This window comes from Vicugna pacos, unplaced genomic scaffold, assembly GCF_048564905.1.
Source record: "Vicugna pacos unplaced genomic scaffold, VicPac4 SAC-SAT, whole genome shotgun sequence".
NCBI lineage: Eukaryota > Metazoa > Chordata > Mammalia > Artiodactyla > Camelidae > Vicugna > Vicugna pacos.
The window spans coordinates 28086832-28373379 of NW_027328721.1; positions in this window are offsets into that span (position 1 = coordinate 28086832).

Sequence of the window (286548 nt, forward strand, 5' to 3'; positions counted from 1 at the left end):
AGGTGTTCCCTGTCCGGAGAAGTCCGAGAAATACCTTCCCTGACCTTGGGGAGGCAGCCTCTGTCACTGGGATATCCTGCAAATCCCCCTAGCATTTCCTGGCACAGAGACATTAGGAAAACCCTCAGGGGAGACGAGCTTAGGCTTTCCGTTAGAACCCAAGCGCTGCCGTCCGTTGGTGGAACCTCCCCACGCTCAGGATTCCGGAACCATTGTCAGTGCGTGGGGGAGCTCGAGAGACAACTCCACGCAGCTCTGTTCAGTCACAGGTGTTCCCTGTGCGGGGAATTCCGAGAAATAGCTTCCCTGACCTTGGGGAGGCAGCCTCTGTCACTGGGATATCCTGCAAACCCCCCTATCATTCACTGGCACAGAGACATTAGGAAAACCCTCAGGGGAGACGAGCTTAGGCTTTCCGTTAGAACCCACGCGCTGCCGACCGTTGGTGGAACCTCCCCACGCTCAGGATTCCGGAACCATTGTCAGTGCGTGGGGGAGATCGAGAGACAACTCCACGCAGCTCTCTTCAGTCACAGGTGTTCCCTGTTCGGGGAAGTCCGAGAAATACCTTCCCTGACCTTGGGGAGGCAGCCTCTGTCACTGGGATATCCTGCAAACCCCCCTAGCATTCCCTGGCACTGAGACATAAGGAAAACCCTCAGGGGAGTCGAGCTTAGGCTTTCCGTTAGAACCCACGCGCTGCCGACCGTTGGTGGAACCTCCCCACGCTCAGGATTCCGGAACCATTGTCAGTGCGTGGGGGAGCTCGAGAGACAACTCCACGCAGCTCTCTTCAGTCACAGGTGTTCCCTGTTCGGGGAAGTCCGAGAAATACCTTCCCTGACCTTGGGGAGGCAGCCTCTGTCACTGGGATATCCTGCAAACCCCCCTAGCATTCCCTGGCACAGAGACATTAGGAAAACCCTCAGGGGGACGAGCTTAGGCTTTCCGTTAGAACCCACGCGCTGCCGACCGTTGGTGGAACCTCCCCACGCTCAGGATTCCGGAACCATTGTCAGTGCGTGGGGGAGCTCGAGAGACAACTCCACGCAGCTCTCTTCAGTCACAGGTGTTCCCTGTTCGGGGAAGTCCGAGAAATACCTTCCCTGACCTTGGGGAGGCAGCCTCTGTCACTGGGATATCCTGCAAACCCCCCTAGCATTCCCTGGCACAGAGACATTAGGAAAACCCTCAGGGGAGACGAGCTTATGCTTTCCGTTAGAACCCACGCGCTGCCGACCGTTGGTGGAACCTCCCCACGCTCAGGATTCCGGAACCATTGTCAGTGCGTGGGGGAGCTCGAGAGACAACTCCACGCAGCTCTCTTCAGTCACAGGTGTTCCCTGTTCGGGGAAGTCCGAGAAATACCTTCCCTGACCTTGGGGAGGCAGCCTCTGTCACTGGGATATCCTGCAAACCCCCCTAGCATTCCCTGGCACAGAGAAATTTGGAAAACCCTCAGGGGAGACGAGCTTAGGCTTTCCGTTAGAACCCACGCCCTGCCGACCGTTGGTGGAACCTCCCCACGCTCAGGATTCCGGAACCATTGTCAGTGCGTGGGGGAGCTCGAGAGACAACTCCACGCAGCTCTCTTCAGTCACAGGTGTTCCCTGTTCGGGGAAGTCCGAGAAATAACTTCCCTGACCTTGGGGAGGCAGCCTCTGTCACTGGGATATCCTGCAAACCCCCCTAGCATTCCCTGGCACAGAGACATTTGGAAAACCCTCAGGGGAGACGAGCTTAGGCTTTCCGTTAGAACCCACGCCCTGCCGACCGTTGGTGGAACCTCCCCACGCTCAGGATTCCGGAACCATTGTCAGTGCGTGGGGGAGCTCGAGAGACAACTCCACGAAGCTCTCTTCAGTCACAGGTGTTCCCTGTTCGGGGAAGTCCGAGAAATATCTTCCCTGACCTTGGGGAGGCAGCCTCTGTCACTGGGATATCCTGCAAACCCCCCTAGCATTCCCTGGCACAGAGACATTAGGAAAACCCTCAGGGGAGACGAGCTTAGGCTTTCCGTTAGAACCCATGCCCTGCCGACCGTTGGTGGAACCTCCCCACGCTCAGGATTCCGGAACCATTGTCAGTGCGTGGGGGAGCTCGAGAGAAAACTCCACGCAGCTCTCTTCAGTCACAGGTGTTCCCTGTCCGGAGAAGTCCGAGAAATAACTTCCCTGACCTTGGGGAGGCAGCCTCTGTCACTGGGATATCCTGCAAACCCCCCTAGCATTCCCTGGCACAGAGACATTAGGAAAACCCTCAGGGGAGACGAGCTTAGGCTTTCCGTTAGAACCCACGCGCTGCCGACCGTTGGTGGAACCTCCCCACGCTCAGGATTCCGGAACCATTGTCAGTGCGTGGGGGAGCTCGAGAGACAACTCCACGCAGCTCTCTTCAGTCACAGGTGTTCCCTGTTCGGGGAAGTCCGAGAAATACCTTCCCTGACCTTGGGGAGGCAGCCTCTGTCACTGGGATATCCTGCAAACCCCCCTAGCATTCCCTGGCACAGAGACATTAGGAAAACCCTCAGGGGAGACGAGCTTAGGCTTTCCGTTAGAACCCACGCGCTGCCGACCGTTGGTGGAACCTCCCCACGCTCAGGATTCCGGAACCATTGTCAGTGCGTGGGGGAGCTCGAGAGACAACTCCACGCAGCTCTCTTCAGTCACAGGTGTTCCCTGTTCGGGGAAGTCCGAGAAATACCTTCCCTGACCTTGGGGAGGCAGCCTCTGTCACTGGGATATCCTGCAAACCCCCCTAGCATTCCCTGGCACAGAGACATTTGGAAAACCCTCAGGGGAGACGAGCTTAGGCTTTCCGTTAGAACCCACGCCCTGCCGACCGTTGGTGGAACCTCCCCACGCTCAGGATTCCGGAACCAATGTCAGTGCGTGGGGGAGCTCGAGAGACAACTCCACGCAGCTCTCTTCAGTCACAGGTGTTCCCTGTTCGGGGAAGTCCGAGAAATACCTTCCCTGACATTGGGGAGGCAGCCTCTGTCACTGGGATAACCTGCAAACCCCCCTAGCATTCCCTGGCACAGAGACATTTGGAAAACCCTCAGGGGAGACGAGCTTAGGCTTTCCGTTAGAACCCACGCCCTGCCGACCGTTGGTGGAACCTCCCCACGCTCAGGATTCCGGAACCATTGTCAGTGCGTGGTGGAGCTCGAGAGACAACTCCACGAAGCTCTCTTCAGTCACAGGTGTTCCCTGTTCGGGGAAGTCCGAGAAATATCTTCCCTGACCTTGGGGAGGCAGCCTCTGTCACTGGGATATCCTGCAAACCCCCCTAGCATTCCCTGGCACAGAGACATTAGGAAAACCCTCATGGGAGACGAGCTTAGGCTTTCCGTTAGAACCCACGCCCTGCCGACCGTTGGTGGAACCTCCCCACGCTCAGGATTCCGGAACCATTGTCAGTGCGTGGGGGAGCTCGAGAGAAAACTCCACGCAGCTCTCTTCAGTCACAGGTGTTCCCTGTCCGGAGTAGTCCGAGAAATACCTTCCCTGACCTTGGGGAGGCAGCCTCTGTCACTGGGATATCCTGCAAATCCCCCTAGCATTTCCTGGCACAGAGACATTAGGAAAAGCCTCAGGGGAGACGAGCTTAGGCTTTCCGTTAGAACCCACGCGCTGCCGTCCGTTGGTGGAACCTCCCCACGCTCAGGATTCCGGAACCATTGTCAGTGCGTGGGGGAGCTCGAGAGACAACTCCACGCAGCTTTGTTCAGTCACAGGTGTTCCCTGTTCGGGGAATTCCGAGAAATAGCTTCCCTGACCTTGGGGAGGCAGCCTCAGTCACTGGGATATCCTGCAAACCCCCCTATCATTCACTGGTACAGAGACATTAGGAAAACCCTCAGGGGAGACGAGCTTAGGCTTTCCGTTAGAACCCACGCGCTGCCGACCGTTGGTGGAACCTCCCCACGCTCAGGATTCCGGAACCATTGTCAGTGCGTGGGGGAGATCGAGAGACAACTCCACGCAGCTCTCTTCAGTCACAGGTGTTCCCTGTTCGGGGAAGTCCGAGAAATACCTTCCCTGACCTTGGGGAGGCAGCCTCTGTCACTGGGATATCCTGCAAACCCCCCTAGCATTCCCTGGCACAGAGACATTAGGAAAACCCTCAGGGGAGACGAGCTTAGGCTTTCCGTTAGAACCCACGCGCTGCCGACCGTTGGTGGAACCTCCCCAAGCTCAGGATTCCGGAACCATTGTCAGTGCGTGGGGGAGCTCGAGAGACAACTCCACGCAGCTCTCTTCAGTCACAGGTGTTCCCTGTTCGGGGAAGTCCGAGAAATACCTTCCCTGACCTTGGGGAGGCAGCCTCTGTCCCTGGGATATCCTGCAAACCCCCCTAGCATTCCCTGGCACAGAGAAATTTGGAAAACCCTCAGGGGAGACGAGCTTAGGCTTTCCGTTAGAACCCACGCCCTGCCGACCGTTGGTGGAACCTCCCCACGCTCAGGATTCCGGAACCATTGTCAGTGCGTGGGGGAGCTCGAGAGACAACTCCACGCAGCTCTCTTCAGTCACAGGTGTTCCCTGTTCGGGGAAGTCCGAGAAATAACTTCCCTGACCTTGGGGAGGCAGCCTCTGTCACTGGGATATCCTGCAAACCCCCCTAGCATTCCCTGGCACAGAGACATTTGGAAAACCCTCAGGGGAGACGAGCTTAGGCTTTCCGTTAGAACCCACGCCCTGCCGACCGTTGGTGGAACCTCCCCACGCTCAGGATTCCGGAACCATTGTCAGTGCGTGGGGGAGCTCGAGAGACAACTCCACGAAGCTCTCTTCAGTCACAGGTGTTCCCTGTTCGGGGAAGTCCGAGAAATATCTTCCCTGACCTTGGGGAGGCAGCCTCTGTCACTGGGATATCCTGCAAACCCCCCTAGCATTCCCTGGCACAGAGACATTAGGAAAACCCTCAGGGGAGACGAGCTTAGGCTTTCCGTTAGAACCCATGCCCTGCCGACCGTTGGTGGAACCTCCCCACGCTCAGGATTCCGGAACCATTGTCAGTGCGTGGGGGAGCTCGAGAGAAAACTCCACGCAGCTCTCTTCAGTCACAGGTGTTCCCTGTCCGGAGAAGTCCGAGAAATAACTTCCCTGACCTTGGGGAGGCAGCCTCTGTCACTGGGATATCCTGCAAACCCCCCTAGCATTCCCTGGCACAGAGACATTAGGAAAACCCTCAGGGGAGACGAGCTTAGGCTTTCCGTTAGAACCCACGCGCTGCCGACCGTTGGTGGAACCTCCCCACGCTCAGGATTCCGGAACCATTGTCAGTGCGTGGGGGAGCTCGAGAGACAACTCCACGCAGCTCTCTTCAGTCACAGGTGTTCCCTGTTCGGGGAAGTCCGAGAAATACCTTCCCTGACCTTGGGGAGGCAGCCTCTGTCACTGGGATATCCTGCAAACCCCCCTAGCATTCCCTGGCACAGAGACATTAGGAAAACCCTCAGGGGAGACGAGCTTAGGCTTTCCGTTAGAACCCACGCGCTGCCGACCGTTGGTGGAACCTCCCCACGCTCAGGATTCCGGAACCATTGTCAGTGCGTGGGGGAGCTCGAGAGACAACTCCACGCAGCTCTCTTCAGTCACAGGTGTTCCCTGTTCGGGGAAGTCCGAGAAATACCTTCCCTGACCTTGGGGAGGCAGCCTCTGTCACTGGGATATCCTGCAAACCCCCCTAGCATTCCCTGGCACAGAGACATTTGGAAAACCCTCAGGGGAGACGAGCTTAGGCTTTCCGTTAGAACCCACGCCCTGCCGACCGTTGGTGGAACCTCCCCACGCTCAGGATTCCGGAACCAATGTCAGTGCGTGGGGGAGCTCGAGAGACAACTCCACGCAGCTCTCTTCAGTCACAGGTGTTCCCTGTTCGGGGAAGTCCGAGAAATACCTTCCCTGACATTGGGGAGGCAGCCTCTGTCACTGGGATAACCTGCAAACCCCCCTAGCATTCCCTGGCACAGAGACATTTGGAAAACCCTCAGGGGAGACGAGCTTAGGCTTTCCGTTAGAACCCACGCCCTGCCGACCGTTGGTGGAACCTCCCCACGCTCAGGATTCCGGAACCATTGTCAGTGCGTGGTGGAGCTCGAGAGACAACTCCACGAAGCTCTCTTCAGTCACAGGTGTTCCCTGTTCGGGGAAGTCCGAGAAATATCTTCCCTGACCTTGGGGAGGCAGCCTCTGTCACTGGGATATCCTGCAAACCCCCCTAGCATTCCCTGGCACAGAGACATTAGGAAAACCCTCATGGGAGACGAGCTTAGGCTTTCCGTTAGAACCCACGCCCTGCCGACCGTTGGTGGAACCTCCCCACGCTCAGGATTCCGGAACCATTGTCAGTGCGTGGGGGAGCTCGAGAGAAAACTCCACGCAGCTCTCTTCAGTCACAGGTGTTCCCTGTCCGGAGTAGTCCGAGAAATACCTTCCCTGACCTTGGGGAGGCAGCCTCTGTCACTGGGATATCCTGCAAACCCCCCTAGCATTCCCTGGCACAGAGACATAAGGAAAACCCTCAGGGGAGACGAGCTTAGGCTTTCCGTTAGAACCCACGCGCTGCCGACCGTTGGTGGAACCTCCCCACGCTCAGGATTCCGGAACCATTGTCAGTGTGTGGGGAAGCTCGAGAGACAACTCCACGCAGCTCTCTTCAGTCACAGGTGTTCCCTGTTCGGGGAAGTCCGAGAAATACCTTCCCTGACCTTGGGGAGGCAGCCTCTGTCACTGGGATATCCTGCAAACCCCCCTAGCATTCCCTGGCACAGAGACATTAGGAAAACCCTCAGGGGAGACGAGCTTAGGCTTTCCGTTAGAACCCACGCGCTGCCGACCGTTGGTGGAACCTCCCCACGCTCAGGATTCCGGAACCATTGTCAGTGCGTGGGGGAGCTCGAGAGACAACTCCACGCAGCTCTCTTCAGTCACAGGTGTTCCCTGTTCGGGGAAGTCCGAGAAATACCTTCCCTGACCTTGGGGAGGCAGCCTCTGTCACTGGGATATCCTGCAAACCCCCCTAGCATTCCCTGGCACAGAGACATTAGGAAAACCCTCAGGGGAGACGAGCTTAGGCTTTCCGTTAGAACCCACGCGCTGCCGACCGTTGGTGGAACCTCCCCACGCTCAGGATTCCGGAACCATTGTCAGTGCGTGGGGGAGCTCGAGAGACAACTCCACGCAGCTCTCTTCAGTCACAGGTGTTCCCTGTTCGGGGAAGTCCGAGAAATACCTTCCCTGACCTTGGGGAGGCAGCCTCTGTCACTGGGATATCCTGCAAACCCCCCTAGCATTCCCTGGCACAGAGACATTTGGAAAACCCTCAGGGGAGACGAGCTTAGGCTTTCCGTTAGAACCCACGCCCTGCCGACCGTTGGTGGAACCTCCCCACGCTCAGGATTCCGGAACCATTGTCAGTGCGTGGGGGAGCTCGAGAGACAACTCCACGCAGCTCTCTTCAGTCACAGGTGTTCCCTGTTCGGGGAAGTCCGAGAAATACCTTCCCTGACATTGGGGAGGCAGCCTCTGTCACTGGGATAACCTGCAAACCCCCCTAGCATTCCCTGGCACAGAGACATTTGGAAAACCCTCAGGGGAGACGAGCTTAGGCTTTCCGTTAGAACCCACGCCCTGCCGACCGTTGGTGGAACCTCCCCACGCTCAGGATTCCGGAACCATTGTCAGTGCGTGGGGGAGCTCGAGAGACAACTCCACGAAGCTCTCTTCAGTCACAGGTGTTCCCTGTTCGGGGAAGTCCGAGAAATATCTTCCCTGACCTTGGGGAGGCAGCCTCTGTCACTGGGATATCCTGCAAACCCCCCTAGCATTCCCTGGCACAGAGACATTAGGAAAACCCTCAGGGGAGACGAGCTTAGGCTTTCCGTTAGAACCCACGCCCTGCCGACCGTTGGTGGAACCTCCCCACGCTCAGGATTCCGGAACCATTGTCAGTGCGTGGGGGAGCTCGAGAGAAAACTCCACGCAGCTCTCTTCAGTCACAGGTGTTCCCTGTCCGGAGAAGTCCGAGAAATACCTACCCTGACCTTGGGGAGGCAGCCTCTGTCACTGGGATATCCTGCAAATCCCCCTAGCATTTCCTGGCACAGAGACATTAGGAAAACCCTCAGGGGAGACGAGCTTAGGCTTTCCGTTAGAACCCACGCGCTGCCGTCCGTTGGTGGAACCTCCCCACGCTCAGGATTCCGGAACCATTGTCAGTGCGTGGGGGAGCTCGAGAGACAACTCCACGCAGATCTGTTCAGTCACAGGTGTTCCCTGTTCGGGGAATACCGAGAAATAGCTTCCCTGACCTTGGGGAGGCAGCCTCAGTCACTGGGATATCCTGCAAACCCCCCTATCATTCACTGGCACAGAGACATTAGGAAAACCCTCAGGGGAGACGAGCTTAGGCTTTCCGTTAGAACCCACGCGCTGCCGATCGTTGGTGGAACCTCCCCACGCTCAGGATTCCGGAACCATTGTCAGTGCGTGGGGGAGATCGAGAGACAACTCCACGCAGCTCTCTTCAGTCACAGGTGTTCCCTGTTCGGGGAAGTCCGAGAAATAACTTCCCTGACCTTGGGGAGGCAGCCTCTGTCACTGGGATATCCTGCAAACCCCCCTAGCATTCCCTGGCTCTGAGACATAAGGAAAACCCTCAGGGGAGTCGAGCTTAGGCTTTCCGTTAGAACCCACGCGCTGCCGACCGTTGGTGGAACCTCCCCACGCTCAGGATTCCGGAACCATTGTCAGTGCGTGGGGGAGCTCGAGAGACAACTCCACGCAGCTCTCTTCAGTCACAGGTGTTCCCTGTTCGGGGAAGTCCGAGAAATACCTTCCCTGACCTTGGGGAGGCAGCCTCTGACACTGGGATATCCTGCAAACCCCCCTAGCATTCCCTGGCACAGAGACATTAGGAAAACCCTCAGGGGAGACGAGCTTAGGCTTTCCGTTAGAACCCACGCGCTGCCGACCGTTGGTGGAACCTCCCCACGCTCAGGATTCCGGAACCATTGTCAGTGCGTGGGGGAGCTCGAGAGACAACTCCACGAATCTCTCTTCAGTCACAGGTGTTCCCTGTTCGGGGAAGTCCGAGAAATAACTTCCCTGACCTTGGGGAGGCAGCCTCTGTCACTGGGATATCCTGCAAACCCCCCTAGCATTCCCTGGCACAGAGACATTAGGAAAACCCTCAGGGGAGACGAGCTTAGGCTTTCCGTTAGAACCCACGCGCTGTCGACTGTTGGTGGAAATTCCCCACGATCAGGATTCCGGAAACATTGTCAGTGCGTGGGGAAGCTCGAGAGACAACTCCACGCAGCTCTCTTCAGTCACAGGTGTTCCCTGTTCGGGGAAGTCCGAGAAATACCTTCCCTGACCTTGGGGAGGCAGCCTCTGTCACTGGGATATCCTGCAAACCCCCCTAGCATTCCCTGGCACAGAGACATTAGGAAAACCCTCAGGGGAGACGAGCTTAGGCTTTCCGTTAGAACCCACGCGCTGCCGACCGTTGGTGGAACCTCCCCACGCTCAGGATTCCGGAACCATTGTCAGTGCGTGGGGGAGCTCGAGAGACAACTCCACGCAGCTCTCTTCAGTCACAGGTGTTCCCTGTTCGGGGAAGTCCGAGAAATACCTTCCCTGACCTTGGGGAGGCAGCCTCTGTCACTGGGATATCCTGCAAACCCCCCTAGCATTCCCTGGCACAGAGACATTTGGAAAACCCTCAGGGGAGACGAGCTTAGGCTTTCCGTTAGAACCCACGCCCTGCCGACCGTTGGTGGAACCTCCCCACGCTCAGGATTCCGGAACCATTGTCAGTGCGTGGGGGAGCTCGAGAGACAACTCCACGCAGCTCTCTTCAGTCACAGGTGTTCCCTGTTCGGGGAAGTCCGAGAAATACCTTCCCTGACATTGGGGAGGCAGCCTCTGTCACTGGGATAACCTGCAAACCCCCCTAGCATTCCCTGGCACAGAGACATTTGGAAAACCCTCAGGGGAGACGAGCTTAGGCTTTCCGTTAGAACCCACGCCCTGCCGACCGTTGGTGGAACCTCCCCACGCTCAGGATTCCGGAACCATTGTCAGTGCGTGGGGGAGCTCGAGAGACAACTCCACGAAGCTCTCTTCAGTCACAGGTGTTCCCTGTTCGGGGAAGTCCGAGAAATATCTTCCCTGACCTTGGGGAGGCAGCCTCTGTCACTGGGATATCCTGCAAACCCCCCTAGCATTCCCTGGCACAGAGACATTAGGAAAACCCTCAGGGGAGACGAGCTTAGGCTTTCCGTTAGAACCCACGCCCTGCCGACCGTTGGTGGAACCTCCCCACGCTCAGGATTCCGGAACCATTGTCAGTGCGTGGGGGAGCTCGAGAGAAAACTCCACGCAGCTCTCTTCAGTCACAGGTGTTCCCTGTCCGGAGAAGTCCGAGAAATACCTACCCTGACCTTGGGGAGGCAGCCTCTGTCACTGGGATATCCTGCAAATCCCCCTAGCATTTCCTGGCACAGAGACATTAGGAAAACCCTCAGGGGAGACGAGCTTAGGCTTTCCGTTAGAACCCACGCGCTGCCGTCCGTTGGTGGAACCTCCCCACGCTCAGGATTCCGGAACCATTGTCAGTGCGTGGGGGAGCTCGAGAGACAACTCCACGCAGATCTGTTCAGTCACAGGTGTTCCCTGTTCGGGGAATTCCGAGAAATAGCTTCCCTGACCTTGGGGAGGCAGCCTCAGTCACTGGGATATCCTGCAAACCCCCCTATCATTCACTGGCACAGAGACATTAGGAAAACCCTCAGGGGAGACGAGCTTAGGCTTTCCGTTAGAACCCACGCGCTGCCGATCGTTGGTGGAACCTCCCCACGCTCAGGATTCCGGAACCATTGTCAGTGCGTGGGGGAGATCGAGAGACAACTCCACGCAGCTCTCTTCAGTCACAGGTGTTCCCTGTTCGGGGAAGTCCGAGAAATAACTTCCCTGACCTTGGGGAGGCAGCCTCTGTCACTGGGATATCCTGCAAACCCCCCTAGCATTCCCTGGCTCTGAGACATAAGGAAAACCCTCAGGGGAGTCGAGCTTAGGCTTTCCGTTAGAACCCACGCGCTGCCGACCGTTGGTGGAACCTCCCCACGCTCAGGATTCCGGAACCATTGTCAGTGCGTGGGGGAGCTCGAGAGACAACTCCACGCAGCTCTCTTCAGTCACAGGTGTTCCCTGTTCGGGGAAGTCCGAGAAATACCTTCCCTGACCTTGGGGAGGCAGCCTCTGACACTGGGATATCCTGCAAACCCCCCTAGCATTCCCTGGCACAGAGACATTAGGAAAACCCTCAGGGGAGACGAGCTTAGGCTTTCCGTTAGAACCCACGCGCTGCCGACCGTTGGTGGAACCTCCCCACGCTCAGGATTCCGGAACCATTGTCAGTGCGTGGGGGAGCTCGAGAGACAACTCCACGAATCTCTCTTCAGTCACAGGTGTTCCCTGTTCGGGGAAGTCCGAGAAATAACTTCCCTGACCTTGGGGAGGCAGCCTCTGTCACTGGGATATCCTGCAAACCCCCCTAGCATTCCCTGGCACAGAGACATTAGGAAAACCCTCAGGGGAGACGAGCTTAGGCTTTCCGTTAGAACCCACGCGCTGTCGACTGTTGGTGGAAATTCCCCACGATCAGGATTCCGGAAACATTGTCAGTGCGTGGGGAAGCTCGAGAGACAACTCCACGCAGCTCTCTTCAGTCACAGGTGTTCCCTGTTCGGGGAAGTCCGAGAAATACCTTCCCTGACCTTGGGGAGGCAGCCTCTGTCACTGGGATATCCTGCAAACACCCCTAGTATTCCCTGGCACAGAGACATTAGGAAAACCCTCAGGGGAGACGAGCTTAGGCTTTCCGTTAGAACCCACGCGCTGCCGACCGTTGGTGGAAATTCCCCACGCTCAGGATTCCGGAAACATTGTCAGTGCGTGGGGGAGCTCGAGAGACAACTCCACGCAGCTCTCTTCAGTCACAGGTGTTCCCTGTTCGGGGAAGTCCGAGAAAAACCTTCCCTGACCTTGGGGAGGCAGCCTTTGTCACTGGGATATCCTGCAAACCCCCCTAGCATTCCCTGGCACAGAGACATTAGGAAAACCCTCAGGGGAGACGAGCTTAGGCTTTCCGTTAGAACCCACGCGCTGCCGACCGTTGGTGGAACCTCCCCACGCTCAGGATTCCGGAACCATTGTCAGTGCGTGGGAGAGCTCGAGAGACAACTCCACGCAGCTCCCTTCAGTCACAGGTGTTCCCTGTTCGGGGAAGTCCGAGAAATACCTTCCCTGACCTTGGGGAGGCAGCCTCTGTCACTGGGATATCCTGCAAACCCCCCTAGCATTCCCTGGCACAGAGACATTAGGAAAACCCTCAGGGGAGACGAGCTTAGGCTTTCCGTTAGAACCCACGCACTGCCAACCGTTGGTGGAACCTCCCCACGCTCAGGATTCTGGAACCATTGTCAGTGCGTGGGGGAGCTCGAGAGACAACTCCACGCAGCTCTCTTCAGTCACAGGTGTTCCCTGTTCGGGGAAGTCCGAGAAATACCTTCCCTGACCTTGGGGAGGCAGCCTCTGTCACTGGGATATCCTGCAAACCCCCCTAGCATTCCCTGGCACAGAGACATTAGGAAAACCCTCAGGGGAGACGAGCTTAGGCTTTCCGTTAGAACCCACGCGCTGCCGACCGTTGGTGGAACCTCCCCACGCTCAGGATTCTGGAACCATTGTCAGTGCGTGGGGGAGCTCGAGAGACAACTCCACGCAGCTCTCTTCAGTTACAGGTGTTCCCTGTTCGGGGAAGTCCGAGAAATAAATTCCCTGACCTTGGGGAGGCAGCCTCTGTCACTGGGATATCCTGCAAAACCCCCTAGCATTTCCTGGCACAGAGACATAAGGAAAACCCTCAGGGGAGACGAGCTTAGGCTTTCCGTTAGAACCCACGCGCTGCCGACCGTTGGTGGAACCTCCCCACGCTCAGGATTCCGGAACCATTGTCAGTGCGTGGGGAAGCTCGAGAGACAACTCCACGCAGCTCTCTTCAGTCACAGGTGTTCCCTGTTCGGGGAAGTCTGAGAAATACTTTCCCTGACCTTGGGGAGGCAGCCTCTGTCACTGGGATATCCTGCAAACCCCCCCTAGCATTCCCTGGCACAGAGACATAAGGAAAACCCTCAGGGGAGACGAGCTTAGGCTTTCCGTTAGAACCCACGCGCTGCCGACCGTTGGTGGAACCTCCCCACGCTCAGGATTCCGGAACCATTGTCAGTGCGTGGGGGAGCTCGAGAGACAACTCCACGCAGCTCTCTTCAGTCACAGGTGTTCCCTGTTCGGGGAAGTCCGAGAAATACCTTCCCTGACCTTGGGGAGGCAGCCTCTGTCACTGGGATATCCTGCAAACCCCCCTAGCATTCCCTGGCACAGAGACATTAGGAAAACCCTCAGGGGAGACGAGCTTAGGCTTTCCTTTAGAACCCACGCGCTGCCGACCGTTGGTGGAACCTCCCCACGCTCAGGATTCCGGAACCATTGTCAGTGCGTGGGGGAGTTCGAGAGACAACTCCACGCAGCTCTCTTCAGTCACAGGTGTTCCCTGTTCGGGGAAGTCCGAGAAATACCTTCCCTGATCTTGGGGAGGCAGCCTCTGTCACTGGGATATCCTGCAAACACCCCTAGCATTCCCTGGCACAGAGAGATTAGGAAAACCCTCAGGGGAGACGAGCTTAGGCTTTCCGTTAGAACCCACGCGCTGACGACCGTTGGTTGTACCTCCCCACGCTCAGGATTCCGGAAACATTTTCAGTGCGTGGGGGAGCTCGAGAGACAACTCCACGCAGCTCTCTTCAGTCACAGGTGTTCCCTGTTCGGGGAAGTCCGAGAAATACCTTCCCTGACCTTGGGGAGGCAGCCTCTGTCACTGGGATATCCTGCAAACCCCCCTAGCATTCCCTGGCACAGAGACATTAGGAAAACCCTCAGGGGAGACGAGCTTAGGCTTTCCGTTAGAACCCACGCGCTGCCGACCGTTGGTGGAACCTCCCCACGCTCAGGATTCCGGAACCATTGTCAGTGCGTGGGGGAGCTCGAGAGACAACTCCACGCAGCTCTCTTCAGTCACAGGTGTTCCCTGTTCGGGGAAGTCCGAGAAATACCTTCCCTGACCTTGGGGAGGCAGCCTCTGTCACTGGGATATCCTGCAAACCCCCCTAGCATTCCCTGGCACAGAGACATAAGGAAAACCCTCAGGGGAGACGAGCTTAGGCTTTCCTTTAGAACCCACGCGCTGCCGACCGTTGGTGGAACCTCCCCACGCTCAGGATTCCGGAACCATTGTCAGTGCGTGGGGGAGTTCGAGAGACAACTCCACGCAGCTCTCTTCAGTCACAGGTGTTCCCTGTTCGGGGAAGTCCGAGAAATACCTTCCCTGATCTTGGGGAGGCAGCCTCTGTCACTGGGATATCCTGCAAACACCCCTAGCATTCCCTGGCACAGAGAGATTAGGAAAACCCTCAGGGGAGACGAGCTTAGGCTTTCCGTTAGAACCCACGCGCTGACGACCGTTGGTTGTACCTCCCCACGCTCAGGATTCCGGAAACATTTTCAGTGCGTGGGGGAGCTCGAGAGACAACTCCACGCAGCTCTCTTCAGTCACAGGTGTTCCCTGTTCGGGGAAGTCCGAGAAATATCTTCCCTGACCTTGGGGAGGCAGCCTCTGTCACTGGGATATCCTGCAAACACCCCTAGCATTCCCTGGCAAAGAGACATTAGGAAAACCCTCAGGGGAGACGACCTTAGGCTTTCCGTTAGAACCCATGCGCTGCCGACTGTTGGTGGAACCTCCCCACGCTCAGGATTCCGGAACAATTGTCAGTGCGTGGGGGAGCTCGAGAGACAACTCCACGCAGCTCTCTTCAGTCACAGGTGTTCCCTGTTCGGGGAAGTCCGAGAAATACCTTCCCTGACCTTGGGGAGGCAGCCTCTGTCACTGGGATATCCTGCAAATCCCCCTAGCATTCCCTGGCACAGAGACATTAGAAAAACCCTCAGGGGAGACGAGCTACGGCTTTCCGTTAGAACCCACGCGCTGCCGACCGTTGGTGGAACCTCCCCACGCTCAGGATTCCGGAACCATTGTCAGTGCGTGGGGGAGCTCGAGAGAAAACTCCACGCAGCTCTCTTCAGTCACAGGTGTTCCCTGTTCGGGGAAATCCGAGAAAGACCTTCCCTGACCTTGGGGAGGCAGCCTCTGTCACTGGGATATCCTGCAAATCCCCCAAGCATTCCCTGGCACAGAGACATTAAGAAAACCCTCAGGGGAGACGAGCTTAGGCTTTCCGTTAGAACCCACGCGCTGCCGACCGTTGGTGGAACCTCCCCACGCTCAGGATTCCGGAACCATTGTCAGTGCGTGGGGGAGCTCGAGAGACAACTCCACGCAGCTCTCTTCAGTCACAGGTGTTCCCTGTTCGGGGAAGTCCGAGAAATACCTTCCCTGACCTTGGGGAGGCAGCCTCTGTCACTGGGATATCCTGCAAACCCCCCTAGCATTCCCTGGCACAGAGACATTAGGAAAACCCTCAGGGGATACGAGCTTAGGCTTTCCGTTAGAACCCACGCTCTGCCGACCGTTGGTGGAACCTCCCCACGCTCAGGATTCCGGAACCATTGTCAGTGCGTGGGGGAGCTCGAGAGACAACTCCACGAAGCTCTCTTCAGTCACAGGTGTTCCCTGTTCGGGGAAGTCCGAGAAATAACTTCCCTGACCTTGGGGAGGCAGCCTCTGTCACTGGGATATCCTGCAAACCCCCCTAGCATTCCCTGGCACAGAGACATTAGGAAAACCCTCAGGGGAGACGAGCTTAGGCTTTCCGTTAGAACCCACGCGCTGCCGACCGTTGGTGGAACCTCCCCACGCTCAGGATTCCGGAACCATTGTCAGTGCGTGGGGGAGCTCGAGAGACAACTCCACGCAGCTCTCTTCAGTCACAGGTGTTCCCTGTTCGGGGAAGTCCGAGAAATAACTTCCCTGACCTTGGGGAGGCAGCCTCTGCAACTGGGATATCCTGCAAACCCCCCTAGCATTCCCTGGCACACAGACATTAGGAAAACCCTCAGGGGAGACGAGCTTAGGCTTTCCGTTAGAACCCACGCGCTGCCGACCGTTGGTGGAACCTCCCCACGCTCAGGATTCCGGAACCATTGTCAGTGCGTGGGGGAGCTCGAGAGACAACTCCACGCAGCTCTCTTCAGTCACAGGTGTTCCCTGTTCGGGGAAGTCCGAGAAATACCTTCCCTGACCTTGGGGAGGCAGCCTCTGTCACTGGAATATCCTGCAAACCCCCCTAGCATTCCCTGGCACAAAGACATTAGGAAAATCCTCAGGGGAGACGAGCTTAGGCTTTCCATTAGAACCCACGCGCTGCCGACCGTTGGTGGAACCTCCCCACGCTCAGGATTCCGTAACCATTGTCAGTGCGTGGGGGAGCACGAGAGAAAACTCCACGCAGCTCTCTTCAGTCACAGGTGTTCCCTGTTCGGGGAAGTCCGATAAATACCTTCCCTGACCTTGGGGAGGCAGCCTCTGTCACTGGGATATCCTGCAAATCCCCCTAGCATTCCCTGGCACAGAAATATTAGGAAAACCCTCAGGGGAGACGAGCTAAGGCTTTCCGTTAGAACCCACGCGCTGCCGACCGTTGGTGGAACCTCCCCACGCTCAGAAATCCGGAACCATGGACAGTGCGTGGGGGAGCTCGAGAGACAACTCCACGAAGCTCTCTTCAGTCACAGGTGTTCCCTGTTCGGGGAAGTCCGAGAAATACCTTCCCTGACCTTGGGGAGGCAGCCTCTGTCACTGGGATATCCTCCAAACCCCCCTAGCATTCCCTGGCACAGAGACATTAGGAAAAAACTCAGGGGAGACGAGCTTAGGCTTTCCGTTAGAACCCACGCGCTGTCGACTGTTGGTGGAACTTCCCCACGATCAGGATTCCGGAAACATTGTCAGTGCGTGGGGGAGCTCGAGAGACAACTCCACGCAGCTCTCTTCAGTCACAGGTGTTCCCTCTTCGGGGAAGTCCGAGAAATACCTTCCCTGACCTTGGGGTGGCAGCCTCTGTCACTGGGATATCCTACAAACCCCCCTAGCATTCCCTGGCACACAGACATTAGGAAAACCCTCAGGGGAGACGAGCTTAGGCTTTCCGTTAGAACCCACGCGATGCCGACCGTTGGTGGATCCTCCCCACGCTCAGGATTCCGGAACCATTGTCAGTGCGTGGGGGAGCTCGAGAGACAACTCCACGCAGCTCTCTTCATTCACAGGTATTCCCTGTTCGGGAAAGTCCGAGAAATACCTTCCCTGGACTGGGGGAGGCAGCCGCTGTCACTGGGATATCCTGCAAACCCCACTAGCATTCCCTGGCACAGAGACATTAGGAAAACCCTCAGGGGAGACGAGCTTAGGCTTTCCGTTAGAACCCACGCGCTGCCGACCGTTGGTGGAACCTCCACACGCTCAGGATTCCGGAACCATTGTCAGTGCGTGGGGGAGCTCGAGAGACAACTCCACGCAGCTCTCTTCAGTCACAGGTGTTCCCTGTTCGGGGAAGTCCGAGAAATACCTTCCCTGACCTTGGGGAGGCAGCCTCTGTCACTGGGATATCCTGCAAACCCCCCTAACATTCCCTGGCACAGAGACATTAGGAAAAACCTCAGGGGAGACGAGCTTAAGCTTTCCGTTAGAACCCACGCGCTGCCGACCGTTGGTGGAACCTCCCCACGCTCAGGATTCCGGAACCATTGTCAGTGCGTTGGGGAGCTCGAGAGACAACTCCATGCAGCTCTCTTCAGTCACAGGTGTTCCCTGTTCGGGGAAGTCCGAGAAATACCTTCCCTGATCTTGGGGAGGCAGCCTCTGTCACTGGGATATCCTGCAAACCCCCCTAGCATTCCCTGGCACAGAGACATTAGGAAAACCCTCAGGGGAGACGAGCTTAGGCTTTCCTTTAGAACCCACGCGCTGCCGACCGTTGGTGGAACCTCCCCACGCTCAGGATTCCGGAACCATTGTCAGTGCGTGGGGGAGTTCGAGAGACAACTCCACGCAGCTCTCTTCAGTCACAGGTGTTCCCTGTTCGGGGAAGTCCGAGAAATACCTTCCCTGATCTTGGGGAGGCAGCCTCTGTCACTGGGATATCCTGCAAACACCCCTAGCATTCCCTGGCACAGAGAGATTAGGAAAACCCTCAGGGGAGACGAGCTTAGGCTTTCCGTTAGAACCCACGCGCTGACGACCGTTGGTTGTACCTCCCCACGCTCAGGATTCCGGAAACATTTTCAGTGCGTGGGGGAGCTCGAGAGACAACTCCACGCAGCTCTCTTCAGTCACAGGTGTTCCCTGTTCGGGGAAGTCCGAGAAATACCTTCCCTGACCTTGGGGAGGCAGCCTCTGTCACTGGGATATCCTGCAAACCCCCCTAGCATTCCCTGGCACAGAGACATTAGGAAAACCCTCAGGGGAGACGAGCTTAGGCTTTCCGTTAGAACCCACGCGCTGCCGACCGTTGGTGGAACCTCCCCACGCTCAGGATTCCGGAACCATTGTCAGTGCGTGGGGGAGCTCGAGAGACAACTCCACGCAGCTCTCTTCAGTCACAGGTGTTCCCTGTTCGGGGAAGTCCGAGAAATACCTTCCCTGACCTTGGGGAGGCAGCCTCTGTCACTGGGATATCCTGCAAACCCCCCTAGCATTCCCTGGCACAGAGACATAAGGAAAACCCTCAGGGGAGACGAGCTTAGGCTTTCCTTTAGAACCCACGCGCTGCCGACCGTTGGTGGAACCTCCCCACGCTCAGGATTCCGGAACCATTGTCAGTGCGTGGGGGAGTTCGAGAGACAACTCCACGCAGCTCTCTTCAGTCACAGGTGTTCCCTGTTCGGGGAAGTCCGAGAAATACCTTCCCTGATCTTGGGGAGGCAGCCTCTGTCACTGGGATATCCTGCAAACACCCCTAGCATTCCCTGGCACAGAGAGATTAGGAAAACCCTCAGGGGAGACGAGCTTAGGCTTTCCGTTAGAACCCACGCGCTGACGACCGTTGGTTGTACCTCCCCACGCTCAGGATTCCGGAAACATTTTCAGTGCGTGGGGGAGCTCGAGAGACAACTCCACGCAGCTCTCTTCAGTCACAGGTGTTCCCTGTTCGGGGAAGTCCGAGAAATATCTTCCCTGACCTTGGGGAGGCAGCCTCTGTCACTGGGATATCCTGCAAACACCCCTAGCATTCCCTGGCAAAGAGACATTAGGAAAACCCTCAGGGGAGACGACCTTAGGCTTTCCGTTAGAACCCATGCGCTGCCGACTGTTGGTGGAACCTCCCCACGCTCAGGATTCCGGAACAATTGTCAGTGCGTGGGGGAGCTCGAGAGACAACTCCACGCAGCTCTCTTCAGTCACAGGTGTTCCCTGTTCGGGGAAGTCCGAGAAATACCTTCCCTGACCTTGGGGAGGCAGCCTCTGTCACTGGGATATCCTGCAAATCCCCCTAGCATTCCCTGGCACAGAGACATTAGAAAAACCCTCAGGGGAGACGAGCTTAGGCTTTCCGTTAGAACCCACGCGCTGCCGACCGTTGGTGGAACCTCCCCACGCTCAGGATTCCGGAACCATTGTCAGTGCGTGGGGGAGCTCGAGAGAAAACTCCACGCAGCTCTCTTCAGTCACAGGTGTTCCCTGTTCGGGGAAATCCGAGAAAGACCTTCCCTGACCTTGGGGAGGCAGCCTCTGTCACTGGGATATCCTGCAAATCCCCCAAGCATTCCCTGGCACAGAGACATTAAGAAAACCCTCAGGGGAGACGAGCTTAGGCTTTCCGTTAGAACCCAGGCGCTGCCGACCGTTGGTGGAACCTCCCCACGCTCAGGATTCCGGAACCATTGTCAGTGCGTGGGGGAGCTCGAGAGACAACTCCACGCAGCTCTCTTCAGTCACAGGTGTTCCCTGTTCGGGGAAGTCCGAGAAATACCTTCCCTGACCTTGGGGAGGCAGCCTCTGTCACTGGGATATCCTGCAAACCCCCCTAGCATTCCCTGGCACAGAGACATTAGGAAAACCCTCAGGGGAGACGAGCTTAGGCTTTCCGTTAGAACCCACGCTCTGCCGACCGTTGGTGGAACCTCCCCACGCTCAGGATTCCGGAACCATTGTCAGTGCGTGGGGGAGCTCGAGAGACAACTCCACGAAGCTCTCTTCAGTCACAGGTGTTCCCTGTTCGGGGAAGTCCGAGAAATAACTTCCCTGACCTTGGGGAGGCAGCCTCTGTCACTGGGATATCCTGCAAACCCCCCTAGCATTCCCTGGCACAGAGACATTAGGAAAACCCTCAGGGGAGACGAGCTTAGGCTTTCCGTTAGAACCCACGCGCTGCCGACCGTTGGTGGAACCTCCCCACGCTCAGGATTCCGGAACCATTGTCAGTGCGTGGGGGAGCTCGAGAGACAACTCCACGCAGCTCTCTTCAGTCACAGGTGTTCCCTGTTCGGGGAAGTCCGAGAAATAACTTCCCTGACCTTGGGGAGGCAGCCTCTGCAACTGGGATATCCTGCAAACCCCCCTAGCATTCCCTGGCACACAGACATTAGGAAAACCCTCAGGGGAGACGAGCTTAGGCTTTCCGTTAGAACCCACGCGCTGCCGACCGTTGGTGGAACCTCCCCACGCTCAGGATTCCGGAACCATTGTCAGTGCGTGGGGGAGCTCGAGAGACAACTCCACGCAGCTCTCTTCAGTCACAGGTGTTCCCTGTTCGGGGAAGTCCGAGAAATACCTTCCCTGACCTTGGGGAGGCAGCCTCTGTCACTGGAATATCCTGCAAACCCCCCTAGCATTCCCTGGCACAAAGACATTAGGAAAATCCTCAGGGGAGGCGAGCTTAGGCTTTCCGTTAGAACCCACGCGCTGCCGACCGTTGGTGGAACCTCCCCACGCTCAGGATTCCGTAACCATTGTCAGTGCGTGGGGGAGCACGAGAGAAAACTCCACGCAGCTCTCTTCAGTCACAGGTGTTCCCTGTTCGGGGAAGTCCGATAAATACCTTCCCTGACCTTGGGGAGGCAGCCTCTGTCACTGGGATATCCTGCAAATCCCCCTAGCATTCCCTGGCACAGAAATATTAGGAAAACCCTCAGGGGAGACGAGCTAAGGCTTTCCGTTAGAACCCACGCGCTGCCGACCGTTGGTGGAACCTCCCCACGCTCAGAAATCCGGAACCATGGTCAGTGCGTGGGGGAGCTCGAGAGACAACTCCACGAAGCTCTCTTCAGTCACAGGTGTTCCCTGTTCGGGGAAGTCCGAGAAATACCTTCCCTGACCTTGGGGAGGCAGCCTCTGTCACTGGGATATCCTCCAAACCCCCCTAGCATTCCCTGGCACAGAGAAATTAGGAAAAAACTCAGGGGAGACGAGCTTAGGCTTTCCGTTAGAACCCACGCGCTGTCGACTGTTGGTGGAACTTCCCCACGATCAGGATTCCGGAAACATTGTCAGTGCGTGGGGGAGCTCGAGAGACAACTCCACGCAGCTCTCTTCAGTCACAGGTGTTCCCTCTTCGGGGAAGTCCGAGAAATACCTTCCCTGACCTTGGGGTGGCAGCCTCTGTCACTGGGATATCCTACAAACCCCCCTAGCATTCCCTGGCACACAGACATTAGGAAAACCCTCAGGGGAGACGAGCTTAGGCTTTCCGTTAGAACCCACGCGATGCCGACCGTTGGTGGATCCTCCCCAAGCTCAGGATTCCGGAAACATTGTCAGTGCGTGGGGGAGCTCGAGAGACAACTCCACGCAGCTCTCTTCATTCACAGGTATTCCCTGTTCGGGAAAGTCCGAGAAATACCTTCCCTGGACTGGGGGAGGCAGCCGCTGTCACTGGGATATCCTGCAAACCCCACTAGCATTCCCTGGCACAGAGACATTAGGAAAACCCTCAGGGGAGACGAGCTTAGGCTTTCCGTTAGAACCCACGCGCTGCCGACCGTTGGTGGAACCTCCACACGCTCAGGATTCCGGAACCATTGTCAGTGCGTGGGGGAGCTCGAGAGACAACTCCACGCAGCTCTCTTCAGTCACAGGTGTTCCCTGTTCGGGGAAGTCCGAGAAATACCTTCCCTGACCTTGGGGAGGCAGCCTCTGTCACTGGGATATCCTGCAAACCCCCCTAACATTCCCTGGCACAGAGACATTAGGAAAAACCTCAGGGGAGACGAGCTTAAGCTTTCCGTTAGAACCCACGCGCTGCCGACCGTTGGTGGAACCTCCCCACGCTCAGGATTCCGGAACCATTGTCAGTGCGTTGGGGAGCTCGAGAGACAACTCCATGCAGCTCTCTTCAGTCACAGGTGTTCCCTGTTCGGGGAAGTCCGAGAAATACCTTCCCTGATCTTGGGGAGGCAGCCTCTGTCACTGGGATATCCTGCAAACCCCCCTAGCATTCCCTGGCACAGAGACATTAGGAAAACCCTCAGGGGAGACGAGCTTAGGCTTTCCGTTAGAACCCACGCGCTGCCGACCGTTGGTGGAAATTCCCCACGCTCAGGATTCCGGAAACATTGTCAGTGCGTGGGGGAGCTCGAGAGACAACTCCACGCAGCTCTCTTCAGTCACAGGTGTTCCCTGTTCGGGGAAGTCCGAGAAAAACCTTCCCTGACCTTGGGGAGGCAGCCTTTGTCACTGGGATATCCTGCAAACCCCCCTAGCATTCCCTGGCACAGAGACATTAGGAAAACCCTCAGGGGAGACGAGCTTAGGCTTTCCGTTAGAACCCACGCGCTGCCGACCGTTGGTGGAACCTCCCCACGCTCAGGATTCCGGAACCATTGTCAGTGCGTGGGAGAGCTCGAGAGACAACTCCACGCAGCTCCCTTCAGTCACAGGTGTTCCCTGTTCGGGGAAGTCCGAGAAATACCTTCCCTGACCTTGGGGAGGCAGCCTCTGTCACTGGGATATCCTGCAAACCCCCCTAGCATTCCCTGGCACAGAGACATTAGGAAAACCCTCAGGGGAGACGAGCTTAGGCTTTCCGTTAGAACCCACGCACTGCCAACCGTTGGTGGAACCTCCCCACGCTCAGGATTCTGGAACCATTGTCAGTGCGTGGGGGAGCTCGAGAGACAACTCCACGCAGCTCTCTTCAGTCACAGGTGTTCCCTGTTCGGGGAAGTCCGAGAAATACCTTCCCTGACCTTGGGGAGGCAGCCTCTGTCACTGGGATATCCTGCAAACCCCCCTAGCATTCCCTGGCACAGAGACATTAGGAAAACCCTCAGGGGAGACGAGCTTAGGCTTTCCGTTAGAACCCACGCGCTGCCGACCGTTGGTGGAACCTCCCCACGCTCAGGATTCTGGAACCATTGTCAGTGCGTGGGGGAGCTCGAGAGACAACTCCACGCAGCTCTCTTCAGTTACAGGTGTTCCCTGTTCGGGGAAGTCCGAGAAATAAATTCCCTGACCTTGGGGAGGCAGCCTCTGTCACTGGGATATCCTGCAAAACCCCCTAGCATTTCCTGGCACAGAGACATAAGGAAAACCCTCAGGGGAGACGAGCTTAGGCTTTCCGTTAGAACCCACGCGCTGCCGACCGTTGGTGGAACCTCCCCACGCTCAGGATTCCGGAACCATTGTCAGTGCGTGGGGAAGCTCGAGAGACAACTCCACGCAGCTCTCTTCAGTCACAGGTGTTCCCTGTTCGGGGAAGTCTGAGAAATACTTTCCCTGACCTTGGGGAGGCAGCCTCTGTCACTGGGATATCCTGCAAACCCCCCCTAGCATTCCCTGGCACAGAGACATAAGGAAAACCCTCAGGGGAGACGAGCTTAGGCTTTCCGTTAGAACCCACGCGCTGCCGACCGTTGGTGGAACCTCCCCACGCTCAGGATTCCGGAACCATTGTCAGTGCGTGGGGGAGCTCGAGAGACAACTCCACGCAGCTCTCTTCAGTCACAGGTGTTCCCTGTTCGGGGAAGTCCGAGAAATACCTTCCCTGACCTTGGGGAGGCAGCCTCTGTCACTGGGATATCCTGCAAACCCCCCTAGCATTCCCTGGCACAGAGACATTAGGAAAACCCTCAGGGGAGACGAGCTTAGGCTTTCCTTTAGAACCCACGCGCTGCCGACCGTTGGTGGAACCTCCCCACGCTCAGGATTCCGGAACCATTGTCAGTGCGTGGGGGAGTTCGAGAGACAACTCCACGCAGCTCTCTTCAGTCACAGGTGTTCCCTGTTCGGGGAAGTCCGAGAAATACCTTCCCTGATCTTGGGGAGGCAGCCTCTGTCACTGGGATATCCTGCAAACACCCCTAGCATTCCCTGGCACAGAGAGATTAGGAAAACCCTCAGGGGAGACGAGCTTAGGCTTTCCGTTAGAACCCACGCGCTGACGACCGTTGGTTGTACCTCCCCACGCTCAGGATTCCGGAAACATTTTCAGTGCGTGGGGGAGCTCGAGAGACAACTCCAAGCAGCTCTCTTCAGTCACAGGTGTTCCCTGTTCGGGGAAGTCCGAGAAATACCTTCCCTGACCTTGGGGAGGCAGCCTCTGTCACTGGGATATCCTGCAAACCCCCCTAGCATTCCCTGGCACAGAGACATTAGGAAAACCCTCAGGGGAGACGAGCTTAGGCTTTCCGTTAGAACCCACGCGCTGCCGACCGTTGGTGGAACCTCCCCACGCTCAGGATTCCGGAACCATTGTCAGTGCGTGGGGGAGCTCGAGAGACAACTCCACGCAGCTCTCTTCAGTCACAGGTGTTCCCTGTTCGGGGAAGTCCGAGAAATACCTTCCCTGACCTTGGGGAGGCAGCCTCTGTCACTGGGATATCCTGCAAACCCCCCTAGCATTCCCTGGCACAGAGACATAAGGAAAACCCTCAGGGGAGACGAGCTTAGGCTTTCCTTTAGAACCCACGCGCTGCCGACCGTTGGTGGAACCTCCCCACGCTCAGGATTCCGGAACCATTGTCAGTGCGTGGGGGAGTTCGAGAGACAACTCCACGCAGCTCTCTTCAGTCACAGGTGTTCCCTGTTCGGGGAAGTCCGAGAAATACCTTCCCTGATCTTGGGGAGGCAGCCTCTGTCACTGGGATATCCTGCAAACACCCCTAGCATTCCCTGGCACAGAGACATTAGGAAAACCCTCAGGGGAGACGAGCTTAGGCTTTCCGTTAGAACCCACGCGCTGACGACCGTTGGTTGTACCTCCCCACGCTCAGGATTCCGGAAACATTTTCAGTGCGTGGGGGAGCTCGAGAGACAACTCCACGCAGCTCTCTTCAGTCACAGGTGTTCCCTGTTCGGGGAAGTCCGAGAAATATCTTCCCTGACCTTGGGGAGGCAGCCTCTGTCACTGGGATATCCTGCAAACACCCCTAGCATTCCCTGGCAAAGAGACATTAGGAAAACCCTCAGGGGAGACGACCTTAGGCTTTCCGTTAGAACCCATGCGCTGCCGACTGTTGGTGGAACCTCCCCACGCTCAGGATTCCGGAACAATTGTCAGTGCGTGGGGGAGCTCGAGAGACAACTCCACGCAGCTCTCTTCAGTCACAGGTGTTCCCTGTTCGGGGAAGTCCGAGAAATACCTTCCCTGACCTTGGGGAGGCAGCCTCTGTCACTGGGATATCCTGCAAATCCCCCTAGCATTCCCTGGCACAGAGACATTAGAAAAACCCTCAGGGGAGACGAGCTACGGCTTTCCGTTAGAACCCACGCGCTGCCGACCGTTGGTGGAACCTCCCCACGCTCAGGATTCCGGAACCATTGTCAGTGCGTGGGGGAGCTCGAGAGAAAACTCCACGCAGCTCTCTTCAGTCACAGGTGTTCCCTGTTCGGGGAAATCCGAGAAAGACCTTCCCTGACCTTGGGGAGGCAGCCTCTGTCACTGGGATATCCTGCAAATCCCCCAAGCATTCCCTGGCACAGAGACATTAAGAAAACCCTCAGGGGAGACGAGCTTAGGCTTTCCGTTAGAACCCACGCGCTGCCGACCGTTGGTGGAACCTCCCCACGCTCAGGATTCCGGAACCATTGTCAGTGCGTGGGGGAGCTCGAGAGACAACTCCACGCAGCTCTCTTCAGTCACAGGTGTTCCCTGTTCGGGGAAGTCCGAGAAATACCTTCCCTGACCTTGGGGAGGCAGCCTCTGTCACTGGGATATCCTGCAAACCCCCCTAGCATTCCCTGGCACAGAGACATTAGGAAAACCCTCAGGGGAGACGAGCTTAGGCTTTCCGTTAGAACCCACGCTCTGCCGACCGTTGGTGGAACCTCCCCACGCTCAGGATTCCGGAACCATTGTCAGTGCGTGGGGGAGCTCGAGAGACAACTCCACGAAGCTCTCTTCAGTCACAGGTGTTCCCTGTTCGGGGAAGTCCGAGAAATAACTTCCCTGACCTTGGGGAGGCAGCCTCTGTCACTGGGATATCCTGCAAACCCCCCTAGCATTCCCTGGCACAGAGACATTAGGAAAACCCTCAGGGGAGACGAGCTTAGGCTTTCCGTTAGAACCCACGCGCTGCCGACCGTTGGTGGAACCTCCCCACGCTCAGGATTCCGGAACCATTGTCAGTGCGTGGGGGAGCTCGAGAGACAACTCCACGCAGCTCTCTTCAGTCACAGGTGTTCCCTGTTCGGGGAAGTCCGAGAAATAACTTCCCTGACCTTGGGGAGGCAGCCTCTGCAACTGGGATATCCTGCAAACCCCCCTAGCATTCCCTGGCACACAGACATTAGGAAAACCCTCAGGGGAGACGAGCTTAGGCTTTCCGTTAGAACCCACGCGCTGCCGACCGTTGGTGGAACCTCCCCACGCTCAGGATTCCGGAACCATTGTCAGTGCGTGGGGGAGCTCGAGAGACAACTCCACGCAGCTCTCTTCAGTCACAGGTGTTCCCTGTTCGGGGAAGTCCGAGAAATACCTTCCCTGACCTTGGGGAGGCAGCCTCTGTCACTGGAATATCCTGCAAACCCCCCTAGCATTCCCTGGCACAAAGACATTAGGAAAATCCTCAGGGGAGGCGAGCTTAGGCTTTCCGTTAGAACCCACGCGCTGCCGACCGTTGGTGGAACCTCCCCACGCTCAGGATTCCGTAACCATTGTCAGTGCGTGGGGGAGCACGAGAGAAAACTCCACGCAGCTCTCTTCAGTCACAGGTGTTCCCTGTTCGGGGAAGTCCGATAAATACCTTCCCTGACCTTGGGGAGGCAGCCTCTGTCACTGGGATATCCTGCAAATCCCCCTAGCATTCCCTGGCACAGAAATATTAGGAAAACCCTCAGGGGAGACGAGCTAAGGCTTTCCGTTAGAACCCACGCGCTGCCGACCGTTGGTGGAACCTCCCCACGCTCAGAAATCCGGAACCATGGTCAGTGCGTGGGGGAGCTCGAGAGACAACTCCACGAAGCTCTCTTCAGTCACAGGTGTTCCCTGTTCGGGGAAGTCCGAGAAATACCTTCCCTGACCTTGGGGAGGCAGCCTCTGTCACTGGGATATCCTCCAAACCCCCCTAGCATTCCCTGGCACAGAGAAATTAGGAAAAAACTCAGGGGAGACGAGCTTAGGCTTTCCGTTAGAACCCACGCGCTGTCGACTGTTGGTGGAACTTCCCCACGATCAGGATTCCGGAAACATTGTCAGTGCGTGGGGGAGCTCGAGAGACAACTCCACGCAGCTCTCTTCAGTCACAGGTGTTCCCTCTTCGGGGAAGTCCGAGAAATACCTTCCCTGACCTTGGGGTGGCAGCCTCTGTCACTGGGATATCCTACAAACCCCCCTAGCATTCCCTGGCACACAGACATTAGGAAAACCCTCAGGGGAGACGAGCTTAGGCTTTCCGTTAGAACCCACGCGATGCCGACCGTTGGTGGATCCTCCCCACGCTCAGGATTCCGGAAACATTGTCAGTGCGTGGGGGAGCTCGAGAGACAACTCCACGCAGCTCTCTTCATTCACAGGTATTCCCTGTTCGGGAAAGTCCGAGAAATACCTTCCCTGGACTGGGGGAGGCAGCCGCTGTCACTGGGATATCCTGCAAACCCCACTAGCATTCCCTGGCACAGAGACATTAGGAAAACCCTCAGGGGAGACGAGCTTAGGCTTTCCGTTAGAACCCACGCGCTGCCGACCGTTGGTGGAACCTCCACACGCTCAGGATTCCGGAACCATTGTCAGTGCGTGGGGGAGCTCGAGAGACAACTCCACGCAGCTCTCTTCAGTCACAGGTGTTCCCTGATCGGGGAAGTCCGAGAAATACCTTCCCTGACCTTGGGGAGGCAGCCTCTGTCACTGGGATATCCTGCAAACCCCCCTAACATTCCCTGGCACAGAGACATTAGGAAAAACCTCAGGGGAGACGAGCTTAAGCTTTCCGTTAGAACCCACGCGCTGCCGACCGTTGGTGGAACCTCCCCACGCTCAGGATTCCGGAACCATTGTCAGTGCGTTGGGGAGCTCGAGAGACAACTCCATGCAGCTCTCTTCAGTCACAGGTGTTCCCTGTTCGGGGAAGTCCGAGAAATACCTTCCCTGATCTTGGGGAGGCAGCCTCTGTCACTGGGATATCCTGCAAACCCCCCTAGCATTCCCTGGCACAGAGACATTAGGAAAAACCTCAGGGGAGACGAGCTTAGGCTTTCCGTTAGAACCCACGCGCTGCCGACCGTTGGTGGAACCTCCCCACGCTCAGAATTCCGGAACCATTGTCAGTGCGTGGGGGAGCTCGAGAGACAACTCCACGCAGCTCTCTTCAGTCACAAGTGTTCCCTGTTCGGGGAAGCCCGAGAAATACCTTTCCTGACTTTGGGGAGGCAGCCTCTGTCACTGGGATATCCTGCAAACCCCCCTAGCATTCCCTGGCACAGAGACATTAGGAAAACCCTCAGGGGAGACCAGCTTAGGCTTTCCGTTAGAACCCACGCGCTGCCGACCGTTCGTGGAACCTCCCCACGCTCAGGATTCCGGAACCATTGTCAGTGCGTGGGGGAGCTCGAGAGACAACTCCACGCAGCTCTCTTCAGTCACAGGTGTTCCCTCTTCGGGGAAGTCCGAGAAATACCTTCCGTGACCTTGGGGAGGCAGCCTCTGTCACTGGGATATCCTGCAAACCCCCCTAACATTCCCTGGCACAGAGACATTAGGAAAACCCTCAGGGGAGACGAGCGTAGGCTTTCCGTTAGAACCCACGCGCTGCCGACCGTTGGTGGAACCTCCCCACGCTCAGGATTCCGGAAACATTGTCAGTGCGTGGGGGAGCTCGAGAGACAACTCCATGCAGCTCTCTTCAGTCACAGGTGTTCCCTGTTCGGGGAAGTCCGAGAAATACCTTCCCTGAACTTGGGGAGGCAGCCTCTGTCACTGGGATATCCTGCAAACCCCCCTAGCATTCCCTGGCACAGAGACATTAGGAAAACCCTCAGGGGAGACGAGCTTAGGCTTTCCGTTAGAACCCATGCGCTGCCGACCGTTGGTGGAACCTCCCCACGCTCAGGATTCCGGAACCATTGTCAGTGCGTGGGGGAGCTCGAGAGACAACTCCACGCAGCTCTCTTCAGTCACAGGTGTTCCCTGTTCGGGGAAGTCCGAGAAATACCTTTCCTGACCTTGGGGAGGCAGCCTCTGTCACTGGGATATCCTGCAAACCCCCCTAGCATTCCCTGGCACAGAGACATTAGGAAAACCCTCAGGGGAGACGAGCTTAGGCTTTCCGTTAGAACCCACGCCCTGCCGACCGTTGGTGGAACCTCCCCACGCTCAGGATTCCGGAACCATTGTCAGTGCGTGGGGGAGCTCGAGAGACAACTCCACGCAGCTCTCTTCAGTCACAGGTGTTCCCTGTTCGGGGAAGTCCGAGAAATACCTTCCCTGACCTTGGGGAGGCAGCCTCTGTCACTGGGATATCCTGCAAACCACCCTAGCATTCCCTGGCACAGAGACATTAGGAAAACCCTCAGGGGAGACGAGCTTAGGCTTTCCGTTAGAACCCACGCGCTGCCGACCGTTGGTGGAACCTCCCCACGCTCAGGATTCCGGAACCATTGTCAGTGCGTGGGGGAGCTCGAGAGACAACTCCACGCAGCTCTCTTCAGTCACAGGTGTTCCCTGTTCGGGGAAGCCCGAGAAATACCTTTCCTGACTTTGGGGAGGCAGCCTCTGTCACTGGGATATCCTGCAAACCCCCCTAGCATTCCCTGGCACAGAGACATTAGGAAAACCCTCAGGGGAGACGAGCTTAGGCTTTCCGTTAGAACCCACGCGCTGCCGACCGTTGGTGGAACCTCCCCACGCTCAGGATTCCGGAACCATTGTCAGTGCGTGGGGGAGCTCGAGAGACAACTCCACGCAGCTCTCTTCAGTCACAGGTGTTCCCTGTTCGGGGAAGTCCGAGAAATACCTTCCCTGACCTTGGGGAGGCAGCCTCTGTCACTGGGATATCCTGCAAACCCCCCTAGCATTCCCTGGCACAGAGACATTAGGAAAACCTTCAGGGGAGACGAGCTTAGGCTTTCCGTTAGAACCCACGCGCTGCCTACCGTTGGTGAAACCTCCCCACGCTCAGGATTCCGGAACCATTGTCAGTGCGTGGGGGAGCTCGAGAGACAACTCCACGCAGCTCTCTTCAGTCACAGGTGTTCCCTGTTCGGGGAAGTCCGAGAAATAACTTCCCTGACCTTGGGGAGGCAGGCTCTGTCACTGGGATATCCTGCAAACCCCCCTAGCATTCCCTGGCACAGAGACATTAGGAAAACCCTCAGGGGAGACGAGCTTAGGCTTTCCGTTAGAACCCACGCGCTGCCGACCGTTGGTGGAACCTCCCCACGCTCAGGATTCCGGAACCATTGTCAGTGCGTGGGGGAGCTCGAGAGACAACTCCACGCAGCTCTCTTCAGTCACAGGTGTTCCCTGTTCGGGGAAGTCCGAGAAATACCTTGCCTGACTTTGGGGAGACAGCCTCTGTCACTGGGATATCCTGCAAACCCCCCTAGCATTCCCTGGCACTGAGACATAAGGAAAACCCTCAGGGGAGTCGAGCTTAGGCTTTCCGTTAGAACCCACGCGCTGCCGACCGTTGGTGGAACCTCCCCACGCTCAGGATTCCGGAAACATTGTCAGTGCGTGGGGGAGCTCGAGAGACAACTCCACGCAGCTCTCTTCAGTCACAGGTGTTCCCTGTTCGGGGAAGTCCGAGAAATACCTTCCCTGACCTTGGGGAGGCAGGCTCTGTCACTGGGATATCCTGCAAACCCCCCTAGCATTCCCTGGCACACAGACATTAGGAAAACCCTCAGGGGAGATGAGCTTAGGTTTTCCGTTAGAACCCACGTGCTGCCGACCGTTGGTGGATCTTCCCCACGCTCAGGATTCCGGAACCATTGTCAGTGCGTGGGGGATCTCGAGAGACAACTCCACGAAGCTCTCTTCATTCACAGGTGTTCCCTGTTCGGGGAAGTCCGAGAAATACCTTCCCTGACCTTGGGGAGGCAGCCTCTGTCACTGGGATATCCTGCAAACCCCCCTAGCATTCCCTGGCACTGAGACATTAGGAAAACCCTCAGGGGAGTCGAGCTTAGGCTTTCCGTTAGAACCCAAGCGCTGCCGACCGTTGGTGGAACCTCCCCACGCTCAGGATTCCGGAACCATTTTCAGTGCGTGGGGGAGCTCGAGAGACAACTCCACGCAGCTCTCTTCAGTCACAGGTGTTCCCTGTTAGGGGAAGTCTGAGAAATACTTTCCCTGACCTTGGGGAGGCAGCCTCTGTCACTGGGATATCCTGCAAACCCCCCTAGCATTCCCTGGCACTGAGACATTAGGAAAACCCTCAGGGGAGACGAGCTTAGGCTTTCCGTTAGAACCCAAGCGCTGCCGACCGTTGGTGGAACCTCCCCACGCTCAGGATTCCGGAACCATTGTCAGTGCGTGGGGGAGCTCGAGAGACAACTCCACGCAGCTCTCTTCAGTCACAGGTGTTCCCTGTTCGGGGAAGTCCTAGAAATACCTTCCCTGACCTTGGGGAGGCAGCCTCTGTCACTGGGATATCCTGCAAACCCCCCTAGCATTCCCTGGCACAGAGACACTAGGAAAACCCTCAGGGGAGACGAGCTTAGGCTTTCCGTTAGAACCCACGCGCTGCCGACCGTTGGTGGAACCTCCCCAAGCTCAGGATTCCGGAACCGTTGTCAGTGCGTGGGGGAGCTCGAGAGAAAACTCCACGCAGCTCTCTTCAGTCACAGGTGTTCCCTGTTCAGGGAAGTCCGAGAAATACCTTCCCTGACCTTGGGGAGGCATCCTCTGTCACTGGGATATCCTGCGAATCCCCCTAGCATTCCCTGGCACAGAAACATTAGGAAAACCCTCAGGGGAGACGAGCTTAGGCTGTCCGTTATAACCCACGCGCTGCCGACCGTTGGTGGAACCTCCCCACGCTCAGGATTCCGGAATCATTGTCAGTGCGTGGGGGAGCTCGAGAGACAACTCCACGAAGCTCTCTTCAGTCACAGGTGTTCCCTGTTCGGGGAAGTCCGAGAAATACCTTCCCTGACCTTGGGGAGGCAGCCTCTGTCACTGGGATATCCTGCAAACCCCCCTAGCATTCCCTGGCACAGAGACATTAGGAAAACCCTCAGGGGAGACGAGCTTAGGCTTTCCGTTAGAACCCACGCGCTGCCGACCGTTGGTGGAACCTCCACACGCTCAGGATTCCGGAACCATTGTCAGTGCGTGGGGGAGCTCGAGAGACAACTCCACGCAGCTCTCTCCAGTCACAGGTGTTCCCTGTTCGGGGAAGTCCGAGAAATACCTTCCCTGACCTTGGGGAGGCAGCCTCTGACATTGGGATATCCTGCAAACCCCCCAAGCATTCCCTGGCACAGAGACATTAGGAAAACCCTCAGGGGAGACGAGCTTAGGCTTTCCGTTAGAACCCACGCGCTGCCGACCGTTGGTGGAACCTCCCCACGCTCAGGATTCCGGAAACATTGTCAGTGCGTGGGGGAGCTCGAGAGTCAACTCCACGCAGCTCTCTTCAGTCACAGGTGTTCCCTGTTAGGGGAAGTCTGAGAAATACTTTCCCTGACCTTGGGGAGGCAGCCTCTGTCACTGGGATATCCTGCAAACCCCCCTAGCACTCCCTGGCACAGAGACATTAGGAAAACCCTCAGGGGAGACGAGCTTAGGCTTTCCGTTAGAACCCACGCGCTGCCGACCGTTGGTGGAACCTCCCCACGCTCAGGATTCCGGAACCATTGTCAGTGCGTGGGGGAGCTCGAGAGTCAACTCCATGCAGCTCTCTTCAGTCACAGGTGTTCCCTGTTCGGGGAAGTCCGAGAAATATCTTCCCTGACCTTGTGGAGGCAGCCTCTGTCCCTGGGATATCCTGCAAACCACCCTAGCATTCCCTGGCACAGAGACATTAGGAAAACCCTCAGGGCAGACGAGCTTAGGCTTTCCGTTAGAACCCACGCGCTGCCTACCGTTGGTGGAACCTCCCCACGCTCAGGATTCCGGAACCATTGTCAGTGCGTGGGGGAGCTCGATAGACAACTCCACGCAGCTCTCTTCAGTCACAGGTGTTCCCTGTTCGGGGAAGTCCGAGAAATACCTTCCCTGACCTTGGGGAGGCAGCCTCTGGCACTGGGATATCCTGCAAACCCCCCTAGCATTCCCTGGCACAGAGATATTAGGAAAACCCTCAGGGGAGACGAGCTTAGGCTTTCCGTTAGAACCCACGCGCTGCCGACCGTTGGTGGAACCTCCCCACGCTCAGGATTCCGGAACCATTGTCAGTGCGTGGGGGAGCTCGAGAGACAACTCCACGCAGCTCTCTTCAGTCACAGGTGTTCCCTGTTCGGGGAAGTCCGAGAAATACCTTCCCTGACTTTGGGGAGGCAGCCTCTGTCACTGGGATATCCTGCAAACCCCCCTAGCATTCCCTGGCACAGAGACATTAGGAAAACCCTCAGGGGAGACGAGCTTAGGCTTTCCGTTAGAACCCACGCGCTGCCGACCGTTGGTGGAACCTCCCCACGCTCAGGATTCCGGAAGCATTGTCAGTGCGTGGGGGAGCTCGAGAGACAACTCCACGCAGCTCTCTTCAGTCACAGGTGTTCCCTGTTTGGGGAAGTCCGAGAAATACCTTCCCTGACCTTGGGGAGGCAGCCTCTGTCACTGGGATATCCTGCAAACCCCCGTAGCATTCCCTGGCACAGAGATATTAGGAAAACCCTCAGGGGAGACGAGCTTAGGCTTTCCGTTAGAACCCACGCGCTGCCGACCGTTGGTGGAACCTCCCCACGCTCAGGATTCCGGAACCATTGTCAGTGCGTGGGGGAGCTCGAGAGACAACTCCACGCAGCTCTCTTCAGTCACAGGTGTTCCCTGTTCGGGGAAGTCCGAGAAATACCTTCCCTGACCTTGGGGAGGCAGCCTCTGTCACTGGGATATCCTGCAAACCCCCCTAGCATTCCCTGGCACACACACATTAGGAAAACCCTCAGGGGAGACGAGCTTAGGCTTTCCGTTAGAACCCACGCGCTGCCGACCGTTGGTGGAACCTCCCCACGCTCAGGATTCCGGAACCATTGTCAGTGCGTGGGGGAGCTCGAGAGACAACTCCACGCAGCTCTCTTCAGTCACAGGTGTTCCCTGTTCGGGGAAGTCCGAGAAATACCTTCCCTGACCTTGGGGAGGCAGCCTCTGTCACTGGGATATCCTGCAAACCCCCCTAACATTCCCTGGCACAGAGACATTAGGAAAACCCTCAGGGGAGACGAGCTTAGGCTTTCCGTTAGAACCCACGCGCTGCCGACCGTTGGTGGAACCTCCCCACGCTCAGGATTCCGGAACCATTGTCAGTGCGTTGGGGAGCTCGAGAGACATCTCCATGCAGCTCTCTTCAGTCACAGGTGTTCCCTGTTCGGGGAAGTCCGAGAAATACCTTCCCTGACCTTGGGGAGGCAGCCTCTGTCACTGGGATATCCTGCAAACCCCCCTAGCATTCCCTGGCACAGAGACATTAGGAAAAACCTCAGGGGAGACGAGCTTAGGCTTTCCGTTAGAACCCACGCGCTGCCGACCGTTGGTGGAACCTCCCCACGCTCAGAATTCCGGAACCATTGTCAGTGCGTGGGGGAGCTCGAGAGACAACTCCACGCAGCTCTCTTCAGTCACAAGTGTTCCCTGTTCGGGGAAGCCCGAGAAATACCTTTCCTGACTTTGGGGAGGCAGTCTCTGTCACTGGGATATCCTGCAAACCCCCCTAGCATTCCCTGGCACAGAGACATTAGGAAAACCCTCAGGGGAGACGAGCTTAGGCTTTCCGTTAGAACCCACGCGCTGCCGACCGTTGGTGGAACCTCCCCACGCTCAGGATTCCGGAACCATTGTCAGTGCGTGGGGGAGCTCGAGAGACAACTCCACGTAGCTCTCTTCAGTCACAGGTGTTCCCTGTTCGGGGAAGTCCGAGAAATACATTCCCTGACCTTGGGGAGGCAGCCTCTGTCACTGGGATATCCTGCAAACCCCCCTAGCATTCCCTGGCACAGAGACATTAGGAAAACCCTCAGGGGAGACGAGCTTAGGCTTTCCGTTAGAACCCACGCGCTGCCGACCGTTGGTGGAACCTCCACACGCTCAGGATTCCGGAACCATTGTCAGTGCGTGGGGGAGCTCGAGAGACAACTCCACGCAGCTCTCTCCAGTCACAGGTGTTCCCTGTTCGGGGAAGTCCGAGAAATACCTTCCCTTACCTTGGGGAGGCAGCCTCTGACATTGGGATATCCTGCAAACCCCCCAAGCATTCCCTGGCACAGAGACATTAGGAAAACCCTCAGGGGAGACGAGCTTAGGCTTTCCGTTATAACCCACGCGCTGCCGACCGTTGGTGGAACCTCCCCACGCTCAGGATTCCGGAACCATTGTCAGTGCGTGGGGGAGCTCGAGAGTCAACTCCACGAAGCTCTCTTCAGTCACAGGTGTTCCCTGTTCGGGGAAGTCCGAGAAATACCTTCCCTGACTTTGGGGAGGCAGCCTCTGTCACTGGGATATCCTGCAAACCCCCGTAGCACTCCCTTGCACAGAGACATTAGGAAAACCCTCAGGGGAGACGAACTTAGGCTTTCCGTTAGAACCCACGCGCTGCCGACCGTTGGTGGAACCTCCCCACGCTCAGGATTCCGGAACCATTGTCAGTGCGTGGGGGAGCTCGAGAGTCAACTCCATGCAGCTCTCTTCAGTCACAGGTGTTCCCTGTTCGGGGAAGTCCGAGAAATATCTTCCCTGACCTTGTGGAGGCAGCCTCTGTCCCTGGGATATCCTGCAAACACCCCTAGCATTCCCTGGCACAGAGACATTAGGAAAACCCTCAGGGCAGACGAGCTTAGGCTTTCCGTTAGAACCCACGCGCTGCCGACCGTTGGTGGAACCTCCCCACGCTCAGGATTCCGGAACCATTGTCAGTGCGTGGGAGAGCTCGAGAGACAACTCCACGCAGCTCTCTCCAGTCACAGGTGTTCCCTGTTCGGGGAAGTCCGAGAAATACCTTCCCTGACCTTGGGGAGGCAGCCTCTGACATTGGGATATCCTGCAAACCCCCCAAGCATTCCCTGGCACAGAGACATTAGGAAAACCCTCAGGGGAGAAGAGCTTAGGCTTTCCGTTAGAACCCACGCGCTGCCGACCGTTGGTGGAACCTCCCCACGCTCAGGATTCCGGAAACATTGTCAGTGCGTGGGGGAGCTCGAGAGTCAACTCCACGCAGCTCTCTTCAGTCACAGGTGTTCCCTGTTCGGGGAAGTCCGAGAAATACCTTCCCTGACCTTGGGGAGGCAGCCTCTGTCACTGGGATATCCTGCAAACCCCCCTAGCACTCCCTGGCACAGAGACATTAGGAAAACCCTCAGGGGAGACGAGCTAAGGCTTTCCGTTAGAACCCACGCGCTGCCGACCGTTGGTGGATCCTCCCCACGCTCAGGATTCCGGAACCATTGTCAGTGCGTGGGGGAGCTCGAGAGTCAACTCCATGCAGCTCTCTTCAGTCACAGGTGTTCCCTGTTCGGGGAAGTCCGAGAAATATCTTCCCTGACCTTGTGGAGGCAGCCTCTGTCCCTGGGATATCCTGCAAACCCCCCTAGCATTCCCTGGCACAGAGACATTAGGAAAACCCTCAGGGCAGACGAGCTTAGGCTTTCCGTTAGAACTCACGCGCTGCCGACCGTTGGTGGAACCTCCCCACGCTCAGGATTCCGGAACCATTGTCAGTGCGTGGGGGAGCTCGAGAGACAACTCCACGCAGCTCTCTTCAGTCACAGGTGATCCCTGTTCGGGGAAGTCCGAGAAATACCTTCCCTGACCTTGGGGAGGCAGCCTCTGTCACTGGGATATCCTGCAAACCCCCCTAGCATTCCCTGGCACAGAGATATTAGGAAAACCCTCAGGGGAGACGAGCTTAGGCTTTCCGTTAGAACCCACGCGCTGCCGACCGTTGGTGGAACCTCCCCACGCTCAGGATTCCGGAACCATTGTCAGTGCGTGGGGGACCTCGAGAGACAACTCCACGCAGCTCTCTTCAGTCACAGGTGTTCCCTGTTCGGGGAAGTCCGAGAAATACCTTCCCTGACTTTGGGGAGGCAGCCTCTGTCACTGGGATATCCTGCAAACCCCCCTAGCATTCCCTGGCACAGAGACATTAGGAAAACCCTCAGGGGAGACGAGCTTAGGCTTTCCGTTAGAACCCACGCGCTGCCGACCGTTGGTGGAACCTCCCCACGCTCAGGATTCCGGAACCATTGTCAGTGCGTGGGGGAGCTCGAGAGACAACTCCACGCAGCTCTCTTCAGTCACAGGTGTTCCCTGTTCGGGGAAGTCCGAGAAATACCTTCCCTGACCTTGGGGAGGCAGTCTCTGTCACTGGGATATCCTGCAAACCCCCGTAGCATTCCCTGGCACAGAGATATTAGGAAAACCCTCAGGGGAGACGAGCTTAGGCTTTCCGTTAGAACCCACGCGCTGCCGACCGTTGGTGGAACCTCCCCACGCTCAGGATTCCGGAACCATTGTCAGTGCGTGGGGGAGCTCGAGAGACAACTCCACGCAGCTCTCTTCAGTCACAGGTGTTCCCTGTTCAGGGAAGTCCGAGAAATACCTTCCCTGACCTTGGGGAGGCAGCCTCTGTCACTGGGATATCCTGCAAACCCCCCTAGCATTCCCTGGCACACACACATTAGGAAAACCCTCAGGGGAGACGAGCTTAGGCTTTCCGTTAGAACCCACGCACTGCCGACCGTTGGTGGAACCTCCCCACGCTCAGGATTCCGGAACCATTGTCAGTGCGTGGGGGAGCTCGAGAGACAACTCCACGCAGCTCTCTTCAGTCACAGGTGTTCCCTGTTCGGGGAAGTCCGAGAAATACCTTCAATGACCTTGGGGAGGCAGCCCCTGTCACTGGGATATCCTGCAAACCCCCCTAGCATTCCCTGGCACAGAGACATTAGGAAAACCCTCAGGGGAGACGAGCTTAGGCTTTCCGTTAGAACCCACGCGCTGCCGACCGTTGGTGGAACCTCATCACGCTCAGGATTCCGGAACCATTGTCAGTGCGTGGGGGAGCTCGAGAGACAAATCCACGTAGCTCTCTTCAGTCACAGGTGTTCCCTGTTCGGGGAAGTCCGAGAAATACATTCCCTGACCTTGGGGAGGCAGCCTCTGTCACTGGGATATCCTGCAAACCCCCCTAGCATTCCCTGGCACAGAGACATTAGGAAAACCCTCAGGGGAGACGAGCTTAGGCTTTCCGTTAGAACCCACGCGCTGCCGACCGTTGGTGGAACCTCCACACGCTCAGGATTCCGGAACCATTGTCAGTGCGTGGGGGAGCTCGAGAGACAACTCCACGCAGCTCTCTCCAGTCACAGGTGTTCCCTGTTCGGGGAAGTCCGAGAAATAGCTTCCCTGACCTTGGGGAGGCAGCCTCTGACATTGGGATATCCTGCAAACCCCCCAAGCATTCCCTGGCACAGAGACATTAGTAAAACCCTCAGGGGAGACGAGCTTAGGCTTTCCGTTAGAACCCACGCGCTGCCGACCGTTGGTGGAACCTCCCCACGCTCAGGATTCCGGAACCATTGTCAGTGCGTGGGGGAGCTCGAGAGTCAACTCCACGCAGCTCTCTTCAGTCACAGGTGTTCCCTGTTCGGGGAAGTCCGAGAAATACATTCCCTGACCTTGGGGAGGCAGCCTCTGTCACTGGGATATCCTGCAAACCCCCCTAGCACTCCCTGGCACAGAGACATTAGGAAAACCCTCAGGGGAGACGAGCTTAGGCTTTCCGTTAGAACCCACGCGCTGCCGACCGTTGGTGGAACCTCCCCACGCTCAGGATTCCGGAACCATTGTCAGTGCGTTGGGGAGCTCGAGAGACAACTCCATGCAGCTCTCTTCAGTCACAGGTGTTCCCTGTTCGGGGAAGTCCGAGAAATACCTTCCCTGACCTTGGGGAGGCAGCCTCTGTCACTGGGATATCCTGCAAACCCCCCTAGCATTCCCTGGCACAGAGACATTAGGAAAAACCTCAGGGGAGACGAGCTTAGGCTTTCCGTTAGAACCCACGCGCTGCCGACCGTTGGTGGAACCTCCCCACGCTCAGGATTCCGGAACCATTGTCAGTGCGTGGGGGAGCTCGAGAGACAACTCCACGCAGCTCTCTTCAGTCACAGGTGTTCCCTGTTCGGGGAAGTCCGAGAAATACCTTCCCTGACCTTGGGGAGGCAGCCTCTGTCACTGGGATATCCTGCAAACCCCCCTAGCATTCCCTGGCACACAGACATTAGGAAAACCCTCAGGGGAGACGAGCTTAGGCTTTCCGTTAGAACCCACGCGCTGCCGACCGTTGGTGGAACCTCCCCACGCTCAGGATTTCGGAACCATTGTCAGTGCGTGGGGGAGCTCGAGAGACAACTCCACGCAGCTCTCTTCATTCACAGGTATTCCCTGTTCGGGAAAGTCCGAGAAATACCTTCCCTGAACTGGGGGAGGCAGCCTCTGACACTGGGATATCCTGCAAACCCCACTAGCATTCCCTGGCACAGAGACATTAGGAAAACCCTCAGGGGAGACGAGCTTAGGCTTTCCGTTAGAACCCACGCGCTGCCGACCGTTGGTGGAACCTCCCCACGCTCAGGATTCCGGAACCATTGTCAGTGCGTGGGGGAGCTCGAGAGACAACTCCACGCAGCTCTCTTCAGTCACAGGTGTTCCCTGTTCGGGGAAGTCCGAGAAATACCTTCCCTGACCTTGGGGAGGCAGCCTCTGTCACTGGGATATCCTGCAAACCCCCCTAGCATTCCCTGGCACAGAGACATTAGGAAAACCCTCAGGGGAGACGAGCTTAGGCTTTCCGTTAGAACCCACGCGCTGCCGACCGTTGGTGGAACCTCCCCACGCTCAGGATTCCGGAACCATTGTCAGTGCGTGGGGGATCTCGAGAGACAACTCCACGCAGCTCTCTTCAGTCACAGGTGTTCCCTGTTCGGGGAAGTCCGAGAAATACCTTCCCTGACCTTGGGGAGGCAGCCTCTGTCACTGGGATATCCTGCAAACCCCCCTAGCATTCCCTGGCACAGAGACATTAGGAAAACCCTCAGGGGAGACGAGCTTAGGCTTTCCGTTAGAACCCACGCGCTGCCGACCGTTGGTGGAACCTCCCCACGCTCAGGATTCCGGAACCATTGTCAGTGCGTGGGGGAGCTCGAGAGACAACTCCACGCAGCTCTCTTCAGTCACAGGTGTTCCCTGTTCGGGGAAGTCCGAGAAATAACTTCCCTGACCTTGGTGAGGCAGCCTCTGTCACTGGGATATCCTGCAAACCCCCCTAGCATTCCCTGGCACAGAGACATTAGGAAAACCCTCAGGGGAGACGAGCTTAGGCTTTCCGTTAGAACCCACGCGCTGCCGACCGTTGGTGGAACCTCCCCACGCTCAGGATTCCGGAACCATTGTCAGTGCGTGGGGGAGCTCGAGAGACAACTCCACGAAGCTCTCTTCAGTCACAGGTGTTCCCTGTTCGGGGAAGTCCGAGAAATACCTTGTCTGACTTTGGGGAGACAGCCTCTGTCACTGGGATATCCTGCAAACCCCCCTAGCATTCCCTGGCACTGAGACATAAGGAAAACCCTCAGGGGAGTCGAGCTTATGCTTTCCGTTAGAACCCACGCGCTGCCGACCGTTGGTGGAACCTCCCCACGCTCAGGATTCCGGAACCATTGTCAGTGCGTGGGGGAGCTCGAGAGACAACTCCACGCAGCTCTCTTCAATCACAGGTGTTCCCTGTTCGGTGAAGTCCGAGAAATACCTTCCCTGACCTTGGGGAGGCAGCCTCTGTCACTGGGATATCCTGCAAACCCCCCTAGCATTCCCTGGCACAGAGACATTAGGAAAACCCTCAGGGGAGACGAGCTTAGGCTTTCCGTTAGAACCCACGCGCTGCCGACCGTTGGTGGAACCTCCCCACGCTCAGGATTCCGGAACCATTGTCAGTGCGTGGGGGAGCTCGAGAGACAACTCCACGATGCTCTCTTCAGTCACAGGTGTTCCCTGTTCGGGAAAGTCCGAGAAATAACTTCCCTGACTTTGGGGAGACAGCCTCTGTCACTGGGATATCCTGCAAACACCCCTAGCATTCCCTGGCACTGAGACATAAGGAAAATCCTCAGGGGAGTCGAGCTTAGGCTTTCCGTTAGAACCCACGCGCTGCCGACCGTTGGTGGAACCTCCCCACGCTCAGGATTTCGGAACCATTGTCAGTGCGTGGGGGAGCTCGAGAGACAACTCCACGCAGCTCTCTTCAGTCACAGGTGTTCCCTGTTCGGGGAAGTCCGAGAAATACCTTCCCTGACCTTGGGGAGGCAGCCTCTGTCACTGGGATATCCTGCAAACCCCCCTAGCATTCCCTGGCACTGAGACATAAGGAAAACCCTCAGGGGAGTCGAGCTTAGGCTTTCCGTTAGAACCCACGCGCTGCCGACCGTTGGTGGAACCTCCCCACGCTCAGGATTCCGGAACCATTGTCAGTGCGTGGGGGAGCTCGAGAGACAACTCCACGCAGCTCTCTTCAGTCACAGGTGTTCCCTGTTCGGGGAAGTCCGAGAAATACCTTCCCTGACCTTGGGGAGGCAGTCTCTGTCACTGGGATATCCTGCAAACCCCCCTAGCATTCCCTGGCACAGAGACATTAGGAAAACCCTCAGGGGAGACGAGCTTAGGCTTTCCGTTAGAACCCACGCGCTGCCGACCGTTGGTGGAACCTCCCCACGCTCAGGATTCCGGAACCATTGTCAGTGCGTGGGGGAGCTCGAGAGACAACTCCACGCAGCTCTCTTCAGTCACAGGTGTTCCCTGTTCGGGGAAGTCCGAGAAATATCTTCCCTGACCTTGGGGAGGCAGCCCCTGTCACTGGGATATCCTGCAAACCCCCCTAGCATTCCCTGGCACAGAGACATTAGGAAAACCCTCAGGGGAGACGAGCTTAGGCTTTCCGTTAGAACCCACGCGCTGCCGACCGTTGGTGGAACCTCCCCACGCTCAGGATTCCGGAACCATTGTCAGTGCGTGGGGGAGCTCGAGAGAAAACTCCACGTAGCTCTCTTCAGTCACAGGTGTTCCCTGTTCGGGGAAGTCCGAGAAATACATTCCCTGACCTTGGGGAGGCAGCCTCTGTCACTGGGATATCCTGCAAACCCCCCTAGCATTCCCTGGCACAGAGACATTAGGAAAACCCTCAGGGGAGACGAGCTTAGGCTTTCCGTTAGAACCCACGCGCTGCCGACCGTTGGTGGAACCTCCACACGCTCAGGATTCCGGAACCATTGTCAGTGCGTGGGGGAGCTCGAGAGACAACTCCACGCAGCTCTCTCCAGTCACAGGTGTTCCCTGTTCGGGGAAGTCCGAGAAATACCTTCCCTGACCTTGGGGAGGCAGCCTCTGACATTGGGATATCCTGCAAACCCCCCAAGCATTCCCTGGCACAGAGACATTAGGAAAACCCTCAGGGGAGACGAGCTTAGGCTTTCCGTTAGAACCCACGCGCTGCCGACCGTTGGTGGAACCTCCCCACGCTCAGGATTCCGGAACCATTGTCAGTGCGTGGGGGAGCTCGAGAGTCAACTCCACGCAGCTCTCTTCAGTCACAGGTGTTCCCTGTTCGGGGAAGTCCGAGAAATACCTTCCCTGACCTTGGGGAGGCAGCCTCTGTCACTGGGATATCCTGCAAACCCCCCTAGCATTCCCTGGCACAGAGACATTAGGAAAACCCTCAGGGGAGACGAGCTTAGGCTTTCCGTTAGAACCCACGCGCTGCCGACCGTTGGTGGAACCTCCCCACGCTCAGGATTCCGGAACCATTGTCAGTGCGTGGGGGAGCTCGAGAGACAACTCCACGATGCTCTCTTCAGTCACAGGTGTTCCCTGTTCGGGAAAGTCCGAGAAATAACTTCCCTGACTTTGGGGAGACAGCCTCTGTCACTGGGATATCCTGCAAACACCCCTAGCATTCCCTGGCACTGAGACATAAGGAAAATCCTCAGGGGAGTCGAGCTTAGGCTTTCCGTTAGAACCCACGCGCTGCCGACCGTTGGTGGAACCTCCCCACGCTCAGGATTTCGGAACCATTGTCAGTGCGTGGGGGAGCTCGAGAGACAACTCCACGCAGCTCTCTTCAGTCACAGGTGTTCCCTGTTCGGGGAAGTCCGAGAAATACCTTCCCTGACCTTGGGGAGGCAGCCTCTGTCACTGGGATATCCTGCAAACCCCCCTAGCATTCCCTGGCACTGAGACATAAGGAAAACCCTCAGGGGAGTCGAGCTTAGGCTTTCCGTTAGAACCCACGCGCTGCCGACCGTTGGTGGAACCTCCCCACGCTCAGGATTCCGGAACCATTGTCAGTGCGTGGGGGAGCTCGAGAGACAACTCCACGCAGCTCTCTTCAGTCACAGGTGTTCCCTGTTCGGGGAAGTCCGAGAAATACCTTCCCTGACCTTGGGGAGGCAGTCTCTGTCACTGGGATATCCTGCAAACCCCCCTAGCATTCCCTGGCACAGAGACATTAGGAAAACCCTCAGGGGAGACGAGCTTAGGCTTTCCGTTAGAACCCACGCGCTGCCGACCGTTGGTGGAACCTCCCCACGCTCAGGATTCCGGAACCATTGTCAGTGCGTGGGGGAGCTCGAGAGACAACTCCACGATGCTCTCTTCAGTCACAGGTGTTCCCTGTTCGGGAAAGTCCGAGAAGTAACTTCCCTGACTTTGGGGAGACAGCCTCTGTCACTGGGATATCCTGCAAACACCCCTAGCATTCCCTGGCACTGAGACATAAGGAAAATCCTCAGGGGAGTCGAGCTTAGGCTTTCCGTTAGAACCCACGCGCTGCCGACCGTTGGTGGAAGCTCCCCACGCTCAGGATTTCGGAACCATTGTCAGTGCGTGGGGGAGCTCGAGAGACAACTCCACGCAGCTCTCTTCAGTCACAGGTGTTCCCTGTTCGGGGAAGTCCGAGAAATACCTTCCCTGACCTTGGGGAGGCAGCCTCTGTCACTGGGATATCCTGCAAACCCCCCTAGCATTCCCTGGCACACAGACATTAGGAAAACCCTCAGGGGAGACGAGCTTAGGCTTTCCGTTAGAACCCACGCGCTGCCGACCGTTGGTGGAACCTCCCCACGCTCAGGATTCCGGAACCATTGTCAGTGCGTGGGGGAGCTCGAGAGACAACTCCACGCAGCTCTCTTCAGTCACAGGTGTTCCCTGTACGGGGAAGTCCGAGAAATACCTTCCCTGACCTTGGGGAGGCAGATTCTGTCACTGGGATATCCTGCAAACCCCCCTAGCATTCCCTGGCACAGAGACATTAGGAAAACCCTCAGGGGAGACGAGCTTACGCTTTCCGTTAGAACCCACGCGCTGCCGACCGTTGGTGGAACCTCCCCACGCTCAGGATTCCGGAACCATTGTCAGTGCGTGGGGGAGCTCGAGAGACAACTCCACGCAGCTCTCTTCAGTCACAGGTGTTCCCTGTTCGGGGAAGTCCGAGAAATATCTTCCCTGACCTTGGGGAGGCAGCCCCTGTCACTGGGATATCCTGCAAACCCCCCTAGCATTCCCTGGCACAGAGACATTAGGAAAACCCTCAGGGGAGACGAGCTTAGGCTTTCCGTTAGAACCCACGCGCTGCCGACCGTTGGTGGAACCTCCCCACGCTCAGGATTCCGGAACCATTGTCAGTGCGTGGGGGAGCTCGAGAGAAAACTCCACGTAGCTCTCTTCAGTCACAGGTGTTCCCTGTTCGGGGAAGTCCGAGAAATACATTCCCTGACCTTGGGGAGGCAGCCTCTGTCACTGGGATATCCTGCAAACCCCCCTAGCATTCCCTGGCACAGAGACATTAGGAAAACCCTCAGGGGAGACGAGCTTAGGCTTTCCGTTAGAACCCACGCGCTGCCGACCGTTGGTGGAACCTCCACACGCTCAGGATTCCGGAACCATTGTCAGTGCGTGGGGGAGCTCGAGAGACAACTCCACGCAGCTCTCTCCAGTCACAGGTGTTCCCTGTTCGGGGAAGTCCGAGAAATACCTTCCCTGACCTTGGGGAGGCAGCCTCTGACATTGGGATATCCTGCAAACCCCCCAAGCATTCCCTGGCACAGAGACATTAGGAAAACCCTCAGGGGAGACGAGCTTAGGCTTTCCGTTAGAACCCACGCGCTGCCGACCGTTGGTGGAACCTCCCCACGCTCAGGATTCCGGAACCATTGTCAGTGCGTGGGGGAGCTCGAGAGTCAACTCCACGCAGCTCTCTTCAGTCACAGGTGTTCCCTGTTCGGGGAAGTCCGAGAAATACCTTCCCTGACCTTGGGGAGGCAGCCTCTGTCACTGGGATATCTTGCAAACCCCCCTAGCACTCCCTGGCACAGAGACATTAGGAAAACCCTCAGGGGAGACGAGCTTAGGCTTTCCGTAAGAACCCACGCGCTGCCGACCGTTGGTGGAACCTCCCCACGCTCAGGATTCCGGAACCATTGTCAGTGCGTGGGGGAGCTCGAGAGTCAACTCCATGCAGCTCTCTTCAGTCACAGGTGTTCCCTGTTCGCGGAAGTCCGAGAAATATCTTCCCTGACCTTGTGGAGGCAGCCTCTGTCCCTGGGATATCCTGCAAACCCCCCTAGCATTCCATGGCACAGAGACATTAGGAAAACCCTCAGGGCAGACGAGCTTAGGCTTTCCGTTAGAACCCACGCGCTGCCGATCGTTGGTGGAACCTCCCCACGCTCAGGATTCCGGAACCATTGTCAGTGCGTGGGGGAGCTCGAGAGACAACTCCACGCAGCTCTCTTCAGTCACAGGTGTTCCCTGTTTGGGGAAGTCCGAGAAATACCTTCCCTGACCTTGGGGAGGCAGCCTCTGTCACTGGGATATCCTGCAAACCCCCCTAGCATTCCCTGGCACAGAGATATTAGGAAAACCCTCAGGGGAGACGAGCTTAGGCTTTCCGTTAGAACCCACGCGCTGCCGACCGTTGGTGGAACCTCCCCACGCTCAGGATTCCGGAACCATTGTCAGTGCGTGGGGGACCTCGAGAGACAACTCCACGCAGCTCTCTTCAGTCACAGGTGTTCCCTGTTCGGGGAAGTCCGAGAAAAACCTTCCCTGACTTTGGGGAGGCAGCCTCTGTCACTGGGATATCCTGCAAACCCCCCTAGCATTCCCTGGCACAGAGACATTAGGAAAACCCTCAGGGGAGACGAGCTTAGGCTTTCCGTTAGAACCCACGCGCTGCCGACCGTTGGTGGAACCTCCCCACGCTCAGGATTCCGGAACCATTGTCAGTGCGTGGGGGAGCTCGAGAGACAACTCCACGCAGCTCTCTTCAGTCACAGGTGTTCCCTGTTCGGGGAAGTCCGAGAAATACATTCCCTGACCTTGGGGAGGCAGCCTCTGTCACTGGGATATCCTGCAAACCCCCCTAGCATTCCCTGGCACAGAGACATTAGGAAAACCCTCAGGGGAGACGAGCTTAAGCTTTCCGTTAGAACCCACGCGCTGCCGACCGTTGGTGGAACATCCCCACGCTCAGGATTCCGGAAACATTGTCAGTGCGTGGGGGAGCTCGAGAGACAACTCCACGCAGCTCTCTCCAGTCACAGGTGTTCCCTGTTCGGGGAAGTCCGAGAAACACCTTCCCTGACCTTGGGGAGGCAGCCTCTGACATTGGGATATCCTGCAAACCCCCCAAGCATTCCCTGGCACAGAGACATTAGGAAAACCCTCAGGGGAGACGAGCTTAGGCTTTCCGTTAGAACCCAAGCGCTGCCGACCGTTGGTGGAACCTCCCCACGCTCAGGATTCCGGAACCATTGTCAGTGCGTGGGGGAGCTCGAGAGTCAACTCCACGCAGCTCTCTTCAGTCACAGGTGTTCTCTGTTCGGGGAAGTCCGAGAAATACCTTCCCTGACCTTGGGGAGGCAGCCTCTGTCACTGGGATATCCTGCAAACCCCCCTAGCACTCCCTGGCACAGAGACATTAGGAAAACCCTCAGGGGAGACGAGCTTAGGCTTTCCGTTAGAACCCACGCGCTGCCGACCGTTGGTGGAACCTCCCCACGCTCAGGATTCCGGAACCATTGTCAGTGCGTGGGGGAGCTCGAGAGTCAACTCCATGCAGCTCTCTTCAGTCACAGGTGTTCCCTGTTCGGGGAAGTCCGAGAAATATCTTCCCTGACCTTGTGGAGGCAGCCTCTGTCCCTGGGATATCCTGCAAACCCCCCTAGCATTCCCTGGCACAGAGACATTAGGAAAACCCTCAGGGCAGACGAGCTTAGGCTTTCCGTTAGAACCCACGCGCTGCCGACCGTTGGTGGAACCTCCCCACGCTCAGGATTCCGGAAACATTGTCAGTGCGTGGGGGAGATCGAGAGACAACTCCACGGAGCTCTCTTCAGTCACAGGTGTTCCCTGTTCGGGGAAGTCCGAGAAATACCTTCCCTGACCTTGGGGAGGCAGCCTCTGTCACTGGGATATCCTGCAAACCCCCCTAGCATTCCCTGGCACAGAGACATTAGGAAAACCCTCAGGGGAGACGAGCTTAGGCTTTCCGTTAGAACCCACGCGCTGCCGACCGTTGGTGGAACCTCCCCACGCTCAGGATTCCGGAACCATTGTCAGTGCGTGGGGGAGCTCGAGAGACAACTCCACGCAGCTCTCTTCATTCACAGGTATTCCCTGTTCGGGAAAGTCCGAGAAATACCTTCCCTGAACTGGGGGAGGCAGCCTCTGACACTGGGATATCCTGCAAACCCCACTAGCATTCCCTGGCACAGAGACATTAGGAAAACCCTCAGGGGAGACGAGCTTAGGCTTTCCGTTAGAACCCACGCGCTGCCGACCGTTGGTGGAACCTCCCCACGCTCAGGATTCCGGAACCATTGTCAGTGCGTGGGGGAGCTCGAGAGACAACTCCACGCAGCTCTCTTCAGTCACAGGTGTTCCCTGTTCGGGGAAGTCCGAGAAATACCTTCCCTGACCTTGGGGAGGCAGCCTCTGTCCCTGGGATATCCTGCAAACCCCCCTAACATTCCCTGGCACAGAGACATTAGGAAAACCATCAGGGGAGACGAGCTTAGGCTTTCCGTTAGAACCCACGCGCTGCCGACCGTTGGTGGAACCTCCCCACGCTCAGGATTCCGGAACCATTGTCAGTGCGTTGGGGAGCTCGAGAGACAACTCCACGCAGCTCTCTTCAGTCACAGGTGTTCCCTGTTCGGGGAAGTCCGAGAAATACCTTCCCTGACCTTGGGGAGGCAGCCTCTGTCACTGGGATATCCTGCAAACCCCCCTAGCATTCCCTGGCACAGAGACATTAGGAAAAACCTCAGGGGAGACGAGCTTAGGCTTTCCGTTAGAACCCACGCGCTGCCGACCGTTGGTGGAACCTCCCCACGCTCAGAATTCCGGAAACATTGTCAGTGCGTGGGGGAGCTCGAGAGACAACTCCACGCAGCTCTCTTCAGTCACAAGTGTTCCCTGTTCGGGGAAGCCCGAGAAATACCTTTCCTGACTTTGGGGAGGCAGCCTCTGTCACTGGGATATCCTGCAAACCCCCCTAGCATTCCCTGGCACAGAGACATTAGGAAAACCCTCAGGGGAGACGAGCTTAGGCTTTCCGTTAGAACCCACGCGCTGCCGACCGTTCGTGGAACCTCCCCACGCTCAGGATTCCGGAACCATTGTCAGTGCGTGGGGGAGCTCGAGAGACAACTCCACGCAGCTCTCTTCAGTCACAGGTGTTCCCTGTACGGGGAAGTCCGAGAAATATCTTCCCTGACCTTGGGGAGGCAGCCTCTGTCACTGGGATATCCTGCAAACCCCCCTAGCATTCCCTGGCACAGAGACATTAGGAAAACCCTCAGGGGAGACGAGCTTACGCTTTCCGTTAGAACCCACGCGCTGCCGACCGTTGGTGGAACCTCCCCACGCTCAGGATTCCGGAACCATTGTCAGTGCGTGGGGGAGCTCGAGAGACAACTCCACGCAGCTCTCTTCAGTCACAGGTGTTCCCTGTTCGGGGAAGTCCGAGAAATACCTTCCCTGACCTTGGGGAGGCAGCCCCTGTCACTGGGATATCCTGCAAACCCCCCTAGCATTCCCTGGCACAGAGATATTAGGAAAACCCTCAGGGGAGACGAGCTTAGGCTTTCCGTTAGAAACCACGCGCTGCCGACCGTTGGTGGAACCTCCCCACGCTCAGGATTCCGGAACCATTGTCAGTGCGTGGGGGAGCTCGAGAGACAACTCCACGTAGCTCTCTTCAGTCACAGGTGTTCCCTGTTCGGGGAAGTCCGAGAAATACATTCCCTGACCTTGGGGAGGCAGCCTCTGTCACTGGGATATCCTGCAAACCCCCCTAGCATTCCCTGGCACAGAGACATTAGGAAAACCCTCAGGGGAGACGAGCTTAGGCTTTCCGTTAGAACCCACGCGCTGCCGACCGTTGGTGGAACCTCCACACGCTCAGGATTCCGGAACCATTGTCAGTGCGTGGGGGAGCTCGAGAGACAACTCCACGCAGCTCTCTCCAGTCACAGGTGTTCCCTGTTCGGGGAAGTCCGAGAAATACCTTCCCTGACCTTGGGGAGGCAGCCTCTGACATTGGGATATCCTGCAAACCCCCCAAGCATTCCCTGGCACAGAGACATTAGGAAAACCCTCAGGGGAGACGAGCTTAGGCTTTCCGTTAGAACCCACACGCTGCCGACCGTTGGTGGAACCTCCCCACGCTCAGGATTCCGGAACCATTGTCAGTGCGTGGGGGAGCTCGAGAGTCAACTCCACGCAGCTCTCTTCAGTCACAGGTGTTCCCTGTTCGGGGAAGTCCGAGAAATACCTTCCCTGACCTTGGGGAGGCAGCCTCTGTCACTGGGATATCCTGCAAACCCCCCTAGCACTCCCTGGCACAGAGACATTAGGAAAACCCTCAGGGGAGACGAGCTTAGGCTTTCCGTTAGAACCCACGCGCTGCCGACCGTTGGTGGAACCTCCCCACGCTCAGGATTCCGGAACCATTGTCAGTGCGTGGGGGAGCTCGAGAGTCAACTCCATGCAGCTCTCTTCAGTCACAGGTGTTCCCTGTTCGGGGAAGTCCGAGAAATATCTTCCCTGACCTTGTGGAGGCAGCCTCTTTCCCTGGGATATCCTGCAAACCCCCCTAGCATTCCCTGGCACAGAGACATTAGGAAAACCCTCAGGGCAGACGAGCTTAGGCTTTCGGTTAGAACCCACGCGCTGCCGACCGTTGGTGGAACCTCCCCACGCTCAGGATTCCGGAACCATTGTCAGTGCGTGGGGGAGCTCGAGAGACAACTCCACGCAGCTCTCTTCAGTCACAGGTGTTCCCTGTTCGGGGAAGTCCGAGAAATACCTTCCCTGACCTTGGGGAGGCAGCCTCTGTCACTGGGATATCCTGCAAACCCCCCTAGCATTCCCTGGCACAGAGATATTAGGAAAACCCTCAGGGGAGACGAGCTTAGGCTTTCCGTTAGAACCCACGCGCTGCCGACCGTTGGTGGAACCTCCCCACGCTCAGGATTCCGGAACCATTGTCAGGGCGTGGGGGACCTCGAGAGACAACTCCACGCAGCTCTCTTCAGTCACAGGTGTTCCCTGTTCGGGGAAGTCCGAGAAATACCTTCCCTGACTTTGGGGAGGCAGTCTCTGTCACTGGGATATCCTGCAATCCCCCCTAGCATTCCCTGGCACAGAGACATTAGGAAAACCCTCAGGGGAGACGAGCTTAGGCTTTCCGTTAGAACCCACGCGCTGCCGACCGTTGGTGGAACCTCCCCACGCTCAGGATTCCGGAACCATTGTCAGTGCGTGGGGGAGCTCGAGAGACATCTCCACGCAGCTCTCTTCAGTCACAGGTGTTCCCTGTTCGGGGAAGTCCGAGAAATACCTTCCCTGACCTTGGGGAGGCAGCCTCTGGCACTGGGATATCCTGCAAACCCCCCTAGCATTCCCTGGCACAGAGATATTAGGAAAACCCTCAGGGGAGACGAGCTTAGGCTTTCCGTTAGAACCCACGCGCTGCCGACCGTTGGTGGAACCTCCCCACGCTCAGGATTCCGGAACCATTGTCAGTGCGTGGGGGAGCTCGAGAGACAACTCCACGCAGCTCTCTCCAGTCACAGGTGTTCCCTGTTCGGGGAAGTCCGAGAAATACCTTCCCTGACCTTGGGGAGGCAGCCTCTGACATTGGGATATCCTGCAAACCCCCCAAGCATTCCCTGGCACAGAGACATTAGGAAAACCCTCAGGGGAGACGAGCTTAAGCTTTCCGTTAGAACCCACGCGCTGCCGACCGTTGGTGGATCCTCCCCACGCTCAGGATTCCGGAACCATTGTCAGTGCGTGGGGGAGCTCGAGAGTCAACTCCACGCAGCTCTCTTCAGTCACAGGTGTTCCCTGTTCGGGGAAGTCCGAGAAATACCTTCCCTGACCTTGGGGAGGCAGCCTCTGTCACTGGGATATCCTGCAAACCCCCCTAGCATTCCCTGGCACAGAGACATTAGGAAAACCCTCAGGGGAGACGAGCTTAGGCTTTCCGTTAGAACCCACGCGCTGCCGACCGTTGGTGGAACCTCCCCACGCTCAGGATTCCGGAAACATTGTCAGTGCGTGGGGGAGCTCGAGAGACAAATCCACGCAGCTTTCTTCAGTCACAGGTGTTCCCTGTTCGGGAAAGTCCGGGAAATAACTTCCCTGACCTGGGGGAGGCAGCCTCTGTCACTGGGATATCCTGCAAACCCCCCTAGCATTCCCTGGCACAGAGACATTAGGAAAACCCTCAGGGGAGACGAGCTTAGGCTTTCCGTTAGAACCCACGCGCTGCCGACCGTTGGTGGAACCTCCCCACGCTCAGGATTCCGGAACCATTGTCAGTGCGTGGGGGAGCTCGAGAGACAACTCCACGCAGCTCTCTTCAGTCACAGGTGTTCCCTGTTCGGGGAAGTCCGAGAAATACCTTCCCTGACCTTGGGGAGGTAGCCTCTGTCACTGGGATATCCTGCAAACCCCCCTAGAATTCCCTGGCACAGAGACATTAGGAAAACCCTCAGGGGAGACGAGCTTAGGCTTTCCGTTAGAACCCACGCGCTGCCGACCGTTGGTGGAACCTCCCCACGCTCAGGATTCCGGAACCAATGTCAGTGCGTGGGGGAGCTCGAGAGACAACTCCACGCAGCTCTCTTCAGTCACAGGTGTTCCCTGTTTGGGGAAGTCCGAGAAATTCCTTCCCTGACCTTGGGGAGGCAGCCTCTGTCACTGGGATATCCTGCAAACACCCCTAGCATTCCCTGGCACAGAGACATTAGGAAAACCCTCAGGGGAGACGAGCTTAGGCTTTCCGTTAGAACCCACACGCTGCCGACCATTGGTGTAACCTCCCCACGCACAGGATTCCGGAAACATTGTCAGTGCGTGGGGGAGCTCGAGAGACAACTCCACGCAGCTCTCTTCAGACACAGGTATTCCCTGTTCGGGGAAGTCCGAGAAATAACTTCCCTGAGTTTGGGGAGGCATCCTCTGACACTGGGATATCCTGCAAACCCCCCTAGCATTCCCTGGCACAGAGACATTAGGAAAATCCTCAGGGGAGAGGAGCTTAGGCTTTCCGTTAGAACCCACGCGCTGCCGACCTTTGGTGGAACCTCCCCACGCTCAGGATTCCGGAACCATTGTCAGTGCGTGGGGGAGCTCGAGAGACAACTCCTCGCAGCTCTCTTCAGTCACATGTTTTCCCTGTTCGGGGAAGTCCGAGAAATACCTTCCCTGACCTTGGGGAGGCAGCCTCTGTCACTGGGATATCCTGCAAACCCCCCTAGCATTCCCTGGCACAGAGACATTAGGAAAACCCTCAGGGGAGATGAGCTTAGGCTTTCCGTTAGAACCCACGCGCTGCCGACCGTTGGTGGAACCTCCCCACGCTCAGGATTCCGGAACCATTGTCAGTGCGTGGGGGAGCTCGAGAGACAACTCCACGCAGCTCTCTTCAGTCACAGGTGTTCCCTGTTCGGGGAAGTCCGAGAAATACCTTCCCTGACCTTGGGGAGGTAGCCTCTGTCACTGGGATATCCTGCAAACCCCCCTAGAATTCCCTGGCACAGAGACATTAGGAAAACCCTCAGGGGAGACGAGCTTAGGCTTTCCGTTAGAACCCACGCGCTGCCGACCGTTGGTGGAACTTCCCCACGCTCAGGATTCCGGAACCATTGTCAGTGCGTGGGGGAGCTCGAGAGACAACTCCACGCAGCTCTCTTCAGTCACAGGTGTTCCCTGTTCGGGAAAGTCCGAGAAATACCTTCCCTGACCTGGGGGAGGCAGCCTCAGTCACTGGGATATCCTGCAAACCCCCCTAGCATTCCCTGGCACAGAGACATTAGGAAAACCCTCAGGGGAGACGAGCTTAGGCTTTCCGTTAGAACCCACGCGCTGCCGACCGTTGGTGGAACCTCCCCACGCTCAGGATTCCGGAAACATTGTCAGTGCGTGGGGGAGCTCGAGAGACAACTCCTCGCAGCTCTCTTCAGTCACAGGTGTTCCCTGTTCGGGGAAGTCCGAGAAATACCTTCCCTGACCTTGGGGAGGCAGCCTCTGTCACTGGGATATCCTGCAAACCCCCCTAGCATTCCCTGGCACAGAGACATTAGGAAAACCCTCAGGGGGATGAGCTTAGGCTTTCCGTTAGAACCCACGCGCTGCCGACCGTTGGTGGAACCTCCCCACGCTCAGGATTCCGGAACCATTGTCAGTGCGTGGGGGAGCTCGAGAGACAACTCCACGCAGCTCTCTTCAGTCACAGGTGTTCCCTGTTCGGGGAAGTCCGAGAAATACCTTCCCTGACCTTGGGGAGGCAGCCTCTGTCACTGGGATATCCTGCAAACCCCCCTAGCATTCCCTGGCACAGAGACATTAGGAAAACCCTCAGGGGAGACGAGCTTAGGCTTTCCGTTAGAACCCACGCGCTGCCGACCGTTGGTGGAACCTCCCCACGCTCAGGATTCCGGAACCATTGTCAGTGCGTGGGGGAGCTCGAGAGACAACTCCACGCAGCTCTCTTCAGTCACAGGTGTTCCCTGTTCGGGGAAGTCCGAGAAATATCTTCCCTGAACTTGGGGAGGCAGCCTCTGTCACTGGGATATCCTGCAAACCCCCCTAGCATTCCCTGGCACAGAGACATTAGGAAAAACCTCAGGGGAGACGAGCTTAGGCTTTCCGTTAGAACCCAGGCGCTGCCGACCGTTGGTGGAACCTCCCCACGCTCAGGATTCCGGAACCATTGTCAGTGCGTGGGGGAGCTCGAGAGACAACTCCACGCAGCTCTCTTCATTCACAGGTGTTCCCTGTTCGGAGAAGTCCGAGAAATACCTTCCCTGACCTTGGGGAGACAGCCTCTGTCACTGGGATATCCTGTAAACCCCCCTAGCATTCCCTGGCACAGAGACATTAGGAAAACCCTCAGGGGAGACGAGCTTAGGCTTTCCGTTAGAACCCACGCGCTGCCGACCGTTGGTGGAACCTCCCCACTCTCAGGATTCCGGAACCATTGTCAGTGCGTGGGGGAGCTCGAGAGACAACTCCACGCAGCTCTCTTCAGTCACAGGTTTTCCCTGTTCGCGGAAGTCCGAGAAATACCTTCCCTGAACTTGGGGAGGCAGCCTCTGTCACTGGGATATCCTGCAAACCCCCCTAGCATTCCCTGGCACAGAGACATTAGGAAAACCCTCAGGGGAGACGAGCTTAGGCTTTCCGTTAGAACCCACGCGCTGCCGACCGTTGGTGGAACCTCCCCACGCTCAGGATTCCGGAACCATTGTCAGTGCGTGGGGGAGCTCGAGAGACAACTCCACGCAGCTCTCTTCAGTCACAGGTGTTCCCTGTTCGGGGAAGTCCGAGAAATACCTTCCCTGACCTTGGGGAGGCAGCCTCTGTCACTGGGATATCCTGCAAACCCCGATAGCATTCCCTGGCACAGAGACATTAGGAAAACCCTCGGGGGAAACGAGCTTGGGCTTTCCGTTAGAACCCACGCGCTGCCGACCGTTGGTGGAACCTCCCCACGCTCAGGATTCCGGAACCATTGTCAGTGCGTGGGGGAGCTCGAGAGACAACTCCACGCAGCTCTCTTCAGTCACAGGTGTTCCCTGTTCGGGGAAGTCCGAGAAATACCTTCCCTGACCTTGGGGAGGCAGCCTCTGTCACTGGGATATCCTGCAAACCCCGATAGCATTCCCTGGCACAGAGACATTAGGAAAACCCTCGGGGGAGACGAGCTTAGGCTTTCCGTTAGAACCCACGCGCTGCCGACCGTTGGTGGAACCTCCCCACGCTCAGGATTCCGGAACCATTGTCAGTGCTTGGGGGAGCTCGAGAGACAACTCCATGCAGCTCTCTTCAGTCACAGGTGTTCCCTGTTCGGGGAAGTCCGATAAATACCTTCCCTGAACTTGGGGAGGCAGCCTCTGTCACTGGGATATCCTGCAAACCCCCCTAGCTTTCCCTGGCACAGAGACATTAGGAAAACCCTCAGGGGAGACGAGCTTAGGCTTTCCGTTAGAACCCACGCGCTGCCGACCGTTGGTGGATCCTCCCCACGTTCAGGATTCCGGAACCATTGTCAGTGCGTGGGGGAGCTCGAGAGACAACTCCACGCAGCTCTCTTCAGTCACAGGTGTTCCCTGTTCGCGGAAGTCCGAGAAATACCTTCCATGACCTTGGGGAGGCAGCCTCTGTCACTGGGATATCCTGCAAACCCCGATAGCATTCCCTGGCACAGAGACATTAGGAAAACCCTCGGGGGAGACGAGCTTAGGCTTTCCGTTAGAACCCACGCGCTGCCGACCGTTGGTGGAACCTCCCCACGCTCAGGATTCCGGAACTATTGTCAGTGCGTGGGGGAGCTCGAGAGACAACTCCACGCAGCTGTCTTCAGTCACAGGTGTTCCCTGTTCGGGGAAGTCCGAGAAATAACTTCCCTGACCTTGGGGAGGCAGCCTCTGTCACTGGGATATCCTGAAAACCCCCCTAGCATTCCCTGGCACAGAGACATTAGGAAAACACTCAGGGGAGACGAGCTTAGGCTTTCCGTTAGAACCCACGCGCTGCCGACCGTTGGTGGAACCTCCCCACGCTCAGGATTCCGGAACCATTGTCAGTGCGTGGGGTAGCTCGAGAGACAACTCCACGCAGCTCTCTTCAGTCACAGGTTTTCCCTGTTCGGGGAAGTCTGAGAAATACCTTCCATGACCTTGGGGAGGCAGCCTCTTTCACGGGGATATCCTGCAAACCCCCTAGCATTCCCTGGCACAGAGACATTAGGAAAACCCTCAGGGGAGACGAGCTTAGGCTTTCCGTTAGAACCCACGCGCTGCCGACCGTTGGTGGAACCTCCCCACGCTCAGGATTCCGGAACCATTGTCAGTGCGTGGGGGAGCTCGAGAGACAACTCCACGCAGCTCTCTTCAGTCACAGATGTTCCCTGTTCGGGGAAGTCCGAGAAATACCTTCCCTGACCTTGGGGAGGCAGCCTCTGTCACTGGGATATCCTGCAAACCCCCCTAGCATTCCCTGGCACAGAGACATTAGGAAAACCCTCAGGGGAGACGAGCTTAGGGTTTCCGTTAGATCCCACGCGCTGACGACCGTTGGTGGAACCTCCCCACGCTCAGGATTCCGTAACCATTGTCAGTGCGTGGGGGAGCTCGAGAAACAACTCCACGCAGCTCTCTTCAGTCACAGGTGTTCCCTGTTCGGGGAAGTCCGAGAAATACCTTCCCTGACCTTGGGGAGGCAGCCTCTGTCACTGAGATATCCTGCAAACCCCCCTAGCATTCCCTGGCACAGAAACATTAGGAAAACCCTCAGGGGAGACGAGCTTAGGCTTTCCGTTAGAACCCACGCGCTGCCGACCGTTGGTGGAACCTCCCCACGCTCAGGATTCCGGAACCATTGTCAGTGCGTGGGGGAGCTCGAGAGACAACTCCACGCAGCTCTCTTCAGTCACAGGTGTTCCCTGTTCGGGAAAGTCTGAGAAATACCTTCCCTGACCTGGGGGAGGCAGCCTCTGTCACTGGGATATCCTGCAAACCCCCCTAGCATTCCCTGGCACAGAGACATTAGGAAAACCCTCAGGGGAGAGGAGCTTAGGCTTTCCGTTAGAACCCACGCGCTGCCGACCTTTGGTGGAACCTCCCCACGCTCAGGATTCCGGAACCATTGTCAGTGCGTGGGGGAGCTCGAGAGACAACTCCTCGCAGCTCTCTTCAGTCACAGGTGTTCCCTGTTCGGGGAAGTCCGAGAAATACCTTCCCTGACCTTGGGGAGGCAGCCTCTGTCACTGGGATATCCTGCAAACCCCCCTAGCATTCCCTGGCACAGAGACATTAGGAAAACCCTCAGGGGAGACGAGCTTAGGCTTTCCGTTAGAACCCACGCGCTGCCGACCGTTGGTGGAACCTCCCCACGCTCAGGATTCCGGAACCATTGTCAGTGCGTGGGGGACCTCGAGAGACAACTCCACGCAGCTCTCTTCAGTCACAGGTGTTCCCTGTTCGGGAAAGTCCGAGAAATACCTTCCCTGACCTGGGGGAGGCAGCCTCTGTCACTGGGATATCCTGCAAACCCCCCTAGCATTCCCTGGCACAGAGACATTAGGAAAACCCTCAGGGGAGACGAGCTTAGGCTTTCCGTTAGAACCCACGCGCTGCCGACCGTTGGTGGAACCTCCCCACGCTCAGGATTCCGGAAACATTGTCAGTGCGTGGGGGAGCTCGAGAGACAACTCCACGCAGCTCTCTTCAGTCACAGGTGTTCCCTGTTCGGGGAAGTCCGAGAAATAACTTCCCTGACCTTGCGGAGGCAGCCTCTGTCACTGGGATATCCTGCAAACCCCCCTAGCATTCCCTGGCAGAGAGACATTAGGAAAACCCTCAGGGGAGACGAGCTTAGGCTTTCCGTTAGTACCCACGCGCTGTCGACCGTTGGTGCAACCTCCCCACGCTCAGGATTCCGGAACCATTGTCAGTGCGTGAGGGAGCTCGAGAGACAACTCCACGCAGCTCTCTTCAGTCACAGGTGTTCCCTGTTCGGGGAAGTCCGAGAAATATCTTCCCTGACCTTGGGGAGGCAGCCTCTGTCACTGGGATATCCTGCAAAACCCCCTAGCATTCCCTGGCACAGAGACATTAGGAAAAGCCTCAGGGGAGACGAGCTTAGGCTTTCCGTTAGAACCCACGCGCTGCCGACCGTTGGTGGAACCTCCCCACGCTCAGGATTCCGGAACCATTGTCAGTGCGTGGGGGAGCTCGAGAGACAACTCCACGCAGCTCTCTTCAGTCACAGGTGTTCCCTGTTTGGGGAAGTCCGAGAAATACCTTCCCTGACTTTGGGGAGGCAGTCTCTGTCACTGGGATATCCTGCAAACACCCCTAGCATTCCCTGGCACAGAGACATTAGGAAAACCATCAGGGGAGACGAGCTTAGGCTTTCCGTTAGAACCCACGCGCTGCCGACCGTTGGTGGAACCTCCCCACGCTCAGGATTCCGGAACCATTGTCAGTGCGTGGGGGAGCTCGAGAGACAACTCCACGCAGCTCTCTTCAGTCACAGGTGTTCCCTGTTCGGGGAAGTCCGAGAAATACCTTCCCTGACCTTGGGGAGGCAGCCTCTGACACTGGGATATCCTGCAAACCCCCCTAACATTCCCTGGCACAGAGACATTAGGAAAACCCTCAGGGGAGACGAGCTTAGGCTTTCCGTTAGAACCCACGCGCTGCCGACCGTTGGTGGAACCTCCCCACGCTCAGGATTCCGGAACCATTGTCAGTGCGTGGGGGAGATCGAGAGACAACTCCATGCAGCTCTCTTCAGTCACAGGTGTTCCCTGTTCGGGGAAGTCCGAGTAATACCTTCCCTGACCTTGGGGAGGCTGCCTCTGTCACTGGGATATCCTGCAAACCCCCCTAGAATTCCCTGGCAGAGAGACATTAGGAAAAACCTCAGGGGAGACGAGCTTATGCTTTCCGTTAGAACCCACGCGCTGCCGACCGTTGGTGGAACCTCCCCACGCTCAGAATTCCGGAACCATTATCAGTGAGTGGGGGAGCTCGAGAGACAACTCCACGCAGCTCTCTTCAGTCACAGGTGTTCCCTGTTCGGGGAAGTCCGAGAAATAACTTCCCTGACCTTGGGGAGGCAGCCTCTGTCACTGGGATATCCTGCAAACCCCCCTAGCATTCCCTGGCACAGAGACATTAGGAAAACCCTCAGGGGAGAATAGCTTAGGCTTTACTTTAGAACCCATGCGCTGCCGACCGTTGGTGGAACCTCCCCACGCTCAGGATTCCGGAAACATTGTCAGTGCGTGGGGGAGCACGAGAGACAACTCCACGCAGCTCTCTTCAGTCACATGTGTTCCCTCTTCGGGGAAGTCTGACAAATACCTTCCCTGTCCTTGTGGAGGCAGCCTCTGTCACTGGGATATCCTGCAAACACCCCTAGCATTCCCTGGCACAGAGACATTAGGAAAACCCTCAGGGGAGACGAGCTTAGGCTTACCGTTAGAACCCACGCGCTGCCGACCGTTGGTGGAACCTCCCCACGCTCAGGATTCCGGAACCATTGTCAGTGCGTGGGGGAGCTCGAGAGACAACTCCACGCAGCTCTCTTCAGTCACAGGTGTTCCCTCTTCGGGGAAGTACGAGAAAAACCTTCCCTGATCTTGGGGAGGCAGCCTCTGTCACTGGGATATCCTGCAAACCCCCCTAGCATTCCCTGGCACAGAGACATTAGGAAAACCCTCAGGGGAGACGAGCTTAGGCTTTCCGTTTGAACCCACGCGCTGCCGACCGTTGGTGGAACCTCCCCACGCTCAGGATTCCGGAACCATTGTCAGTGTGTGTGGGAGCTCGAGAGACAACTCCACGCAGCTCTCTTCAGTCACAGGTGTTCCCTGTCCGGGGAAGTCCGAGAAATACCTTCCCTGACCTTGGGGAGGCAGCCTCTGTCACTGGGATATCCTGCAAACCCCCCTAGCATTCCCTGGCACAGAGACATTAGGAAAACCCTCAGGGGAGTCGAGCTTAGGCTTTCCGTTAGAACCCACGCGCTGCCGACCGTTGGTGGAACCTCCCCACGCTCAGGATTCCGGAACCATTGTCAGTGTGTGGGGGAGCTCGAGAGATAACTCCACGCAGCTCTCTTCAGTCACAGGTGTTCCCTGTCCGGGGAAGTCCGAGAAATAAATTCCCTGACCTTGGGGAGGCAGCCTCTGTCACTGGGATATCCTGCAAACCCCCCTAGCATTCCCTGGCACAGAGACATTAGGAAAACCCTCAGGGGAGACGAGCTTAGGCTTTCCGTTAGAACCCACGCGCGGCCGACCGTTGGTGGAACCTCCCCACGCTCAGGATTCCGGAAACATTGTCAGTGCGTGGGGAGTTCGAGAGACAACTCCACGCAGCTCTCTTCAGTCACAGGTGTTCCCTGTTCGGGGAAGTCCGAGAAATAACTTCCCTGAGCTTGGGGAGGCAGCCTCTGTCACTGGGATATCCTGCAAACCCCCCTAGCATTCCCTGGCACAGAGACATTAGGAAAACCCTCAGGGGAGACGAGCTTAGGCTTTCCGTTAGAACCCACGCGCTGCCGACTGTTGGTGGAACTTCCCCACGATCAGGATTCCGGAAACATTGTCAGTGCGTGGGGGAGCTCGAGAGACAACTCCACGAAGCTCTCTTCAGTCACAGGTGTTCCCTGTTCGATGAAGTCCGAGAAATACCTTCCCTGACCTTGGGGAGGCAGCCTCTGTCACTGGGATATCCTGCAAACCCCCCTAGCATTCCCTGGCACAGAGACATTAGGAAAACCCTCAGGGGAGACGAGCTTAGGCTTTCCGTTTGAACACACGCGCTGCCGACCGTTGGTGGAACCTCCCCACGCTCAGGATTCCGGAACAATTGTCAGTGCGTGGGGGAGCTCGAGAGACAACTCTACGCAGCTCTCTTCAGTCACAGGTGTTCCCTGTTCGGGGAAGTCCGAGAAATACCTTCCCTGACCTTGGGGAGGCAGCCTCTGTCCCTGGGATATCCTGCAAACCCCCCTAGCATTCCCTGGCACAGAGACATTAGGAAAATCCTCCGGGGAGATGAGCTTAGGCTTTCCGTTAGAACCCACGGGCTGCCGACCGTTGGTGGAACCTCCCCACGCTCAGGATTCCGGAAACATTGTCAGTGCGTGGGGGAGCTCGAGAGACAACTCCACGTAGCTCTCTTCAGTCACAGGTGTTCCCTGTTCGGGGAAGTCCGAGAAATACCTTCCCTGACCTTGGGGAGGCAGCCTCTGCCACTGGGATATCCTGCAAACTCCCCTAGCATTCCCTGGCACTGAGACATTAGGAAAACCCTCAGGGGAGACGAGCTTCGGCTTTCCGTTAGAACCCACGCGCTGCCGACCGTTGGTGGAACCTCCCCACGCTCAGGATTCCGGAACCATTGTCAGTGCGTGGGGGAGCTCGAGAGACAACTCCACGCAGCTCTCTTCAGTCACAGGTGTTCCCTGTTCGGGGAAGTCCGAGAAATACCTTCCTTATCTTGGGGAGGCAGCCTCTGACACTGGGATATCCTGCAAACCCCCCTAGCATTCCCTGGCACAGAGACATTAGAAAAACCCCCAGGGGAGACGAGCTTAGGTTTTCCGTTAGAACCCAAGCGCTGCCGACCGTTGGTGGAACCTCCCCACGCTCAGGATTCCGGAACCATTGTCAGTGCGTGGGGGAGCTCGAGAGACAACTCCACGCAGCTCTCTTCAGTCACAGGTGTTCCCTGTTCGGGGAAGTCCGAGAAATAACTTCCCTGACCTTGGGGAGGCAGACTCTGTCACTGGGATATCCTGCAAATCCCCCTAGCATTCCCTGGCACAGAAACATTAGGAAAACCCTCAGGGGAGACGAGCTTAGGCTTTCCGTTAGAACCCACGCGCTGCCGACCGTTGTTGGAACCTCCCCACGCTCAGGATTCCGGAACCATTGTCAGTGCGTGGGGGAGCTCGAGAGACAACTCCACGAAGCTCTCTTCAGTCACAGGTGTTCCCTGTTCGGGGAAGTCCGAGAAATACCTTCCCTGACCTTGGGGAGGCAGCCTCTGTAACTGGGATATCCTGCAAACCCCCCTAGCATTCCCTGGCACAGAGACATTAGGAAAACCCTCAGGGGAGACGAGCTTAGGCTTTCCGTTAGAACCACCTCGCTGCCGACTGTTGGTGGAACTTCCCCACGATCAGGATTCCGGAAATATTGTCAGTGCGTGGGGGAGCTCGAGAGACAACTCCACGCAGCTCTCTTCAGTCACAGGTGTTCCCAGTTCGGGGAAGTCCGAGAAATACCTTCCCTGACCTTGGGGAGGCAGCCTCTGCAACTGGGATATCCTGCAAACCCCCCTAGCATTCCCTGGCACAGAGACATTAGGAAAACCCTCAGGGGAGACGAGCTTAGGCTTTCCGTTAGAACCCACGCGCTGCCGACCGTTGGTGGAACCTCCCCACGCTCAGGATTCCGGAACCATTGTCAGTGCGTGGGGGAGCTCGAGAGACAACTCCACGCAGCTCTCTTCAGTCACAGGTGTTCCCTGTTCGGGAAAGTCCGAGAAATACCTTCCCTGACCTGGGGGAGGCAGCCTCTGTCACTGGGATATCCTGCAAACCCCCCTAGCATTCCCTGGCACACAGACATTAGGAAAACCCTCAGGGGAGACGAGCTTAGGCTTTCCGTTAGAACCCACGCGCTGCCGACCGTTCGTGGAACTTCCCCACGATCAGGATTCCGGAAACATTGTCAGTGCGTGGGGGAGCTCGAGAGACAACTCCACGAAGCTCTCTTCAGTCACAGGTGTTCCCTGTTCGGGGAAGTCCGAGAAATACCTTCCCTGACCTTGGGGAGGCAGCCTCTGTCACTGGGATATCCTGCAAACCCCCCTAGCATTCCCTGGCACAGAGACATTAGGAAAACCCTCAGGGGAGACGAGCTTAGGCTTTCCGTTTGAACCCACGCGCTGCCGACCGTTGGTGGAACCTCCCCACGCTCAGGATTCCGGAACAATTGTCAGTGCGTGGGGGAGCTCGAGAGTCAACTCCACGCAGCTCTCTTCAGTCACAGGTATTCCCTGTTCGGGGAAGTCCGAGAAATAGCTTCCCTGACCTTGGGGAGGCAGCCTCTGTCACTGGGATATCCTGCAAACCCCCCTAGCATTCCCTGGCACAGAGACATTAGGAAAACCCTCAGGGGAGACGAGCTTAGGCTTTCCGTTAGAACCCACGCGCTGCCGACCTTTGGTGGAACCTCCCCACGCTCAGGATTCCGGAACCATTGTCAGTGCGTGGGGGAGCTCGAGAGACAACTCCACGCAGCTCTCTTCAGTCACAGGTGTTCCCTGTTCGGGGAAGTCCGAGGAATACCTTCCCTGAACTTGGGGAGGCAGCCTCTGTCACTGGGATATCCTGCAAACCCCCCTAGCATTCCCTGGCACAGAGACATTAGGAAAACTCTCAGGGGTGACGAGTGTAGGCTTTCCGTTAGAACCCACGCGCTGCCGACCGTTGGTGGAACCTCCCAACGCTCAGGATTCCGGAACCATTGTCAGTGCGTGGGGGAGCTCGAGAGAAAACTTCACGCAGCTCTCTTCAGTCACAGGTGTTCCCTCTCCCGGGAAGTCCGAGAAATACCTTCCCTGACCTTGAGGAGGCAGCCTCTGTCACTGGGATATCCTGCAAACCCCCCTAGCATTCCCTGGCACAGAGACATTAGGAAAACCCTCAGGGGAGACGAGCTTAGGCTTTCCGTTAGAACCTACGCGCTGCCGACCGTTGGTGGAACCTCCCCACGCTCAGGATTCCGGAACCATTGTCAGTGAGTGGGGGAGCTCGAGAGACAACTCCACGCAGCTCTCTTCAGTCACAGGTGTTCCCTGTTCGGGAAAGTACAAGAAATACCTTCCCTGACCTGGGGGAGGCAGCCTCTGTCACTGGGATATCCTGCAAACCCCCCTAGCATTCCCTGGCACAGAGACATTAGGAAAACCCTCAGGGGAGACGAGCTTAGGCTTTCCGTTAGAACCCACGCGCTGCCGACTTTTGGTGGAACCTCCCCACGCTCAGGATTCTGGAACCATTGTCAGTGCGTGGGGGAGCTCGAGAGACAACTCCACGCAGCTCTCTTCAGTCACAGGTGTTCCCTGTTCGGGAAAGTCCGAGAAATAACTTCCCTGACCTTGGGGAGGCAGCCTCTGTCACTGGGATATCCTGCAAACCCCCCTAGCATTCCCTGGCACAGAGACATTAGGAAAACCCTCAGGGGAGAAGAGCTTAGGCTTTCCGTTAGAACCCACGCGCTGCCGACCGTTGGTGGAACCTCCCCACGCTCAGGATTCCGGAACCATTGTCAGTGCGTGAGGGAGCTCGAGAGACAACTCCACGCAGCTCTCTTCAGTCACAGGTGTTCCCTGTTCGGGGAACACCGAGAAATAACTTCCCTGAGCTTGGGGAGGCAGCCTCTGTCACTGGGATATCCTGCAAACCCCCCTAGCATTCCCTGGCACAGAGACATTAGGAAAACCCTCAGGGGAGACGAGCTTAGGCTTTCCGTTAGAACCCACGCGCTGCCGACCGTTGGTGGAACCTCCCCACGCTCAGGATTCCGGAACCATTGTCAGTGCGTGGGGGAGCTCGAGAGTCAACTCCACGCAGCTCTCTTCAGTCACAGGTGTTCCCTGTTCGGGGAAGTCCGAGAAATACCTTCCCTGACCTTGGGGAGGCAGCCTCTGTCACTGGGATATCCTGCAAACCCCCCTAGCATTCCCTGGCACAGAGACATTAGGAAAACCCTCAGGGGAGACGAGCTTAGGCTTTCCGTTAGAACCCACGCGCTGCCGACCGTTGGTGGAACCTCCCCAAGCTCAGGATTCCGGAACCATTGTCAGAGCGTGGGGGAGCTCGAGAGACAACTCCACGCAGCTCTCTTCAGTCACAGGTGTTCCCTGTTCGGGGAAGTCTGAGAAAAACCTTCCCTGACCTTGGGGAGGCAACCTCTGTCACTGGGATATCCTGCAAACCCCCCTAGCATTCCCTGGCACAGAGACATTAGGAAAACCCTCAGGGGAGACGAGCTTAAGCTTTCCGTTAGAACCCACGCGCTGCCGACCTTTGGTGGAACCTCCCAACGCTCAGGATTCCGGAACCATAGTCAGTCCGTGGGGGAGCTCGAGAGACATCTCCACGCTGCTCTCTTCAGTCACAGGTGTTCCCTGTTCGGGGAAGTCCGAGAAATACCTTCCCTGAACTTGGGGAGGCAGCCTCTGTCACTGGGATATCCTGCAAACCCCCCTAGCATTCCCTGGCACAGAGACATTAGGAAAACCCTCAGGGGAGACGAGCTTAGGCTTTCCGTTAGAACCCACGCGCTGCCGACAGTTGGTGGAACCTCCCCACGCTCAGGATTCCGTAACCATTGTCAGTGCGTGGGGGAGCTCGAGAGACAACTCCACGCAGCTCTCTTCAGTCACAGGTGTTCCCTGTTCGGGGAAGTCCGAGAAATAACTTCCCTGACCTTGGGGAGGCAGCCTCTGTCACTGGGATATCCTGCAAACCCCCCTAGCATTCCCTGGCACAGAGACATTAGGAAAACCTCAGGGGAGAATAGCTTAGGCTTTCCGTTAGAACCCACGCGCTGCCGACCGTTGGTGGATCCTCCCCAATCTCAGGATTCCGGAACCATTGTCAGTGCTTGGGGGAGCTCGAGAGACAACTCCACGCAGCTCTCTTCACTCACAGGTGTTCCCTCTTCGGGGAAGTACGAGAAAAACCTTCCCTGATCTTGGGGAGGCAGCCTCTGTCACGGGATATCCTGCAAACCCCCCTAGCATTCCCTGGCACAGAGACATTAGGAAAACCCTCAGGGGAGACGAGCTTAGGCTTTCCGTTAGAACCCACGCGCTGCCGACCGTTGGTGGAACCTCCCCACGCTCAGGATTCCGGAACCATTGTCAGTGCGTGGGGGAGCTCGAGAGAAAACTCCACGCAGCTCTCTTCAGTCACAGGTGTTCCCTGTTCGGGGAAGTCTGAGAAATACCTTCCCTGACCTTGGGGAGGCAACCTCTGTCACTGGGATATCCTGCAAACCCCCCTAGCATTCCCTGGCACAGAGACATTAGGAAAACCCTCAGGGGAGACGAGCTTAGGCTTTCCGTTAGAACCCACGCGCTGCCGACCGTTGGTGGAACCTCCCCACGCTCAGGATTCCGGAACCATTGTCAGTGCGTGGGGGAGCTCGAGAGACAACTCCACGCAGCTCTCTTCAGTCACAGGTGTTGCCTGTTCGGGGAAGTCCGAGAAATAACTTCCCTGACCTTGGGGAGGCAGCCTCTGTCACTGGGATATCCTGCAAACCCCCCTAGCATTCCCTGGCACAGAGACATTAGGAAAACCCTCAGGGGAGACGAGCTTATGCTTTCCGTTAGAACCCACGCGCTGCCGACTGTTGGTGGAACCTTCCCACGCTCTGGATTCCGGAACCATTGTCAGTGCGTGGTGGAGCTCGAGAGACAACTCCACGCAGCTCTCTTCAGTCACAGGTGTTCCCTGTTCGGGGAAGTCCGAGAAATAACTTCCCTGACCTTGGGGAGGCAGCCTCTGTCACTGGGATATCCTGCAAACCCCCCTAGCATTCCCTGGCACAGAGACATTAGGAAAACCTCAGGGGAGAATAGCTTAGGCTTTCCGTTAGAACCCATGCGCTGCCGACCGTTGGTGGAACCTCCCCACGCTCAGGATTCCGGAACCATTGTCAGTGCGTGGGGGAGCACGAGAGACAACTCCACGCAGCTCTCTTCAGTCACAGGTGTTCCCTCTTCGGGGAAGTCTGAGAAATACCTTCCCTGACCTTGTGGAGGCAGCCTCTCTCACTGGGAAATCCTGCAAACACCCCTAGCATTCCCTGGCACAGAGACATTAGGAAAACCCTCAGGGGAGACGAGCTTAGGCTTTCCGTTAGAACCCACGCGCTGCCAACCGTTGGTGGAACCTCCCCAAGCTCAGGATTCCGGAACCATTGTCAGTGCGTGGGGGAGCTCGAGAGACAACTCCACGCAGCTCTCTTCAGTCACAGGTGTTCCCTCTTCGGGGAAGTACGAGAAAAAGCTTCCCTGATCTTGGGGAGGCAGCCTCTGTCACTGGGATATCCTGCAAACCCCCCTAGCATTCCCTGGCACAGAGACATTAGGAAAACCCTCAGGGGAGACGAGCTTAGGCTTTCCGTTAGAACCCACGCGCTGCCGACCGTTGGTGGAACCTCCCCACGCTCAGGATTCCGGAACCATTGTCAGTGCGTGGGGGAGCTCGAGAGACAACTCCACGCAGCTCTCTTCAGTCACAGGTGTTCCCTGTTCGGGGAAGTCTGAGAAATACCTTCCCTGACCTTGGGGAGGCAACCTCTGTCACTGGGATATCCTGCAAACCCCCCTAGCATTCCCTGGCACAGAGACATTAGGAAAACCCTCAGGGGAGACGAGCTTAGGCTTTCCGTTAGAACCCACGCGCTGTCGACCTTTGGTGGAACCTCCACACGCTCAGGATTCCGGAACCATTGTCAGTGCGTGGGGGAGCTCGAGAGACAACTCCACGCAGCTCTCTTCAGTCACAGGTGTTCCCTCTTCGGGGAAGTCCGAGAAATACCTTCCCTGACCTTGGGGAGGCAGCCTCTGCCACTGGGATATCCTGCAAACCCCCCTAGCATTCCCTGGCACAGAGACATTAGGAAAACCCTCAGGGGAGACGAGCTTAGGCTTTCCGTTAGAACCCACGCGCTGCCGACCGTTGGTGGAACCTCCCCACGCTCAGGATTCCGGAACCATTGTCAGTGAGTGGGGGAGCTCGAGAGACAACTCCACGCAGCTCTCTTCAGTCACAGGTGTTCCCTGTTCGGGAAAGTACAAGAAATACCTTCCCTGACCTGGGGGAGGCAGCCTCTGTCACTGGGATATCCTGCAAACCCCCCTAGCATTCCCTGGCACAGAGACATTAGGAAAACCCTCAGGGGAGACGAGCTTAGGCTTTCCGTTAGAACCCACGCGCTGCCGACCGTTGGTGGAACCTCCCCACGCTCAGGATTCCGGAACCATTGTCAGTGCGTGAGGGAGCTCGAGAGACAACTCCACGCAGCTCTCTTCAGTCACAGGTGTTCCCTGTTCGGGGAACACCGAGAAATAACTTCCCTGAGCTTGGGGAGGCAGCCTCTGTCACTGGGATATCCTGCAAACCCCCCTAGCATTCCCTGGCACAGAGACATTAGGAAAACCCTCAAGGGAGACTAGCTTAGGCTTTCCGATAGAACCCACGCGCTACCGACTGTTGGTGGAACTTCCCCACGATCAGGATTCCGGAAACATTGTCAGTGCGTGGGGGAGCTCGAGAGACAACTCCACGCAGCTCTCTTCAGTCACAGGTGTTCCCTCTTCGGGGAAGTCCGAGAAATACCTTCCCTTACCTTTGGGAGGCAGCCTCTGTCACTGGGATATCCTGCAAACCCCCCTAGCATTCCCTGGCACAGAGACATTAGCAAAATCCTCAGGGGAGACGAGCTTAGGCTTTCCGTTAGAACCCACGCGCTGCCGACCGTTGGTGGAACCTCCCCACGCTCAGAATTCCGGAACCATTTTCAGTGTGTGGGGGAGCTCGAGAGACAACTCCACGCAGCTCTCTTCAGTCACAGGTGTTCCCTGTCCGGGGAAGTCCGAGAAAGACCTTCCCTGACCTTGGGGAGGCAGCTTCTGTCACTGGGATATCCTGCAAATCCCCCTAGCATTCCCTGGCACAGAGACATTAGGAAAACCCTCAGGGGAGACTAGCTTAGGCTTTCCGTTAGAACCCACGCGCTGCCGACCGTTGGTGGAACCTTCCCACGCTCAGGATTCCGAAACCATTGTCAGTGCGTGGGGGAGCTCGAGAGACAACTCCACGCTGCTCTCTTCAGTCATAGGTGTTCCCTGTTCGGGGAAGTCCGAGAAATACATTCCCTGACCTTGGGGATGCAGCCTCTGACACTGGGATAACCTGCAATCACCCCTAGCATTCCCTGGCACAGAGACATTAGGAAAACCCTCAGGGGAGACGTGCTTAGGCTTTTCGTTAGAACCCACTCGCTGACGACCGTTGGTGGAACCTCCCCACGCTCAGGATTCCGGAACCATTGTCAGTGCGTGGGGGAGCTCGAGAGTCAACTCCACGCAGCTCTCTTCAGTCACAGGTGTTCCCTGTTCGGGGAAGTCCGAGAAATACCTTCCCTGACCTTGGGGAGGCAGTCTCTGTCACTGGGATATCCTGCAAACCCCCCTAGCATTCCCTGGCACAGAGACATTAGGAAAACCCTCAGGGGAGACGAGCTTAGGCTTTCCGTTAGAACCCACGCGCTGCCGACCGTTGGTGGAACCTCCCCAAGCTCAGGATTCCGGAACCATTGTCAGAGCGTGGGGGAGCTCGAGAGACAACTCCACGCAGCTCTCTTCAGTCACAGGTGTTCCCTGTTCGGGGAAGTCTGAGAAAAACCTTCCCTGACCTTGGGGAGGCAACCTCTGTCACTGGGATATCCTGCAAACCCCCCTAGCATTCCCTGGCACAGAGACATTAGGAAAACCCTCAGGGGAGACGAGCTTAGGCTTTCCGTTAGAACCCACGCGCTGCCGACCTTTGGTGGAACCTCCCAACGCTCAGGATTCCGGAACCATAGTCAGTCCGTGGGGGAGCTCGAGAGACAACTCCACGCAGCTCTCTTCAGTCACAGGTGTTCCCTGTTCGGGGAAGTCCGAGAAATACCTTCCCTGACCTTGGGGAGGCAGCCTCTGTCACTGGGATATCCTGCAAACCCCCCTAGTATTCCCTGGCACAGAGACATTAGGAAAACCCTCAGGGGAGACGAGCTTAGGCTTTCCGTTAGAACCCACGCGCTGCCGACCGTTGGTGGAACCTCCCCACGCTCAGGATTCCGGAACCATTGTCAGTGCGTGGGGGAGCTCGAGAGACGACTCCACGCAGCTCTCTTCAGTCACAGGTGTTCCCTGTTCGGGGAAGTCCGAGAAATACCTTCCCTGACCTTGGGGAGGCAGCCTCTGTCACTGGGATAACCTGCAAACCCCCCTAGCATTCCCTGGCACAGAGACATTAGGAAAACCCTCAGGGGAGACGAGCTTAGGCTTTCCGTTAGAACCCACGCGCTGCCGACAGTTGGTGGAACCTTCCCACGCTCAGGATTCCGGAACCACTGTCAGTGCGTGGGGGAGCTCGAGAGACAACTCCACGCAGCTCTCTTCAGTCACAGGTGTTCCCTGTTCGGGGAAGTCCGAGAAATAACTTCCCTGACCTTGGGGAGGCAGCCTCTGTCACTGGGATATCCTGCAAACGCCCCTAGCATTCCCTGGCACAGAGACATTAGGAAAACCTCAGGGGAGAATAGCTTAGGCTTTCAGTTAGAACCCATGCGCTGCCGACCGTTGGTGGAACCTCCCCACGCTCAGGATTCCGGAACCATTTTCAGTGCGTAGGGGAGCACGAGAGACAACTCCACGCAGCTCTCTTCAGTCACAGGTGTTCCCTCTTCGGGGAAGTCTGAGAAATACCTTCGCTGACCTTGTGGAGGCAGCCTCTGTCACTGGGATATCCTGCAAACACCAATAGCATTCCCTGGCACAGAGACATTAGGAAAACCCTCAGGGGAGACGAGCTTAGGCTTTCCGTTAGAACCCACGCGCTGCCGACCGTTGGTGGAACCTCCCCAAGCTCAGGATTCCGGAACCATTGTCAGTGCGTGGGGGAGCTCGAGAGACAACTCCACGCAGCTCTCTTCAGTCACAGGTGTTCCCTCTTCGGGGAAGTACGAGAAAAACCTTCCCTGATCTTGGGGAGGCAGCCTCTGTCACTGGGATATCCTGCAAACCCCCCTAGCATTCCCTGGCACAGAGACATTAGGAAAACCCTCAGGGGAGACGAGCTTAGGCTTTCCGTTAGAACCCACGCGCTGCCGACCGTTGGTGGAACCTCCCCACGCTCAGGATTCCGGAACCATTGTCAGTGCGTGGGGGAGCTCGAGAGACAACTCCACGCAGCTCTCTTCAGTCACAGGTGTTCCCTGTTCGGGGAAGTCTGAGAAATACCTTCCCTGACCTTGGGGAGGCAACCTCTGTCACTGGGAAATCCTGCAAACCCCCCTAGCATTCCCTGGCACAGAGACATTAGGAAAACCCTCAGGGGAGACGAGCTTAGGCTTTCCGTTAGAACCCACGCGCTGCCGACCTTTGGTGGTACCTCCCCACGCTCAGGATTCCGGAACCATTGTCAGTGCGTGGGGGAGCTCGAGAGACAACTCCACGCAGCTCTCTTCAGTCACAGGTGTTCCTTGTTCGGGGAAGTCCGAGAAAAACCTTCCCTGACCTTGGGGAGGCAGCCTCTGTCACTGGGATATCCTGCAAACCCCCCTAGCATTCCCTGGCACAGAGACATTAGGAAAACCCTCAGGGGAGACGAGCTTAGGCTTTCCGTTAGCACCAACGCGCTGCCGACCGTTGGTGGAACCTCCCAACGCTCAGGATTCCGGAACCATTGTCAGTGCGTGGGGGAGCTCGAGAGACAACTCCACGCAGCTCTCTTCAGTCACAGGTGTTCCCTGTTCGGGGAAGTCCGAGAAATACCTTCCCTGACCTTGGGGAGGCAGCCTCTGTCACTGGGATATCCTGCAAACCCCCCTAGCATTCCCTGGCACAGAGACATTAGGAAAACCCTCAGGGCAGACGAGCTTAGGCTTTCCGTTAGAACCCACGCGCTGCCGACCGTTGGTGGAACCTCCCCACGCTCAGGATTCCGGAACCATTGTCAGTGAGTGGGGGAGCTCGAGAGACAACTCCACGAAGCTCTCTTCAGTCACAGGTGTTCCCTGTTCGGGAAAGTACAAGAAATACCTTCCCTGACCTGGGGGAGGCAGCCTCTGTCACTGGGATATCCTGCAAACCCCCCTAGCATTCCCTGGCACAGAGACATTAGGAAAACCCTCAGGGGAGACGAGCTTAGGCTTTCCGTTAGAAGCCACGCGCTGCCGACCTTTGGTGGAACCTCCCCACGCTCAGGATTCTGGAACCATTGTCAGTGCGTGGGGGAGCTCGAGAGACAACTCCACGCAGCTCTCTTCAGTCACAGGTGTTCCCTGTTCGGGGAAGTCCGAGAAATAACTTCCCTGACCTTGGGGAGGCAGCCTCTGTCACTGGGATATCCTGCAAACCCCGATAGCATTCCCTGGCACAGAGACATTAGGAAAACCTTCAGGGGAGACGAGCTTAGGCTTTCCGTTAGAACCCACGCGCTGCCGACCGTTGGTGGAACCTCCCAACGCTCAGGATTCCGGAACCATTGTCAGTGCGTGAGGGAGCTCGAGAGACAACTCCACGCAGCTCTCTTCAGTCACAGGTGTTCCCTGTTCGGGGAACACCGAGAAATAACTTCCCTGAGCTTGGGGAGGCAGCCTCTGTCACTGGGATATCCTGCAAACCCCCCTAGCATTCCCTGGCACAGAGACATTAGGAAAACCTCAGGGGAGAATAGCTTAGGCTTTCAGTTAGAACCCATGCGCTGCCGACCGTTGGTGGAACCTCCCCACGCTCAGGATTCCGGAACCATTTTCAGTGCGTAGGGGAGCACGAGAGACAACTCCACGCAGCTCTCTTCAGTCACAGGTGTTCCCTCTTCGGGGAAGTCTGAGAAATACCTTCGCTGACCTTGTGGAGGCAGCCTCTGTCACTGGGATATCCTGCAAACACCAATAGCATTCCCTGGCACAGAGACATTAGGAAAACCCTCAGGGGAGACGAGCTTAGGCTTTCCGTTAGAACCCACGCGCTACCGACTGTTGGTGGAACTTCCCCACGATCAGGATTCCGGAAACATTGTCAGTGCGTGGGGGAGCTCGAGAGACAACTCCACGCAGCTCTCTTCAGTCACAGGTGTTCCCTCTACGGGGAAGTCCGAGAAATACCTTCCCTTACCTTTGGGAGGCAGCCTCTGTCACTGGGATATCCTGCAAACACCCCTAGCATTCCCTGGCACAGAGACATTAGGAAAACACTCAGGGGAGACGAGCTTAGGCTTTCCGTTAGAACCCACGCGCTGCCGACCGTTGGTGGAACCTCCCCACGCTCAGGATTCCGGAACCATTGTCAGTGTGTGGGGGAGCTCGAGAGACAACTCCACGCAGCTCTCTTCAGTCACAGGTGTTCCCTGTCCGGGGAAGTCCGAGAAAGACCTTCCCTGACCTTGGGGAGGCAGCCTCAGTCACTGGGATATCCTGCAAATCCCCCTAGCATTCCCTGGCACAGAGACATTAGGAAAACCCTCAGGGGAGACTAGCTTAGGCTTTCCGTTAGAACCCACGCGCTGCCGACCGTTGGTGGAACCTCCCCACGCTCAGGATTCCGGAACCATTGTCAGTGCGTGGGGGAGCTCGAGAGACAACTCCACGCTGCTCTCTTCAGTCACAGGTGTTCCCTGTTCGGGGAAGTCCGAGAAATACATTCCCTGACCTTGGGGATGCAGACTCTGACACTGGGATAACCTGCAATCACCCCTAGCATTCCCTGGCACAGAGACATTAGGAAAACCCTCAGGGGAGACGAGCTTAGGCTTTCCGTTAGAACCCACTCGCTGCCGACCGTTGGTGGAACCTCCCCACGCTCAGGATTCCGGAACCATTGTCAGTGCGTGGGGGAGCTCGAGAGTCAACTCCACGCAGCTCTCTTCAGTCACAGGTGTTCCCTGTTCGGGGAAGTCCGAGAAATACCTTCCCTGACCTTGGGGAGGCAGCCTCTGTCACTGGGATATCCTGCAAACCCCCCTAGCATTCCCTGGCACAGAGACATTAGGAAAACCCTCAGGGGAGACGAGCTTAGGCTTTCCGTTAGAACCCACGCGCTGCCGACCGTTGGTGGAACCTCCCCAAGCTCAGGATTCCGGAACCATTGTCAGAGCGTGGGGGATCTCGAGAGACAACTCCACGCAGCTCTCTTCAGTCACAGGTGTTCCCTGTTCGGGGAAGTCCGAGAAATACCTTCCCTGACCTTGGGGAGGCAGCCTCTGTCACTGGGATATCCTGCAAACCCCCCTAGTATTCCCTGGCACAGAGACATTAGGAAAACCCTCAGGGGAGACGAGCTTAGGCTTTCCGTTAGAACCCACGCGCTGCCGACCGTTGGTGGAACCTCCCCACGCTCAGGATTCCGGAACCATTGTCAGTGCGTGGGGGAGCTCGAGAGACAACTCCACGCAGCTCTCTTCAGTCACAGGTGTTCCCTGTTCGGGGAAGTCCGAGAAATACCTTCCCTGACCTTGGGGAGGCAGCCTCTGTCACTGGGATATCCTGCAAACCCCCCTAGCATTCCCTGGCACAGAGACATTAGGAAAACCCTCAGGGGAGACGAGTTTAGGCTTTCCGTTAGAACCCACGCGCTGCCGACAGTTGGTGGAACCTTCCCACGCTCAGGATTCCGGAACCATTGTCAGTGCGTGGGGGAGCTCGAGAGACAACTCCACGCAGCTCTCTTCAGTCACAGGTGTTCCCTGTTCGGGGAAGTCCGAGAAATAACTTCCCTGACCTTGGGGAGGCAGCCTCTGTCACTGGGATATCCTGCAAACCCCCCTAGCATTCCCTGGCACAGAGACATTAGGAAAACCTCAGGGGAGAATAGCTTAGGCTTTCAGTTAGAACCCATGCGCTGCCGACCGTTGGTGGAACCTCCCCACGCTCAGGATTCCGGAACCATTTTCAGTGCGTAGGGGAGCACGAGAGACAACTCCACGCAGCTCTCTTCAGTCACAGGTGTTCCCTCTTCGGGGAAGTCTGAGAAATATCTTCGCTGACCTTGTGGAGGCAGCCTCTGTCACTGGGATATCCTGCAAACACCAATAGCATTCCCTGGCACAGAGACATTAGGAAAACCCTCAGGGGAGACGAGCTTAGGCTTTCCGTTAGAACCCACGCGCTACCGACTGTTGGTGGAACTTCCCCACGATCAGGATTCCGGAAACATTGTCAGTGCGTGGGGGAGCTCGAGAGACAACTCCACGCAGCTCTCTTCAGTCACAGGTGTTCCCTCTTCGGGGAAGTCCGAGAAATACCTTCCCTTACCTTTGGGAGGCAGCCTCTGTCACTGGGATATCCTGCAAACACCCCTAGCATTCCCTGGCACAGAGACATTAGGAAAACACTCAGGGGAGACGAGCTTAGGCTTTCCGTTAGAACCCACGCGCTGCCGACCGTTGGTGGAACCTCCCCACGCTCAGGATTCCGGAACCATTGTCAGTGTGTGGGGGAGCTCGAGAGACAACTCCACGCAGCTCTCTTCAGTCACAGGTGTTCCCTGTCCGGGGAAGTCCGAGAAAGACCTTCCCTGACCTTGGGGAGGCAGCCTCTGTCACTGGGATATCCTGCAAATCCCCCTAGCATTCCCTGGCACAGAGACATTAGGAAAACCCTCAGGGGAGACTAGCTTAGGCTTTCCGTTAGAACCCACGCGCTGCCGACCGTTGGTGGAACCTCCCCACGCTCAGGATTCCGGAACCATTGTCAGTGCGTGGGGGAGCTCGAGAGACAACTCCACGCTGCTCTCTTCAGTCACAGGTGTTCCCTGTTCGGGGAAGTCCAAGAAATACATTCCCTGACCTTGGGGATGCAGCCTCTGACACTGGGATAACCTGCAATCACCCCTAGCATTCCCTGGCACAGAGACATTAGGAAAACCCTCAGGGGAGACGAGCTTAGGCTTTCCGTTAGAACCCACTCGCTGCCGACCGTTGGTGGAACCTCCCCACGCTCAGGATTCCGGAACCATTGTCAGTGCGTGGGGGAGCTCGAGAGTCAACTCCACGCAGCTCACTTCAGTCACAGGTGTTCCCTGTTCGGGGAAGTCCGAGAAATACCTTCCCTGACCTTGGGGAGGCAGCCTCTGTCACTGGGATATCCTGCAAACCCCCCTAGCATTCCCTGGCACAGAGACATTAGGAAAACCCTCAGGGGAGACGAGCTTAGGCTTTCCGTTAGAACCCACGCGCTGCCGACCGTTGGTGGAACCTCCCCAAGCTCAGGATTCCGGAACCATTGTCAGAGCGTGGGGGAGCTCGAGAGACAACTCCACGCAGCTCTCTTCAGTCACAGGTGTTCCCTGTTCGGGGAAGTCCGAGAAATACCTTCCCTGACCTTGGGGAGGCAGCCTCTGTCACTGGGATATCCTGCAAACCCCCCTTGCATTCCCTGGCACAGAGACATTAGGAAAACCCTCAGGGGAGACGAGCTTAGGCTTTCCGTTAGAACCCACGCGCTGCCGACCGTTGGTGGAACCTCCCCACGCTCAGGATTCCGGAACCATTGTCAGTGCGTGGGGGAGCTCGAGAGACAACTCCACGCAGCTCTCTTCAGTCACAGGTGTTCCCTGTTCGGGGAAGTCCGAGAAATACCTTCCCTGACCTTGGGGAGGCAGCCTCTGTCACTGGGATAACCTGCAAACCCCCCTAGCATTCCCTGGCACAGAGACATTAGGAAAACACTCAGGGGAGACGAGCTTAGGCTTTCCGTTAGAACCCACGCGCTGCCGACAGTTGGTGGAACCTCCCCACGCTCAGGATTCCGGAACCATTGTCAGTGCGTGGGGGAGCTCGAGAGACAACTCCACGCAGCTCTCTACAGTCACAGGTGTTCCCTGTTAGGGAAAGTCCGAGAAATACATTCCCTGACCTGGGGGAGGCAGCCTCTGTCACTGGGATATCCTGCAAACCCCCCTAGCATTCCCTGGCACAGAGACATTAGGAAAACCCTCAGGGGCGACGAGCTTAGGCTTTCCGTTAGAACCCACACGCTGCCGACCGTTGGTGGAAACTCCCCACGCTCAGGATTCCGGAACCATTGTCAGTGCGTGGGGGAGCTCGAGAGACAACTCCACGCAGCTCTCTTCAGTCACAGGTGTTCCCTGTTCGGGGAAGTCCGAGAAATACCTTCCCTTACCTTGGGGAGGCAGCCTCTGCACTGGGATATCCTGCAAACCCCCCTAGCATTCCCTGGCACAGAGACATTAGGAAAACCCTCAGGGGAGACGAGCTTAGGCTTTCCGTTAGAACCCACGCGCTGCCGATTGTTGGTGGAACCTCCCCACGCTCAGGATTCCGGAACCATTGTCAGTGCGTGGGGGAGCTCGAGAGACAACTCCACGCAGCTCTCTTCAGTCACAGGTGTTCCCTGTTCGGGGAAGTCCGAGAAACACCTTCCCTGACCTTGGGGAGGCAGCCTCTGTCACTGGGATATCCTGCAAACACCCCTAGCATTCCCTGGCACTGAGACATTAGGAAAACCCTCAGGGGAGACGAGCTTAGGCTTTCCGTTAGAACCCACGCGCTGCCGACCGTTGGTGGAACCTCCCCACGCTCAGGATTCCGGAACCATTGTCAGTGCGTGGGGGAGCTCGAGAGACAACTCCACGCAGCTCTCTTCAGTCACAGGTGTTCCCTGTTCGGGGAAGTCCGAGAAATAACTTCCCTGAGCTTGAGGAGGCAGCCTCTGTCACTGGGATATCCTGCAAAAACCCCTAGCATTCCCTGGCACAGAGACATTAGGAAAACCCTCAGGGGAGACGAGCTTAGGCGTTCCGTTAGAACCCACGCGCTGCCGACTGTTGGTGGAACTTCCCCACGATCAGGATTCCGGAAAAATTGTCAGTGCGTGGGGGAGCTCGAGAGACAACTCCACGCAGCTCTCTTCAGTCACAGGTGTTCTCTGTTCGGGGAAGTCCGAGAAATACCTTCCCTGACCTTGGGGAGGCAGCCTCTGTCACTGGGATATCCTGCAAACCCCCCTAGCATTCCCTGGCACAGAGACATTAGGAAAACCCTCAGGGGAGACGAGCTTAGGCTTTCCGTTAGAACCCACGCGCTGCCGACCGTTGGTGGAACCTCCCCACGCTCAGGATTCCGGAACCATTGTCAGTGCGTGGGGGAGCTCGAGAGACAACTCCACGCAGCTCTCTTCAGTCACAGGTGTTCCCTGTTCGGGAAAGTCCGAGAAATAGCTTCCCTGACCTGGGGGAGGCAGCCTCTGTCACTGGGATATCCTGCAAACCCCCCTAGCATTCCCTGGCACAAAGACATTAGGAAAACCCTCAGGGGAGACGAGCTTAGGCTTTCCGATAGAACCCACGCGCTGCCGACCGTTGGTGGAACCTCCCCACGCTCAGGATTCCGGAACCATTGTCAGTGCGTGGGGGAGCTCGAGAGACAACTTCACGCAGCTCTCTTCAGTCACAGGTGTTCCCTGTTCGGGGAAGTCCGAGAAATACCTTCCCTGACGTTGGGGAGGCAGCCTCTGTCACTGGGATATCCTGCAAACCCCCCTAACATTCCCTGGCACAGAGACATTAGGAAAACCCTCACGTGAGACGAGCTTAGACTTTCCGTTAGAACCCACGTGCTGCCGACCGTTGGTGGAACCTCCCCACGCTCAGGATTCCGGAACCATTGTCAGTGCGTGGGGGAGCTCGAGAGAAAACTCCATGTAGCTCTCTTCAGTCACAGGTGTTCCCTGTTCGGGGAAGTCCGAGAAATACCTTCACTGACCTTGGGGAGGCAGCCTCTGTCACTGGGATATCCTGCAAACCCCCCTAGCATTCCCTGGCACTGAGACATTAGGAAAACCCTCAGGGGAGACGAGCTTAGGCTTTCCGTTAGAACCCATGCGCTGCCGACCGTTGGTGGAACCTCCCCACGCTCAGGATTCCGGAACCATTGTCAGTGCGTGGGGGAGCTCGAGAGACAACTCCACGCAGCTCTCTTCAGTCACAGGTGTTCCCTGTTCGGGGAAGTCCGAGAAATACCTTCCCTGACCTTGGGGAGGCAGCCTCTGTCACTGGGATATCCTGCAAACACCCCTAGTATTCCCTGGCACACAGACATTAGGAAAACCCTCAGGGGAGACGAGCTTAGGCTTTCCGTTAGAACCCACGCGCTGCCGACCGTTGGTGGAACCTCCCCACGCTCAGGATTCCGGAACCATTGTCAGTGCGTGGGGGAGTTCGAGAGACAACTCCACGTAGCTCTCTTCAGTCACAGGTGTTCCCTGTTCGGGGAAGTCCGAGAAATACCTTCCCTGACCTTGGGGAGGCAGCCTCTGTCACTGGGATATCCTGCAAACCCCCCTAGCATTCCCTGGCACACAGACATTAGGAAAACCCTCAGGGGAGACGAGCTTATGCTTTCCGTTAGAACCCACGCGCTGCCGACCGTTGGTGGAACCTCCCCACGCTCAGGATTCCGGAACCATTGTCAGTGCGTGGGGGAGATCGAGAGACAACTCCACGCAGCTCTCTTCAGTCACAGGTGTTCCCTGTTCGGGGAATTCCGAGAAATACCTTCCCTGACCTTGGGGACGCAGCCTCTGTCACTGGGATATCCTGCAAACCCCCCTAGCATTCCCTGGCACACAGATATTAGGAAAACCCTCAGGGGAGACGAGCTTAGGCTTTCCGTTAGAACCCACGCGCTGCCGACCGTTGTTGGAACCTCCCCACGCTCAGGATACCGGAACCATTGTCAGTGCGTGGGGGAGCTCGAGAGACAACTCCACGCAGCTCTCTTCAGTCACAGGTGTTCCCTGTTCGGGGAAGTCCGAGAAATACCTTCCCTGACCTTGGGGAGGCAGCCTCTGTCACTGGGATATCCTGCAAACACCCCTAGCTTTCCCTGGCACAGAGACATTAGGAAAACCCTCAGGGGAGACGAGCTTAGGCTTTCCGTTAGAACCCATGCGCTGCCGACCGTTGGTGGAACCTCCCCACGCTCAGGATTCCGGAACCATTGTCAGTGCGTGGGGGAGCTCGAGAGACAACTCCACGCAGCTCTCTTCAGTCACAGGTTTTCCCTGTTCGGGGAAGTCCGAGAAATACCTTCCCTGATCTTGGGGAGGTAGCCTCTGTCACTGGGATATCCTGCAAACACCCCTAGTATTCCCTGGCACAGAGACATTAGGAAAACCCTCAGGGGAGACGAGCTTAGGCTTTCCGTTAGAACCCACGCGCTGCCGACCGTTGGTGGAACCTCCCCACGCTCAGGATTCCGGAACCATTGTCAGTGCGTGGGGGAGCTCGAGAGACAACTCCACGTAGCTCTCTTCAGTCACAGGTGTTCCCTGTTCGGGGAAGTCCGAGAAATACCTTCCCTGAACTTGGGGAGGCAGCCTCTGTCACTGGGATATCCTGCAAACCCCCCTAGCATTCCCTGGCACACAGACATTAGGAAAACCCTCAGGGGAGACGAGCTTATGCTTTCTGTTAGAACCCACGCGCTGCCGACCGTTGGTGGAACCTCCCCACGCTCAGGATTCCGGAACCATTGTCAGTGCGTGGGGGAGATCGAGAGACAACTCCACGCAGCTCTCTTCAGTCACAGGTGTTCCCTGTTCGGGGAAGTCCGAGAAATACCTTCCCTGACCTTGGGGAGGCAGCCTCTGTCAATGGGATATCCTGCAAACCCCCCTAGCATTCCCTGGCACACAGACATTAGGAAAACCCTCAGGGGAGACGAGCTTAGGCTTTCCGTTAGAACCCACGGGCTGCCGACCGCTGGTGGAACCTCCCCAAGCTCAGGATTCCGGAACCATTGTCAGTGCGTGGGGGAGCTCGAGAGACAACTCCACGCAGCTCTCTTCAGTCACAGGTGTTCCCTGTTCGGGGAAGTCCGAGAAATACCTTCCCTGACATTGGGGAGGCAGCCTCTGTCACTGGGATATCCTGCAAACCCCCCTAGCATTCCCTGGCACAGAGACATTAGGAAAACCCTCAGGGGAGACGAGCTTAGGCTTTCCGTTAGAACCCACGCGCTGCCGACCGTTGGTGGAACCTCCCCACCCTCAGGATTCCGGAACCATTGTCAGTGCGTGGGGGAGCTCGAGAGACAACTCCACGCAGCTCTCTTCAGTCACAGGTGTTCCCTGTTCGGGGAAGTCCGAGAAATATCTTCCCTGACCTTGGGGAGGCAGCCTCTCTCACTGGGATATCCTGCAAACCCCCCTATCATTCCCTGGCACACAGATATTAGGAAAACCCTCAGGGGAGAAGAGCCTAGGCTTTACGTTAGAACCCACGCGCTGCCGACCGTTGGTGGAACCTCCCCACGCTCAGGATTCCGGAACCATTGTCAGTGCGTGGGGGAGCTCGAGAGACATCTCCACGCAGCTCTCTTCAGTCACAGGTGTTACCTGTTCGGGGAAGTCTGAGAAATACCTTCCCTGACCTTGGGGAGGCAGCCTCTGTCACTGGGATATCCTGCAAACACCCCTAGCATTCCCTGGCACAGAGACATTAGGAATAACCTCAGGGGAGACGAGCTTAGGCTTTCCGTTAGAACCCACGCGCTGCCGACCGTTGGTGGAACCTCCCCACGCTCAGGATTCCGGAACAATTTTCACTGCGTGGGGGAGCTCGAGAGACAAATCCACGCAGCCCTCTTCATTCACAGGTGTTCCCTCTACTGGGAAGTCTGAGAAATACTTTCCCTGACCTTGGGGAGGCAGCCTCTGTCACTGGGATATCCTGCAAAAACCCCTAGCATTCCCTGGCACAGAGACATTAGGAAAACCCTCAGGGGAGTCGAGCTTAGGCTTTCCGTTAGAACCCATGCGCTGCCGACCGTTGGTGGAACCTCCCCACGCTCAGGATTCCGGAACCATTGTCAGTCCGTGGGGGATCTCGAGAGAAAAGTCCACGCAGCTCTCTTCAGTCACAGGTGTTCCCTGTTCGGGGAAGTCCGAGAAATAACTTCCCTGACTTTGGGGAGGCAGCCTCTGTCACTGAGATATCCTGCAAAACCCCCTAGCATTCCCTGGCACAGAGAAATTAGGAAAACCCTCAGGGGAGACGAGCCTAGGCTTTCCGTTAGAACCCACGCGCTGCCGACCGTTGGTGGAACCTCCCCACGCTCAGGATTCCGGAACCATTGTCAGTGCGTGGGGGAGCACGAGAGACAACTCCACGCAGCTCTCTTCAGTCACAGGTGTTCCCTGTTCGGGGAAGTCCGAGAAATACCTTCCCTGAACTTGGGGAGGCAGCCTCTGTCACTGGGATGTCTTGCAAACCCCCCTAGCATTCCCTGTCACAGAGACATTAGGAAAACCCTCAGGGGAGACGAGCCTAGGCTTTCCATTAGAACCCACGCGCTGCCGACCGTTGGTGGAACCTCCCCACGCTCAGGATTCCGGAAACATTGTCAGTGCGTGGGGGAGCTCGAGAGAAAACTCCACGCAGCTCTCTTCTGTCACAGGTGTTCCCTGTTCGGGGAAGTCCGAGAAATACATTCCCTGACTTTGGGGAGGCAGCCTCTGTCACTGGGATATCCTGCAAACACCCATAGCATTCCCTGGCACAGAGACATTAGGAAAACCCTCAGGGGACACGAGCATAGGCTTTCCATTAGAACCCACGCGCTGCAGACCTTTGATGGAACCTCCCCACGCTCAGGATTCCGGAACCATTGTCAGTGCGTGGGGGAGCTCGAGAGACTACTCCACGCAGCTCTCTTCAGTCACAGGTGTTCCCTGTTCGGGGAAGTCCGATAAATACATTCCCTGACCTTGGGGAGGCAGCCTCTGTCACTCCGATATCCTGCAAACCCCCCTAGCATTCCCTGGCACAGAGACATTAGGAAAACCCTCAGGGGAGACGAGCGTAGGCTTTCCGTTAGAACCCACCCGCTGCCGACCGTTGGTGGAACCTCCCCACGCTCAGGAATCCGGAACAATTGTCAGTGCGTGGGGGAGCTCGAGAGACAACTCCACGCAGCTCTCTTCAGTCACAGGTGTTCCCTGTTCGGGGAAGTCCGAGAAATAGCTTCCCTGACATTGGGGAGGTAGCCTCTGTCACTGGCATATCCTGCAAACCCCCCTAGCATTCCCTGGCACACAGACATAAGGAAAACCCTCAGGGGAGAATAGCCTAGGCTTTCTGTTGGAACCCACGCGCTGACGACCGATGGTGGAACCTCCCCACGCTCAGGATTCCGGAACCATTGTCAGTGCGTGGGGGAGCTCGAGAGACAACTCCACGCAGCTCTCTTCAGTCACAGGTGTTCCCTGTTCGGGGAAGTCCGAGAAATAACTTCCCTGATTTTTGGGAGGCAGCCTCTCTCACTGGGATATCCTGCAAACCCCCCTAGCATTCCCTGGCACAGAGACATTAGGAAAACCCTCAGGGGAGACCAGCTTAAGCTTTCCGTTAGAACCCACGCGCTGCCGACCGTTAGTGGAACCTCCCCACGCTCAGGATTCCGGAACCATTGTCAGTGCATGGGGGAGCTCGAGAGACAACTCCACGCAGCTCTCTTCAGTCACAGGTGTTCCCTGTTCGGGGAAGTCCGAGAAATACCTTCCCTGAGCTTGGGGAGGCAGCCTCTGTCACTGGGATATCCTGCAAACCCCCCTAGCATTCCCTGGCACAGAGACATTAGGAAAACCCTCATGGGAGACGAGCTTAGGCTTTCCGTTAGAACCCACGCGCTGCCGACCGTTGGTGGAACCTCCCCACGCTCAGGATTCCGGAACCATTGTCAGTGCGTGGGGGAGCTCGAGAGAAAACTCCACGCAGCTCTCTTCAGTCAACGGTGTTCCCTGTTCGGGGAAGTCCGAGAAATAACTTCCCTGACCTTGGGGAGGCAGCCTCTGTCACTGGGATATCCTGCAAACCCCCCTAGCATTCCCTGGCACAGAGACATTAGGAAAACAATCAGGGGACACGAGCTTAGGCATTCCGTTAGAACCCAAGCGCTGCCGACCGTTGGTGGAACCTCCCCACGCTCAGGATTCCGGAACCATTGTCAGTGCGAGGGGGAACTCGAGAGACAACTCCACGCAGCTCTCTTCATTCACAGGTGTTCCCTGTTCGGGGAAGTTGAGAAATAACTTCCCTGGACTTGGGGAGGCAGCTTCTGTCACTGGGATATCCTGCAAGCCCCCCTGGCATTCCCTGGCAGAGAGACATTAGGAAAACCTTCAGGGGAGACGAGCTTAGGCTTTCCATTAGAACCCACGCGCTGCCGACCGTTGGTGGAACCTCCCCACGCTCAGGATTCCGGAAACATTGTCAGTGCGTTGGGGAGCTCGAGAGAAATCTCCACGCAGCTCTCTTCAGTCACAGGTGTTCCCTGTTCGGGGAAGTCCGAGAAATACCTTCCCTGACCTTGGGGAGGCAGCCTCTGTCACTGGGTTATCCTGCAAACCCCCCTAGCATTTCCTGGCACAGAGACATTAGGAAAACCCTCAGGGGAGACGAGATTAGGCTTTACGTTAGAACCCATGTGCTACCGAGCGTTGGTGGAACCTCCCCACGCTCAGGATTCCGGAAAAATTGTCAGTGCGTGGGGGAGATCGAGAGACATCTCCACGCAGCTCTCTTCAGTCACAGGTGTTCCCTGTTCGGGGAAGTCCGAGAAATAACTTCCCTGACCTTGGGGTGGCAGCCTCTGTCACTGGGATATCCTGCAAACCCCCCTAGCATTCCCTGGCACAGAGACATTAGGAAAACCCTCAGGGGAGACGAGCTTAGGTTTTCCGTTAGAACCCAAGCGCTGCCGACCTTTGGTGGAACCTCCCCACGCTCAGGATTCCGGAACCATTGTCAGTGCGTGCGGGAGCTCGAGAGACAACTCCACGCAGCTCTCTTCAGTCACAGGTGTTCCCTGTTCGGGGAAGTCCGAGAAATAACTTCCCTGACCTTGGGGAGGCAGCCTCTCTCACTGGGATATCCTGCAAACCCCCATAACATTCCCTGGCACAGAGAAATTAGGAAAACCATCAGGGGAGACGAGCCTAGGCTTTCCGTTAGAACCCACGCGCTGCCGACCGTTGGTGGAACCTCCCCACGCTCAGGATTCCGGAACCAATGTCAGTGCGTGGGGGAGCTCAAGAATAAACTCCACGCAGCTCTCTTCAGTCACAGGTGTTCCCTGTTCGGGGAAGTCCGAGAATTAACTTCCCTGATTTGGGGAGGAAGCCTCTGTCACTGGGATATCCTGCAAAACCCCCTAGCATTCCCTGGCACAGAGAAATTAGGAATACACTCAGGGGAGACGAGCTTAGGCATTCCGTTAGAACCCAAGCGCTGCCGACCGTTGGTGGAACCTCCCCACACTCAGGATTCCGGAACCATTGTCAGTGCGTGGGGGAGCTCGAGAGACAACTCCACGCAGCTCTCTTCAGTGACAGGTGTTCCCTGTTCGGGGAAGTCCGAGAAATGCCTTCCCTGACCTTGGGGAGGCAGCCTCTGTCACTGGGATATACTGCAAACCCCGATAGCATTCCCTGGCACAGAGACATTAGGAAAACCCTCAGGGGAGACGAGCTTAGGCTTTCCGTTAGAACCCACGTTCTGCCGACCGTTGGTGGAACCTCCCCACGCTCAGGATTCCGGAACCATTGTCAGTGCGTGGGGGACCTCGAGAGACAAATCCACGCAGCTCTCTTCAGTCACAGGTGTTCCCTGTTCGGGGAAGTCCGAGAAATACCTTCCCTGACCTTCGGGAGGCAGCCTCTGTCACTGGGATATCCTGCAAAACCCCCTAGCATTCCCTGGCACAGAGACATTAGGAAAACCCTCAGGGGAGACGAGCTTAGGCTTTCGGTTAGAACCCACGGGGTGCCGACCGTTGGTGGAACCTCCCCACGCTCAGGATTCCGGAAACATTGTCAGTGCGTGGGGGAGCTCGAGAGAAAACTCCACGCAGCTCTCTTCAGTCACAGGTGTTCCCTGTTTGGGGAAGTCCGAGAAATACCTTCCCTGACCTTGGGGAGGCAGCCTCTGTCACTGGGATATCCTGCAAACACCCCTAGCATTCCCTGGCACAGAGACATTAGGAAAACCCTCAGGGGAGACGAGCTTAGGCTTTCCGTTAGAACCCACGCGCTGCCGACCGTTGGTGGAACCTCCCCACGCTCAGGATTCCGGAACCATTGTCAGTGCGTGGGGGAGCTCGAGAGACAACTCCACGCAGCTCTCTTCAGTCACAGGTGTTCCCTGTTCGGGGAAGTCCGAGAAATACCTTCCCTGAACTTGGGGAGGCAGCCTCTGTCACTGGGATATCCTGTAAACCACCTAGCATTCCCTGGCACAGAGACATTAGGAAAACCCTCAGGGGAGACGAGCTTAGGCTTTCCGTTAGAACCAACGCGCTGCCGACCGTTGGTGGAACCTCCCCACGCTCAGGATTCCGTAACAACTGTCAGTGCGTGGGGGAAATCGAGAGACAACTCCACGCAGCTCTCTTCAGTCACAGGTGTTCCCTGTTCGGGGAAGTCCGAGAAACACCTTCCCTGACCTTGGGGAGGCAGCCTCTGTCACTGGGATATCCTGCAAACCCCCCTAGCATTCCCTGGAACAGAGACATTAGGAAAAACCTCAGGGGACACGAGCTTAGGCTTTCCGTTAGAACCCACGCGCTGACGACCGTTGGTGGAACCTCCCCACGCTCAGGATTCCGGAACCATTGTCAGTGCGTGGGGGAGCTCGAGAGACAACTCCACGCAGCTCTCTTCAGTCGCAGGTGTTCTCTGTTCGGGGAAGTCCGAGAAATACTTTCCGTGACCTTGGGGAGGCAGCCACTGTCACTGGGATAACCTGCAAACCCCCCTAGCATTCCCTGGCACAGAGACATTAGGAAAACCCTCAGGGGAGACGAGCTTAGGCTTTCCGTTAGAACCCACGCGCTGCCGACCGTTGGTGGAACCTCCCCACGCTCAGGATTCCGGAACCATTGTCAGTGCGTCGGGGAGCTCAAGAGACAACTCCACGCAGCTCTCTTCAGTCACAGGTGTTCCCTGTTCGGGGAAGTCCGAGAAATATCTTCCCTGAATTTGGGGAGGCAGCCTCTGTCACTGGGATATCCTGCAAACCCCCCTAGCATTCCCTGGCACAGAGACATTAGGAAAACCCTCAGGGAAGACGAGCTTAGGCTTTCCGTTAGAACCCACGCGCTGCCGACCGTTGGTGGAACCTCCCCACGCTCAGGATTCCGGAACCATTGTCAGTGCGTGGGGGACCTCGAGAGACAAATCCACGCAGCTCTCTTCAGTCACAGGTGTTCCCTGTTCGGGGAAGTCCGAGAAATACCTTCCCTGACCTTGGGGAGGCAGCCTCTGTCACTGGGATATCCTGCAAACCCCCCTAGCATTCCCTGGCACAGAGACATTAGGAAAACCCTCAGGGGAGACGAGCTTAGGCTTTCGGTTAGAACCCATGGGCTGCCGACCGTTGGTGGAACTTCCCCACGATCAGGATTCCGGAAACATTGTCAGTGCGTGGGGGACCTCGAGAGACAACTCCACGCAGCTCTCTTCAGTCACAGGTGTTCCCTGTTCGGGGAAGTCCGAGAAATACCTTCCCTGATCTTGGGGAGGAAGCCTCTGTCACTGGGATATCCTGCAAACACCCCTAGCATTCCCTGGCACAGAGAAATTAGGAAAATCCTCAGGGGAGACGAGCTTAGGCTTTCCGTTAGAACCCACGTGCTGCCGACCGTTGGTGGAACCTCCCCATGCTCAGGATTCCGGAACCATTGTCAGTGCGTGGGGGAGCTCGAGAGACAACTCCACGCAGCTCTCTTCAGTCACAGGTGTTCCCTGTTCGGGGAAGTCCGAGAAATACCTTCCCTGAAGTTGGGGAGGCAGCCTCTGTCACTGGGATATCCTATAAACCACCTAGCATTCCCTGGCACAGAGACATTAGGAAAACCCTCAGGGGAGACGAGCTTAGGCTTTCCGTTAGAACCAACGCGCTGCCGACCATTGGTGGAACCTCCCCACGCTCAGGATTCCGGAAACACTGTCAGTGCGTGGGGGAACTCGAGAGACAACTGCACGCAGCTCTCTTTAGTCACAGGTGTTCCCTGTTCGGGGAAGTCCGAGAAATACCTTCCCTGACCTTGGGGAGGCAGCCTCTGTCACTGGGATATCCTGCAAACCCCCCTAGCATTCCCTGGAACAGAGACATTAGGAAAAACCTCAGGGAAGTTGAGCTTAGGCTTTCCGTTAGAACCCACGCGCTGCCGACCGTTGGTGGAACCTCCCCACGCTCAGGATTCCGGAACCATTGTCAGTGCGTGGGGGAGCTCGAGAGACAACTCCACGCAGCTCTCTTCAGTCACAGGTGTTCCCTGTTCGGGGAAGTCCGAGAAATACCTTCCCTGACCTTGGGGAGGCAGCCTCTGTCACTGGGATAGCCTGCAAACCCCCCTAGCATTCCCTGGCACAGAGACATTAGGAAAACCCTCAGGGGAGACGAGCTTAGGCTTTCCGTTAGAACCCACTCGCTGCCGACCGTTGGTGGAACCTCCCCACGCTCAGGATTCCGGAAAAATTGTCAGTGCGTGGGGGAGCTCGAGAGACAACTCCACGCAGCTCTCTTCAGTCACAGGTGTTCCCTGTTCGGGGAAGTCCGAGAAATACCTTCCCTCACTTTGGGGAGGCAGCCTCTGCACTGGGATATCCTGCAAACCCCCCTAGCATTCCTTGGCACACAGACATTAGGAAAACCCTCAGGGGAGAGGAGCTTAGGCTTTCCGTTAGAACCCACGCGCTGCCGACCGTTGCTGGAACCTCCCCACGCTCAGGATTCCGGAACCATTGTCAGTGCGTCGGGGAGCTCGAGAGACAACTCCACGCAGCTCTCTTCAGTCACAGGTGTTCCCTGTTCGGGGAAGTCCGAGAAATATCTTCCCTGACCTTGGGGAGGCAGCCTCTCTCACTGGGATATCCTGCAAACCCCCCTAGCATTCCCTGGCACAGAGATATTAGGAAAACCCTCAGGGGAGACGAGCTTATTCTTTCCGTTAGAACCCACGCGCTGCCGACCGTTGGTGGTACCTCCACACGCTCAGGATTCCGGAACCATTGTCAGTGCGTGGGGGATCTCGAGAGACAACTCCACGCAGCTCTCTTCAGTCACAGGCGTTCCTGTTCGGGGAAGTCCGAGAAATACCTTCCCTGACCTTGGGGAGGCAGCCTCTGTCACTGGGATATCCTGCAAACCCCCCTAGAATTCCCTGGCACACAGACATTAGGAAAACCCTCAGGGGAGACGAGCTTAGGCTTTCCGTTAGAACCAACGAGGTGCCGACCGTTGGTGGAACCTCCCCACGCTCAGGATTCCGGAACCACTGTCAGTGCGTGGGGGACCTCGAGAGACAACTCCACGCAGCTCTCTTCAGTCACAGGTGTTCCCTGTTCGGGGAAGTCCGAGAAATACCTTCCGTGAATTTGGGGAGGCAGCCTCTGTCACAGGGATATCCTGCAAACACCCCTAGCATTCCCTGGCACAGAGATATTAGGAAAATCCTCAGGGGAGACGAGCTTAGGCTTTCCGTTAGAACCCACGCGCTGCCGACCGTTGGTGGAACCTCCCCACGCTCAGGATTCCGGAATCATTGTCAGTGCGTGGGGGAGCTCGAGAGACAACTCCACGCAGCTCTCTTCAGTCACAGTGTTCCCTGTTCGGGGAAGTCCGAGAAATACCTTCCCTGACCTTGGGGAGGCAGCCTCTGTCACTGGGATATCCTGCAAAACCCCCTAGCATTCCCTGGCACAGAGACATTAGGAAAACCCTCAGGGGAGAGGAGCTTAGGCTTTCCATTAGAACCCATGCGCTGCCGACCGTTGGTGGAACCTCCCCACGCTCAGGATTCCGGAAACATTGTCAGTGCGTGGGGGAGCTCGAGAGACAACTCCACGAAGCTCTCTTCAGTCACAGGTGTTCCCTGTTCGGGGAAGTCCGAGAAATACCTTCCCTGACCTTGGGGAGGCAGCCTCTGCAACTGGGATATCCTGCAAACCCCCCTAGCATTCCCTGGCACAGAGACATTAGGAACACACTCAGGGGAGTCGAGCTTAGGCTTTCCGTTAGAACCCACGCGCTGCCGACCGTTGGTGGAACCTCCCCACGCTCAGGATTCCGGAACCATTGTCAGTGCGTGGGGGAGCTCGAGAGACAACTCCACGCAGCTCTCTTCAGTCACAGGTGTTCCCTGTTCGGGGAAGTCCGAGAAAGACCTTCCCTGACCTTGGGGAGGCAGCCTCTGTCACTGGGATATCCTGCAAACCCCCCTAGCATTCCCTGGCACAGAGACATTAGGAAAAACCTCAGGGGAGACGAGCTTAGGCTTTCCTTTAAAACCCACGCGCTGCCGACCGTTGGTGGAACCTCCCCACGCTCAGGATTCCGGAACCACTGTCAGAGCGTGGGGAAGCTCGAGAGACAACTCCACGCAGCTCTCTTCAGTCACAGGTGTTCCCTGTTCGGGGATGTCCGAGAAATACCTTCCCTGACCTTGGGGAGCCAGCCTCTGTCACTGGGATATCCTGCAAACACCCCTAGCATTCCCTGGTACAGAGACATTAGGAAAAGCCTCAGGGGAGACGAGCTTAGGCTTTCCGTTAGAACCCACGCGCTGCCGACAGTTGGTGGAACCTCCCCACACTCAGGATTCCGGAACCATTGTCAGTTCGTGGGGGAGCTCGAGAGACAACTCCACGCAGCTCTCTTAAGGCACAGGTGTTCCCTGTTCGGGGAAGTCCGAGAAATACCTTCCCTGACCTTGGGGAGGCAGCCTCTGTCACTGGGATATCCTGGAAACCCCCCTAGCATTCCCTGGCACAGAGACATTAGGAAAACCCTCAGGGGATACGAGCTTAGGCTTTCCGTTAGAACCCACGCGCTGCCGACCGTTGGTGGAACCTCCCCACGCTCAGGATTCCGGAACCATTGTCAGTGCGTCGGGGAGCTCAAGAGACAACTCCACGCAGCTCTCTTCAGTCACAGGTGTTCCCTGTTCGGGGAAGTCCGAGAAATATCTTCCCTGAATTTGGGGAGGCAGCCTCTGTCACTGGGATATCCTGCAAACCCCCCTAGCATTCCCTGGCACAGAGACATTAGGAAAACCCTCAGGGAAGACGAGCTTAGGCTTTCCGTTAGAACCCACGCGCTGCCGACCGTTGGTGGAACCTCCCCACGCTCAGGAATCCGGAACCATTGTCAGTGCGTGGGGGACCTCGAGAGACAAATCCACGCAGCTCTCTTCAGTCACAGGTGTTCCCTGTTCGGGGAAGTCCGAGAAATACCTTCCCTGACCTTGGGGAGGCAGCCTCTGTCACTGGGATATCCTGCAAAACCCCCTAGCTTTCCCTGGCACAGAGACATTAGGAAAACCCTCAGGGGAGACGAGCTTAGGCTTTCGGTTAGAACCCACGGGCTGCCGACCGTTGGTGGAACTTCCCCACGCTCAGGATTCCGGAAACATTGTCAGTGCGTGGGGGACCTCGAGAGACAACTCCACGCAGCTCTCTTCAGTCACAGGTGTTCCCTGTTCGTGGAAGTCCGAGAAATACCTTCCCTGACCTTGGGGAGGAAGCCTCTGTCACTGGGATATCCTGCAAACACCCCTAGCATTCCCTGGCACAGAGAAATTAGGAAAATCCTCAGGGGAGACGAGCTTAGGCTTTCCCTTAGAACCCACGCGCTGCCGACCATTGGTGGAACCTCCCCATGCTCAGGATTCCGGAACCATTGTCAGTGCGTGGGGGAGCTCGAGAGACAACTCCACGCAGCTCTCTTCAGTCACAGGTGTTCCCTGTTCGGGGAAGTCCGAGAAATACCTTCCCTGAAGTTGGGGAGGCAGCCTCTGTCACTGGGATATCCTGTAAACCACCTAGCATTCCCTGGCACAGAGACATTAGGAAAACCCTCAGGGGAGACGAGCTTAGGCTTTCCGTTAGAACCAACGCGCTGCCGACCGTTGGTGGAACCTCCCCACGCTCAGGATTCCGGAACCACTGTCAGTGAGTGGGGGAACTCGAGAGACAACTCCACGCAGCTCTCTTTAGTCACAGGTGTTCCCTGTTCGGGGAAGTCCGAGAAATACATTCCCTGACCTTGGGGAGGCAGCCTCTGTCACTGGGATATCCTGCAAACCCCCCTAGCATTCCCTGGAACAGAGACATTAGGAAAAACCTCAGGGAAGATGAGCTTAGGCTTTCCGTTAGAACCCACGCGCTGCCGACCGTTGGTGGAACCTCCCCACGCTCAGGATTCCGGAACCATTGTCAGTGCGTGGGGGAGCTCGAGAGACAACTCCACGCAGCTCTCTTCAGTCACAGGTGTTCCCTGTTCGGGGAAGTCCGAGAAATAACTTCCCTGACCTTGGGGAGGCAGCCTCTGTCACTGGGATAGCCTGCAAACACCCCTAGCATTCCCTGGCACAGAGACATTAGGAAAACCCTCAGGGGAGACGAGCTTAGGCTTTCCGTTAGAACCCACTCGCTGCCGACCGTTGGTGGAACCTCCCCACGCTCAGGATTCCGGAAAAATTGTCAGTGCGTGGGGGAGCTCGAGAGACAACTCCACGCAGCTCTCTTCAGTCACAGGTGTTCCCTGTTCGGGGAAGTCCGAGAAATAACTTCCCTCACTTTGGGGAGGCAGCCTCTGTCACTGGGATATCCTGCAAACCCCCCTAGCATTCCCTGGCACACAGACATTAGGAAAACCCTCAGGGGAGAGGAGCTTAGGCTTTCCGTTAGAACCCACGCGCTGCCGACCGTTGGTGGAACCTCCCCACGCTCAGGATTCCGGAACCATTGTCAGTGCGTCGGGGAGCTCGAGAGACAACTCCACGCAGCTCTCTTCAGTCACAGGTGTTCCCTGTTCGGGGAAGTCCGAGAAATATCTTCCCTGACCTTGGGGAGGCAGCCTCTCTCACTGGGATATCCTGCAAACCCCCCTAGCATTCCCTGGCACAGAGATATTAGGAAAACCCTCAGGGGAGACGAGCTTAGGCTTTCCGTTAGAACCCACGCGCTGCCGACCGTTGGTGGAACCTCCCCACGCTCAGGATTCCGGAACCATTGTCAGTGCGTGGGGGAGCTCGAGAGACAACTCCACGCAGCTCTCTTCAGTCACAGGCGTTCCTGTTCGGGGAAGTCCGAGAAATACCTTCCCTGACCTTGGGGAGGCAGCCTCTGTCACTGGGATATCCTGCAAACCCCCCTAGAATTCCCTGGCACACAGACATTAGGAAAACCCTCAGGGGAGACGAGCTTAGGCTTTCCGTTAGAACCAACGAGTTGCCGACCGTTGGTGGAACCTCCCCACGCTCAGGATTCCGGAACCACTGTCAGTGCGTGGGGGACCTCGAGAGACAACTCCACGCAGCTCTCTTCAGTCACAGGTGTTCCCTGTTCGGGGAAGTCCGAGAAATACCTTCCCTGACTTTGGGGAGGCAGCCTCTGTCACAGGGATATCCTGCAAACACCCCTAGCATTCCCTGGCACAGAGATATTAGGAAAACCCTCAGGGGAGACGAGCTTAGGCTTTCCGTTAGAACCCACGCGCTGCCGACCGTTGGTGGAACCTCCCCACGCTCAGGATTCCGGAACCATTGTCAGTGCGTGGGGGAGCTCGAGAGACAACTCCACGCAGCTCTCTTCAGTCACAGTGTTCCCTGTTCGGGGAAGTCAGAGAAATACCTTCCCTGACCTTGGGGAGGCAGCCTCTGTCACTGGGATATCCTGCAAACCCCCCTAGCATTCCCTGGCACAGAGACATTAGGAAAACCCTCAGGGGAGAGGAGCTTAGGCTTTCCATTAGAACCCACGCGCTGCCGACCGTTGGTGGAACCTCCCCACGCTCAGGATTCTGGAAACATTGTCAGTGCGTGGGGGAGCTCGAGAGACAACTCCACGAAGCTCTCTTCAGTCACAGGTGTTCCCTGTTCGGGGAAGTCCGAGAAATACCTTCCCTGACCTTGGGGAGGCAGCCTCTGCAACTGGGATATCCTGCAAACCCCCCTAGCATTCCCTGGCACAGAAACATTAGGAACACCCTCAGGGGAGTCGAGCTTAGGCTTTCCGTTAGAACCCACGCGCTGCCGACCGTTGGTGGTACCTCCCCACGCTCAGGATTCCGGAACCATTGTCAGTGCGTGGGGGAGCTCGAGAGACAACTCCACGCAGCTCTCTTCAGTCACAGGTGTTCCCTGCTCGGGGAAGTCCGAGAAAGACCTTCCCTGACCTTGGGGAGGCAGCCTCTGTCACTGGGATAACCTGCAAACCCCTCTAGCATTCCCTGGCACAGAGACATTAGGAAAAACCTCAGGGGAGACGAGCTTAGGCTTTCCTTTAAAACCCACGCGCTGCCGACAGTTGGTGGAACCTCCCCACGCTCAGGATTCCGGAACCACTGTCAGAGCGTGGGGAAGCTCGAGAGACAACTCCACGCAGCTCTCTTCATTCACATGTGTTCCCTGTTCGGGGAAGTCCGAGAAATACCTTCCCTGACCTTGGGGAGGCAGCCTCTGTCACTGGGATATCCTGCAAACACCCCTAGCATTCCCTGGCACAGAGAAATTAGGAAAACCCTCAGGGGAGACGAGCTTAGGCTTTCCGTTAGAACCCACGCGCTGCCGACCGTTGGTGGAACCTCCCCACACTCAGGATTCCGAAACCATTGTCAGTTCGTGGGGGAGCTCGAGAGACAACTCCACGCAGCTCTCTTAAGGCACAGGTGTTCCCTGTTCGGGGAAGTCCGAGAAATACCTTCCCTGACCTTGGGGAGGCAGCCTCTGTCACTGGGATATCCTGCAAACCCCCCTAGCATTCCCTGGCACAGAGAAATTAGGAAAACCGTCAGGGGAGACTAGCTTAGGCTTTCCGTTAGAACCAACGCGCTGCCGACCGTTGGTGGAACCTCCCCACGCTCAGGATTCCGGAACCATTGTCAGTGCGTGGGGGAGCTCGAGAGAAAACTCCACGCAGCTCTCTTCAGTCACAGGTGTTCCCTGCTCGGGGAAGTCCGAGAAATAACTTCCCTGACCTTGGGGAGGCAGCCTCTGTCACTGGGATATCCTGCAAACCCCCCTAGCATTCCCTGGCACAGAGATATTAGGAAAACCCTCAGGGGAGACGAGCTTAGCCTTTCCGTTAGAACCCACGCGCTGCCGACCGTTGGTGGAACCTCCCCACGCTCAGGATTCCGGAACCATTGTCAGTGCGTGGGTGAGCTCGAGAGACAACTCCACGCCACTCTCTTCAGTCACAGGTGTTCCCTGTTCGGGGAAGTCCGAGAAATATCTTCCCTGACCTTGGGGAGGCAGCCTCTCTCACTGGGATATCCTGCAAACCCCCCTAGCATTCCCTGGCACAGAGATATTAGGAAAACCCTCAGGGGAGACGAGCTTAGGCTTTCCGTTAGAACCCACGCGCTGCCGACCGTTGGTGGAACCTCCCCACGCTCAGGATTCCGGAACCATTGTCAGTGCGTGGGGGAGCTCGAGAGACAACTCCACGCAGCTCTCTTCAGTCACAGGCGTTCCTGTTCGGGGAAGTCCGAGAAATACCTTCCCTGACCTTGGGGAGGCAGCCTCTGTCACTGGGATATCCTGCAAACCCCCCTAGAATTCCCTGGCACACAGACATTAGGAAAACCCTCAGGGGAGACGAGCTTAGGCTTTCCGTTAGAACCAACGAGGTGCCGACCGTTGGTGGAACCTCCCCACGCTCAGGATTCCGGAACCACTGTCAGTGCGTGGGGGACCTCGAGAGACAACTCCACGCAGCTCTCTTCAGTCACAGGTGTTCCCTGTTCGGGGAAGTCCGAGAAATACCTTCCCTGACTTTGGGGAGGCAGCCTCTGTCACAGGGATATCCTGCAAACACCCCTAGCATTCCCTGGCACAGAGATATTAGGAAAACCCTCAGGGGAGACGAGCTTAGGCTTTCCGTTAGAACCCACGCGCTGCCGACCGTTGGTGGAACCTCCCCACGCTCAGGATTCCGGAACCATTGTCAGTGCGTGGGGGAGCTCGAGAGACAACTCCACGCAGCTCTCTTCAGTCACAGTGTTCCCTGTTCGGGGAAGTCAGAGAAATACCTTCCCTGACTTTGGGGAGGCAGCCTCTGTCACTGGGATATCCTGCAAACCCCCCTAGCATTCCCTGGCACAGAGACATTAGGAAAACCCTCAGGGGAGAGGAGCTTAGGCTTTCCATTAGAACCCACCCGCTGCCGACCGTTGGTGGAACCTCCCCACGCTCAGGATTCTGGAAACATTGTCAGTGCGTGGGGGAGCTCGAGAGACAACTCCACGAAGCTCTCTTCAGTCACAGGTGTTCCCTGTTCGGGGAAGTCCGAGAAATACCTTCCCTGACCTTGGGGAGGCAGCCTCTGCAACTGGGATATCCTGCAAACCCCCCTAGCATTCCCTGGCACAGAGACATTAGGAACACCCTCAGGGGAGTCGAGCTTAGGCTTTCCGTTAGAACCCACGCGCTGCCGACCGTTGGTGGTACCTCCCCACGCTCAGGATTCCGGAACCATTGTCAGTGCGTGGGGGAGCTCGAGAGACAACTCCACGCAGCTCTCTTCAGTCACAGGTGTTCCCTGCTCGGGGAAGTCCGAGAAAGACCTTCCCTGACCTTGGGGAGGCAGCCTCTGTCACTGGGATAACCTGCAAACCCCCCTAGCATTCCCTGGCACAGAGACATTAGGAAAAACCTCAGGGGAGACGAGCTTAGGCTTTCCTTTAAAACCCACGCGCTGCCGACAGTTGGTGGAACCTCCCCACGCTCAGGATTCCGGAACCACTGTCAGAGCGTGGGGAAGCTCGAGAGACAACTCCACGCAGCTCTCTTCATTCACATGTGTTCCCTGTTCGGGGAAGTCCGAGAAATACCTTCCCTGACTTTGGGGAGGCAGCCTCTGTCACTGGGATATCCTGCAAACACCCCTAGCATTCCCTGGCACAGAGAAATTAGGAAAACCCTCAGGGGAGACGAGCTTAGGCTTTCCGTTAGAACCCACGCGCTGCCGACCGTTGGTGGAACCTCCCCACACTCAGGATTCCGAAACCATTGTCAGTTCGTGGGGGAGCTCGAGAGACAACTCCACGCAGCTCTCTTAAGGCACAGGTGTTCCCTGTTCGGGGAAGTCCGAGAAATACCTTCCCTGACCTTGGGGAGGCAGCCTCTGTCACTGGGATATCCTGCAAACCCCCCTAGCATTCCCTGGCACAGAGAAATTAGGAAAACCGTCAGGGGAGACTAGCTTAGGCTTTCCGTTAGAACCAACGCGCTGCCGACCGTTGGTGGAACCTCCCCACGCTCAGGATTCCGGAACCATTGTCAGTGCGTGGGGGAGCTCGAGAGAAAACTCCACGCAGCTCTCTTCAGTCACAGGTGTTCCCTGCTCGGGGAAGTCCGAGAAATAACTTCCCTGACCTTGGGGAGGCAGCCTCTGTCACTGGGATATCCTGCAAACCCCCCTAGCATTCCCTGGCACAGAGATATTAGGAAAACCCTCAGGGGAGACGAGCTTAGCCTTTCCGTTAGAACCCACGCGCTGCCGACCGTTGGTGGAACCTCCCCACGCTCAGGATTCCGGAACCATTGTCAGTGCGTGGGTGAGCTCGAGAGACAACTCCACGCAGCTCTCTTCAGTCACAGGAGTTCCCTGTTCGGGGAAGTCCGAGAAATACCTTCCCTGATCTTGGGGAGGCTGCCTCTGTCACTGGGATATCCTGCAAACCCCCCTAGCATTCCCTGGCACAGAGAAATTAGGAAAACCGTCAGGGGAGACTAGCTTAGGCTTTCCGTTAGAACCAACGCGCTGCCGACCGTTGGTGGAACCTCCCCACGCTCAGGATTCCGGAACCATTGTCAGTGCGTGGGGGAGCTCGAGAGACAACTCCACGCAGCTCTCTTCAGTCACAGGTGTTCCCTGTTCGGGGAAGTCCGAGAAATAACTTCCCTGACCTTGGGGAGGCAGCCTCTGTCACTGGGATATCCTGCAAACCCCCCTAGCATTCCCTGGCACAGAGATATTAGGAAAACCCTCAGGGGAGACGAGCTTAGCCTTTCCGTTAGAACCCACGCGCTGCCGACCGTTGGTGGAACCTCCCCACGCTCAGGATTCCGGAACCATTGTCAGTGCGTGGGTGAGCTCGAGAGACAACTCCACGCAGCTCTCTTCAGTCACAGGTGTTCCCTGTTCGGGGAAGTCCAAGAAATACCTTCCCTGATCTTGGGGAGGCTGCCTCTGTCACTGGGATATCCTGCAAACCCCCCTAGCATTCCCTGGCACAGAGACATTAGGAAAACCCTCAGGGGAGACGAGCTTAGGCTTTCCGTTAGAACCCACGCGCTGCCGACCGTTGGTGGATCCTCCCCACGCTCAGGATTCCGGATCCATTGTATGTGCGTGGGGGAGCTCGAGAGACAACTCCACGCAGCTCTCTTCAGTCACAGGTGTTCCCTGCTCGGGGAAGTCCGAGAAAGACCTTCCCTGACCTTGGGGAGGCAGCCTCTGTCACTGGGATAACCTGCAAACCCCTCTAGCATTCCCTGGCACAGAGACATTAGGAAAAACCTCAGGGGAGACGAGCTTAGGCTTTCCTTTAAAACCCACGCGCTGCCGACAGTTGGTGGAACCTCCCCACGCTCAGGATTCCGGAACCACTGTCAGAGCGTGGGGAAGCTCGAGAGACAACTCCACGCAGCTCTCTTCATTCACATGTGTTCCCTGTTCGGGGAAGTCCGAGAAATACCTTCCCTGACCTTGGGGAGGCAGCCTCTGTCACTGGGATATCCTGCAAACACCCCTAGCATTCCCTGGCACAGAGAAATTAGGAAAACCCTCAGGGGAGACGAGCTTAGGCTTTCCGTTAGAACCCACGCGCTGCCGACCGTTGGTGGAACCTCCCCACACTCAGGATTCCGAAACCATTGTCAGTTCGTGGGGGAGCTCGAGAGACAACTCCACGCAGCTCTCTTAAGGCACAGGTGTTCCCTGTTCGGGGAAGTCCGAGAAATACCTTCCCTGACCTTGGGGAGGCAGCCTCTGTCACTGGGATATCCTGCAAACCCCCCTAGCATTCCCTGGCACAGAGAAATTAGGAAAACCGTCAGGGGAGACTAGCTTAGGCTTTCCGTTAGAACCAACGCGCTGCCGACCGTTGGTGGAACCTCCCCACGCTCAGGATTCCGGAACCATTGTCAGTGCGTGGGGGAGCTCGAGAGAAAACTCCACGCAGCTCTCTTCAGTCACAGGTGTTCCCTGCTCGGGGAAGTCCGAGAAATAACTTCCCTGACCTTGGGGAGGCAGCCTCTGTCACTGGGATATCCTGCAAACCCCCCTAGCATTCCCTGGCACAGAGATATTAGGAAAACCCTCAGGGGAGACGAGCTTAGCCTTTCCGTTAGAACCCACGCGCTGCCGACCGTTGGTGGAACCTCCCCACGCTCAGGATTCCGGAACCATTGTCAGTGCGTGGGTGAGCTCGAGAGACAACTCCACGCCACTCTCTTCAGTCACAGGTGTTCCCTGTTCGGGGAAGTCCGAGAAATATCTTCCCTGACCTTGGGGAGGCAGCCTCTCTCACTGGGATATCCTGCAAACCCCCCTAGCATTCCCTGGCACAGAGATATTAGGAAAACCCTCAGGGGAGACGAGCTTAGGCTTTCCGTTAGAACCCACGCGCTGCCGACCGTTGGTGGAACCTCCCCACGCTCAGGATTCCGGAACCATTGTCAGTGCGTGGGGGAGCTCGAGAGACAACTCCACGCAGCTCTCTTCAGTCACAGGCGTTCCTGTTCGGGGAAGTCCGAGAAATACCTTCCCTGACCTTGGGGAGGCAGCCTCTGTCACTGGGATATCCTGCAAACCCCCCTAGAATTCCCTGGCACACAGACATTAGGAAAACCCTCAGGGGAGACGAGCTTAGGCTTTCCGTTAGAACCAACGAGGTGCCGACCGTTGGTGGAACCTCCCCACGCTCAGGATTCCGGAACCACTGTCAGTGCGTGGGGGACCTCGAGAGACAACTCCACGCAGCTCTCTTCAGTCACAGGTGTTCCCTGTTCGGGGAAGTCCGAGAAATACCTTCCCTGACTTTGGGGAGGCAGCCTCTGTCACAGGGATATCCTGCAAACACCCCTAGCATTCCCTGGCACAGAGATATTAGGAAAACCCTCAGGGGAGACGAGCTTAGGCTTTCCGTTAGAACCCACGCGCTGCCGACCGTTGGTGGAACCTCCCCACGCTCAGGATTCCGGAACCATTGTCAGTGCGTGGGGGAGCTCGAGAGACAACTCCACGCAGCTCTCTTCAGTCACAGTGTTCCCTGTTCGGGGAAGTCAGAGAAATACCTTCCCTGACTTTGGGGAGGCAGCCTCTGTCACTGGGATATCCTGCAAACCCCCCTAGCATTCCCTGGCACAGAGACATTAGGAAAACCCTCAGGGGAGAGGAGCTTAGGCTTTCCATTAGAACCCACCCGCTGCCGACCGTTGGTGGAACCTCCCCACGCTCAGGATTCTGGAAACATTGTCAGTGCGTGGGGGAGCTCGAGAGACAACTCCACGAAGCTCTCTTCAGTCACAGGTGTTCCCTGTTCGGGGAAGTCCGAGAAATACCTTCCCTGACCTTGGGGAGGCAGCCTCTGCAACTGGGATATCCTGCAAACCCCCCTAGCATTCCCTGGCACAGAGACATTAGGAACACCCTCAGGGGAGTCGAGCTTAGGCTTTCCGTTAGAACCCACGCGCTGCCGACCGTTGGTGGTACCTCCCCACGCTCAGGATTCCGGAACCATTGTCAGTGCGTGGGGGAGCTCGAGAGACAACTCCACGCAGCTCTCTTCAGTCACAGGTGTTCCCTGCTCGGGGAAGTCCGAGAAAGACCTTCCCTGACCTTGGGGAGGCAGCCTCTGTCACTGGGATAACCTGCAAACCCCCCTAGCATTCCCTGGCACAGAGACATTAGGAAAAACCTCAGGGGAGACGAGCTTAGGCTTTCCTTTAAAACCCACGCGCTGCCGACAGTTGGTGGAACCTCCCCACGCTCAGGATTCCGGAACCACTGTCAGAGCGTGGGGAAGCTCGAGAGACAACTCCACGCAGCTCTCTTCATTCACATGTGTTCCCTGTTCGGGGAAGTCCGAGAAATACCTTCCCTGACTTTGGGGAGGCAGCCTCTGTCACTGGGATATCCTGCAAACACCCCTAGCATTCCCTGGCACAGAGAAATTAGGAAAACCCTCAGGGGAGACGAGCTTAGGCTTTCCGTTAGAACCCACGCGCTGCCGACCGTTGGTGGAACCTCCCCACACTCAGGATTCCGAAACCATTGTCAGTTCGTGGGGGAGCTCGAGAGACAACTCCACGCAGCTCTCTTAAGGCACAGGTGTTCCCTGTTCGGGGAAGTCCGAGAAATACCTTCCCTGACCTTGGGGAGGCAGCCTCTGTCACTGGGATATCCTGCAAACCCCCCTAGCATTCCCTGGCACAGAGAAATTAGGAAAACCGTCAGGGGAGACTAGCTTAGGCTTTCCGTTAGAACCAACGCGCTGCCGACCGTTGGTGGAACCTCCCCACGCTCAGGATTCCGGAACCATTGTCAGTGCGTGGGGGAGCTCGAGAGAAAACTCCACGCAGCTCTCTTCAGTCACAGGTGTTCCCTGCTCGGGGAAGTCCGAGAAATAACTTCCCTGACCTTGGGGAGGCAGCCTCTGTCACTGGGATATCCTGCAAACCCCCCTAGCATTCCCTGGCACAGAGATATTAGGAAAACCCTCAGGGGAGACGAGCTTAGCCTTTCCGTTAGAACCCACGCGCTGCCGACCGTTGGTGGAACCTCCCCACGCTCAGGATTCCGGAACCATTGTCAGTGCGTGGGTGAGCTCGAGAGACAACTCCACGCAGCTCTCTTCAGTCACAGGAGTTCCCTGTTCGGGGAAGTCCGAGAAATACCTTCCCTGATCTTGGGGAGGCTGCCTCTGTCACTGGGATATCCTGCAAACCCCCCTAGCATTCCCTGGCACAGAGAAATTAGGAAAACCGTCAGGGGAGACTAGCTTAGGCTTTCCGTTAGAACCAACGCGCTGCCGACCGTTGGTGGAACCTCCCCACGCTCAGGATTCCGGAACCATTGTCAGTGCGTGGGGGAGCTCGAGAGACAACTCCACGCAGCTCTCTTCAGTCACAGGTGTTCCCTGTTCGGGGAAGTCCGAGAAATAACTTCCCTGACCTTGGGGAGGCAGCCTCTGTCACTGGGATATCCTGCAAACCCCCCTAGCATTCCCTGGCACAGAGATATTAGGAAAACCCTCAGGGGAGACGAGCTTAGCCTTTCCGTTAGAACCCACGCGCTGCCGACCGTTGGTGGAACCTCCCCACGCTCAGGATTCCGGAACCATTGTCAGTGCGTGGGTGAGCTCGAGAGACAACTCCACGCAGCTCTCTTCAGTCACAGGTGTTCCCTGTTCGGGGAAGTCCAAGAAATACCTTCCCTGATCTTGGGGAGGCTGCCTCTGTCACTGGGATATCCTGCAAACCCCCCTAGCATTCCCTGGCACAGAGACATTAGGAAAACCCTCAGGGGAGACGAGCTTAGGCTTTCCGTTAGAACCCACGCGCTGCCGACCGTTGGTGGATCCTCCCCACGCTCAGGATTCCGGATCCATTGTATGTGCGTGGGGGAGCTCGAGAGACAACTCCACGCAGCTCTCTTCAGTCACAGGTGTTCCCTGCTCGGGGAAGTCCGAGAAATACCTTCCCTGACCTTGGGGAGGAAGCCTCTGTCACTGGGATATCCTGCAAACCCCCTAGCATTCCCTGGCACAGAGACATTAGGAAAAACCTCAGGGGAGACGAACTTAGGCTTTCCGTTAGAACCCACGAGCTGCCGACCGTTGGTGGCACCTCCCCACGCTCAGGATTCCGGAACAACTGTCAGTGCGTGGGTGAGCTCGAGAGACAACTCCACGCAGCTCTCTTCAGTCACAGGTGTTCCCTGTTCGAGGAAGTCCGAGTAATACTTTCCCTGACCTTGGGGAGGTAGCCTCTGTCACTGGGATATCCTGTAAACCCCCCTAGCATTCCCTGGCACAGAGAAATTAGGAAAACCCTCAGGGGAGACGATCTTAAGCTTTCCGTTAGAACCCACGCGCTGCCGACCGTTGGTGGAATCTCCCCACGCTCAGGATTCCGGAACCATTGTCAGTGCGTGGGGGAGCTCGAGAGACAATTCAACGCAGCTCTCTTCAGTCGCAGGTGTTCCCTGTTTGGAGAAGTCCGAGAAATACCTTCCCTGACCTTGGGGAGGCAGCCTCTGTCAGTGGGATATCCTGCAAACCCCCTAGCATTCCCTGGCACAGAGACATTAGGAAAACCCTCAGGGGATACGAGCTTAGGCTTTCCGTTAGAACCCACGCCCTGCCGACCTTTGGTGGAACCTCCCCACGCTCAGGATTCCGGAAACATTGTCAGTGCGTGGGGGAACTCGAGAGACAACTCCACGCAGCTCTCTTCAGTCACAGGTGTTCCCTGCTCGGGGAAGTCCGAGAAATACCTGCCCTGACCTTGGGGAGGCAGCCTCTGTCACTGGGATATCCTGCAAACCCCCTAGCATTCCCTGGCACAGAGACATTAGGAAAAACCTCAGGGGAGACGAGCTTAGGCTTTCCGTTATAACCCACGCGCTGCCGACCGTTGGTGGAACCTCCCCACGCTCAGGATTCCGGAACCACTGTCAGTGCTTGGGGGAGCTCGAGAGACAACTCCACGCAGCTCTCTTCAGTCACAGGTGTTCCCTGTTCGGGGAAGACCGAGAAATACCTTCCATGACCTTGGGGAGGCAGCCTCTGTCACTGGGATATCCTGCAAACCCCCCAAGCATTCCCTGGCACAGAGACTTTAGGAAAACCCTCAGGGGAGACGAGCTTAGGCTTTCCGTTAGAACCCACGCGCTGCCGACCGTTGGTGGAACCTCCCCACGCTCAGGATTCCGGAACCATTGTCAGTGCGTGGGGGAGTTCGAGAGACAAATCCACGAAGCTCTCTTCAGTCACAGGTGTTCCCTGCTCGGGGAAGTCCGAGAAATAACTTCCCTGACCTTGGGGAGGCAGCCTCTGTCACTGGGATATCCTGTAAACCACCCTCGCATTCCCTGGCACATTGACATTAGGAAAACCCTCAGGGGAGACGAGCTTAGGCTTTCCGTTAGGACCCAAGCCCTGCCGACCGTTGGTGGAACCTCCCAACGCTCAGGATTCCGGAACCATTGTCAGTGCGTGGGGGAGCTCGAGAGACAACTCCACGCAGCTCTCTTCAGTCACAGGTGTTCCCTGTTCGGGGAAGTCCGAGAAATAACTTCCCTAACCTTAGGGAGGCAGCCTCTGTCACTGGGATATCCTGAAAACCCCCCTAGCATTCCCTGGCACAGAGACATTAGGAAAACCCTCAGGGGAGACGAGCTTATGCTTTCCGTTAGAACCCACGCCCTGCCGACCTTTGGTGGATCCTCCCCACGCTCAGGATTCCGGAAAGATTGTCAGTGCGTGGGGGAGCTCGAGAGACATCTCCAGGCAGCTCTCTTCAGTCACAGGTGTTCCCTGTTCGAAGAAATCCGAGAAATAGCTTCCCTGACTTTGGGGAGGCAGCCTATGTCACTGGGATATCCTGCAAACACCCCTAGCATTCCCTGGCACAGAGACATTAGGAAAACCCTCAGGGGAGACGAGCTTAGGCTTTCCGTTAGAACCCACGCTCTGCCGACCGCTGGTGGAACCTCTCCACGCTCAGGATTCCAGAACCACTGTCAGTGCGTGGGGGAGCTCGAGAGACAACTCCACGCAGCTCTCTTCAGTCACAGGTGTTCCCTGCTCGGGGAAGTCCGAGGAATAACTTCCCTGATCTTGGGGAGGCAGCCTCTGTCACTGGGATATCCTGCAAAACCCCTAGCATTCCCTGGCACAGAGACATTAGGAAAACCCTCAGGGGAGACGAGCTTAGGCTTTCCGTTAGAACCCACGCGCTGCCGACCGTTGGTGGAACCTCCCCACGCTCAGGATTCCGGAACCACTGTCAGTGCGTGGGGGAGCTCGAGAGACAACTCCACGCATCTCTCTTCAGTCACAGGTGTTCCCTGTTCGGGGAAGTCCGCGAAATACCTTCCCTGACCTTGGGGAGGCAGCCTCTGTCACTGGGATATCCTGCAAACCCCCTAGCATTCCCTGGCACAGAGACATTAGGAAAAACCTCAGGGGACACGAGCTTAGGCTTTCCGTTAGATCCCACGCGCTGCCGACCGTTGGTGGAACCTCCCCACGCTCAGGATTCCGGAACCATTGTCAGTGCGTGGGTGAACTCGAGAGACAACTCCACGCAGCTCTCTTCAGTCACAGGTGTTCCCTGTTCGGGGAAGTCCGAGAAATACCTTCCCTGACCTTGGGGAGGCAGCCTCTGTCTCTGGGATATCCTGCAAACCCCCCTAGCATTCCCTGGCACAGAGACATTAGGAAAACCCTCAGGGGAGACGAGCTTAGGTTTTCCGTTAGATCCCACGCGCTGCCGACCGTTGGTGGAACCTCCCCAAGCTCAGGATTCCGGAAACATTGTCAGTGCGTGGGGGATCTCGAGAGAAAACTCCACGCAGCTCTCTTCAGTCACAGGTGTTCCCTGTTCGGGGAAGTCCGAGAAATACCTTCCCTGTCCTTGGGGAGGCAGCCTCTGTCACTGGAATATCCTGCAAACCGCCCTAGCATTCCCTGGCACAGAGACATTAGGAAAACCCTCAGGGGAGACGAGCTTAGGCTTTCCGTTAGAACCCACGCGCTGCCGACCGTTGGTGGAACCTCCCCACGCTCAGGAATCCGGAACCATTGTCAGTGCGTGGGGGAGATCGAGAGACAACTCCACGCAGCTCTCTTCAGTCACAGGTGTTCCCTGTTCGGGGAAGTCCGAGAAATACCTTCCCTGGCCTTGAGGAGGCAGTCTCTGACACTGGGATATCCTGCAAACCCCCCTAGCATTCCCTGGCACAGAGACATTAGGAAAACCCTCAGGGGAGACGAGCTTAGGCTTTCCGTAAGAACCCACACGCTGCCGACAGTTGGTGGAAACTCCCCACGCTCAGGATTCCGGAACATTTGTCAGTGCGTGGGGAACTCGAGAGACGACTCCACGCAGCTCTCTTCAGTCACAGGTGTTCCCTGTTCGGGGAAGTCCGAGAAATACCTTCCCTGACCTTGGGGAGGCAGCCTCTGTCACTGGGATATCCTGCAAACCCCCCTAGCATTCCCTGGCACTGAGATATTAGGAAAACCCTCAGGGGAGACGAGATTATTCTTTCCGTTAGAACCCACGCGCTGCCGACCGTTGGTGGAACCTCCCAACGCTCAGGATTCCGGAACCATTGTCAGTGCGTGGGGGAGCTCGAGAGACAACTCCACGCAACTCTCTTCAGTCACAGGTGTTCCCTGTTCGGGGAAGTCCGAGAAATAACTTCCCTTACCTTGGGGAGGCAGCCTCTGTCACTGGGATATCCTGCAAACACCCCTAGCATTCCCTGGCACAGAGACATTAGGAAAACCCTCAGGGGAGACGAGTTTAGGCTTTCCGTTAGAACCCACGCGCTGCCGACCGTTGGTGGAACCTCCCCACGCTCAGGATTCCGGAAATATTGTCAGTGCGTGGGGGAGCTCGAGAGACAACTCCACGCAGCTCTCTTCAGTCACAGGTGTTCCCTGTTCGGGGAAGTCCGAGAAATAACTTCCCTGACCTTGGGGAGGCAGCCTCTGTCACTGGGATATCCTGCAAACCCCCTAGCATTCCCTGGCACAGAGACATTAGGAGAAACCTCAGGGGAGAAGAGCTTAGGCTTTCCGTTAGAACCCACGCGCTGCCGATCGTTGGTGGAACCTCCCCATGCTCAGGATTCCGGAACCACTGTCAGTGCGTGGGGGAGCTCGAGAGACAACTCCACGCAGCTCTCTTCAGTCACAGGTGTTCCCTGTTCGGGGAAGTCCGAGAAATGCCTTCCCTGACCTTGGGGAGGCAGCCTCTGTCACTGGGATATCCTGCAAACCCCCCTAGCATTCCCTGGCACAGAGACATTAGGAAAACCCTCAGGGGAGACGAGCTTAGGCTTTCCGTTAGAACCCACGCGCTGCCGACCGTTGGTGTAACCTCCCCACGCTCAGGATTCCGGAACCATTGTCAGTGCGTGGGGAGCTCGAGAGACAACTCCACGCAGCTCTCTTCAGTCACAGGAGTTCCCTGCTCGAAGAAATCCGAGAAATAGCTTCCCTGACTTTGGGGAGGCAGCCTATGTCACTGGGATATCCTGCAAACACCCCTAGCATTCCCTGGCACAGAGACATTAGGAAAACCCTCAGGGGAGACGAGCTTAAGCTTTCCGTTAGAACCCACGCTCTGCCGACCGCTGGTGGAACCTCTCCACGCTCAGGATTCCAGAACCACTGTCAGTGCGTGGGGGAGCTCGAGAGACAACTCCACGCAGCTCTCTTCAGTCACAGGTGTTCCCTGCTCGGGGAAGTCCGAGGAATAACTTCCCTGATCTTGGGGAGGCAGCCTCTGTCACTGGGATATCCTGCAAAACCCCTAGCATTCCCTGGCACAGAGACATTAGGAAAACCCTCAGGGGAGACGAGCTTAGGCTTTCCGTTAGAACCCACGCGCTGCCGACCGTTGGTGGAACCTCCCCACGCTCAGGATTCCGGAACCACTGTCAGTGCGTGGGGGAGCTCGAGAGACAACTCCACGCATCTCTCTTCAGTCACAGGTGTTCCCTGTTCGGGGAAGTCCGCGAAATACCTTCCCTGACCTTGGGGAGGCAGCCTCTGTCACTGGGATATCCTGCAAACCCCCTAGCATTCCCTGGCACAGAGACATTAGGAAAAACCTCAGGGGACACGAGCTTAGGCTTTCCGTTAGATCCCACGCGCTGCCGACCGTTGGTGGAACCTCCCCACGCTCAGGATTCCGGAACCATTGTCAGTGCGTGGGTGAACTCGAGAGACAACTCCACGCAGCTCTCTTCAGTCACAGGTGTTCCCTGTTCGGGGAAGTCCGAGAAATACCTTCCCTGACCTTGGGGAGGCAGCCTCTGTCTCTGGGATATCCTGCAAACCCCCCTAGCATTCCCTGGCACAGAGACATTAGGAAAACCCTCAGGGGAGACGAGCTTAGGTTTTCCGTTAGATCCCACGCGCTGCCGACCGTTGGTGGAACCTCCCCAAGCTCAGGATTCCGGAAACATTGTCAGTGCGTGGGGGATCTCGAGAGAAAACTCCACGCAGCTCTCTTCAGTCACAGGTGTTCCCTGTTCGGGGAAGTCCGAGAAATACCTTCCCTGTCCTTGGGGAGGCAGCCTCTGTCACTGGAATATCCTGCAAACCGCCCTAGCATTCCCTGGCACAGAGACATTAGGAAAACCCTCAGGGGAGACGAGCTTAGGCTTTCCGTTAGAAACCACGCGCTGCCGACCGTTGGTGGAACCTCCCCACGCTCAGGAATCCGGAACCATTGTCAGTGCGTGGGGGAGATCGAGAGACAACTCCACGCAGCTCTCTTCAGTCACAGGTGTTCCCTGTTCGGGGAAGTCCGAGAAATAACTTCCCTGGCCTTGAGGAGGCAGCCTCTGACACTGGGATATCCTGCAAACCCCCCTAGCATTCCCTGGCACAGAGACATTAGGAAAACCCTCAGGGGAGACGAGCTTAGGCTTTCCGTAAGAACCCACACGCTGCCGACAGTTGGTGGAAACTCCCCACGCTCAGGATTCCGGAACATTTGTCAGTGCGTGGGGAACTCGAGAGACGACTCCACGCAGCTCTCTTCAGTCACAGGTGTTCCCTGTTCGGGGAAGTCCGAGAAATACCTTCCCTGACCTTGGGGAGGCAGCCTCTGTCACTGGGATATCCTGCAAACCCCCCTAGCATTCCCTGGCACTGAGATATTAGGAAAACCCTCAGGGGAGACGAGATTATTCTTTCCGTTAGAACCCACGCGCTGCCGACCGTTGGTGGAACCTCCCAACGCTCAGGATTCCGGAACCATTGTCAGTGCGTGGGGGAGCTCGAGAGACAACTCCACGCAACTCTCTTCAGTCACAGGTGTTCCCTGTTCGGGGAAGTCCGAGAAATAACTTCCCTTACCTTGGGGAGGCAGCCTCTGTCACTGGGATATCCTGCAAACACCCCTAGCATTCCCTGGCACAGAGACATTAGGAAAACCCTCAGGGGAGACGAGTTTAGGCTTTCCGTTAGAACCCACGCGCTGCCGACCGTTGGTGGAACCTCCCCACGCTCAGGATTCCGGAAATATTGTCAGTGCGTGGGGGAGCTCGAGAGACAACTCCACGCAGCTCTCTTCAGTCACAGGTGTTCCCTGTTCGGGGAAGTCCGAGAAATAACTTCCCTGACCTTGGGGAGGCAGCCTCTGTCACTGGGATATCCTGCAAACCCCCTAGCATTCCCTGGCACAGAGACATTAGGAGAAACCTCAGGGGAGAAGAGCTTAGGCTTTCCGTTAGAACCCACGCGCTGCCGATCGTTGGTGGAACCTCCCCATGCTCAGGATTCCGGAACCACTGTCAGTGCGTGGGGGAGCTCGAGAGACAACTCCACGCAGCTCTCTTCAGTCACAGGTGTTCCCTGTTCGGGGAAGTCCGAGAAATGCCTTCCCTGACCTTGGGGAGGCAGCCTCTGTCACTGGGATATCCTGCAAACCCCCCTAGCATTCCCTGGCACAGAGACATTAGGAAAACCCTCAGGGGAGACGAGCTTAGGCTTTCCGTTAGAACCCACGCGCTGCCGACCGTTGGTGTAACCTCCCCACGCTCAGGATTCCGGAACCATTGTCAGTGCGTGGGGGAGCTCGAGAGACAACTCCACGCAGCTCTCTTCAGTCACAGGAGTTCCCTGTACGGGGAAGTCCGAGAAATACCTTCCCTGACGTTGGGGAGGCAGCCTCTGACACTGGGATAACCTGCAAACCCCCCTAGCATTCCCTGGCACAGAGATATTAGGAAAACCCTCAGGGGAGACGAGCTTAGGCTTTCCGTTAGAACCCACACGCTGCCGACCGTTGGTGGAAACTCCCCACGCTCAGGATTCCGGAACCATTGTCAGTGCGTGGGGAACTCGAGAGACAACTCCACGCAGCTCTCTTCAGTCACAGCTGTTCCCTGTACGGGGAAGTCCGAGAAATACCTTCCCTGACCTTGGGGAGGCTGCCTCTGTCACTGGGATATCCTGCAAACCCCCCTAGCATTCCCTGGCACAGAGACATTAGGAAAACCCTCAGGGGAGACGAGCTTAGGCTTTCCGTTAGAACCCACGCGCTGCCGACCGTTGGTGGATCCTCCCCACGCACAGGATTCCGGAACCGTTGTAAGTGCGTGGGGGAGCTCGAGAGACAACTCCACGCAGCTCTCTTCAGTCACAGGTGTTCCCTGCTCGGGGAAGTCCGAGAAATACCTTCCCTGACCTTGGGGAGGAAGCCTCTGTCACTGGGATATCCTGCAAACCCCCTAGCATTCCCTGGCACAGAGACATTAGGAAAAACCTCAGGGGAGACGAACTTAGGCTTTCCGTTAGAACCCACGCGCTGCCGACCGTTGGTGGCACCTCCCCATGCTCAGGATTCCGGAACAACTGTCAGTGCGTGGGTGAGCTCGAGAGACAACTCCACGCAGCTCTCTTCAGTCACAGGTGTTCCCTTTTCGAGGAAGTCCGAGTAATACCTTCCCTGACCTTGGGGAGTTAGCCTCTGTCACTGGGATATCCTGTAAACCCCCCTAGCATTCCCTGGCACAGAGAAATTAGGAAAACCCTCAGGGGAGACGATCTTAAGCTTTCCGTTAGAACCCACGCGCTGCCGACCGTTGGTGGAATCTCCCCACGCTCAGGATTCCGGAACCATTGTCAGTGCGTGGGGGAGCTCGAGAGACAACTCCACGCAGCTCTCTTCAGTCGCAGGTGTTCCCTGTTCGGGGAAGTCCGAGAAATACCTTCCCTGACCTTGGGGAGGCAGCCTCAGTCAGTGGGATATCCTGCAAACCCCCTAGCATTCTCTGGCACAGAGACATTAGGAAAACCCTCAGGGGATACGAGCTTAGGCTTTCCGTTAGAACCCACGCGCTGCCGACCGTTGGTGGAACCTCCCCACGCTCAGGATTCCGGAAACATTGTCAGTGCGTGGGGGAACTCGAGAGACAACACCACGCAGCTCTCTTCAGTCACAGGTGTTCCCTGCTCGGGGAAGTCCGAGAAATACCTGCCCTGACCTTGGGGAGGCAGCCTCTGTCACTGGGATATCCTGCAAACCCCCTAGCATTCCCTGGCACAGAGACATTAGGAAAAACCTCAGGGGAGACGAGCTTAGGCTTTCCGTTATAACCCACGCGCTGCCGACCGTTGGTGGAACCTCCCCACGCTCAGGATTCCGGAACCACTCTCAGTGCTTGGGGGAGCTCGAGAGACAACTCCACGCAGCTCTCTTCAGTCACAGGTGTTCCCTGTTCGGGGAAGTCCGAGAAATACCTTCCATGACCTTGGGGAGGCAGCCTCTGTCACTGGGATATCGTGCAAACCCCCCAAGCATTCCCTGGCACAGAGACTTTAGGAAAACCCTCAGGGGAGACGAGCTTAGGCTTTCCGTTAGAACCCACGCGCTGCCGACCGTTGGTGGAACCTCCCCACGCTCAGGATTCCGGAACCATTGTCAGTGCGTGGGGGATTTCGAGAGACAAATCCACGAAGCTCTCTTCAGTCACAGGTGTTCCCTGCTCGGGGAAGTCCGAGAAATAACTTCCCTGACCTTGGGGAGGCAGCCTCTGACACTGGGATATCCTGTAAACCACCCTCGCATTCCCTGGCACATTGACATTAGGAAAACCCTCAGGGGAGACGAGCTTAGGCTTTCCGTTAGGACCCAAGCCCTGCCGACCGTTGGTGGAACCTCCCCACGCTCAGGATTCCGGAACAACTGTCAGTGCGTGGGGGAGCTCGAGAGACAACTCCACGCAGCTCTCTTCAGTCACAGGTGTTCCCTGTTCGGGGAAGTCCGAGAAATACCTTCCCTGACCTTGGGGACGCAGCCTCTGTCACTGGGATATCCTGCAAACACCCCTAGCATTCCCTGGCACAGAGACATTAGGAAAACCCTCAGGGAAGACGAGCTTAGGCTTTCCGTTAGAACCCACGCGCTGCCGACCGTTGGTGGAACCTCCCCACGCTCAGGATTCCGGAACCATTGTCAGTGCGTGGGGGAGCTCGAGAGACAACTCCACGCAGCTCTCTTCAGTCACAGGTGTTCCCTGTTCGGGGAAGTCCGAGAAATACCTTCCCTGACCTTGGGGAGGCAGCCTCTTTCACTGGGATATCCTGCAAAACCCCTTGCATTCCCTGGCACAGAGACATTAGGAAAACCCTCAGGGGAGACGAGCTTAGGCTTTCCGTTAGAACCCACGCTCTGCCGACCGCTGGTGGTACCTCCCCACACTCAGGGTTCCGGAACCATTGTCAGTGCGTTGGGGAGCTCGAGAGACAACTCCACGCAGCTCTCTTCAGTCACAGGAGTTCCCTGTTCGGGGAAGTCCGAGAAATACCTTCCCTTACCTTGGGGAGGCAGCCTCTGTCACTGGGATATCCTGCAAACACCCCTAGCATTCCCTGGCACAGAGACATTAGGAAAACCCTCAGGGGAGACGAGCTTATGCTTTCCGTTAGAACCCACGCGCTGCCGACCGTTGGTGGAACCTCCCCACGCTCAGGATTCCGGAAAAATTGTCAGTGCGTGGGGGAGCTCGAGAGACAACTCCACGCAGCTCTCTTCAGTCACAGGTGTTCCCTGTTCGGGGAAGTCCGAGAAATACCTTCCCTGACCTTCGGGAGGCAGCCTCTGTCACTGGGATATCCTGCAAACCCCCGTAGCATTCCCTGGCACAGAGACATTAGGAACAACCTCAGGGGAGACGAGCTTACGCTTTCCGTTAGAACCCACGCGCTGCCGACCGTTGGTGGAACCTCCCCACGCTCAGGATTCCGGAACCATTGTCAGTGCGTGGGGGAGCTCGAGAGACAACTCCACGCAGATCTCTTCAGTCACAGGTGTTTCCTGTTCGGGGAAGTCCGAGAAATACCTTCCCTGACCTTGGGGAGGCAGCCTCTGTCACTGGGATATCCTGCAAACCCCCTAGCATTCCCTGGCACAGAGACATTAGGAAAATCCTCAGGGGAGACGAGCTTAGGCTTTCCGTTAGAACCCACGCTCTGCCGACCGCTGGTGGAACCTCCCCACGCTCAGGATTCCGGAACCATTGTCAGTGCGTTGGGGAACTCGAGAGACAACTCCACGCAGCTCTCTTCAGTCACAGGTGTTCCCTGTTCGGGGAAGTCCGAGAAATACCTGCCCTGACCTTGGGGAGGCAGCCTCTGTCACTGGGATATCCTGCAAACCCCCTAGCATTCCCTGGCACAGAGACATTAGGAAAAACCTCAGGGGAGACGAGCTTAGGCTTTCCGTTATAACCCACGCGCTGCCGACCGTTGGTGGAACCTCCCCACGCTCAGGATTCCGGAACCACTCTCAGTGCTTGGGGGAGCTCGAGAGACAACTCCACGCAGCTCTCTTCAGTCACAGGTGTTCCCTGTTCGGGGAAGTCCGAGAAATACCTTCCATGACCTTGGGGAGGCAGCCTCTGTCACTGGGATATCGTGCAAACCCCCCAAGCATTCCCTGGCACAGAGACTTTAGGAAAACCCTCAGGGGAGACGAGCTTAGGCTTTCCGTTAGAACCCACGCGCTGCCGACCGTTGGTGGAACCTCCCCACGCTCAGGATTCCGGAACCATTGTCAGTGCGTGGGGGATTTCGAGAGACAAATCCACGAAGCTCTCTTCAGTCACAGGTGTTCCCTGCTCGGGGAAGTCCGAGAAATAACTTCCCTGACCTTGGGGAGGCAGCCTCTGACACTGGGATATCCTGTAAACCACCCTCGCATTCCCTGGCACATTGACATTAGGAAAACCCTCAGGGGAGACGAGCTTAGGCTTTCCGTTAGGACCCAAGCCCTGCCGACCGTTGGTGGAACCTCCCCACGCTCAGGATTCCGGAACAACTGTCAGTGCGTGGGGGAGCTCGAGAGACAACTCCACGCAGCTCTCTTCAGTCACAGGTGTTCCCTGTTCGGGGAAGTCCGAGAAATACCTTCCCTGACCTTGGGGACGCAGCCTCTGTCACTGGGATATCCTGCAAACACCCCTAGCATTCCCTGGCACAGAGACATTAGGAAAACCCTCAGGGAAGACGAGCTTAGGCTTTCCGTTAGAACCCACGCGCTGCCGACCGTTGGTGGAACCTCCCCACGCTCAGGATTCCGGAACCATTGTCAGTGCGTGGGGGAGCTCGAGAGACAACTCCACGCAGCTCTCTTCAGTCACAGGTGTTCCCTGTTCGGGGAAGTCCGAGAAATACCTTCCCTGACCTTGGGGAGGCAGCCTCTTTCACTGGGATATCCTGCAAACCCCCTTGCATTCCCTGGCACAGAGACATTAGGAAAACCCTCAGGGGAGACGAGCTTAGGCTTTCCGTTAGAACCCACGCTCTGCCGACCGCTGGTGGTACCTCCCCACACTCAGGGTTCCGGAACCATTGTCAGTGCGTTGGGGAGCTCGAGAGACAACTCCACGCAGCTCTCTTCAGTCACAGGAGTTCCCTGTTCGGGGAAGTCCGAGAAATACCTTCCCTTACCTTGGGGAGGCAGCCTCTGTCACTGGGATATCCTGCAAACACCCCTAGCATTCCCTGGCACAGAGACATTAGGAAAACCCTCAGGGGAGACGAGCTTATGCTTTCCGTTAGAACCCACGCGCTGCCGACCGTTGGTGGAACCTCCCCACGCTCAGGATTCCGGAAAAATTGTCAGTGCGTGGGGGAGCTCGAGAGACAACTCCACGCAGCTCTCTTCAGTCACAGGTGTTCCCTGTTCGGGGAAGTCCGAGAAATACCTTCCCTGACCTTCGGGAGGCAGCCTCTGTCACTGGGATATCCTGCAAACCCCCGTAGCATTCCCTGGCACAGAGACATTAGGAACAACCTCAGGGGAGACGAGCTTACGCTTTCCGTTAGAACCCACGCGCTGCCGACCGTTGGTGGAACCTCCCCACGCTCAGGATTCCGGAACCATTGTCAGTGCGTGGGGGAGCTCGAGAGACAACTCCACGCAGATCTCTTCAGTCACAGGTGTTTCCTGTTCGGGGAAGTCCGAGAAATACCTTCCCTGACCTTGGGGAGGCAGCCTCTGTCACTGGGATATCCTGCAAACCCCCTAGCATTCCCTGGCACAGAGACATTAGGAAAATCCTCAGGGGAGACGAGCTTAGGCTTTCCGTTAGAACCCACGCTCTGCCGACCGCTGGTGGAACCTCCCCACGCTCAGGATTCCGGAACCATTGTCAGTGCGTTGGGGAACTCGAGAGACAACTCCACGCAGCTCTCTTCAGTCACAGGTGTTCCCTGTTCGGGGAAGTCCGAGAAATACCTTCCCTGACCTTGGGGAGGCAGCCTCTGTCACTGGGATATCCTGCAAACACCCCTAGCATTCCCTGGCACAGAGACATTAGGAAAACCCTCAGGGGAGACGAGCTTAGGCTTTCCGTTAGAACCTATGCGCTGCCGACCGTTGGTGGAACCTCCCCACGCTCAGGATTCTGGAAACATTGTCAGTGCGTGGGGGAGCTCGAGAGACAACTCCACGCAGCTCTCTTCAGTCACAGGTGTTCCCTGCTCGGGGAAGTCCGAGAAATACCTTCCCTGACCTTGGGGAGGCAGCCTCTGTCTCTGGGATATCCTGCAAACCCCCTAGCATTCCCTGGCACAGAGACATTAGGAAAAACCTCAGGGGAGACGAGCTTAGGCTTTCCGTTAGAACCCACGCGCTGCCGACCGTTGGTGGAACCTCCCCACGCTCAGGATTCCGGAAACACTGTCAGTGCGTGGGGGAGCTCGAGAGACAACTCCACGCAGCTCTCTTCAGTCACAGGTGTTCCCTGTTCGGGGAAGTCCGAGAAATACCTTCCCTGACCTTGGGGAGGCAGCCTCTGTCACTGGGATATCCTGCAAACACCCCTAGCATTCCCTGGCACAGAGACATTAGGAAAACCCTCAGGGGAGACGAGCTTAGGCTTTCCGTTAGAACCCACGGGCTGCCGACCGTTGGTGGAACCTCCCCACGCTCAGGATTCCGGAACCATTGTCAGTGCGTGGGGGAGCTCGAGAGACAACTCCACGCAGCTCTCTTCAGTCACAGGTGTTCCCTGTTCGGGGAAGTCCGATAAATACCTTCCCTGACCTTGGGGAGGCAGCCTCTGACACTGGGATAAACTGCAAACCCCCCTAGCATTCCCTGGCACAGAGAAATTAGGAAAACCCTCAGGGGAGACGAGCTTAGGCTTTCCGTTAGAACACACACGCTGCCGACCGTTGGTGGAACCTCCCCACGCTCAGGATTCCGGAACCATTGTCAGTGCGTGGGGGAGCTCGAGAGACAACTCCACGCAGCTCTCTTCATTCACAGGTGTTCCCTGTTCGGGGAAGTCCGAGAAATACCTTCCCTGACCTTGGGGAGGCAGCCTCTGTCACTGGGATATCCTGCAAAACCCCCTAGCATTCCCTGGCACAGAGATATTAGGAAAAGCCTCAGGGGAGACGAGCTTAGGCTTTCCGTTAGAACCCACGCGCTGCCGACCGTTGGTGGAACCTCCCCACGCTCAGGATTCCGGAACCATTGTCAGTGCGTGGGGGAGCCCGAGAGACAACTCCACGCAGCTCTCTTCAGTCACAGGTGTTCCCTGTTCGGGGAAGCCCGATAAATACCTTCCCTGACCTTCAGGAGGCAGCCTCTGTCACTGGGATATCCTACAAACCCCCCTAGCTTTCCCTGACACACAGACATTAGGAAAACCCTCAGGGGAGACGAGCTTAGGCTTTCCGTTAGAACCCAAGCGCTGCCGACCGTTGGTGGAACCTCCCCACGCTCAGGATTCCGGAACCATTGTCAGTGCGTGGGGGAGCTCCAGAGACAACTCCACGCAGCTCTCTTCAGTCACAGGTGTTCCCTGTTCGGGGAAGTCCGAGAAATACCTTCCCTGACCTTGGGGAGGCAGCCTCTGTCACTGGGATATCCTGCAAACCCCCCTAGCATTCCCTGGCACAAAGACATTAGGAAAACCCTCAGGGGAGACGAGCTTAGGCTTTCCGTTAGAACCCACGCTCTGCCGACCGTTGGTGGAACCTCCCCACGCTCAGGATTCCGGAACCATTGTCAGTGCGTGGGGGAGCTCGAGAGACAACTCCACGCAGCTCTCTTCATTCACTGGTGTTCCCTGTTCGGGGAAGTCCGAGAAATACCTTCCCTGACCTTGGGGAGGCAGCCTCTGTCCCTGGGATATCCTACAAAACCCCCTAGCATTCCCTGGCACAGAGATATTAGGAAAAGCCTCAGGGGAGACGAGCTTAGGCTTTCCGTTAGAACCCACGCGCTGCCGACCTTTGGTGGAACCTCCCCACGCTCAGGATTCCGGAACCATTGTCAGTGCGTTGGGGGCTCGAGAGACAACTCCACGCAGCTCTCTTCAGTCACAGGTGTTCCCTGCTCGGGGAAGTCCGAGAAATACCTTCCCTGAACTTGGGGAAGCAGTCTCTGTCACTGGGATATCCTGCCAACCCCCCAAGCATTCTCTGGCACAGAGACATTAGGAAAACCCTCAGGGGAGACGAGCTTAGGCTTTCCGTTAGAACCCACGCGCTGCCGACCGTTGTTGGAACCTCCCCACGCTCAGGATTCCGGAAACATTGTCAGTGCGTGGGGGAGCTCGAGAGACAACTTCACGCAGCTCTCTTCAGTCACAGGTGTTCCCTGCTCGGGGAAGTCCGAGAAATACCTTCCCTGAGCTTTGGGAGGCAGCCTCTGTCACTGGGATATCCTGCAAACCCCCTAGCATTCCCTGGCACAGAGACATTAGGAAAAACCTCAGGGGAGACGAGCTTAGGTTTTCCGTTAGAACCCACGCGCTGCCGACCGTTGGTGGAACCTCCCCACGCTCAGGATTCCGGAAACACTGTCAGTGCGTGGGGGAGCTCGAGAGACAACTCCACGCAGCTCTCTTCAGTCACAGGTGTTCCCTGTTCGGGGAAGTCCGAGAAATACCTTCCCTGACCTTGGGGAGGCAGCCTCTGTCACTGGGATATCCTGCAAACCCCCCTAGCATTCCCTGGCACAGAGACATTAGGAAAACCCTCAGGGGAGACGAGCTTAGGCTTTCCGTTAGAACCCACGGGCTGCCGACCGTTGGTGGAACCTCCCCACGCTCAGGATTCCGGAACCATTGTCAGTGCGTGGGGGAGCTCGAGAGACAACACCACGAGCTCTCTTCAGTCACAGGTGTTCCCTGTTCGGGGAAGTCCGATAAATACCTTCCCTGACCTTCAGGAGGCAGCCTCTGTCACTGGGATATCCTGCAAACCCCCCTAGCTTTCCCTGGCACACAGACATTAGGAAAACCCTCAGGGGAGACGAGCTTAGGCTTTCCGTTAGAACCCAAGCGCTGCCGACCGTTGGTGGAACCTCCCCACGCTCAGGATTCCGGAACCATTGTCAGGGCATGGGGGAGCTCCAGAGACAACTCCACGAAGCTATCTTCAGTCACAGGTGTTCCCTGTTCGGGGAAGTCCGAGAAATACCTTCCCTGACCTTTGGGAGGCAGCCTCTGACACTGGGATATCCTGCAAACCCCCGTAGCATTCCCTGGCACAGAGACATTAGGAAAACCCTTAGGGGAGACGAGCTTATGCTTTCCGTTAGAACCCACGCGCTGCCGACCGTTGGTGGAACCTCCCCACTCTCAGGATTCCGGAACCATTGTCAGTGCATGGGGGAGCTCGAGAGACAACTCCACGCAGCTCTCTTCAGTCACAGGTGTTCCCTGTTCGGGGAAGTCCGAGAAATACCTTCCCTGACCTTCGGGAGGCAGCCTCTGTCACTGGGATATCCTGCAAACCCCCGTAGCATTCCCTGGCACAGAGACATTAGGAACAACCTCAGGGGAGACGAGCTTACGCTTTCCGTTAGAACCCACGCGCTGCCGACCGTTGGTGGAACCTCCCCACGCTCAGGATTCCGGAACCATTGTCAGTGCGTGGGGGAGCTCGAGAGACAACTCCACGCAGATCTCTTCAGTCACAGGTGTTTCCTGTTCGGGGAAGTCCGAGAAATACCTTCCCTGACCTTGGGGAGGCAGCCTCTGTCACTGGGATATCCTGCAAACCCCCTAGCATTCCCTGGCACAGAGACATTAGGAAAATCCTCAGGGGAGACGAGCTTAGGCTTTCCGTTAGAACCCACGCTCTGCCGACCGCTGGTGGAACCTCCCCACGCTCAGGATTCCGGAACCATTGTCAGTGCGTTGGGGAACTCGAGAGACAACTCCACGCAGCTCTCTTCAGTCACAGGTGTTCCCTGTTCGGGGAAGTCCGAGAAATACCTTCCCTGACCTTGGGGAGGCAGCCTCTGTCACTGGGATATCCTGCAAACACCCCTAGCATTCCCTGGCACAGAGACATTAGGAAAACCCTCAGGGGAGACGAGCTTAGGCTTTCCGTTAGAACCTATGCGCTGCCGACCGTTGGTGGAACCTCCCCACGCTCAGGATTCCGGAACCATTTTCACTGCGTGGGGGAGCTCGAGAGACAACTCCACGCAGCTCTCTTCAGTCACAGGTGTTCCCTGTTCGGGGAAGTCCGAGAAATAACTTCCCTGATCTTCGGGAGGCAGCCTCTGACACTGGGATAAACTGCAAACCCCCCTAGCATTCCCTGGCACAGAGAAATTAGGAAAACCCTCAGGGGAGACGAGCTTAGGCTTTCCGTTAGAACACACACGCTGCCGACCGTTGGTGGAACCTCCCCACGCTCAGGATTCCGGAACCATTGTCAGTGCGTGGGGGAGCTCGAGAGACAACTCCACGCAGCTCTCTTCAGTCACAGGTGTTCCCTGTTCGGGGAAGTCCGAGAAATACCTTCCCTGACCTTGGGGAGGCAGCCTCTGTCACTGGGATATCCTGCAAACCCCCGTAGCATTCCCTGGCACAAAGACATTAGGAAAACCCTCAGGGGAGACGAGCTTAGGCTTTCCGTTAGAACCCACGCTCTGCCGACCGTTGGTGGAACCTCCCCACGCTCAGGATTCCGGAACCATTGTCAGTGCGTGGGGGAGCTCGAGAGACAACTCCACGCAGCTCTCTTCATTCACAGGTGTTCCCTGTTCGGGGAAGTCCGAGAAATACCTTCCCTGACCTTGGGGAGGCAGCCTCTGTCACTGGGATATCCTGCAAAACCCCCTAGCATTCCCTGGCACAGAGATATTAGGAAAAGCCTCAGGGGAGACGAGCTTAGGCTTTCCGTTAGAACCCACGCGCTGCCGACCGTTGGTGGAACCTCCCCACGCTCAGGATTCCGGAACCATTGTCAGTGCGTGGGGGAGCCCGAGAGACAACTCCACGCAGCTCTCTTCAGTCACAGGTGTTCCCTGTTCGGGGAAGCCCGATAAATACCTTCCCTGACCTTCAGGAGGCAGCCTCTGTCACTGGGATATCCTACAAACCCCCCTAGCTTTCCCTGACACACAGACATTAGGAAAACCCTCAGGGGAGACGAGCTTAGGCTTTCCGTTAGAACCCAAGCGCTGCCGACCGTTGGTGGAACCTCCCCACGCTCAGGATTCCGGAACCATTGTCAGTGCGTGGGGGAGCTCCAGAGACAACTCCACGCAGCTCTCTTCAGTCACAGGTGTTCCCTGTTCTGGGAAGTCCGAGAAATAACTTCCCTGACCTTGGGGAGGCAGCCTCTGTCACTGGGATATCCTGCAAACCCCCCTAGCATAACCTGGCACAAAGACATTAGGAAAACCCTCAGGGGAGACGAGCTTAGGCTTTCCGTTAGAACCCACGCTCTGCCGACCGTTGGTGGAACCTCCCCACGCTCAGGATTCCGGAACCATTGTCAGTGCGTGGGGGAGCTCGAGAGACAACTCCACGCAGCTCTCTTCATTCACTGGTGTTCCCTGTTCGGGGAAGTCCGAGAAATACCTTCCCTGACCTTGGGGAGGCAGCCTCTGTCCCTGGGATATCCTACAAAACCCCCTAGCATTCCCTGGCACAGAGATATTAGGAAAAGCCTCAGGGGAGACGAGCTTAGGCTTTCCGTTAGAACCCACGCGCTGCCGACCTTTGGTGGAACCTCCCCACGCTCAGGATTCCGGAACCATTGTCAGTGCGTTGGGGGCTCGAGAGACAACTCCACGCAGCTCTCTTCAGTCACAGGTGTTCCCTGCTCGGGGAAGTCCGAGAAATACCTTCCCTGAACTTGGGGAAGCAGTCTCTGTCACTGGGATATCCTGCCAACCCCCCAAGCATTCTCTGGCACAGAGACATTAGGAAAACCCTCAGGGGAGACGAGCTTAGGCTTTCCGTTAGAACCCACGCGCTGCCGACCGTTGTTGGAACCTCCCCACGCTCAGGATTCCGGAAACATTGTCAGTGCGTGGGGGAGCTCGAGAGACAACTTCACGCAGCTCTCTTCAGTCACAGGTGTTCCCTGCTCGGGGAAGTCCGAGAAATACCTTCCCTGAGCTTTGGGAGGCAGCCTCTGTCACTGGGATATCCTGCAAACCCCCTAGCATTCCCTGGCACAGAGACATTAGGAAAAACCTCAGGGGAGACGAGCTTAGGTTTTCCGTTAGAACCCACGCGCTGCCGACCGTTGGTGGAACCTCCCCACGCTCAGGATTCCGGAAACACTGTCAGTGCGTGGGGGAGCTCGAGAGACAACTCCACGCAGCTCTCTTCAGTCACAGGTGTTCCCTGTTCGGGGAAGTCCGAGAAATACCTTCCCTGACCTTGGGGAGGCAGCCTCTGTCACTGGGATATCCTGCAAACCCCCCTAGCATTCCCTGGCACAGAGACATTAGGAAAACCCTCAGGGGAGACGAGCTTAGGCTTTCCGTTAGAACCCACGGGCTGCCGACCGTTGGTGGAACCTCCCCACGCTCAGGATTCCGGAACCATTGTCAGTGCGTGGGGGAGCTCGAGAGACAACACCACGAGCTCTCTTCAGTCACAGGTGTTCCCTGTTCGGGGAAGTCCGATAAATACCTTCCCTGACCTTCAGGAGGCAGCCTCTGTCACTGGGATATCCTGCAAACCCCCCTAGCTTTCCCTGGCACAGAGACATTAGGAAAACCCTCAGGGGAGACGAGCTTAGGCTTTCCGTTAGAACCCAAGCGCTGCCGACCGTTGGTGGAACCTCCCCACGCTCAGGATTCCGGAACCATTGTCAGGGCATGGGGGAGCTCCAGAGACAACTCCACGAAGCTATCTTCAGTCACAGGTGTTCCCTGTTCGGGGAAGTCCGAGAAATACCTTCCCTGACCTTTGGGAGGCAGCCTCTGACACTGGGATATCCTGCAAACCCCCGTAGCATTCCCTGGCACAGAGACATTAGGAAAACCCTTAGGGGAGACGAGCTTATGCTTTCCGTTAGAACCCACGCGCTGCCGACCGTTGGTGGAACCTCCCCACTCTCAGGATTCCGGAACCATTGTCAGTGCATGGGGGAGCTCGAGAGACAACTCCACGCAGCTCTCTTCAGTCACAGGTGTTCCCTGTTCGGGGAAGTCCGAGAAATACCTTCCCTGACCTTGGGGAGGCAGCCTCTGTCACTGGGATATCCTGCAAACCCACCTAGCATTCCCTGGCACAGAGAAATTAGGAAAACCCTCAGGGGAGACGAGCTTAGGCTTTCCGTTAGAACCCACACGCTGCCGACCGTTGGTGGAACCTCCCCACGCTCACGATTCCGGAACCATTGTCAGTGCGTGGGGGAGCTCGAGAGACAACTCCACGCAGCTCTCTTCAGTCACAGGTGTTCCCTGTTCGGGGAAGTCCGAGAAATACCTTCCCTGACCTTGGGGAGGCAGCCTCTGCCACTGGGATATCCTGCAAACCCACCTAGCATTCCCTGGCACAGAGAAATTAGGAAAACCCTCAGGGGAGACGAGCTTAGGCTTTCCGTTAGAACCCACACGCTGCCGACCGTTGGTGGAACCTCCCCACGCTCACGATTCCGGAACCATTGTCAGTGCGTGGGGGAGCTCGAGAGACAACTCCACGCAGCTCTCTTCAGTCACAGGTGTTCCCTGTTAGGGGAAGTCCGAGAAATAACTTCCCTGACCTTGGGGAGGCAGCCTCTGTCACTGGGATATCCTGCAAACCCCCCTAGCATTCCCTGGCACAAAGATATTAGGAAAACCCTCAGGGGAGACGAGCTTAGGCTTTCCGTTAGAACCCACGCGCTGCCGACCGTTGGTGGAACCTCCCCACGCTCAGGATTCCGGAAACATTGTCAGTGCGTGGGGGAGCTCGAGAGACAACTCCACGCAGCTCTCTTCAGTCACAGGTGTTCCCTGTTCGGGGAAGTCCGAGAAATACCTTCCCTGACCTTGGGGAGGCAGCCTCTGTCACTGGGATATCCTGCAAAACCCCCTAGCATTCCCTGGCACAGAGATATTAGGAAAAGCCTCAGGGGAGACGAGCTTAGGCTTTCCGTTAGAACCCACGCGCTGCCGACCGTTGGTGGAACCTCCACACGCTCAGGATTCCGGAACCATTGTCAGTGCGTGGGGGAGCTCGAGAGACAACTCCACGCAGCTCTCTTCAGTCACAGGTGTTCCCTGTTCGGGGAAGTCCGAGAAATACCTTCCCTGACCTTGGGGAGGCAGCCTCTGTCACTGGGATATCCTGCAAACCCCCCTAGCATACCCTGGCACAAAGACATTAGGAAAAGTCTCAGGGGAGACGAGCTTAGGCTTTCCGTTAGAACCCACGCGCTGCCGACCGTTGGTGGAACCTCCCCACGCTCAGGATTCCGGAAACATTGTCAGTGCGTGGGGGATCTCGAGAGACAACTCCACGCAGCTCTCTTCAGTCACACGTGTTCCCTGTTCGGGGAAGTCCGAGAAATACCTTCCCTGACCTTGGGGAATCAGCCTCTTTCACTGGGATATCCTGCAAACCCCCCTAGCATTCCCTGGCACAGAGACATTAGGAAATGCTCAGGGGAGACGAGCTTAAACTTTCCGTTAGAACCCACGCGCTGCCGACCGTTGGTGGAACCTTCCCATGCTCAGGATTCCGGAACCATTGTCAGTGCGTGGGGGAGTTCGAGAGACAACTCCACGCAGCTCTCTTCAGTCACAGGTGTTCCCTGCTCGGGGAAGTCCGAGAAATACCTTCCCTGACCTTGGGGAGGCAGCCTCTGTCACTGGGATATCTTGCAACCCCCTAGCATTCCCTGGCACAGAGACATTAGGAAAACCATCAGGGGAGACGAGCTTAGGCTTTCCGTTAGAACCCACGCGCTGCCGACCGTTGGTGGAACCTCCCCACGCTCAGGATTCCGGAACCACTGTCAGTGCGTGGGGGAGCTCGAGAGACAACTCCACGCAGCTCTCTTCAGTCACAGGTGTTCCCTGTTCGGGGAAGTCCGAGAAATACCTTCCCTGACCTTGGGGAGGCAGCCTCTGTCATTGGGATATCCTGCAAACCCCCCTAGCATTCCCTGGCACAAAGACATTAGGAAAAGTCTCAGGGGAGACGAGCTTAGGCTTTCCGTTAGAACCCACGCGCTGCCGACCGTTGGTGGAACCTCCCCACGCTCAGGATTCCGGAAGCATTGTCAGTGCGTGGGGGATCTCGAGAGACAACTCCACGCAGCTCTCTTCAGTCACACGTGTTCCCTGTTCGGGGAAGTCCGAGAAATACCTTCCCTGACCTTGGGGAGTCAGCCTCTTTCACTGGGATATCCTGCAAACCCCCCTAGCATTCCCTGGCACAGAGACATTAGGAAATGCTCAGGGGAGACGAGCTTAAACTTTCCGTTAGAACCCACGCGCTGCCGACCGTTGGTGGAACCTTCCCATGCTCAGGATTCCGGAACCATTGTCAGTGCGTGGGGGAGTTCGAGAGACAACTCCACGCAGCTCTCTTCAGTCACAGGTGTTCCCTGCTCGGGGGAGTCCGAGAAATACCTTCCCTGACCTTGGGGAGGCAGCCTCTGTCACTGGGATATCCTGCAAACCCCCTAGCATTCCCTGGCACAGAGACATTAGGAAAACCCTCAGGGGAGACGAGCTTAGGCTTTCCGTTAGAACCCACGCACTGCCGACCTTTGGTGGAAACTCCCCACGCTCAGGATTCCGGAACCATTGTCAGTGCGTGGGGGAGCTCGAGAGACAACTCCACGCAGCTCTCTTCAGTCACAGGTGTTCCCTGTTCGGGGAAGTCCGAGAAATAACTTCCCTGACCTTGGGGAGGCAGCCTCTGTCACTGGGATATCCTGCAAACCCCCCTAGCATTCCCTGGCACAGAGACATTAGGAAAACCCTCAGGGGAGACGAGCTTAGGCTTTCCGTTAGAACCCAAGCGCTGCCGACCGTTGGTGGAACCTCCCCACGCTCAGGATTCCGGAACCATTGTCAGTGCGTGGGGGAGCTCGAGAGACAACTCCACGCAGCTCTCTTCAGTCACAGGTGTTCCCTGTTCGGGGAAGTCCGAGAAATACCTTCCCTGAACTTGGGGAGGCAGCCTCTGTCACTGGGATATCCTGCAAACCCCCCTAGCATTCCCTGGCACAGAGACATTAGGAAAACCCTCAGGGGAGACGAGCTTAGGCTTTCCGTTAGAACCCACGCGCTGCCGACCTTTGGTGGAAACTCCCCACGCTCAGGATTCCGGAACCATTGTCAGTGCGTGGGGGAGCTCGAGAGACAACTCCACGCAGCTCTCTTCAGTCACAGGTGTTCCCTGTTAGGGGAAGTCCGAGAAATAACTTCCCTGACCTTGGGGAGGCAGGCTCTGACACTGGGATATCCTGCAAACACCCCTAGCATTCCCTGGCATAGAGACATTAGGAACACACTCAGGGGAGACGAGCTTAGGCTTTCCGTTAGAACCCACACGCTGCCGACCTTTGGTGGAAACTCCCCACGCTCAGGATTCCGGAACCATTGTCAGTGCGTGGGGAACTCGAGAGACAACTCCACGCAGCTCTCTTCAGTCACAGGTGTTCCCTGTTCGGGGAAGTCCGAGAAATAACTTCCCTGACCTTGGGGAGGCAGCCTCTGTCACTGGGATATCCTGCAAACCCCCCTAGCATTCCCTGGCACACAGACATTAGGAAAACCCTCAGGGGAGACGAGCTTAGGCTTTCCGTTAGAACCCACACGCTGCCGACATTTGGTGGAAACTCCCCACGCTCAGGATTCCGGAACCATTGTCAGTGCTTGGGGAACTCGAGAGACAACTCCACGCAGCTCTCTTCAGTCACAGGTGTTCCCTGTTCGGGGAAGTCCGAGAAATATCTTCCCTGACCTTGGTGAGGCTGCCTCTGTCACTGGGATATCCTGCAAACCCCCCTAGCATTCCCTGGCACACAGACATTAGGAAAACCCTCAGGGGAGACGAGCTTAGGCTTTCCGTTAGAACCCACGCGATGCCGACCGTTGGTGGAACCTCCCCACGCTCAGGATTCCGTAACCATTGTCAGTGCTTGGGGGAGCTCGAGAGACAACTCCACGCAGCTCTCTTCAGTCACAGGTGTTCCCTGTTCGGGGAAGTCCGAGAAATACCTTCCCTGACCTTGGGGAGGCAGCCTCTGTCACTGGGATATCCTGCAAACCCCCGTAGCATTCCCTGGCACAGAGATATTAGGAAAACCCTAAGGGGAGACGAGCTTAGGCTTTCCGTTAGAACCCACGCGCTGCCGACCTTTGGTGGAACCTCACCACGCTCAGGATTCCGGAACCATGGTCAGTGCGTGGGGGAGCTCGAAAGACAACTCCACGCAGCTCTCTTCAGTCACAGGTGTTCCCTGTTCGGGGAAGTCCGAGAAATACCTTCCCTGACCTTGGGGAGGCAGCCTCTGTCACTGGGATATCCTGCAAACCCCCCTAGCATTCCCTGGCACAGAGATATTAGGAAAACCCTAAGGGGAGACGAGCTTAGGCTTTCCGTTAGAACCCACGCGCTGCCGACCTTTGGTGGAACCTCCCCACGCTCAGGATTCCGGAACCATGGTCAGTGCGTGGGGGAGCTCGAGAGAAAACTCCACGCAGCTCTCTTCAGTCACAGGTGTTCCCTGTTCGGGGAAGTCCGAGAAATAACTTCCCTGAACTTGGGGAGGCAGCCTCTGTCACTGGGATATCCTGCAAACCCCCCTAGCATTCCCTGGCACAGAGACATTAGGAAAACACTCAGGGGAGACGAGCTTAGGCTTTCCGTTAGAACCCACGCGCTGCCGACCGTTGGTGGAACCTCCCCATGCTCAGGATTCCGGAACCATTGTCAGTGCGTGGGGGAGCTCGAGAGACAACTCCCCGCAGCTCTCTTCAGTCACAGGTGTTCCCTGTTCGGGGAAGTCCGAGAAATGCCTTCCCTGACCTTGGGGAGGCAGCCTCTGTCACTGGGATATCCTGCAAACCCCCTAGCATTCCCTGGCACAGAGACATTAGGAAAAATCTCAGGGGAGACGAGCTTAGGCTTTCCGTTAGAACCCACGCGCTGCCGACCGTTGGTGGAACCTCCCCACGCTCAGGATTTCGGAACCACTGTCAGTGCGTGGGGGAGCTCGAGAGACAACTCCACGCAGCTCTCTTCAGTCACAGGTGTTCCCTGTTCGGGGAAGTCCGAGAAATAACTTCCCTGACCTTGGGGAGGCAGCCTCTGTCACTGGGATATCCTGCAAACCCCCTAGCATTCCCTGGCACAGAGACATTAGGAAAACCCTCAGGGGAGACGAGCTTAGGCTTTCCGTTAGAACCCACGCGCTGCCGACCGTTGGTGGAACCTCCCCACGCTCAGGATTCCGGAACCATTGTCAGTGCGTGGGGGAGCTCGAGAGACAACTCCACGCAGCTCTCTTCAGTCACAGGTGTTCCCTGTTCGGGGAAGTCCGAGAAATGCCTTCCCTGACCTTGGGGAGGCAGCCTCTGTCACTGGGAAATCCTGCAAACCCCCTAGCATTCCCTGGCGCAGAGACATTAGGAAAAATCTCAGGGGTGACGAGCTCAGGCTTTCCGTTAGAACCCACGCGCTGCCGAAATTTGGTGGAACCTCCCCACGCTCAGGATTCCGGAACCACTGTCAGTGCGTGGGGGAGCTCGAGAGACAACTCCACGCAGCTCTCTTCAGTCACAGGTGTTCCCTGTTGGGGGAAGTCCGAGAAATAACTTCCCTGACCTTGGGGAGGCAGCCTCTGTCACTGGGATATCCTGCAAACCCCCCTAGAATTCCCTAGCACAGAGACATTAGGAAAACCCTCAGGGGAGACGAGCTTAGGCTTTCCGTTAGAACCCACGCGCTGCCGACCGTTGGTGGAACCTCCCCACGCTCAGGATTCCGGAACCACTGTCAGTGCGTGGGGGAGCTCGAAAGACAACTCCACGCAGCTCTCTTCAGTCACAGGTGTTCCCTGTTCGGGGAAGTCCGAGAAATAGCTTCCCTGACCTTGGGGAGGCAGCCTCTGTCACTGGGATATCCTGCAAACCCCCCTAGAATTCCCTGGCACACAGACATTAGGAAAACCCTCAGGGGAGACGAGCTTAGGCTTTCCGTTAGAACCCACGCGCTGCCGACCGTTGGTGGAACCTCCCCACGCTCAGGATTCCGGAACCATTGTCAGTGCGTGGGGGAGCTCGAGAGACAACTCCACGCAGCTCTCTACAGTCACAGGTGTTCCCTGTTCGGGGAAGTCCGAGAAATACCTTCCCTGACCTTGGGGAGGCAGCCTCTGTCACTGGGATATCCTGCAAACCCCACTAGCATTCCCTGGCACAGAGACATTAGGAAAACCCTCAGGGGAGACGAGCTTAGGCTTTCCGTTAGAACCCACGCGCTGCCGACCGTTGGTGGAACCTCCCCACGCTCAGGATTCCGGAACCACTGTCAGTGCGTGGGGGAGCTCGAGAGACAACTCCACGCAGCTCTCTTCAGTCACAGGTGTTCCCTGCTCGGGGAAGTCCGAGAAATACCTTCCCTGACCTTGGGGAGGCAGCCTCTGTCAGTGGGATATCCTGCAAACCCCCTAGCATTCCCTGGCACAAAGACATTAGGAAAACCCTCAGGGGAGACGAGCTTAGGCTTTCCGTTAGAACCCACGCGCTGCCGACCGTTGGTGGAACCTCCCCACACTCAGGATTCCGGAACCATGGTCAGTGCGTGGGGGAGCTCGAGAGACAACTCCACGCAGCTCTTTTCAATGACAGGTGTTCCCTGTTCGGGGAAGTCCGAGAAATAACTTCCATGAGCTTGGGGAGGCAGCCTCTGTCACTGGGATATTCTGCAAACACCCCTAGCATTCCCTGGCACAGAGACATTAGGAAAACGCTCAGGGGAGACGAGCTTAGGCTTTCCGTTAGAACCCACGCGCTGACGACCGTTGGTGGAACCTCCCCACGTTCAGGATTCCGGAAACATTGTCAGTGCGTGGGGGAGCTCGAGAGACAACTCCACGCAGCTCTCTTCAGTCACAGGTGTTCCCTGTTCGGGGAAGTCCGAGAAATAACTTCCCTGACCTTGGGGAGGCAGCCTCTGTCACTGGGATATCCTGCAAACCGCCCTAGCATTCCCTAGCACAGAGATATTAGGAAAACCCTCAGGGGAGACGAGATTATGCTTTCCGTTAGAACCCACGCGCTGCCGACCTATGGTGGAACCTCCCCACGCTCAGGATTCCGGAACCATTGTCAGTACGTGGGGGAGCTCGAGAGACAACTCCACGCAGCTCTCTTCAGTCACAGGTGTTCCCTGTTCGGGGAAGTCCGAAAAATACCTTCCCTGACCTTGGGGAGGCAGCCTCTGTCACTGGGATATCCTGCAAAACCCCTTGGCTTTCCCTGGCACAGAGACATTAGGAAAACCCTCAGGGGAGACGAGCTTAGGCTTTCCGTTAGAACCCACGCGCTGCCGACCGTTGGTGGAACCTCCCCACGCTCAGGATTCCGGAAACATTGTCAGTGCGTGGGGGAGCTCGAGAGATAACTCCACGGAGCTCTCTTTAGTCACAGGTGTTCCCTGTACGGGGAAGTCCGAGAAATAACTTCCCTGACCTTGGGGAGGCAGCCTTTGTCACTGGGATATCCTGCAAACCCCCCTAGCATTCCCTGGCACAGAGAAATTAGGAAAACCCTCAGGGGAGACGAGCTTAGGCTTTCCGTTAGAACCCACGCGCTGCCGACCGTTGGTGGTACCTCACCACGCTCAGCATTCCGGAACAATTTTCAGTGCGTGGGGGAGCTCGAGAGACAACTCCACGCAGCTCTCTTCAGTCACAGGTGTTCCCTGTTCGGGGAAGTCCGAGAAATACCTTCCCTGACCTTGGGGAGGCAGCCTATGTCACTGGGATATCCTGCAAACACCCCTAGCATTCCCTGGCACAGAGACATTAGGAAAACCCTCAGGGGAGGAGAGCTTAGGCTTTCCGTTAGAACCCACGCGCTGCCGACCGTTGGTGGAACCTCCCCACGCTCATTATTCCGGAACAATTGTCAGAGCGTGGGGAACTCGAGAGACAACTCCACGCTGCTCTCTTCAGTCACAGGTGTTCCCTGTTCGGGGAAGTCCTAGAAATAACTTCCCTGACCTTGGGGAGGCAGCCTCTGTCACTGGGATATCCTGCAAACACCCATAGCATTCCCTGGCCCAGAGACATTAGGAAAACCCTCAGGGGAGACGAGGTTAGGCTTTCCGTTAGAACCCACGGGCTGACGACCTTTGGTGGAACCTCCCCACGCACAGGATTCCGGAACCATTGTCAGTGCGTGGGGGAGCTCGAGAGACATCTCCACGCAGCTCTCTTCAGTCACAGGTGTTCCCTGTTCGGGGAAGTCCGAGAAATACCTTCCCTGACCTTGGGGAGGCAGCCTCTGTCACTGGGATATCCTGCAAACCCCCCTAGCATTCCCTGGCACAGAAACATTAGGAAAACCCTCAGGGGAGACGAGCTTAGGCTTTCCGTTAGAACCCACGCGCTGCCGAACGTTGGTGGAACCTCCCCTCGCTCAGGATTCCGGAACCATTGTCAGTGCGTGGGGGAGCTCGAGAGACAACTCCACGCAGCTCTCTACAGTCACAGGTGTTCCCTGTTCGGGGAAGTCCGAGAAATACCTTCCCTGACCTTGGGGAGGCAGCCTCTGTCACTGGGATATCCTGCAAACCGCCCTAGCATTCCCTAGCACACAGATATTAGGAAAACCCTCAGGGGAGACGAGATTAGGCTTTCCGTTAGAAACCACGCGCTGCCGACCTATGGTGGAACCTCCACACGCTCAGGATTCCGGAACCATTGTCAGTGCGTGGCGGAGCTCGAGAGACAACTCCACGGAGCTCTCTTTAGTCACAGGTGTTCCCTGTACGGGGAAGTCCGAAAAATAACTTCCCTGACCTTGGGGAGGCAGCCTCTGTCACTGGGATATCCTGCAAACCCCCCTAGAATTCCCTGGCACAGAGACATTAGGAAAACACTCAGGGGAGACGAGCTTATGCTTTCCGTTAGAACCCACGCGCTGCCGACCGTTGGTGGTTCCTCCCCACGCTCAGGATTCCGGAACCATTTTCAGTGCGTGGGGGAGCTCGAGAGACAACTCCATGCAGCTCTCTTCAGTCACAGGTGTTCCCTGTTCGGGGAAGTCCGAGAAATAACTTCCCTGACCTTGGGGAGGCAGCCTATGACCCTGGGATATCCTGCAAACACCCCTAGCATTCCCTGGCTCAGAGACATTAGGAAAACCCTCAGGGGAGACGAGCTTAGGCTTTCCGTTTGAACCCACGCGCTGCCGACCTTTGGTGGAACCTCCCCACGCTCAGGATTCCGGAAACATTGTCAGTGCGTGGGGAACTCGAGAGAAAACTCCACGCAGCTCTCTTCAGTCACAGGTGTTCCCTGTTCGGGGAAGTCCGAGAAATAACTTCCCTGACCTTGGGGAGGCAGCCTCTGTCACTGGGATATCTTGCAAACCCCCCTAGCATTCCCTGGCACAGAGACATTAGGAAAACCCTCAGGGGAGACGAGCTTAGGCTTTCCGTTAGAACCCACTCGCTGCCAACCGTTGGTGGAACCTCCCCACGCTCAGGATTCCGGAACCATTGTCAGTGCGTGGGGGAGCTCGAGAGACAATTCCACGCAGCTCTCTTCAGTCACAGGTGTTCCCTGTGCGGGGAAGTCCGAGAAATACCTTCCCTGACCTTGGGGAGGCAGCCTCTGTCACTGGGATATCCTGCAAACCCCCCTAGCATTCCCTGGCACAGAGACATTAGGAAAACCCTCAGGGGAGACGAGCTTAGGCTTTCCGTTAGAACCCACGCGCTGCCGACCGTTGGTGGAACCTCCCTACGCTCAGGATTCCGGAACCATTGTCAGTGCGTGGGGGAGCTCGAGAGACAACTCCACGCAGGTTTCTTCAGTCACAGGTGTTCCCTGTTCGGGGAAGTCCGAGAAATAGCTTCCCTGACCTTGGGGAGACAGCCTATATCACTACGATATCCTGCAAACACCCCTAGCATTCCCTGGCACAGAGACATTAGGAACACCCTCAGGGGAGAAGAGCTTAGGCTTTCCGTTTGAACCCACGCGCTACCGACCGTTGGTGGAACCTCCCCACGCTCAGGATTCCGGAAAAATTTTCAGTGCGTGGGGGAACTCGAGAGACAACTCCACGCAGCTCTCTTCAGTCACAGGTGTACCATGTTCGGGGAAGTCCGAGAAATACATTCCCTGACCTTGGGGAGGCAGCCTCTGTCACTGGGATATCCTGCAAACCCCCCTAGTATTCCCTGGCACAGAGACATTAGGAAAACCCTCAGGGGAGACGAGCTTAGGCTTTCCGTTAGAACCCACGCGCTGCCGACCGTTGGTGGAACCTCCCCACACTCAGGATTCCGGAACCATGGTCAGTGCGTGGGGGAGCTCGAGAGACAACTCCACGCAGCTCTTTTCAATGACAGGTGTTCCCTGTTCGGGGAAGTCCGAGAAATAACTTCCATGAGCTTGGGGAGGCAGCCTCTGTCCCTGGGATATCCTGCAAACTCCCCTAGCATTCCCTGGCACAGAGACATTAGGAAAGCCCTCAGGGGAGGCGAGCTTAGGCTTTCCGTTAGAACCCACGCGCTGACGACCGTTGGTGGAACCTCCCCACGTTCAGGATTCCGGAACCATTGTAAGTGCGTGGGGGAGCTCGAGAGACAACTCCACGCAGCTCTCTTCAGTCACAGGTGTTCCCTGTTCGGGGAAGTCCGAGAAATACCTTCCCTGTACTTGGTGAGGCAGCCTCTGTCACTGGGATATCCTGGAAACACACCTAGCATTCCCTGGCACAGAGACATTAGGAAAACCCTCAGGGGAGACGAGCTTAGGCTTTCCGTTAGAACCCACGCGCTGCCGACCGTTGGTGGAACCTCCCCACTCTCAGGATTCCGGAAACATTGTCAGTGCGTGGGGGAGCTCGAGAGACAACTCCACGCAGCTCTCTTCAGTCACAGGTGTTCCCTGTTCGGGGAAGTCCGAGAAATAACTTCCCTGACCTTGGGGAGGCAGCCTCTGTCACTGGGATATCCTGCAAACCGCCCTAGCGTTCCCTAGCACAGAGATATTAGGAAAACCCTCAGGGGAGACGAGATTATGCTTTCCGTTAGAACCCACGCGCTGCCGACCTATGGTGGAACCTCCCCACGCTCAGGATTCCGGAACCATTGTCAGTGCGTGGGGGAGCTCGAGAGACAACTCCACGCAGCTCTCTTCAGTCACAGGTGTTCCCTGTTCGGGGAAGTCCGAGAAATATCTTCCCTGACCTTGGGGAGGCAGCCTCTGTCACTGGGATATCCTGCAAAACCCCTTGGCATTCCCTGGCACAGAGACATTAGGAAAACCCTCAGGGGAGACGAGCTTAGGCTTTCCGTTAGAACCCACGCGCTGCCGACCGTTGGTGGAACCTCCCCACGCTCAGGATTCCGGAAACATTGTCAGTGCGTGGGGGAGCTCGGGAGACAACTCCACGGAGCTCTCTTTAGTCACAGGTGTTCCCTGTATGGGGAAGTCCGAGAAATAACTTCCCTGACCTTGGGGAGGCAGCCTCTGTCACTGGGATATCCTGCAAACCCCCCTAGCATTCCCTGGCACAGAGACATTAGGAAAACCCTCAGGGGAGACGAGCTTAGGCTTTCCGTTAGAACCCACGCGCTGCCGACCGTTGGTGGTACCTCCACACGCTCAGGATTCCGGAACAATTTTCAGTGCGTGGGGGAGCTCGAGAGACAACTCCACGCAGCTCTCTTCAGTCACAGGTGTTCCCTGTTCGGGGAAGTCCGAGAAATAACTTCCCTGAACTTGGGGAGGCAGCCTCTGTCACTGGGATATCCTGCAAAACCCCCTAGCATTCCCTGGCACAGAGACATTAGGAAAACCTTCAGGGGAGAAGAGCTTAGGCTTTCCGTTAGAACCCACGCCCTGCCGACCGTGGTGGAACCTCCCTACGCTCAGAATTCCGGAACCATTGTCAGGGCGTGGGGGAGCTCGAGAGACAACTCCAACAGCTCTCTTCAGTCACAGGTGTCCCCTGTTCGGGGAAGTCCGAGAAATACCTTCCCTGACCTTGGGGAGGCAGCCTATGTCACTGGGATATCCTGCAAACACCCCTAGCATTCCCTGGCACAGAGACATAAGGAAAACCCTCAGGGGAGAAGAGCTTAGGCTTTCCGTTAGAACCCACGCGCTGCCGACCGTTGGTGGAACCTCCCCACGCTCATTATTCCGGAACCATTGTCAGTGCGTGGGGAACTCGAGAGACAAATCCACGCTGCTCTCTTCAGTCACAGGTGTTCCCTGTTCGGGGAAGTCCGAGAAATAACTTCCCTGACCTTGGGGAGGCAGCCTCTGCCACTGGGATATCCTGCAAACACCCCTAGCATTCCCTGGCACAGAGACATTAGGAAAACCCTCAGGGGAGACGAGCTTAGGCTGTCCGTTAGAACCCACGCCCTGCCGACCGTTGGTGGAACCTCCCTACACTCAGGATTCCGGAACCATTGTCAGTGCGTGGGGGAGCTCGAGAGACAACTCCACGCAGCTCTCTTCAGTCACAGGTGTTCCCTGTTCGGGGAAGTACGAGAAATAGCTTCCCTGACCTTGGGGAGGCAGCCTATATCACTACGATATCCTGCAAACACCCCTAGCATTCCCTGGCACAGAGACATTAGGAAAACACTCAGGGGAGACGAGCTTAGGGTTTCCGTTAGAACCCACGCGCTGCCGACCGTTGGTGGAACCTCCCCACGCACAGGATTCCGGAACCATTGTCAGTGCGTGGGGGAGCTCGAGAGACAACTCCACGCAGCTCTTTTCAATGACAGGTGTTCCCTGTTCGGGGAAGTCCGAGAAATAACTTCCCTGAGCTTGGGGAGGCAGCCTCTGTCACTGGGATATCCTGCAAACACCCCTAGCATTCCCTGGCCCAGAGACATTAGGAAAACCCTCAGGGGAGACGAGCTTAGGCTTTCCGTTAGAACCCACGCGCTGACGACCTTTGATGGAACCTCCCCACGCACAGGATTCCGGAACCATTGTCAGTGCGTGGGGGAGCTCGAGAGACAACTCCACGCAGCTCTCTTCAGTCACAGGTGTTCCCTGTTCGGGGAAGTCCGAGAAATAACTTCCCTGACCTTGGGGAGGCAGCCTCTGTCACTGGGATATCCTGCAAACACCCCTAGCATTCCCTGGCACAGAGACATTAGGAAAACCCTCAGGGGAGACGAGCTTAGGCTTTCCGTTAGAACCCAAGCGCTGCCGAACGTTGGTGGAACCTCCCCTCGCTCAGGATTCCGGAAAAATTGTCAGTGCGTGGGGGAGCTCGAGAGACAACTCCACGCAGCTCTCTTCAGTCACAGGTGTTCCCTGTTCGGGGAAGTCCGAGAAATACCTTCCCTGACCTTGGGGAGGCAGCCTCTGTCACTGGGATATCCTGCAAACCCCCCTAGCATTCCCTGGCACAGAGACATTAGGAAAAACCTCAGGGGAGACGAGCTTAGGCTTTCCTTTAGAACCCACGCGCTGCCGACCGTTGGTGGAACCTCCCCACGCTCAGGATTCCGGAACCATTGTCAGTGCGTGGGGGAGCTCGAGAGACAACTCCACGCAGCTCTTTTCATTGACAGGTGTTCCCTGTTCGGGGAAGTCCGAGAAATACCTACCCTGACCTTGGGGAGGCAGTCTCTGTCACTGGGATATCCTGCAAACACCCCTAGCATTCCCTGGCACAGAGACATTAGGAAAACCCTCAGGGGAGACGAGTTTAGGCTTTCCGTTAGAACCCAAGCGCTGCCGACTGTTGGTGGAACCTCCCCACTCTCAGGATTCCGGAACCACTGTCAGTGCGTGGGGGAGCTCGAGAGACAACTCCACGCAGCTCTCTTCAGTCACAGGTGTTCCCTGATCGGGGAAGTCCGAGAAATACCTTCCCTGAACGTGGGGAGGCAGCCTCTGTCACTGGGATATCCTGCAAAAACCCCTAGCATTCCCTGGCACAGAGACATTAGGAAAACACTCAGGGGAGACGAGCTTAGGCTTTCCGTTAGAACCCACGCGCTGCCGACCGTTGGTGGAACCTCCCCACGCTCAGGATCCCCGAAACATTATCAGTGCGTGGGGGAGCTCGAGAGACAACTCCACGCAGCTCTCTTCTGTCACAGGTGTTCCCTATTCAGGGAAGTCCTAGAAATAACTTCCCTGACCTTGGGGAGGCAGCCTCTGTCACTGGGATATCCTGCAAACCCCCCTAGCATTCCCTGGCACAGAGACATTAGGAAAACCCTTAGGGGAGACGAGCATAGGCTTTCCGTTAGAACCCACGCGCTGCCGACTGTTGGTGGAACCTCCCTACACTCAGGATTCCGGAACCATTGTCAGTGCGTGTGTGAGCTCGAGAGACAACTCCACGCAGCTCTCTTCAGTCACAGGTGTTCCCTGTTCGGGGAAGTCCGAGAAATACCTTCCCTGACCTTTGGGAGGCAGCCTCTGTCACTGGGATATCCTGCAAACCCCCTAGCATTCCCTGGCACAGAGACATTAGGAAAAACCTCTGGGGAGACTAGCTTAGGCTTTCCGTTAGAACCCACGCGCTGCCGACCGTTGGTGGAACCTCCCCACGCTCAGGATTCCGGAACCATTGTCAGTGCGTGGGGGAGCTCGAGAGACAACTCCACTCTTCTCTCTTCAGTCACAGGTGTTCCCTGTTCGGGGAAGTCCGAAAAATACTTTCCCTTTCCTTGGAGAATCAGCCTCTGTCACTGGGATAACCTGCAAACCCCCCTAGCATTCCCTGGCACAGAGACATTAGGAAAACCCTCAGGGGAGACGAGCTTAGGTTTTCCGTTAGAACCCACGCGCTGCCGACCGTTGGTGGAACCTCCCCACGCTCAGGATTCCGGAACCATTGTCAGTGCGTGGGGGAGCTCGAGAGACAACTCCACGCAGCTCTCTTCAGTCACAGGTGTTCCCTGTTCGGGGAAGTCCGAGAAATACCTTCCCTGAACTTGGGGAGGCAGCCTCTGTCACTGGGATATCCTGCAAACACCCCTAGCATTCCCTGGCACCGAGACATTAGGAAAACCCTCAGGGGAGACGAGCTTAGGCTTTCCGTTAGAACCCACGCGCTGCCGACCGTTGGTGGAACCTCCCCACGCTCAGGATTCCGGAACCATTGTCAGTGCGTGGGGGAGCTCGAGAGACAACTCCACGCAGCTCTCTTCAGTCACAGGTGTTCCCTGTTCGGGGAAGTCCGAGAAATACCTTCCATGACCTTGGGGAGGCAGCCTCTGTCACTGGGATATCCTGTAAACCCCCCTAGCATTCCCTGGCAAATAGACATTAGGAAAACCCTCAGGGGAGACGAGCTTAGGCTTTCCGTTAGAACCAACGCGCTGCCGACCGTTGGTGGAACCTCCCCACGCTCAGGATTCCGGAACCATTGTCAGTGCGTGGGGAACTCGAGAGACAACTCCACGCAGCTCTCTTCAGTCACAGGTGTTCCCTGTTCTGGGAAGTCCGAGAAATAACTTCCCTGAACTTGGGGAGGCAGCCTCTGTCACTGGGATATCCTGCAAACCCCCCTAGCATTCCCTGGCACACAGACATTAGGAATACCCTCAGGGGAGACGAGCTTAGGCTTTCCGTTAGAACCCACGCGCTGCCGACCGTTGGTGGAACCTCCCCACGTTGAGGATTCCGGAACCATGGTCAGTGCGTGGGGGAGCTCGAGAGACATCTCCACGCAGCTCTTTTCAATGACAGGTGTTCCCTGTTCGGGGAAGTCCGAGAAATAACTTCCCTGACCTTGGGGAGGCAGCCTCTGTCACTGGGATATCCTGCAAACACCCCTAGCATTCCCTGGCACAGAGACATTAGGAAAACCCTCAGGGGAGACGAGCTTAGGCTTTCCGTTAGAACCCAAGCGCTGCCGACTGTTGGTGGAACCTCCCCACCCTCAGGATTCCGGAACCATTTTCAGTGCATGGGGGAGCTCGAGAGACAACTCCACGCAGCTCTCTTCAGTCACAGCTGCTCCTTGTTCAGGGAAGTCCTTGAAATAACTTCCCTGACCTTGGGGAGGCAGCCTCTGTCACTGGGATATCCTTCAAACCCCCCTAGCATTCCCTGGCCCAGAGACATTAGGAAAACCCTCAGGGGAGACGAGCTTAAGCTTTCCGTTAGAACCCACTCGCTGCCGACTGTTGGTGGAACCTCCCCACGCACAGGATTCCGGAACAATTGTCAGTGCGTGGGGGAGCTCGAGAGAAAACTCCACGCAGCTCTCTTCAGTCACAGGTGTTCCCTGTTCGGGGAAGTCCGAGAAATACCTTCCCTGACCTTGGGGAGGCAGCCTCTGTCACTGAGATATCCTGCAAACCCCCCCAGCATTCCCTGGCACAGAGACATTAGGAAAACCCTCAGGGGAGACGAGCTTAGGCTTTCCGTTAGAACCCACGCCCTGCCGACCGTTGGTGGAACCTCCCTACGCTCAGGATTCCGGAACCATTGTCAGTGCGTGGGGGAGCTCGAGAGACAACTCCACGCAGCTCTCTTCAGTCACAGGTGTTCCCTGTTCGGGGAAGTCCGAGAAATACCTTCCCTGACCTTGGGGAGGCAGCCTATGTCACTGGGATATCCTGCAAACACCCCAAGCATTCCCTGGCACAGAGACATTAGGAAAACCCTCAGGGGAGAAGAGCTTAGGCTTTCCGTTAGAACCCACGCGCTGCCGACCATTGGTGGAACCTCCCCACGCTCAGGATTCCGTAAACATTGTCAGTGCGTGGGGGAGCTCGAGAGACAACTCCACGCAGCTCTCTTCAGTCACAAGTGTTCCCTGTTCGGGGAAGTCCGAGAAATACCTTCCCTGAGCTTGGGGAGGCAGCCTCTGTCACTGGGATATCCTGTAAACACCCCTAGCATTCCCTGGCAAAGAGACATTAGGAAAACCCTCAGGGGAGACGAGCTTAGGCTTTCCGTTAGAACCCACGCGCTGCCGACCGTTGGTGGAACCTCCCCACGCTCAGGATTCCGGAACCATTGCCAGTGCGTGGGGGAACTCGAGAGACAACTCCACGAAGCTCTCTTCAGTCACAGGTGTTCCCTGATCGGGGAAGTCCGAGAAATAATTTCCCTGACCTTGGGGAGGCAGCATCTGTCACTGGGATATCCTGCAAACCCCCCTAGCATTCCCTGGCACAGAGACATTAGGAAAACCCTCAGGGGAGACGAGCTTAGGCTTTCCGTTAGAACCCACACCCTGCCGACCGTTGGTGGAACCTCCCTACGCTCAGGATTCCGGAACAATTGTCAGTGCGTGGGGGAGCTCGAGAGACAACTCCACGCAGCTCTCTTCAGTCACAGGTGTTCCCTGTTCGGGGAAGTCCGAGAAATACCTTCCCTGACCTTGGGGAGGCAGCCTATGTCACTGGGATATCCTGCAAACACCCCTAGCATTCCCTGGCACAAAGATATTAGGAAAACCCTCAGGGGAGAAGAGCTTAGGCTTTCCGTTAGAACCCACGCGCTGCCGACCGTTGGTGGAACCTCCCCACGCTCAGGATTCCGGAAAAATTGTCAGTGCGTGGGGGAGCACGAGAGACAACTCCACGCAGCTCTCTTCAGTCACAGGTGTTCCCTGTTCGGGGAAGTCCGAGAAATACCTTCCCTGACCTTGGGGAGGCAGCCTATGTCACTGGGATATCCTGCAAACACCTCTAGCATTCCCTGGCACAGAGACATTAGGAAAACCCTCAGGGGAGAAGAGCTTAGGCTTTCCGTTAGAACCCACGCGCTGCCGACCGTTGGTGGAACCTCCCCACGCTCAGGATTCCGTAAAAATTGGCAGTGCGTTGGGGAGCTCGAGAGACAACTCCACGCAGCTCTCTTCATTCACAGGTTTTCCCTGTTCGGGGAAGTACGAGAAATAACTTCCCTGAACTTGGGGAGGCAGCCTCTGTCACTGGGATATCCTGCAAACCCCCCTAGTATTCCCTGGCACAGAGACATTAGGAAAACACTCAGGGGAGACGAACTTAGGCTTTCCGTTAGAACCCTCGCGCTGCCGACCGTTGGTGGAACCTTCCCACGCTCAGGATTCCGGAACCATTGTCAGTGCGTGGGGGAGCTCGAGAGACAACTCCACGCAGCTCTCTTCAGTCACAGGTGTTCCCTGTTCGGGGAAGTCCGAGAAATACCTTCCCTGACCTTGGGGAGGCAGCATCTGTCACTGGGACATCCTGCAAACCCCCTAGCATTCCCTGGCACAGAGACATTAGGAAAAACCTCAGGGGAGACTAGCTTAGGCTTTCCGTTAGAACCCACGCGCTGCCGACCGTTGGTGGAACCTCCCCACGCTCAGGATTCCGGAACCATTGTCAGTGCGTGGGGGAGCTCGAGAGACAACTCCACGAAGCTCTTTTCAATGACAGGTGTTCCCTGTTCGGGGAAGTCCGAGAAATACCTTCGCTGACCTTGGGGAGGCAGCCTCTGTCACTGGGATATCCTGCAAACACCCCTAGCATTCCCTGGCACAGAGATATTAGGAAAACCCTCAAGGGAGACGAGCTTAGGCTTTCCGTTAGAACCCAAGCGCTGCCGACTGTTGGTGGAACCTCCCCACGCTCAGGATTCCGGAACCACTGTCAGTGCGTGGGTGATCTCGAGAGACAACTCCACGCAGCTCTCTTCAGTCACAGGTGTTCCCTGTTCGGGGAAGTCCGAGAAATACCTTCCCTGAACTTGGGGTGGCAGCCTCTTTCACTGGGATATCCTGCAAACCCCCTAGAATTCCCTGGCACAGAGACATTAGGAAAACCCTCAGGGGAGACGAGCTTATGCTTTCCGTTAGAACCCACGCGCTGCCGACCGTTGGTGGAACTTCCCCACGCTCTGGATTCCGGAACCATTGTCAGTGCGTGGGGGAGCTCGAGAGACAACTCCACGCAGCTATCTTCAGTCACAGGTGTTCCCTGTTCGGGGAAGTCCGAGAAATAACTTCCCTGACCTTGGGGAGGCAGCCTCTGTCACTGGGATATCCTGCAAACCCCCCTAGCATTCCCTGGCACAGAGACATTAGGAAAACACTCAGGGGAGACGAGCTTAGGCTTTCCATTAGAACCCACGCGCTTCCGACCGTTGGTGGAACCTCCCCACGCTCAGGATTCCGGAACCATTGTCAGTGCGTGGGGGATCTCGAGAGACAACTCCACGCAGCTCTCTTCAAAGGTGTTCCCTGTTCGGGGAAGTCCGAGAAATAATTTCCCTGACCTTGGGGAGGCAGCCTCTGTCACTGGGATATCCTGCAAACCCCCCTAGCATTCCGTGGCACAGAGACATTAGGAAAACCCTCAGGGGAGACGAGCTTAGGCTTTCCGTTAGAACCCACGCGCTGCCGACCGTTGGTGGAACTTCCCCACGCTCAGGATTCCGGAAACATTGTCAGTGCGTGGGGGAGCTCGAGAGACAACTCCACGAAGCTCTCTTAAGTCACAGGTGTTCCTTGTTCGGGGAAGTCCGAGAAATAACTTCCCTGACCTTGGGGAGGCAGCCTCTGTCACTGGGATATCCTGCAAACCCCCTAGCATTCCCTGGCACAGAGACATTAGGAAAACCCTCAGGGGAGGCGAGCTTAGGCTTTCCGTTAGCACCCACGCTCTGCCGACCGTTGGTGGAACCTCCTCACGCTCAGGATTCCGGAACCATTGTCAGTGCGTGGGGGAGCTCTAGAGACAACTCCACGCAGCTCTCTTCAGTCACAGGTGTTCCCTGTTCGGGGAAGTCCGAGAATTAACTTCCCTGAACTTGGGGAGGCATCCTCTGTCACTGGGATATCCTGCAAACCCCCCTAGCATTCCCTGGCACAGAGACATTAGGAAAACCCTCATGGGAGACGAGCTTAGGCTTTCCGTTAGAACCCACGCGCTGTCGACCGTTGGTGGAAACTCCCCACGCTCAAGATTCCGGAACCATTGTCATTTCGTGGGGGTGCTCGAGAGACAACTCCACGCAGCTCTCTTCAGTCACAGGTGTTCCCTGTTCGGGGAAGTCTGAGAAAAACATTCCCTAAACTTGGGGAGGCAGCCTCTGACACTGGGATATCCTGCAAACCCCCCTAGCATTCCCTGGCACAGAGACATTAGGAAAACCCTCAGGGGAGACGAGCTTAGGCTTTACGTTAGAACCCACGTGCTGCCGACCGTTGGTGGAACCTCCCCACGCTCAGGATTCCGGAACCATTGTCATTGCGTGGGGGAGCTCGAGAGACAACTCCACGCAGCTCTTTTCAGTCACAGGTGTTCCCTGTTCGGGGAAGACTGAGAAAAACCTTCCCTGACCTTGGGGAGGCAGCCTCTGTCACTGGGATAACTTGCAAACCCCCCTAGCATTCCCTGGCACAGAACATTATTAAAACCCTCAGGGGAGTCGAGCTTAGGCTTTCCGTTAGAACCCACGCGCTGCCGACCCTTGGTGGAACCTCCCCACGCTCAGGATTCCGGAACCATTGTCAGTGCGTGGGGGAGCTCGAGAGACAACTCCACGCAGCTCTCTTCAGTCCCAGGTGTTCCCTGTTCGGGGAAGTCCGAGAAATACCTTCCCTGACCTTGGGGAGGCAGCCTCTGTCACTGGGATATCCTGCAAACCCCCCTAGCATTCCCTGGCACAGAGACATTAGGAAAACCCTCAGGGGAGACGAGCTTAGGCTTTCCGTTAGAACCCACGCGCTGCCGACCGTTGGTGGAACCTCCCCACGCTCAGGATTCCGGAAACATTGTCAGTGCGTGGGGCAGCTCGAGAGACAACTCCACGCAGCTCTCTTCAGTCACAGGTGTTCCCTGTTCGGGGAAGTCCGAGAAATACCTTCCCTGAACTTGGGGAGGCAGCCTCTGTCACTGGGATATCCTGCAAACCCCCCTAGCATTCCCTGGCACAGAGACATTAGGAAAACCCTCAGGGGAGACGAGCTTAGGCTTTCCGTTAGAACCCACGCGCTGCCGACCGTTGGTGGAACCTCCCCACGCTCAGGATTCCGGAACCATTGTCAGTGCGTGGGGGAGCTCGAGAGACAACTCCACGCAGCTCTCTTCAGTCACAGGTGTTCCCTGTTCGGGGAAGTCCGAGAAATACCTTCCCTGACCTTGGGGAGGCAGCCTCTGTCACTGGGATATCCTGCAAACCCCCCTAGCATTCCCTGGCACAGAGACATTAGGAAAACCCTCAGGGGAGACGAGCTTAGGCTTTCCGTTAGAACCCACGCGCTGCCGACCGTTGGTGGAACCTCCCCACGCTCTGGATTCCGGAACCATTGTCACTGCGTGGGGGAGCTCGAGAGACAACTCCACGCAGCTCTCTTCAGTCACAGGTGTTCCCTGTTCGGGGAAGTTCGAGAAATACCTTCCCTGACCTTGGGGGTGCAGCCTCAGACCCTGGGATATCCTGCAAACCCCCCTAGCATTCCCTGGCACAGAGACATTAGGAAAACCCTCTTGGGAGACGAGCTTAGGCTTTCCGTTAGAACCCACGCGCTGTCGACTGTTGGTGGAAACTCCCCACGCTCAAGATTCTGGAACCATTGTCAGTGCGTGGGGGTGCTCGAGAGACAACTCCACGAAGCTCTCTTCAGTCACAGGTTTTCCCTGTTCGGGGAAGTCTGAGAAATATCTTCTCTGACCTTGGGGAGGCAGCCTCTGACACTGGGATATCCTGCAAACCCCCCTAGCATTCCCTGGCACAGAGACATTAGGAAAACCCTCAGGGGAGACGAGCTTAGGCTTTACGTTAGAACCCACGTGCTGCCGACCGTTGGTGGAACCTCCCCACGCTCAGGATTCCGGAACCATTGTCATTGCGTGGGGGAGCTCGAGAGACAACTCCACGCAGCTCTCTTCAGTCACAGGTGTTCCCTGTTCGGGGAAGTCCGAGAAATACCTTCACTGACCTTGGGGAGGCAGCCTCTGTCACTGGGATATCCTGCAAACACCCCAAGCATTCCCTGGCACAGAGACATTAGGAAAACCCTCAGGGGAGTCGAGCTTAGGCTTTCCGTTAGAACCCACGCGCTGCCGACCCTTGGTGGAACCTCCCCACGCTCAGGATTCCGGAACCATTGTCAGTGCGTGGGGGAGCTCGAGAGAAAACTCCACGCAGCTCTCTTCAGTCACAGGTGTTCCCTGTTCGGGGAAGTCCGAGAAATACCTTCCCTGACCTTGGGGAGGCAGCCTCTGTCACTGGGATATCCTGCAAACCCCCCTAGCATTCCCTGGCACAGAGACATTAGGAAAAACCTCAGGGGAGACGAGCTTAGGCTTTCCGTTAGAACCCACGTGCTGCCGATCGTTGGTGGAACCTCCCCACGCTCAGGATTCCGGAACCATTGTCATTGCGTGGGGGAGCTCGAGAGACAACTCCACGCAGCTCTCTTCAGTCACAGGTGTTCCCTGTTCGGGGAAGTCCGAGAAATACCTTCCCTGACCTTGGGGAGGCAACCTCTGTCACTGGGATATCCTGCAAACCCCCCTAGCATTCCCTTGCACTGAGATATTAGGAAAACCCTCAGGGGAGACGAGCTTAGGCTTTCCGTTAGAACCAACGCGCTGCCGACCTTTTGGGGAACCTCCCCACGCTCAGGATTCCGGAACCATTGTCAGAGCATGGGGGAGCTCGAGAGACAACTCCACGCAGCTCTCTTCAGTCACAGGTGTTCCCTGTACGGGGAAGTCCGAGAAATACCTTCCCTGACCTTGGGGAGTCAGCCTCTGTCACTGGGATAGCCTACAAACCCCCCTAGCATTCCCTGGCACAGAGACATTAGGAAAACCCTCAGGGGAGACGAGCTTAGGCTTTCCGTTAGAACCCACGCGCTGCCGACCATTGGTGGAACCTCCCCACGCTCTGGATTCCGGAACCATTGTCACTGCGTGGGGGAGCTCGAGGGACAACTCCACGCAGCTCTCTTTAGTCACAGGTGTTCCCTGTTCGGGGAAGTCCGAGAAATACCTTCCCTGAATTGGGGAGGCAGCCTCTGTCACTGGGATATCCTGCAAACCCCCCTAGCATTCCCTGGCACAGAGACATTAGGAAAACCCTCATGGGAGAAGAGCTTAGGCTTTCCGTTAGAACCCACGCGCTGTCGACTGTTGGTGGAAACTCCCCACGCTCAAGATTCTGGAACCATTGTCAGTGCGTGGGGGAGCTCGAGAGACAAATCCACGCAGCTCTCTTCAGTCACAGGTGTTCCCTGTTCGGGGAAGTCTGAGAAATATCTTCTCTGACCTTGGGGAGGCAGCCTCTGTCACTGGGATATCCTGCAAACCCCCCTAGCATTCCCTGGCACAGAGACATTAGGAAAACCCTCAGGGGAGACGAGCTTAGGCTTTACGTTAGAACCCACGTGCTGCCGACCGTTGGTGGAACCTCCCCACGCTCAGGATTCCGGAACCATTGTCATTGCGTGGGGGAGCTCGAGAGACAACTCCACGCAGCTCTCTTCAGTCACAGGTGTTCCCTGTTCGGGGAAGTCCGAGAAATACCTTCCCTGACCTTGGGGAGGCAACCTCTGTCACTGGGATATCCTGCAAACTCCCCTAGCATTCCCTGGCACAGAGACATTAGGAAAACCCTCAGGGGAGACGAGCTTAGGCTTTCCGTTAGAACCCACGCGCTGCCGACCGTTGGTGGAACCTCCCCACGCTCAGGATTCCGGAACCATTGTCAGTGCGTGGGGGATCTCGAGAGACAACTCCACGCAGCTCTCTTCAGTCACAGGTGTTCCCTGTTCGGGGAAGTCCGAGGAATACCTTCCCTGACCTTGGGGAGGCAGCCTCTGTCACTGGGATATCCTGCAAACCCCCCTAGCATTCAGTGGCACAGAGACATAAGGAAAACCCTCAGGGGAAACGAGCTTAGGCTATCCGTTAAAACCCACGCGCTGCCGACCTTTGGTGGAACCTCCCCACGCTCAGGATTCCGGAACCATTGTCAGTGCGTGGGGGGCTCGAGAGACAACTCCACGCAGCTCTCTTCAGTTACAGGTGTTCCCTGTTCGGGGAAGCCCGAGAAATAGCTTCCCTGACCTTGGGGAGGCAGCCTCTGTCACTGGGATATCCTGCAAACCCCCTAGCATTCCCTGGCACACAGACATTAGGAAAACCCTCAGGGGAGACGAGCTTAGGCTTTCCGTTAGAACCCACTCGCTGCCGACCGTTGGTGGAACCTCCCCACGCTCAAGATTCCGGAAACATTGTCAGTGCGTGGGGGAGCACGAGAGACAACTCCACGCAACTCTCTTCAGTCACAGGTTTTCCCTGTTCGGGGAAGTTCGAGAAATAACTTCCCTGACCTTGGGGAGGCAGCCTCTGACCCTGGGATATCCTGCAAACCCCCCTAGCATTCCCTGGCACAGAGACATTAAGAAAACCCTCAGGGGAGACGAGCTTAGACTTTCCGTTAGAACCCACGCGCTGCCGACTGTTGGTGGAACCTCCCTACGGTCAGGATTCCGGAAAAATTGTCAGTGCGTGGGGGAGCTCGAGAGACAAGTCCACGCAGCTCTCTTCAGTCACAGGTGTTCCCTGTTCGGGGAAGTCCGAGAAATACCATCCCTGACCTTATGGAGACAGCCTCTGTCACTGGGATATCCTGCAAACACCCCTAGCATTCCCTGGCACAGAGACATTAGGAAAACCCTCAGGGGAGACGAGCTTAGGCTTTCCGTTAGTACCCACGCCCTGCCGACCGTTGGTGGAACCTCCCCACGCTCAGGAGTCCGGAACCATGGTCAGTGGGTGGGGGAGCTCGAGAGACAACTCCACGCAGCTCTTTTCAATGACAGGTGTTCCCTGTTCGGGGAAGTCCGAGAAATACCTTCCCTGACCTTGGGGAGGCAGCCTCTGTCACTGGAATATCCTGCAAACACCCCTAGCATTCCCTGGCACAGAGACATTAGGAAAACCCTCAGGGGAGACGAGCTTACGCTTTCCGTTAGAACCCAAACGCTGCCGACTGTTGGTGGAACCTCCCCACGCTCAGGATTCCGGAACCATTGTCAGTGCGTGGGGGAGCTCGAGAGACAACTCCACGCAGCTCTCTTCAGTCACAGCTGTTCCCTGTTCAGGGAAGTCATAGAAATAACTTCCCTGACCTTGGGTAGGCAGCCTCTGTCACTGGGATATCCTGCAAACCCCCCTAGCATTCCCTGGCACAGAGACATTAGGAAAACACTCAGGGGAGACGAGCTTAGGCTTTCCGTTAGAAACCACACGCTGCCGACCGTTGGTGGAACCTCCCCACGCTCAGGATTCCGGAACCATTGTCAGTGCGTGGGGGAGCTCGAGAGACAACTCCACACAGCTCTCTTCAGTCACAGGTGTTCCCTGTTCGGGGAAGTCCGAGAAATACATTCCCTGACCTTGGGGAGGCAGCCTCTATCACTGGGATATCCTGCAAACCCCCCTAGCATTCCCTGGCACAGAGACATTAGGAAAACACTCAGGGGAGACGAGCTTAGGCTTTCCGTTAGAACCCACGCGCTGCCGACCGTTGGTGGAACCTCCCCACGCTCAGGATTCCGGAAGCATTGTCAGTGCGTGGGGGAGCTCGAGAGACAAATCCACGCAGCTCTCTTCAGTCACAGGTGTTCCCTGTTCGGGGAAGTCCGAGAAAAACCTTCCCTGACATTGGGGAGGCAGCCTCTGTCACTGGGATATCCTGCAAACCCCCTAGCATTCCCTGGCACAGAGACATTAGGAAAACCCTCATGGGAGACTAGCTTAGGCTTTCCGTTAGAACCCACGCGCTGCCGACCGTTGGTGGAACCTCCCCACGCTCAGGATTCCGGAAACATTGTCCGTGCGTGGGGGAGCTCGAGAGACAACTCCACGCAGCTCTCTTCAGTCACAGGTGTTCCCTGTTGGGGGAAGTCCGAGAAATACCATCCCTGACCTTGGGGAGGCAGCCTCTGTCACTGGGATATCCTGCAAACCCCCCTAGCATTCCCTGGCACAGAGACATTAGGAAAAACCTCAGGGGAGACGAGCTTAGGCTTTCCGTTAGAACCCACGCGCTGCCGACCGTTGGTGGAACCTCCCCACGCTCAGGATTCCGGAACCATTGTCAGTGCGTGGGGGAGCACGAGAGACAACTCCACGCAGCTCTCTTCAGTCACAGGTGTTCCCTGTTCGGGGAAGTCCGAGAAATACCTACCCTGACCTTGGGGAGGCAGTCTCTGTCACTGGGATATCCTGCAAACACCCCTAGCATTCCCTGGCACAGACACATTAGGAAAACCCTCAGGGGAGACGAGCTTAGGCTTTCCGTTAGAACCCAAGCGCTGCCGACTGTTGGTGGAACCTCCCCACGCTCAGGATTCCGGAACCACTGTCAGTGCGTGGGGGAGCTCGAGAGACAACTCCACGCAGCTCTCTTCAGTCACAGGTGTTCCCTGATCGGGGAAGTCCGAGAAATACCTTCCCTGAACGTGGGGAGGCAGCCTCTGTCACTGGGATATCCTGCAAAAACCCCTAGCATTCCCTGGCACAGAGACATTAGGAAAACACTCAGGGGAGATGAGCTTAGGCTTTCCGTTAGAACCCACGCGCTGCCGACCGTTGGTGGAACCTCCCCAAGCTCAGGATCCCCGAAACATTGTCCGTGCGTGGGGGAGCTCGAGAGACAACTCCACGCAGCTCTCTTCAGTCACAGGTGTTCCCTGTTCAGGGAAGTCCTAGAAATAACTTCCCTGACCTTGGGGAGGCAGCCTCTGTCACTGGGATATCCTGCAAACCCCCATAGCATTCCCTGGCACAGAGACATTAGGAAAACCCTTAGGGGAGACGAGCATAGGCTTTCCGTTAGAACCCACGCGCTGCCGACTGTTGGTGGAACCTCCCTACGCTCAGGATTCCGGAACCATTGTCAGTGCGTGTGTGAGCTCGAGAGACAACTCCACGCAGCTCTCTTCAGTCACAGGTGTTCCCTGTTAGGGGAAGTCCGAGAAATACCTTCCCTGACCTTTGGGAGGCAGCCTCTGTCACTGGGATATCCTGCAAAACCCCTAGCATTCCCTGGCATAGAGACATTAGGAAAAACCTCTGGGGAGACTAGCTTAGGCTTTCCGTTAGAACCCACGCGCTGCCGACCGTTGGTGGAACCTCCCCACGCTCAGGATTCCGGAACCATTGTCAGTGCGTGGGGGAGCTCGAGAGACAACTCCACGCTTCTCTCTTCAGTCACAGGTGTTCCCTGTTCGGGGAAGTCCGAAAAATACTTTCCCTTACCTTGGAGAATCAGCCTCTGTCACTGGGATATCCTGCAAACCCCCCTAGCATTCCCTGGCACAGAGACATTAGGAAAACCCTCACGGGAGACGAGCTTAGGTTTTCCGTTAGAACCCACGCGCTGCCGACCGTTGGTGGAACCTCCCCACGCTCAGGATTCCGGAACCATTGTCAGTGCGTGGGGGAGCTCGAGAGACAACTCCACGCAGCTCTCTTCAGTCACAGGTGTTCCCTGTTCGGGGAAGTCCGAGAAATACCTTCCCTGAACTTGGGGAGGCAGCCTCTGTCACTGGGATATCCTGCAAACACCCCTAGCATTCCCTGGCACCGAGACATTAGGAAAACCCTCAGGGGAGACGAGCTTAGGCTTTCCGTTAGAACCCACGCGCTGCCGACCGTTGGTGGAACCTCCCCACGCTCAGGATTCCGGAACCATTGTCAGTGCTTGGGGAACTCGAGAGACAACTCCACGCAGCTCTCTTCAGTCACAGGTGTTCCCTGTTGGGGGAAGTCCGAGAAATAACTTCCCTGACCTTGGGGAGGCAGCCTCTGTCACTGGGATATCCTGCAAACCCCCCTAGCATTCCCTGGCACACAGACATTAGGAATACCCTCAGGGGAGACGAGCTTAGGCTTTCCGTTAGAACCCACGCGCTGCCGACCGTTGGTGGAACCTCCCCACGCTGAGGATTCCGGAACCATGGTCAGTGCGTGGGGGAGCTCGAGAGACATCTCCACGCAGCTCTTTTCAATGACAGGTGTTCCCTGTTCGGGGAAGTCCGAGAAATACCTTCCCTGACTTGGGGAGGCAGCCTCTGTCACTGGGATATCCTGCAAACAGCCCTAGCATTCCCTGGCACAGAGACATTAGGAAAACCCTCAGGGGAGACGAGCTTAGGCTTTCCGTTTGAACCCAAGCGCTGCCGACTGTGGTGGAACCTCCCCACCCTCAGGATTCCGGAACCATTGTCAGTGCATGGGGGAGCTCGAGAGACAACTCCACGCAGCTCTCTTCAGTCACAGCTGCTCCTTGTTCAGGGAAGTCCTTGAAATATCTTCCCTGACCTTGGGGAGGCAGCCTCTGTCACTGGGATATCCTTCAAACCCCCCTAGCATTCCCTGGCCCAGAGACATTAGGAAAACCCTCAGGGGAGACGAGCTTAAGCTTTCCGTTAGAACCCACGCGCTGCCGACTGTTGGTGGAACCTCCCCACGCACAGGATTCCGGAACCATTGTCAGTGCGTGGGGGAGCTCGAGAGAAAACTCCACGCAGCTCTCTTCAGTCACAGGTGTTCCCTGTTCGGGGAAGTCCGAGAAATACCTTCCCTGACCTTGGGGAGGCAGCCTCTGTCACTGAGATATCCTGCAAACCCCCCCAGCATTCCCTGGCACAGAGACATTAGGAAAACCCTCAGGGGAGACGAGCTTAGGCTTTCCGTTAGAACCCACGCCCTGCCGACCGTTGGTGGAACCTCCCTACGCTCAGGATTCCGGAACCATTGTCAGTGCGTGGGGGAGCTCGAGAGACAACTCCACGCAGCTCTCTTTAGTCACAGGTGTTCCCTGTTCGGGGAAGTCCGAGAAATACCTTCCCTGAACTTGGGGAGGCAGCCTATGTCACTGGGATATCCTGCAAACACCCCAAGCATTCCCTGGCACAGAGATATTAGGAAAACACTCAGGGGAGAAGAGCTTAGGCTTTCCGTTAGAACCCACGCGCTGCCGACCATTGGTGGAACCTCCCCACGCTCAGGATTCCGTAAACATTGTCAGTGCGTGGGGGAGCTCGAGAGACAACTCCACGCAGCTCTCTTCAGTCACAAGTGTTCCCTGTTCGGGGAAGTCCGAGAAATACCTTCCCTGAGCTTGGGGAGGCAGCCTCTGTCACTGGGATATCCTGTAAACACCCCTAGCATTCCCTGGCAAAGAGACATTAGGAAAACCCTCAGGGGAGACGAGCTTAGGCTTTCCGTTAGAACCCACGCGCTGCCGACCGTTGGTGGAACCTCCCCACGCTCAAGATTCCGGAACCATTGCCAGTGCGTGGGGGAACTCGAGAGACAACTCCACGAAGCTCTCTTCAGTCACAGGTGTTCCCTGATCGGGGAAGTCCGAGAAATAACTTCCCTGACCTTGGGGAGGCAGCATCTGTCACTGGGATATCCTGCAAACCCCCCTAGCATTCCCTGGCACAGAGACATTAGGAAAACCCTCAGGGGAGACGAGCTTAGGCTTTCCGTTAGAACCCACACCCTGCCGACCGTTGGTGGAACCTCCCTACGCTCAGGATTCCGGAACAATTGTCAGTGCGTGGGGGAGCTCGAGAGACAACTCCACGCAGCTCTCTTCAGTCACAGGTGTTCCCTGTTCGGGGAAGTCCGAGAAATACCTTCCCTGACCTTGGGGAGGCAGCCTATGTCACTGGGATATCCTGCAAACACCCCAAGCATTCCCTGGCACAAAGATATTAGGAAAACCCTCAGGGGAGAAGAGCTTAGGCTTTCCGTTAGAACCCACGCGCTGCCGACCGTTGGTGGAACCTCCCCACGCTCAGGATTCCGGAAAAATTGTCAGTGCGTGGGGGAGCACGAGAGACAACTCCACGCAGCTCTCTTCAGTCACAGGTGTTCCCTGTTCGGGGAAGTCCGAAAAAAACATTCCCTGACCTTGGGGAATCAGCCTCTGTCACTGGGATATCCTGCAAACCCCCCTAGCATTCCCTGGCACAGAGACATTAGGAAAACCCTCAGGGGAGACGAGCTTAGGCTTTCCGTTAGAACCCACGCGCTGCCGACCGTTGGTGGAACCTCCCCACGCTCAGGATTCCGGAACCATTGTCAGTGCGTGGGGGAGCTCGAGAGACAACTCCACGCAGCTCTCTTCAGTCACAGGTGTTCCCTGTTCGGGGAAGTCCGAGAAATACCTTCCCTGAGCTTTGGGAGGCAGCCTCTGTCACTGGGATATCCTGTAAACCCCCCTAGCATTCCCTGGCAAATAGACATTAGGAAAACCCTCAGGGGAGACGAGCTTAGGCTTTCCGTTAGAACCCACGCGCTGCCGACCGTTGGTGGAACCTCCCCACGCTCAGGATTCCGGAACCATTGTCAGTGCGTGGGGAACTCGAGAGACAACTCCACGCAGCTCTCTTCAGTCACAGGTGTTCCCTGTTCTGGGAAGTCCGAGAAATAACTTCCCTGACCTTGGGGAGGCAGCCTCGGTCACTGGGATATCCTGCAAAACCCCCTAGCATTCCCTGGCACACAGACATTAGGAATACCCTCAGGGGAGACGAGCTTAGGCTTTCCGTTAGAACCCACGCGCTGCCGACCGTTGGTGGAACCTCCCCACGCTGAGGATTCCGGAACCATGGTCAGTGCGTGGGGGAGCTCGAGAGACATCTCCACGCAGCTCTTTTCAATGACAGGTGTTCCCTGTTTGGGGAAGTCCGAGAAATACCTTCCCTGACCTTGGGGAGGCAGCCTCTGTCACTGGGATATCCTGCAAACACCCCTAGCATTCCCTGGCACAGAGACATTAGGAAAACCCTCAGGGGAGACGAGCTTAGGCTTTCCGTTAGAACCCAAGCGCTGCCGACTGTTGGTGGAACCTCCCCACCCTCAGGATTCCGGAACCATTGTCAGTGCATGGGGGAGCTCGAGAGACAACTCCACGCAGCTCTCTTCAGTCACAGCTGCTCCTTGTTCAGGGAAGTCCTTGAAATAACTTCCCTGACCTTGGGGAGGCAGCCTCTGTCACTGGGATATCCTTCAAACCCCCCTAGCATTCCCTGGCCCAGAGACATTAGAAAAACCCTCAGGGGAGACGAGCTTAAGCTTTCCGTTAGAACCCACGCGCTGCCGACTGTTGGTGGAACCTCCCCACGCACAGGATTCCGGAAACATTGTCAGTGCGTGGGGGAGCTCGAGAGAAAACTCCACGCAGCTCTCTTCAGTCACAGGTGTTCCCTGTTCGGGGAAGTCCGAGAAATACCTTCCCTGACCTTGGGGAGGCAGCCTCTGTCACTGAGATATCCTGCAAACCCCCCCAGCTTTCCCTGGCACAGAGACATTAGGAAAACCCTCAGGGGAGACGAGCTTAGGCTTTCCGTTAGAACCCACGCCCTGCCGACCGTTGGTGGAACCTCCCTATGCTCAGGATTCCGGAACCATTGTCAGTGCGTGGGGGAGCTCGAGAGACAACTCCACGCAGCTCTCTTTAGTCACAGGTGTTCCCTGTTCGGGGAAGTCCGAGAAATACCTTCCCTGAACTTGGGGAGGCAGCCTATGTCACTGGGATATCCTGCAAACACCCCAAGCATTCCCTGGCACAGAGACATTAGGAAAAGCCTCAGGGGAGAAGAGCTTAGGCTTTCCGTTAGAACCCACGCGCTGCCGACCATTGGTGGAACCTCCCCAAGCTCAGGATTCCGTAAACATTGTCAGTGCGTGGGGGAGCTCGAGAGACAACTCCACGCAGCTCTCTTCAGTCACAAGTGTTCCCTGTTCGGGGAAGTCCGAGAAATACCTTCCCTGAGCTTGGGGAGGCAGCCTCTGTCACTGGGATATCCTGTAAACACCCCTAGCATTCCCTGGCAAAGAGACATTAGGAAAACCCTCAGGGGAGACGAGCTTAGGCTATCCGTTAGAACCCACGCGCTGCCGACCGTTGGTGGAACCTCCCCACGCTCAAGATTCCGGAACCATTGCCAGTGCGTGGGGGAACTCGAGAGACAACTCCACGAAGCTCTCTTCAGTCACAGGTGTTCCCTGATCGGGGAAGTCCGAGAAATAACTTCCCTGACCTTGGGGAGGCAGCATCTGTCACTGGGATATCCTGCAAACCCCCCTAGCATTCCCTGGCACAGAGACATTAGGAAAACCCTCAGGGGAGACGAGCTTAGGCTTTCCGTTAGAACCCACACCCTGCCGACCGTTGGTGGAACCTCCCTACGCTCAGGATTCCGGAACAATTGTCAGTGCGTGTGGGAGCTCGAGAGACAACTCCACGCAGCTCTCTTCAGTCACAGGTGTTCCCTGTTCGGGGAAGTCCGAGAAATACCTTCCCTGACCTTGGGGAGGCAGCCTATGTCACTGGGATATCCTGCAAACACCCCTAGCATTCCCTGGCACAAAGATATTAGGAAAACCCTCAGGGGAGAAGAGCTTAGGCTTTCCGTTAGAACCCACGCGCTGCCGACCGTTGGTGGAACCTCCCCACGCTCAGGATTCCGGAAAAATTGTCAGTGCGTGGGGGAGCACGAGAGACAACTCCACGCAGCTCTCTTCAGTCACAGGTGTTCCCTGTTCGGGGAAGTCCGAAAAAAACATTCCCTAACCTAGGGGAATCAGCCTCTGTCACTGGGATATCCTGCAAACCCCCCTAGCATTCCCTGGCACAGAGACATTAGGAAAACCCTCAGGGGAGACGAGCTTAGGCTTTCCGTTAGAACCCACGCGCTGCCGACCGTTGGTGGAACCTCCCCACGCTCAGGATTCCGGAACCATTGTCAGTGCGTGGGGGAGCTCGAGAGACAACTCCACGCAGCTCTCTTCAGTCACAGGTGTTCCCTGTTCGGGGAAGTCCGAGAAATACCTTCCCTGACCTTGGGGAGGCAGGCTCTGTCACTGGGATATCCTGCAAACCCCCCTAGCATTCCCTGGCACAGAGACATTAGGAAAACCCTCAGGGGAGACGAGCTTAGGCTTTCCGTTAGAACCCACGCGCTACCGACAGTTGGTGGAACCTCTCCACGCTCAGGATTCCAGAACCATTGTCAGTGCGTGGGGGAGCTCGAGAGACAACTCCACGCAGCTCTTTTCATTGACAGGTGTTCCCTGTTCGGGGAAGTCCGAGAAATACCTTCCCTGACCTTGGGGAGGCAGCCTATGTCACTGGGATATCCTGCAAACACCCCTAGCATTCCCTGGCACAGAGACATTAGGAAAAACCTCAGGGGAGAAGAGCTTAGGCTTTCCGTTAGAACCCACGCGCTGCCGACCGTTGGTGGAACCTCCCCACGCTCAGGATTCCGTAAAAATTGGCAGTGCGTGGGGGAGCTCGAGAGACAACTCCACGCAGCTCTCTTCATTCACAGGTTTTCCCTGTTCGGGGAAGTACGAGAAATACCTTCCCTGAACTTGGGGAGGCAGCCTCTGTCACTGGGATATCCTGCAAACCCCCCTAGTATTCCCTGGCACAGAGACATTAGGAAAACACTCAGGGGAGACGAACTTAGGCTTTCCGTTAGAACCCTCGCGCTGCCGACCGTTGGTGGAACCTTCCCACGCTCAGGATTCCGGAACCATTGTCAGTGCGTGGGGGAGCTCGAGAGACAACTCCACGCAGCTCTCTTCAGTCACAGGTGTTCCCTGTTCGGGGAAGTCCGAGAAATACCTTCCCTGACCTTGGGGAGGCAGCCTCTGTCACTGGGATATCCTGCAAACACCCCTAGCATTCCCTGGCACAGAGACATTAGGAAAACCCTCAGGGGAGACGAGCTTAGGCTTTCCGTTAGAACCAAAGCGCTGCCGACTGTTGGTGGAACCTCCCCACGCTCAGGATTCCGGAACCACTGTCAGTGCGTGGGTGATCTCGAGAGACAAATCCACGCAGCTCTCTTCAGTCACAGGTGTTCCCTGTTCGGGGAAGTCCGAGAAATACCTTCCCTGAACTTGGGGAGGCAGCCTCTGTCACTGGGATATCCTGCAAATCCCCTAGAATTCCCTGGCACAGAGACATTAGGAAAACCCTCAGGGGAGTCGAGCTTATGCTTTCCGTTAGAACCCACGCGCTGCCGACCGTTGGTGGAACTTCCCCACGCTCAGGATTCCGGAAACATTGTCAGTGCGTGGGGGAGCTCGAGAGACAACTCCACGCAGCTCTCTTCAGTCACAGGTGTTCCCTCTTCGGGGAAGCCCGAGAAATACATTCCCTGACCTTGGGGAGGCAGCCTCTGTCACTGGGATATCCTGCAAACACCCCTAGCATTCCCTGGCCCAGAGACATTAGAAAAACCCTCAGGGGAGACGAGCTTAAGCTTTCCGTTAGAACCCACGCGCTGCCGACTGTTGGTGGAACCTCCCCACGCACAGGATTCCGGAAACATTGTCAGTGCGTGGGGGAGCTCGAGAGAAAACTCCACGCAGCTCTCTTCAGTCACAGGTGTTCCCTGTTCGGGGAAGTCCGAGAAATACCTTCCCTGACCTTGGGGAGGCAGCCTCTGTCACTGAGATATCCTGCAAACCCCCCCAGCTTTCCCTGGCACAGAGACATTAGGAAAACCCTCAGGGGAGACGAGCTTAGGCTTTCCGTTAGAACCCACGCCCTGCCGACCGTTGGTGGAACCTCCCTATGCTCAGGATTCCGGAACCATTGTCAGTGCGTGGGGGAGCTCGAGAGACAACTCCACGCAGCTCTCTTTAGTCACAGGTGTTCCCTGTTCGGGGAAGTCCGAGAAATACCTTCCCTGAACTTGGGGAGGCAGCCTATGTCACTGGGATATCCTGCAAACACCCCAAGCATTCCCTGGCACAGAGACATTAGGAAAAGCCTCAGGGGAGAAGAGCTTAGGCTTTCCGTTAGAACCCACGCGCTGCCGACCATTGGTGGAACCTCCCCAAGCTCAGGATTCCGTAAACATTGTCAGTGCGTGGGGGAGCTCGAGAGACAACTCCACGCAGCTCTCTTCAGTCACAAGTGTTCCCTGTTCGGGGAAGTCCGAGAAATACCTTCCCTGAGCTTGGGGAGGCAGCCTCTGTCACTGGGATATCCTGTAAACACCCCTAGCATTCCCTGGCAAAGAGACATTAGGAAAACCCTCAGGGGAGACGAGCTTAGGCTATCCGTTAGAACCCACGCGCTGCCGACCGTTGGTGGAACCTCCCCACGCTCAAGATTCCGGAACCATTGCCAGTGCGTGGGGGAACTCGAGAGACAACTCCACGAAGCTCTCTTCAGTCACAGGTGTTCCCTGATCGGGGAAGTCCGAGAAATAACTTCCCTGACCTTGGGGAGGCAGCATCTGTCACTGGGATATCCTGCAAACCCCCCTAGCATTCCCTGGCACAGAGACATTAGGAAAACCCTCAGGGGAGACGAGCTTAGGCTTTCCGTTAGAACCCACACCCTGCCGACCGTTGGTGGAACCTCCCTACGCTCAGGATTCCGGAACAATTGTCAGTGCGTGGGGGAGCTCGAGAGACAACTCCACGCAGCTCTCTTCAGTCACAGGTGTTCCCTGTTCGGGGAAGTCCGAGAAATACCTTCCCTGACCTTGGGGAGGCAGCCTATGTCACTGGGATATCCTGCAAACACCCCTAGCATTCCCTGGCACAAAGATATTAGGAAAACCCTCAGGGGAGAAGAGCTTAGGCTTTCCGTTAGAACCCACGCGCTGCCGACCGTTGGTGGAACCTCCCCACGCTCAGGATTCCGGAAAAATTGTCAGTGCGTGGGGGAGCACGAGAGACAACTCCACGCAGCTCTCTTCAGTCACAGGTGTTCCCTGTTCGGGGAAGTCCGAAAAAAACATTCCCTAACCTTGGGGAATCAGCCTCTGTCACTGGGATATCCTGCAAACCCCCCTAGCATTCCCTGGCACAGAGACATTAGGAAAACCCTCAGGGGAGACGAGCTTAGGCTTTCCGTTAGAACCCACGCGCTGCCGACCGTTGGTGGAACCTCCCCACGCTCAGGATTCCGGAACCATTGTCAGTGCGTGGGGGAGCTCGAGAGACAACTCCACGCAGCTCTCTTCAGTCACAGGTGTTCCCTGTTCGGGGAAGTCCGAGAAATACCTTCCCTGACCTTGGGGAGGCAGGCTCTGTCACTGGGATATCCTGCAAACCCCCCTAGCATTCCCTGGCACAGAGACATTAGGAAAACCCTCAGGGGAGACGAGCTTAGGCTTTCCGTTAGAACCCACGCGCTACCGACAGTTGGTGGAACCCCTCCACGCTCAGGATTCCGGAACCATTGTCAGTGCGTGGGGGAGCTCGAGAGACAACTCCACGCAGCTCTTTTCATTGACAGGTGTTCCCTGTTCGGGGAAGTCCGAGAAATACCTTCCCTGACCTTGGGGAGGCAGCCTATGTCACTGGGATATCCTGCAAACACCCCTAGCATTCCCTGGCACAGAGACATTAGGAAAAACCTCAGGGGAGAAGAGCTTAGGCTTTCCGTTAGAACCCACGCGCTGCCGACCGTTGGTGGAACCTCCCCACGCTCAGGATTCCGTAAAAATTGGCAGTGCGTGGGGGAGCTCGAGAGACAACTCCACGCAGCTCTCTTCATTCACAGGTTTTCCCTGTTCGGGGAAGTCAGAGAAACACCTTCCCTGACCTTGGGGAGGCAGCCTCTAACACTGGGATATCCTGCAAACCCCCCTAGCATTCCCTGGCACAGAGACATTAGGAAAACACTCAGAGGAGACGAGCTTAGGCTTTCCGTTAGAACCCACGCGCTGCCGACCGTTGGTGGAACCTCCCCAAACTCAGGATTCCGGAACAATTGTCATTGCGTGGGGGAGCTCAAAAGACAACTCCACGCAGCTCTCTTCAGTCAAAGGTGTTCCCTGTTCGGGGAAGGCCGAGAAAAACATTCCCTGAACTTGGGGATGCAGCCTCTGTCACTGGGATATCCTGCAAACCCCCCTAGAATTCCCTGGCACAGAGACATTAGGAAAATCCTCAGGGGAGACGAGCTTAGGCTTTCCGTTAGAACCCACGCGCTGCCGACCGTTGGTGGAACCTCCCCACGCTCAGGATTCCGGAACAATAGTCAGTGCGTGGGGGAGCTCGAGAGACAACTCCACGCAGCTCTTTTCAGTCACAGGTGTTCCCTGTTCGGGGAAGACTGAGAAAAACCTTCCCTGACCTTGGGGAGGCAGCCTCTGTCACTGGGATAACTTGCAAACCCCCCTAGCATTCCCTGGCACAGAACATTATTAAAACCCTCAGGGGAGGCGAGCTTAGGCTTTCCGTTAGAACCCAAGCGCTGCCGATCGTTGGTGGAACCTCCCCACGCTCAGGATTCCGGAACCATTGTCAGTGCGTGGGGGAGCTCTAGAGACAACTCCACGCAGCTCTCTTCAGTCACAGGTGTTCCCTGTTCGGGGAAGCCCGAGAAATAACTTCCCTGAACTTGGGGAGGCAGCCTCTGTCACTGGGATATCCTGCAAACCCCCCTAGCATTCCCTGGCACAGAGACATTAGGAAAACCCTCAGGGGACACGAGCTTAGGCTTACCGTTAGAACCCACGCGCTGCCGACGTTGGTGGAACCTCCCCACGCTCAGGATTCCGGAACCATTGTCAGTGCGTGGGGGAGCTCCAGAGACAACTCCACGCTGCTCTCTTCAGTCACAGGTGTTCTCTGTTCGGGGAAGTCCGAGAAATACCTTCCCTGACATTGGGGAGGCAGCCTCTGTCACTGGGATATCCTGCAAACACACGTAGCAGTCCCTGGCACAGAGACATTAGGAAAACCCTCAGGGGAGACGAGCTTAGGCTTTCCGTTAGAACCCACGCGCTGCCGACCGTTGGTGGAACCTCCCCACGCTCAGGATTCCGGAACCATTGTCAGTGCGTGGGGGAGCTCGAGGGACAACTCCACGCAGCTCTCTTCAGTCACAGGTGTTCCCTGTTCGGGGAAGTCCGAGAAATACCTTCCCTGCCCTTGGGGATGCAGCCTCTTTCACTGGGATATCCTGCAAACCCCCCTAGCATTCCCTGGCACTGAGATATTAGGAAAACCCTAAGGGGAGACGAGCTTAGGCTTTCCGTTAGAACCCACGCGCTGCCGACCTTTGGGGGAACCTCCCCACGCTCAGGATTCCGGAACCATTGTCAGTGCATGGGGGAGCTCGAGAGAAAACTCCACGCAGCTCTCTTCAGTCACAGGTGTTCCCTGTACGGGGAAGTCCCAGAAATACCTTCCCTGACCTTGGGGAGGCAGCCGCTGTCACTGGGATATCCTGCAAACCCCCCTAGCATTCCCTGGCACAGAGACATTAGGAAAACCCTCAGGGGAGACGAGCTTAGGCTTTCCGTTAGAACCCACGCGCTGCCGACCGTTGGTGGAACCTCGCCACGCTCTGGATTCCGGAACCATTGTCAGTGCTTGGGGGAGCTCGAGGGACAACTCCACGCAGCTCTCTTCAGTCACAGGTGTTCCCTGTTCGGCGAAGTCCGAGAAATACCTTCCCTGAACTTGGGGAGGCATCCTCTGTCACTGGGATATCCTGTAAACCCCCCTAGCATTCCCTGGCACAGAGACATTAGGAAAACCCTCATGGGAGACGAGCTTAGGCTTTCCGTTAGAACCCACGCGCTGTCGACTGTTGGTGGAAACTCCCCACGCTCAAGATTCTGGAACCATTGTCAGTGCGTGGGGGTGCTCGAGAGACAACTCCACGCAGCTCTCTTCAGTCACAGGTGTTCCCTGTTCGGGGAAGTCTGAGAAATATCTTCTCTGACCTTGGGGAGGCAGCCTCTGACACTGGGATATCCTGCAAACACCCCTAGAATTCCCTGGCACAGAGAAATTAGGAAAACCCTCAGGGGAGACGAGCTTAGGCTTTACGTTAGAACCCACGTGCTGCCGACCGTTGGTGGAACCTCCCCACGCTCAGGATTCCGGAACCATTGTAATTGCGTGGGGGAGCTCGAGAGACAACTCCACGCTGCTCTCTTCAGTCACAGGTGTTCCCTGTTCGGGGAAGTCCGAGAAATACCTTCCCTGACCTTGGGGAGGCAGCCTCTGTCACTGGGATATCCTGCAAACTCCCCTAGCATTCCCTGGCACAGAGAAATTAGGAAAACCCTCAGGGGAGTCGAGCTTAGGCTTTCCGTTAGAACCCACGCGCTGCCGACCCTTGGTTGAACCTCCCCACGCTCAGGATTCCGGAACCATTGTCAGTGCGTGGGGGAGCTCGAGAGACAACTCCACGCAGCTCTCTTCAGTCCCAGGTGTTCCCTGTTCGGGGAAGTCCGAGAAATACCTTCCCTGACCTTGGGGAGGCAGCCTCTGTCACTTGGATATCCTGCAAACCCCCCTAGCATTCCCTTTCACAGAGACATTAGGAAAACCCTCAGGGGAGACGAGCTTAGGCTTTCCGTTAGAACCCACGCGCTGCCGACCGTTGGTGGAACCTCCCCACGCTCAGGATTCCGGAAACATTGTCAGTGCGTCGGGGAGCTCGAGAGACAACTCCACGCAGCTCTCTTCAGTCACAGGTGTTCCCTTTTCGGGGAAGTCCGAGAAATACATTCCCTGACCTTGGGGAGGCAGCCTCTGTCACTGGGATATCCTGTAAACCCCCCTAGCATTCCCTGGCACTGAGATATTAGGAAAACCCTCAAGGGAGACGAGCTTAGGCTTTCCGTTAGAACCCACGCGCTGCCGACCTTTGGGGGAACCTCCCCACGTTCAGGATTCCGGAACCATTGTCAGTGCATGGGGGAGCTCGAGAGAAAACTCCACGCAGCTCTCTTCAGTCCCAGGTGTTCCCTGTACGGGGAAGTCCGAGAAATACCTTCCCTGAACTTGGGGAGGCAGCCTCTGTCACTGGGATATCCTGCAAACCCCCCTAGCATTCCCTGGCACAGAGACATTAGGAAAACCCTCAGGGGAGACGAGCTTAGGCTTTCCGTTAGAACCCACGCGCTGCCGACCGTTGGTGGAACCTCCCCACGCTCAGGATTCCGGAAACATTGTCAGTGCGTGGGGGAGCTCGAGAGACAACTCCACGCAGCTCTCTTCAGTCACAGGTGTTCCCTGTTCGGGGAAGTCCGAGAAATACCTTCCCTGACCTTGGGGAGGCAGCCTCTGTCACTGGGATATCCTGCAAACCCCCCTAGCATTCCCTGGCACTGAGATATTAGGAAAAACCTCAGGGGAGACGAGCTTAGGCTTTCCGTTAGAACCCACGCGCTGCCGACCTTTGGGGGAACCTCCCCACGCTCAGGATTCCGGAACCATTGTCAGTGCATGGGGGAGCTCGAGAGAAAACTCCACGCAGCTCTCTTCAGTCACAGGTGTTCCCTGTACGGGGAAGTCCGAGAAATACCTTCCCTGAACTTGGGGAGGCAGCCTCTGTCACTGGGATATCCTGCAAACCCCCCTAGCATTCCCTGGCACAGAGACATTAGGAAAACCCTCAGGGGAAACGAGCTTAGGCTTTCCGTTAGAACCCACGCGCTGCCGACCGTTGGTGGAACCTCCCCACGCTCTGGATTCCGGAACCATTGTCACTGCGTGGGGGAGCTCGAGAGACAACTCCACGCAGCTCTCTTCAGTCACAGATGTTCCCTGTTCGGGGAAGTTCGAGAAATACCTTCCCTGACCTTGGGGGTGCAGCCTCAGACCCTGGGATATCCTGCAAACCACCCTAGCATTCCCCGGCACAGAGACATTAGGAAAACCCTCAGGGGAGACGAGCTTAGGCTTTCCGTTAGAACCCACACGCTGCCGACCGTTGGTGGAACCTCCCCACGCTCAGGATTCCGGAACCATTGTCATTGCGTGGGGGAGCTCGAGAGACAACTCCACGCAGCTCTCTTCAGTCACAGGTGTTCCCTGTTCGGGGAAGTCCGAGAAATACCTTCCCTGACCTTGGGGAGGCAACCTCTGTCACTGGGATATCCTGCAAACTCCCCTAGCATTCCCTGGCACAGAGACATTAGGAAAACCCTCAGGGGAGACGAGCTTAGGCTTTCCGTTAGAACCCACGCGCTGCCGACCGTTGGTGGAACCTCCCCACGCTCAGGATTCCGGAACCATTGTCAGTGCGTGGGGGAGCTCGAGAGACAACTCCACGCAGCTCTCTTCAGTCACACGTGTTCCCTGTTCGGGGAAGTCCGAGAAATACATTCCCTGACCTTGGGGAGGCAGCCTCTGTCACTGGGATATCCTGCAAACCCCCCTAGCATTCCCTTGCACTGAGATATTAGGAAAACCCTCAGGGGAGACGAGCTTAGGCTTTCCGTTAGAACCCACGCGCTGCCGACCGTTGGTGGAACCTCCCCACGCTCTGGATTCCGGAACCATTGTCACTGCGTGGGGGAGCTCGAGGGACAACTCCACGCAGCTCTCTTCAGTCACAGGTGTTCCCTGTTCGGGGAAGTCCGAGAAATACCTTCCCTGAACTTGGGGAGGCAGCCTCTGTCACTGGGATATCCTGCAAACCCCCCTAGCATTCCCTGGCACAGAGACATTAGGAAAACCCTCATGGGAGACGAGCTTAGGCTTTCCGTTAGAACCCACGCGCTGTCGACTGTTGGTGGAAACTCCCCACGCTCAAGATTCTGGAACCATTGTCAGTGCATGGGGGAGCTCGAGAGACAACTCCACGCAGCTCTCTTCAGTCACAGGTGTTCCCTGTTCGGGGAAGTCCGAGGAATACCTTCCCTGACCTTGGGGAGGCAGCCTCTGTCACTGGGATATCCTGCAAACCCCCCTAGCATTCAGTGGCACAGAGACATAAGGAAAACCCTCAGGGGAAACGAGCTTAGGCTATCCGTTAAAACCCACGCGCTGCCGACCTTTGGTGGAACCTCCCCACGCTCAGGATTCCGGAACCATTGTTAGTGCGTGGGGGGCTCGAGAGACAACTCCACGCAGCTCTCTTCAGTTACAGGTGTTCCCTGTTCGGGGAAGCCCGAGAAATACCTTCCCTGACCTTGGGGAGGCAGCCTCTGTCACTGGGATATCCTGCAAACGCCCTAGCATTCCCTGGCACACAGACATTAGGAAAACCCTCAGGGGAGACGAGCTTAGGCTTTCCGTTAGAACCCACGCGCTGCCGACCGTTGGTGGAACCTCCCCACGCTCAGGATTCCGGAAACATTGTCAGTGCGTGGGGGAGCACGAGAGACAACTCCACGCAACTCTCTTCAGTCACAGGTTTTCCCTGTTCGGGGAAGTTCGAGAAATACCTTCCCTGACTTTGGGGGTGCAGCCTCAGACACTGGGATATCCTGCAAACCACCCTAGCATTCCCTGGCACAGAGACATTAGGAAAACCCTCAGGGGAGACGAGCTTAGGCTTTCCGTTAGAACCCACTCGCTGCCGACCGTTGGTGAAACCTCCCCACGCTCAGGATTCCGGAACCATTGTCAGTGCGTGGGGGAGCTCGAGAGACAACTCCACGCAGCTCTCTTCAGTCACAGGTGTTCCCTGTTCGGGGAAGTCCGAGAAATACCTTCCCTGACCTTGGGGAGGCAGCCTCTTTGTCTGGGATATCCTGCAAACACCCCTAGCATTCCCTGGCACAGAGACATTAGGAAAACCCTCAGGGGAGACGAGCTTAGGCTTTCCGTTTGAACCCACGCGCTGCCGACCTTTGGTGGAACCTCCCCACGCTCAGGATTCCGGAACCATTGTCAGTGCGTGGGGGAGCTCGAGAGACAAATCCACGAAGCTCTCTTCAGTCACAGGTGTTCCCTGTTCGGGGAAGTCCGAGAAATACCTTCCCTGACCTTGGGGACGCAGCCTCAGTCACTGGGATATCCTGCAAACCCCCTAGCATTCCCTGGCACAGAGACATTAGGAAAACCCTCAGGGGAGACGAGCTTAGGCTTTCCGTTAGAACCCACGCGCTGCCGACCGTTGGTGGAACCTCCCCACGCTCAGGATTCCGGAACCATTGTCAGTGCGTGGGGGAGCTCGAGAGTCAACTCCACGCAGCTCTCTTCAGTCACAGGTGTTCCCTGTTCGGGGAAGTCCGAGAAATACCTTCCCTGACCTTGGGGAGGCAGCCTCTGTCACTGGGATATCCTGCAAACCCCCCTAGCACTCCCTGGCACAGAGACATTAGGAAAACCCTCAGGGGAGACGAGCTTAGGCTTTCCGTTAGAACCCACGCGCTGCCGACCGTTGGTGGAAACTCCCCACGCTCAGGATTCCGGAACCATTGTCAGTGCGTGGGGGAGCTCGAGAGTCAACTCCACGCAGCTCTCTTCAGTCACAGGTGTTCCCTGTTCGGGGAAGTCCGAGAAATATCTTCCCTGACCTTGTGGAGGCAGCCTCTGTCCCTGGGATATCCTGCAAACCCCCCTAGCATTCCCTGGCACAGAGACATTAGGAAAACCCTCAGGGCAGACGAGCTTAGGCTTTCCGTTAGAACCCACGCGCTGCCGACCGTTGGTGGAACCTCCCCACGCTCAGGATTCCGGAACCATTGTCAGTGCGTGGGGGAGCTCGAGAGACAACTCCACGCAGCTCTCTTCAGTCACAGGTGTTCCCTGTTCGGGGAAGTCCGAGAAATACCTTCCCTGACCTTGGGGAGGCAGCCTCTGTCACTGGGATATCCTGCAAACCCCCCTAGCATTCCCTGGCACAGAGATATTAGGAAAACCCTCAGGGGAGACGAGCTTAGGCTTTCCGTTAGAACCCACGCGCTGCCGACCGTTGGTGGAACCTCCCCACGCTCAGGATTCCGGAACCATTGTCAGTGCGTGGGGGACCTCGAGAGAAAACTCCACGCAGCTCTCTTCAGTCACAGGTGTTCCCTGTTCGGGGAAGTCCGAGAAATACCTTCCCTGACCTTGGGGAGGCAGCCTCTGACACTGGGATATCCTGCAAACCCCACTAGCATTCCCTGGCACAGAGACATTAGGAAAACCCTCAGGGGAGACGAGCTTAGGCTTTCCGTTAGAACCCACGCGCTGCCGACCGTTGGTGGAACCTCCCCACGCTCAGGATTCCGGAACCATTGTCAGTGCGTGGGGGAGCTCGAGAGACAACTCCACGCAGCTCTCTTCAGTCACAGGTGTTCCCTGTTCGGGGAAGTCCGAGAAATACCTTCCCTGACCTTGGGGAGGCAGCCTCTGTCACTGGGATATCCTGCAAACCCCCCTAACATTCCCTGGCACAGAGACATTAGGAAAACCCTCAGGGGAGACGAGCTTAGGCTTTCCGTTAGAACCCACGCGCTGCCGACCGTTGGTGGAACCTCCCCACGCTCAGGATTCCGGAACCATTGTCAGTGCGTTGGGGAGCTCGAGAGACAACTCCATGCAGCTCTCTTCAGTCACAGGTGTTCCCTGTTCGGGGAAGTCCGAGAAATACCTTCCCTGACCTTGGGGAGGCAGCCTCTGTCACTGGGATATCCTGCAAACCCCCCTAGCATTCCCTGGCACAGAGACATTAGGAAAAACCTCAGGGGAGACGAGCTTAGGCTTTCCGTTAGAACCCACGCGCTGCCGACCGTTGGTGGAACCTCCCCACGCTCAGAATTCCGGAACCATTGTCAGTGCGTGGGGGAGCTCGAGAGACAACTCCACGCAGCTCTCTTCAGTCACAAGTGTTCCCTGTTCGGGGAAGCCCGAGAAATACCTTTCCTGACTTTGCGGAGGCAGCCTCTGTCACTGGGATATCCTGCAAACCCCCCTAGCATTCCCTGGCACAGAGACATTAGGAAAACCCTCAGGGGAGACGAGCTTAGGCTTTCCGTTAGAACCCACGCGCTGCCGACCGTTCGTGGAACCTCCCCACGCTCAGGATTCCGGAACCATTGTCAGAGCGTGGGGGAGCTCGAGAGACAACTCCACGCAGCTCTCTTCAGTCACAGGTGTTCCCTGTACGGGGAAGTCCGAGAAATACCTTCCCTGACCTTGGGGAGGCAGCCTCTGTCACTGGGATATCCTGCAAACCCCCCTAGCATTCCCTGGCACAGAGACATTAGGAAAACACTCAGGGGAGACGAGCTTACGCTTTCCGTTAGAACCCACGCGCTGCCGACCGTTGTTGGAACCTCCCCACGCTCAGGATTCCGGAACCATTGTCAGTGCGTGGGGGAGCTCGAGAGACAACTCCACGCAGCTCTCTTCAGTCATAGGTGTTCCCTGTTCGGGGAAGTCCGAGAAATACCTTCCCTGACCTTGGGGAGGCAGCCCCTGTCACTGGGATATCCTGCAAACCCCCCTAGCATTCCCTGGCACAGAGACATTAGGAAAACCCTCAGGGGAGACGAGCTTAGGCTTTCCGTTAGAACCCACGCGCTGCCGACCGTTGGTGGAACCTCCCCACGCTCAGGATTCCGGAACCATTGTCAGTGCGTGGGGGAGCTCGAGAGACAACTCCACGTAGCTCTCTTCAGTCACAGGTGTTCCCTGTTCGGGGAAGTCCGAGAAATACATTCCCTGACCTTGGGGAGGCAGCCTCTGTCACTGGGATATCCTGCAAACCCCCCTAGCATTCCCTGGCACAGAGACATTAGGAAAACCCTCAGGGGAGACGAGCTTAGGCTTTCCGTTAGAACCCACGCGCTGCCGACCGTTGGTGGAACCTCCACACGCTCAGGATTCCGGAATCTTTGTCAGTGCGTGGGGGAGCTCGAGAGACAACTCCACGCAGCTCTCTCCAGTCACAGGTGTTCCCTGTTCGGGGAAGTCCGAGAAATACCTTCCCTGACCTTGGGGAGGCAGCCTCTGACATTGGGATATCCTGCAAACCCCCCAAGCATTCCCTGGCACAGAGACATTAGGAAAACCCTCAGGGGAGACGAGCTTAGGCTTTCCGTTAGAACCCACGCGCTGCCGACCGTTGGTGGAACCTCCCCACGCTCAGGATTCTGGAACCATTGTCAGTGCGTGGGGGAGCTCGAGAGTCAACTCCACGCAGCTCTCTTCAGTCACAGGTGTTCCCTGTTCGGGGAAGTCCGAGAAATAACTTCCCTGACCTTGGGGAGGCAGCCTCTGTCACTGGGATATCCTGCAAACCCCCCTAGCACTCCATGGCACAGAGACATTAGGAAAACCCTCAGGGGAGACGAGCTTAGGCTTTCCGTTAGAACCCACGCGCTGCCGACCGTTGGTGGAACCTCCCCACGCTCAGGATTCCGGAAACATTGTCAGTGCGTGGGGGAGCTCGAGAGTCAACTCCATGCAGCTCTCTTCAGTCACAGGTGTTCCCTGTTCGGGGAAGTCCGAGAAATATCTTCCCTGACCTTGTGGAGGCAGCCTCTGTCCCTGGGATATCCTGCAAACCCCCCTAGCATTCCCTGGCACAGAGACATTAGGAAAACCCTCAGGGCAGACGAGCTTAGGCTTTCCGTTAGAACCCACGCGCTGCCGACCGTTGGTGGAACCTCCCCACGCTCAGGATTCCGGAACCATTGTCAGTGCGTGGGGGAGCTCGAGAGACAACTCCACGCAGCTCTCTTCAGTCACAGGTGTTCCCTGTTCGGGGAAGTCCGAGAAATACTTTCCCTGAACTTGGGGAGGCAGCCTCTGTCACTGGGATATCCTGCAAACCCCCCTAGCATTCCCTGGCACAGAGATATTAGGAAAACCCTCAGGGGAGACGAGCTTAGGCTTTCCGTTAGAACCCACGCGCTGCCGACCGTTGGTGGAACCTCCCCACGCTCAGGATTCCGGAACCATTGTCAGTGCGTGGGGGACCTCGAGAGACAACTCCACGCAGCTCTCTTCAGTCACAGGTGTTCCCTGTTCGGGGAAGTCCGAGAAATACCTTCCCTGACTTTGGGGAGGCAGCCTCTGTCACTGGGATATCCTGCAAACCCCCCTAGCATTCCCTGGCACAGAGACATTAGGAAAACCCTCAGGGGAGACGAGCTTAGGCTTTCCGTTAGAACCCACGCGCTGCCGACCGTTGGTGGAACCTCCCCACGCTCAGGATTCCGGAACCATTGTCAGTGCGTGGGGGAGCTCGAGAGACAACTCCACGCAGCTCTCTTCAGTCACAGGTGTTCCCTGTTCGGGGAAGTCCGAGAAATACCTTCCCTGACCTTGGGGAGGCAGCCTCTGTCACTGGGATATCCTGCAAACCCCCCTAACATTCCCTGGCACAGAGACATTAGGAAAACCCTCAGGGGAGACGAGCTTAGGCTTTCCGTTAGAACCCACGCGCTGCCGACCGTTGGTGGAACCTCCCCACGCTCAGGATTCCGGAACCATTGTCAGTGCGTTGGGGAGCTCGAGAGACAACTCCATGCAGCTGTCTTCAGTAACAGGTGTTCCCTGTTCGGGGAAGTCCAAGAAATACCTTCCCTGACATTGGGGAGGCAGCCTCTGTCACTGGGATATCCTGCAAACCCCCCTAGCATTCCCTGGCACAGAGACATTAGGAAAAACCTCAGGGGAGACGAGCTTAGGCTTTCCGTTAGAACCCACGCGCTGCCGACCGTTGGTGGAACCTCCCCACGCTCAGAATTATGGAACCATTGTCAGTGCGTGGGGGAGCTCGAGAGACAACTCCACGCAGCTCTCTTCAGTCACAGGTGTTCCCTGTTCGGGGAAGTCCGAGAAATACCTTCCCTGACCTTGGGGAGGCAGCCTCTGTCACTGGGATATCCTGCAAACCCCCCTAGCATTCCCTGGCACAGAGACATTAGGAAAACCCTCAGGGGAGACGAGCTTAGGCTTTCCGTTAGAACCCACGCGCTGCCGACCGTTGGTGGAACCTGCCACGCTCAGGATTCCGGAACCATTCTCAGTGCGTGGGGGAGCTCGAGAGACAACTCCAAGCAGCTCTCTTCAGTCACAGGTGTTCCCTGTTCGGGGAAGTCCGAGAAATACCTTCCCTGACCTTGGGGAGGCAGCCTCTGTCACTGGGATATCCTGCAAACCCCCCTAGCATTCCCTGGCACAGAGACATTAGGAAAACCCTCAGGGGAGACGAGCTTAGGCTTTCCGTTAGAACCCACGCGCTGCCGACCGTTGGTGGAACCTCCCCACGCTCAGGATTCCGGAACCATTGTCAGTGCGTGGGGGAGCTCGAGAGTCAACTCCATGCAGCTCTCTTCAGTCACAGGTGTTCCCTGTTCGGGGAAGTCCGAGAAATATCTTCCCTGACCTTGTGGAGGCAGCCTCTGTCCCTGGGATATCCTGCAAACCCCCCTAGCATTCCCTGGCACAGAGACATTAGGAAAACCCTCAGGGCAGACGAGCTTAGGCTTTCCGTTAGAACCCACCCGCTGCCGACCGTTGGTGGAACCTCCCCACGCTCAGGATTCCGGAACCATTGTCAGTGCGTGGGGGAGCTCGAGAGACAACTCCACGCAGCTCTCTTCAGTCACAGGTGTTCCCTGTTCGGGGAAGTCCGAGAAATACTTTCCCTGACCTTGGGGAGGCAGCCTCTGTCACTGGGATATCCTGCAAACCCCCCTAGCATTCCCTGGCACAGAGATATTAGGAAAACCCTCAGGGGAGACGAGCTTAGGCTTTCCGTTAGAACCCACGCGCTGCCGACCGTTGGTGGAACCTCCCCACGCTCAGGATTCCGGAACCATTGTCAGTGCGTGGGGGACCTCGAGAGACAACTCCACGCAGCTCTCTTCAGTCACAGGTGTTCCCTGTTCGGGGAAGTCCGAGAAATACCTTCCCTGACTTTGGGGAGGCAGCCTCTGTCACTGGGATATCCTGCAAACCCCCCTAGCATTCCCTGGCACAGAGACATTAGGAAAACCCTCAGGGGAGACGAGCTTAGGCTTTCCGTTAGAACCCACGCGCTGCCGACCGTTGGTGGAACCTCCCCACGCTCAGGATTCCGGAACCATTGTCAGTGCGTGGGGGAGCTCGAGAGACAACTCCACGCAGCTCTCTTCAGTCACAGGTGTTCCCTGTTCGGGGAAGTCCGAGAAATACCTTCCCTGACCTTGGGGAGGCAGCCTCTGTCACTGGGATATCCTGCAAACCCCCCTAACATTCCCTGGCACAGAGACATTAGGAAAACCCTCAGGGGAGACGAGCTTAGGCTTTCCGTTAGAACCCACGCGCTGCCGACCGTTGGTGGAACCTCTCCACGCTCAGGATTCCGGAACCATTGTCAGTGCGTTGGGGAGCTCGAGAGACAACTCCATGCAGCTGTCTTCAGTAACAGGTGTTCCCTGTTCGGGGAAGTCCGAGAAATACCTTCCCTGACATTGGGGAGGCAGCCTCTGTCACTGGGATATCCTGCAAACCCCCCTAGCATTCCCTGGCACAGAGACATTAGGAAAAACCTCAGGGGAGACGAGCTTAGGCTTTCCGTTAGAACCCACGCGCTGCCGACCGTTGGTGGAACCTCCCCACGCTCAGAATTATGGAACCATTGTCAGTGCGTGGGGGAACTCGAGAGACAACTCCACGCAGCTCTCTTCAGTCACAGGTGTTCCCTGTTCGGGGAAGTCCGAGAAATACCTTCCCTGACCTTGGGGAGGCAGCCTCTGTCACTGGGATATCCTGCAAACCCCCCTAGCATTCCCTGGCACAGAGACATTAGGAAAACCCTCAGGGGAGACGAGCTTAGGCTTTCCGTTAGAACCCACGCGCTGCCGACCGTTGGTGGAACCTCCCCACGCTCAGGATTCCGGAACCATTCTCAGTGCGTGGGGGAGCTCGAGAGACAACTCCAAGCAGCTCTCTTCAGTCACAGGTGTTCCCTGTTCGGGGAAGTCCGAGAAATACCTTCCCTGACCTTGGGGAGGCAGCCTCTGTCACTGGGATATCCTGCAAACCCCCCTAGCATTCCCTGGCACAGAGACATTAGGAAAACCCTCAGGGGAGACGAGCTTAGGCTTTCCGTTAGAACCCACGCGCTGCCGACCGTTGGTGGAACCTCCCCACGCTCAGGATTCCGGAACCATTGTCAGTGCGTGGGGGAGCTCGAGAGACAACTCCACGCAGCTCTCTTCAGTCACAGGTGTTCCCTGTTCGGGGAAGTCCGAGAAATACCTTCCCTGACCTTGGAGAGGCAGCCTCTGTCACTGGTATATCCTGCAAACCCCCCTAGCATTCCCTGGCACAGAGACATTAGGAAAACCCTCAGGGGAGACGAGCTTAGGCTTTCCGTTAGAACCCACGCGCTGCCGACCGTTGGTGGAACCTCCCCACGCTCAGGATTCCGGAACCATTGTCAGTGCGTGGGGGAGCTCGAGAGAAAACCCCACGCAGCTCTGTTCAGTCACAGGTGTTCCCTGATCGGGGAAGTCCGAATAAAACCTTCCCTGACCTTGGGGAGGCAGCCTCTGTCACTGGGATATCCTGCAAATCCCCCTAGCATTCCCTGGCACAGAGACATTAGGAAAACCCTCAGGGGAGACGAGCTTAGGCTTTCCGTTAGAACCCACGCGCTGCCGAACGTTGGTGGAACCTCCCCACGCTCAGGATTCCGGAACCATTGTCAGTGCGTGGGGGAGCTCGAAAGACAACTCCACGCAGCTCTCTTCAGTCACAGGTGTTCCCTGTTCGGGGAAGTCCGAAAAATACCTTCCCTGACCTTGGGGAGGCAGGCTCTGTCACTGGGATATCCTGCAAACCCCCCTAGCATTCCCTGGCACAGAGACATTAGGAAAACCCTCAGGGGAGACGAGCTTATGCTTTCCGTTAGAACTCACGCGCTGCCGACCGTTGGTGGAACCTCCCCACGCTCAGGATTCCGGAACCATTGTCAGTGCGTGGGGGAGCTCGAGAGACAACTCCACGAAGCTCTCTTCAGTCACAGGTGTTCCCTGTTCGGGGAAGTCCGAGAAATACCTTGCCTGACTTTGGGGAGACAGCCTCTGTCACTGGGATATCCTGCAAACCCCCCTAGCATTCCGTGGCACTGAGACATAAGGAAAACCCTCAGGGGAGTCGAGCTTAGGCTTTCCGTTAGAACCCACGCGCTGCCGACCGTTGGTGGAACCTCCCCACGCTCAGGATTCCGGAACCATTGTCAGTGCGTGGGGGAGCTCGAGAGACAACTCCACGCAGCTCTCTTCAGTCACAGGTGTTCCCTGTTCGGGGAAGTCCGAGAAATACCTTCCCTGACCTTGGGGAGGCAGCCTCTGTCACTGGGATATCCTGCAAACCCCCCTAGCATTCCCTGGCACAGAGACATTAGGAAAACCCTCAGGGGAGACGAGCTTAGGCTTTCCGTTAGAACCCACGCGCTGCCGACCGTTGGTGGAACCTCCCCACGCTCAGGATTCCGGAACCATTGTCAGTGCGTGGGGGAGCTCGAGAGACAACTCCACGATGCTCTCTTCAGTCACAGGTGTTCCCTGTTCGGGAAAGTCCGAGAAATACCTTCCCTGACTTTGGGGAGACAGCCTCTGTCACTGGGATATCCTGCAAACACCCCTAGCATTCCATGGCACTGAGACATAAGTAAAATCCTCAGGGGAGTCGAGCTTAGGCTTTCCGTTAGAACCCACGCGCTGCCGACCGTTGGTGGAACCTCACCACGCTCAGGATTTCGGAACCATTGTCAGTGCGTGGGGGAGCTCGAGAGACAACTCCACGCAGCTCTCTTCAGTCACAGGTGTTCCCTGTTCGGGGAAGTCCGAGAAATACCTTCCCTGACCTTGGGGAGGCAGCCTCTGTCACTGGGATATCCTGCAAACCCCCCTAGCATTCCCTGGCACAGAGACATTAGGAAAACCCTCAGGGGAGACGAGCTTATGCTTTCCGTTAGAACCCAGGCGCTGCCGACCGTTGGTGGAACCTCCCCAAGCTCAGGATTCCGGAACCATTGTCAGTGCGTGGGGGAGCTCGAGAGACAACTCCACGCAGCTCTCTTCAGTCACAGGTGTTCCCTGTTCGGGGAAGTCCGAGAAATACCTTCCCTGAACTTGGGGAGACAGCCTCTGTCACTGGGATATCCTGCAAACTCCCCTAGCATTCCCTGGCATAGAGACATTAGGAAAACCCTCAGGGGAGACGAGCTTACGCTTTCCGTTAGAACCCACGCGCTGCCGACCGTTGGTGGAACCTCCCCACGCTCAGGATTCCGGAACCATTGTCAGTGCGTGGGGGAGCTCGAGAGACAACTCCACGCAGCTCTCTTCAGTCACAGGTGTTCCCTGTTCGGGGAAGTCCGAGAAATACCTTCCCTGACCTTGGGGAGGCAGCCCCTGTCACTGGGATATCCTACAAACCCCCCTAGCATTCCCTGGCACAGAGACATTAGGAAAACCCTCAGGGGAGACGAGCTTAGGCTTTCCGTTAGAACCCACGCGCTGCCGACCGTTGGTGGAACCTCCCCACGCTCAGGATTCCGGAACCATTGTCAGTGCGTGGGGGAGCTCGAGAGACAACTCCACGCAGCTCTCTTCAGTCACAGGTGTTCCCTGTTCGGGGAAGTCCGAGAAATACCTTCCCTGACCTTGGGGAGGCAGCCTCTGTCACTGGGATATCCTGCAAACCCCCCTAGCATTCCCTGGCACAGAGACATTAGGAAAACCCTCAGGGGAGACGAGCTTAGGCTTTCCGTTAGAACCCACGCGCTGCCGACCGTTGGTGGAACCTCCCCACGCTCAGGATTCCGGAACCATTGTCAGTGCGTGGGGGAGCTCGAGAGAAAACTCCACGCAGCTCTCTTCAGTCACAGGTGTTCCCTGATCGGGGAAGTCCGAATAAAACCTTCCCTGACCTTGGGGAGGCAGCCTCTGTCACTGGGATATCCTGCAAATCCCCCTAGCATTCCCTGGCACAGAGACATTAGGAAAACCCTCAGGGGAGACGAGCTTAGGCTTTCCGTTAGAACCCACGCGCTGCCGACCGTTGGTGGAACCTCCCCACGCTCAGGATTTCGGAACCATTGTCAGTGCGTGGGGGAGCTCGAGAGACAACTCCACGCAGCTCTCTTCAGTCACAGGTGTTCCCTGTTCGGGGAAGTCCGAGAAATAACTTCCCTGACCTTGGGGAGGCAGCCTCTGTCACTGGGATATCCTGCAAACCCCCCTAGCATTCCCTATCACAGAGACATTAGGAAAACCCTCAGGGGAGACGAGCTTATGCTTTCCGTTAGAACCCAGGCGCTGCCGACCGTTGGTGGAACCTCCCCAAGCTCAGGATTCCGGAACCATTGTTAGTGCGTGGGGGAGCTCGAGAGACAACTCCACGCAGCTCTCTTCAGTCACAGGTGTTCCCTGTTCGGGGAAGTCCGAGAAATAACTTCCCTGAACTTGGGGAGACAGCCTCTGTCACTGGGATATCCTGCAAACCCCCCTAGCATTCCCTGGCATAGAGACATTAGGAAAACCCTCAGGGGAGACGAGCTTAGGCTTTCCGTTAGAACCCACGCGCTGCCGACCGTTGGTGGAACCTCCCCACGCTCAGGATTCCGGAACATTGTCAGTGCGTGGGGGAGCTCGAGAGACAACTCCACGCAGCTCCCTTCAATCACAGGTGTTCCCTGTTTGGGGAAGTCCGAGAAATACCTTCCCTGACCTTGGGGAGGCAGCCTCTGTCACTGGGATATCCTGCAAACCCCCCTAGCATTCCCTGGCACACAGACATTAGGAAAACCCTCAGGGGAGACGAGCTTAGGCTTTCCGTTAGAACCCACGCGCTGCCGACCGTTGGTGGAACCTCCCCACGCTCAGGATTCCGGAACCATTGTCAGTGCGTGGGGGAGCTCGAGAGACAACTCCACGCAGCTCTCTTCAGTCACAGGTGTTCCCTGTACGGGGAAATCCGAGAAATACCTTCCCTGACCTTGGGGAGGCAGCCTCTGTCACTGGGATATCCTGCAAACCCCCCTAGCATTCCCTGGCACAGAGACATTAGGAAAACCCTCAGGGGAGACGAGCTTACGCTTTCCGTTAGAACCCACGCGCTGCCGACCGTTGGTGGAACCTCCCCACGCTCAGGATTCCGGAACCATTGTCAGTGCGTGGGGGAGCTCGAGAGACAACTCCACGCAGCTCTCTTCAGTCACAGGTGTTCCCTGTTCGGGGAAGTCCGAGATATACCTTCCCTGACCTTGGGGAGGCAGCCCCTGTCACTGGGATATCCTGCAAACCCCCCTAGCATTCCCTGGCACAGAGACATTAGGAAAACCCTCAGGGGAGACGAGCTTAGGCTTTCCGTTAGAACCCACGCGCTGCCGACCGTTGGTGGAACCTCCCCACGCTCAGGATTCCGGAACCATTGTCAGTGCGTGGGGGAGCTCGAGAGACAACTCCACGTAGCTCTCTTCAGTCACAGGTGTTCCCTGTTCGGGGAAGTCCGAGAAATACATTCCCTGACCTTGGGGAGGCAGCCTCTGTCACTGGGATATCCTGCAAACCCCCCTAGCATTCCCTGGCACAGAGACATTAGGAAAACCCTCAGGGGAGACGAGCTTAGGCTTTCCGTTAGAACCCACGCGCTGCCGACCGTTGGTGGAACCTCCCCACGCTCAGGATTCCGGAACCATTGTCAGTGCGTGGGGGAGCTCGAGAGACAACTCCACGCAGCTCTCTTCAGTCACAGGTGTTCCCTGTTCGGGGAAGTCCGAGAAATACCTTCCCTGACCTTGGGGAGGCAGCCTCTGTCACTGGGATATCCTGCAAACCCCCCTAGCATTCCCTGGCACAGAGACATTAGGAAAACCCTCAGGGGAGACGAGCTTAGGCTTTCCGTTAGAACCCACGTGCTGCCGACCGTTGGTGGAACCTCCCCACGCTCAGGATTCCGGAACCATTGTCAGTGCGTGGGGGAGCTCGAGAGAAAACTCCACGCAGCTCTGTTCAGTCACAGGTGTTCCCTGATCGGGGAAGTCCGAATAAAACCTTCCCTGACCTTGGGGAGGCAGCCTCTTTCACTGGGATATCCTGCAAATCCCCCGAGCATTCCCTGGCACAGAGACATTAGGAAAACCCTCAGGGGAGACGAGCTTAGGCTTTCCGTTAGAACCCACGCGCTGCCGACCGTTGGTGGAACCTCCCCACGCTCAGGATTCCGGAACCATTGTCAGTGCGTGGGGGAGCTCGAGAGACAACTCCACGCAGCTCTCTTCAGTCATAGGTGTTCCCTGTTCGGGGAAGTCCGAGAAATACCTTCCCTGACCTTGGGGAGGCAGCCTCTGTCACTGGGATATCCTGCAAACCCCCCTAGCATTCCCTGGCACAGAGACATTAAGAAAACCCTCAGGGGAGACGAGCTTATGCTTTCCGTTAGAACCCAGGCGCTGCCGACCGTTGGTGGAACCTCCCCACGCTCAGGATTCCGGAACATTGTCAGTGCGTGGGGGAGCTCGAGAGACAACTCCACGCAGCTCTCTTCAGTCACAGGTGTTCCCTGTTCGGGGAAGTCCGCGAAATACCTTCCCTGAACTTGGGGAGACAGCCTCTGTCACTGGGATATCCTGCAAACCCCCCTAGCATTCCCTGGCACAGAGACATTAGGAAAAACCTCAGGGGAGACGAGCTTAGGCTTTCCGTTAGAACCCACGCGCTGCCGACCGTTGGTGGAACCTCCCCACGCTCAGGATTCCGGAACATTGTCAGTGCGTGGGGGAGCTCGAGAGACAACTCCACGCAGCTCTCTTCAGTCACAGGTGTTCCCTGTACGGGGAAGTCCGAGAAATACCTTCCCTGACCTTGGGGAGGCAGCCTCTGCACTGGGATATCCTGCAAACCCCCCTAGCATTCCCTGGCACACAGACATTAGGAAAACCCTCAGGGGAGACGAGCTTAGGCTTTCCGTTAGAACCCACGCGCTGCCGACCGTTGGTGGAACCTCCCCACGCTCAGGATTCCGGAACCATTGTCAGTGCGTGGGGGAGCTCGAGAGACAACTCCACGCAGCTCTCTTCAGTCACAGGTGTTCCCTGTTCGGGGAAGTCCGAGAAATACCTTCCCTGACCTTGGGGAGGCAGCCCCTGTCACTGGGATATCCTGCAAACCCCCCTAGCATTCCCTGGCACAGAGACATTAGGAAAACCCTCAGGGGAGACGAGCTTAGGCTTTCCGTTAGAACCCACGCGCTGCCGACCGTTGGTGGAACCTCCCCACGCTCAGGATTCCGGAACCATTGTCAGTGCGTGGGGGAGCTCGAGAGACAACTCCACGTAGCTCTCTTCAGTCACAGGTGTTCCCTGTTCGGGGAAGTCCGAGAAATACATTCCCTGACCTTGGGGAGGCAGCCTCTGTCACTGGGATATCCTGCAAACCCCCCTAGCATTCCCTGGCACAGAGACATTAGGAAAACCCTCAGGGGAAACGAGCTTAGGCTTTCCGTTAGAACCCACGCGCTGCCGACCGTTGGTGGAACCTCCCCACGCTCAGGATTCCGGAACCATTGTCAGTGCGTGGGGGAGCTCGAGAGACAACTCCACGCAGCTCTCTTCAGTCACAGGTGTTCCCTGTTCGGGGAAGTCCGAGAAATACCTTCCCTGACCTTGGGGAGGCAGCCTCTGTCACTGGGATATCCTGCAAACCCCCCTAGCATTCCCTGGCACAGAGACATTAGGAAAACCCTCAGGGGAGACGAGCTTAGGCTTTCCGTTAGAACCCACGCGCTGCCGACCGTTGGTGGAACCTCCCCACGCTCAGGATTCCGGAACCATTGTCAGTGCGTGGGGGAGCTCGAGAGAAAACTCCACGCAGCTCTGTTCAGTCACAGGTGTTCCCTGATCGGGGAAGTCCGAATAAAACCTTCCCTGACCTTGGGGAGGCAGCCTCTGTCACTGGGATATCCTGCAAACCCCCCTAGCATTCCCTGGCACAGAGACATTAGGAAAACCCTCAGGGGAGACGAGCTTAGGCTTTCCGTTAGAACCCACGCGCTGCCGACCGTTGGTGGAACCTCCCCACGCTCAGGATTCCGGAAACATTGTCAGTGCGTGGGGGAGCTCGAGAGACAACTCCACGAAGCTCTCTTCAGTCACAGGTGTTCCCTGTTCGGGGAAGTCCGAGAAATACCTTGCCTGACTTTGGGGAGACAGCCTCTGTCACTGGGATATCCTGCAAACCCCCCTAGCATTCCCTGGCACTGAGACATAAGGAAAACCCTCAGGGGAGTCGAGCTTAGGCTTTCCGTTAGAACCCACGCGCTGCCGACCGTTGGTGGAACCTCCCCACGCTCAGGATTCCGGAACCATTGTCAGTGCGTGGGGGAGCTCGAGAGACAACTCCACGCAGCTCTCTTCAGTCACAGGTGTTCCCTGTTCGGGGAAGTCCGAGAAATACCTTCCCTGACCTTGGGGAGGCAGCCTCTGTCACTGGGATATCCTGCAAACCCCCCTAGCATTCCCTGGCACAGAGACATTAGGAAAACCCTCAGGGGAGACGAGCTTAGGCTTTCCGTTAGAACCCACGCGCTGCCGACCGTTGGTGGAACCTCCCCACGCTCAGGATTCCGGAACCATTGTCAGTGCGTGGGGGAGCTCGAGAGACAACTCCACGCAGCTCTCTCCAGTCACAGGTGTTCCCTGTTCGGGGAAGTCCGAGAAATACCTTCCCTGACCGTGGGGAGGCAGCCTCTGACATTGGGATATCCTGCAAACACCCCAAGCATTCCCTGGCACAGAGACATTAGGAAAACCCTCAGGGGAGACGAGCTTAAGCTTTCCGTTAGAACCCACGCGCTGCCGACCGTTGGTGGAACCTCCCCACGCTCAGGATTCCGGAACCATTGTCAGTGCGTGGGGGAGCTCGAGAGTCAACTCCACGCAGCTCTCTTCAGTCACAGGTGTTCCCTGTTCGGGGAAGTCCGAGAAATACCTTCCCTGACCTTGGGGAGGCAGCCTCTGTCACTGGGATATCCTGCAAACCCCCCTAGCACTCCCTGGCACTGAGACATTAGGAAAACCCTTGCGGGAGACGAGCTTAGGCTTTCCGTTAGAACCCACGCGCTGCCGACCGTTGGTGGAACCTCCCCACGCTCAGGATTCCGGAACCATTGTCAGTGCGTGGGGGATCTCGAGAGTAAACTCCATGCAGCTCTCTTCAGTCACAGGTGTTCCCTGTTCGGGGAAGTCCGAGAAATATCTTCCCTGAACTTGTGGAGGCAGCCTCTGTCCCTGGGATATCCTGCAAACCCCCCTAGCATTCCCTGGCACAGAGACATTAGGAAAACCCTCAGGGCAGACGAGCTTAGGCTTTCCGTTAGAACCCACGCGCTGCCGACCGTTGGTGGAACCTCCCCACGCTCAGGATTCCGGAACCATTGTCAGTGCGTGGGGGAGCTCGAGAGACAACTCCACGCAGCTCTCTTCAGTCACAGGTGTTCCCTGTTCGGGGAAGTCCGAGAAATACCTTCCCTGACCTTGGGGAGGCAGCCTCTGTCACTGGGATATCCTGCAAACCCCCTAGCATTCCCTGGCACAGAGACATTAGGAAAAACCTAAGGGGAGACGAGCTTAGGCTTTCCGTTAGAACCCAGGCGCTGCCGACCGTTGGTGGAACCTCCCCACGCTCAGGATTCCGGAACCATTGTCAGTGCGTGGGGGAGCTCGAGAGACAACTCCACGCAGCTCTCTTCAGTCACAGGTGTTCCCTGTTCGGGGAAGTCCGAGAAATACCTTCCCTGACCTTGGGGAGGCAGCCTCTGTCACTGGGATATCCTGCAAACCCCCCTAGCATTCCCTGGCACAGAGACATTAGGAAAACCCTCAGGGGAGACGAGCTTAGGCTTTCCGTTAGAACCCACGCGCTGCCGACCGTTGGTGGAACCTCCCCACGCTCAGGATTCCGGAACCATTGTCAGTGCGTGGGGGAGCTCGAGAGACAACTCCACGCAGCTCTCTTCAGTCACAGGTGTTCCCTGTTCGGGGAAGTCCGAGAAATACCTTCCCTGACCTTGGGGAGGTAGCCTCTGTCACTGGGATATCCTGCAAACCCCCCTAGAATTCCCTGGCACAGAGACATTAGGAAAACCCTCAGGGGAGACGAGCTTAGGCTTTCCGTTAGAACCCACGCGCTGCCGACCGTTGGTGGAACCTCCCCACGCTCAGGATTCCGGAACCATTGTCAGTGCGTGGGGGAGCTCGAGAGACAACTCCACGCAGCTCTCTTCAGTCACAGGTGTTCCCTGTTCGGGGAAGTCCGAGAAATTCCTTCCCTGACCTTGGGGAGGCAGCCTCTGTCACTGGGATATCCTGCAAACACCCCTAGCATTCCCTGGCACAGAGACATTAGGAAAACCCTCAGGGGAGACGAGCTTAGGCTTTCCGTTAGAACCCACGCGATGCCGACCATTGGTGTAACCTCCCCACGCACAGGATTCCGGAAACATTGTCAGTGCGTGGGGGAGCTCGAGAGACAACTCCACGCAGCTCTCTTCAGTCACAGGTATTCCCTGTTCGGGGAAGTCCGAGAAATAACTTCCCTGAGTTTGGGGAGGCATCCTCTGACACTGGGATATCCTGCAAACACCCCTAGCATTCCCTGGCACAGCGACATTAGGAAACCCTCAGGGGAGACGAGCTTAGGCTTTCCGTTAGAACCCACGCGCTGCCGACTGTTGGTGGAACTTCCCCTCGATCAGGATTCCGGAAACATTGTCAGTGCGTGGGGGAGCTCGAGAGACAACTCCACGCAGCTCTCTTCAGTCACAGGTGTTCCCTCTTCGGGGAAGTCCGAGAAATAACTTCCCTGACCTTGGGGAGTCAGCCTCTGTCACTGGGATATCCTGCAAACGCCCCTAGCATTCCCTGGCACAGAGACATTAGGAAAATCCTCAGGGGAGACGAGCTTAGGCTTTCCGTTAGAACCCACGCGCTGCCGACCGTTGGTGGAACCTCCCCACGCTCAGGATTCCGGAACCATTGTCAGTGCGTGGGGGAACTCGAGAGACAACTCCACGCAGCTCTCTTCAGTCACAGGTGTTCCCTGTTCGGGGAAGTCCAAGAAATACCTTCCCTGACCTTGGGGTGGCAGCCTCTGTCACTGGGATATCCTGCAAACACCCCTAGCATTCCCTGGCACAGAGACATTAGGAAAACCCTCAGGGGAGACGACCTTAGGCTTTCCGTTAGAACCCACGCGCTGCCGACCGTTGGTGGAACCTCCCCATGCTCAGGATTCCGGAACCATTGTCAGTGCGTGGGGGAGCTCGAGAGACAACTCCACGAAGCTCTCTTCAGTCACAGGTGTTCCCTGTTCGGGGAAGTCCGAGAAATAACTTCCCTGACCTTGGGGAGGCAGCCTCTGTCACTGGGATATCCTGCAAACCCCCCTAGCATTCCCTGGCACACAGATATTAGGAAAACCCTCAGGGGAGACGAGCTTATGCTTTCCGTTAGAACCCACGCGCTGCCGACCGTTGGTGGAACCTCCCCACGCTCAGGATTCCGGAACCATTGTCAGTGCGTGGGGGAGCTCGAGAGACAACTCCACGCAGCTCTCTTCAGTCACAGGTGTTCCCTGTTCGGGGAAGTCCGAGAAATACCTTCCCTGACCTTGGGGAGACAGCCTCTGTCACTGGGATATCCTGCAAACCCCCCTAGCATTCCCTGGCACAGAGACATTAGAAAAACCCTCAGGGGAGACGAGCTTAGGCTTTCCGTTAGAACCCACGCGCTGCCGACCGTTGGTGGAACCTCCCCACTCTCAGGATTCCGGAACCATTGTCAGTGCGTGGGGGAGATCGAGAGACAACTCCACGCAGCTCTCTTCAGTCACAGGTATTCCCTGTTGGGGAAGTCCGAGAAATAACTTCCCTGACCTTGGGGAGGCAGCCTCTGTCACTGGGATATCCTGCAAAACCCCTAGCATTCCCTGGCACAGAGACATTAGGAAAAGCCTCAGGGGAGACGAGCTTAGGCTTTCCGTTAGAACCCACGCGCTGCCGACTGTTGGTGGAACCTCCCCACGCTCAGGATTCCGGAACCATTGTCAGTGCGTGGGGGAGCTCGAGAGACAACTCCACGCAGCTCTCTTCAGTCACAGGTGTTCCCTGTTCGGGGAAGTCCGAGAAATACCTTCCCTGACCTTGGGGAGACAGCCTCTGTCACTGGGATATCCTGCAAACCCCCCTAGCATTCCCTGGCACACAGACATTAGGAAAACCCTCAGGGGAGACGAGCTTAGGCTTTCCGTTAGAACCCACGCGCTGCCGACCGTTGGTGGAACCTCCCCACGCTCAGGATTCCGGAACCATTGTCAGTGCGTGGGGGAGCTCGAGAGACAACTCCACGCAGCTCTCTTCAGTCACAGGTGTTCCCTGTTCGGGGAAGTCCGAGAAATACCTTCCCTGAACTTGGGGAGGCAGCCTCTGTCACTGGGATATCCTGCAAACCCCCCTAGCATTCCCTGTCACAGAGACATTAGGTAAACCCTCAGGGGAGACGAGCTTAGGGTTTCCGTTAGATCCCACGCGCTGCCGACCGTTGGTGGAACCTCCCCACGCTCAGGATTCCGGAACCATTGTCAGTGCGTGGGGGAGCTCGAGAGACAACTCCACGCAGCTCTCTTCAGTCACAGGTGTTCCCTGTTCGCGGAAGTCCGAGAAATACCTTCCATGACCTAGGGAAGGCAGCCTCTGTCACTGGGATATCCTGCAAACCCCGATAGCATTCCCTGGCACAGAGACATTAGGAAAACCCTCGGGGGAGACGAGCTTAGGCTTTCCGTTAGAACCCACGCGCTGCCGACCGTTGGTGGAACCTCCCCACGCTCAGGATTCCGGAACTATTGTCAGTGCGTGGGGGAGCTCGAGAGACAACTCCACGCAGCTCTCTTCAGTCACAGGTGTTCCCTGTTCGGGGAAGTCCGAGAAATAACTTCCCTCACCTTGGGGAGGCAGCCTCTGTCACTGGGATATCCTGCAAACACCCCTAGCATTCCCTGGCACATAGACATTAGGAAAACCCTCAGGGGAGACGAGCTTAGGCTTTCCGTTAGAACCCACGCGCTGCCGACCGTTGGTGGAACCTCCCCACGCTCAGGATTCCGGAACCATTGTCAGTGCGTGGGGGAGCTCGAGAGACAACTCCACGCAGCTCTCTTCAGTCACAGGTGTTCCCTGTTCGGGGAAGTCTGAGAAATACCTTCCATGACCTTGGGGAGGCAGCCTCTGTCACTGGGATATCCTGCAAACCCCCTAGCATTCCCTGGCACAGAGACATTAGGAAAACCCTCAGGGGAGACGAGCTTAGGCTTTCCGTTAGAACCCACGCGCTGCCGACCGTTGGTGGAACCTCCCCACGCTCAGGATTCCGGAACCATTGTCAGTGCGTGGGGGAGCTCGAGAGACAACTCCACGCAGCTCTCTTCAGTCACAGGTGTTCCCTGTTCGGGGAAGTCCGAGAAATACCCTCCCTGACCTTGGGGAGGTAGCCTCTGTCACTGGGATATCCTGCAAACCCCCCTAGAATACCCTGGCACAGAGACATTAGGAAAACCCTCAGGGGAGACGAGCTTAGGCTTTCCGTTAGAACCCACGCGCTGCCGACCGTTGGTGGAACCTCCCCACGCTCAGGATTCCGGAAACATTGTCAGTGCGTGGGGGAGCTCGAGAGACAACTCCACGCAGCTCTCTTCAGTCACAGGTGTTCCCTGTTCGGGGAAGTCCGAGAAATACCTGCCCTGACTTTGGGGAGGCAGCCTCTGTCACTGGGATATCCTGCAAACACCCCTAGCATTCCCTGGCACAGAGACATTAGGAAAACCCTCAGGGGAGACGAGCTTAGGCTTTCCGTTCGAACCCACGAGCTGCCGACCGTTGGTGGAACCTCCCCACGCTCAGGATTCCGGAACCATTGTCAGTGCGTGGGGGAGCTCGAGAGACAACTCCACGCAGCTCTCTTCAGTCACAGGTGTTCCCTGTTCGGGGAAGTCCGAGAAATACCTTCCCTGACCTTGGGGAGGCAGCCTCTGTCACTGGGATATCCTGCAAACCCCGATAGCATTCCCTGGCACAGAGACATTAGGAAAACCCTTGCGGGAGACGAGCTTAGGCTTTCCGTTAGAACCCACGCGCTGCCGACCTTTGGTGGAACCTCCCCACGCTCAGGATTCCGGAAACATTGTCAGTGCGTGGGGGAGCTCGAGAGACAACTCCTCGCAGCTCTCTTCAGTCACAGGTGTTCCCTGTTCGGGGAAGTCCGAGAAATACCTTCCCTGACCTTGGGGAGGCAGCCTCTGTCACTGGGATATCCTGCAAACCCCCCTAGCATTCCCTGGCACAGAGACATTAGGAAAACCCTCAGGGGGACTAGCTTAGGCTTTCCGTTAGTACCCACGCGCTGCCGACCGTTGGTGGAACCTCCCCACGCTCAGGATTCCGGAACCATTGTCAGTGCGTGGGGGAGCTCGAGAGACAACTCCACGCAGCTCTCTTCAGTCACAGGTGTTCCCTGTTCGGGGAAGTCCGAGAAATACCTTCCCTGACCTTGGGGAGGCAGCCTCTGTCACTGGGATATCCTGCAAACACCCCTAGCATTCCCTGGCACAGAGACATTAGGAAAACCCTCAGGGGAGACGAGCTTAGGCTTTCCGTTAGAACCCACGCGCTGCCGACCGTTGGTGGAACCTCCCCACGCTCAGGATTCCGGAACCATTGTCAGTGCGTGGGGGAGCTCGAGAGACAACTCCACGCAGCTCTCTTCAGTCACAGGTGTTCCCTGTTCGGGAAAGTCCGAGAAATACCTTCCCTGACCTTGGGGAGGCAGCCTCTGTCACTGGGATATCCTGCAACCCCCCTAGCATTCCCTGGCACAGAGACATTAGGAAAACCCTCAGGGGAGACGAGCTTAGGTTTTCCGTTAGAACCCACGCGCTGCCGACCGTTGGTGGAACCTCCCCACGCTCAGGATTCCGGAACCATTGTCAGTGCGTGGGGGAGCTCGAGAGACAACTCCACGCAGCTCTCTTCAGTCACAGGTGTTCCCTGTTCGGGGAAGTCCGAGAAATACCTGCCCTGACTTTGGGGAGGCAGCCTCTGTCACTGGGATATCCTGCAAACCCCCCTAACATTCCCTGGCACAGAGACATTAGGAAAACCCTCAGGGGAGACGAGCTTAGGCTTTCCGTTCGAACCCACGAGCTGCCGACCGTTGGTGGAACCTCCCCACGCTCAGGATTCCGGAACCATTGTCAGTGCATGGGGGAGCTCGAGAGACAACTCCACGCAGCTCTCTTCAGTCACAGGTGTTCCCTGTTCGGGGAAGTCCGAGAAATACCTTCCCTGACCTTGGGGAGGCAGCCTCTGTCACTGGGATATCCTGCAAACCCCGATAGCATTCCCTGGCACAGAGACATTAGGAAAACCCTTGCGGGAGACGAGCTTAGGCTTTCCGTTAGAACCCACGCGCTGCCGACCGTTGGTGGAACCTCCCCACGCTCAGGATTCCGGAAACATTGTCAGTGCTTGGGGGAGCTCGAGAGACAACTCCATGCAGCTCTCTTCAGTCACAGGTGTTCCCTGTTCGGGGAAGTCCGAGAAATACCTTCCCTGACCTTTGGGAGGCAGCCTCTGTCACTGGGATATCCTGCAAACCCCCCTAGCTTTCCCTGGCACAGAGACATTATGAAAACCCTCAGGGGAGACGAGCTTAGGCTTTCCGTTAGAACCCACGCGCTGCCGACCGTTGGTGGAACCTCCCCACTCTCAGGATTCCGGAAACATTGTCAGTGCGTGGGGGAGATCGAGAGACAACTCCACGCAGCTCTCTTCAGTCACAGGTATTCCCTGTTGGGGAAGTCCGAGAAATAACTTCCCTGACCTTGGGGAGGCAGCCTCTGTCACTGGGATATCCTGCAAAACCCCCTAGCATTCCCTGGCACAGAGACATTAGGAAAAGCCTCAGGGGAGACGAGCTTAGGCTTTCCGTTAGAACCCACGCGCTGCCGACCGTTGGTGGAACCTCCCCACGCTCAGGATTCCGGAACCATTGTCAGTGCGTGGGGGAGCTCGAGAGACAACTCCATGCAGCTCTCTTCAGTCACAGGTGTTCCCTATTCGGGGAAGTCCGAGAAATACCTTCCCTGACCTTGGGGAGGCAGCCTCTGTCACTGGGATATCCTGCAAACCCCCCTAGCTTTCCCTGGCAATGAGACATTATGAAAACCCTCAGGGGAGACGAGCTTAGGCTTTCCGTTAGAACCCACGCGCTGCCGACCGTTGGTGGAACCTCCCCACGCTCAGGATTCCGGAACCATTGTCTGTGCGTGGGGGAGCTCGAGAGACAACTCCACGCAGCTCTCTTCAGTCACAGGTGTTCCCTGTTCGGGGAAGTCCGAGAAATACCTTCCCTGACCTTGGGGAGGCAGCCTCTGTCACTGGGATATCCTGCAAACCCCCCTAGCATTCCCTGGCACAGAGACATTAGGAAAACCCTCAGGGGAGACGAGCTTAGGCTTTCCGTTAGAACCCACGCGCTGCCGACCGTTGGTGGAACCTCCCCACTCTCAGGATTCCGGAACCATTATCAGTGCGTGGGGGAGCTCGAGAGACAACTCCACGCAGCTCTCTTCAGTCACAGGTTTTCCCTGTTCGCGGAAGTCCGAGAAATACCTTCCATGACCTTGGGGAGGCAGCCTCTGTCACTGGGATATCCTGCAAACCCCCCTAGCATTCCCTGGCACAGAGACATTAGGAAAACCCTCAGGGGAGAGGAGCTTAGGCTTTCCGTTAGAACCCACGCGCTGCCGACCGTTGGTGGAACCTCCCCACTCTCAGGATTCCGGAACCATTGTCAGTGCGTGGGGGAGCTCGAGAGACAACTCCACGCAGCTCTCTTCAGTCACAGGTGTTCCCTGTTCGGGGAAGTCCGAGAAATACCTTCCCTGACCTTGGGGAGGCAGCCTCTGTCACTGGGATATCCTGCAAACCCCGATAGCATTCCCTGGCACAGAGACATTAGGAAAACCCTCGGGGGAAACGAGCTTGGGCTTTCCGTTAGAACCCACGCGCTGCCGACCGTTGGTGGAACCTCCCCACGCTCAGGATTCCGGAACCATTGTCAGTGCGTGGGGGAGCTCGAGAGACAACTCCACGCAGCTCTCTTCAGTCACAGGTGTTCCCTGTTCGGGGAAGTCCGAGAAATACCTTCCCTGACCTTGGGGAGGCAGCCTCTGTCACTGGGATATCCTGCAAACCCCCCTAGCATTCCCTGTCACAGAGACATTAGGTAAAACCTCAGGGGAGACGAGCTTAGGGTTTCCGTTATATCCCACGCGCTGCCGACCGTTGGTGGAACCTCCCCACGCTCAGGATTCCGGAACCATTGTCAGTGCGTGGGGGAGCTCGAGAGACAACTCCACGCAGCTCTCTTCAGTCACAGGTGTTCCCTGTTCGCGGAAGTCCGAGAAATACCTTCCATGACCTTGGGGAGGCAGCCTCTGTCACTGGGATATCCTGCAAACCCCCCTAGCATTCCCTGGCACAGAGACATTAGGAAAACCCTCAGGGGAGAGGAGCTTAGGCTTTCCGTTAGAACCCACGCGCTGCCGACCGTTGGTGGAACCTCCCCACGCTCAGGATTCCGGAACCATTGTCAGTGCGTGGGGGAGCTCGAGAGACAACTCCACGCAGCTCTCTTCAGTCACAGGTGTTCCCTGTTCGGGGAAGTCCGAGAAATACCTTCCCTGACCTTGGGGAGGCAGCCTCTGTCACTGGGATATCCTGCAAACCCCGATAGCATTCCCTGGCACAGAGACATTAGGAAAACCCTCAGGGGAGACGAGCTTAGGCTTTCCGTTAGAACACACGCGCTGCCGACCGTTGGTGGAACCTCCCCACGCTCAGGATTCCGGAACCATTGTCAGTGCTTGGGGGAGCTCGAGAGACAACTCCATGCAGCTCTCTTCAGTCACAGGTGTTCCCTGTTCGAGGAAGTCCGATAAATACCTTCCCTGACCTTGGGGAGGCAGCCTCTGTCACTGGGATATCCTGCAAACCCCCCTAGCTTTCCCTGGCAGAGAGACATTAGGAAAACCCTCAGGGGAGACGAGCTTAGGCTTTCCGTTAGAACCCACGCGCTGCCGACCGTTGGTGGATCCTCCCCACGTTCAGGATTCCGGAACCATTGTCAGTGCGTGGGGGAGCTCGACAGACAACTCCACGCAGCTCTCTTCAGTCACAGGTGTTCCCTGTTCGCGGAAGTCCGAGAAATACCTTCCATGACCTTGGGGAGGCAGCCTCTGTCACTGGGATATCCTGCAAACCCCGATAGCATTCCCTGGCACAGAGACATTAGGAAAACCCTCGGGGGAGACGAGCTTATGCTTTCCGTTAGAACCCACGCGCTGCCGACCGTTGGTGGAACCTCCCCACGCTCAGGATTCCGGAACTATTGTCAGTGCGTGGGGGAGCTCGAGAGACAACTCCACGCAGCTCTCTTCAGTCACAGGTGTTCCCTGTTCGGGGAAGTCCGAGAAATACCTTCCCTGACCTTGGGGAGGCAGCCTCTGTCACTGGGATATCCTGAAAACCCCCCTAGCATTCCCTGGCACAGAGACATTAGGAAAACACTCAGGGGAGACGAGCTTAGGCTTTCCGTTAGAACCCACGCGCTGCCGACCGTTGGTGGAACCTCCCCACGCTCAGGATTCCGTAACCATTTTCAGTGCGTGGGGTAGCTCGAGAGACAACTCCACGCAGCTCTCTTCAGTCACAGGTGTTCCCTGTAAGGGGAAGTCTGAGAAATACCTTCCATGACCTTGGGGAGGCAGCCTCTTTCACTGGGATATCCTGCAAACCCCCTAGCATTCCCTGGCACAGAGACATTAGGAAAACCCTCAGGGGAGACGAGCTTAGGCTTTCCATTAGAACCCACGCGCTGCCGACCGTTGGTGGAACCTCCCCACGCTCAGGATTCCGGAACCATTGTCAGTGCGTGGGGGAGCTCGAGAGACAACTCCACGCAGCTCTCTTCAGTCACAGGTGTTCCCTGTTCGGGAAAGTCCGAGAAATACCTTCCCTGACCTTGGGGAGGCAGCCTCTGTCACTGGGATATCCTGCAAACCCCCCTAGCATTCCCTGGCACAGAGACATTAGGAAAACCCTCAGGGGAGACGAGCTTAGGGTTTCCGTTAGATCCCACGCGCTGCCGACCGTTGGTGGAACCTCCCCACGCTCAGGATTCCGTAACCATTGTCAGTGCGTGGAGGAGCTCGAGAAACAACTCCACGCAGCTCTCTTCAGTCACAGGTGTTCCCTGTTCGGGGAAGTCCGAGAAATACCTTCCCTGACCTTGGGGAGGCAGCCTCTGTCACTGGGATATCCTGCAAACCCCCCTAGCATTCCCTGGCACAGAGACATTAGGAAAACCCTCAGGGGAGACGAGCTTAGGCTTTCCGTTAGAACCCACGCGCTGCCGACCGTTGGTGGAACCTCCCCACGCTCAGGATTCCGGAACCATTGTCAGTGCGTGGGGGAGCTCGAGAGACAACTCCACGCAGCTCTCTTCAGTCACAGGTGTTCCCTGTTCGGGAAAGTCTGAGAAATAACTTCCCTGACCTGGGGGAGGCAGCCTCTGTCACTGGGATATCCTGCAAACCCCCCTAGCATTCCGTGGCACAGAGACATTAGGAAAACCCTCAGGGGAGAGGAGCTTAGGCTTTCCGTTAGAACCCACGCGCTGCCGACCTTTGGTGGAACCTCCCCACGCTCAGGATTCCGGAACCATTGTCAGTGCGTGGGGGAGCTCGAGAGACAACTCCTCGCAGCTCTCTTCAGTCACAGGTGTTCCCTGTTCGGGGAAGTCCGAGAAATACCTTCCCTGACCTTGGGGAGGCAGCCTCTGTCACTGGGATATCCTGCAAACCCCCCTAGGATTCCCTGGCACAGAGACATAAGGAAAACCCTCAGGGGAGACGAGCTTAGGCTTTCCGTTAGAACCCACGCGCTGCCGACCGTTGGTGGAACCTCCCCACGCTCAGGATTCCGGAACCATTGTCAGTGCGTGGGGGAGCTCGAGAGACAACTCCACGCAGCTCTCTTCAGTCACAGGTGTTCCCTGTTCGGGAAAGTCCGAGAAATACCTTCCCTGACCTGGGGGAGGCAGCCTCTGTCACTGGGATATCCTGCAAAGCCCCCTAGCATTCCCTGGCACAGAGACATTAGGAAAACCCTCAGGGGAGACGAGCTTAGGCTTTCCGTTAGAACCCACGCGCTGCCGACCGTTGGTGGAACCTCCCCACGCTCAGGATTCCGGAACCATTGTCAGTGCGTGGGGGAGCTCGAGAGACAACTCCACGCAGCTCTCTTCAGTCACAGGTGTTCCCTGTTCGGGAAAGTCCGAGAAATAACTTCCCTGAGCTGGGGGAGGCAGCCTCTGTCACTGGGATATCCTGCAAACCCCCCTAGCATTCCCTGGCACAGAGACATTAGGAAAACCCTCAGGGGAGACGAGCTTAGGCTTTCCGTTAGAACCCACGCGCTGCCGATCGTTGGTGGAACCTCCCCACGCTCAGGATTCCGGAAACATTGTCAGTGCGTGGGGGAGCTCGAGAGACAACTCCACGCAGCTCTCTTCAGTCACAGGTGTTCCCTGTTCGGGGAAGTCCGAGAAATAACTTCCCTGACCTTGCGGAGGCAGCCTCTGTCACTGGGATATCCTGCAAACCCCCCTAGCATTCCCTGGCACAGAGACATTAGGAAAACCCTCAGGGGAGACGAGCTTAGGCTTTCCGTTAGAACCCACGCGCTGCCGACCGTTGGTGCAACCTCCCCACGCTCAGGATTCCGGAACCATTGTCAGTGCGTGGGGGAGCTCGAGAGACAACTCCACGCAGCTCTCTTCAGTCACAGGTGTTCCCTGTTCGGGGAAGTCCGAGAAATATCTTCCCTGACCTTGGGGAGGCAGCCTCTGTCACTGGGATATCCTGCAAACCCCCCTAGCATTCCCTGGCACAGAGACATTGGAAAAACCCTCAGGGGAGACGAGCTTAGGTTTCCGTTAGAACCCATGCGCTGACGACCGTTGGTGGAACCTCCCCACGCTCAGGATTCCGGAACCATTGTCAGTGCGTGGGGGAACTCGAGAGACAACTCCACGCAGCTCTCTTCAGTCACAGGTGTTCCCTGTTCGGGGAAGTCCAAGAAATACCTTCCTGACCTTGGGGTGGCAGCCTCTGTCACTGGAATATCCTGCAAACACCCCTAGCATTCCCTGGCACAGAGACATTAGGAAAACCCTCAGGGGAGACGAGCTTAGGCTTTCCGTTAGAACCCACGCGCTGCCGACCGTTGGTGGAACCTCCCCACGCTCAGGATTCCGGAACCATTGTCAGTGCGTGGGGGAGCTCGAGAGACAACTCCACGAAGCTCTCTTCAGTCACAGGTGTTCCCTGTTCGGGGAAGTCCGAGAAATACCTTCCCTGACCTTGGGGAGGCAGCCTCTGTCACTGGGATATCCTGCAAACCCCCCTAGCATTCCCTGGCACACAGACATTAGGAAAAGCCTCAAGGGAGACGAGCTTAGGCTTTCCGTTAGAACCCACGCGCTGCCGACCGTTGGTGGAACCTCCCCACGCTCAGGATTCCGGAACCATTGTCAGTGCGTTGGGGAGCTCGAGAGACAACTCCACGCAGCTCTCTTCAGTCACAGGTGTTCCCTGTTCGGGGAAGTCCGAGAAATACCTTCCCTGACTCTGGGGAGGCAGCCTCTGTCACTGGGATATCCTGCAAACACCCCTAGCATTCCCTGGCACAGAGACATTAGGAAAACCCTCAGGGGAGACGAGCTTAGGCTTTCCGTTAGAACCCACGCGCTGCCGACCGTTGGTGGAACCTCCCCACGCTCAGGATTCCGGAACCATTGTCAGTGCGTGGGGGAGCTCGAGAGACAACTCCACAAAGCTCTCTTCAGTCACAGGTGTTCCCTGTTCGGGGAAGTCCGAGAAATACCTTCCCTGACCTTGGGGAGGCAGCCTCTGTCACTGGGATATCCTGCAAACCCCCCTAGCATTCCCTGGCACACAGACATTAGGAAAAGCCTCAGGGGAGACGAGCTTAGGCTTTCCGTTAGAACCCACGCGCTGCCGACCGTTGGTGGAACCTCCCCACGCTCAGGATTCCGGAACCATTGTCAGTGCGTGGGGGAGCTCGAGAGACAACTCCACGCAGCTCTCTTCAGTCACAGGTGTTCCCTGTTCGGGGAAGTCCGAGAAATACCTTCCCTGACTCTGGGGAGGCAGCCTCTGTCACTGGGATATCCTGCAAACACCCCTAGCATTCCCTGGCACAGAGACATTAGGAAAACCCTCAGGGGAGACGAGCTTAGGCTTTCCGTTCGAACCCACGAGCTGCCGACCGTTGGTGGAACCTCCCCACGCTCAGGATTCCGGAACCATTGTCAGTGCGTGGGGGAGCTCGAGAGACAACTCCACGCAGCTCTCTTCAGTCACAGGTGTTCCCTGTTCGGGGAAGTCCGAGAAATACCTTCCCTGAACTTGGGGAGGCAGCCTCTGTCACTGGGATATCCTGCAAACCCCGATAGCATTCCCTGGCACAGAGACATTAGGAAAACACTTGCGGGAGACTAGCTTAGGGTTTCCGTTAGAACCCACGCGCTGCCGACCGTTGGTGGAACCTCCCCACGCTCAGGATTCCGGAACCATTGTCAGTGCGTGGGGGAGCTCGAGAGACAACTCCACGCAGCTCTCTTCAGTCACAGGTGTTCCCTGTTCGGGAAAGTCCGAGAAATACATTCCCTGACCTGGGGGAGGCAGCCTCTGTCACTGGGATATCCTGCAAACCCCCCTAGCATTCCCTGGCACAGAGACATTAGGAAAACCCTCAGGGGAGACGAGCTTAGGCTTTCCGTTAGAACCCACGCGCTGCCGACCGTTGGTGGAACCTCCCCACGCTCAGGATTCCGGAACCATTGTCAGTGCGTGGGGGAGCTCGAGAGACAACTCCACGCAGCTCTCTTCAGTCACAGGTGTTCCCTGTTCGGGGAAGTCCGAGAAATACCTTCCCTGACCTTGGGGAGGCAGCCTCTGTCACTGGGATATCCTGCAAACCCCCCTAGCATTCCCTGGCAGAGAGACATTAGGAAAACCCTCAGGGGAGACGAGCTTAGGCTTTCCGTTAGAACCCACGCGCTGCCGACCGTTGGTGCAACCTCCCCACGCTCAGGATTCCGGAACCATTGTCAGTGCGTGGGGGAGCTCGAGAGACAACTCCACGCAGCTCTCTTCAGTCACAGGTGTTCCCTGTTCGGGGAAGTCCGAGAAATACCTTCCCTGACCTTGGGGAGGCAGCCTCTGTCACTGGGATATCCTGCAAACCCCCCTAGCATTCCCTGGCACAGAGACATTAGGAAAACCCTCAGGGGAGACGAGCTTAGGCTTTCCGTTAGAACCCACGCGCTGCCGACCGTTGGTGGAACCTCCCCAAGCTCAGGATTCCGGAACCATTGTCAGTGCGTGGGGGAGCTCGAGAGACATCTCCACGCAGCTCTCTTCATTCACAGGTGTTCCCTGTTCGGGAAAGTCCGAGAAGTACCTTCCCTGACCTTGGGGAGTCAGCCTCTGTCACTGGGATATCCTGCAAACCCCCCTAGCATTCCCTGGCACAGAGACATTAGGAAAACCCTCAGGGGAGACGAGCTTAGGCTTTCCGTTAGAACCCACGCGCTGCCGACCGTTGGTGGAACCTCCCCACGCTCAATTCCGGAACCATTGTCAGTGCGTGGGGGAGCTCAAGAGACAACTCCACGAAGCTCTCTTCAGTCACAGGTGTTCCCTGTTCGGGGAAGTCCGAGAAAAACATTCCCTGAACTTGGGGAGGCAGCCTCCTTCACTGGGAAATCCTGCAAACACCCCTAGCATTCCCTGGCACAGAGACATTAGGAAAACACTCAGGGGAGACGAGCTTAGGCTTTCCGTTAGAACCCACGCGCTGCCGACGGTTGGTGGAACCTCCCCACGCTCAGGATTCCGGTACCATTGTCAGTGCGTGGGGGAGCTCGAGAGACAACTCCACGCAGCTCTCTTCAGTCACAGGTGTACCCTGTTCGGGGAAGTCCGAGAAAAAAATTTCCCTGAACTTGGGGAGGCAGCCTCTGTCACTGGGATATCCTGCAAACCCCCCTAGCATTCCCTGGCACAGAGACATTAGGAAAATCCTCAGGGGAGACGAGCTAAGGCTTTCCGTTATAACCCACACCCTGCCGACCGTTGGTGGAACCTCCCCACGTACAGGGTTCCGGAACAATTGTCAGTGCGTGGGGGAGCTCGAGAGACAACTCCACGCAGCTCTCTTCAGTCACAGGTGTTCCCTGTTCGGGGAAGTCCGAGAAATACCTTCCCTGAACTTGGGGAGTCATCCTCTGTCACTGGGACGTCCTGCAATCCCCCTAGCATTCCCTGGCACAGAGACATTAGGAAAACCCTCAGGGGAGACGAGCTTAGGCTTTCCGTTAGAACCCACGCGCTGCCGACCGTTGGTGGAACCTCCCGACGCTCAGGATTCCGGAAAAATTGTCAGTGCGTGGGGGAGGTCGAGAGACAACTCCACGCAGCTCTCTTCAGTCACATGTGTTCCCTTTTCGGGGAAGTCCGAGAAAAACCTTCCCTGACCTTGGGGAGGCAGCCTCTGTCACTGGGATATCCTGCAAACCCCCCTATCATTCCCTGGCACAGTGACATTAGGAAAACCCTCAGGGGAGACGAGCTTAGGCTTTCCGTTAGAACCCATGCGCTGCCGACCGTTGGTGGAACCTCCCCACGCTCAGGATTCCGGAACCATTGTCAGTGCGTGGGGGAGCTCGAGAGACAACTCCACGCAGCTCTCTTCATTCACAGGTGTTCCCTGTTCGGGAAAGTCCGAGAAGAACCTTCCCTGACGTTGGGGATGCAGCCTCTGTCACTGGGATATCCTGCAAACCCCCCTAGCATTCCCTGGCACAGAGACATTAGGAAAACCCTCAGGGGAGACGAGCTTAGGCTTTCCGTTTGAACCCACGCGCTGCCGACCGTTGGAGGAACCTCCCTACGCTCAGGATTCCGGAAAAATTGTCAGTGCGTGGGGGAGCTCGAGAGACAACTCCACGCAGCTCTCTTCAGTCACAGGTGTTCCCTCTTCGGGGAAGTCCGAGAAACACGTTCCCTGACCATGGGGAGGCAGCCTCTGTCATTGGGATATCCTGCAAACCCCCCTAGCTTTCCCTGGCACTGAGAAATTAGGAAAACCATCAGGGGAGATGAGCTTAGGCTTTCCGTTAGAACCCACACGCTGCCGACCGTTGGTGGAACCTCCCCACGCTCAGGATTCCGGAACCATTGTCAGTGCTTGGGGAGCTCGAGAGACAACTCCACGCAGCTCTCTTCTGTCACAGGTGTTCCCTGTTCGGGGAAGTCCGAGAAATACCTTCCATGACCTTGGGGAGGCAGCCTCTGACACTGGGATATCCTGCAAACCCCCCTAGCATTCCCTGGCACAGAGACATTAGGAAAACACTCAGGGGAGACCAGCTTAGGCATTCCGTTAGAACCCACGCGCTGCCGACCGTTGGTGGAACCTCCCCACGCTTAGGATTCCGGAAACATTGTCAGAGCGTAGGGGAGCTCGAGAGACAACTCCACGCATCTTTCTTCAGTCACAGGTGTTCCCTGTTCGGGGAAGTCCGAGAAATAAATTCCCTGGCCTTGGGGAGGCAGCCTCTGTCACTGGGATATCCTGCAAACCCCCCTATCATTCCCTGGCACAGAGAAATGAGGAAAACCCTCAGGGGAGACGAGCTTAGGCTTTCCGTTAGAACTCACGCGCTGCCGACCGTTGGTGGAACCTCCCCACGCTCATGATTCCGGAACCATTGTCAGTGCATGGGGGAGCTCGAGAGACAACTCCACGCAGCTCTCTTCAGTCACAGGTGTTCCCTGTTCGGGGAAGTCCGAAAATCCCTTCCCTGAACTTGGGGATGCAGCCTCTGACACTGGGATATCCTACAAACCCCCCTAGCATTCCCTGGCACAGAGACATTAGGAAAACCCTCAGGGGAAACGAGCTTAGGCTTTCCGTTAGAACCCAAGCGCTGCCGACCGTTGGTGGAGCCTCCCCACGCTCAGGATTCCGGAACCATTGTCAGTGCGTGGGGGAGCTCGAGAGACAACTCCACGCAGCTCTCTTCAGTCACAAGTGTTCCCTGTTCGGGGAAGTCCTAGAAATTCCTTCCCTGAACTTGGGGAGGCAGCCTCTGTCACTGGGATATCCTGCAAACCCCCCTAGCATTCCCTGGCACAGAGACATTAGGAAAACACTCAGGGGAGACGAGCTTAGGCTTTCCGTTAGAACCCACGCGCTGCCGACCGTTGGTGGTACCTCCCCACGCTCAGGATTCCGGAACCATTGTCAGTGCGTGTGGGAGCTCGAGAGAAAACTCCACGAATGTGTCTTCAGTCACAGGTGTTCCCTGTTCGGGGAAGTCCGAGAAATAACTTCACTGACCTTGGGGAGGCAGCCTCTGTCACTGGGATATGCTGCAAACGCCCCTAGCTTTTCCTGGCACAGAGATATTAGGAAAACCCTCAGGGGAGACGAGCTAAGGCTTTCCGTTAGAACCCACGCGCTGCCGACCGTTGGTGGAACCTCCCCACGCTCAGGATTCCGGAATCATTGTCAGTGCGTGGGGGACCTCGAGAGACAACTCCACGCAGCTCTCTTCAGTCACAGGTGTTCCCTTTTTGGGGAAGTCCGAGAAATAAATTCCCTGACCTTGCGGAGGCAGCCTCTGTCACTGGGATAACCTGAAAACACCCCTAGCATTCCCTGGCACAGAGACATTAGGAAAACCCTCAGGGGAGACGAGCTTAGACATTCCGTTAGAACCCACGCGCTGCCGACCGTTGGTGGAACCTCCCCACGCTCAGGATTCCGGAAACATTGTCAGTGCGTGGGGGAGCTCGAGAGAGAACTCCACGCAGTCTCTCTTCAGTCACAGGTGTTCCCTGTTCGGGGAAGTCCGAGAAATACCTTCCCTGAACTTGGGGAGGCAGCCTCTGACTCTGGGATATCCTGCAAACACCCCTAGCATTCCCTGGCACAGATATATTAGGAAAACCCTCAGGGGAGACGAGCTTAGGCTTTCCGTTAGAACCCACGCGCTGCCGACCGTTGGTGGAACCTCCCCACGCTCAGGATTCCGGAACCATTGTCAGTGCGTGGGGAAATTGATAGACAACTCCACGCAGCTCTCTTCAGTCACAGGTGTTCCCTGTTTGGGGAAGTCCGAGAAATAACTTCCCTGACCTTGTGGAGGCAGCCTCTGCCACTGGGATATCCTGCAAACCCCCCTAGCATTCCCTGGCACAGAGACATTAGGAAAACCCTCAGGGGAGACGAGCTTAGGCTTTCCGTTTGAACCCACGCGCTGCCGACCGTTGGTGGAACCTCCCCACGCTCAGGATTCTGGAACCATTGTCAGTGCATGGGGGAGCTCGAGAGACAACTCCACGCAGCTCTCTTCAGTCACAAGTGTTCCCTGTTCGGGGAAGTCCTAGAAATTCCTTCCCTGAACTTGGGGAGGCAGCCTCTGTCACTGGGATATCCTGCAAACCCCCCTAGCATTCCCTGGCACAGAGACATTAGGAAAACACTCAGGGGAGACGAGCTTAGGCTTTCCGTTAGAACCCACGCGCTGCCGACCGTTGGTGGTACCTCCCCACGCTCAGGATTCCGGAACCATTGTCAGTGCGTGTGGGAGCTCGAGAGAAAACTCCACGAATGTGTCTTCAGTCACAGGTGTTCCCTGTTCGGGGAAGTCCGAGAAATAACTTCACTGACCTTGGGGAGGCAGCCTCTGTCACTGGGATATGCTGCAAACGCCCCTAGCTTTTCCTGGCACAGAGATATTAGGAAAACCCTCAGGGGAGACGAGCTAAGGCTTTCCGTTAGAACCCACGCGCTGCCGACCGTTGGTGGAACCTCCCCACGCTCAGGATTCCGGAATCATTGTCAGTGCGTGGGGGACCTCGAGAGACAACTCCACGCAGCTCTCTTCAGTCACAGGTGTTCCCTTTTTGGGGAAGTCCGAGAAATAAATTCCCTGACCTTGCGGAGGCAGCCTCTGTCACTGGGATAACCTGAAAACACCCCTAGCATTCCCTGGCACAGAGACATTAGGAAAACCCTCAGGGGAGACGAGCTTAGACATTCCGTTAGAACCCACGCGCTGCCGACCGTTGGTGGAACCTCCCCACGCTCAGGATTCCGGAAACATTGTCAGTGCGTGGGGGAGCTCGAGAGAGAACTCCACGCAGTCTCTCTTCAGTCACAGGTGTTCCCTGTTCGGGGAAGTCCGAGAAATACCTTCCCTGACCTTGGGGAGGAAGCCTCTGTCACTGGGATATCCTACAAACCCCCCCTAGCATTCCCTGGCACAGAGACATTAGGAAAACCCTCAGGGGAGACGAGCTTACGCTTTCCGTTATAACCCACACCCTGCCGACCGTTGGTGGAACCTCCCCACGCTCAGGATTTCGGAACGATTGTAAGTGCGTGGGGGAGCTCGAGAGACAACTCCACGATACTCTCTTCAGTCACAGGTGTTCCCTGTTTGTGGAAGTCCGAGAAGTACCTTCCCTAACCTTGTGGAGGCAGCCTCTTTCACTGGGATATCCTGCAACCCCCCCTATCATTCCCTGGCAGAGTGACATTAGGAAAACCCTCAGGGGAGACGAGCTTAGGCTTTCCGTTAGAACCCATGCGCTGCCGACCGTTGGTGGAACCTCCCGACGCTCAGGATTCCGGAACCATTGTCAGTGCGTGGGGGAGCTCGAGAGACAACTCCACGCAGCTCTCTTCAGTCACAGGTGTTCCCTGTTCGGGAAAGTCCGAGAAGAACCTTCCCTGACGTTGGGGAGGCAGCCTCTGTCACTGGGATATCCTGCAAACACCCCTAGCATTCCCTGGCACAGAGACATTAGGAAAACCCTCAGGGGAGACGAGCTTAGGCTTTCCGTTTGAACCCACGCGCTGCCGACCGTTGGAGGAACCTCCCTACGCTCAGGATTCCGGAAAAATTGTCAGTGCGTGGGGGAGCTCGAGAGACAAATCCACGCAGCTCTCTTCAGTCACAGGTGTTCCCTGTTCGGGGAAGTCCGAGAAATACCTTCCCTGACTTGGGGAGGCAGCCTCTGTCACTGGGATATCCTGCAAACCCCCCTAGCATTCCCTGGCACAGAGACATTAGGAAAACCCACAGGGGAGACGAGCTTAGGCTTTCCGTTAGAACCCACGCACTGACGACCGTTGGTGAAACCTCCCCACGCTCAGGATTCCGGAACCATTGTCAGTGCGTGGGGGAGCTCGAGAGACAACTCCACGCATCTCTCTTCAGTCACAGGTGTTCCATCTTCGGGGAAGTCCGAGAAATACCTTCCCTGACCATGGGGAGGCAGCCTCTGTCACTGGGATATCCTGCAAACCCCCCTAGCTTTCCCAGGCACTGAGAAATTAGGAAAAACATCAGGGGAGATGAGCTTAGGCTTTCCGTTAGAACCCACGCTCTGCCGACCGTTGGTGGAACCTCCCCACGCTCAGGATTCCGGAACCATTGTCAGTGCGTGGGGGAGCTCGAGAGACAACTCCACGCAGCTCTCTTCAGTTACAGGTGTTCCCTGTTCGGGGAAGTCCGAGAAGTAACTTCCCTAAATTTGGGGATGCAGCCTCTGTCCCTGGGATATCCTGCAAACCCCCGAAACTTTCCGTGGCACAGAGATATTAGGAATACCCTCAGGGGAGACGAGCTTAGGCTTTCCGTTAGAACCCACGCGCTGCCGATCGTTGGTGGAACCTCCCCACGCTCAGGATTCCGGAACCATTGTCAGTGCGTGGGGGAGCGCGAGAGACAACTCCACGCAGCTCTCTTCAGTCACAGGTGTTCCCTGTTCGGGGAAGTCCGAGAAATACCTTCCCTGACCTTGGGGAGGCAGCCTCTGTCACTGGGATATCCTGCAAACCCCCCTAGCATTCCCTGGCACAGAGATATTAGGAAAACCCTCAGGGGAGACGAGCTTAGGCTTTCCGTTAGAACCCACGCGCTGCCGACCGTTGGTGGAACCTCCCCACGCTCAGGATTCCGGAACCATTGTCAGTGCGTGGGGGAGCTCGAGAGACAACTCCACGCAGCTCTCTTCAGTCACAGGTGTTCCCTGTACGGGGAAGTCCGAGAAATAACATCCCTGACCTTGGGGAGGCAGCCTCTGTCACTGGGATATCCTGCAAACCCCCCTAGCATTCCCTGGCACAGAGACATTAGGAAAACCCTCAAGGGAGACGAGACTAGGCTTTCCGTTAGAACCCACGCGCTGCCGACCGTTGGTGGAACCTCCCCACGCTCAGGATTCCGGAACCATTGTCAGTGCGTGGGGGAGCTCGAGAGACAACTCCACGAAGCTCTCTTCAGTCACAGGTGCTCCCTGTTCGGGGAAGACCTAGAAATTCCTTCCCTGAACTTGGGGAGGCAGCCTCTGTCACTGGGATATCCTGCAAACCCCCCTAGCATTCCCTGGCACAGAGACATTAGGAAAACCCTCAGGGGAGACGAGCTTAGGCTTTCAGTTAGAACCCACGCGCTGCCGACCGTTGGTGGAACCTCCCAACGCTCAGGATTCCGGAACAATTGTCAGTGCGTGGGGGAGCTCGAGAGACAACTCCACGCAGCTCTCTTCAGTCACAGGTGTTCCCTGTTCGGGGAAGTCCGAGAAATAAGTTCCCTGACCTTGGGGAGGAAGCCTCTGTCACTGGAATATCCTACAAACCCCCCTAGCATTCCCTGGCACAGAGACATTAGGAAAACCCTCAGGGGAGACGAGCTTAGGCTTTCCGTTATAACCCACACCCTGCCGACCGTTGGTGGAACCTCCCCACGCTCAGGATTTCTGAACGATTGTAAGTGCGTGGGGGAGCTCGAGAGACAACTCCACGAAACTCTCTTCAGTCACAGGTGTTCCCTGTTCGTGGAAGTCCGAGAAGTACCTTCCCTAACCTTGTGGAGGCAGCCTCTTTCACTGGGATATCCTGCAACCCCCCCTATCATTCCCTGGCACAGTGACATTAGGAAAACCCTCAGGGGAGACGAGCATAGGCTTTCCGTTAGAACCCATGCGCTGCCGACCGTTGGTGGAACCTCCCCACGCTCAGGATTCCGGAACCATTTTCAGTGCGTGGGGGAGCTCGAGAGACAACTCCACGCAGCTCTCTTCATTCACAGGTGTTCCCTGTTCGGGAAAGTCCGAGAAGAACCTTCCCTGACGTTGGGGAGGCAGCCTCTGTCACTGGGATATCCTGCAAACCCCCCTAGCATTCCCTGGCACAGAGACATTAGGAAAACCCTCAGGGGAGACGAGCTTAGGCTTTCCGTTTGAACCCACGCGCTGCCGACCGTTGGAGGAACCTCCCTACGCTCAGGATTCCGGAAAAATTGTCAGTGCGTGGGGGAGCTCGAGAGACAAATCCACGCAGCTCTCTTCAGTCACAGGTGTTCCCTGTTCGGGGAAGTCCGAGAAATACCTTCCCTGACTTGGGGAGGCAGCCTCTGTCACTGGGATATCCTGCAAACCCCCCTAGCATTCCTGGCACAGAGACATTAGGAAAACCCACAGGGGAGACGAGCTTAGGCTTTCCGTTAGAACCCACGCACTGACGACCGTTGGTGAAACCTCCCCACGCTCAGGATTCCGGAACCATTGTCAGTGCGTGGGGGAGCTCGAGAGACAACTCCACGCATCTCTCTTCAGTCACAGGTGTTCCATCTTCGGGGAAGTCCGAGAAATACCTTCCCTGACCATGGGGAGGCAGCCTCTGTCACTGGGATATCCTGCAAACACCCCTAGCTTTCCCTGGCACTGAGAAATTAGGAAAAACATCAGGGGAGATGAGCTTAGGCTTTCCGTTAGAACCCACGCGCTGCCGACCGTTGGTGGAACCTCCCCACGCTCAGGATTCCGGAACCATTGTCAGTGCGTGGGGGAGCTCGAGAGACAACTCCACGCAGCTCTCTTCAGTTACAGGTGTTCCCTGTTCGGGGAAGTCCGAGAAGTAACTTCCCTAAATTTGGGGATGCAGCCTCTGTCCCTGGGATATCCTGCAAACCCCCGAAACTTTCCCTGGCACAGAGATATTAGGAATAACCTCAGGGGAGACGAGCTTAGGCTTTCCGTTAGAACCCACGCGCTGCCGATCGTTGGTGGAACCTCCCCACGCTCAGGATTCCGGAACCATTGTCAGTGCGTGGGGGAGCGCGAGAGACAACTCCACGCAGCTCTCTTCAGTCACAGGTGTTCCCTGTTCGGGGAAGTCCGAGAAATACCTTCCCTGACCTTGGGGAGGCAGCCTCTGTCACTGGGATATCCTGCAAACCCCCCTAGCATTCCCTGGCACAGAGACATTAGGAAAACCCTCAGGGGAGACGAGCTTAGGCTTTCCGTTAGAACCCACGCGCTGCCGACCGTTGGTGGAACCTCCCGAAGCTCAGGATTCCGGAACCATTGTCAGTGCGTGGGGGAGCTCGAGAGACATCTCCACGCAGCTCTCTTCATTCACAGGTGTTCCCTGTTCGGGAAAGTCCGAGAAGTAACTTCCCTGACCTTGGGGAGGCAGACTCTGACACTGGGATATCCTGCAAACCCCCCTAGCATTCCCTGGCACAGAGACATTAGGAAAACCCTCAGGGGAGACGAGCTTAGGCTTTCCGTTAGAACCCACGCGCTGCCGACCGTTGGTGGAACCTCCCCACGCTCAGGATTCCGGAACCATTGTCAGTGCGTGGGGGAGCTCGAGAGACAACTCCACGCAGCTCTCTTCAGTCACAGGTGTTCCCTGTTCGGGGAAGTCCGAGAAAAACATTCCCTGAACTTGGGGAGGCAGCCTCCTTCACTGGGAAATCCTGCAAACACCCCTAGCATTCCCTGGCACAGAGACATTAGGAAAACACTCAGGGGAGACGAGCTTAGGCTTTCCGTTAGAACCCACGCGCTGCCGACCGTTGGTGGAACCTCCCCACGCTCAGGATTCCGGTACCATTGTCAGTGCGTGGGGGAGCTCGAGAGACAACTCCACGCAGCTCTCTTCAGTCACAGGTGTACCCTGTTCGGGGAAGTCCGAGAAAAAACTTCCCTGACCTTGGGGAGGCAGCCTCTGTCACTGGGATATCCTGCAAACCCCCCTAGCATTCCCTGGCACAGAGACATTAGGAAAATCCTCAGGGGAGACGAGCTTAGGCTTTCCGTTATAACCCACACCCTGCCGACCGTTGGTGGAACCTCCCCACGCTCAGGGTTCCGGAACAATTGTCAGTGCGTGGGGGAGCTCGAGAGACAACTCCACGCAGCTCTCTTCAGTCACAGGTGTTCCCTGTTCGGGGAAGTCCGAGAAATACCTTCCCTGAACTTGGGGAGGCATCCTCTGTCACTGGGACGTCCTGCAATCCCCCTAGCATTACCTGGCACAGAGACATTAGGAAAACCCTCAGGGGAGAAGAGCTTAGGCTTTCCGTTAGAACCCACTCGCTGCCGACCGTTGGTGGAACCTCCCGACGCTCAGGATTCCGGAAAAATTGTCAGTGCTTGGGGGAGCGCGAGAGACAACTCCACGCAGCTCTCTTCAGTCACAGGTGTTCCCTTTTCGGGGAAGTCCGAGAAAAAACTTCCCTGATCTTAGGGAGGCAGCCTCTGTCACTGGGATATCCTGCAAACTCCCCTAGCATTCCCTGGCACAGAGACATTAGGAAAACCCTCAGGGGAGACGAGCTTAGGCTTTCCGTTAGAATCCACGCGCTGCCGACCGTTGGTGGAACCTCCCCACGCTCAGGATTCCGGAACCATTGTAAGTGCGTGGGGGAGCTCGAGAGACAACTCCACGAAGCTCTCTTCAGTCACAGGTGTTCCCTGTTCGTGGAAGTCCGAGAAGTACCTTCCCTAACCTTGTGGAGGCAGCCTCTTTCACTGGGATATCCTGCAAACCCCCCTATCATTCCCTGGCACAGTGACATTAGGAAAACCCTCAGGGGAGACGAGCTTAAGCTTTCCGTTAGAACCCATGCGCTGCCGACCGTTGGTGGAACCTCCCCACGCTCAGGATTCCGGAACCATTGTCAGTGCGTGGGGGAGCTCGAGAGACAACTCCACGCATCTCTCTTCATTCACAGGTGTTCCCTGTTCGGGAAAGTCCGAGAAGAACCTTCCCTGGCGTTGGGGAGGCAACCTCTGTCACTGGGATATCCTGCAAACCCCCCTAGCATTCCCTGGCACAGAGACATTAGGAAAACACTCAGGGGAGACGAGCTTAGGCTTTCCGTTTGAACCCACGCGCTGCCGACCGTTGGAGGAACCTCCCTACGCTCAGGATTCCGGAAAAATTGTCAGTGCGTGGGGGAGCTCGAGAGACAACTCCACGCAGCTCTCTTCAGTCACAGGTGTTCCCTGTTCGGGGAAGTCCGAGAAATACCTTCCCTGACTTGTGGAGGCAGCCTCTGTCACTGGGATATCCTGCAAACCCCCCTAGCATTCCCTGGCACAGAGACATTAGGAAAACCCACAGGGGAGACGAGCTTAGGCTTTCCGTTTGAACCCACGCACTGACGACCGTTGGTGAAACCTCCCCACGCTCAGGATTCCGGAACCATTGTCAGTGCGTGGGGGAGCTCGAGAGACAACTCCACGCATCTCTCTTCAGTCACAGGTGTTCCCTGTTCGGGGAAGTCCGAGAAATACCTTCCCTGACCTTGGGGAGGCAGCCTCTGTCACTGGGATATCCTGCAATCCCCCCTAGCTTTCCCTGGCACTGAGAAATTAGGAAATTCATCAGGGGAGATGAGCTTAGGCTTTCCGTTAGAACCCACACGCTGCCGACCGTTGGTGGAACCTCCCCACGCTCAGGATTCCGGAACCATTGTCAGTGCTTGGGGAGCTCGAGAGACAACTCCACGCAGCTCTCTTCTGTCACAGGTGTTCCCTGTTCGGGGAAGTCCGAGAAATACCTTCCCTGACCTTGGGGAGGCAGCCTCTGACACTGGGATATCCTGCAAACCCCCCTAGCATTCCCTGGCACAGAGACATTAGGAAAACCCTCAGGGGAGACCAGCTTAGGCATTCCGTTAGAACCCACGCGCTGCCGACCGTTGGTGGAACCTCCCCACGCTTAGGATTCCGGAAACATTGTCAGAGCGTAGGGGAGCTCGAGAGACAACTCCACGCATCTCTCTTCAGTCACAGGTGTTCCCTGTTCGGGGAAGTCCGAGAAATAAATTCCCTGGCCTTGGGGAGGCAGCCTCTGTCACTGGGATATCCTGCAAACCCCCCTATCATTCCCTGGCACAGAGAAATTAGGAAAAACCTCAGGGGAGACGAGCTTAGGCTTTCCGTTAGAACTCACGCGCTGCCGACCGTTGGTGGAACCTCCCCACGCTCAGGATTCCGGAACCATTGTCAGTGCATGGGGGAGCTCGAGAGACAACTCCACGCAGCTCTCTTCAGTCACAGGTGTTCCCTGTTCGGGGAAGTCCGAAAATCCCTTCCATGACCTTGGGGATGCAGCCTCTGTCACTGGGATATCCTACAAACCCCCCTAGCATTCCCTGGCACAGAGACATTACGAAAACCCTCAGGGGAAACGAGCTTAGGCTTTCCGTTAGAACCCAAGCGCTGCCGACCGTTGGTGGAGCCTCCCCACGCTCAGGATCCCGGAACCATTGTCAGTGCGTGGGGGAGCTCGAGAGACAACTCCACGCAGCTCTCTTCAGTCACAAGTGTTCCCTGTTCGGGGAAGTCCTAGAAATTCCTTCCCTGAACTTGGGGAGGCAGCCTCTGTCACTGGGATATCCTGCAAACCCCCCTAGCATTCCCTGGCACAGAGACATTAGGAAAACACTCAGGGGAGACGAGCTTAGGCTTTCCGTTAGAACGCACGCGCTGCCGACCGTTGGTGGAACCTCCCCACGCTCAGGATTCCGGAACCATTGTCAGTGCGTGGGGGAGCTCGAGAGACAACTCCACGCAGCTCTCTTCAATCACAGGTGATCCCTGAACGGGGAAGTCCGAGAAATACCTTCCCTGACCTTGGGGAGGCAGCCTCTGACTCTGGGATATCCTGCAAACACCCCTAGCATTCCCTGGCACAGATATATTAGGAAAACCCTCAGGGGAGACGAGCTTAGGCTTTCCGTTAGAACCCACGCGCTGCCGACCGTTGGTGGAACCTCCCAACGCTCAGGATTCCGGAACCATTGTCAGTGCGTGGGGAAATTGATAGACACCTCCACGCAGCTCTCTTCAGTCACAGGTGTTCCCTGTTCGGGGAAGTCCGAGAAATAACTTCCCTGACCTTGGGGAGGCAGCCTCTGCCACTGGGATATCCTGCAAACCCCCCTAGCATTCCCTGGCACAGAGACATTAGGAAAACCCTCAGGGGAGACGAGCTTAGGCTTTCCGTTAGAACCCACGCGCTGACGACCGTTGGTGGAACCTCCCAACGCTCAGGATTCCGGAACCATTGTCAGTGCGTGGGGGAGCTCGAGAGACAACTCCACGCAGCTCTCTTCAGTCACAGGTGTTCCCTGTTCGGGAAATTCGAGAAATAAGTTCCCTGACCTTGGGGAGGAATCCTCTGTCACTGGGATATCCTACAAACCCCCCTAGCATTCCCTGGCACAGAGACATTAGGAAAACCCTCAGGGGAGACGAGCTTAGGCTTTCCGTTAGAACCCACGCGCTGCCGACAGTTGGTGGAACCTCCCCACGCTCAGGATTCCGGAACCATTGTCAGTGCGTGTGGGACCTCGAGAGACAACTCGACGCAGCTCTCTTCAGTCACCGGTGTTCCCTTTTTGGGTAAGTCCGAGAAATACATTCCCTGACCTTGGGGAGGCAGCCTCTGACACTGGGATAACCTGAAAACACCCCTAGCATTCCCTGGCACAGAGACATTAGGAAAATCCTCACGGGAGACGAGCTTAGACATTCCGTTAGAACCCACGCGCTGCCGACCGTTGGTGGAACCTCCCCACGCTCAGGATTCCGGAACCATTGTCAGTGCGTGTGGGAGCTCGAGAGAAAACTCCACGAATGTGTCTTCAGTCACAGGTGTTCCCTGTTCGGGGAAGTCTGAGAAATAACTTAACTGACCTTGGGGAGGCATCCTCTGTCACTGGGATATCCTGTAAACGCCCCTAGCTTTCCCTGGCACAGAGATATTAGGAAAACCCTCAGGGGAGACGAGCTAATGCTTTCCGTTAGAACCCACGCTCTGCCGACCGTTGGTGGAACCTCCCCACGCTCAGGATTCCGGAACCATTGTCAGTGCGTGGGGGACCTCGAGAGACAACTCCACGAAGCTCTCTTCAGTCACAGGTGTTCCCTTTTTGGGGAAGTCCGAGAAATACATTCCCTGACCTTGGGGAGGCAGCCTCTATCACTGGGATAACCTGAAAACACCCCTAGCATTCCCTGGCACAGAGACATTAGGAAAACCCTCAGGGGAGACGAGCTTAGACATTCCGTTAGAACCCACGCGCTACCGACCGTTGGTGGAACCTCCCCACGCTCAGGATTCCGGAACCATTTTCAGTGTGTGGGGGAGCTCGAGAGACAACTCCACGCAGTCTCTCTTCAGTCACAGGTGTTCCCTGTTCGGAGAAGTCCGAGAAATACCTTCCCTGACCTTGGGGAGGCAGCCTCTGTCACTGGGATATCCTGCAAACACCCCTAGCATTCCCTGGCACAGAGACATTAGGAAAACCCTCAGGGGAGACGAGCTTAGGCTTTCCGTTAGAACCCACGCGCTGCCGACCGTTGTTGGAACCTCCCCACGCTCAGGATTCCGGAACCATTGTCAGTGCGTGGGGGAGCTCGAGAGACAACTCCACGCAGCTCTCTTCAGTCACAGGTGATCCCTGATCGGGGAAGTCCGAGAAATACCTTCCCTGACCTTGGGGAGGCATCCTCTGTCACTGGGATATCCTGCAAACACCCCTAGCATTCCCTGGCACAGATATATTAGGAAAATCCTCAGGGGAGACGAGCTTAGGCTTTCCGTTAGAACCCACGCGCTGCCGACCGTTGGTGGAACCTCCCCTCGCTCAGGATTCCGGAACCATTGTCAGTGCGTGTGGGAGCTCGAGCGAAAACTCCACGAATGTGTCTTCAGTCACAGGTGTTCCCTGTTCGGGGAAGTCCGAGAAATAACTTCACTGACCTGTGGGAGGCATCCTCTGTCACTGGGATATCCTGCAAACCCCCCTAGCTTTCCCTGGCACAGGGATATTAGGAAAACCCTCAGGGGATACGAGCTAAGGCTTTCTGTTAGAACCCACGCGCTGCCGACCATTGGTGGAACCTCCCCACGATCAGGATTCCGGAACCATTGTCAGTGCGTGGGGGACCTCGAGAGACAACTCCACGCAGCTCTCTTCAGTCACAGGTGTTCCCTTTTTGGGGAAGTCCGAGAAATACATTCCCTGACCTTGGGGAGGCAGCCTCTGTCACTGGGATAACCTGAAAACACCCCTAGCATTCCCTGGCACAGTGACATTAGGAAAACCCTCAGGGGAGACGAGCTTAGGCTTTCCGTTAGAACCCACGCGCTGCCGACCGTTGGTGGAACCTCCCGACGCTCAGGATTCCGGAACTATTGTCAGTGCGTGGGGGAGCTCGAGAGACAACTCCACGCAGCTCTCTTCAGTCACAGGTGTTCCCTGTTCAGGGAAGTCCGAGAAATACCTTCCCTGACTTTGGGGAGGCAGCCTCGGTCACTGGGATATCCTGCAAACCCCCCTAGCATTCCCTGGCACAGAGACATTAGGAAAACCCTCAGGGGAGACGAGCTTAGGCTTTCCGTTAGAACCCACGCGCTGCCAACCGTTGGTGGAACCTCCCCACGCTCAGTATTCCGGAAACATTGTCAGTGCGTGGGGAACTCGAGAGACAACTCCACGCAGCTCTCTTCAGTCACAGGTGTTCCCTGTTAGGGGAAGTCCGAGAAATACCTTCCCTGACTTGGGGAGGCAGCCTCTGTCACTGGGATAACCTGCAAACACCCCTAGCATTCCCTGGCACAGAGACATTAGGAAAATCCTCAGGGGAGACGAGCTTAGGCTTTCCGTTAGAACCCACGCGCTGCCGACCGTTGGAGGAACCTCCCCACGCTCAGGATTCCGGAACCATTGTCAGTGCGTGGGGGAGCTCGAGAGACAACTCCACGCAGCTCTCTTCAGTCACAGGTGTTCCCTGTTCGGGGAAGTCCTAGAAATAATTTCCCTGACCTTGGGGAGGTAGCCTCTGTCACTGGGATATCCTGCAAACCCCCCTAGCATTCCCTGGCACAGAGACATTAGGAAAACCCTCAGGGGAGACGAGCTTAGGCTTTCCGTTAGAACCCACGCGCTGCCGACCGTTGGTGGAACCTCCCCACACTCAGGATTCCGGAACAATTTTCAGTACGTGGGGGAGCTCGAGAGACAACTCCATGCAACTCTCTTTAGTCACAGGTGTTCCCTGTACGGGGAAGTACGAGAAATAACTTCCCTGAACTTGGGGAGGCAGCCTCTGTCACTGGGATATTCTGCAAACCCCCCAAGCATTCCCTGGCACAGAGACATTAGGAAAATCATCTGGGGAGACGAGCATATGCTTTCCGTTAGAACCCACGCGCTGCCGACCGTTGGTGGAACCTCCCCACGCTCAGGATTCCGGAACCATTGTCAGTGCGTGGGGGAGCTCGAGAGACAACTCCACGCAGCTCTCTTCAGTCACAGGTCTTCCATGATCGGGGAAGTCCGAGAAATACCTTCCCTGAACTTGGGGAAGCAGCCTCTGTCACTGGGATATCCTGCAAACCCCCCTAGCATTCCCTGGCACAGGGACATTAGGAAAAATCTCTGGGGAGACGAGCTTAGCCATTCCGTTAGACCCCACGCGCTGCCGACCGTAGGTGGAACCTCCCCACGCTCAGGATTCCGGATCCATTGTAAGTGCGTGGGGGAGCTCGAGAGACAACTCCACGCAGCTCTCTTAAGTCACAGGTGTTCCCTGTTCGGCGAAGTCCGAGAAATAACTTCCCTGACCTTGGGGAGGCAGCCTCTGTCACTGGGATATCCTGCAAACACCCCTAGCATTCCATGGCACAGAGATATTAGGAAAACCCTCAAGGGAGACGAGCTTAGGCTTTCCGTTAGAACCCACGCGCTGCCGACCGTTGGTGGAACCTCTCCAAGCTCAGGATTCCGGAACTATTGTCAGTGCGTAGGGGAGCTCGAGAGACAACTCCACGCAGCTCTCTTCATTCACAGGTGTTATCTGTTCGGGGAAGACCGAGAAATAACTTCCCTGACCTTGGGGAGGCAGCCTCTGTCACTGGGATATCCTGCAAACACCCCTAGCATTCCCTGGCACATAGACATTAGGAAAACCCTCAGGGGACACGAGTTAAGGCTTTCCGTTAGAACCCACGCGCTGCCGACCGTTGGTGGAACCTCCCCACGCTCAGGATTCCGGAAACATTGTCAGTGCATGGGGGAGCTAGAGAGACAACTCCACGCAGCTCTCTTCAGTCACAGGTGTTCCCTGTTCGGGGAAGTCAGAGAAATACCTTCCCTGACCTTGGGGAGGCAGCCTCTGTCACAGGGGTAACCTGCAAACACCCCTAGCATTCCCTGGCACAGAGACATTAGGAAAAACCTCAGGGGAGACGAGCTTATGCTTTCCGTTAGAACCCACGCGCTGCCGACTGTTGCTGGAACCTCCCCACGCTCAGGATTCCGGAACCATTGTCAGTGCGTGGGGGAGATCGAGAGACAACTCCACGCAGCTCTCTTCAGTCACAGGTGTTCCCTGTTCAGGGAAGTCCGAGAAATACCTTCCCTGACTTTGGGGAGGCAGCCTCGGTCACTGGGATATCCTGCAAACCCCCCTAGCATTCCCTGGCACAGAGACATTAGGAAAACCCTCAGGGGAGACGAGCTTATGCTTTCCGTTAGAACCCACGCGCTGCCGACCGTTGGTGGAACCTCCCCACGCTCAGTATTCCGGAAACATTGTCAGTGCGTGGGGAACTCGAGAGACAACTCCACGCAGCTCTCTTCAGTCACAGGTGTTCCCTGTTCGGGGAAGTCCGAGAAATACCTTCCCTGACCTTGGGGAGGCAGCCTCTGTCACTGGGATAACCTGCAAACACCCCTAGCATTCCCTGGCACAGAGACATTAGGAAAACCCTCAGGGGAGACGAGCTTAGGCTTTCCGTTAGAACCCACGCGCTGCCGACCGTTGGAGGAACCTCCCCACGCTCAGGATTCCGGAACCATTGTCAGTGCGTGGGGGAGCTCGAGAGACAACTCCACGCAGCTCTCTTCAGTCACAGGTGTTCCCTGTTCGGGGAAGTCCTAGAAATAATTTCCCTGACCTTGGGGAGGTAGCCTCTGTCACTGGGATATCCTGCAAACCCCCCTAGCATTCCCTGGCACAGAGACATTAGGAAAACCCTCAGGGGAGACGAGCTTAGGCTTTCCGTTAGAACCCACGCGCTGCCGACCGTTGGTGGAACCTCCCCACACTCAGGATTCCGGATCAATTTTCAGTACGTGGGGGAGCTCGAGAGACAACTCCACGCAACTCTCTTTAGTCACAGGTGTTCCCTGTACGGGGAAGTACGAGAAATAACTTCCCTGAACTTGGGGAGGCAGCCTCTGTCACTGGGATATTCTGCAAACCCCCCAAGCATTCCCTGGCACAGAGACATTAGGAAAATCATCTGGGGAGACGAGCATATGCTTTCCGTTAGAACCCACGCGCTGCCGACCGTTGGTGGAACCTCCCCACGCTCAGGATTCCGGAACCATTGTCAGTGCGTGGGGGAGCTCGAGAGACAACTCCACGCAGCTCTCTTCAGTCACAGGTCTTCCATGTTCGGGGAAGTCCGAGAAATACCTTCCCTGAACTTGGGGAAGCAGCCTCTGTCACTGGGATATCCTGCAAACCCCCCTAGCATTCCCTGGCACAGGGACATTAGGAAAAATCTCTGGGGAGACGAGCTTAGCCATTCCGTTAGACCCCACGCGCTGCCGACCGTAGGTGGAACCTCCCCACGCTCAGGATTCCGGATCCATTGTAAGTGCGTGGGGGAGCTCGAGAGACAACTCCACGCAGCTCTCTTAAGTCACAGGTGTTCCCTGTTCGGCGAAGTCCGAGAAATAACTTCCCTGACCTTGGGGAGGCAGCCTCTGTCACTGGGATATCCTGCAAACACCCCTAGCATTCCATGGCACAGAGATATTAGGAAAACCCTCAAGGGAGACGAGCTTAGGCTTTCCGTTAGAACCCACGCGCTGCCGACCGTTGGTGGAACCTCTCCAAGCTCAGGATTCCGGAACTATTGTCAGTGCGTAGGGGAGCTCGAGAGACAACTCCACGCAGCTCTCTTCATTCACAGGTGTTATCTGTTCGGGGAAGACCGAGAAATAACTTCCCTGACCTTGGGGAGGCAGCCTCTGTCACTGGGATATCCTGCAAACACCCCTAGCATTCCCTGGCACATAGACATTAGGAAAACCCTCAGGGGACACGAGTTAAGGCTTTCCGTTAGAACCCACGCGCTGCCGACCGTTGGTGGAACCTCCCCACGCTCAGGATTCCGGAAACATTGTCAGTGCATGGGGGAGCTAGAGAGACAACTCCACGCAGCTCTCTTCAGTCACAGGTGTTCCCTGTTCGGGGAAGTCAGAGAAATACCTTCCCTGACCTTGGGGAGGCAGCCTCTGTCACAGGGGTAACCTGCAAACACCCCTAGCATTCCCTGGCACAGAGACATTAGGAAAAACCTCAGGGGAGACGAGCTTATGCTTTCCGTTAGAACCCACGCGCTGCCGACTGTTGCTGGAACCTCCCCACGCTCAGGATTCCGGAACCATTGTCAGTGCGTGGGGGAGATCGAGAGACAACTCCACGCAGCTCTCTTCAGTCACAGGTGTTCCCTGTTCGGGGAAGTCCGAGAAATACCTTCCCTGACCTTGGGGAGGCATCCTCTGTCACTGGGATATCCTGCAAACCCCCCTAGCATTTCCTGGCACAGAGACATTAGGAAAACCCTCAAGGGAGACGAGTTTAGCCTTTCCGTTAGAACCCACGCGCTGCCGACCGTTGGTGGAACCTCCCCACGCTCAGAATTCCGGAACCATTTTCAGTGCGTGGGGGAGCTCGAGAGACAACTCCACGCAGCTCTCTTCAGTCACAGGTGTTTCCTGTTCGGCGAAGTCCGAGAAATACCTTCCCTGACTTTGGGGAGGCAGCCTCTGTCACTGGGATATCCTGCAAAACCCCCTAGCATTCCCTGGCACAGAGACATTAGGAAAACCCTCAGGGGAGACGAGCTTAGGCTTTCCGTGAGAACCCACGCGCTGCCGACCGTTGGTGGAACCTCCCCACCCTCAGGGTTCCGGAAACATTGTCAGTGCGTAGGGGAGCTCGAGAGAAAACTCCACGCAGCTCTCTTCAGTCACAGGTGTTCCCTATCGGGGAAGTCCGAGAAAAATCTTCCCTGACCTTGGGGAGGCAGCCTCTGTCACTGGAATATCCTGCAAACCCCCCTAGCATTCCCTGGCATAGAGATATTAGGAAAATCCTCAGGGGAGACGAGCTTAGGCTTTCCGTTAGAACCCACGCGCTGCCGACCGTTGGTGGAACCTACCCACGCTCAGGATTCCGGAACCATTGTCAGTGCGTGGGGGAGCTCGAGAGACATCTCCACGCAGCTCTCTTCAGTCACAGGTGTTCCCTGTTCGGGGAAGTCCGAGAAATACCTTCCCTGACCTTGGGGAGGCAGCCTCTGTCACTGGGATATCCTGCAAACCCCCCTAGCATTCCCTGGCACAGAGACATTAGGAAAACCCTCAGGGGAGTCGAGTTTAGGCTTTCCGTTAGAACCAACGCGCTGCCGACCGTTGGTGGAACCTCCCCACGCTCAGGATTCCGGAAACATTGTCAGTGCGTGGGGGAGCTCGAGAGACAACTCCACGCAGCTCTCTTCAGACACAGGTGTTCCCTGTTCGGGGAAGTCCGAGAAATATCTTCCCTGACCTTGGGGAGGCAGCCTCTGTCACTGGGATATCCTGCAAACCCCCCTAGCATTCCCTGGCACAGAGACATTAGGAAAACCCTCAGGGGAGACGAGATTAGGCTTTCCGTTAGAACCCACGCGCTGCCGACCGTTGGTGGAACCTCCCCACGCTCAGGATTCTGGAACCATTGTCAGTGCGTGGAGGAGCTCGAGAGACAACTCCACGAAGCTCTCTTCATTCACAGGTGTTCCCTCTTCGGGGAAGTCCGAGAAATACATTCCCTGACCTTGGGGAGGCAGCCTCTGTCACTGGGATATCCTGCAAACACCCCTAGCATTCCCTGGCACAGAGATATTAGGAAAACACTCAGGGGAGACGAGCTTAGGCTTTCCGTTAGAACCCACGCGCTGCCGACCGTTGGTGGAACCTCCCCACGCTCAGGATTCTGGAACCATTGTCAGTGCGTGGGGAACTCGAGAGACAACTCCACGCAGCTCTCTTAAGTCACAGGTGTTCCCTGTTCGGGGAAGTCCGAGAAATAACTTCCCTGACCTTGGGGAGGCAGCCTCTGTCACTGGGATATCCTGCAAACCCCCCTAGCATTCCCTGGCTTGGAGATATTAGGAAAACCCTCAGGGGAGACGAGCTTAGGCTTTCCGTTAGAACCCACGCGCTGCCGACCGTTGGTGGAACCTACCCACGCTCAGGAATCCGGAAACATTTTCAGTGCGTGGGGGAGCTCGAGAGACAACTCCTCGAAGCTCTCTTCAGTCACAGGTGTTCCCTGTTCGGGGAAGTCCGAGAAAGACCATCCCTGACCTTGTGGAGGCAGCCTCTGTCACTGGGATATCCTGCAAACCCCCCTAGCATTCCCTGGCACAGAGACATTAGGAAAACCCTCAGGGGAGACGAGCTTAGGCTTTCCGTTAGAACCCATGTGCTGCCGACCGTTGGTGGAACCTCCCCACACTCATGTTTCCGGAACAATTGTCAGTGCGTGGGGGAGCTCGAGAGACAACTCCACGCAGCTCTCTTCAGTCACAGGTGTTCCCTGTTCGGGGAAGTCCGAGAAATACCTTCCCTGACCTTGGGGAGGCAGCCTCTGTCACTGGGATATCCTGCAAACCCCCATAGCATTCCCTGGCACAGAGACATTAGGAAAACACTCAGGGGAGACGAGCTTAGGCTTTCCGTTAGAACCCACGCGCTGCCGACCGTTGGTGGAACCTCCCCACGCTCAGGATTCCGGAACCATTGTCAGTGGGTGGGGCAGCTCGACAGACAACTCCACGCAGCTCTCTTCAGTCACAAGTGTTCCCTGTTCGGGGAAGTCCGAGAAATAGCTTCCCTGACCTTTAGGAGGCAGCCTCTGTCACTGGGATATCCTGCAAACCCCCCTAGAATTCCCTGGCACAGAGATATTAGGAAAACCCTCAGGGGAGACGAGCTTAGGCTTTCCGTTAGAACCCACGCGCTGCCGACCGTTGGTGGAACCTCCCCACGCTCAGGATTCCGGAACCATTGTCAGAGCGTGGGGGAGCTCGAGAGACAACTCCACGCAGCTCTCTTCAGTCACAGGTGTTCCCTGTTCGGGGAAGTCCAAGAAATACCTTCCCTGACCTTGGGGAGGCAGCCTCTGTCACTAGGATATCCTGCAAACCCCCCTAGCATTCCCTGGCACAGAGACATTAGGAAAACCCTCAGGGGAGACGAGCTTAGGCTTTCCGTTAGTACCCACGCGCTGCCGACCGTTGGTGGAACCTCCCCACGCTCAGGATTCCGGAACCATTGTCAGTGCGTGGGGGAGCTCGAGAGACAACTCCACGCAGCTCTCTTCAGTCACAGGTGTTCCCTGTTCGGGGAAGTCCGAGAAATAACTTCCCTGACCTTGGGGAGGCAGCCTCTGTCACTGGGATATCCTGCAAACACCCCTAGCATTCCCTGGCAAAGAGACATTAGGAAAACGCTCAGGGGAGTCGAGCTTAGGCTTTCCGTTAGAACCCACGCGCTGCCGACCATTGGTGGAACCTCCCCACGCTCAGGATTCCGGAACCATTGTCAGTGCGTGGGGCAGCTCGAGAGACAACTCCACGCAGCTCTCTTCAGCCACAGGTGTTCCCTGTTCGGGGAAGTCCGAGAAAGACCTTCCCTGACCTTGGGGAGGCAGCCTCTGACACTGGGATATCCTGCAAACCCCCCTAGCATTCCCTGGCACAGAGATATTAGGAAAAACCTCAGGGGAGACGAGCTTAATCTTTCAGTTAGAACCAACAAGCTGCCGACCGTTGGTGGAACCTCACCACGCTCAGGATTCCGGAACCATTGTCAGTGCGTGGGGGAGCTCGAGAGACAACTCCACGCAGCTCTCTTCAGTCACAGATGTTCCCTGTTCGGGGAAGTCCGTGAAATACCTTCCCTGACCATGGGGAGGCAGCCTCTTACACTGGGATATCCTGCAAACACCCCTAGAATTCCCTGGCTCAGAGACATTAGGAAAACCCTCAGGGGAGACGAGCTTAGGCTTTCCGTTAGAACCCACGCGCTGCCGACCGTTGGTGGAACCTCCCCACACTCAGGATTCCGGAACCATTGTCAGTGCGTGGGGGAGCTCGAGAGAAAACTCCACGCAGCTCTCTTCAGTCACAGGAGTTCCCTGTTCGGGGAAGTCCGAGAAATACCTTCCCTGACCTTGGGGAGGCAGCCTCTGTCACTGGGATATCCTGCAAACCCCCCTATCATTCCCTGGCACAGAGACATTAGGAAAACCCTCAGGGGAGACGAGCTTAGGCTTTCCGTTAGAACCCACGCGCTGCCGACCGTTGGTGGAACCTCCCCACGCTCAGGATTCCGGAACCATTGTCAGTGGGTGGGGGAGCTCGAGAGACAACTCCACGCAGCTCTCTTGAGTCACAGTTGTTCCCTGTTCGAGGAAGTCCGAGAAATACCTTCCCTGACCTTGGGGAGGTAGCCTGTGTCACTGGGATATCCTGCAAACCCCCCTAGCATTCCCTGGCACAGAGATATTAGGAAAACCCTCAGGGGAGACGAGCTTAGGCTTTCCTTTAGAACCCACGCGCTGCCGACCGTTGGTGGAACCTCCCCACGCTCAGGATTCCGGAACCATTGTCAGTGCGTGGGGGAGCTCGGGAGAAAACTCCACGCAGCTCTCTTCAGTCACAGGTGTTCCTTGTACGGGGAAGTCCGAGAAACACCTTCCCTGACATTGGGGAGGCAGCCTCTGTCACTGGGATATCCTGCAAACCCCCCTAGCATTCCCTGGCACAGAGACATTAGTAAAACCCTCAGGGGAGACGAGCATAGGCTTTCCGTTAGAACCCACGCGCTGCCGACCGTTGGTGGATCCTCCCCACGCTCAGGATTCGGAAACCACTGTCAGTGCGTGAGGGATCTCGAGAGAAACTCCACGCAGCTCTCTTCAGTCACAGGTGTTCCCTGTTCGGGGAAGTCCGAGAAATACCTTCCCTGACCTTGGGGAGGAAGCCTATGTCACTGGGATTTCCTGCAAACCCCCCTAGCATTCCCTGGCACAGAGACATTAGGAAAACCCTCAGGGGAGTCGAGCTTAGGCTTTCCGTTAGAACCCACGCGCTGCCGACCGTTGGTGGAACCTCCCCACGCTCAGGATTCCGGAACCATTGTCAGTGCGTAGGGGAGCTCGAGAGACATCTCCACGCAGCTCTCTTCAGTCACAGGCGTTCCCTGTTCGGAGAAGTCCTAGAAATAACTTCCCTGACCTTGGGGAGGCAGCCTCTGTCACTGGGATATCCTGCAAACCCCCCTAGCATTCCCTGGCACAGAGACATTAGGAAAACCCTCAGGGGAGACGAGCTTAGGCTTTCCGTTAGAACCCACGCGCTGCCAACCGTTGGTGGATCCTCCCCACGCTCAGGATTCCGGAACCATTGTCAGTGCGTGGGGGAGCTCGAGAGACAACTCCACGCAGCTCTCTTCAGTCACAGGTGTTCCCTGTTCGGGGAAGTCCGAGAAATACCTTCCCTGACCTTGGGGAGGCAGCCTCTGTCACTGGGATAACCTGCAAACCCACCTAGCATTCCCTGGCACAGAGATATTAGGAAAACCCTCAGGGGAGACGAGCTTAGGCTTTCGTTAGAACCCACGCGCTGCCGACCGTTGGTGGAACCTCCCTACGCTCAGGATTCCGGAGCCATTGTCAGTGCTTGGGGGAGCTCGAGAGACAGCTCCACGCAGCTCTCTTCAGTCACAGGTGTTCCCTGTTCGGGGAGGTCCGAGAAATACCTTCCCTGAACTTGGGGAGGCAGCCTCTGTCACTGGGATATCCTGCAAAACCCCGTAGCATTCCCTGGCACAGAGACATTAGGAAAACCCTCAGGGGAGACGAGCTTAGGCTTTCCGATAGAACCCACGCGCTTCCGACCGTTGGTGGAACCTCCCCACGCTCAGGATTCCGGAAACATTGTCAGTGCGTGGGGGAGCTCGAGAGACAACTCCACGCAGCTCTCTTCAGTCACAGGTGTTCCCTGTTCGGGGAAGTCCGAGAAATAACTTCCCTGACCTTTGGGAGGCAGCCTCTGTCTCTGGGATATCCTGTAAACCCCCGTAGCATTCCCTGGCACAGAGACATTTGGAAAACCCTCAGGGGAGACGAGCTTAGGCTTTCCGTTAGAAACCACGCGCTGCCGACCGTTGGTGGAACCTCCCCACGCTCAGGATTCCGGAACCATTGTCAGTGCGTGGGGGAGCTCGAGAGACAACTCCACGCAGCTCTCTTAAGTCACAGGTGTTCCCTGTGCGGGGAAGTCCGAGAAATACCTTCCTTGACCTTGGGGAGTCAGCCTCTGTCACTGGGATATCCTGCAAACCCCCCTAGCATTCCCTGGCACAGAGACATTAGGAAAACCCTCAGGGGAGACGAGCTAAGGCTTTCCGTTAGAACCCACGCGCTGCCGACCGTTGGTGGAACCTCCCCACGCTCAGGACTCCGGAACCATTGTCAGTGCGTGGGGGAGCTCGAGAGACAACTCCACGCAGCTCTCTTCAGTCACAGGTGTTCCCTGTTCGGGGAAGTCCGAGAAATACCTTCCCTGACATTGGGGAGGCAGCCTCTGTCACTGGGATATCCTGCAAACCCCCTAGCATTCCCTGGCACAGAGACATTAGGGAAAACCTCAGGGGAGAAGAGCTTAGGCTTTCCGTTAGAACACACGCGCTGCCGACCGTTGGTGGAACCTCCCCACGCTCAGGATTCCGGAACTATTGTCAGTGCGTGGGGGAGCTCGAGAGACAACTCCACGCAGCTCTCTTCAGTCACAGGCGTTCCCTGTTCGGAGAAATCCTAGAAATAACTTCCCTGACCTTGGGGAGGCAGCCTCTGTCACTGGGATATCCTGCAAACCCACCTAGCATTCCCTGGCACAGAGACATTAGGAAAATCCTTAGGGGAGACGAGCTTAGTCTTTCCGTTAGAACCCACGCGCTGCCGACCGTTGGTGGAACCTCCCCACGCTCAGGATTCCGGAACCATTGTCAGTGCGTGGGGGAGCTCGAGAGACAACTCCACGCAGCTCTCTTCAGTCACAGGTGTTCCCTGTTCGGGGAAGTCCGAGAAATACCTTCCCTGATCTTGGGGAGGCAGCCTCTGTCACTGGGATATCCTGCAAACCCCCCTAGCATTCCCTGGCACAGAGACATTAGGAAAACCCTCAGGGGAGACGAGCTAAGGCTTTCCGTTAGAACCCACGCGCTGCCGACCGTTGGTGGAACCTGCCCACGCTCAGGACTCCGGAACCATTGTCAGTGCGTGGGGGAGCTCGAGAGACAACTCCACGCAGCTCTCTTCAGTCACAGGTGTTCCCTGTTCGGGGAAGTCCGAGAAATACCTTCCCTGACCTTGGGGAGGCAGCCTCTGTCACTGGGATATCCTGCAAACCCCCTAGCATTCCCTGGCACAGAGACATTAGGAAAACCCTCAGGGGAGACGAGCTTAGGCTTTCCGTAAGAACCCACGCGCTGCCGACCGTTGGTGGAACCTCCCCACGCTCAGGATTCCGGAACCATTGTCAGTGCGTGGGGGAGATCGAGAGACAACTCCACGCAGCTCTCTTCAGTCACAGGTGTTCCCTGTTCGGGGAAGTCCGAGAAATACCTTCCCTGACCTTGGGGAGGCAGCCTCTGTCACTGGGATATCCTGCAAACCCCCCTAGCATTCCCTGGCACAGTGATATTAGGAAAACCCTCAGAGGAGACGAGCTTAGGCTTTCCGTTAGAACCCACGCGCTGCCGACCGTTGGTGGAACCTCCCCACGCTCAGGATTCCGGAACCATTGTCAGTGCGTGGGGGAGCTCGAGAGACAACTCCACGCAGCTCTCTTCAGTCACAGGTGTTCCCTGTTCGGGGAAGTCCGAGAAATAACTTCCCTGACCTTGGGGAGTCAGCCTCTGTCACTGGGATATCCTGCAAACCCGCCTAGCATTCCCTGGCACAGAGACATTAGGAAAACACTCAGGGGAAACGAGCTTAGGTTTTCCGTTAGAACCCACGCGCTGCCGACCGTTGGTGGAACCTCCCCACGCTCAGGATTCCGGAAACATTGTCAGTGCGTGGGGGACCTCGAGAGACAACTCCACGCAGCTCTCTTCAGTCACAGGCGTTCCCTGTTCGGAGAAGTCCTAGAAATAACTTCCCTGACCTTGGGGAGGCAGCCTCTGTCACTGGGATATCCTGCAAACCCCCCTAGCATTCCCTGGCACAGAGACATTAGGAAAACCCTCAGGGGAGACGAGCTTAGGCTTTCCGTTAGAACCCACGTGCTGCCGACCGTTGGTGGAACCTCCCCACGCTCAGGATTCCGGAACCATTGTCAGTGCTTGGGGGAGCTCGAGAGACAGCTCCACGCAGCTCTCTTCAGTCACAGGTGTTCCCTGTTCGGGGAGGTCCGAGAAATACCTTCCCTGACCTTGGGGAGGCAGCCTCTGTCACTGGGATATCCTGCAAACCCCCCTAGCATTCCCTGGCACAGAGACATTAGGAAAACCCTCAGGGGAGACGAGCTTAGGTTTTCCGTTAGAACCCACGCGCTGCCGACCGTTGGTGGAACCTCCCCACGCTCAGGATTCCGGAAATATTGTCAGTGCGTGGGGGAGCTCGAGAGACAACTCCACGCAGCTCTCTTCAGTCACAGGTGTTCCCTGTTCGGGGAAGTCCGAGAAATACCTTCCCTGACCTTGGGGAGGCAGCCTCTGTCTCTGGGATATCCTGCAAACCCCCCTAGCATTCCCTGGCACAGAGACATTTGGAAAACCCTCAGGGGAGACGAGCTTATGCTTTCCGTTATAACCCACGCGCTGCCGACCGTTGGTGGAACCTCCCCACGCTCAGGATTCCTGAAACATTGTCAGTGCGTGGGGGAGCTCGAGAGACAACTCCACGCAGCTCTCTTCAGTCACATGTTTTCCCTGTTCGGGGAAGTCCGAGAAATACCTTCCCTGACCTTGGGGAGGCAGCCTCTGTAACAGGGATATCCTGCAAACCCCCTAGCATTCCCTGGCACAGAGACATTAGGAAAATCCTCAGGGGAGACGAGCTTAGGCTTTCCGTTAGAACCCACGCGCTGCCGACCTTTGGTGGAACCTCCCCACGCTCAGGATTCCGGAACCATTGTCAGTGCGTGGGGGAGCTCGAGAGACAACTCCACGAATCTCTCTTCAGTCACAGGTGTTCCCTGTACGGGGAAGTCCGAGAAATACCTTCCCTGACCTTGGGGAGGCAGCCTCTGTCACTGGGATATCCTGCAAACCCCCCTAGCATTCCCTGGCACAGAGACATTAGGAAAACCCTCAGGGGAGACGAGCTTAGGCTTTCCGTTGGAACCCACGCGCTGCCGACCGTTGGTGGAACCTCCCCACGCTCAGGATTCCGGAACCAATGTCAGTGCGTGGGGGAGCTCGATAGACAACTCCACGCAGCTGTCTTCATTCAAAGGTGTTCCCTGTTCGGGGAAGTCGGAGAAATACCTTCCCTGACCTTGGGGAGGCAGCCTCTGTCACTGGGATATCCTGCAAACCCCCTAGCATTCCCTGGCACAGAGACATTAGGAAAACCCTCAGGGGAGACGAGCTTAGGCTTTCCGTAAGAACCCACGCGCTGCCGACCGTTGGTGGAACCTCCCCACGCTCAGGATTCCGGAACCATTGTCAGTGCGTGGGGGAGATCGAGAGACAACTCCACGCAGCTCTCTTCAGTCACAGGTGTTCCCTGTTCGGGGAAGTCCGAGAAATACCTTCCCTGACCTTGGGGAGGCAGCCTCTGTCACTGGGATATCCTGCAAACCCCCCTAGCATTCCCTGGCACAGTGATATTAGGAAAACCCTCAGAGGAGACGAGCTTAGGCTTTCCGTTAGAACCCACGCGCTGCCGACCGTTGGTGGAACCTCCCCACGCTCAGGATTCCGGAACCATTGTCAGTGCGTGGGGGAGCTCGAGAGACAACTCCACGCAGCTCTCTTCAGTCACAGGTGTTCCCTGTTCGGGGAAGTCCGAGAAATACCTTCCCTGACCTTGGGGAGTCAGCCTCTGTCACTGGGATATCCTGCAAACCCGCCTAGCATTCCCTGACACAGAGACATTAGGAAAACACTCAGGGGAGACGAGCTTAGGTTTTCCGTTAGAACCCACGCGCTGCCGACCGTTGGTGGAACCTCCCCACGCTCAGGATTCCGGAAACATTGTCAGTGCGTGGGGGACCTCGAGAGAAAACTCCACGCAGCTCTCTTCAGTCACAGGCGTTCCCTGTTCGGAGAAGTCATAGAAATAACTTCCCTGACCTTGGGGAGGCAGCCTCTGTCACTGGGATATCCTGCAAACCCCCCTCGCATTCCCTGGCACAGAGACATTAGGAAAACCCTCAGGGGAGACGAGCTTAGGTTTTCCGTTAGAACCCACGCGCTGCCGACCGTTGGTGGAACCTCCCCACGCTCAGGATTCCGGAAATATTGTCAGTGCGTGGGGGAGCTCGAGAGACAACTCCACGCAGCTCTCTTCAGTCACAGGTGTTCCCTGTTCGGGGAAGTCCGAGAAATACCTTCCCTGACCTTGGGGAGGCAGCCTCTGTCTCTGGGATATCCTGCAAACCCCCCTAGCATTCCCTGGCACAGAGAAATTTGGAAAACCCTCAGGGGAGACGAGCTTATGCTTTCCGTTATAACCCACGCGCTGCCGACCGTTGGTGGAACCTCCCCACGCTCAGGATTCCTGAAACATTGTCAGTGCGTGGGGGAGCTCGAGAGACAACTCCACGCAGCTCTCTTCAGTCACATGTGTTCCCTGTTCGGGGAAGTCCGAGAAATACCTTCCCTGACCTTGGGGAGGCAGCCTCTGTCACTGGGATATCCTGCAAACCCCCTAGCATTCCCTGGCACAGAGACATTTGGAAAATCCTCAGGGGAGACGAGCTTAGGCTTTCCGTTAGAACCCACGCGCTGCCGACCTTTGGTGGAACCTCCCCACGCTCAGGATTCCGGAAACATTGTCAGTGCGTGGGGGATCTCGAGAGAAAACTCCACGCCGCTCTCTTCAGTCACAAGTTTTCCCTGTTCGGGGAAGTCCGAGAAATACCTTCCCTGACCTTGGGGAGGCAGCCTCTGTCACTGGGATATCCTGCAAACCCCCCTAGCATTCCCTGGCACAGAGAAATTAGGATAACCCTCAGGGGAGACGAGCTTAGTCTTTCCGTTAGAACCCACGCGCTGCCGACCGTTGGTGGTACCTCCCCACGCTCAGGATTCCGGAAACATTGTCAGTGCGTGGGGGAGCTCGAGAGACAACTGCACGCAGCTCTCTTCAGTCACAGGTGTTCCCTGTTCGGGGAAGTCCGAGAAATACCTTCCCTGACCTTGGGGAGGCAGCCTCTGTCACTGGGATATCCTGCAAACCCCCCTAGCATTCCCTGGCACAGAGACATTAGGAAAACCCTCAGGGGAGACGAGCTTAGGCTTTCCGTTAGATCCCACACGCTGCCGAAGGTTGGTGGAACCTCCCCACGCTCAGGATTCCGGAACCATTGTCAGTGCGTGGGGGAGCTCGAGAGACAACTCCACGCAGCTCTCTTCATTCACAGGTGTTCCCTGTTCGGGGAAGTCCGAGAAATACCTTCCCTGACCTTGGGGAGGCAGCCTCTGTCACTGGGATATCCTGCAAACCCCCTAGCATTCCCTGGCACAGAGACATTAGGAAAACCCTCAGGGGAGACGAGCTTAGGCTTTCCGTTAGAACCCACGCGTTGCCGACCGTTGGTGGAACCTCCCCACGCTCAGGATTCCGGAACCATTGTCAGTGCGTGGGGGAGCTCGAGAGACAACTCCACGAATCTCTCTTCAGTCACAGGTGTTCCCTGTACGGGGAAGTCCGAGAAATACCTTCCCTGACCTTGGGGAGGCAGCCTCTGTCACTGGGATATCCTGCAAACCCCCCTAGCATTCCCTGGCACAGAGATATTAGGAAAACCCTCAGGGGAGACGAGCTTAGGCTTTCCGTTAGAACCCACGCGCTGCCGACCGTTGGTGGAACCTCCCCACGCTCAGGATTCCGGAACCAATGTCAGTGCGTGGGGGAGCTCGAGAGACAACTCCACGCAGCTCTCTTCAGTCACAGGTGTTCCCTGTTCGGGGAAGTCCGAGAAATACCTTCCCTGACCTTGGGGAGGCAGCCTCTGTCACTGGGATATCCTGCAAACCCCCTAGCATTCCCTGGCACAGAGACATTAGGAAAACCCTCAGGGGAGACGAGCTTAGGCTTTCCGTAAGAACCCACGCGCTGCCGACCGTTGGTGGAACCTCCCCACGCTCAGGATTCCGGAACCATTGTCAGTGCGTGGGGGAGATCGAGAGACAACTCCACGCAGCTCTCTTCAGTCACAGGTGTTCCCTGTTCGGGGAAGTCCGAGAAATACCTTCCCTGACCTTGGGGAGGCAGCCTCTGTCACTGGGATATCCTGCAAACCCCCCTAGCATTCCCTGGCACAGTGATATTAGGAAAAACCTCAGAGGAGACGAGCTTAGGCTTTCCGTTAGAACCCACGCGCTGCCGACCGTTGGTGGAACCTCCCCACGCTCAGGATTCCGGAACCATTGTCAGTGCGTGGGGGAGCTCGAGAGACAACTCCACGCAGCTCTCTTCAGTCACAGGTGTTCCCTGTTCGGGGAAGTCCGAGAAATACCTTCCCTGAACTTGGGGAGTCAGCCTCTGTCACTGGGATATCCTGCAAACCCGCCTAGCATTCCCTGGCACTGAGACATTAGGAAAACACTCAGGGGAGACGAGCTTAGGTTTTCCGTTAGAACCCACGCGCTGCCGACCGTTGGTGGAACCTCCCCACGCTCAGGATTCCGGAAACATTGTCAGTGCGTGGGGGACCTCGAGAGACAACTCCACGCAGCTCTCTTCAGTCACAGGCGTTCCCTGTTCGGAGAAGTCCTAGAAATAACTTCCCTGACCTTGGGGAGGCAGCCTCTGTCACTGGGATATCCTGCAAACCCCCCTAGCATTCCCTGGCACAGAGACATTAGGAAAACCCTCAGGGGAGACGAGCTTAGGCTTTCCGTTAGAACCCACGCGCTGCCGACCGTTGGTGGAACCTCCCCACGCTCAGGATTCCGGAAACATTGTCAGTGCGTGGGGGAGCTCGAGAGACAACTCCACGCAGCTCTCTTCAGTCACAGGTGTTCCCTGTTCGGGGAAGTCCGAGAAATACCTTCCCTGACCTTGGGGAGGCAGCCTCTGTCACTGGGATATCCTGCAAACCCCCCTAGCATTCCCTGGCACAGAGATACTAGGAAAACCCTCAGGGGAGACGAGCTTAGGCTTTCGTTAGAACCCACGCTCTGCCGACCGTTGGTGGAACCTCCCCACACTCAGGATTCCGGAGCCATTGTCAGTGCTTGGGGGAGCTCGAGAGACAGCTCCACGCAGCTCTCTTCAGTCACAGGTGTTCCCTGTTCGGGGAGGTCCGAGAAATACCTTCCCTGACCTTGGGGAGGCAGCCTCTGTCACTGGGATATCCTGCAAACCCCCCTAGCATTCCCTGGCACAGAGACATTAGGAAAATCCTCAGGGGAGACGAGCTTAGGTTTTCCGTTAGAACCCACGCGCTGCCGACCGTTGGTGGAACCTCCCCACGCTCAGGATTCCGGAAATATTGTCAGTGCGTGGGGGAGCTCGAGAGACAACTCCACGCAGCTCTCTTCAGTCACAAGTGTTCCCTGTTCGGGGAAGTCCGAGAAATACCTTCCCTGACCTTGGGGAGGAAGCCTCTGTCTCTGGGATATCCTGCAAACCCCCCTAGCATTCCCTGGCACAGAGACATTTGGAAAACCCTCAGGGGAGACGAGCTTATGCTTTCCGTTATAACCCACGCGCTGCCGACCGTTGGTGGAACCTCCCCACGCTCAGGATTCCTGAAACATTGTCAGTGCGTGGGGGAGCTCGAGAGACAACTCCACGCAGCTCTCTTCAGTCACAGGTGTTCCCTGTTCGGGGAAGTCCGAGAAATACCTTCCCTGATCTTGGGGAGGCAGCCTCTGTCACTGGGATATCCTGCAAACCCCCTAGCATTCCCTGGCACAGAGACATTAGGAAAACCCTCAGGGGAGACGAGCTTAGGCTTTCCGTTAGAACCCACGCGCTGCCGACCGTTGGTGGAACCTCCCCACGCTCAGGATTCCGGAACCAATGTCAGTGCGTGGGGGAGCTCGAGAGACAACTCCACGCAGCTCTCTTCAGTCACAGGTGTTCCCTGTTCGGGGAAGTCCGAGAAATACCTTCCCTGACCTTGGGGAGGCAGCCTCTGTCACTGGGATATCCTGCAAACCCCCCTAGCATTCCCTGGCACAGAGACATTAGGAAAACCCTCAGGGGAGACGAGCTTAGGCTTTCCGTTAGTACCAACGCGCTGCCGACCGTTGGTGGAACCTCCCCACGCTCAGGATTCCGGAACCATTGTCAGTGCGTGGGGGAGCTCGAGAGACAACTCCACGCAGCTCTCTTCAGTCACAGGTGTTCCCTGTTCGGGGAAGTCCGAGAAATACCTTCCCTGACCTTGGGGAGGCAGCCTCTGTCACTGGGATATCCTGCAAACCCCCCTAGCATTCCCTGGCACAGAGACATTAGGAAAACCCTCAGGGGAGACGAGCTTAGGCTTTCCGTTAGAACCCACGCGCTGCCTACCGTTGGTGGAACCTCCCCACGCTCAGGATTCCGGAAACATTGTCATTGCGTGGGGGAGCTCGAGAGACAACTCCACGCAGCTCTCTTCAGTCACAGGTGTTCCCTGTTCGGGGAAGACCGAGAAATACCTTCCCTGACCTTGGGGAGGCAGCCTCTGTCACTGGGATATCCTGCAAACACCCCTAGCATTCCCTGGCACAGAGACATTAGGAAAACCCTCAGGGGAGACGAGCTTAGGCTTTCCGTTAGAACCCACGCGCTGCCGACCGTTGGTGGAACCTCCCCACGCTCAGGATTACGGAACTATTGTCAGTGCGTGGGGGAGCACGAGAGAGAACTCCACGCAGCTCTCTTCAGTCACAGGTGTTCCCTGTTCGGGGAAGTCCGAGAAATACCTTCCCTGACCTTGGGGAGGCAGCCTCTGTCACTGGGATATCCTGCAAACCCCCCTAGCATTCCCTGGCACAGAGACATTAGGAAAACCCTCAGGGGAGACGAGCTTAGGCTTTCCGTTTGAACCCACGCGCTGCCGACCGTTGGTGGAATCTCCCCACGATCAGGATTCCGGAACCATTGCCAGTGAGAGGGGGAGCTCGAGAGACAACTCCACGCAGCTCTCTTCAGTCACAGGTGTTCCCTGTTCGGGGAAGTCCGAGAAATACCTTCCCTGACCTTGGGGAGGCAGCCTCTGTCACTGGGATATCCTGCAAACCCCCCTAGCATTCCCTGGCACAGAGACATTAGGAAAACCCTCAGGGGAGACGAGCTTAGGCTTTCCGTTAGAACCCACGCGCTGCCGACCGTTGGTGGAACCTCCCCACGCTCAGGATTCCGGAACCATTGTCAGTGCGTGGGGGAACTCGAGAGACAACTGCACGCAGCTCTCTTCAGTCACAGGTGTTCCCTGTTCAGGGAAGTCCGAGAAATACCTTCCCTGACCTTGGGGAGGCAGCCTCTTTCACTGGGATATCAAGCAAACCCCCCTAGCATTCCCTGGCACAGAGAAATTAGGAAAACCCTCAGGGGAGACGAGCTTAGGCTTTCCGTTAGAACCCACGCGCTGCTGACCGTTGGTGGAACCTCCCCACGCTCAGGACTCCGGAACCATTGTCAGTGCGTGGGGGAGCTCGAGAGACAACTCCACGCAGCTTTCTTCAGTCACAGGTGTTCCCTGTTCGGGGAAGTCCGAGAAATACCTTCCCTGAACTTGGGGAGGCAGCCTCTGTCACTAGGATATCCTGCAAACCCCCCTAGCATTCCCTGGCACAGAGATATTAGGAAAACCCTCAGGGGAGACGAGCTTAGGCTTTCCGTTAGAACCCACGCGCTGCCGACCGTTGGTGGAACCTCCCCATGCTCATGATTCCGGAAACATTGTCAGTGCGTGGGGAAGCATGAGAGACAACTCCACGCAGCTCTCTTCAGTCACAGGTGTTCCATGTTCGGGGAAGTCCGAGAAATAACTTCCCTGACCTTGGGTAGGCATCTTCTGTCACTGGGATATCCTGCAAACACCCCTAGCATTCCCTGGCACAGAGACATTAGGAAAACCCTCAGGGGAGACGAGCTTAGGCTTTCCGTTAGAACCCACGCGCTGCCGACCGTTGGTGGAACCTCCCCACGCTCAGGATTCCGGAACCATTGTCAGTGCGTGGGGGAGCTCGAGAGACAACTCCACGCAGCTCTCTTCAGTCACAGGTGTTCCCTGTTCGGGGAAGTCCGAGAAATAACTTCCCTGACCTTGGGGAGGCAGCCTCTGCACTGGGATATCCTGCAAACCCCCCAAGCATTCCCTGGCACAGAGACATTAGGAAAACCCTCAGGGGAGACGAGCATAGGCTTTCCGTTAGAACCCAAGCGCTGCCGACCGTTGGTGGAACCTCCCCACGCTCAGGATTCCGGAACCATTGTCAGTGCGTGGGGGGCTCGAGAGACAACTCCAAGCAGCTCTCTTCAGTCACAGGTGTTCCCTGTTCGGGAAAGTCCGAGAAATATCTTCCCTGACCTTGGGGAGGCAGCCTCTGTCACTCGGATATCCTGCAAACCCCCCTAGCATTCCCTGGCACAGGGACATTAGGAAAACCCTCAGGGGAGACGAGCTTAGGCTTTCCGTTAGAACCCACGCGCTGCCGACCGTTGGTGGAACCTCCCCAAGCTCAGGATTCCGGAACCATTGTCAGTGCGTGGGGGATCTCGAGAGAAAACTCCACGCAGCTCTCTTCAGTCACAGGTGTTCCCTGTTCGGGGAAGTCCGAGAAATACTTTCCCTGAACTTGGGGAGGCAGCCTCTGTCACTGGGATATCCTGCAAACCCCCCTAGCATTCCCTGGCACAGAGACATTAGGAAAACCCTCAGGGGAGACGAGCTTAGGCTTTCCGTTAGAACCCACGCGCTGCCGACCTTTGGTGGAACCTCCCCACGCTCAGGATTCCGGAACCATTGTCAGTGCGTGGGGGAGCTCGAGAGACAACTCCACGCAGCTCTCTTCAGTCACAGGTGTTCCCTGTTCAGCGAAGTCTGAGAAATACCTTCCCTGAACTTGGGGAGGCATCCTCTGTCACTGGGATATCCTGCAAACCCCCCTAGCATTCCCTGGCACAGAGACATTAGGAAAACCCTCAGGGGAGACGAGCTTAGGCTTTCCGTTAGAACCCACGCGCTGCCGACCTTTGGTGGAACCTCCCCACGCTCAGGATTCCGGAACCATTGTCAGTGCGTGGGGGAGCTCGAGAGACAACTCCACGCAGCTCTCTTCAGTCACAGGTGTTCCCTGTTCGGGGAAGTCCGAGAAATACCTTCCCTGACCTTGGGGGGCAGCCTCTGACACTGGGATATCCTGCAAAACCCCCTAGCATTCCCTGGCACAGATACATTAGGAAAACCCTCAGGGGAGACGAGCTTAGGCTTTCCATTAGAACCCACGCGCTGCCGACCGTTGGTGGAACCTCCCCACGCTCAGGATTCCGGAACCATTGTCAGTGCGTGGGGGATCTCGAGAGAAAACTCCACGCAGATCTCTTCAGTCACAGGTGTTCCCTGTTCGGGGAAGTCCGAGAAAAACCTTCCCTGACCTTGGGGAGGCAGCCTCAGTCACTGGGATATCCTACAAACCCCCCTAGCATTTCCTGGCACAGAGACATTAGGAAAACCCTCAGGGGAGACGAGCTTAAGCTTTCCGTTAGAACCCACGCGCTGCCGAACGTTGGAGGAACCTCCCCACGCTCAGGATTCCGGAACCATTGTCAGTGCGTGGGGGATCTCGAGAGAAAACTCCACGCAGCTCTCTTCAGTCACAGGTGTTCCCTGTTCGGGGATGTCCGAGAAATTACTTCCCTGATTTTGGGGAGGCAGCCTCTGTCCCTGGGATATCCTGCAAACCCCCCTAGCATTCCCTGGCACAGAGACATTTGGTAAACCCTCAGGGGAGACGAGCTAATGCTTTCCGTTAGAACCCATGCACTGCCGACCGTTGGTGGAACCTCCCCACGCTCAGGATTCCGGAACAATTGTCAGTGCGTGGGGGAGCTCGAGAGACAACTCCACGCAGCTCACTTCAGTCACAGGTGTTCCCTGTTCGGGGAAGTCCGAGAAATACCTTCCCAGACCTTGGGGAGGCAGCCTCTGCCACTGGGATATCTTGCAAACACCCCTAGCATTCCCTGGCACATAGATATTAGGAAAACCCTCAGGGGAGACGAGCTTAGGCTTTCCGTTAGAACCCACGCGTTGCCGACCGTTGGTGGAACCTCCCCACGCTGAGGAATCCGGAACCATTGTCAGTGCATGGGGGAGCTCGAGAGACAACTCCACGCAGCTCTCTTCAGTCACAGGTGTTCCCTGTTCAGCTAAGTCCGAGAAATAGCTTCCCTGACATTGGGGAGGAAGCCTCTGACACTGGGATATCCTGCAAACCCCCCTAGCATTCCCTGGCACAGAGAAATTAGGAAAACCCTCAGGGGAGACGAGCTGAGGCATTCCGTTAGAACCCAAGCGCTGCCGACCGTTGGTGGAACCTCCCCACGCTCAGGATTCCGGAACCATTGTCAGTGTGTGGGGGAGCTCGAGAGAAAACTCCACGCAGCTCTCTTCAGTCACAGGTGGTCCCTGTTCGGAGAAGTCCGAGAAATAACTTCCCTGACTTTGGGGAGGCAGCCTCTGTCACTGGGATATCCTGCAAACCCCCCTAGCATTCCCTGGCACACAGACTTTAGGAAAACCCTCAGGGGAGACGAGCTTAGGCTTTCCGTTTGAACCCACGCGCTGCCGACCGTTGGTGGAACCTCCCCACGCTCAGGATTCCGGATCCATTGTCAGTGCGTGGGGGAGCTCGACAGACAACTCCACGCAGCTCTCTTCAGTCACAGGTGTTCCCTGTTCGGGGAAGTCCGAGAAATACCTTCCCTGACCTTGGGGAGGCAGCCTCTTTCACTGGGATATCAAGCAAACCCCCCTAGCATTCCCTGGCACAGAGAAATTAGGAAAACCCTCAGGGGAGACGAGCTTAGGCTTTCCGTTAGAACCCACGCGCTGCTGACCGTTGGTGGAACCTCCCCACGCTCAGGACTCCGGAACCATTGTCAGTGCGTGGGGGAGCTCGAGAGACAACTCCACGCAGCTTTCTTCAGTCACAGGTGTTCCCTGTTCGGGGAAGTCCGAGAAATACCTTCCCTGAACTTGGGGAGGCAGCCTCTGTCACTAGGATATCCTGCAAACCCCCCTAGCATTCCCTGGCACAGAGATATTAGGAAAACCCTCAGGGGAGACGAGCTTAGGCTTTCCGTTAGAACCCACGCGCTGCCGACCGTTGGTGGAACCTCCCCATGCTCATGATTCCGGAAACATTGTCAGTGCGTGGGGAAGCATGAGAGACAACTCCACGCAGCTCTCTTCAGTCACAGGTGTTCCATGTTCGGGGAAGTCCGAGAAATAACTTCCCTGACCTTGGGTAGGCATCTTCTGTCACTGGGATATCCTGCAAACACCCCTAGCATTCCCTGGCACAGAGACATTAGGAAAACCCTCAGGGGAGACGAGCTTAGGCTTTCCGTTAGAACCCACGCGCTGCCGACCGTTGGTGGAACCTCCCCACGCTCAGGATTCCGGAACCATTGTCAGTGCGTGGGGGAGCTCGAGAGACAACTCCACGCAGCTCTCTTCAGTCACAGGTGTTCCCTGTTCGGGGAAGTCCGAGAAATAACTTCCCTGACCTTGGGGAGGCAGCCTCTGCACTGGGATATCCTGCAAACCCCCCAAGCATTCCCTGGCACAGAGACATTAGGAAAACCCTCAGGGGAGACGAGCATAGGCTTTCCGTTAGAACCCAAGCGCTGCCGACCGTTGGTGGAACCTCCCCACGCTCAGGATTCCGGAACCATTGTCAGTGCGTGGGGGGCTCGAGAGACAACTCCAAGCAGCTCTCTTCAGTCACAGGTGTTCCCTGTTCGGGAAAGTCCGAGAAATATCTTCCCTGACCTTGGGGAGGCAGCCTCTGTCACTCGGATATCCTGCAAACCCCCCTAGCATTCCCTGGCACAGGGACATTAGGAAAACCCTCAGGGGAGACGAGCTTAGGCTTTCCGTTAGAACCCACGCGCTGCCGACCGTTGGTGGAACCTCCCCAAGCTCAGGATTCCGGAACCATTGTCAGTGCGTGGGGGATCTCGAGAGAAAACTCCACGCAGCTCTCTTCAGTCACAGGTGTTCCCTGTTCGGGGAAGTCCGAGAAATACTTTCCCTGAACTTGGGGAGGCAGCCTCTGTCACTGGGATATCCTGCAAACCCCCCTAGCATTCCCTGGCACAGAGACATTAGGAAAACCCTCAGGGGAGACGAGCTTAGGCTTTCCGTTAGAACCCACGCGCTGCCGACCTTTGGTGGAACCTCCCCACGCTCAGGATTCCGGAACCATTGTCAGTGCGTGGGGGAGCTCGAGAGACAACTCCACGCAGCTCTCTTCAGTCACAGGTGTTCCCTGTTCAGCGAAGTCTGAGAAATACCTTCCCTGAACTTGGGGAGGCATCCTCTGTCACTGGGATATCCTGCAAACCCCCCTAGCATTCCCTGGCACAGAGACATTAGGAAAACCCTCAGGGGAGACGAGCTTAGGCTTTCCGTTAGAACCCACGCGCTGCCGACCTTTGGTGGAACCTCCCCACGCTCAGGATTCCGGAACCATTGTCAGTGCGTGGGGGAGCTCGAGAGACAACTCCACGCAGCTCTCTTCAGTCACAGGTGTTCCCTGTTCGGGGAAGTCCGAGAAATACCTTCCCTGACCTTGGGGGGCAGCCTCTGACACTGGGATATCCTGCAAAACCCCCTAGCATTCCCTGGCACAGATACATTAGGAAAACCCTCAGGGGAGACGAGCTTAGGCTTTCCATTAGAACCCACGCGCTGCCGACCGTTGGTGGAACCTCCCCACGCTCAGGATTCCGGAACCATTGTCAGTGCGTGGGGGATCTCGAGAGAAAACTCCACGCAGATCTCTTCAGTCACAGGTGTTCCCTGTTCGGGGAAGTCCGAGAAAAACCTTCCCTGATCTTGGGGAGGCAGCCTCAGTCACTGGGATATCCTACAAACCCCCCTAGCATTTCCTGGCACAGAGACATTAGGAAAACCCTCAGGGGAGACGAGCTTAAGCTTTCCGTTAGAACCCACGCGCTGCCGAACGTTGGAGGAACCTCCCCACGCTCAGGATTCCGGAACCATTGTCAGTGCGTGGGGGATCTCGAGAGAAAACTCCACGCAGCTCTCTTCAGTCACAGGTGTTCCCTGTTCGGGGATGTCCGAGAAATTACTTCCCTGATTTTGGGGAGGCAGCCTCTGTCCCTGGGATATCCTGCAAACCCCCCTAGCATTCCCTGGCACAGAGACATTTGGTAAACCCTCAGGGGAGACGAGCTAATGCTTTCCGTTAGAACCCATGCACTGCCGACCGTTGGTGGAACCTCCCCACGCTCAGGATTCCGGAACAATTGTCAGTGCGTGGGGGAGCTCGAGAGACAACTCCACGCAGCTCACTTCAGTCACAGGTGTTCCCTGTTCGGGGAAGTCCGAGAAATACCTTCCCAGACCTTGGGGAGGCAGCCTCTGCCACTGGGATATCTTGCAAACACCCCTAGCATTCCCTGGCACATAGATATTAGGAAAACCCTCAGGGGAGACGAGCTTAGGCTTTCCGTTAGAACCCACGCGTTGCCGACCGTTGGTGGAACCTCCCCACGCTGAGGAATCCGGAACCATTGTCAGTGCATGGGGGAGCTCGAGAGACAACTCCACGCAGCTCTCTTCAGTCACAGGTGTTCCCTGTTCAGCTAAGTCCGAGAAATAGCTTCCCTGACATTGGGGAGGAAGCCTCTGACACTGGGATATCCTGCAAACCCCCCTAGCATTCCCTGGCACAGAGAAATTAGGAAAACCCTCAGGGGAGACGAGCTGAGGCATTCCGTTAGAACCCAAGCGCTGCCGACCGTTGGTGGAACCTCCCCACGCTCAGGATTCCGGAACCATTGTCAGTGTGTGGGGGAGCTCGAGAGAAAACTCCACGCAGCTCTCTTCAGTCACAGGTGGTCCCTGTTCGGAGAAGTCCGAGAAATAACTTCCCTGACTTTGGGGAGGCAGCCTCTGTCACTGGGATATCCTGCAAACCCCCCTAGCATTCCCTGGCACACAGACTTTAGGAAAACCCTCAGGGGAGACGAGCTTAGGCTTTCCGTTTGAACCCACGCGCTGCCGACCGTTGGTGGAACCTCCCCACGCTCAGGATTCCGGATCCATTGTCAGTGCGTGGGGGAGCTCGACAGACAACTCCACGCAGCTCTCTTCAGTCACAGGTGTTCCCTGTTCGGGGAAGTCCGAGAAATACCTTCCCTGACCTTGGGGAGGCAGCCTCTGTCACTGGGATATCCTGCAAACCCCCCTAGCATTCCCTGGCACAGAGACATTAGGAAAACCCTCAGGGGAGACGAGCTTAGGCATTACGTTAGAACCCAAGCGCTGCCGACCGTTGGAGTAACCTCCTCACGCTCAGGATTCCGGAACAATTGTCAGTGCGTGGGGGAGCTCGAGAGACAACTCCACGCAGCTCTCTTCAGTCACAGGAGTTCCCTGTTCGGGGAAGTTGAGAAATACTTCCCTGACCTTGGGGAGACAGCCTCTGTCACTGGGATATCCTGCAAACCCCCCTAGCATTCCCTGGCGCAGAGACATTAGGAACGCCCTCATGGGAGACGAGCTTAGGCTTTCCGTTAGAACCCACGCGCTGCCGACCGTTGGTGGATCCTCCCCACGCTCAGGATTCCGGAAAAATTGTCAGTGCGTTGGGGAGCTCGAGAGACAACTGCACGCAGCTCTCTTCAGTCACAGGTGTTCCCTGTTCGGGGAAGTCCGAGAAATATTTTCCCAGTCCTTGAGGAGGCAGCCTTTGTCACTGGGATATCCTACAAACCCCCCTAGCATTCCCTGGCAGAGAGACATTAGGAAAACCCTCAGGGGAGACGAGCTTAGGCTTTCCGTTAGAACCAACGTACTGCCGACCGTTGGTGGAATCTCCCCACGCTCAGGATTCCGGAACCATTGTCAGTGCGTGGGGGAGCTCGAGAGACAACTCCACGCAGGTCTCTTCAGTCACAGGAGTTCCCTGTTCGGGGAAGCCCGAGAAATACCTTCCCTGACCTTGGGGAGGCAGCCTCTGTCACTGGGATATCCTGCAAACACCCCTAGCATTCTCTGGCACAGAGACATTAGGAAAATCCTCAGGGGAGACGAGCTTAGGATTTCCGTTAGAACCCACGCGTTGCCGACCGTTGGTGGAACCTCCCCACGCTCAGGATTCCGGAACCATTGTCAGTGCGTGGGGGACCTCGAGAGACAAATCCACGCAGCTCTCTTCAGTCACAGGTGTTCCATGTACGGGGAAGTCCGAGAAATACCTTCCCTGACCTTGGGGAGGCAGCCTCTGTCACTGGGATATCCTGCAAACCCCCCCTAGCTTTCCCTGGCACAGATACATTAGGAAAACCCTCAGGGGAGACGAGCTTAGGCTTTCCGTTAGAACCCACGCGCTGCCGACCGTTGGTGGAACCTCCCCACGCTCAGGATTCCGGAACAATTGTCAGTGTGTGGGGGAGCTCGAGAGAAAACTCCACGCAGCTCTCTACAGTCACAGGTGTTCCCTGTTCGGGGAAGTCCGAGAAATACCTTCCCTGACCTTGGGGAGGCAGCCTCTGTCACTGGGATATCCTGCAAACCCCCCTAGCATTCCCTGGCACAGAGACATTAGGAAAACCCTCAGGGGAGACGAGCTTAAGCTTTCCGTTAGAACCAACGCACTGCCGACCGATGGTGTAACCTCCCCACGCTCAGGATTCCGGAACCATTGTCAGTGCGTGGGGGAGCTCGAGAGACAACTCCACGCAGCTCTCTTCAGTCACAGGTGTTCCATGTTCGGGGAAGTCCGAGAAATAACTTCCCTGACCTTGGGTAGGCAGCCACTCTCACTGGGATATCCTGCAAACACCCCTAGCATTCCCTGGCACAGAGACATTAGGAAAACCCTCAGGGGAGACGAGCTTAGGCTTTCCGTTAGAACCCACGCGCTGCCGACCGTTGGTGGAACCTCCCCACGCTCAGGATTCCGGAACCATTGTCAGTGCGTGGGGGGCTCGAGAGACAACTCCACGCAGCTCTCTTCAGTAACAGGTGTTCCCTGTACGGGGAAGTCCGAGAAATACCTTCCCTGACCTTGGGGAGGCAGCCTCTGTCACTGGGATATCCTGCAAACCCCCCTAGCATTCCCTGGCACAGAGACATTAGGAAAACCCTCAGGGGAGACGAGCTTATGCTTTCCGTTAGAACCCAAGCGCTGCCGACCGTTGGTGGAACCTCCCCACGCTCAGGATTCCGGAACCATTGTCAGTGCGTGGGGGGCTCGAGAGACAACTCCACGCAGCTCTCTTCAGTCACAAGTGTTCCCTGTTCGGGGAAGTCCGAGAAATACCTTCCCTGACCTTGGGGAGGCAGCCTCTGTCACTGGGATACCTGCAAACCCCCCTAGCATTCCCTGGCACAGAGACATTAGGAAAACCCTCAGGGGAGACGAGCTTAGGCTTTCCGTTAGAACCCACGCGCTGCCGACCGTTGGTGGAACCTCCCCACGCTCAGGATTCCGGAAACATTGTCAGTGCGTGGGGGAGCTCGAGAGACAACTCCACGCAGCTCTATTCAGTCACAGGTGTTCCCTGTTCGGGGAAGTCCGAGAAATAACTTCCCTGTCCTTGGGGAGGCAGCCTCTGACACTGGGATATCCTGCAAACACCCCTAGCATTCCCTGGCACAGAGACATTAGGAAAACCCTCAGGGGAGACTAGCTTAGGCTTTCCGTTAGAACCCACGCGCTGCCGACCGTTGGTGGAACCTCCCCACGCTCAGGATTCCGGAACCATTGTCATTGCCTGGGGGAGCTCGAGAGACAACTCCACGCAGCTCTCTTCAGTCACAGGTGTTCCCTGTTCGGGGAAGTCCGAGAAATAACTTCCCTGACCTTGGGGAGGCAGCCTCTGTCACTGGTATATCCTGCAAACCCCCCTAGGATTCCCTGGCAAAGACACATTAGGAAAACCCTCAGGGGAGACGAGCGTAGGCTTTCCGTTAGAACCCACGCGCTGCCGACCGTTGGTGGAACCTCCCCACGCTCAGGATTCCGGAACCATTGTCAGTGCGTGGGGGACCTCGAGAGACAAATCCACGCAGCTCTCTTCAGTCACAGGTGTTCCCTGTACGGGGAAGTCCGAGAAATACCTTCCCTGACCTTGGGGAGGCAGCCTCTGTCACTGGTATAACCTGCAAACCCCCCTAGCTTTCCCTGGCACAGATACATTAGGAAAACCCTCATGGGAGACGAGCTTAGGCTTTCCATTAGAACCCACGCGCTGCCGACCGTTGGTGGAACCTCCCCACGCTCAGGATTCCAGAACCATTGTCAGTGCGTGGGGGAGCTCGAGAGACAACTCCACGCAGCTCTCTTCAGTCACAGGTGTTCCCTGTTCGGGGAAGTCCGAGAAATAACTTCCCTGACCTTGGGGAGGCAGCCTCTGTCACTGGTATATCCTACAAACCCCCCTAGGATTCCCTGGCAAAGACACATTAGGAAAACCCTCAGGGGAGACGAGCGTAGGCTTTCCGTTAGAACCCACGCGCTGCCGACCGTTGGTGGAACCTCCCCACGCTCAGGATTCCGGAACCATTGTCAGTGCGTGGGGGACCTCGAGAGACAAATCCACGCAGCTCTCTTCAGTCACAGGTGTTCCCTGTACGGGGAAGTCCGAGAAATACCTTCCCTGACCTTGGGGAGGCAGCCTCTGTCACTGGTATAACCTGCAAACCCCCCTAGCTTTCCCTGGCACAGATACATTAGGAAAACCCTCATGGGAGACGAGCTTAGGCTTCCCGTTAGAACCCACGCGCTGCCGACCGTTGGTGGAACCTCCCCACGCTCAGGATTCCAGAACCATTGTCAGTGCGTGGGGGAGCTCGAGAGAAAACTCCACGCACCTCTCTTCAGTCACAGGTGTTCCCTGTTCGGGGAAGTCCGAGAAATACCTTCCCTGACCTTGGGGAGGCAGCCTCTGTCACTGGGATATCCTGCAAACCCCCCTAGCATTCCCTGGCACAGAGACATTTGGAAAACCCTCAGGGGAGACGAGCTTAAGCTTTCCGTTAGAACCCACGCGCTGCCGACCGTTGGTGGAACCTCCACACGCTCAGGATTCCGGAACCCTTGTCAGTGTGTGGGGGAGCTCGAGAGAAACTCCACGCAGCTCTCTACAGTCACAGGTGTTCCCTGTTCGGGGAAGTCCGAGAAATACCTTCCCTGACCTTGGGGAGGCAGCCTCTGTCACTGGGATATCCTGCAAACCCCCCTAGCATTCCCTGGCACAGAGACATTAGGAAAACCCTCAGGGGAGACGAGCTTAAGCTTTCCGTTAGAACCAACGCGCTGACGACCGATGGTGTAACCTCCCCACGCTCAGGATTCCGGAACCATTGTCAGTGCGTGGGGGAGCTCGAGAGACAACTCCACGCAGCTCTCTTCAGTCACAGGTGTTCCATGTTCGGGGAAGTCCGAGAAATAACTTCCCTGACCTTGGGTAGGCAGCCACTCTCACTGGGATATCCTGCAAACACCCCTAGCATTCCCTGGCACAGAGACATTAGGAAAACCCTCAGGGGAGACGAGCTTAGCCTTTCCGTTAGAACCCACGCGCTGCCGACCGTTGGTGGAACCTCCCCACGCTCAGGATTCCGGAACCATTGTCAGTGCGTGGGGGAGCTCGAGAGACAACTCCACGCAGCTCTCTTCAGTCACAGGTGTTCCCTGTTCGGGGAAGTCCGAGAAATACCTTCCCTGACCTTGGGGAGGCAGCCTCTGTCACTGGGATATCCTGCAAACCCCCCTAGCATTCCCTGGCACAGAGACATTAGGAAAACCCTCAGGGGAGACGAGCTTAGGCTTTCCGTTAGAACCCAAGCGCTGCCGACCGTTGGTGGAACCTCCCCACGCTCAGGATTCCGGAACAATTGTCAGTGCGTGGGGGAGCACGAGAGACAACTCCACGCAGCTCTCTTCAGTCACAGGTGTTCCCTGTTCGGGGAAGTCCGAGAAATAGCTTCCCTGACCTTGGGGAGGCAGCCTCTGTCACTGGGATATCCTGCAAACACCACTAGCATTCCCTGGCACAGAGACATTAGGAAAAGCGTCAGGGGAGACGAGCTTAGGCTTTCCGTTAGAACCCACGCGCTGCCGACCGTTGGTGGAACCTCCCCACGCTCAGTATTCCGGAACCATTGTCAGTGCGTGGGGGAGCTCGAGAGACAACTCCACGCAGCTCTCTTCAGTCACAGGTGTTCACTGTTCGGGGAAGTCCGAGAAATAACTTCCCTGACCTTGGGGAGGCAGCCTCTGTCACTGGTATATCCTGCAAACACCCCTAGGATTCCCTGGCAAAGACACATTAGGAAAACCCTCAGGGGAGACGAGCGTAGGCTTTCCGTTAGAACCCACGCGCTGCCGACCGTTGGTGGAACCTCCCCACGCTCAGGATTCCGGAACCATTGTCAGTGCGTGGGGGAGCTCGAGAGACAACTCCACGCAGCTCTCTTCAGTCACAGGTGTTCCCTGTTCGGGGAAGTCCGAGAAATACCTTCCCTGACCTTGGGGAGGCAGCCTCTGTCACTGGGATATCCTGCAAACCCCCCTAGCATTCCCTGACACAGAGACATTAGGAAAATCCTCAGGGGAGACGAGCTTAGGCTTTCCGTTAGAACCCACGCGCTGCCGACCGTTGGTGGAACCTCCCCACGCTCAGGATACCGGAACCATTGTCAGTGCGTGTGGGAGCTCGAGAGACAACTCCACGCAGCTCTCTTCAGTCACAGGTGTTCCCTGTTCGGGGAAGTCCGAGAAATACCTTCCCTGACCTTGGGGAGGCAGCCTCTGACACTGGGATATCCTGCAAACACCCCTAGCATTCCCTGGCACAGAGACATTTGGAAAACACTCAGGGGAGACGAGCTTAGGCTTTCCGTTAGAACCCACGCGCTGCCGACCGTTGGTGGAACCTCCCCACGCTCAGGATTCCGGAACCATTGTCAGTGCGTGGGGGAGCTCGAGAGACAACTCCACGCAGCTCTCTTCAGTCACAGGTGTTCCCTGTTCGGGGAAGTCCGAGAAATACCTTCCCTGACCTTGGGGAGGCAGCCTCTGTCACTGGGATATCCTGCAAACCACCCTAGCATTCCCTGGCACAGAGACATTAGGAAAACCCTCAGGGGAGACGAGCTTAGGCTTTCCGTTAGAACCCACGCGCTGCCGACCGTTGGTGGAACCTCCCCACGCTCAGGATTCCGGAACCATTTTCAGTGCGTGGGGGAGCTCGAGAGACAACTCCACGCAGCTCTCTTCAGTCACAGGTGTTCCCTGTTCGGGGAAGTCCGAGAAATACATTCCCTGACCTTGGGGAGGCAGCCTCTGTCACTGGGATATCCTGCAAACCCCCCTAGCATTCCCTGGCACAGAGACATTCGGAAAACCCTCAGGGGAGTCGAGCTTAGGCTTTCCGTTAGAACCCACGCGCTGCCGACCGTTGGTGGAACTTACCCACGCTCAGGATTCCGGAAACATTGTCAGTGCGTGGGGGAGCTCGAGAGACAACTGCACGCAGCTCTCTTCAGTCACAGGTGTTCCCTGTTCGGGGAAGTCCGAGAAATAACTTCCCTGACCTTTTGGAGGCAGCCTCTGTCACTGGGATATCCTGCAAACCCCCCTAGCATTCCCTGGCCCAGAGACATTAGGAAAACCCTCAGGGGAGACGAGCTTAGGCTTTCCGTTAGAACCAACGTGCTGCCGACCGTTGGTGGAACCTCCCCACCCTCAGGATTCCGGAACCATTGTCAGTGCGTGGGGGAGCTCGAGAGACAACTCCACGCAGCTCTCTTCATTCACAGGTGTTCCCTGTTCGGGGAAGTCCGAGAAATACCTTCCCTGACCTTGGTGAGACAGCCACTGTCACTTGGATATCCTGCAAACCCCCCTAGCATTCCCTGGCACAGAGACATTAGGAAAACCCTCAGGGGAGACGAGCTTAGGCTTTCCGTTAGAACCCACGCGCTGCCGACCGTTGGTGGAACCTCCCAAAGCTCAGGATTCCGGAACCATTGTCAGTGAGTGGGGGAGCTCGAGAGACAACTCCACGTAGCTCTCTTCAGTCACAGGTGTTCCCTGTTCGGGGAAGTCCGAGAAATACCTTCCCTGACCTTGGGGAGGCAGCCTCTGCCACTGGGATATCCTGCAAACCCCCCTAGCATTCCCTGGCACAGAGACATTAGGAAAACCCTCAGGGGAGACGAGCTTAGGCTTTCCGTTAGAACCCACGCGCTGCCGACCGTTGGTGGAACCTCCCCATGCTCATGATTCCGGAAACATTGTCAGTGCGTGGGATAGCTCGAGAGTCAACTCCACGCAGCTCTCTTCAGTCACAGGTGTTCCCTGTTCTGGGAAGTCAGAGAAATACCTTCCCTGACCTTGGGGAGGCAGCCTCTGTCACTGGGATATCCTGCAAACCCCCCTAGCATTCCCAGGCACAGAGACATTAGGAAAACCTTCAGGGGAGACGAGCTTAGGCTTTCAGTTAGAACCAACGCGCTGCCGACCGTTGGTGGAACCTCCCCACGCTCAGGATTCCAGAACCATTGTCAGTGCGTGGGGGAGCTCGAGAGACAACTCCACGCAGCTCTCTTCAGTTACAGGTGTTCCCTGTTTGGGGAAGTCCGAGAAATACCTTTCCTGACCTTGGGGAGGCAGCCTTTGTCACTGGGATAACCTGCAAACCCCGATAGCATTCCCTGGCACAGAGATATTAGGAAAACCCTCAGGGGAGACGAGCTTAGGCTTTCCGTTAGAACCCACGCGCTGCCGACCGTTGGTGGATCCTCCCCACGCTCAGGATTCCGGAACCATTGTCAGTGCGTGGGGGAGCTCGAGAGACAACTCCACGCAGCTCTCTTCAGTCACAGGTGTTCCCTGTTCGGGGAAGTCCGAGAAATACCTTCCCTGACCTTGGGGAGGCAGCCTCTGTCACTGGGATATCCTGTAAACCCCCCTAGCATGCCCTGGCACAGAGACATTAGGAAAACCCTCAGGGGAGACGAGCTTAGGCTTTCCGTTAGAACCCACGCGCTGCCGACCGTTGGTGGAACCTCCCCACGCTCAGGATTCCGGAAACATTGTCAGTGCGTGGGTTAGCTCGAGAGGCATCTCCACGCAGCTCTCTTCAGTCACAGGTGTTCCCTGTTCGGGGAAGTCCGAGAAATACTTTCCCTGACCTTGGGGAGGCAGCCTCTGTCACTGGGATATCCTGCAAAACCCCCTAGCATTCCCTGGCACAGAGACATTAGGAAAACCCTCAGGGGAGACGAGCTTAGGCTTTCCGTTAGAACCCACGCCCTGCCGACCGTTGGTGGAACCTCCCCACGCTCAGGATTCCGGAACCATTGTTAGTGCGTGGGGGATCTCGAGAGACAACTCCACGCAGCTCTCTTAAGTCACATGGGTTCCCTGATCGGGGAAGTCCAAGAAATACCTTCCCTGACCTTGGGGAGGCAGCCTCTGTCACTGGGATATTCTGCAAACACCCCTAGCATTCCCTGGCACAGAGACATTAGGAAAACCCTCAGGGGAGACGAGCTTAGGCTTTCCGTTAGAACCCACGTGCTGCCGACAGTTGGTGAAACTTCCCCACGCTCAGGATTCCGGAACCATTGCCAGTGCGTGGGGGACCTCGAGAGACAACTCCACGCAGCTCTCTTCAGTCACAGGTGTTCCCTGTTCGGGGAAGTCCGAGAAATACCTTCCCTGAACTTGGGGAGCAGCCTCTCCCACTGGGATATCCTGCAAACCCCCCTAGCATTCCCTGGCACAGAGATATTAGGAAAACCCTCAGGGGAGACGAGCTTAGGCTTTCCGTTAGAACCCATGCGCTGCCGACCGTTGGTGGAACCTCCCCACGCTCAGGATTCCAGAATCATTTTCAGTGCGTGGGGGAGCTCGAGAGACAACTCCACGCAGCTCTCTTCAGTCACAGGTGTTCCCTGTTCGGGGAAGTCCGAGAAATACTTTCCCTGACCTTGGGGAGGCAGCCTCTGTCACTGGGATAACCTGAAAACCACCCTAGCATTCCCTGGCACAGAGACATTAGGAAAACACTCAGGGGAGACGAGCTTAGGATTTCCGTTAGAACCCACGTGCTGCCGACCGTTGGTGGAACCTCCCCATGCTCAGGATTCCGGAAAAATTGTCAGTGCGTGGGGGAGATCGAGAGACAACTCCACGCAGCTCTCTTCAGTCACAGGTGTTCCCTGTTCGGGGAAGTCCGAGAAATACCTTCCCTGACCTTGGGGAGGCAGCCTCTGTCACTGGGATATCCTGCAAAACCCCTAAGCATTCCCTGGCACAGAGACATTAGGAAAACCCTCAGGGGAGACGAGCTTAGGCTTTCCGTTAGAACCCACGCGCTGGCGACCGTTGGTGGAATCTCCCCACGCTCAGGATTCCGGAACCATTGTCAGTGCGTGGGGGAGCTCGAGAGAAAACTCCACGCAGCTCTCCTCAGTCACAGGTGTTCCCTGTTCGGGAAAGTCCGAGAAATAAGTTCCCTTACCTCGGGGAGGCAGCCTCTGTCACTGGGATAACCTGCAAACCCCCTAGCATTCCCTGGCACAGAGACATTAGGAAAACCCTCAGGGGAGACGAGCTTAGGCTTTCCGTTAGAACCCACGCGCTGCCGACCGTTGGTGGAACCTCCCCACGCTCAGGATTCCGGAACCATTTTCACTGCGTGGGGGAGCTCGAGAGACAACTCCACGCAGCTCTCTTCAGTCACAGGTGTTCCCTGTTCGGGGAAGTCCGAGAAATACCTTCCATGACCTTGGGGAGGCAGCCTCTGTCACTGGGATATCCTGCAAACCCCCCTGGCATTCCCTGGCACAGAGACATTAGGAAAACCCTCAGGGGAGACGAGCTTAGGCTTTCCGTTAGAACCCACGCGCTGCCGACCGTTGGTGGAACCTCCCCACGCTCAGGATTCCTGAACCATTGTCAGTGCGTGGGGAACTCGAGAGTCATCTCCACGCAGCTCTGTACATTCACAGGTGTTCCCTGTTCGGGGAAGTCCGAGAAATAACTTCCCTGACCTTGGGGAGGCAGCCTCTGTCACTGGGATATCCTGCAAACCCCCCTAGCATTCCCTGGCACAGAAACATTAGGAAAACCCTCAGGGGAGACGAGCTTAGGCTTTCCGTTAGATCCCACGCACTGCCGACCATTGGTGGAACCTCCTCACGCTCAGGATTCCGGAACCATTGTCAGTGCGTGGGGGAGCTCGAGAGACAACTCCACACAGCTCTCTTCAGTCACAGGTGTTCCCTGTTCGGGGAAGTCCGAGAAATAACTTCCCTGACCTTGGGGAGGCAGCCTCTGTCACTGGGATATCCTGCAAACCCCCCTAGCATTTCCTGGCACAGAGATATTAGGAAAACACTCAGGGGAGACGAGCTTAGGCTTTCCGTTAGAACCCACGCGCTGCCGACCGTTGGTGGAACCTCCCCACCCTCAGGAGTCCGGAACCATTCTCAGTGCGTGGGGGAGCTCGAGAGAAAACTCCACGCAGCTCTCTTCAGTCACAGGTGTTCCCTGTTCGGGGAAGTCCGAGAAATACCTTCCCTGACCTTGGGGAGGCAGCCTTTGTCACTGGGATATCTGCAAAACCCCCTAGCATTCCCTGGCACAGAGTCATTAGGAAAACCCTCAGGGGAGACGAGCTTAGGCTTTCCGTAAGAACCCCCTCGCTGCCGACCGTTGGTGGTACCTCCCCACGCTCAGTATTCCGGAACCATTGTCAGTGCGTGGGGGAGCTCGAGAGACAACTCCACGCAGCTCTCTTCAGTCACAGGTGTTCCCTGTTCGGGGAAGTCCGAGAAATACCTTCCCTGACCTTGGGGAGGCAGCCTCTGTCACTGGGATATCCTGCAAACCCCCCTAGCATTCCCTGGCACAGAGACATTAGGAAAACCCTCAGGGGAGACGAGCTTAGGCTTTCCGTTAGAACCCACGCGTTGCCGACCGTTGGTGGAACCTCCCCACGCTCAGGATTCCGGAAACATTGTCAGTGCGTGGGGGAGCTCGAGAGACAACTCCACGCAGCTCTCTTCAGTCACAGGTGTTCCCTGTTCGGGGAAGTCCGAGAAATACCTTCCCTGACCTTGGGGAGTCAGCCTCTGTCACTGGGATATCCTGCAAACCCCCCTAGCATTCCCTGGCACAGGGAAATTAGGAAAACACTCAGGGAAGATGAGCTTAGGCTTTCCGTTAGAACCCACGCGCTGCCGACCATTGGTGGAACCTCCCCACGCTCGGGATTCCGGAACCATTGTCAGTGCGTGGGGGAGCTCGAGAGAAAACTCCACGCAGCTCTCTTCAGTCACAGGTGTTCCCTGTTCGGGAAAGTCCGAGAAATAACTTCCCTGACCTTGGGGAGGCAGCCTCTGTCACTGGGATATCCTGCAAACCCCCCTAGCTTTCCCTGGCACAGAGACATTAGGAAAAACCTCAGGGGAGACGAGTTTGGGCTTTCCGTAAGAACCCACTCGCTGCCGACCGTTGGTGGAACCTCCCCACGCTCAGTATTCCGGAACCATTGTCAGTGCGTGGGGGAGCTCGAGAGACAACTCCACGCAACTCTCTTCATTCACAGGTGTTCCCTGTTCGGGGAAGTCCGAGAAATACCTTCCCTGACCTTGGGGAGGCAGCCTCTTTCACTGGGATATCCTGCAAAACCCCGTAACATTCCCTGGCACAGAGACATTAGGAAAACCCTCAGGGGAGACGAGCTTAGGCTTTCCGTTAGAACCCACGCGCTGCCGACCGTTGGTGTAACCTCCCCACGCTCAGGATTCCGGAACCATTGTCAGTGCTTGGGGGAGCTCGAGAGACAACTCCACGCAGCTCTCTTCAGTCACAGGTGTTCCCTGTTCGCGGAAGTCCGAGAAATAACTTCCCTGAACTTGGGGAAGCAGCCTCTGTCACTGGGATATCCTGCAAACCCCCCTAGCATTCCCTGGCACAGAGACATTAGGAAAACCCTCAGGGGAGACGAGCTTAGGCTTTCCGTTAGAACCCACGCGCTGCCGACCGTTGGTGGAACCTCCCCACGCTCAGGATTCCGGAACCATTGTCAGTGCGTGGGGGAGCTCGAGAGACAACTCCACGCATCTCTCTTCAGTCACAGGTGTTCCCTGTTCGGGGAAGTCCGAGAAATACATTCCCTGACCTTGGGGAGGCAGCCTCTGTCACTGGGATACCCTGCAAAACCCCCTAGCATTCCCTGGCACAGAGACATTAGGAAAACCCTCAGGGGAGACGAGCTTAGGCTTTCCGTTAGAACCCACGCGCTGCCGACCGTTGGTGGAACCTCCCCACGCTCAGGATTCCGGAAACATTGTCAGTGCGTGGGGGAGCTCGAGAGACAATTCCACGCAGCTCTCTTCAGTCACAGGTGTTCCCTGTTCGGGGAAGTCCGAGAAATACCTTCGCTGAACTTGGGGAGGCAGCCTCTGTCACTGGGATATCCTGCAAACCCCCCTAGCATTCCCTGTCACAAAAACATTAAGAAAACCCTCAGGGGAGACGAGCTAAGTCTTTCCGTTAGAACCCACACGCTGCCGACCGTTGGTGGAACCTCCCCACGCTCAGGATTCTGGAACCATTGTCAGTGCGTGGGGGAGCTCGAGAGACAACTTCACGCAGCTCTCTTCAGTCACAGGTGTTCCCTGTTCGGGGAAGTCCGAGAAATATCTTCCCTGACCTTGGGGAGGCAGCCTCTGTCACTGGGATATCCTGCAAACCCCCCTAACATTCCCTGGCACAGAGACATTAGGAAAACCCTCAGGGGAGACGAGCTTAGGCTTTCCGTTAGAACCCAAGTGCTGCCGATCGTTGGTGGAACCTCCCCACGCTCAGGATTCCGGAACCATTGTCAGTACGTGGGGGAGCTCGAGAGACAACTCCACGAAGCTCTCTTCAGTCACAGGTGTTCCCTGTTCGGGGAAGTCCGAGAAAAACCTTCCCTGACATTGGGGAGGCAGCCTCGGTCACTGGGATATCCTGCAAACCCCCCTAGCATTCCCTGGCACAGAGATATTAGGAAAACCCACAGGGGAGACGAGCTTAGGCTTTCCGTTACAACCCACGCGCTGCCGACCGTTGGTGGAACTTCCCCATGCTCAGGATTCCGGAACCATTGTCAGTGCGTGGGGGAGCTCGAGCGACAACTCCACGCAGCTCTCTTCAGTCACAGGTGTTCCCTGTTCGGGGAAGTCCGAGAAATACCTTCCCTGACCTTGGGGAGGCAGCCTCTGTCACTGGGATATCCTGCAAACCCCCCTAACATTCCCTGGCACAGAGACATTAGGAAAACCCTCAGGGGAGACGAGCTTATGCTTTCCGTTAGAACCCAAGTGCTGCCGATCGTTGGTGGAACCTCCCCACGCTCAGGATTCCGGAACCATTGTCAGTACGTGGGGGAGCTCGAGAGACAACTCCACGAAGCTCTCTTCAGTCACAGGTGTTCCCTGTTCGGGGAAGTCCGAGAAAAACCTTCCCTGACATTGGGGAGGCAGCCTCTGTCACTGGGATATCCTGCAAACCCCCCTAGCATTCCCTGGCACAGAGACATTAGGAAAACCCTCAGTGGAGACGAGCTTAGGCTTTCCGTTAGAACCCACGCGCTGCCGACCGTTGGTGGAACCTCCCCACGCTCAGGATTCCGGAACCATTGTCAGTGCGTGGGGGAGCTCGAGAGACAACTCCACGCAGCTCTCTTCAGTCACAGGTGTTCCCTGTTCGGGGAAGTCCGAGAAATACCTTCCCTGACCTTGGGGAGGCAGCCTCTGTCACTGGGATATCCTGCAAAATCCCCTAGCATTCCCTGGCACAGAGACATTAGGAAAACCCTCAGGGGAGAGAGCTTAGGCTTTCCGTTAGAACCCACGCGCTGCCGACCGTTGTTGGAACCTCCCCACTCTCAGGATTCCGGAACCATTGTCAGTGCGTGGGGGAGATCGAGAGAAAACTCCACGCAGCTCTCTTCAGTCACAGGTGTTCCCTGTTCGGGGAAGTCCGAGAAATACCTTCCCTGACCTTGGGGAGGCAGCCAATGTCACTGGGATAACCTGCAAACCCCCCTAGCATTCCCTGGCACAGAGACATTAGGAAAATCCTCAGGGGAGACGAGCTTAGGCTTTCCGTTAGAACCCACGCGCTGCCGACCGTTGGTGGAACCTCCCCACGCTCAGGATTCTGGAACCATTGTCAGTGCATGGGGGAGCTCGAGAGACAACTCCACGCAGCTCTCTTCAGTCACATGTGTTCCCTGTTCGGGGAAGTCCGAGAAATACCTTCCCTGACCTTGGGGAGTCAGCCTCTGTCACTGGGATATCCTGCAAACCCCCCTAGCATTCCCTGGCACAGAGACATTAGGAAAAACCTCAGGGGAGACGAGCTTAGGCTTTCCGTTAGAACCCACGCGCTGCCGACCGTTGGTTTAACCTCCCCACGCTCAGGATTCCGGAAACATTGTCAGTGCGTGGGGGAGCTCGAGAGACAACTCCACGCAGCTCTCTTCAGTCACAGGTGTTCCCTGTTCGGGGAAGTCCGATAAATACCTTCCCTGATCTTGGGGAGGCAGCCTCTGTCACTGGGATATCCTAAAAACCCCCCTAGCATTCCCTGGCACAGAGACATTAGGAAAACCCTCAGGGGAGACGAGCTTAGGCTTTCCGTTAGAACCCACGCGCTGACGACCGTTGGTGGAACCTCCCCACGCTCAGGATTCCGGAAACATTGTCAGTGCGTGGGGGATCTCGAGAGACAACTCCACGCAGCTCTCTTCAGTCACAGGAGTTCCCTGTTCGGGGAAGTCCGAGAAATACCTTCCCTGACCTTGGGGAGGCAGCCTCTGTCACTGGGATATCCTGCAAACCCCCCTAGCATTCCCTGGCACAGAGATATTAGGAAAACCCTCAGGGGAGACGAGCTTAGGCTTTCCGTTAGAACCCACGCTCTGCCGACCGTTGGTGGAACCTCCCCACGCTCAGGATTCCGGAAACATTGTCAGTGCGTGGGGGAGCTCGAGAGACAACTCCACGCAGCTCTCTTCAGTCACAGGTGTTCCCTGTTCGGGGAAGTCCGAGAAATACATTCCCTGACCTTGGGGAGGCAGCCTCTGACACTGGGATATCCTGCAAACACCCCTAGCATTCCTTGGCACAGAGACATTAGGAAAACCCTCAGGGGAGACGAGCTTAGGCTTTCCGTTTGAACCCACGCGCTGCCGACCGTTGGTGGAACCTCCCCACGCTCAGGATTCCGGAACCATTGTCAGTGCGTGGGGGAGCTCGAGAGACAACTCCACGCAGCTCTCTTCAGTCACAGGTGTTCCCTGTTCGGGGAAGTCCGAGAAATACCTTCCCTGAACTTGGGGAGGCAGCCTCTGTCACTGGGATATCCTGCAAACCCCCCTAGCATTCCCTGGCACAGAGACATTAGGAAAACCCTCAGGGGAGACGAGCTTAGGCTTTCCGTTAGAACCCACGCGCTGCCGACCGTTCGTGGAACCTCCCCACGCTCAGGATTCCGGAAACATTGTCAGTGCGTGGGGGAGATCGAGAGACAACTCCACGCAGCTTTCTTCATTCACAGGTGTTCCCTGTTCGGGGAAGTCCGAGAAATACTTTCCCTGACCTTGGGGAGGCAGCCTCTGTCACTGGGATATCCTGCAAACACCCCTAGCATTCCCTGGCACAGAGAAATTAGGAAAACCCTCAGGGGAGACGAGCTTAGGCTTTCCGTTAGAACCCACGCGCTGCCGACCGTTGGTGGAACCTCCCTACGCTCAGGATTCCGGAACCATTGTCAGTGCGTGGGGGAGTTCGAGAGACAACTCCACGCAGCTCTCTTCAGTCACAGGTGTTCCCTGTTCGGGGAAGTCCGAGAAATACCTTCCCTGACTTTGGGGAGGCAGCCTCTGTCCCTGGGATATCCTGCAAACCCCCCTAGCATTCCCTGGCACAGAGACATTAGGAAAACCCTCAGGGGAGACGAGCTTAGGCTTTCCGTTAAAACCCACGCACTGCCGACCGTTGGTTGAACCTCCCCACGGTCAGGATTCGGAACCATTGTCAGTGCGTGGGGGAGCTCGAGAGACAACTCCACGCAGCTCTCTTCAGTCACAGGTGTTCCCTGTTCGGGGAAGTCCGAGAAAAACCTTCCCTGAACTTGAGGAGGCAGCCTCTGTCACTGGGATATCCTGCAAACCCCCCTAGCATTCCCTGGCACAGAGACATTAGGAAAACCCTCAGGGGAGACGAGCTTAGGCTTTCCGTTAGAACCCACGCGCTGCCGACCGTTGGTGGAACCTCCCCACGCTCAGGATTCCGGAACCATTGTCAGTGCGTGGGGGAGCTCGAGAGACAACTCCACGCAGCTCTCTTCAGTCACAGGTGTTCCCTGTTCGGGGAAGTCCGAGAAATACCTTCCCTGAACTTGGGGAGGCAGCCTCTGACACTGGGATATCCTGCAAACACCCCTAGCTTTCCCTGGCAGAGAGACATTAGGAAAACCCTCAGGGGAGACGAGCTTAGGCTTTCAGTTAGAACCCACGCGCTGCCGACCGTTGGTGGAACCTCCCCACGCTCAGGATTCCGGAACCATTGTCATTGCGTGGGGAACTCGAGAGACATCTCCACGCAGCTCTCTTCAGTCACAGGTGTTCCCTGTTCGGGGAAGTCCGAGAAATACCTTCCCTGACCTTGGGGAGGCAGCCTCCGTCACTGGGATATCCTGCAAAACTCCTAGCATTCCCTGGCACAGAGACATTAGGAAAACCCTCAGGGGAGACGAGGTTAGGCTTTCCGTTAGAACCCACGCGCTGCCGACCGTTGGTGGAACCTCCCCACGCTCAGGATTCCGGAATCATTGTCAGTGCGTGGGGGATCTCGAGAGAAAACTCCACGCCGCTCTCTTCAGTCACAGGTTTTCCCTGTTCGGGGAAGTCGGAGAAATACCTTCCCTGACCTTGGGGAGGCAGCCTCTGTCACTGGGATATCCTGCACACCCCCCTAGCATTCCCTGGCACAGAGATATTAGGAAAAAGCTCAGGGGAGACGAGCTTAGGCTTTCCGTTAGAACTCACGCGCTGCCGACCGTTGGTGGAACCTCCCCACGCTCAGGATTCCGGAAACATTGTCAGTGCGTGGGGGAGCTCGAGAGAAAACTCCACGCAGCTCTCTTCAGTCACAGGTGTTCCCTGTTCGGGGAAGTCCGAGAAATAACTTCCCTGACCTTGGGGAAGCAGCCTCTGTCAATGGGATATCCTAAAAACACCCCTAGCATTCCCTGGCACAGAGACATTAGGAAAACCCTCAGGGGAGACGAGCTTAGGCTTTCCGTTAGAACCCACGTGCTGCCGACCGTTGGTGGAACCTCCCCACGCTCAGGATTCCGGAACCATTGTCAGTGCGTGGGGGAGCTCGAGAGACAACTCCACGCAGCTCTCTTCAGTCACAGGTGTTCCCTGTTCGGGGAAGTCCGAGAAATATCTTCCCTGAACTTGGGGAGGCAGCCTCTGTCACTGGGATATCCTGCAAACCCCCCTAGCATTCCCTGGCACAGAGACATTAGGAAAACCCTCAGGGGAGACGAGTTTAGGCTTTCCGTTAGAACCAACGCGCTGCCGACCGTTGGTGGAACCTCCCCACGCTCAGAATTCCGGAACCATTGTCAGTGCGTGGGGGAGCTCGAGAGACAACTCCACGCAGCTCTCTTCAGTCACAGGTGTTCCCTGTTCGGGGAAGTCCGAGAAATACCTTCCCTGACCTTGGGGAGGCAGCCTCTGTCACTGGGATATCCTGCAAACCCCCCTAGCATTCCCTGGCACAGAGACATTAGGAAAACCCTCAGGGGAGACGAGCTTAGGCTTTCCGTTAGAACCCACGCGCTGCCGACCTTTGGTGGAACCTCCCCACGCTCAGGATTCCGGAACCATTGTCAGTGCGTGGGGGAGCTCGAGAGACAACTCCACGCAGCTCTCTTCAGTCACAGGTGTTCCCTGTTCAGGGAAGTCCGAGAAATACCTTCCCTGACCTTGGGGAGGCAGCCTCTGTCACTGGGATATCCTGCAAACCCCCCTAGCATTCCCTGGCACAGAGACATTAGGAAAACCCTCAGGGGAGACGAGCTTAGGCTTTCCGTTAGAACCCACGCGCTGCTGACCGTTGGTGGAACCTCCCCACGCTCAGGATTCCGGAACCATTGTCAGTGCGTGGGGGAGCTCGAGAGACAATTCCACGCAGCTTTCTTCAGTCACAGGTGTTCCCTGTTCGGGGAAGTCCGAGAAATACCTTCCCTGAACTTGGGGAGGCAGCCTCTGTCACTAGGATATCCTGCAAACCCCCCTAGCATTCCCTGGCACAGAGACATTAGGAAAACCCTCAGGGGAGACGAGCTTAGGCTTTCCGTTAGAACCCACGCGCTGCCGACCGTTGGTGGAACCTCCCCATGCTCATGATTCCGGAAACATTGTCAGTGCGTGGGGAAGCATGAGAGACAACTCCACGCAGCTCTCTTCAGTCACAGGTGTTCCAAGTTCGGGGAAGTCCGAGAAATAACTTCCCTGACCTTGGGTAGGCATCTTCTGTCACTGGGATATCCTTCAAACACCCGTAGCATTCCCTGGCACAGAGACATTAGGAAAACCCTCAGGGGAGACGAGCTTAGGCTTTCCGTTAGAACCCACGCGCTGCCGACCGTTGGTGGAACCTCCCCACGCTCAGGATTCCGGAACCATTGTCAGTGCGTGGGGGAGCTCGAGAGACAACTCCACGCAGCTCTCTTCATTCACAGGTGTTCCCTGTTCGGGGTAGTCCGAGAAATAACTTCCCTGACCTTGGGGAGGCAGCCTCTGCACTGGGATATCCTGCAAACCCCCCTAGCATTCCCTGGCAAAGAGACATTAGGAAAACCCTCAGGGGAGACGAGCTTAGGCTTTCCGTTAGAACCCAAGCGCTGCCGACCGTTGGTGGAACCTCCCCACGCTCAGGATTCCGGAACCATTGTCAGTGCGTGGGGGGCTCGAGAGACAACTCCAAGCAGCTCTCTTCAGTCACAGGTGTTCCCTGTTCGGGAAAGTCCGAGAAATACCTTCCCTGACCTTGGGGAGGCAGCCTCTGTCACTCGGATATCCTGCAAACCCCCCTAGCATTCCCTGGCACAGGGACATTAGGAAAACCCTCAGGGGAGACGAGCTTAGGCTTTCCGTTAGAACCCACGCGCTGCCGACCGTTGGTGGAACCTCCCCAAGCTCAGGGTTCCGGAACCATTGTCAGTGCGTGGGGGATCTCGAGAGAAAACTCCACGCAGCTCTCTTCAGTCACAGGTGTTCCCTGTTCGGGGAAGTCCGAGAAATACCTTCCCTGAACTTGGGGAGGCAGCCTCTGTCACTGGGATATCCTGCAAACCCCCCTAGCATTCCCTGGCACAGAGACATTAGGAAAACCCTCAGGGGAGACGAGCTTAGGCTTTCCGTTAGAACCCACGCGCTGCCGACCTTTGGTGGAACCTCCCCACGCTCAGGATTCCGGAAACATTGTCAGTGCGTGGGGGAGCTCGAGAGACAACTCCACGCAGCTCTCTTCAGTCACAGGTGTTCCCTGTTCAGCGAAGTCCGAGAAATACCTTCCCTGACCTTGGGGAGGCAGCCTCTGTCACTGGGATATCCTGCAAACCCCCCTAGCATTCCCTGGCACAGAGACATTAGGAAAACCCTCAGGGGAGACGAGCTTAGGCTTTCCGTTAGAACCCACGCGCTGCCGACCGTTGGTGGAACCTCCCCACGCTCAGGATTCCGGAACCATTGTCAGTGCGTGGGGGAGCTCGAGAGACAACTCCACGCAGCTCTCTTCAGTCACAGGTGTTCCCTGTTCGGGGAAGTCCGAGAAATACCTTCCCTGACCTTGGGGGGCAGCCTCTGACACTGGGATATCCTGCAAAACCCCCTAGCATTCCCTGGCACAGAGACATTAGGAAAACCCTCAGGGGAGACGAGCTTAGGCTTTCCGTTAGAACCCACGCGCTGCCGACCTTTGGTGGAACCTCCCCACGCTCAGGATTCCGGAACCATTGTCAGTGCGTGGGGGATCTCGAGAGAAAACTCCACGCAGCTCTCTTCAGTCACAGGTGTTCCCTGTTCGGGGACGTCCGAGAAAAACCTTCCCTGACCTTGGGGAGGCAGCCTCAGTCACTGGGATATCCTGCAAACCCCCCTAGCATTTCCTGGCACAGAGACATTAGGAAAACCCTCAGGGGAGACGAGCTTAAGCTTTCCGTTAGAACCCACGCGCTGCCGAACGTTGGAGGAACCTCCCCACGCTCAGGATTCCGGAACCATTGTCAGTGCGTGGGGGAGCTCGAGAGACAACTCCACGCAGCTCTCTTCAGTCACAGGTGTTCCCTGTTTGGGGAAGTCCGAGAAATACCTTCCCTGACCTTGGGGAGGCAGCCTCTGCCACTGGGATATCTTGCAAACACCCCTAGCATTCCCTGGCACATAGATATTAGGAAAACCCTCAGGGGAGACGAGCTTAGGCTTTCCGTTAGAACCCACGCGTTGCCGACCGTTGGTGGAACCTCCCCACGCTCAGGATTCCGGAACCATTGTCAGTGCGTGGGGGACCTCGAGAGACAAATCCACGCAGCTCTCTTCAGTCACAGGTGTTCCATGTACGGGGAAGTCCGAGAAATAACTTCCCTGACCTTGGGGAGGCAGCATCTGTCACTGGGATATCCTGCAAACCCCCCCTAGCTTTCCCTGGCACAGATACATTAGGAAAACCCTCAGGGGAGACGAGCTTAGGCTTTCCGTTAGAACCCACGCGCTGCCGACCGTTGGTGGAACCTCCCCACGCTCAGGATTCCGGAACCATTGTCAGTGTGTGGGGGAGCTCGAGAGAAAACTCCACGCAGCTCTCTACAGTCACAGGTGTTCCCTGTTCGGGGAAGTCCGAGAAATACCTTCCCTGAACTTGGGGAGGCAGCCTCTGTCACTGGGATATCCTGCAAACCCCCCTAGCATTCCCTGGCACAGAGACATTAGGAAAACCCTCAGGGGAGACGAGCTTAAGCTTTCCGTTAGAACCAACGCGCTGCCGACTGATGGTGTAACCTCCCCACGCTCAGGATTCCGGAACCATTGTCAGTGAGTGGGGGAGCTCGAGAGACAACTCCACGCAGCTCTTTTCAGTCACAGGAGTTCCATGTTCGGGGAAGTCCGAGAAATAACTTCCCTGCCCTTGGGTAGGCAGCCACTCTCACTGGGATATCCTGCAAACACCCCTAGCATTCCCTGGCACAGAGACATTAGGAAAACCCTCAGGGGAGACGAGCTTAGGCTTTCCGTTAGAACCCACGCGCTGCCGACCGTTGGTGGAACCTCCCCACGCTCAGGATTCCGGAACCATTGTCAGTGCGTGGGGGAGCTCGAGAGACAACTCCACGCAGCTCTCTTCAGTCACAGGTGTTCCCTGTTCGGGGAAGTCCGAGAAATACTTTCCCTGACCTTGGGGAGGCAGCCTCTGTCACTGGGATATCCTGCAAACCCCCCTAGCATTCCCTGGCACAGAGACATTAGGAAAACCCTCAGGGGAGACGAGCTTAGGCTTTCCGTTAGAACCCACGCGCTGCCGACCGTTGGTGGAACCTCCCCACGCTCAGGATTCCGGAACCATTGTCAGTGCGTGGGGGGCTCGAGAGACAACTCCACGCAGCTCTCTTCAGTCACAATTGTTCCCTTTTCGGGGAAGTCCGAGAAATACCTTCCCTGACCTTGGGGAGGCAGCCTCTGTCACTGGGATATCCTGCAAACCCCCCTAGCATTCCCTGGCACAGAGACATTAGGAAAACCCTCAGGGGAGACGAGCTTAGGCTTTCCGTTAGAACCCACGCGCTGCCGACCGTTGGTGGAACCTCCCCACGCTCAGGATTCCGGAAACATTGTCAGTGCGTGGGGGAGCTCGAGAGACAACTCCACGCAGCTCTCTTCAGTCACAGGTGTTCCCTGTTCGGGGAAGTCCGAGAAATACCTTCCCTGTCCTTGGGGAGGCAGCCTCTGTCACTGGGATATCCTGCAAACCCCCCTAGCATTCCCTGGCACAGAGACATTAGGAAAACCCTCAGGGGAGACGAGCTTAGGCTTTCCGTTAGAACCCAAGCGCTGCCGACAGTTGGTGGAACCTCCCCACGCTCAGGATTCCGGAACCATTGTCAGTGCGTGGGGGGCTCGAGAGACAACTCCACGCAGCTCTCTTCAGTCACAAGTGTTCCCTGTTCGGGGAAGTCCGAGAAATACCTTCCCTGACCTTGGGGAGGCAGCCTCTGTCACTGGGATATCCTGCAAACACCCCTAGCATTCCCTGGCACAGAGACATTTGGAAAACCCTCAGGGGAGACGAGCTTAAGCTTTCCGTTAGAACCCACGCGCTGCCTACCGTTGGTGGAACCTCCACACGCTCAGGATTCCGGAACCATTGTCAGTGTGTGGGGGAGCTCGAGAGAATCTCCACGCAGCTCTCTACAGTCACAGGTGTTCCCTGTTCGGGGAAGTCCGAGAAATACCTTCCCTGACCTTGGGGAGGCAGCCTCTGTCACTGGGATATCCTGCAAACCCCCCTAGCATTCCCTGGCACATAGACATTAGGAAAACCCTCAGGGGAGACGAGCTTAAGCTTTCCGTTAGAACCAACGCGCTGCCGACCGATGGTGTAACCTCCCCACGCTCAGGATTCCGGAACCATTGTCAGTGCGTGGGGGAGCTCGAGAGACAACTCCACGCAGCTCTCTTCAGTCACAGGTGTTCCATGTTCGGGGAAGTCCGAGAAATAACTTCCCTGACCTTGGGTAGGCAGCCACTCACACTGGGATATCCTGCAAACACCCCTAGCATTCCCTGGCACAGAGACATTAGGAAAACCCTCAGGGGAGACGAGCTTAGGCTTTCCGTTAGAACCCACGCGCTGCCGACCGTTGGTGGAACCTCCCCACGCTCAGGATTCCGGAACCATTGTCAGTGCGTGGGGGAGCTCGAGAGACAACTCCACGCAGCTCTCTTCAGTCACAAGTGTTCCCTGTTCGGGGAAGTCCGAGAAATACCTTCCCTGACCTTGGGGAGGCAGCCTCTGTCACTGGGATATCCTGCAAACCCCCCTAGCATTCCCTGGCACCGAGACATTAGGAAAACCCTCAGGGGAGACGAGCTTAGGCTTTCCGTTAGAACCCACGCGCTGCCGACCGTTGGTGGAACCTCCCCACGCTCAGGATTCCGGAACAATTGTCAGTGCGTGGGGGAGCACGAGAGAAAACTCCACGCAGCTCTCTTCTGTCACAGGTGTTCCCTGTTCGGGGAAGTCCGAGAAATAGCTTCCCTGACCTTGGGGAGGCAGCCTCTGTCACTGGGATATCCTGCAAACACCACTAGCATTCCCTGGCACAGAGACATTAGGAAAAGCGTCAGGGGAGACGAGCTTAGGCTTTCCGTTAGAACCCACGCGCTGCCGACCGTTGGTGGAACCTCCCCACGCTCAGGATTCCGGAACCATTGTCAGTGCGTGGGGGAGCTCGAGAGACAACTCCACGCAGCTCTCTTCAGTCACAGGTGTTCACTGTTCGGGGAAGTCCGAGAAATAACTTCCCTGACCTTGGGGAGGCAGCCTCTGTCACTGGGATATCCTGCAAACCCCCCTAGCATTCCCTGGCACAGAGACATTAGGAAAACCCTCAGGGGAGACGAGCTTAGGCTTTCCGTTAGAACCCACGCGCTGCCGACCGTTGGTGGAACCTCCCCACGCTCAGGATTCCGGAACAATTGTCAGTGCGTGGGGGAGCACGAGAGAAAACTCCACGCAGCTCTCTTCTGTCACAGGTGTTCCCTGTTCGGGGAAGTCCGAGAAATAGCTTCCCTGACCTTGGGGAGGCAGCCTCTGTCACTGGGATATCCTGCAAACACCACTAGCATTCCCTGGCACAGAGACATTAGGAAAAGCGTCAGGGGAGACGAGCTTAGGCTTTCCGTTAGAACCCACGCGCTGCCGACCGTTGGTGGAACCTCCCCACGCTCAGGATTCCGGAACCATTGTCAGTGCGTGGGGGAGCTCGAGAGACAACTCCACGCAGCTCTCTTCAGTCACAGGTGTTCACTGTTCGGGGAAGTCCGAGAAATAACTTCCCTGACCTTGGGGAGGCAGCCTCTGTCACTGGTATATCCTGCAAACCCCCTAGGATTCCCTGGCAAAGACACATTAGGAAAACCCTCAGGGGAGACGAGCGTAGGCTTTCCGTTAGAACCCACGCGCTGCCGACCGTTGGTGGAACCTCCCCACGCTCAGGATTCCGGAAACATTGTCAGTGCGTGGGGGAGCTCGAGAGACAACTCCACGCAGCTCTCTTCAGTCACAGGTGTTCCCTGTTCGGGGAAGTCCGAGAAACACCTTCCCAGACCTTGGGGAGGCAGCCTCTGTCACTGAGATAACCTGCAAACCCCCCTAGCATTCCCTGGCACAGAGACATTAGGAAAATCCTCAGGGGAGACGAGCTTAGGCTTTCCGTTAGAACCCACGCTCTGCCGACCGTTGGTGGAACCTCCCCACGCTCAGGATTCCGGAACCATTGTCAGTGCGTGGGGGAGCTCGAGAGACAACTCCACGCAGCTCTCTTCAGTCACAGGTGTTCCCTGTTCGGGGAAGTCCGAGAAATTCCTTCCCTGACCTTGGGGAGGCAGCCTCTGTCACTGGGATATCCTGCAAACCCCCCTAGCATTCCCTGGCACAGAGGCATTAGGAAAACCCTCAGGGGAGACGAGCTTAGGCTTTCCGTTAGAACCCACGCGCTGCCGACCGTTGGTGGAACCTCCCCACGCTCAGGATTCCGGAACCATTGTCAGTGCGTGGGGGAGCTCGAGAGACAACTCCACGTAGCTCTCTTCAGTCACAGGTGTTCCCTGTTCGGGGAAGTCCGAGAAATAACTTCCCTGACCTTGGGGAGGCAGCGTCTGTCACTGGGATATCCTGCAAACCCCCCTAGCATTCCCTGGCCCAGAGACATTTGGAAAACCCTCAGGGGTGACGAGCTTAGGCTTTCCGTTAGAACCCACGCGCTGCCGACCGTTGGTGGAACCTCCCCATGCTCATGATTCCGGAAACATTGTCAGTGCGTGGGATAGCTCGAGAGTCAACTCCACGCAGCTCTCTTCAGTCACAGGTGTTCCCTGTTCGGGGAAGTCAGAGAAATACCTTCCCTGACCTTGGGGAGGCAGCCTCTGTCACTGGGATATCCTGCAAACCCCCCTAGCATTCCCAGGCCCAGAGACATTAGGAAAACCTTCAGGGGAGACGAGCTTAGGCTTTCAGTTAGAACCAACGCGCTGCCGACCGTTGGTGGAACCTCCCCACGCTCAGGATTCCAGAACCATTGTCAGTGCGTTGGGGAGCTCGAGAGACAACTCCACGCAGCTCTCTTCAGTCACAGGTGTTCCCTGTTTGGGGAAGTCCGAGAAATACCTTCCCTGACCTTGGGGAGGCAGCCTCTGACACTGGGATATCCTGCAAACCCCCCTAGCATTCCCTGGCACAGAGACATTAGGAAAACACTCAGGGGAGACGAGCTTAGGCTTTCCGTTAGAACCCACGCGCTGCCGACCTTTGGTGGAACCGCCCCACGCTCGGGATTCCGGAACCATTGTCAGTGCGTGGGGGAGCTCGAGAGACAACTCCACACAGCTCTGTTCAGTCACAGGTGTTCCCTGTACGGGGAAGTATGAGAAATAACTTCCCTGACTTTGGGGAAGCAGCCTCTGTCACTGGGATATCCTGCAAACCCCTAAGATTTCCCTGGCACAGAGAAATTAGGAAAAAGCTCAGGGGAGACGAGTTTGGGCTTTCTGATAGAACCGACTCACTGACGACCGTTGGTGGAACCTCCCCACGCTCAGGATTCCGGAACCATTGTCAGTGCGTGGGGGAGCTCGAGAGACAACTCCACGCAGCTCTCTTCAGTCACAGGTGTTCCCTGTTCGGGGAAGTCCGAGAAATACCTTCCCTGACCTTCGGGAGGCAGCCTCTTTCACTGGGATATCCTGCAAAACCCCCTAGCATTCCCTGGCACAGAGACATTAGGAAAACCCTCAGGGGAGACGAGCTTAGGCTTTCCGTTAGAACCCACGCGCTGGCGACCGTTGGTGGAACCTCCCCACGCTCAGGATTCCGGAACCATTGTCAGTGCGTGGGGGAGCTCGAGAGAAAACTCCACGCAGCTCTCTTCAGTCACAGGTGTTCCCTGTTCGGGAAAGTCCGAGAAATAACTTCCCTGACTTTGGGGATGCAGCCTCTGTCACTGGGATATCCTGCAAACCCCCCTAGCTTTCCCTGGCACAGAGACATTAGGAAAAACCTCAGGGGAGACGAGTTTGGGCTTTCCGTAAGAACCCACTCGCTGCCGACCGTTGGTGGAACCTCCCCACGCTCAGGATTCCGGAACCATTGTCAGTGCGTGGGGGAGCTCGAGAGACAACTCCACGCAGCTCTCTTCATTCACAGGTGTTCCCTGTTCGGGGAAGTCCGAGAAATACCTTCCCTGACCTTGGGGAGGCAGCCTCTTTCACTGGGATATCCTGCAAAACCCCCTAACATTCCCTGGCACAGAGACATTAGGAAAACCCTCAGGGGAGACGAGCTTAGGCTTTCCGTTAGAACCCACGCGCTGCCGACCGTTGGTGTAACCTCCCCTCGCTCAGGATTCCGGAACCATTGTCAGTGCTTGGGGGAGCTCGAGAGACAACTCCACGCAACTCTCTTCAGTCACAGGTGTTCCCTGTTCGCGGAAGTCCGAGAAATAACTTCCCTGACCTTGGGGAAGCAGCCTCTGTCACTGGGATATCCTGCAAACCCCCCTAGCATTCCCTGGCACAGAGACATTAGGAAAACCCTCAGGGGAGACGAGCTTAGGCTTTCCGTTAGAACCCACGCGCTGCCGACCGTTGGTGGAACCTCCCCACGCTCAGGATTCCGGAACCATTGTCAGTGCGTGGGGGAGCTCGAGAGACAACTCCACGCATCTCTCTTCAGTCACAGGTGTTCCCTGTTCGGGGAAGTCCGAGAAATACCTTCCCTGACCTTGGGGAGGCAGCCTCTGTCACTGGGATACCCTGCAAAACCCCCTAGCATTCCCTGGCACAGAGACATTAGGAAAACCCTCAGGGGAGACGAGCTTAGGCTTTCCGTTAGAACCCACGCGCTGCCGACCGTTGGTGGAACCTCCCCACGCTCAGGATTCCGGAAACATTGTCAGTGCGTGGGGGAGCTCGAGAGACAACTCCACGCAGCTCTCTTCAGTCACAGGTGTTCCCTGTTCGGGGAAGTCCGAGAAATACCTTCGCTGAACTTGGGGAGGCAGCCTCTGTCACTGGGATATCCTGCAAACCCCCCTAGCATTCCCTGGCACAAAAACATTAGGAAAACCCTCAGGGGAGACGAGCTAAGTCTTTCCGTTAGAACCCACGCGCTGCCGACCGTTGGTGGAACCTCCCCACGCTCAGGATTCTGGAACCATTGTCAGTGCGTGGGGGAGCTCGAGAGACAAATTCACGCAGATCTCTTCAGTCACAGGAGTTCCCTGTTCGGGGAAGTCCGAGAAATACCTTCCCTGACCTTGGGGAGGCAGCCTCTGTCACTGGGATATCCTGCAAACCACCCTAGCATTCCCTGGCACAGAGAAATTAGGAAAACCCTCAGGGGAGACGAGCTTAGGCTTTCCGTTAGAACCCACGCGCTGCCGACCGTTGGTGGAACCTCCCCACGCTCAGGATTCCGGAACCATTGTCAGTGCGTGGGGGAGCTCGAGAGACAACTCCACGCAGCTCTCTCCAGTCACAGGTGTTCCCTGTTCAGGGAAGTCCGAGAAATACCTTCCCTGACCTTGGGGAGGCAGCCTCTGTCACTGGGATATCCTGCAAACCCCCCTAGCTTTCCCCGGCAGAGAGACATTAGGAAAACCCTCAGGGGAGACGAGCTTAGGCTTTCCGTTAGAACCCACGCGCTGCCGACCGTTGGTCTAAACTCCCCACGCTCAGGATTCCGGAACCATTTTCCGTGCGTGGGGAAGCTCGAGAGACAACTCCACGCAGCTCTCTTCAGTCACAGGTGTTCCCTGTTCGGGGAAGTCCGAGAAATAATTTCCCTGACCTTGGGGAGGCAGCCTCTGTCACTGGGATATCCTGCAAACCCCCCTAGCATTCCCTGGCACAGAGACATTAGGAAAACCCACAGGGGAGACGAGCTTAGGCTTTCCGTTACAACCCACGCGCTGCCGACCGTTGGTGGAACTTCCCCATGCTCAGGATTCCGGAACCATTGTCAGTGCGTGGGGGAGCTCGAGCGACAACTCCACGCAGCTCTCTTCAGTCACAGGTGTTCCCTGTTCGGGGAAGTCCGAGAAATACCTTCCCTGACCTTGGGGAGGCAGCCTCTGTCACTGGGATATCCTGCAAACCCCCCTAGCATTCCCTGGCACAGAGACATTATAAAAACCCTCAGGGGAGACGAGCTTAGGCTTTCCGTTAGAACCCAATCGCTGCCGATCGTTGGTGGAACCTCCCCACGCTCAGGATTCCGGAACCATTGTCAGTGCGTGGGGGAGCTCGAGAGACAACTCCACGCAGCTCTCTTCAGTCACAGGTGTTCCCTGTTCGGGGAAGTCCGAGAAATACCTTCCCTGACCTTGGGGAGGCAGCCTCTGTCACTGGGATAACCTGCAAACCCCCCTAGCATTCCCTGGCACAGAGACATTAGGAAAACCCTCAGGGGAGACGAGCTTATGCTTTCCGTTAGAACCCACGCGCTGCCGACCTTTGGTGGAACCTCCCCACGCTCAGGATTCCGGAACCATTGTCAGTGCGTGGGGGAGCTCGAGAGACAACTCCACGCAGCTCTCTTCAGTCACAGGTGTTCCCTGTTCGGGGAAGTCCGAGAAATACCTTCCCTGACCTTGGGGAGGCAGCCTCTGTCACTGGGATATCCTGCAAACCCCCCTAGCATTCCCTGGCACAGAGACATTAGGAAAAACCTCAGGGGAGACGAGCTTAGGCTTTCCGTTTTAACCCACGCGCTGCCGACCGTTGGTTTAACCTCCCCACGCTCAGGATTCCGGAAACATTGTCAGTGCGTGGGGGAGCTCGAGAGACAACTCCACGCATCTCTCTTCAGTCACAGGTGTTCCCTGTTCGGGGAAGTCCGAGAAATACCTTCCCTAATCTTGGGGAGGCAGCCTCTGTCACTGGGATATCCTAAAAACCCCCTAGCATTCCCTGGCAGAGAGACATTAGGAAAACCCTCAGGGGAGACGAGCTTAGGCTTTCCGTTAGAACCCACGCGCTGCCGACCGTTGGTGGAACCTCCCCACGCTCAGGATTCCGGAACCATTGTCAGTGCGTGGGGGACCTCGAGAGACAACTCCACGCACCTCTCTTCAGTCACAGGTGTTCCCTGTTCGGGGAAGTCCGAGAAATACCTTCCCTGGACTTGGGGAGGCAGCCTCTGTCACTGGGATATCCTGCAAACGCCCCTAGCATTCCCTGGCACAGAGACATTAGGAAAACCCTCAGGGGAGACGAGCTTAGGCTTTCCGTTAGAACCCACGCGCTGCCGACCGTTGGTGGAACCTCCCCACTCTCAGGATTCCGGAAACATTGTCAGTGCGTGGGGGAGATCGAGAGACAACTCCACGCAGCTCTCTTCAGTCACAGGGGTTCCCTGTTCGGGGAAGTCCGAGAAATAATTTCCCTGACCTTGGGAAGGCAGCCTCTGTCACTGGGATATCCTGCAAACACCCCTAGCATTCCCTGGCACAGAAAAATTAGGAAAACCCTCAGGGGAGACGAGCTTAGGCTTTCCGTTAGAACCCACGCGCTGCCGACCGTTGGTGGAACCTCCCCACTCTCAGGATTCCGGAACTATTGTCAGTGCGTGGGGGAGCTCGAGAGACAACTCCACGCAGCTCTCTTCAGTCACAGGTGTTCCCTGTTCGGGGAAGTCCGAGAAATACCTTCCCTGACCTTGGGGAGGCAGCCTCTGTCACTGGGATATCCTGCAAACCCCCCTAGCATTCCCTGGCACAGAGACATTAGGAAAACCCTCAGGGGAGACGAGCTTAGGCTTTCCGTTAAAACCCACGCGCTGCCGACCGTTGGTGGAACCTCCCCACTGTCAGGATTCGGAACCATTGTCAGTGCGTGGGGGAGCTCGAGAGACAACTGCACGCAGCTCTCTTCAGTCACAGGTGTTCCCTGTTCGGGGAAGTCCGAGAAAAACCTTCCCTGACCTTGGAGAGGCAGCCTCTGTCACTGGGATATCCTGCAAATCCCCCTAGCATTCCCTGGCACGGAGATATTAGGAAAACCCTCAGGGGAGGCGAGCTTAGGCTTTCTGTAAGAACCCACGCGCTGCCGACCGTTGGTGGAACCTCCCCACGCTCAGGATTCCTGAACCATTGTCAGTGCGTGGGGGAGCTCGAGAGACAACTCCACGCAGCTCTCTTCAGTCACAGGTGTTCCCTGTTCGGGGAAGTCCGAGAAATACCTTCCCTGAACTTGGGGAGGCAGCCTCTGTCACTGGGATATCCTGCAAACCCCCCTAGCATTCCCTGGCACAGAGACATTAGGAAAACCCTCAGGGGAGACGAGCTTAGGCTTTCCGTTAAAACCCACGCGCTGCCGACCGTTGGTGGAACCTCCCCACGGTCAGGATTCGGAACCATTGTCAGTGCGTTGGGGAGCTCGAGAGACAACTCCACGCAGCTCTCTTCAGTCACAGGTGTTCCCTGTTCGGGGAAGTCCGAGAAAAACCTTCCCTGACCTTGGGGAGGCAGCCTCTGTCACTGGGATATCCTGCAAATCCCCCTAGCATTCCCTGGCACGGAGATATTAGGAAAACCCTCAGGGGAGACGAGCTTAGGCTTTCTGTAAGAACCCACGCGCTGCCGACCGTTGGTGGAACCTCCCCACGCTCAGGATTCCGGAACCATTGTCAGTGCGTGGGGGAGCTCGAGAGACAACTCCACGCAGCTCTCTTCAGTCACAGGTGTTCCCTGTTCGGGGAAGTCCGAGAAATACCTTCCCTGAACTTGGGGAGGCAGCCTCTGTCACTGGGATATCCTGTAAACACCCCTAGCTTTCCCTGGCAGAGAGACATTAGGAAAACCCTCAGGGGAGACGAGCTTAGGCTTTCCGTTAGAACACACGCGCTGCCGACCGTTGGTGGAACCTCCCCACGCTCAGGATTCCGGAACCATTGTCATTGCGTGGGGAACTCGAGAGACATCTCCACGCAGCTCTCTTCAGTCACAGGTGTTCCCTGTTCGGGGAAGTCCGAGAAATACCTTCCCTGATCTTGGGGAGGCAGCCTCCGTCACTGGGATATCCTGCAAACCCCCTAGCATTCCCTGGCACAGAGACATTAGGAAAACCCTCAGGGGAGACGAGCTTAGGCTTTCCGTTAGAACCCACGCGCTGCCGACCGTTGGTGGAACCTCCCCACGCTCAGGATTCCGGAACCATTGTCAGTGAGTGGGGGATCTCGAGAGAAAACTCCACGCCGCTCTCTTCAGTCACAGGTTTTCCCTGTTCGGGGAAGTCCGAGAAATACCTTCCCTGACCTTGGGGAGGCAGCCTCTGTAACTGGGATATCCTGCAAACCCCCCTAGCATTCCCTGGCACAGAGACATTAGGAAAACCCTCAGAGGAGATGAGCTTAGGCTTTCCGTTAGAACCCACGCGCTGCCGACCGTTGGTGGAACCTCCCCCGCTCAGGATTCCGGAACCATTGTCAGTGCGTGTGGGAGCTCGAGAGACAACTCCACGCATCTCTCTTCAGTCACAGGTGTTCCCTGTTCGGGGAAGTCCGAGAAATAACTTCCCTGACCTTGGGGAGGCAGCCTCTGTCACTGGGATATCCTGCAAACCCCCCTAGCATTCCCTGGCACAGAGACATTAGGAAAACCCTCAGGGGAGACGAGCTTAGGCTTTCCGTTAGAACCCACGCGCTGCCGACCGTTGGTGGAACCTCCCCACGCTCAGGATTCCGGAACCATTGTCAGTGCGTGGGGGAGCTAGAGAGACAACTCCACGCAGCTCTCTTCAGTCACAGGTGTTCCCTGTTCGGGGAAGTCCGAGAAATACCTTCCCTGACCTTGGGGAGGCAGCCTCTGTCACTGGGATAACCTGCAAACCCCCCTAGCATTCTCTGGCACAGAGACATTAGGAAAACCCTCAGGGGAGACGAGCTTAGGCTTTCCGTTAGAACCCACGCGCTGCCGACCGTTGGTGGAACCTCCCCACGCTCAGGATTCTGGAACCATTGTCAGTGCGTGGGGGAGCTCGAGAGACAACTCCACGCAGCTCTCTTCAGTCACAGGTGTTCCCTGTTCGGGGAAGTCCGAGAAATAACTTCCCTGACCTTGGGGAGGCAGCCTCTGTCACTGGGATATCCTGCAAACCCCCCTAGCATTCCCTGGCACAGAGACATTAGGAAAAACCTCAGGGGAGACGAGCTTAGGCTTTCCGTTAGAACCCACGCGCTGCCGACCGTTGGTTTAACCTCCCCACGCTCAGGATTCCGGAAACATTTTCAGTGCGTGGGGGAGCTCGAGAGACAACTCCACGCAGCTCTCTTCAGTCACAGGTGTTCCCTGTTCGGGGAAGTCCGAGAAATACCTTCCCTGATCTTGGGGAGGCAGCCTCTGTCACTGGGATATCCTAAAAACCCCCCTAGCATTCCCTGGCACAGAGACATTAGGAAAACCCTCAGGGGAGACGAGCTTAGGCTTTCCGTTAGAACCCACGCGCTGCCGACCGTTGGTGGAACCTCCCCACGCTCAGGATTCCGGAACCATTGTCAGTGCGTGGGGGAGCTCGAGAGACAACTCCACGAAGCTCTCTTCAGTCACAGGAGTTCCCTGTTCGGGAAAGTCCGAGAAATACCTTCCCTGACCTTGGGGAGGCAGCCTCTGTCACTGGGATATCCTGCAAACCCCCCTAGCATTCCCTGGCACAGAGACATTAGGAAAACCCTCAGGGGAGACGAGCTTAGGCTTTCCGTTAGAACCCACGCGCTGCCGACCGTTGGTGGAACCTCCCCACGCTCAGGATTCCGGAACCATTGTCAGTGCGTGGGGGAGCTCGAGAGACAACTCCACGCAGCTCTCTTCAGTCACAGGTGTTCCCTGTTTGGGGAAGTCCGAGAAATACCTTCCCTGACCTTGGGGAGGCAGCCTCTGACACTGGGATATCCTGCAAACACCCCTAGCATTCCCTGTCCCAGAGACATTAGGAAAACCCTCAGGGGAGACGAGCTTAGGCTTTCCGTTAGAACCCACGCGCTGCCGACCGTTGGTGGAACCTCCCCACGCTCAGGATTCCGGAACCATTGTCAGTGCGTGTGGGAGCTCGAGAGACAACTCCACGCAGCTCTCTTCAGTCACAGGTGTTCCCTGTTCGGGGAAGTCCGAGAAATACCTTCCCTGAACTTGGGGAGGCAGCCTCTGTCACTGGGATATCCTGCAAACCCCCCTAGCATTCCCTGGCACAGAGACATTAGGAAAACCCTCAGGGGAGTCGAGCTTAGGCTTTCCGTTAGAACCCACGCGCTGCCGACCGTTGGTGGAACCTCCCCACGGTCAGGATTCCGGAAATATTGTCAGTGCGTGGGGGAGATCGAGAGACAACTCCACGCAGCTCTCTTCAGTCACAGGTGTTCCCTGTTCGGGGAAGTCCGAGAAATACCTTCCCTGAACTTAGGGAGGCAGCCTCTGTCACTGGGATATCCTGCAAACCCCCCTAGCATTCCCTGGCACAGAGACATTAGGAAAACCCTCAGGGGAGACGAGCTTAGGCTTTCCGTTAGAACCCACGCGCTGCCGACCGTTGGTGGAACCTCCCCACGCTCAGGATTCCGGAACCATTGTCAGTGCGTGGGGGAGCTCGAGAGACAACTCCACGCAGCTCTCTTCAGTCACAGGTGTTCCCTGTTCGGGGAAGTCCGAGAAATACCTTCCCTGACCTTGGGGAGGCAGCCTCTGTCACTGGGATATCCTGCAAACCCCCCTAGCATTCCCTGGCACAGAGACATTAGGAAAACCCTCAGGGGAGACGAGCTTAGGCTTTCCGTTAGAACCCACGCGCTGCCGACCGTTGGTGGAACCTCCCCACGCTCAGGATTCCGGAAACATTGTCAGTGCGTGGGGGAGATCGAGAGACAACTCCACGCAGCTCTCTTCAGTCACAGGGGTTCCCTGTTCGGGGAAGTCCGAGAAATACTTTCCCTGACCTTGGGGAGGCAGCCTCTGTCACTGGGATATCCTGCAAACACCCCTAGCATTCCCTGGCACAGAGAAATTAGGAAAACCCTCAGGGGAGACGAGCTTAGGCTTTCCGTTAGAACCCACGCGCTGCCGACCGTTGGTGGAACCTCCCTACGCTCAGGATTCCGGAACCATTGTCAGTGCGTGGGGGAGCTCGAGAGACAACTCCACGCAGCTCTCTTCAGTCACAGGTGTTCCCTGTTCGGGGAAGTCCGAGAAATACCTTCCCTGACCTTGGGGAGGCAGCCTCTCTCCCTGGGATAACCTGCAAACCCCCCTAGCATTCCCTGGCACAGAGACATTAGGAAAACCCTCAGGGGAGACGAGCTTAGGCTTTCCGTTAAAACCCACGCGCTGCCGACCGTTGGTGGAACCTCTCCACGGTCAGGATTCGGAACCATTGTCAGTGCGTGGGGGAGCTCGAGAGACAACTCCACGCAGCTCTCTTCAGTCACAGGTGTTCCCTGTTCGGGGATGTCCGAGAAAAACCTTCCCTGACCTTGGGAAGGCAGCCTCTGTCACTGGGATATCCTGCAAATCCCCCTAGCATTCCCTGGCACGGAGATATTAGGAAAACCCTCAGGGGAAACGAGCTTAGGCTTTCTGTAAGAACCCACGCGCTGCCGACCGTTGGTGGAACCTCCCCACGCTCAGGATTCCGGAACAATTGTCAGTGCGTGGGGGAGCTCGAGAGACAGCACCACGCAGCTCTCTTCAGTCACAGGTGTTCCCTGTTCGGGGAAGTCCGAGAAATACCTTCCCTGACCATGGGGAGGCAGCCTCTGTCACTGGGATAACCTGCAAACCCCCCTAGCATTCCCTGGCACAGAGACATTAGGAAAACCCTCAGGGGAGACGAGCTTAGGCTTTTCGTTAGAACCCACGCGCTGCCGACCGTTGGTGGAACCTCCCCACGCTCTGGATTCCGGAACCATTGTCAGTGCGTGGGGGAGCTCGAGAGACAACTCCACGCAGCTCTCTTCAGACACAGGTGTTCCCTGTTCGGGGAAGTCCGAGAAATACCTTCCCTGAACTTGGGGAGGCAGCCTCTGTCACTGGGATATCCTGCAAACACCCCTAGCTTTCCCTGGCAGAGAGACATTAGGAAAACCCTCAGGGGAGACGAGCTTAGGCTTTCCGTTAGAACCCACGCGCTGCCGACCGTTGGTGGAACCTCCCCACGCTCAGGATTCCGGAACCATTGTCATTGCGTGGGGAAATCGAGAGACATCTCCACGCAGCTCTCTTCAGTCACAGGTGTTCCCTGTTCGGGGAAGTCCGAGAAATACCTTCCCTGACCTTGGGGAGGCAGCCTCCGTCACTGGGATATCCTGCAAACCCCCTAGCATTCCCTGGCACAGAGACATTAGGAAAACCCTCAGGGGAGACGAGCTTAGGCTTTCCGTTAGAACCCACGCGCTGCCGACCGTTGGTGGAACCTCCCCACGCTCAGGATTCCGGAACCATTGTCAGTGCGTGGGGGATCTCGAGAGAAAACTCCACGCCGCTCTCTTCAGTCACAGGTTTTCCCTGTTCGGGGAAGTCCGAGAAATACCTTCCCTGACCTTGGGGAGGCAGCCTCTGTCACTGGGATATCCTGCAAACCCCCCTAGCATTCCCTGGCACAGAGATATTAGGAAAAAGCTTAGGGGAGACGAGCTTAGGCTTTCCGTTAGAACTCACGCGCTGCCGACCGTTGGTGGAACCTCCCCACGCTCAGGATTCCGGAAATATTGTCAGTGCGTGGGGGAGCTCGAGAGACAACTCCACGCAGCTCTCTTCAGTCACAGGTGTTCCCTGTTCGGGGAAGTCCGAGAAATAACTTCCCTGACCTTGGGGAAGCAGCCTCTGTCAATGGGATATCCTAAAAACCCCCCTAGCATTCCCTGGCACAGAGACATTAGGAAAACCCTCAGGGGAGACGAGCTTAGGCTTTCCGTTAGAACCCACGTGCTGCCGACCGTTGGTGGAACCTCCCCACGCTCAGGATTCCGGAACCATTGTCAGTGCGTGGGGGAGCTCGAGAGACAACTCCACGCAGCTCTCTTCAGTCACAGGTGTTCCCTCTTCGGGGAAGTCCGAGAAATACCTTCCCTGACCTTGGGGAGGCAGCCTCTGTCACTGGGATATCCTGCAAACCCCCCTAGCATTCCCTGGCACAGAGAAATTAGGAAAACCCTCAGGGGAGACGAGCTTAGGCTTTCCGTTAGAACCCACGCGCTGCCGACCGTTGGTGGAACCTCCCCACGCTCAGGATTCCGGAACCATTGTCAGTGCGTGGGGGAGCTCGAGAGACAACTCCACGCAGCTCTCTTCAGTCACAGGTGTTCCCTGTTCGGGGAAGTCCGAGAAATACCTTCCCTGACCTTGGGGAGGCAGCCTCTGTCACTGGGATATCCTGCAAACCCCCCTAGCATTCCCTGGCACAGAGATATTAGGAAAACCCTCAGGGGAGACGAGCTTAGGCTTTCCGTTAGAACTCACGCGCTGCCGACCGTTGGTGGAACCTCCCCACGCTCAGGATTCCGGAAACATTGTCAGTGCGTGGGGGAGCTCGAGAGACAACTCCACGCAGCTCTTTTCAGTCACAGGTGTTCCCTGTTCGAGGAAGTCCGAGAAATAACTTCCCTGACCTTGGGGAGGCAGCCTCTGTCAATGGGATATCCTAAGAACCCCCCTAGCATTCCCTGGCACAGAGACATTAGGAAAACCCTCAGGGGAGACGAGCTAAGGCTTTCCGTTAGAACCCACGTGCTGCCGACCGTTGGTGGAACCTCCCCACGCTCAGGATTCCGGAACCATTGTCAGTGCGTGGGGGAGCTCGAGAGACAACTCCACGCAGCTCTCTTCAGTCACAGGTGTTCCCTGTTCGGGGAAGTCCGTGAAATATCTTCCCTGAACTTGGGGAGGCAGCCTCTGTCACTGGGATATCCTGCAAACCCCCCTAGCATTCCCTGGCACAGAGACATTAGGAAAACCCTCAGAGGAGACGAGCTTAGGCTTTCCGTTAGAACCCACGCGCTGCCGACCGTTGGTGGAACCTCCCCACGCTCAGGATTCCGGAACCATTGTCAGTGCGTGTGGGAGCTCGAGAGACAACTCCACGCACCTCTCTTCAGTCACAGGTGTTCCCTGTTCGGGGAAGTCCGAGAAATACCTTCCCTGACCTTGGGGAGGCAGCCTCTGTCACTGGGATAACCTGCAAACCCCCCTAGCATTCCCTGGCACAGAGACATTAGGAAAACCCTCAGGGGAGACGAGCTTAGGCTTTCCGTTAGAACCCACGCGCTGCCGACCGTTGGTGGAACCTCCCCACGCTCAGGATTCCGGAACCATTGTCAGTGCGTGGGGGAGCTCGAGAGACAACTACACGCAGCTCTCTTCAGTCACAGGTTTTCCCTGTTCGGGGAAGTCCGAGAAATACCTTCCCTGACCTTGGGGAGGCAGCCTCTGTCACTGGGATATCCTGCAAACCCCCCTAGCATTCCCTGGCACAGAGACATTAGGAAAACCCTCAGAGGAGACGAGCTTAGGCTTTCCGTTAGAACCCACGCGCTGCCGACCGTTGGTGGAACCTCCCCACGCTCAGGATTCCGGAACCATTGTCAGTGCGTGTGGGAGCTCGAGAGACAACTCCACGCAGCTCTCTTCAGTCACAGGTGTTCCCTGTTCGGGGAAGTCCGAGAAATACCTTCCCTGACCTTGGGGAGGCAGCCTCTGTCACTGGGATAACCTGCAAACCCCCCTAGCATTCCCTGGCACAGAGACATTAGGAAAACCCTCAGGGGAGACGAGCTTAGGCTTTCCGTTAGAACCCACGCGCTGCCGACCGTTGGTGGAACCTCCCCACGCTCAGGATTCCGGAACCATTGTCAGTGCGTGGGGGAGCTCGAGAGACAACTACACGCAGCTCTCTTCAGTCACAGGTTTTCCCTGTTCGGGGAAGTCCGAGAAATACCTTCCCTGACCTTGGGGAGGCAGCCTCTGTCACTGGGATATCCTGCAAACCCCCCTAGCATTCCCTGGCACAGAGACATTAGGACAACCCTCAGGGGAGACGAGCTTAGGCTTTCCGTTAGAACCCACGCGCTGCCGACCGTTGGTGGAACCTCCCCACGCTCAGGATTCCGGAAACATTGTCAGTGCGTGGGGGAGCTCGAGAGACAACTCCACGCAGCTCTCTTCAGTCACAGGTGTTCCCTGTTTGGGGAAGTCCGAGAAATACCTTCCCTGACCTTGGGGAGGCAGCCTCTGACACGGATATCCTGCAAACACCCCTAGCATTCCCTGGCACAGAGACATTAGGAAAACCCTCAGGGGAGGCGAGCTTAGGCTTTCCGTTAGAACCCACGCGCTGCCGACCGTTGGTGGAACCTCCCCACGCTCAGGATTTCGGAACCATTGTTAGTGCGTGGGGGAGCTCGAGAGACAACTCCACGCAGCTCTCTTCAGTCACAGGTGTTCCCTGTTCGGGGAAGTCCGAGAAATATCCTCCCTGAACTTGGGGAGGCAGCCTCTGTCACTGGGATATCCTAAGAACCCCCTAGCATTCCCTGGCACAGAGACATTAGGAAAACCCTCAGGGGAGACGAGCTTAGGCTTTCCGTTAGAACCCACGCGCTGCCGACCGTTGGTGGAACCTCCCCACGCTCAGGATTCCGGAAACATTGTCAGTGCGTGGGGGAGATCGAGAGACAACTCCACGCAGCTCTCTTCAGTCACAGGTGTTCCCTGTTCGGGGAAGTCCGAGAAATATCTTCCCTGACCTTGGGGAGGCAGCCTCTGTCACTGGGATATCCTGCAAACACCCCTAGCATTCCCTGGCACAGAGAAATTAGGAAAATCCTCAGGGGAGACGAGCTTAGGCTTTCCGTTAGAACCCACGCGCTACCGACCGTTGGTGGAACCTACCCACGCTCAGGATTCCGGAACCATTGTCAGTGCGTGGGGGAGCTCGAGAGACATCTCCACGCAGCTCTCTTCAGTCACAGGTGTTCCCTGTTCGGGGAAGTCCGAGAAATACCTTCCCTGAACTTGGGGAGGCAGCCACAGTCACTGGGATATCCTGCAAACCCCCCTAGCATTCCCTGGCACAGAGACATTAGGAAAACCCTCAGGGGAGACGAGCTTAAGCTTTCCGTTAGAACCCACGCACTGCCGACCGTTGGTGGAACCTCCCCACGCTCAGGATTCCGGAACCATTGTCAGTGCGTGGGGGAGCTCGAGAGACAACTCCACGCAGCTCTCTTCAGTCACAGGTGTTCCCTGTTCGGGGAAGTCCGAGAAATACCTTCCCTGACCTTGGGGAGGCAGCCTCTGTCACTGGGATATCCTGCAAACCCCCCTAGCTTTCCCTGGCAGAGAGACATTAGGAAAACCCTCAGGGGAGACGAGCTTAGGCTTTCCGTTAGAACCCACGCGCTGCCGACCGTTGGTGGAACCTCCCCACGCTCAGGATTCCGGAACCATTGTCATTGCGTGGGGAACTCGAGAGACATCTCCACGCAGCTCTCTTCAGTCACAGGTGTTCCCTGTTCGGGGAAGTCCGAGAAATACCTTCCCTGAACTTGGGGAGGCAGCCTCTATCACTGGGATATCCTGCAAACCCCCCTAGCATTCCCTGGCACAGAGACAATAGGAAAAGCCTCAGGGGAGACGAGCTTAGGCTTTCCGTTAGAACCCACGCGCTGCCGACAGTTGGTGGAACCTCCCCACGCTCAGGATTCCGGAACAATTGTCAGTGCGTGGGGGATCTCGAGAGAAAACTCCACGCCGCTCTCTTCAGTCACAGGTTTTCCCTGTTCGGGGAAGTCCGAGAAATACCTTCCCTGACCTTGGGGAGGCAGCCTCTGTCACTGGGATATTCTGCAACCCCCCCTAGCATTCCCTGGCACAGAGACATTAGGAAAACCCTCAGGGGAGACGAGCTTAGGCTTTCCGTTAGAACCCACGTGCTGCCGACCGTTGGTGGAACCTCCCCAAGCTCAGGATTCCGGAACTATTGTCAGTGCGTGGGGAACTCGTGAGACAACTCCACGAGGCTCTCTTCAGTCACAGGTGTTCCCTGTTCGGGGAAGTCCGAGAAATACCTTCCCTGACCTTGGGGAGGCAGCCTCTGTCACTGGGATATCCTGCAAACACCCCTAGCATTCCCTGGCACAGAGACATTAGGAAAACCCTCAGGGGAGACGAGCTTAGGCTTTCCGTTAGAACCCACGCGCTGCCGACCGTTGGTGGAACCTCAGCACGCTCAGGATTCTGGAAACATTTTCAGTGCGTGGGGGAGATCGAGAGACAACTCCACGCAGCTCTCTTCAGTCACAGGTGTTCCCTGTTCGGGGAAGTCCGAGAAATACATTCCCTGACCTTGGGGAGGCAGCCTCTGTCACTGGGATATCCTGCAAACACCCCTAGCATTCCCTGGCACAGAGACATTAGGAAAAACCTCAGGGGAGACGAGCTTAGGCTTTCCGTTAGAACCCACGCTCTGCCGACCGTTGGTGGAACCTCCACACGCTCAGGATTCCGGAACCATTGTCAGTGCGTGGGGAAGCTCGAGAGACAACTCCACGCAGCTCTCTTCAGTCACAGGCGTTCCCTGTTCGGGGAAGTCCTAGAAATAACTTCCCTGACCTTGGGGAGGCAGCCTCTGTCACTGGGATATCCTGCAAACCCCCCTAGCATTCCCTGGCACAGAGACATTAGGAAAATCTTCAGGGGAGACGAGCTTAGGCTTTCCGTTAGAACCCACGCGCTGCCGACCGTTGGTGGAACCTCCCCACGCTCAGGATTCCGGAAACATTGTCAGTGCGTTGGGGAGCTCGAGAGAAAACTCCACGCAGCTCTTTTCAGTCACAGGTGTTCCCTGTTCGGGGAAGTCCGAGAAATACCTTCCCTGAACTTGGGGAGGCAGCCTCTGTCACTGGGATATCCTGCAAACCCCCTAGCATTCCCTGGCACAGAGACATTAGGAAAACCCTCAGGGGAGACGAGCGTAGGCTTTCCGTTAGAACCCACGCTCTGCCGACCGTTGGTGGAACCTCCCCACGCTCAGGATTCTGGAACCATTGTCAGTGCGTGGGGGATCTCGAGAGACAACTCCACACACCTCTCTTCAGTCACAGGTGTTCCCTGTTCGGGGAAGCCCGAGAAATAACTTCCCTGATCTTGGGGAGGCAGCCTCTGTCACTGGGATATCCTGCAAACCACCCTAGCATTCCCTGGCACAGAGACATTAGGAAAACCCTCAGGGGAGACGAGCTTAGGCTTTCCGTTAGAACCCATGCGCTGACGACCGTTGGTGGAACCTCCCCACGCTCAGGATTCCGGAACCATTGTCAGTGCGTGGGGGAGCTCGAGAGACAACTCCACGCAGCTCTCTTAGGTCACTGGTGTTCCCTGTTCGGGGAAGTCCGAGAAATACCTTCCCTGACCTTGGGGAGGCAGCCTCTGTCACTGGGATATCCTGCAAACCCCCCTAGCATTCCCTGGCACAGAGACATTAGGAAAACCCTCAGGGGAGACGAGCTTAGGCTTTCGTTAGAACCCATGCGCTGCCGACCGTTGGTGGAACCTCCCCACGCTCAGGATTCCGGAGCCATTGTCAGTGCTTGGGGGAGCTCGAGAGACAGCTCCACGCAGCTCTCTTCAGTCACAGGTGTTCCCTGTTCGGGGAAGTCCGAGAAATACCTTCCCTGACCTTGGGGAGGCAGCCTCTGTCACTGGGATATCCTGCAAACCACCCTAGCATTCCCTGGCACAGAGACATTAGGAAAACCCTCAGGGGAGACGAGCTAATGCTTTCCGTTAGAACCCACGCGCTGCCGACCGTTGGTGGAACCTCCCCACGCTCAGGATTCCGGAACCATTGTCAGTGCGTGGGGGAGCTCGAGAGACAACTCCACGCAGCTCTCTTCAGTCACAGGTGTTCCCTGTTCGGGGAAGTCCGAGAAATACCTTCCCTGACCTTGAGGAGGCAGCCTCTGTCACTGGGATATCCTGCAAACCACCCTAGCATTCCCTGGCACAGAGACATTAGGAAAAACCTCAGGGGAGACGAGCTTAGGCTTTCCGTTAGAACCCACGCGCTGCCGACCGTTGGTGGAACCTCCCCACGCTCAGGATTCCGGAACCATTGTCAGTGCGTGGGGGATCTCGAGAGAAAACTCCACGCCGCTCTCTTCAGTCACAAGTTTTCCCTGTTCGGGGAAGTCCGAGAAATACCTTCCCTGACCTTGGGGAGGCAGCCTCTCACACTGGGATATCCTGCAAACCCCCCTAGCATTCCCTGGCACAGAGACATTAGGAAAACCCTCAGGGGAGACGAGCTTAGGCTTTCCGTTAGAACCCACGCGCTGCCGACCGTTGGTGGAACCTCCCCACGCTCAGGATTCCGGAACCATTGTCAGTGCTTTGGGGAGCTCGAGAGACAACTCCACGCAGCTCTCTTCAGTCACAGGTGTTCCCTGTTCGTGGAAGTCCGAGAAATACCTTCCCTGACCTTGGGGAGGCAGCCTCTGTCACTGGGATATCCTGCAAACCCCCTAGCATTCCCTGGCACAGAGAAATTAGGAAAATCATCAGGGGAGACGAGCTTAAGCTTTCCGTTAGAACCCACGCTCTGCCGACCGTTGGTGGAACCTCCCCACGCTCAGGATTCCGGAACCATTGTCAGTGCGTGGGGGATCTCGAGAGACAAGTCCACGCAGCTCTCTTCAGTCACAGGTGTTCCCTGTTCGGGGAAGTCCGAGTAATACCTTCCCTGACATTGGGGAGGCAGCCTCAGTCACTGGGATATCCTGCAAACACACCTAGCATTCCCTGGCACAGAGACATTAGGAAAACCCTCAGGGGAGACGAGCTTAGGCTTTCCGTTAGAACCCACGCGCTGCCGACCGTTGGTGGAACCTCCCCACGCTCAGGATTCCGGAACCATTGTCAGTGCGTGGGGGAGCACGAGAGACAACTCCACGCAGCTCTCTTCAGTCACAGGTGTTCCCTGTTCGGGGAAGTCCGAGAAATACCTTCCCTGACCTTGGGGAGGCAGCCTCTGTCACTGGGATATCCTGCAAACACCACTAGCATTCCCTGGCACAGAGACATTAGGAAAAGCGTCAGGGGAGACGAGCTTAGGCTTTCCGTTAGAACCCACGCGCTGCCGACCGTTGGTGGAACCTCCCCACGCTTAGGATTCCGGAACCATTGTCAGTGCGTGGGGGAGCTCGAGAGACAACTCCACGGAGCTCTCTTCAGTCACAGGTGTTCCCTGTTCGGGGAAGTCCGAGAAATAACTTCCCTGAACTTGGGGAGGCAGCCTCTGTCACTGGTATATCCTGCAAACCCCCCTAGGATTCCCTGGCAAAGACACATAAGGAAAACCCTCAGGGGAGACGAGCGTAGGCTTTCCGTTAGAACCCACGCGCTGCCGACCGTTGGTGGAACCTCCCCACGCTCAGGATTCCGGAACCATTGTCAGTGCGTGGGGGAGCTCGAGAGACAACTCCACGCAGCTCTCTTCAGTCACAGGTGTTCCATGTTCGGGGAAGTCCGAGAAATAACTTCCCTGACCTTGGGTAGGCAGCCACTCTCACTGGGATATCCTGCAAACACCCCTAGCATTCCCTGGCACAGAGACATTAGGAAAACCCTCATGGGAGACGAGCTTAGGCTTTCCGTTAGAACCCACGCGCTGCCGACCGTTGGTGGAACCTCCCCACGCTCAGGATTCCGGAACCATTGTCAGTGCGTATGGGAGCTCGAGAGACAACTCCACGCAGCTCTCTTCAGTCACAGGTGTTCCCTGTTCGGGGAAGTCCGAGAAATACATTCCCTGAACTTGGGGAGGCAGCCTCTGTCACTGGGATATCCTGCAAACCCCCCTAGCATTCTCTGGCACAGAGACATTAGGAAAACCCTCAGGGGAGACGAGCTTAGGCTTTCCGTTAGAACCCAAGCGCTGCCGACCGTTGGTGGAACCTCCCCACGCTCAGGATTCCGGAACCATTGTCAGTGCGTGGGGGGCTCGAGAGACAACTCCACGCAGCTCTCTTCAGTCACAAGTGTTCCCTGTTCGGGGAAGTCCGAGAAATACATTCCCTGACCTTGGGGAGGCAGCCTCTGTCACTGGGATATCCTGCAAACCCCCCTAGCATTCCCTGGCACAGAGATATTAGGAAAACCCTCAGGGGAGACGAGCTTAGGCTTTCCGTTAGAACCCACGCGCTGCCGACCGTTGGTGGAACCTCCACACGCTCAGGATTCCGGAACCATTGTCAGTGAGTGGGGGAGCTCGAGAGACAACTCCACGCAGCTCTCTTCAGTCACAGGTGTTCCCTGTTCGGGGAAGTCCGAGAAATACCTTCCCTGACCTTGGGGAGGCAGCCTCTGTCACTGGGATATCCTCAAACCCCCCTAGCATTCCCTGGCACAGAGAAATTAGGAAAACCCTCAGGGGAGACGAGCTCAGGCTTTCCGTTAGAACCCAAGCGCTGCCGACCGTTGGTGGAACCTCCCCACGCTCAGGATTCCGGAACCATTGTCAGTGTGTGGGGGGCTCGAGAGACAACTCCACGCAGCTCTCTTCAGTCACAAGTGTTCCCTGTTCGGGGAAGTCCGAGAAATACCTTCCCTGACCTTGGGGAGGCAGCCTCTGTCACTGGGATATCCTGCAAACCCCCCTAGCATTCCCTGGCACCGAGACATTAGGAAAACCCTCAAGGGAGACGAGCTTAGGCTTTCCGTTAGAACCCACGCGCTGCCGACCGTTGGTGGAACCTCCCCACGCTCAGGATTCCGGAACAATTGTCAGTGCGTGGGGGAGCACGAGAGACAACTCCACGCAGCTCTCTTCAGTCACAGGTGTTCCCTGTTCGGGGAAGTCCGAGAAATAGCTTCCCTGACCTTGGGGAGGCAGCCTCTGTCACTGGGATATCCTGCAAACACCACTAGCATTCCCTGGCACAGAGACATTAGGAAAAGCGTCAGGGGAGACGAGCTTAGGCTTTCCGTTAGAACCCACGCGCTGCCGACCGTTGGTGGAACCTACCCACGCTCAGGATTCCGGAACCATTGTCAGTGCGTGGGGGAGCTCGAGAGACAACTCCACGCAGCTCTCTTCAGTCACAGGTGTTCACTGTTCGGGGAAGTCCGAGAAATAACTTCCCTGACCTTGGGGAGGCAGCCTCTGTCACTGGTATATCCTGCAAACCCCCCTAGGATTCCCTGGCAAAGACACATTAGGAAAACCCTCAGGGGAGACGAGCGTAGGCTTTCCGTTAGAACCCAGGCGCTGCCGACCGTTGGTGGAACCTCCCCACGCTCAGGATTCCGGAACCATTGTCAGTGCGTGGGGGAGCTCGAGAGACAACTCCACGCAGCTCTCTTCAGTCACAGGTGTTCCCTGTTCGGGGAAGTCCGAGAAATACCTTCCCTGACCTTGGGGAGGCAGCCTCTGTCACTGGGATATCCTGCAAACCCCCCTAGCATTCCCTGACACAGAGACATTAGGAAAACCCTCAGGGGAGACGAGCTTAGGCTTTCCGTTAGAACCCACGCGCTGCCGACCGTTGGTGGAACCTCCACACGCTCAGGATTCCGGAACCATTGTCAGTGCGTGGGGGAGCTCGAGAGACAACTCCACGCAGCTCTCTTCAGTCACAGGTGTTCCCTGTTCGGGGAAGTCCGAGAAATAACTTCCCTGACCTTGGGGAGGCAGCCTCTGTCACTGGGATATCCTGTAAACCCCCCTAGCATTCCCTGGCACAGAGACATTAGGAAAACCCTCAGGGGATTCGCGCTTAGGCTTTCCGTTAGAACCCACGCGCTGCCGACCGTTGGTGGAACCTCCCCACGCTCAGGATTCCGGAACCATTGTCAGTGCGTGGGGGAGCTCGAGAGACAACTCCACGCAGCTCTCTTCAGTCACAGGTGTTCCCTGTTCAGGGAAGTCCGAGAAATAACTTCCCTGACCTTGGGGAGGCAGCCTCTGTCACTGGGATAACCTGCAAATCCCCCTAGAATTCCCTGGCAGAGAGAAATTAGGAAAACCCTCAGGGGAGACGAGCTTAGGCTTTCCGTTAGAACCCACGCGCTGCCGACCGTTGGTGGAACCTCCCCACGCTCAGGATTCCGGAACCATTGTCAGTGCGTGGGGGATCTCGAGAGACAACTCCACGTAGCTCTCTTCAGTCACAGGTGTTCCCTGTTCGGGGAAGTCCGAGAAATACCTTCCCTGACCTTGGGGAGGCAGCCTCTGACACTGGGATATCCTGCAAACCCCCCTAGCATTCCCTGGCACAGAGACATTTGGAAAACACTCAGGGGAGACGAGCTTAGGCTTTCCGTTAGAACCCACGCGCTGCCGACCGTTGGTGGAACCTCCCCACGCTCAGGATTCCGGAACCATTGTCAGTGCGTGGGGGAGCTCGAGAGAAAACTCCACGCAGCTCTCTTCAGTCACAGGTGTTCCCTGTTCGGGGAAGTCCGAGAAATACCTTCCCTGACCTTGGGGAGGCAGCCTCTGTCACTGGGATATCCTGCAAACCCCCTAGCATTCCCTGGCACAGAGACATTAGGAAAACCCTCAGGGGAGACGAGCTTAGGCTTTCCGTTAGAACCCACGCGCTGCCGACCGTTGGTGGAACCTCCCCACGCTCAGGATTCCGGAAACATTTTCAGTGCGTGGGGGAGCTCGAGAGACAACTCCACGCAGCTCTCTTCAGTCACAGGTGTTCCCTGTTCGGGGAAGTCCGAGAAATACATTCCCTGACCTTGGGGAGGCAGCCTCTGTCACTGGGATATCCTGCAAACCCCCCTAGCATTCCCTGGCACAGAGACATTCGGAAAACCCTCAGGGGAGTCGAGCTTAGGCTTTCCGTTAGAACCCACGCGCTGCCGACCGTTGGTGGAACTTACCCACGCTCAGGATTCCGGAAATATTGTCAGTGCGTGGGGGAGCTCGAGAGACAACTGCACGCAGCTCTCTTCAGTCACAGGTGTTCCCTGTTCGGGGAAGTCCGAGAAATAACTTCCCTGACCTTGGGGAGGCAGCCTCTGTCACTGGGATATCCTGCAAACCCCCCTAGCATTCCCTGGCCCAGAGACATTAGGAAAACCCTCAGGGGAGACGAGCTTAGGCTTTCCGTTAGAACCAACGTGCTGCCGACCGTTGGTGGAACCTCCCCACCCTCAGGATTCCGGAACCATTGTCAGTGCGTGGGGGAGCTCGAGAGACAACTCCACGCAGCTCTCTTCAGTCACAGGTGTTCCCTGTTCGGGGAAGTCCGAGAAATAACTTCCCTGAACTTGGTGAGACAGCCACTGTCACTTGGATATCCTGCAAACCCCCCTAGCATTCCCTGGCACAGAGACATTAGGAAAACCCTCAGGGGAGACGAGCTTAGGCTTTCCGTTAGAAACCACGCGCTGCCGACCGTTGGTGGAACCTCCCCACGCTCAGGATTCCGGAACCATTGTCAGTGCGTGGGGGAGCTCGAGAGACAACTCCACGTAGCTCTCTTCAGTCACAGGTGTTCCCTGTTCGGGGAAGTCCGAGAAATACCTTCCCTGACCTTGGGGAGGCAGCCTCTGTCACTGGGATATCCTGCAAACCCCCCTAGCATTCCCAGGCACAGAGACATTAGGAAAACCTTCAGGGGAGACGAGCTTAGGCTTTCAGTTAGAACCAACGCGCTGCCGACCGTTGGTGGAACCTCCCCACGCTCAGGATTCCAGAACCATTGTCAGTGCGTGGGGGAGCTCGAGAGACAACTCCACGCAGCTCTCTTCAGTCACAGGTGTTCCCTGTTTGGGGAAGTCCGAGAAATACCTTCCCTGACCTTGGGGAGGCAGCCTTTGTCACTGGGATATCATGCAAACCCCGATAGCATTCCCTGGCACAGAGATATTAGGAAAACCCTCAGGGGAGACGAGCTTAGGCTTTCCGTTAGAACCCACGCGCTGCCGACCGTTGGTGGATCCTCCCCACGCTCAGGATTCCGGAACCATTGTCAGTGCGTGGGGGAGCTCGAGAGACAACTCCACGCAGCTCTCTTCAGTCACAGGTGTTCCCTGTTCGGGGAAGTCCGAGAAATACCTTCCCTGACCTTGGGGAGGCAGCCTCTGTCACTGGGATATCCTGTAAACCCCCCTAGCATGCCCTGGCACAGAGACATTAGGAAAACCCTTAGGGGAGACGAGCTTAGGCTTTCCGTTAGAACCCACGCGCTGCCGACCGTTGGTGGAACCTCCCCACGCTCAGGATTCCGGAAACATTGTCAGTGCGTAGGTTAGCTCGAGAGGCATCTCCACGCAGCTCTCTTCAGTCACAGGTGTTCCCTGTTCGGGGAAGTCCGAGAAATACCTTCCCTGACCTTGGGGAGGCAGCCTCTGTCACTGGGATATCCTGCAAACCCCCCTAGCATTCCCTGGCACAGAGACATTAGGAAAACCCTCAGGGGAGACGAGCTTAGGCTTTCCATTAGAACCCACGCCCTGCCGACCGTTGGTGGAACCTCCCCACGCTCAGGATTCCGGAACCATTGTCAGTGCGTGGGGGATCTCGAGAGACAACTCCACGCAGCTCTCTTAAGTCACATGGGTTCCCTGATCGGGGAAGTCCAAGAAATACCTTCCCTGACCTTGGGGAGGCAGCCTCTGTCACTGGGATATTCTGCAAACCCCCCAAGCATTCCCTGGCACAGAGACATTTGGAAAACCCTCAGGGGAGACGAGCTTAGGCTTTCCCTTAGAACCCACGTGCTTCCGACAGATGGTGAAACCTCCCCACGCTCAGGATTCCGGAACCATTGTCAGTGCGTGGGGGACCTCGAGAGACAACTCCACGCAGCTCTCTTCAGTCACAGGTGTTCCCTGTTCGGGGAAGTCCGAGAAATACCTTCCCTGAACTTGGGGAGCAGCCTCTCCCACTGGGATATCCTGCAAACCCCCCTAGCATTCCCTGGCACAGAGACATTAGGAAAACCCTCAGGGGAGACGAGCTTAGGCTTTCCGTTAGAACCCACGCGCTGCCGACCGTTGGTGGAACCTCCCCACGCTCAGGATTCCAGAATCATTGTCATTGCGTGGGGGAGCTCGAGAGAC